Source organism: Leptopilina heterotoma, unplaced genomic scaffold, assembly GCF_015476425.1.
Source record: "Leptopilina heterotoma isolate Lh14 unplaced genomic scaffold, ASM1547642v1 Lhet_6, whole genome shotgun sequence".
NCBI lineage: Eukaryota > Metazoa > Arthropoda > Insecta > Hymenoptera > Figitidae > Leptopilina > Leptopilina heterotoma.
Genome location: NW_025111137.1, coordinates 5,234,361 through 5,522,718, shown reverse-complemented (window position 1 = coordinate 5,522,718; position 288,358 = coordinate 5,234,361). Strand labels below are relative to the sequence as shown.

The 288,358-nt window shown below is 29.5% G+C and overlaps 7 protein-coding genes and 1 long non-coding RNA gene across 18 annotated transcripts; 3 read left to right on the top strand and 5 right to left on the bottom strand.

The window, feature by feature from the left end:
- The first annotated feature begins 2,500 nt into the window (after positions 1 to 2,500).
- Positions 2,501 to 3,975, top strand: LOC122509160. Its single transcript, XM_043622983.1, has 2 exons — positions 2,501 to 2,569; positions 2,670 to 3,975. Exon 2 carries the CDS (start codon positions 2,708 to 2,710, stop codon positions 3,935 to 3,937), a length of 1,230 nt encoding a protein of 409 aa, XP_043478918.1. The 5' UTR covers positions 2,501 to 2,569; positions 2,670 to 2,707; the 3' UTR covers positions 3,938 to 3,975.
- Positions 3,976 to 11,087: 7,112 nt separating this feature from the next.
- On the bottom strand, positions 11,088 to 21,426 carry LOC122509172. 3 transcript variants are annotated; one of them, XR_006302319.1, is made up of 4 exons: positions 21,017 to 21,426; positions 14,682 to 19,821; positions 11,257 to 14,589; positions 11,088 to 11,186 (listed from the first exon to the last, which is right to left on the bottom strand). It is a non-coding gene; the product is annotated as an uncharacterized LOC122509172 (long non-coding RNA). The 3 variants fall into 3 exon arrangements; XR_006302318.1 differs by having other exon boundaries at positions 11,257 to 14,931; positions 19,609 to 19,821; positions 21,017 to 21,422; XR_006302317.1 differs by having other exon boundaries at positions 11,257 to 19,821.
- A 29,372-nt stretch (positions 21,427 to 50,798) lies between these two features.
- LOC122509231 lies at positions 50,799 to 68,207 on the top strand. The gene is made up of 14 exons (XM_043623104.1): positions 50,799 to 51,277; positions 58,527 to 58,675; positions 59,074 to 59,363; positions 59,462 to 59,572; positions 59,723 to 59,988; positions 60,084 to 60,367; positions 60,546 to 60,757; positions 60,859 to 61,012; positions 64,142 to 64,272; positions 64,377 to 64,487; positions 64,628 to 64,893; positions 64,989 to 65,272; positions 67,299 to 67,510; positions 67,621 to 68,207. The coding sequence occupies exons 3-14, from the start codon at positions 59,247 to 59,249 to the stop codon at positions 67,786 to 67,788; spliced, it is 2,316 nt and encodes a 771-aa protein (XP_043479039.1). The 5' UTR covers positions 50,799 to 51,277; positions 58,527 to 58,675; positions 59,074 to 59,246; the 3' UTR covers positions 67,789 to 68,207.
- A 435-nt stretch (positions 68,208 to 68,642) lies between these two features.
- Positions 68,643 to 72,751, top strand: LOC122509124 (venom acid phosphatase Acph-1-like). The gene is made up of 6 exons (XM_043622920.1): positions 68,643 to 69,017; positions 69,153 to 69,263; positions 71,563 to 71,810; positions 71,889 to 72,172; positions 72,275 to 72,486; positions 72,560 to 72,751. The coding sequence occupies exons 1-6, from the start codon at positions 68,892 to 68,894 to the stop codon at positions 72,737 to 72,739; spliced, it is 1,161 nt and encodes a 386-aa protein (XP_043478855.1). The 5' UTR covers positions 68,643 to 68,891; the 3' UTR covers positions 72,740 to 72,751.
- On the bottom strand, positions 72,750 to 75,277 carry LOC122509126. 3 transcript variants are annotated; one of them, XM_043622928.1, is made up of 11 exons: positions 74,999 to 75,274; positions 74,578 to 74,660; positions 74,308 to 74,349; positions 74,053 to 74,100; positions 73,885 to 73,929; positions 73,736 to 73,780; positions 73,594 to 73,638; positions 73,287 to 73,331; positions 73,135 to 73,179; positions 72,993 to 73,028; positions 72,750 to 72,919 (listed from the first exon to the last, which is right to left on the bottom strand). In XM_043622928.1, exons 2-11 carry the CDS (start codon positions 74,653 to 74,655, stop codon positions 72,881 to 72,883), a joined length of 468 nt encoding a protein of 155 aa, XP_043478863.1. In that variant the 5' UTR covers positions 74,656 to 74,660; positions 74,999 to 75,274; the 3' UTR covers positions 72,750 to 72,880. The 3 variants fall into 3 exon arrangements, with proteins under 3 accessions (XP_043478863.1, XP_043478862.1, XP_043478864.1); XM_043622927.1 differs by having other exon boundaries at positions 74,929 to 75,249; XM_043622929.1 differs by lacking the exon at positions 73,736 to 73,780 and having other exon boundaries at positions 74,929 to 75,277.
- Positions 75,278 to 75,450: 173 nt separating this feature from the next.
- LOC122509125 lies at positions 75,451 to 78,504 on the bottom strand. 5 transcript variants are annotated; one of them, XM_043622921.1, is made up of 13 exons: positions 78,360 to 78,504; positions 78,186 to 78,265; positions 77,987 to 78,031; positions 77,192 to 77,236; positions 77,062 to 77,112; positions 76,913 to 76,957; positions 76,603 to 76,653; positions 76,454 to 76,498; positions 76,225 to 76,278; positions 76,074 to 76,115; positions 75,828 to 75,881; positions 75,679 to 75,727; positions 75,451 to 75,563 (listed from the first exon to the last, which is right to left on the bottom strand). In XM_043622921.1, the coding sequence occupies exons 2-12, from the start codon at positions 78,258 to 78,260 to the stop codon at positions 75,698 to 75,700; spliced, it is 537 nt and encodes a 178-aa protein (XP_043478856.1). In that variant the 5' UTR covers positions 78,261 to 78,265; positions 78,360 to 78,504; the 3' UTR covers positions 75,451 to 75,563; positions 75,679 to 75,697. The 5 variants fall into 5 exon arrangements, with proteins under 5 accessions (XP_043478856.1, XP_043478858.1, XP_043478857.1 ...); XM_043622923.1 differs by lacking the exon at positions 77,987 to 78,031; XM_043622922.1 differs by lacking the exon at positions 78,360 to 78,504 and having other exon boundaries at positions 78,186 to 78,353.
- Positions 78,505 to 90,144: 11,640 nt separating this feature from the next.
- Positions 90,145 to 92,051, bottom strand: LOC122509133 (splicing factor U2af 38 kDa subunit-like). Of its 2 annotated transcripts, XM_043622939.1 has the most exons (6): positions 91,913 to 91,948; positions 91,750 to 91,837; positions 91,353 to 91,478; positions 91,106 to 91,172; positions 90,748 to 91,036; positions 90,145 to 90,668 (listed from the first exon to the last, which is right to left on the bottom strand). In XM_043622939.1, the coding sequence occupies exons 3-6, from the start codon at positions 91,359 to 91,361 to the stop codon at positions 90,416 to 90,418; spliced, it is 618 nt and encodes a 205-aa protein (XP_043478874.1). In that variant the 5' UTR covers positions 91,362 to 91,478; positions 91,750 to 91,837; positions 91,913 to 91,948; the 3' UTR covers positions 90,145 to 90,415. The 2 variants fall into 2 exon arrangements, with proteins under 2 accessions (XP_043478874.1, XP_043478873.1); XM_043622938.1 differs by lacking the exon at positions 91,353 to 91,478 and having other exon boundaries at positions 91,913 to 92,051.
- A 6,578-nt stretch (positions 92,052 to 98,629) lies between these two features.
- Positions 98,630 to 284,265, bottom strand: LOC122509119 (POU domain protein 2-like). 2 transcript variants are annotated; one of them, XM_043622914.1, is made up of 9 exons: positions 283,735 to 284,265; positions 238,426 to 238,458; positions 169,783 to 170,007; positions 137,086 to 137,142; positions 106,406 to 106,542; positions 104,329 to 104,661; positions 102,033 to 102,095; positions 101,213 to 101,829; positions 98,630 to 101,112 (listed from the first exon to the last, which is right to left on the bottom strand). In XM_043622914.1, exons 1-9 carry the CDS (start codon positions 284,249 to 284,251, stop codon positions 100,866 to 100,868), a joined length of 2,229 nt encoding a protein of 742 aa, XP_043478849.1. In that variant the 5' UTR covers positions 284,252 to 284,265; the 3' UTR covers positions 98,630 to 100,865. The 2 variants fall into 2 exon arrangements, with proteins under 2 accessions (XP_043478849.1, XP_043478850.1); XM_043622915.1 differs by lacking the exon at positions 102,033 to 102,095.
- Positions 284,266 to 288,358: the final 4,093 nt, after the last annotated feature.

Below are 288,358 nucleotides of genomic sequence, written 5' to 3'. Positions count from 1 at the left end.
TTACATTAAGGAAATCTAATAATCTCTTTTCATAAAAAAAATATGAAGTGGAGAAAATTACTAGCTAAAATTGCCTATTAGTATTGAATTTTTGCCTTGCGGATGTTGAAACTGACGTTAAATAACAAAGCCGACTTACGGAATAACCCCTCGAGGGTGAAAGGCTCATCGATCAAGGGGGATCAGGTTTCTCAGGGCAGTCCCAAATCGACGCCCCGGAAGCCACTCTCGTGAATCCGCTCCTGAAATGGCATAGTTATTTAATTGCACGAGGCTCCGAGTGGCCTCTAGTGCCTTATGCTAATGGTTTGGAATTTATGCTTCTGACATTAAAGAGCTGCTTTCATTTGCATCCAAAAAGACAGAAATACAATTTACAAACTTAAATTAACTGGAGGATATTAATCATATTTCTAATGCTCACACACGGTTATTTTGTCAGTTTTCTGTAAAAGTAATACCTACAAAAGTTGTCTCTTTTACCTTCAAGTCCTTTTTCTGAAACGTAATAATGAAAAGTTTTAATGAGTAATGTTTTTGCGAAAATTTGGTGACAAACATTTGTGTTGGACTTTCATTTTAATTTTGCTATAAAAGAAATAAAAATTGTCATACAGTCTGGAACAAAGAAATATGTTGAATGTGCAGTTTATAATTAGTATTATTATAAGCGTATATACTAAAATCGATATTCTGGCATATTCTCCTCACAAAGTTTATATTACAATGTGTGCTGGTTTTTTTAAAAAGAAATTTATGTCTTTCATCACTGCAATATTTCACGTAGCTAATGCAACTATATAAATACAATCACCTAGTTTTTCAATGGAACAAAGAATAAATTGAAAAAGAGTTTTGAAAAATTTTTGAAAAAGAAGATTTTAGAATAGGCAGGAACATGAAACGTGCCAAAACTTGAGAAATGGTGCGGTTTGAATTTCAAGATTGTTGTATACTTGAGGGAGCGTGAGGAAAACTTGAGGGCAATTTTGCGATTCGTGTCGCCACAGAATAATAATAGGTTGACGACGATAGTGCAACAACGGCGTGAGTTCATGTGCATAGAAAAAAAATATGCGCTAATTGACGTTGATTAATATCCAACGTCGTCGATCTTTTATTTAATTCACTTTACCTTAACTACGCCGGATACGGATTTTCGAGAATTAAATGCACGAAGAGAATTACGTTGGATATTTCGTTATCAACGCTTCGCAAAAAAGGGCGATTTTATCCATGATTTGAATATTATTCCCTCAACGATTTTTCACTTAATGCAAATTATTTTCTTTTTCCATTACTCTAGGATTATGAAACATTTTATCTCCGAGTTGGAAACTGCAAAAGTCATTTTTTATTGATAATGTTTATTCTAATGTGGTAGCTTTGTGGAAACAAAATTACAGAATTATAATATTCAAAATTAAAACATTTAACAATTTAAAGATTAAAATTATTGAAATACTAACTTGTAAGTTAGCAGAGAGAATTTGAATTTTATTTCATAAAATAATGCTAAAATAAATTGTCTGGCAACCTAATTTTTAGGAAAATAATTACCAGTTTAAATTTTAATTTGATAAATTTAAGCATGATTAATTGCTGCCTTCAAATCTCAATGAAGTATGTGGTACTAAAAGCTGAATGCTGTCCTATTCAAGAAAATCGAAATTGGGAATGTGGGTTTTTAAAGCTAGCGTTGAAATCTGAATCCCTGCTTATTAGCGAATAAGAGTAGAATGGGGTATTGAAAATACGGAATGCCGAGAAATTAAAGGTACGGTAATTTCAAACCGCTTTTTAGCTCATCGCAGATTGGCTCTTGCTACTAATAAAGTGGCTTAGAAAATGTTTTACATTATTACTACTTACAGAAGTAGTTTAATTTACATTTAATACTGTTTTTCCAATTCTAATTAAAGTTAATATTTCTTTATTGGCATTTAAACAATATTCATAATTATCAGCAAATTTAAAAAAACGTTACTTTAATCAAAATTCTCTGAAAAGAATTTTAAACATAAGATGCAAAGTCTTGAATCGTTTTATAAACTGAAAAAATTGTAGTTAGACATAAAAAAAGTCATCCTTAAGATGTCAGAAAATGAACATAAAAATGACAAACACATAAAATATGTCAATTTATTTATATGTAAAACTAAGTTTTCCATATTTATAATATTATGTATGAAAGCCCTAAAGAAAATTTCTTATTAGAATAAACAAAATTCTATTTAATGTGTAAATAACCATTTTTTGGCGTCTAATTTTTAGGTATAAATAAAATTGTCCCTTTTTAAAAAATATCAAAATTATATTATCTAAATACTTATTTATAAGATAACAATTTTCCAACTATTACCAAAAATTATGTTATATTAGAAAAATTAGACTTCACCTTTAAATAGTTGAAGGTTATCAAGTTATAAAAAACTCATTCTTAAAGAAATAAAATAACATGTTTGCAACTTTTATTATTATCTTTATTTCTAAGAAATGTAAAAAATTTATATTTAAATTAGAAGGCTGCACGGTTTACAAGTGTACAGAAATTTTACACTCAAGTTTGGTGAGAAAAAATTGTTATTTATTTATAATTAGGTTGCGCATGTGCTAAGTAATACTCCCCTCACAATAAATTATTTAAAAATCTTTTTTTTGTTTTTCAGAAGTAAAAAAAAGTATCAGAATCAGAATAGTTAATAATATGAGGCGAATAATATCAATATTAATTAATGTATTGTCAATGGTGAATAGTGAGAGTGCCACTGAAGGTGATATAAATCAATTACAATCAGCTCTTCAAGAATCTGCGAACTATATGTCAAAGTATGCAAAAAATGAAGATGTTACAATTTGTATTGGTGAACCACGAGCTGGAAAAAGTACATTAGTTAATTACTTAATTGGAACAAAATTAAAGGCTGTAAATTATAATAAATACGATCCAAATTTAATAGAAAAAGAAGACGAAAAATCTTTAGGTCCAAATATAGGTCATGGAACACTATCGACAACTACAATTCCTACAAGATGGGAATCAAAAGTTTATAAAGATTTAATTCTTTGGGATGTTGCTGGATTTGCTGACAATAGAGGACCAATTCAAGACATCACTAACGCCTTCTATATCTATCAATTAATAAGATTTGTTAAATCCGTAAAAATTATATTAGTTGTTGATGTTCTTGATATCCTTCAGGACAATCCTGTAAAGTTTACATCAGTATTACGAGCTTTAGAAAATTTATTTGGAATGGGATTGAGAAATTATTATTCAAGTATGGCAGTCATTTTTTCAAAAGGGGAAAAAACTGTTTTAAACTCAATACCATTGGACACGAAATTTATAACAGAAAAATTGAAATATCAGTATTTATCCGATAGTGGCTTGGCAATGTCTAAAATAACAAAAGGATTCATAGAATATTTAACAAAACATACTAATCAAATTGGCTTATTTATGAGAGCTGACGCTATAGGTGAAGTTACGTCTAATATCGACGTTAATATTTCTCAAGCTATCAGCAATTGTAAAAGTATTCAAAATAAAGAATTGCTAAATTTGCGTCCAAGTATTTCCGAAAATTCGAAGATTTATCTAAATGAATTTCGAGAAAAGTTGTCTTTAACAACGTCATTTGATAAATTACAAAAGGATATAAGGAATATACTTAAGAATATCGCTTCTGAAAAGAATTATTATTTTCGAAGACGTGAACTAAGAAGATTGCAAGCACAATTATCTATTTGGAAAGATAATGGTTTACTTAATGATTGCAATTTACAATTGATTATTATTCGAAACAGTTATGCCGAAATTAGGAGAATTATTGGCACGACTAATTTGTTGAATACAGAGAATCTAATCGAATTTCTTAATGAATTATTAGGTTATGGCACTAGTCTACATCTTTGCAATCACAATGAAAAATAATTTATAAGAAGCATATTTTTGAATAGAAATGTTAAATAAAATGTTATAAACTACAAATAGGTGTTTTCTTTTTTTCGGTAGTCTTATTCCTTACCTCTTTTTCCTACATTTGGATAAATATTTATAAGATAATTTTACATTTATAAATTTATAGATAAACATTGCACTGCATTGATCAATTTCAGCGGACTCTGGGACATGCGAAATTAGAAAACTAAAACGATTTTCTAAAATTTAAATTATTAAAGTAATTTAGTTATAGTAATAAATATCATTTAAATCTTCATTGTACTACAAGGATATTATGAATATTAGAGTGGTGAATATTTTATAGTGACATAATATGGTTTTATTTTGTTGTGTTTGGTAAAGTCTCACCATTTTCAGGTCGATAGTAAAGAATCTCATTTGGTCATTCAGGAGATAAAGCGTGATGAATACCCACATGGTAGTAAAAATTGCGGAAATTTAAATATTTATGTCGCAGTTGTTTATCTAACGGACGCATTTTACAGACGTTGTAGATACATAGAAGTGTAATATCTATAGTCGCGTATACCTGTATTTCGTGTAAATAATTCGTGCCAAAAGAAAGAAATTGAGGTAGGGGAACCTATCGCTGCTCGGGGTCGATGCCCATGGGTATTTGGACGATTTCCATAAAACTGCGCACCCTCTCATCGACATTCCACCTTCTTTATCAATTGACCCCGTTCGTCAAATGAGCATTGTATTCATTATTCATTTCTCAATTGACTCGATTCTAAATATAAATTTTTTCCATGTGATATGCACTTAAATTTGGTATTAAAAATTTAGCTATAACTGAAATTTTAATCTCCACCGGATAACAGTTTATGTAATTTAAATATTACCTTCGAATATTCATTAATAGAAAATTATTAAAAAGTTGTGATGTTTGGATTAAGTTTGAAAGGTTTTTGACCATAGTTCGACATACTTTGCCCATGGTTTGAAGTAATTAATAATTCCATATATATTCCAATAATTAATACTTCCATTTCCACGCGGGTATTTTTATCATTCGGTAAATCGATTTTATCTCGATTATTAAAAATTCGTGAAAATTATCACGTATGTAAAATAAAAAGTAAAGTATCTTACGACTGAGCAAATGAATAGAGCTTTTCAACATTTAAGTTGGCAATTCTCCATAAATTAGTGTAGAATTAATAATCGGAGAATTTTCAAGGTGCGGGTTGGTATTTTTGGTACTTGAAATTGCAAGCGCAAAGTCCAGTCAGGATTTACTTACTCAGTATCTATAGGTTTTATTCTTCCATATATCTTTCTATCTCGGAGGCATGGTTTGCAATAAAGTCGAGTCCACCTTAACATCCTCCGGACGACTTCCCACTCCGCTTGGCAAGCACGTCGGATTACAGGAGATTTGTGTATGTAAGGAGTGCGAATAAAGGAGAGAGGCATTTGAGGAAGATGGTCCAGAAAAAGTATCGCAGATTCAAACTTTATTTTCCAATAGTGTCAGACCACTGCCAATTTTAAATTGCAACACGAGAAGAATTTCTTTTGAAAGGAAGAGAATAGCTATTTGGCACATTGAAAATGTGGAAAAAGATTTCATTGGTTAATTGAGTGAAAATTTAACAGGAACTATAATCGTATTCCCAAACTTATAGGCGGAATCAAAGTATTGTAGTTTCTGTATATCTGACAAATTATTTTATACATTATAGCATTTTTTTCACCATATTTCTTTTGAATGGAAAGCTTCAAAGATAATCGATAAAATATGTAGATGATATACTATTCGAATGAGTCGACCCAGGTTGGTTTATTGATTCAAGATGCACAATGTTTGAAATTACTTCTAAACTGGTATGTGGATTTTTTTTAAACATCTTAATTTTAGTTTAACTATGATTTACTACATGATGTATTATATTTTTTGTAATTAATTGCTTATCAAGATATTTTCTCTATAGTCATAATTAACGGTAAAGTCTTTTTTACATAATCCAATTTATCCAGTGAGTAAAAATCCGAAATTAGAAAAGAGCAAATATTTGACCTGACAAAAGAGCCTGACACAATGGAGGAACGTTTGAATAAAAATAATTAAACTCGTAGGTATTCTGCACTAGCATAGTGGCATTTCCGGTAAGCGAGTGTCGGACTAATTCGAAACTACATATTTAATCCTGGACAAAGTCAGAGTTGCCCAGGCAACCGACAACACAAAGAACCCACTAGCCGCGAGGGACTTGAAACTCACATTGCACCGTGCTGAGGAATCACGAGTGCGCTGGGTGAAAGAGGATGTCTGGCCTCTACTGGAGGAACATACCTGGTTTCCAGTGGTAGTGAGTCGTGCGGATTCTAAGTGCACGCAAAGTGAAGAAGTAGAGCCGGGAGCTCTTCACCAGCTAACCTACAACCCTTCTCTTTTCATTCCTTCTTTCTTTTCTCCCGACGTTCTTCTCTCTCTCTCTCTCTCTATTGCTCGGTACCATTTTACAACGAGATGCACGACTCTGATGTCTGGCTGAGTTCGTTACATGAGTCGCACACTTATCCCAGCACAATTGTGTGCATTGATGCATATATAGTGAGAGCTTCATTCTAAAGCTGGTCCACCCGCATCTTCCATAGCTATGTATTTCTGAGAGAGAAGATACATGGGTTTAATCTTCACTCAAAGTAGCCCACAATCAACCAGACACAGCTATCTATGTCTGATGTTACAGAGATATGTTATAATATTCACTTCGCTTCTTCTCCTATACTCTTACAATTCACCAATCATTTGATTCAAAAGATTAATAATACCGTTCGGCGTAATTTTATTACTTGACATTTTTAGCCCGTATGACTTACTCAAATACCTTTAAATGTGACTTATTAAATTCCATAGTTCATAAAGAATGTGGATGAGATAATAAAAGTAAATTATGCTAACGATAAAATTAATTAATGAGATATTTTCCATGGGATAAAATTTACCAACCCTCAACTTTTCAACCAACTATGGAGAAGTTCATCGCGTCCACAGTATTAGTTTGCTAGCTCGGAAAATTTAAAGAAGTATTTTTAGAATGTAATGAAAATGAATAATCGATAAAGGAAACTAGATGAAACCATAGCAAAAAATATTGATTCTCAAAAATACGCATTTGTGACATAGTGTCAACTTAAATTAATAATGACCCTATTTTTGTATAATAAACCGAAATATTACTATATCTTCATTGTATTAATAATTGCAGGATTAATATTTGGACTAGAGAAGAGACTTATTAAATTTTTTCCTCATCTTAATAAAAATTAATAAAAATCTTTAACTTAATAAAAATCAGTAAAAATATGACATTTAATACAATTTTAAGGCAGTAGTCTCCTTTATAGGCTTAAAAAAATCAACTTTTTTTTTGTCTTAAATCTATTCCAAGACTATCGAAGAATACAGATTTTGTGACCAACCGTCGAGAAGGTGTGAATACTCGGGCAAACCCCAGTGCCCCGAAACCCAAAACACGTCAATTCCGGCTCTAAAATTGTCGAAATAGCGTCAATTTTGGCTGCAAGCATTTTTAACGAGGCATATGCATCTGTGCTTTCCACTATGCAACTCCTCGATATTGTCATCGGTCAGCAATGCAAGAATTTTGCAGACAACATCGATGCTGAGCGCATAACGCAGGAGAACCGGCTCGCATCATTTTCAAGGTTTTCGAGCAAGGAGGCTCGAGCAGCTTGACTATTAGAAAGCCTCCGCCAAAATGAGTTCTTCGAAGAAGAGAAATGATTGCTGTATGGTCCAGGAATAGCTGATTAACATTTAATTAGTGTAAGTATCCAAAAACTTATATTTTTTGGACCGAAAACTTTAAAGCGTGTTTTCTTGAATTTTCATTTTCACATGTCATAGAAAACGGTACCGGCGATAGCAAAAAGAACATTTATCCGATCGACAAAAATCAAAGTGATCTAGCTTCAGTATTAAATTATCTTCTATTTAAACTAAAATAGTTGGACAAAAGTATTATTTAAACTACTTCTTTTGCAACTTAAAATAAATTTTTTTTTTAAAAGTGAATTTTTGTTTCAAATTTTGAAAAAATTTGGAATTTTAGAACTTCTTCGGTATTTTTTTAGTTCAAATAGAAAAGAAACTTATAAAAATTAAAAAAAAATTTGGTTTGACTGTTTCAGATGCATCGCACGACCTCCATCACCGGCACCGATTTGTAAGTGCAGACTGCAGGCGCCCCAGAAAAATCGTTATAACTTAGAAGAATTTCAATATTTTTTAATAGTAAAAATTGTTTTTTTAAGCTAAAATATAGTATCACCTAAAAATTTCGTTTACCGCAATCATTTCCTTCCCTTTCAAAAAAATTGCTGAAAAAACGTTTTTTTCGGCTTCTAAAGGAGACTACTGCCATAAATACTTTTTTGGATCCAAATGAGCATTTTAGCCTACTTGAATACTGGTAGAATTAATTTGTATGGTAAGGGGCCCCATTCCGAATATATGATTTAAGTTTTTCAATAACTTCGGACAGTGTATTATAAATGTATTTTGCTAAAATTTGAGGCGGAGATGTTACATTATTTTGATGATTGTTCTAAAGGAAAAATAAGTCTTGTGTATGTTCGGTAAACCATAAAATTCAAGAAGCAAAGTGTCAGTTTGGATAAGTTTTCTGTCAATGTATGTACGGTCAAGGTAACTATTAATGTTCCATCTTTTACGAACGTAACAATTTTTTTCTGGAGATGATAAAGATTTATACGTGTGATCATTAAACGGGGGATTATGAGAAAAATGTAACGCCAAGATCACAAATTTAAATGTTAACAGATTACACTGTTACCTCAGATTTCACAATTTCTCATTTTGTAATGAAAAATAAAATTTGTTTTCATTTGACTCCCTTTAATATAAAGACGAAAGTGAATCTCTCTAATTCTCATTTTGGCATTCCAGTACTTTAATACAATCTAATTTTCCTCTCCCTTTAACGAAACGACCATAACCAGTCGTATTTTCATCTCTATACATCTTTTTAACCGCTGTATTAATATAACTCTCCACTTTTGCCTCGGGTTATATTTACAATTTGTAAAGTTTCCACGTTATATATGAGAGCATTTTATGAAATGAATAGATGATAAAGTATATTTTCTTAAGTTGCAAAAGAGGGATGGTGTACTAACTCCCCCTTGTTCGTACTCGATCAACGCAAATTGTAACTTTGCGAAGGGAGCAAAGTTGTTTAATTATTTTGTACCCCCCACGGTTCATTAACCGCGACCTTAACCACAGATGAGTTTATCAAGTTTCATTCTATAACCCCCGCGAAAAGAGGATAACAGTCTTACCTATGTTTCCACCAAAAGTTCACTTAATTAGTGTCCAATTTAATTAACCTTGGTAATTTAAAGCAAATTAATTTCATTATAAAAGTTCACTTTAAAATAAACTGTTGTTATTTTTTAAAAAATGTCGAATTTCATTTTTAAAAATTTTTTATTGCAAATTCTGTATTTTCTTTATTATAACATTTGTTTTTGTTACTTTAAATGCAACCAATAGTGCTTCATGTGTTCCATTATTTTATGAGGAAGTTTACACAACTGGTAAAGGCAATTGCATGTTCTGGTCTCTATCTCCATCAAGAGATCAGATTGTAGATAACGACAACACTTGAGGATCTGTAGTGCTGATTCAAACTGACACCGATAGGTGAATGGGCAAATGGTCGAATTTAGGGGTGAAATCCGGTGAGTAGGTAATAGCTATCGGTTCGAGTAGGCTAGTTGCAGTAGGTTAGGATCTTGTACCCGAGGCAAGAGATTACTGAGCATTAGAAATAGATGGTTGGGTCACGAGGATCCCTCCGGATATCCTTTGGATTAGAAAGGATTACGTGCCAGATTAGAAAGCGATTCGACGATTTGGAACGTCGATACATACACCATCTTGTACTCAAGACGCTTCCGTTTCATGCTCGTATTTCATTTATCATCCAATTCCAAACAAACTTGCATTACTTCTACACCATCTGATTAATTTTAATGTTCAATAAATTCTGGTTTAATGTGTGACGTATAAACAACAATATAAAAAACAAATTTTGAGACTTTCAAAAATTACGTCACAATTTATTACAAAAAAAACCTTCCAAACACGTTTAGGAGATGCGAAAGGTTTTCTTAAAAAATTACAAACGAAGTTTAACGAACTGATCATTTTTAACATGAAAGAAGTTAGCGCGCTTATATTCCCTTCGAAAGTTAATGCCAATAATCACTGAAAAGACGTTGTCGTTGCCAGGAGAGGACAAGATTGCCAAGGGCAGATGATGGTAATAGCGTCTTCAAACAAAACAGAAGGACCACCTAGGGTTTTGCTGAAAGACGCAAGTTGTATTTATTTCCTCGCTACCCCTTGGATAGGGGTAATCATTGGAAAAGACGAAGGGACTTTACCCTTGTGTTCATACTATTCGCTGCTAATCCGTATTCTATATAGACGACCATAGATAAAAACTCTAGGGTGAAATAGACCGTTCGAAAGAATAGAATCTTCCTCTCGCCTTTGATAAATTTTTTGCCTTATTTCTAGAGCACTGGCAGTTACTTTGATGACGGATATAAGCTCTTCATTAAATACGACCGACGCCTGGACGCCAAAAGTTTGCGGATCGAGAGTGAACCTAATGGTGCAAAACGAATGAGAATCATAAAGATAGATTCGACCGAGTTCAGCGAATTTTAATCTTTACCAAAAACAATGTTTTAATCTTGAAATTAAACAGATTTTGTGATCAAAATTTTAATTTAATTTTTACAATTTTAAATAAAGTTCTTTTGAGTTGAAATTGGAAGAATGTTAGTGAAAATTCATCAATTAAGGGAGTAATTGTTAAATTCGTTGCACACAAATATTGTTCAACCATGTGTTGGCAATTTTAAATGTAATTTAATTAAATATTCATGGTAAATTAAATTTAAATTACAATTTATTTTGAAGTTTTTCGTGCTTGTGTTATGTCCCAAAAGGAGACTAGTACTAGTTATTTTAATTAGTTGCCTGATTTATTTACGAAACCGACGGTTTTGAACTAAAGGAACAGGCTTCATAAAATAAAAGCTTAAAGACTGAATGCTGACACGTTTATTTTCTCAATTACAAAATGAACCTTGACAAGAATCTTTGGAATTGACAACTCGAACTTGGTCCGTCCTATTGATTTCCACACTGAAAAAAACCAATCAGTTAAAATAATAATAGGACCCAAATATAAGATTTTAGATAAAAACTATTTTACTTATAAGTGTATTCTTTGTGTAGACTTAAGTCAATTGGATGCAGGAAAACTATTGATTGGTGAGGGTGGCCCAATCCTGGTTGATCCTTGGCACGACCTGTTGATGGAAAGTTCCTTGAGCGTTGAGTAACGCTTCCCAAGCGTTAGTTGAACGTTGGATGAGGGTTGTCTGAGCGTTACCGAAACGTTGGATGTGTGTTGTCTGAGCGTTGGTTATTTTATAAACAGGGTAACGTAGAATTTAGAAAGGAGTGCCCAGGAGTCAAGAAATTGGATACGAGCAGAATTTATTCGCTCAACAGCACTGATATAATTTTTACAAAGACGATGAGTATAATTTCGGTGGCGGATCTTGACTGACAAAAAGGTTTTTGATAGACATATAAGTACACAATATTTTACATATAATTTTAAGAAAAGTCACGATGACGTGACACTTGCAAAATTAAAAAAAATAGAAAATTGTGTATCGAGTTTTTATAATTATTTTTAGAACATTGCAAAGTAATTTATAATACTATATTTATCTTGCAAAAAGTATCATCATATTTCAAAAAATTTCTTTCTTTCGTACATCTAATTTCTGTTCAATATTCATAAATTCCAATATGAATAATTTAGCAAGGAATGAATAAATAGCATTTAAAATTCAACGGTACGCGAATTTGTCGAAAAAAGTGAATAAATGGTTACTGGGAGATTTAAAATTTTTAATATTTTAAATCTGCAAAGATTTACGGATTAGCTTATCCTTTTTGTAACTAAGTTGACAAACAGTTTTAATAAGAAATTTTCCCCTTTTTAATTTTGTCTCTTTGACAAGCATAATCCTGGTATCAATATAATCGCAGTTTCAACACACTTGACTTGATATAGCAAAGGGGGGGATTGTGAATTTGATCGATGAGGTCCTTTCGACGCAAATGTATAAGCAAAAGACAATATTGACTTTCGTCGAGCCATTAAATATTTCGTCACCTTTGCAGTAACATCAATGTCCACCTAGAGAATATGCGGTGGAAGAATTCAAGGATACTTTTCTTCTATTTTTATCGGTCTCTCTGGAAGGAAGTCGAAGTTCACGAAACTGCAGTATTTCGGGTCATTGAACACCGATGTTAGACGGACATGAGAGAGACCCGACTTTTCTTCAGCCACATTTGCAACTTCTCAAGTAAATCAATTTTTCGCGTCCCACCAAATCGGATTCGTTTTGCCAGTTGAAGAAAAAAGTCGCGAAAAGAATGTCTGGAGATAAAGAATTGAAGAAAACGAGGTTAAAATATAAAAATGTACTACCGAATGTATCAAATATTAAACAGATACACTTTAAATATTTTTTGACAAATGCAAAAGTGAATCTTTTAATTGTTCAAGAATTATTATTTAAGTTTGATTTAATTTAAGACGTCCCAATTTTTATATTTTTATCTATAGTCTTCCATGCGATGACAGAACAGGACCAAAACAAAATAGTTTTCATCTTCTTGGCGCTCTTGAATATTCGAGATTCACATCCAAATATAATGCACCACGAATTATCAAAAAATCCATAATTTACGAAAGAAAATAACAAAAACTTTATTCTTTAATTCTTTTGAAATTAAAAATACAATATTCATATAGTTTACATTTCCACAAACACAAAGAGCCATTTTGGTTGCCAGTGACTGTTGGAGCGAAAAAAATTTTAAAAGAAGCACCAAAATACGCTAGGCAAAAATGTTCACCAGTTAACCTCGATCTTTTGCCCGCGTTAGTGTCGTCTCGAAAGTTTATCGTTGTTTTACGAGAAAACACATAACCACAATGCTTGCCCGGAAAAGCTGCGTACATATAGTGATACGCTTGTCTCTAAAGAAAGCTTCTCATCCTCTCGCGAACGATAATTTTCTCAAATGTGATTATAAAGCTCGCGACAAAGCCCTGCCCATTTCTACAACAATCCAGTTAGTCTGTTTTTGCTTTATCTCACGAAATGGGTCGAGAAAACTTTTGACGTTCTTTTTTTCATGTAAATCGTTTTAAACGCGTCTTTACAAGAACATCTTCTCCTACATTTAAATAATATATGCTTAAGATTAAGCTATGTTGTGAAAAAAATACCAAGATAACATTCATTACAAAGGGAAAAGAAAAATTGTGACTATACGACTGAGAAATAAAGTGTAAATTGAGTACGATTATAAAGAACTGGATGATTCATCCAAATGTCTGTTGCCTTACAAATTTAAATTTTTAGATAAATACCACGTTGATTTCAAGCCCATTTGTTTCGTGCTCTATAAATTTAGGAGGCTTATTGATCTCAACACAAATAATCTAGAGGAAGTCTGCCTAAACCAATTAGTCTGTTAACTTGATTGTAGTTTTCATATCACGTAATTGAATCTTCAAGAAAATATATGACTTTCTGTTACACAGATACAAATTAATTTGTGAAAAAGTCACTAAGAAGATCGCTCTTAAACGATGTCAAATTTATTAAAAGGTTGGTAATATAATCCTTATTATTGTGTTCAAGATATTTACTTGACTTTGTATTGTATAACGTCTATTAGATTTTTGTAAAATCTGATCATTCTCAAAAATGCAAATGAAAAATGAAAATGAACGATAAAATGCAGTTAAAAAACACTTTAAATTTTTTTTTATACACACTTTGTTTAATGGAGATAAAAGATCTCTAATAAGACATTTGTGATTTCTTCTACATTTCCTCGATTAATGAGCCTTTAACGTGACAGAAAGGGCATTCTCTATAAAAAAAAGCAGAACCACTAACCACAGTGGATTTTCGAGCAACATTTCGTTCCTCATTCAAGTTTCCCTTCGCATTTTCACCCTCGTTTTCGTACCCTCATCTCATCCACTAATACACAACCGTCTATACGACGTCCCCAAGACACCCTCTTATTTCCTCTTCAGTCGATCTCAAATGCCTCTATATTCTCCTCCTTTCTTTCTCTCTTTCATTGCAGTCATTGCAATCTTTTTCTCTCTCATAGAAAACATGATAGCGTCCGGGAATGTGGATTTTTATACTTCCGCTGACAGTATGCGGAATCCGCCTGTTTCTACAATCAATTTTCGTCCGGAAGCTCTTGCGCCTTTCACCGCACGGAGTAAAATTTATTATTAATAAATGCAGAGATATATCAACGCGTCTCATATATATATATGGAGGAAAAAATACGGGTTTTGATATTGCCCTCAGGACTTCGCATGTTTTACGTTAGCAATTCACACAGATTTTATGTAATGTAACAGTCCGAGATTTCCCTTTTTTTTATTAAAAGTGAATTACCACCAAAAAGCTGTATTTAAACAAAGCTTGAAAGTAAAAATTATATTATTCTATAAACTACAATTTTATAACACAGTGACTAGATAACAGAGACAACCTAAAATACTTGGAAATATACCTTTTCTCGAAAATAAAGAAAATTTCTACGAAGGAAGATCGTTTACGTCACCAAAATTAGCCCCTAGATTATTGTTCTGTAATCCACACATTGTCTAGTGCAAATAATCATTAACTTCCCACTTTCTTAACGAGATCACTTTCCCATGATAGCCCAGTCATCTTGAAAATTTTGTCTCCTAGTCCCTTCTAAGTTGTAGCATCGTTAAGGATCATTAAGCCATTCCTTCACGTTTCTGGAGAAAAGCTACCTTAAAATATTAAAGTTGCTAGTATCAACATAAAACAAAAGTAATATCCCACATTTGTAATTCATTGTAAGCTGTTTAATTAAAATTAAAATAAAATATTTTATTTTACATATTTAAAGATAATAAAAGTCTATTTATTTTTCTGCACTTATACAAACTTTAGTTTTTACTCAAATAATTTTGATGGAGGAAGGGGTACTTGAAAATAGACGATAATTATTAAGTGTCATTAATAGAAGATAAATACTAAATGGTCAATAAATATTTGATAAGTCTAGATAAAAAATTAATGGACATCTTAAAGGGGAAGGATCCATCGACTTTTCATCCCCTTTTTATTTTTTGCTGGAAAAATATTTATGACTATGTAGGCGGATATTTACTACACTCTGTTTAAGTGTTTCAATCTCCGAAACTACAGATAATAGAGATTAATCTTATTATAGAGTGTTGTAATCTTACTTATTTAACGAATTTGTAAAAACTTCTAGATTAATTTTTCCCTTTTATTAACTTTTAATATCATTTCAATCAGTTACATTGATTTTCTGAATATTGGTAACTCAGCCTAAACTTCCACAAATCTTGTCTCTATAAAACAAATCTATTTTTAATTTCAAGACTTCTGTATTATATTTGTCCAGTGTAATATTTTTTGGGAACTTATAATTATAAATTACATTCTTCAATCTTATAATTTTTAATTGATGATCCGTATTAGGGAACTTCAGCAGCTCTAAGTAGGTAAACTACCCTAATCTCAATGAGGAAACTAAAATTATAAGCAACCACAAGGTACACTTTATTTCACAGTGTGTCGTTTTCAAAAAAGGGATTGTAACCACTAGAATCTTATCTTTTCAGTATAATCCGATTCTTAAATCCTGAGCTTCTCTACTTAAAGAAGAGAATTAACTCTAAATGGAAAGTGAATTAAAAAATAAAACTATATTAGATAATATAAATAAAAATACAATAGAAAAAATTAGAAGAGAAATCGAAATTATTACATAAAGTGAAAAAATAATTAATGTAAGATCTTACAGATCTTATAGTCATAGAGCTAAGCCAATAGACACGTAGATCAACTATAATTATGTAATTGAACTATCTGACACTACTTAACGCTCCTATCTACAGTTCCATAAATTCTTCTTTTAGTCTTATATGTTCTTAGTTCTAGCGAATTCTTGGCCTCTTCGAGGGCCGACCTGAAGAAGCGGCATCCTTCACTGCCTGTGACGAGGCTTACGCTTTCTCCAAACTTTTCCTTACATTGAAAACAGCTTGGGCTCCTTTTACAGTTCGCAAACTTATGATCGACTAATCCACACTTGAAGTACAAATTCGATCTGTTAGCTGCCTTACAAACTAATCCTATCTGGTCATGTCCAGGACAACGAAGGTATCGTACCACCATACACATTCTCCTGACTGGGCAACTCATAAATCCAATCTGGATGTACCCCAATTTCACCAGATGATCCACTACATTCTGTTCGGTGATCACAACAGCGAGCTTCATCCCTCGCTTATTTGGTCCTAAGACAATCATCTTCCTACTTTTCTGCTTCTAGAGAACATCTTGCAGCCTCTGCTGCACATCAGCTTTCTGTGTAAGACAGTAAAGTAACTCTTCGGTCCACCGACGGTACTACTCTGATTTGTATAAAGAGGTCTCTCTTTCTTGTTGGCCTTGCCCCAAAATGCGCATGTGACTGACGTCTGGATTCACCTTCTTACGAAGTTTACCCACTACACTTCGTCCTCTAATTGAAGAAGCATAATAGCTTCTTCCCGCTTTTAATACTTCGCACTTCTCGCGATCCTCTATTATAACCTCCTCATCTTACTCTGAAGGCACCAGACTAATCGCACTTTTTGTGCTACTAACACTCAAGAGGCTAGATGAATTTGCTCTTCCACTTTCTCTCTCTCCTTATACGATTGTCTGTGGATCTAACGTTTCCACGAAAAGCTCCGCGACCACGACAAGGTCTACGAAACATATCCAAGATGACAGTAACGTTTGGCAGTGGACAAGCACTGCCCAAAATATCGATGACATCTATTATGTTTGTCAGTGGACAACCATCGATGGAGATTATCAATATAATAATATTTATAATCATTGGTGGTACCAAAAATTGTCTTGGAAAGAGTAGATAGACGAGGAAGTACGAGCAGCGTTACAAGTCAAGCCAGCTGCATTTCTGTCTTCAGTAATGCTTTGGCTAATGACATTGCTTGCTGTAATAAAGATCGAGAACAAGCTATAAGTCTTCTGGAGGAAGAAGCAGCTTGTATTCAAAGAATGGAGGACGAGGCCACTAAGATGCTGAAGTCCTGTGATGTCCAGAAAAACGTCAATATGACGATTAAAAACGGACTGAAAAGCATAACAACGCTCATACAGGAGATTAAGAAGAAGCACGCAGCTGCAAAAAAGAGTAGATAGAGGATTGTTGGTAGAGGTTCTACAAACAATTAGTGTGGTCAGAGGAATCAAGACAAGATCGAAGAGTGAGACGCGACCGCTTAAACGCTGTAGTGTTAATAAATGTCGTCCTGGTAGGTCAGAAGCGGAAGAGGAACAGTCCTGAGTTGAATAAAAAATCAAAGAAGAATGAAGGACTTCCAAAAAAGCCGAAGGACCAAACACAGATAGAAGGAAGGCCACAGAAAAGGTCATCAATGATTGTTAAGGTGGCTAAAGGGTTCGACGTTCGCAGCAGTTCTAGGAAAGATCCGTGAGGAGGTAAACACAGAAAAAAGCAATACAATCTGTGTGGAAGCTTTACCCACCAAAAAGTGGGACCTCTTTATCAAACTTAGAGGTTCTTCTGATAAGGAGAACTTCATCAACGAGGTGACTAGGATGATTGGTGACCTGGGTGAGGTACAGATTGTAGTCTCTGGATAGAGTTTCGGCAATGCCAGTAGGAAGAAGAAAGATAACTGACCTGGGACCTAACAAACGAGGTGTTAGGTGCTCGCTATTGTTAACCACACAGAAAGATGCAGAGAATCTGGAACGTCTCAGATACATAAGGGTTGGCTTTTTGTCTTGTCCAGTGAGGAAAAGAGTTATGGTCACAAGGTGTCATAGGAGCCTTGACTATGGTCATATAGGCAAAGATTGTAAATCGGTAGATAGGTCAGCTGCGTGCTTCAAGTGCGGAGAAGCCGACCACAAGATAGCAGACTTTAAAAAGAGCCTGTGTTGCTTCTTATGCGAAAAGAAGTTCGACGGGACGGGAAGGAGAAAACTAACCACGTCGTAGGATCAGGAAGCTACAAGGTTCAAAACCTGGACTCGCGGAGACATATTTAATCCTTCATTATTTAAATTAATGGGGAAAAGATATCAGAGACGAAATACGAGGTTGACCGGAAGAATCCAGTGCTCAGAAGTGTGTGAGCGTGGGGGAGGAAAACATTTAGCTTTTCCTTCCGTCCTTGCTTAGACATTGCATGAGAGGATAAATGGAAAATTAAAGAGCAGGACAAGTGGACCAACTCTTGCGAAGTTTAAGGCCTGACGGTAGTGCTGCAGGTGGATCAAAGTATCCCAAATCAAGACGGGAGTGGTTTTTAGTGGGTCGATCAGAACAAGAGCGGTCATCCCCACATAACCTGGATTTATCTAACCAGGTATCTAAATTTATAGATTTTCTACTTCCGACTACAAAAAAAATCAATATAATAATATTGATAAAATCAATATATAGTAATATTGATAATGAATATAATAATATTGATAATCAATATAATAATTAATTTGTGGACACAACGTAATGGACTATGAATATACAGATCTGTATATTAAATGACTTAACATCTGGATAAGTAATCTATTACTTATCCAGATGTTAAGTCATTTAAAATATTTCCTAAATAAATTGATAAATTTATTTCATTATTATAATAATTACATACTGTAATTAGTATATTTTATAAATTAATGTATTTAACTATCGTATCGATGCCTTTGGAAAAATAAAGAAAATTGTAAATATTAAATTCATGGAGCATAAATTCAATTAGCATTACGATTTTCTAACATGTATATAAGAAAATATTTAAAAAAAACAATTTTATCTATAAACATCCATTGCAATGTGGAATATTTTAATACTATTGAAACCCCTTGAAATGGTTTTTGAGTTGGATTGAAAGATTTTCTTAAAGAATACATGATTCCGAAGAGTGCACGTGTTTCATATTCTTGTAAGGAAAGTATATACACGAAAATACAATAAGTACTGGCTTTACTCGACGGATTCTGAGGACTTGAGCGGCATCATGCAAGTGCACCGAAGGCGGTTTTCCGCAGTTTCTATCTTTTTTTTATGAAGCTATCCTCTCGGTACACGCGAATGCATATATCCCTTGATATAATGGAGAACCTGAATGTACATTTAGGTATATCCAACATCGTCTAAGAGGTCGGCTTCGACCGCACTTTTTGACGGTAAAAATATTCTGTATAAATCTTCAAGCATCGTATTGTACACAGTAACGTTAGTGGAAAGAAACGTAGTTGTCGAAATATATACTATATGTACATGCTTTTACGTGTTTGCGTACAGTACTACTTCCCAAGAACCCTTATCTCTTTCCTCTAGCGTTGGGCCGACGTATCGACGATATTATTGATATTTTATTCGTATTTACCCCACATTCGCTGAGCGTCTCGTCTGAAACCCAGGTTACGCCTCATGAGCCTCTACTGTATAGCTACGGCAATATATAAAAAAAAGCTCAAACGCTTCCTGTCTTTGTGAGCTCGGTTTGATGTATGCTCTTCTTCTAGGCCTTACTTTTCTTCCCTTTTTTATTCCTCTCGGCCACTGACTTGATAGAATTTAAAAACGGCAGTGCAACCTCCTGAAAATATTGGAATTTTGCTTCTATGAATATTAAAGGGGATCTTACAATTTTCTACAAAGGTCGATCATATGAAACGCTGGAAAAATTGGAATTCTAATTACAAGCAGAAATTATTGGAGATAAAATTTATAAATTAAAATTAGAAATTGGTAAAAAGTTCTATTACTTTTTACATTAAATTTAAAAAAACAGATCTTTGAATTCACAACGCTTCAAATTCTGTGAAAAGATTTAGGGGATGTAGCATTTTTGGTGAGCAATTCTCTGAAGTGTAAACGCAAACTTGGCAAAGTTTCATTCGTACTGCATGAATGTAGCATTGGAGAGGGCTTTCGAAGTTCAAAGGTCGTGACAAATGACGTGGAGAGTAGTAAGAAAAAGCTCATGGTATACAAAATGTTCTCCAATGTTGTACATAAAAGTCGACGACTAAACTGTTTCTCAAGAACTCGGTAGGATTAATTACAAATACCAACATTTGTAAACAAAGAGAAACCATCTAAACTAATTAAAATATGATCATCAGGAATAGAAAAAAATTTAATTTTGTTTATAAAATCATAACTATTGCATATATATGATTTTGGTTTATTTATAGAATTATTAAGAAGTGTAAATAATTGTTTGGATAAAAAATGAGTTGGTGAGTTAATAGTAAAAACAACAAGTCTTACAGGATTGTTATTCTTATTTACCTTGGCTAAACCATAAATTTTTTAAGAGATTCGTATTAGTTTGCGTGAGTTCAATGTCACTTAATTTTCTATAAAGCAGATCATTATTATTTAGATATTTTAAAATTTTATAAGTTTAAGGTTTTAAATTTGGTAACGGATCTCTATTAATGACTTTGAAGGTCTTTTTTATCAGAAAGTAATAAATCATAAGTTTTTGTTTATGTATATTCGCGGTCTTATCCTAAGGGAATTTTTTTCTAGTAGGTCAATTAGAATAATTGCACCCAGTGCCTCACAATCTTAGAAACACTAATTCCAGGTATCCTGTTATGCAGATTTTCCACTTCTCACAAAAAAAAAATATTTTCATGAAAATTTTGTCGTAAAACTATTTTTCTCTATTATATTTCCATTATAAAGCACTGAATGCGTGCTCTAGATGCAATTTGATAAACGAGGCTCTGTTAAGAGACTGGAGAGGTTGAAAATTAATTCCAGAGTGCCAAAGTACTCACGAGGTGGTATACAAGGTTGTGCATGTGCAGCAGCATTCTGGATTTGCAAAGTGCGACAGAAACAAGGGCCCGTACTATAATAATGCGTGGCTCATTGCCCGAATGTTCGACGTGGCAGTGTTTCACGCTATCGTGTCACGAGTGCCAGATAAATACGGGGCCACGACTCGCTCTTTACTAGTGAATAAGTGCAGGTTGCTCATGTGGCGTGGGTACAAATTACACTAAAGTTTATGTATGTGTGTATTTACATCATGCATATATAAACCACATAGCTTTGCGTGTATATACAAATCCATTTTACTAGAACCTAAGAAATTCACTTTTTTTTATGTTTTAGTCACATTATATTTGATGATCATAGTTTAGGTAGAAAAATAAGGTAAAATAGTTCTCCTCCATAAGTTGTCACGATTTCGCTGAGGGAAATTTTCCACAACCACTTAGCATATATGCAAAAATTTAATTACAAAATTCTAAAACGACATGCTGCGTGTGTTTATGCAATAAATTTTGTGATTTTATTGAGAAAAAAGTGTTCTAACGATGACATAAAGTAAAAAAGAAAATGATAAAACTATGTCATTATTATCAAAACTCGAAATTTAACGAAATCTCCTAACAATTTTTTTTTTCTTCGCTTCTTTTTAGACTTGCATGGTAGTTTGCTCATAAGTCAACTTGAACTCATTAAAGAATCTCAGAAGTTTAAAAACAAATATTGTGAAAACGTCCAGACGGAAGGCTCGTTAGACCCCATCTACATTTAACTACTACTTTAAGCTCCCACCTCATTTGAACTTCAAGCTACTTAAAATTAATGATTGAGTACACTTCTATTTTTCCGGAAAAATTAACCTGAAATTCTATTGAAAGTGTTTCTAAGATATTAAAGTATTATTATTCTTTTTATCTTAAGGGCTTATTATACATTATTTTACTCTTTTTGCAATTTTCTTTCTGCATTCATAACTTCTAATTTCATTTAATCTACTTAACTGTAGTTTTTAAACTTTCTTTGTAAAATTATAAATACAAAACATTGTTTAGAACACATGGATATACAGTATTTATTGATTCGTGTAACCAAATTAGTATAAAATGTTTAACTATTTGTCATTAGCAAGTTTACTCAAATTCGGATTAAGTTTGCACATTTTTGTTTTTTCAAATTTTTTGTGCTTGCTTTTAGGAATTCAGTAAACTCCAAGTAATAATAAGTTTCAAATGAATATACGATGAATTTAAAAAAATCATTAGCCATATTGCACTGACCTTCTTAAATTTTGAAAAAAAAATTTTAATTAAAAATTTCATTATATAAAGTTTTGATATTAATTTTATTCAGTCCCGGGAGATTCTCGAGAATTGTGGGAAATATAAATAATGTTAAAATCCTAAATTACTCGATCTTAATTAAAATCAGTATTAAACAGAAAAATGAAAAATTACAATCGGAAAGACAGATTATTATTAAATTTTTACTTCCTTCTCTCGAACGATTTTTCTTGAAATTATTAAATCTTATTTTTATCATATAGTTTCATGACTCTTTCTTTTAATGTAATTTTCTTAAACTCATTTTCCTCTAATATTTCCGACTTTCATTATTTTACTTTAAAAACACAATTATTACTTTATTAGACTTTATTCCTTAAATCAGTTTAAAATTTTTAGTTTTTCTTCTATTTATAAATATATTATTTACATTTCCTTTGTCCTAAATGTAGTAACTCTCTAATTGTTATGAAATCTGAAACTTATGAATATATTTCAAAGCATATAGTTCATAAGGAAACAATTTTTAATTTTCTCAACTAAACTATTAATCTGAAATTTTTATCATAAACTCTGTTGATCCTTAGCAAGCTTACAGAGTTTAGTTTCATTTTCGACTTTAAGCAAATTAAATTCCGATTTGTTTTCTAATATACAAGTTCTATTTCATTGCCCACATAAGTTTCTATCGAATTTGTTTTGCGCATGAGTTTCCAATCTATGTACAGTCGGTATAGTAGTTATATAGATAACGTCATTGAAATTTTGTCCTTTAATTCAAAACTGTGCGCGAAATTCAAATTTATTTGTGAAAAGTTGACATTTTCGTCCTCTATATATCTATAGTGTATTTCAATTGGAAACTCACTAGGAAAATGAACTGGATAGAATGTTATTTCAAATGAAAGTTCTGTCAAATGGAAATTTAATCAAATGCAAACTTGATTTAATGTGTTTCAATTATAATTACTATATATCCAAAAGAGACATATTCTACTAATTGGAATTTCAGTTTTTTTTTATACTTACTGTTAATTGTTCCTTTACGCCTTTATTTTCTAATAGTATATAATTCAATTACTTATGGTAGTATTTAAGATTAAGGACTAAATCATAATTTGCTTTTCAGTTTATTCAAATTATTTTATTGTTTCATTTAATTTCTTCTGGGGTGTTAGGTCTCAATAAAGAGAGTAAACTAATAATTATATTTTATATAATGTTCGCATCAGTGGTATATCCTATTTTATTCACAGAGCTAAAATTAAATTTTAGGTCTTCCACAATCTCTCTTGACGATATATCGTTCTTTTTCTTAGCCAGTTTCACAATCATAGTGTCTCCTCTCGCAGTTGTCTTAGGTTTTCTCAATTGGATCCAAAAAGAATATGGTTAAAAGTTGGAAATTTCTCAAATCATGGAGTTAATTATTTTTGCACCTAGCGCAGTGAGGCAAATGTTTTCCAATTTACATTATACACAATACACAAAATGAGATAGTAATTTCTAATTTGTTTAACAATAATACAATGTTTACTAAAATCTGTTTCAAAAATTTCAAAAATTTTATTTGTAAATAAGGTTATAGGATTATTATGTATCATTTCAATGGGAGTATTCCAAGAAGCATGGACAATAATTCTTACTATTTTAGATTGGAATTGCTGAACAATTTCGTTGTTAGAATTACTGTCAGTTCACTGTGATGGAATTCGAGAGGTCCGACACCATTATAAATTTGTAGAATAATTGTTTAGTTTCAAGAGAGAGTTTAAATCTTGTTTCTGTTGTAATGCGATTATAGAAATAATTTGTTTTGAATCAATTTTTAATTTTTTTTTGTTGCTCATAATGTTCTTTTTGTAGAAATATGAATATTTGACTCCTTATAAAAACATACATTTGAAGAGGTTAAAAAGCAAACCTAGGAGAGAAGAGTCAGTCAGTTCAGTTAAGCAGTCTAAAGAGTAGTCTACCTAATTTTAAATATAAATTCTATTTTTGTTTATAACAATTGGAATGTTTGTTTATTTAATAAATTTGTGAATACTGTTTATTTATTATCTTCAAAGATCGTTATTTGTTGAGGGACATTAATCTTAATGTTTAAGAGATAAATTAAGTTTCAATCAATTCCGTCTGGGAATCGTAAATTTCAGTGGAGGGCGTTTAGTCCCTCGATACTGATTTTGGTATTCAAATACCGTTCGGGGTGGTTTCGCACATGATATAGATATTATAAGTTCATACGAACAGGAGTTTAGTTTGCTCGACCTTCATCGCCTTCTCGACAGTTACGACTTCCGGGTCGAGCCAAATTTAATGGGAGTCAAATGTCGTGATTTATCGCAGCAAGCCATTCAAGTGGCAACAGATGCTGAGAAAGGTCGATGACCATGATGCATTTCGTCTCGACCCTATCGATTGGCACTTGCACCTCTCGCGGTTTCTCACCCTTTTTACTGGATGAGGGAAAACCCCCTCCCCCCTTCTTGACACTGTCTTTTCTGGATGCCGTTAATGTCACTGGGGAAGGCGCACGACATCCGATAATGCCAAATTCAGAGTTTATCTTCTGTCTTCTACATTAAGCCTCATCCCTTTTTTCCTCTATCTTTCCTGTCAGGAACTTCTCAAAACTTTTCTCTACCACCCTTTTTGAGAACCGAGACAGATCAATCGGCTTTCTCGAAAAAAGATTTTGCTTTTCTTTTATTTGCTCCCTTCTTTATTGGAGAGATAATATTTTCCAAGCCGCACGTGTCCTTTGTGTAAAGATGTCGAAATTCCCGTATAAGCGAATAAGATAGAATCTCAGTTCCTCAGGGACTTATTTTCGATTTGGATGGTTTGGAATTATAGTTTGTCGTGGGGTTAATTAGTGGGAGTGAGTGACAGATCAAAAAAAGTGGTTTTTTAATTAAAATAGGGATCATTAAGAGTCAAATGCCAGGAATTGTGAAACGAGCATTGTCAAGTAATTTTCTTTCTTTTTTGGAAATGTGTTCCACTTTGGGAAAACTTACTTTTACTTTAGAAACCGCAAGATCCATCAATGCCATCTTTTTAAAAAAGTTTTAACGACCAAAGGACTTTGTGTTACAATGGGTACTTAAGTATTAAAGTACTTACTATACACATCAGATAACATCGATCATCTTCGTTTAGAAAGTGTAAAGTGTGAAATGGATTTAGATGTCTCTAGGGATGAGAATTTAATAGGGTATTACACCTGGATAACCCAGACTCCATGCAATGAATTTCATTTAATGTCTCGCCAAGCTACATACGTGAACTCGTAAAGCATACCTACATCCGAGAACAAGTTTCGCTATTTACTTTATCGATTTGGAACACCTCGTTGACTACAATACAAAGGGGAAAATGTTGCAGGAAACGTGATCTTTACATCAAAAGCAATTCATTTACAATTTATTTACAGTTTGTATATTTCCGATTTTAATACAAGAAAGAGTAATAATTTCCTAAAAATAGCATCTACTAATTTTGAGTTTTAATAGCAAATTTTAATTTAACTAATTTTGAATTATTTTTTATACCAACTCGTTATCTAAATTGTCTTTCAAATATTGTTTACCAAACCGCAGACTAAATCGTTTTTTTTGGGAATTAATATGTACGTCTGTTTTTAACGGAAGGAAATTAATACCACCTGTACAGTTCTACTATATTATGCTGTGTTCAATATTGTATATGGCTTTGACACAGACGAGATGAGCAACTTCAGTTTTGCTTTTTGCTTGTTTTTTTTATCATCCAAACAGCTCACGTTTCAGTGACCTCGAGTAGAGATTACGCGTTTTTCCCCACTCGAGAGTAGATTAATTAATTAAAGTGCCTACCAAGCACACTGCAGTGCAAATACCGACAGTGTCAGTATAGAAATACCGCGCACTGTCCCGTTGAGCATTGGGTCCACGGAATTGACAGTCTACTCTTTTTTTTTATCGTGTTTTTATTACCGAAACCAGAGTTCACTCTATTTTCTCGTCACGAAATTTCATTGCTTCAGTTCTTTTATGAGCTAAAGCATTTATCGTGTAACTTAATGGACGCACTGATTTTCTTATTCTTCTTTCTTCACTGTGTATGTTTCATTTGGAATTTTCAATTTTCTTGATGCGGATATTCCGCTTCGATTGAAAATTAATTGCAACAATTTTTATTATTTCAGTTAATGTAACTGAACGAAAACTATTTTTTTTTCTTGGTTTATCAAGGGGAGGGAAATTTTATAAATCATCGGAGGAAAAAAAAAACGAAATTAGATTTTTTTCCCTGGAGGTCAAAGAATATCAAACGTCAATTTGACAGAGAAGAAAAGGAAGTCCCGTCTCGTGACAAATGGGCCAAGAACGCGAGAATGGACATGTTTTTTTGTCGGTTATGAATGTGCTCGTTCCTCCGGCAAATTGCGCCCCTTGACCCGCGGGCCATTTGTTTCTCACGTAGTATACTTACGCACAGTTTATCAATCGTCAACGCGGAAGAAATCGCATTTCTGTCGATGCTATATATGTGTTGGGGGAGATGACAAAACGACAAGCGGGTAAATAACGAAATCGTCGGAGCGCGATTAACGCATCGTGTGGCACCCTCCGTTGGCACGCTATACGTCATACAACGAGAGATCGTTATTTACGCGGGTGAGAATATCCAGAAGCAAAAAAAAAACAAACAAACAAATAGCACTCGGCAAAGAGTATTCAAAAAAAAATATACACACGTATATAAATAAACTCATATGCATTCAACCATTTTGCAGGTAAATGCAATCCATCACAGGATTGATACCTACAGGTCAGGAAAGTTAGGGAAAAGTCAGGGAAAATAGCTTTTGATCCAAATAAAACCCAATCATCAAATCAAACCCATCATCAATATTTCAGGTTTCTCATTGAGAAAGGGTTAGATTTTGAAAATGGTACCATTAGAATGATTTTGTTGTCTAAATAAATCATCTGGTAAATGAAAGCTCAGGAATTGGAAATATTTGGGGAATATGAGACTAATTTGATGGAGTAATAAAGTTTCATGGGGTTTTATTTAGTTGGAAGGGAAGAGGCTTTTATGTGCTTCTTTAGGTTTGAAACCCTTAGAATCTACTGGAATACGTGACCTACGTGTATCATCATCCACTTTTACCTCTGCTTTCCTCAAACTATTCCCATTCGTCCTCCACCGTTAGTTCTTCTCTTTTGCTGCTTCCTTTTTTTCCTCAATTCCCCTACCACACTTTGTTCCCTTTCCCTCACGTCCTTTACCTTTCTCAAGCTCAACTCGAGACGTCTGGCACGGCGGTCTCTGATTAACCCAAAAGATCGACCACACCGCCGGAAAACTTCTCCTTTGCCATGGAGGCAAAGAATTTCAAAGCATAGACGCAAGGGAAGATAAGTCAGAGATCAGGCGCTACATTTAAAGGAAGAGATCAAGAATTTAAAAGAGAAAATAATAACTGAATATCACAATGAAAAAGAAATGCAATAATTCACTGCTAGCTCGACTGTCGCATAGTTCAAATTCAATTTATTTTATGTAAATTCAAAAAATATTACAGTTGAATATGGGGAAAAAATTTTTTTCACCAGATAATCAAATTTTTTATTTAATCTCATTTTCAGGAACGAATATTATTTCGACTCAGAATGTTGAGTTGTAATTCAATTTTATACCCTTCTCACAATGAGCAGCACACGACTCTCGAATATGTTAAATTTTAATCACTTTTACATCCCACTTTTTATCATTCTCTCTAAATCTGATCAGATTTTCAGCTTTTGGATTAATCATTCAACAGCATTCATTTAATATTCTCTAAGTGATGGTACTTTATTATTCGCTGTAAATTAACATCAGTTTTATTTCATTATTAAAAATCTTCTTGTGCTACAATTAATATCCTGTGATTGATCGAAAGTGAAAATTTTTTTAATAGTCACATTGAGAATTTTTGCGTGAAACTGAAAATTAAAATACTTTGAATGAAAGTAAAAGTGAGAAACTTAAAACGAAATTAAAAGTGACTAGAAGTAATTTTTCACTGTCACACAGAGTTATTGATAACAATTTGACCATTTTTGAGAAATAAAATATATATGCATTAGTGTAAATAAATTATAAGTATAATGAAGAGAAAAATTAGAGGAAGAAAAGACGACAATAAACTATATAATAAAATGATGGTGGACTAAGTGCTTCACGCGTTGAAGTGACAGGCAATAAATTCATTTACTCCTGGGGATGAATGCGGGCCACACGAGTATAGGACAACTTTCCCAGTTGGGTTGCGTGGGACCACAAGCGTATCTTGTTTGTGGAAGGCCATGGCAAACACTGTATATTCAATTCTCATGTGTATTATTTCTATTTTGAAGACTCGTGTGATTGCTGAATTCACAAGCAAATGGACCTATACTATATTTTATAGAAGGGTACCGATCAAAGAAGGGGTGAAATTTAATTCATTAACGTTGAAGGCACACGCGGACAAGCCAAACTATTATATTGGACTCGGGGCTTTTATCAAAACATCCACAAACTCATGGGTATTTTGCAGCATCCCTTGGGAAGAAGAAGAAGAAGCTTCTGATAAAATTTTTACCCTCTGGCGTTGCTTGCAAATCCACTTGGTTTTATAACGAATACTATGAACAGCAAACAAAGATTTTAAGTCTTTGCAGGTGGTGCTTTTCGTTTAGAAAAACTTTTCTAACAGTGGAAAGAGGCCAAACTTTTAAGATGCAAAACTTTCCCCAACACTTTCATTTAAGATTGTGCAACTGTTACTTTGTCGGAAGCCTCACGACACAAAAAAAAAAGAATAGAAATGAGGAAAAAGTTTCTTGCTCTTAAAAAAATACTTTCATTTCATTATCCAAAGAGATCTCCTTTTTCTTTTGTCCGGGATGCGTTTAGAAGAATTGCTCACGATATTAAATTGATTATAAGAATTTAACATCCTAATCTAATAGTGGAATTGGATGTAGTGTTTTTGACACATTGAGTACAGTACAAAATGTTTTTATTTTTTTGAAACGAAAAGAAGAGTGGATATGCAAAAGTCCGTATGTAAAAATGTCAGTTTTAGAGCAAACAAAATAATCGGAAGCTTATGGGAGCAACCGGTGGATTTTTCGCGACCACAATGGACATTTCACATGCTAACTCCGTATATCGTTTGTTAAGGCTAATATCCCAGTGGTGCATGCAGTTGTATTCGGAGTACAAGCAGCGTTAGTAAACTTGCATTATTTATGTTGACGACTGTGTTATATACATATGGCACATAGATAAATTTGTACTTGAGTCTATTATTACTCTCGGCCGCGGATTATTATGACAGCTTAACACTCACCCGTTAAGTAAATCCCACTCCATGAACATTCTCCGGAATGATGCACAAACTAGAAATTCAGAACAATGTTATAACATCTAGATATCAAGGCATGTCCTGCAAGTGCAATCCTCATGTCCAAAAGGCTCAAGCTTATTTTCCTCGCATTGCAATTGCTTCTATTGTTCCAGTCTTGTTTCACATAAGCTACTGCCAACGGTGGTATTACTTCCTATTGTAAGAGATAAACCGCCTTAAAAATTTCTCTAATTTTGTACTGAAGAGTATCTGCAAAATTTTACAAGTCATCATTATATTAAAATTTCCTTAATTTCAAACATTTCAATGAAAGAAAATTATTCGTCACGAGAACGTAACATTATCAACCAAAAGCGCGTAGGAATATTACAAAAAATACACACGATACCAAAAGAAAGAATTTCCTTCTATTTACACCGTTAGTGTGTGAATGAAGACTTTCCTAAAATTGTTAATCTAATGTATAAGTCGAAAGTCAGAAGTCGAATGAGAGTGGAATAGTGAAATCCTTTGTGAAAAAGATGACTCCAAGAGTGCTCGAGAGATTCCTTTAGAATTTTTTTGCGCCTTCCTATACATATATATATATGTGCACCCACACGCAGGAAAAGCAGGTGGCGCGCACACTGCTGCAAAAACGGTTCCGTGAATCTGAATAAACTTCAAAGACTCGCAACGTGCAAAATGAGAGGGTAGCAAAGCAAGATAATGAGAAAAACGAGTTGCACAGAAGTTTCGCGCCGAGAAAAAAGAAACTTAAAGAAGGACACGAAGAGAAAAAAACGAGGGAAAAGAAATGATGAGATATAGAAAAGAAAAGACGACATGTAGCAAACTTGGGAGTGTGAGAGGAAAAGGGAAAGTATTTGGAAGAGATGGAAAATTGAAAGAGTTGCAAATAGAGTCATATACACAGAAGATAAAGTGGAACTGAAAGAAGTGGAAATTTGCAAAAGAAAAAAAATATATAGAGAGAGAGAGGAAAGAAGAAAAAAATATAATCAAAATGCAAGAAAAAAGAAAGTGACATTAACAAATAAAGATGAGAAAAGGAATGACACACTAGTTGGCAAGTAGTAGTTGCATAAAGTAAAATCAGACTAATTACTCTCTACGCGTCTCGTGAAGCTGACAGGACCGGAAATTTGCTCCGATTATTTCCGCGAGTAATTCGCTTGCGTGCTTCACACCCTTGGGACACGCTTCCCGGGACGTGAAACGTTAGAATTTTGCATGCAGCTTCCTTTGTTAAAAGAATTCCCTTACCTGATGTTCCTCATTCTCCGGAAACATATATATATAGATATTCGACTAAATGAAATTATACATAAATGGGTATTTTTATAATGTTACTCATAATAATCCCTCTTAATAGCATCAACAAAAATGTCAATTTCAACCACTGAATAAAAACTTTTATTAAAAATTGCCGATTTATGTCTAATGCATCAGAATTAGTGAGGACAGTGGCGACAAATCCAATCTAAAAAATAGAGAAAATTTGTAGGTTAAAAGTGAAAAAGAAAAATGTTTAGCGTTGTTCAAAGTAAATCCGATAAATTTTTCATATTGTTATCAGCCATATTGGATCCGCCATTTTGAATTTTGAAAAACTGATGATGGATTCGTAATCAACGACTCCGAAAACCTCCGAGTAACAATTTTCAAAAGAATTCGATAAATTTTTAATATATCCGCCATATTGGATCCGCCATTTTGAATTTTGAAAAACCGATGCCGAATACGTAATCAAACGATCCCAAAAACCCCCGAGTAGCAATTTCCAAACGGATTACTTTACTTTTTGTTCTTTTCGATTTTGCTCCTCTGTGCATCAATCGATATCTTACCTTGTTTTTTTCTTTTCCAAAAAAAAAAATCATAAAGTTAAAAAATGAACAACGTTCTCTCTAAGGAAATAAAATCAAAAAATCACAATTTATTTAGAAAAAAGTAAGTGAAATAAAAAGTACAGTTATGGGATTAAAGCAAAAACTTGTTTTCATTTTTGAGTCGTAAATAGAGAAAGCAAAAAATACAATGCACATTTTATCACAAAAGTAACGAAGCACTGTAGTCAGAAGATGGTCAAAGAGTATTAATGGGAATTTATGGAAGCATACAAGAAATGTATTTGTTGCAGTACAGGTGCAAAAGAGGATAAAAAAAACCCTGAGTAAAACATCGATAAATGAGAAATCTCGTTTTATGAAAGAAATATTTTTAAGTAAACATTTCTTCAAAGGGAAATTCAAACTTATTTGTACATATTTATATCTCGGAACAGTTTTTTTAAAAAATATAATTGATTAAAAATTATTTTAAATTTTCAATTTAATGAATGCAAATAGTGTAACGTTAATCAGGGAATTAATTACAATATAACACAGTATTTAAAAATATTATTTTTATTTTCAAATAGATTTGCAAAACGTAAATTGAGTTATCGCGTGTAGAAAATTATTTCACACGAACGGAACATAAAGCATATTTTCAATTTTTCCAAACAAAAGAAATAAACCTTTAATTCTCCCCATGCACACACACACTCTTTCTCTCTATCCAAAATCGAGAATTAAATGTATTTCCTTCACGAGAGAGTGTTTTATGTTTTATTCGAATTGGAAGTGGTGAACTATGGCAAAACATTCCAGGTGTGTATATATTTTTTTTTAAATCGAATTGTTTTCGACTAAACTCTGCACCTGTTTCACCTCTTCTGGATGATGCTACTTTTGCAACGAATGTGAAACAAAAGAGGGTCAAATATGTTTTGAAAATGGTTTTCATTTGCTTTTGTGTCGACGAGAATATCCAGCCTCCGCTCATCGACAGCTTCAAGAACTCTATTGGAAATTGCCACGGAAGCTCTGGAGAATAAGAGGGAAAATTTCAGATAGTGTTCAATTGTTTCGACCCTGGAGTTAGTTTCGTGTTTTATACGAAAAGGAAAAAAGGTATACCACTTTTTTTTCCAAGAGAAGATATTTTTTATAACTGAATGAACTGTAAGTCTCAGATCTTTATATATCGGGAATTGTAAAATGGTCCAAAACCATTTTCTGCAGAACACAATGTTTGTAGATAAACTAAAATAAAAATATCTGAAAAAGATTTGCAACTCCTGTTTGCTTATCATATGAAATAAACATGATAATTTATTTCCCCAAAAATAAATTCCATTCTTAATGTATTGAAATAAAAAAATGTAACTAATTTATGTTGACCAACCGGACAATTTTGTCTTTCATTCATAAAAGTTAATCGACTTTTTGATGCTTTAACCATATCAGCAATATCTGTGAAACGAACGGTTTGATAGTTTGCAGTAAATTTGATGGCAAAATTAAATTCGGACGCAGCATTTAATGCGATTGTAGAATTTGATTTGCAACTATTGATTGACTTTATGTTTAGAAATTCAATTTACGAGATATTATTCCAGCAAATCCAGGTTTCAAGAGACATGAGAATTAACTAGTCATAAATTTATCAGGACATCTATGTTTGAAACACCTGCTATCGTTGATGTCTTTTTAGACATTAAAAGGACTTGCAGTATCTTTAATTACATGGGCATAATATTACAGAAATATTTATGGAACGGAAAGTCCAGACAAAGTTTTAGATTTACTGGTAAATTTTTGAGAAACGCTTTTAGTCATACATACCTTTGGGGAGACTTCTTCTTTCCACCTTTTTTTTCATGGCTCCATTGACTGTTGCTTTTAGCCTGATCCCATCTGATCATCTTACACCTGGGAATATGCAAAATATGAGTTTCACGACGAAAAGTCTTCTTGACAATGGAAACTAAATTTTTAAGATTTTGTTCGAAAAATCCATTAGATTATCTACCAGAGACGAAAAGGATCATCTCAATAAACTATAATTCTTTAAATGTTGAATTATATAAAGGAAAAATTGAAGCGTGGTGAAAGAGTAATAGCACCTAAAATTACCCTCATCCACCTGTCGATGGTGTCGCCACCTTTGCTCTTACAAATGGACTCCACTTATCCCATTTTCTTGAGTGCAGCACGATCAGAGGGGCATACAAACTTCGATCGATCCCCAGTGACTGCCCTTTCTCTTATACAAGCTCCACGACAATAAATACACCTTATCTCCAACATAAACGCATCTTCGTGCAATTTACGCAACATTCGATCCCCAATAAGATTGTTGCGAAGTTTTTCTCCAAAATTTACTACAATTTTAATCCCCTAGGGAAACTGAAAGCTAATCAATAAGATTACATTTTCTTCTATATGTTTACTTTTTCATGACACTCCACAAAACAAATTTTGAATCTAAAAGTATTTTCTTGTTTCATTTTTCAAACTTTGACCCCCTTGTCTGAAACTTGACATATGTCGAATAAAAAAAATTTTGTATGCTGATGGATTATTGATCTGAAAGTTTTTTTTTCGAGAAATATCAAAAAATATTTACTGGAAAAAATGTAATAATTCCTTTTCGGGATCTCTGTTTAAAATTTTTTTTTGTGTGATAAATTTTTTTTATGGTCTATTGCATTATTATTTTGGTGAAGTTAAAGCAACTCTGGCGAATATACAGTTTGTCTCTGTTTCACAGTCTCAAACCATGACAAATTCTGGCACTTCATCCACGATCTACTTCCACTACTACTCATTGAGTTCAACCCTCTTTCACTCACACAAAGTCACCACCGCAAGGATAATTTGCATTATTCTACCGTTCTCACCCTGTGAGGTTGTGCTCGCCAAGCTTCATTCTCTCACTTGCATCCGTCCTCATTCCCTGCCTGAGCACCCCTTCCGGACTCAGGAACACTTCACCCACTGTGCGTCATAATAATGACACTCTATATTGCCGAATACTAGCAACGTGACTCGCAATAATTTATGAAGGTGAATTTCATAATTCTCAGCTTCAACTTAGTCTTGGTCTTAAAAATAGATTGCACAAAAATCTTATTTACAGTGAACACCTCGTTCTGCGTTAATTACAATTTGGGAGAAATCTAAATATTGTATTGTTCATATATTTTGTATTTCTAAATAATTTTTGTAAAGAGAAAGAAGTGAATCCTTATTTTCTTGGAATCTAAACTATATTGATCCAAATCTTCACCTGGATAGCAGATACCAAATATGGTAATTTGTATTTTGTCACTCTTCTACTGGGTCCTCACCTGTCCGATACAGGAGTTAAAAATTAAATCAATAATAACTTCTTAACCACAAAAGTAATAAAACTGGGTGGTATGGCGCAGTATCCTTTTCCAAAAAGAACCTAAAAGGTGCCACCCTTGCCGAATTCGTCAGTCCAGATATCGTCACCAAATTAACTAGTTGTGTACTACATCCCAATGTCTTCTTCGACTCCAGTCCAGGAAACGCCTTCAAGTAAGTTAGTCCAGAAGTCACCACCGAATCAACTTCGCGTCTTCTTCGTGTCAGTCCAGCAACCGTGACCAAGTTAACTAGTTGTGTACTATCATCGAGTTTGTTCTTCGACTCCAGTTCAGAAAATCTCTTCAAGTACCAAGTGCATTCTTCAAGTCCCGTCTTCGTCAAGTTCATTCAAGAACATAATTTCTACTACGAAGCACATTTCTATTTTTCTAAGGACTGCATTACGTCGACATCAACGTCAAATCAATAATTTCGTCACTGCTAGGCTGAGGGATGTTTTATCTAATTTACATCGACACTTGGACTCCGGACCTTTCACTTTGGCTGGCCCGAACACAATTCGAGGGAAATCTACTGCATTCTGTTTCCGCTAGGTGGTATCGCTTGTTGGGTCTTCAACTCTAAGAATAATTTTTAAAAGTAAGTAACTAATATACTTTTAAATTTTGTCTTCATTTCAATTCTCGATTGATTCCACAAGTTCTAATTTTGTTTCAGTGTCCCTGAAGTGATCTGGATCTACTCTTCCTCTCTGATTCTAATTGTAAAGGATTCAAATAAAGACTATAATAATTTAATATTAATTTAACAGTTACTCTTTCTTAAAACCTGTCCCTTAATTTCAGAGCCTTCCGCTCTGTAAATAAATCCATTATGAATCGCTGATGGCGGACAGTTTAAAAATATATAATTTAGGATATGTTGGTTTCGTTCTGAGACATAACACAATCCCTCGAATTTCTGTAAATATCGTAACTATAAAAGTCACAGATTTATGAAGAGGTACCAGTCTTAAATTCGTTGTCCACCTGATTAGTCAAGTCTAAAATTCATCATGCACCCGTCAGTCTCTTATACAAGTATTCTACCCAACTGTATCTAACGCTAAATACAAACTGTCTATTCTTGAAGTTCTTCATCAGTGCAAAATCTGCAACAAAAGAAAACTGTATTATTAAAAATTGTTCTAGGAGTCATGCAAATCTTATAAAATAGAATTTTTATTAATAGATAATTTCTAAAAAAAATTTGTTTCAATCTTTTTGATAATGCTATAAACAATTTGATATTATTACAAAAAGAATATTCTGAATTTCTGCAATATTTCCTTGAGCGAGCATCTTTTATTTTACCCGTTATACTGATAAAAATAAAAAAAAAAATTCTTGAAGGAATTCGCAGGAACTACGAAAACCGTCAGCAATTCTCCAAGGACGATTGGAATTTTCGTCTTTGTTCTTTGGTCCATTACTGATTCTTCGTCTTGCCCGGGATATATCTTAGTTTATGTGCCGTGAGGGGTAATAGTCAAAACGTTGCTCTGTATCACTTCTCGAAAGCGGCGAATAGAGCTTCCGTTCATTCTTTTCTGCGAGAGAGAGAATTTCTCGGGGAATCATTCCTCTGGCTCTTCTTGCCGCACCAACAACTCCATTTCAACTCTCTTCTCAGCTTTTGCTTTTCTATTTTGCTTTTGTTTGAAACGACCCACTTTATCTGACGCGCTTCAAAACTGTAGATGAACAATCGAGCGTCGTGAAATTATTTTTATCACATTTCCCCAATTAACTTTTAATGCAATGATTCTTGAATTAGTAATAACAGAAGAACACAATTTGATTATCATAATTAAAGAATATTGAGATAGAATTTAAAAATATCGAGTAATTGAATTATTTTTTAATATTTTTGCAGCAGAGACGTTTGAAATGCGCAATAAAATATGTTAATTTTTAACATTAGCTGCGCTTTTATTTAAACTTAGAACGTTAAATCAATTTTAATATTTGAATGTATATTAATTAATTTGATTATTTTTTAAATTTACGGATTAGAATAAAGGAAGAATCTAACTTCTAATATGTCTTTAATATTTTCCATTCACGGAAAATGGAAGTTCCTTATACTACTTCCTGTAAATCAATTATATTATAAGTTTCGAATTCATAAAGTATTGCAATTATTTTGGAATTTCTATTAAAAATTCTCCGATTTCAACAGTATCTGAATACTGGAATAACACGAAATAGGACAAAATCGTAAACAGCAATAGACAATATGCAAATTTGCATCAACAGAACTAGAGAGATCATTATTGTAAGGATTAAGGTGTTAAATGAACGATCAACTCGAAATAGGTTGGCCTCATTACGTTGATATCTGTTTCAAGTATGATTGTTTAGAAATGGTTGAGGAGGGTTACATTTCAAGGGATAGACTAGAGTACTCATAAGGGGAAGTTAAAGGCGTTCTACCCTCGATGCAAACATTTACTGATGGTAGTCAAAGCCAGTGAGAATGGGGCGAGGAAAACAAACCGTGGAATTGCGTGTGTCTGTGTGTGGATTATGGAGAGAATATGCTCGATATAATGCTCACCGAATCGACAGACCGACAATATTTACAAAACTCGAATCAAAAGGTAGCCTCCTCTCTGATAGGATTCCAGTAAACAAACATCATGAAAATGAAGAAAAGGGTGAGAAGAGAGAGAGAGAGATATTTATTTGTCATAATAAGTCTATGGATTTGTTTATAATCCAATAGGCGGAATATGACGAATATTATTTTAGGTTTAAATTCTAAAACTCCTATTCAACAAAAAGTTTTTTTCACAAATAGAAATATGGAACATTTTCCACTGAAAATAAATTCCGTTTGTTAAAACTTTATTCAGATAAAGAAGAGTATAACTATTTACAAAGATCTAATATTATATCAGTTGATTAATTTGTTAGACTAATTTTATCTTTATAAAAATTTAAATCCAAGAGATTAAAAATACACAATTCAGAGCAATTTTCTCTTCAATACTTTTTTTGGAGCCTTTCATGGAGTCAGAAGCACGAATGATTCTCAATTTGCATACGTATAAAAAAAGGAATTCCAATTCACAAAGGCCATTTTTTAGGAAAACTTTTTTTTCCCCATCCGTGAATGATTTCCCTCTGAAGATGTGCGCGGAAGAAAGACTCCCGAATCGAGCGAAAGAAAAGTTATCGATGAGTCTTTTATATTGGCCCGATATCACTTCCCTCATTCTCATTTTTTTTACTGCTAAAGACGACCTCAAACCATGGTTCATCTAGTTTCGTAATATTAAATTTATCGTCTTTTGTTACTTGAATGAGCGTGTATATATATAGATTCGCTTCATATCATTTCTGAGTCACGACATTGAGAATTTTTGCGATCGTCTTATCGACTAAGACACCGCAGTGGACCAAAGGAATAGTTACATAATATATTGGAAACCCTCGTTCCTCAGGGCAAAGATAAATAAAACTTTGCTCGACTGAGTCGACGTCAATGCTTACCTAGTGAATAACGAAAAAGAAGAAGAAGGCTAATAGTGCATGTAAAGTTGGAGAATTCGTCAAACACGTTATATCCAAGAAATATTACCCTCTTTTATTGATCAATGGAAATAATATTCATAAAATTGCTTTTTAAAAAAAATTCTCTTATTTTCTAACGATGAGTTACAATCGAATGCTTTTCTTATTCATTTGAAAAACTTGAATAAATCCTTAACCATAAATATTGGAAATGGTTTGAAAAAAAAACAATATAGACGAAAAGACGATTGTATTTATTAATTTTCTTTTTTGAGAAATTGAATGGTAAATGTCGAAGAATAATGAAACACATTATTTTGGATTAAGATTGAGTGTTACTGAAATGAGAAGAGATCTATCATTTTTTGAATTACACGTCTGAAAAACATTTCAAAGCATCACACACCATAATTCGATTCAACGTTCACTTATTACTTTTAGTCTGTATAATCAAATGCAGTGCACGTATGAACATTTTGCACGCGGTATGCCCAGTATACGATTCCCATAGGTCATAAACCAATGCGAAATAATACACATGTGTATAGACACAGGCTATCCATTGTTAGAGGGTTTTGGAGCCGAAGGCGTTTATATCATCAAGCATTAGTAGGGATCTCCTCCCTAAGTTCCTAGATGTCCACTATGCTTCATATATTTCGCCCCAGCTCCGCAGTTGCCCAGAGCACTATATATTTATATATAGTATACATGTGTGTATAATCTCAGTGGCAAAACTCCTGCTGGAAATGCAATCGAAATTTTCATCTCGTCAATAATAATCCGTTGTTTGTTACTGGTGGCTTGTCATTTGACGCCATCTAGAATTACGACAGTTTTCGTAATCCAGTACCGCACATGTCTATTCTTATTGGGTTTACTTTGTGTATATTAAAACACACTATATATGTACATCTAAACGTCGTATTCATTTACCGATCAAACCATTCGTGTGCATAGCGCAAAAAGATAAACACAATTTTGGTTTTGTATTTCGATCTTTTTTTCACATGTAATAAATATTTTTCTTTACATAGTAATTATTGGTAGTGTAATTAAATGCTTCTATTAAAGTTGGGGCTACCATTGGAAAATTAATATTGTTTCATGATAACACATGTAATATTAGAATCTCTTGTATTGCGATACGCTCTTTGTTGAAATTTTTTGTAACCATTGAGTTTGAGAGTAGCTCGTTTTGCCTAATTATGTCCAACTTTACCCAATCAGCGTAAAAATTCAACTGCAATAATCTATAATCTAGAAAATAACAATTTTTAGTCAAAAGAGGAAAAGACCCTTTACCAGCACCCCTGTAAAGTTTTAGCGAAATCAAACCAAAATTATTTTGATTATTACTTGATTCGTATAAATAGCAGAAACTAAGATAATAAAACCCGATAAACTGAACACTTTTAAACTCTGGATAATCCTTTTTCTACTTAATATGGTCTGCAATAAAACTCGGTTACTAGATTTATGACACATATCATGGTACATTTAGAACCTCTAAAAATCTGGGTAAATAGACAATAATTCATTTGTGACGTAATTATATAGAAACTTTTACAGTAAACGGAAGAAAACAGCTGCTTTCGTTACTTGCCTCTTTAAAACTAAACAAATGGTTTTCGTGTCTTTAGTGCGTATTTTCACATTAAGTATGTCGTTTCTGTAGATGACATTCTACATGGGTGGATGAAATTCCTGTGGGGTCTAAATCTTCTAGCATCCCCCAAGCGCTCGCATAATTTTCTCGAGTTAGTTAATCTTCTATTAAAAGGCGGGAACTCGCGTTAATTGTATATTTTGGTCCACATTACATTGTGGAGAAAGCACAACAACGGCATCATTATGAAGAAGAATGTTGCACTGTTTCCCTTATTTGGAATATTACAGTACATAAGGATGTTTTACAGTATATAGAAGTAGAAATAATAGTTTTGATAATTAGGAAACATTTATTTGTAATAATGTCGCTTTTGATTTTATTTACATTTAGTGTAATTATTATTTAAATTTTTATAAAGAAAGAAAGATCATTTTTTTTCAGTCAAATAAAATAGAAGTCTCATTTATTTTTACGTTTCGACAACATTTATTGTCCTCTTCAGAAACTGTAAGTTATTAATTAATTAATTAATTAATCTAAATTTCTAGACACTAGTCTAGAAATTTAGATTGTTGGTTGTGAAGTCTTCAAAGATGCACCATGTCATCTTGGGCAAGACTATCGATGGTAATAGTCTTCAAAAATGTTAAAATCAGATTAATAATAATTGTTGCGAAATAGACAAAGAGGTACATTAACCCTCACTGTACGCTCGCTGACAATTGTGGATTAATGAACGAGGTATGAAATTCACATACTGATTAAAGGAGGTTAATTGACTAAGAGGAGTTGACTTACCTCTTCAAATATATCGAAAAAAATTTAGGAATCGAAAAATGCCACAACAGTACAATTACCATTGCTGACTCCTCAAAATATGATTCTATATAATCAATAGGAAGTGCCCACAATTCGCAGTCTTGGGTTAGCGGAAGGATTACCAGGATGCGTTCCCCTTGCGGAAACTTCCTGCTGTCTTGGAGAGATACATCGACCTCCACGTCCTAACTTACAATGTTGACGTGACCTTGGATATCATGGACGTCGCATCAATGCTTCGGCAATGCTATAACGTATATGTAACTATCGGGTTCAGGTTATGTAACTAACGCGGTTCAGGGCCCATCTTGGCCAGATGGAAATACCCTGTTAAGGCCCGATCGTCCCTCGATACGGAACAAACATCAAATATGAGCGATTGTAAAAACATAGAAGAGTACCTGCGAGGTAATACTTCGGTTAAATCCCTCACTGATCGTCAAGCTTCTGGCGTGAGGACGGTGTCCAGTGGCCCAAGGATGAAGGAGGGCAACAACGCTTTGGTGGTACCAAGGATTGTCTTGGACAGAGTAGATAGACAAGGAAGTACGAGCAGCGTTACAAGTCAAGCAAGCTGCATTTCTGTCTTCAGTAATGCTTTAGCTAATGACATTGCTTGCTGCAATAAAGATCGAGACCAAGCTATAAGGTTCGACTGAGAAGCATAACAACGCTCATACATCAAGGAGATCAAGAAAAAGCACGCAGCAGCAAAAAAAGTAGACGAGAGGTTCTACCAACAATTGGTGTGGTCAGAGGAATCAAGACAAGATCGAAGAGTGACGCGACCGCTTTAGCACTGTAGTGTTAAGAAATGTTGTCTTGGAAGGTCAGAAGCGGAAAAGGAGCAGTCCTGAGTTGACTAAAAATTCAAAGAAGAATAAGAATGAAGGACCTCCAAAAAAGGCGAAGGATCCAAGAAAAAAGGAAGGAAGGCCACAGAAGGGGTCATCAATGATCGTTAAGGTGGCTGAAGGTTCGACGTTCGCAGCAGTTCTGGAAAAGATCCGTGAGGAGGTAAACCCAGAAAAACCAATGAGGTAAATAGCGTGATCGGTAACCTGGATAAGGTGCAGATTGTGGACCGGCCAAATACTTTGGAGACCCGCGATCTAGATTGTCTTACAGAGCCAAGAGATGTCCAGGATGCCCTGGATAGAGTTTCGGCCATGCCAGTAGGAAGCAGAAAAGTAACGGTCCTAGGACCTAAGAAGCGGGGTGTTAAGATCGCTATTGTGGTAACCACATAGCAAGATGCAGAAAAGCTGGAACATCTCGGAAACATAAGGGTTGGCTTTTTGTCTTGTGCAGTGAGGAAAAAAATTATTGCCACAAGGTGTCATAGGTGCCTTGACTATGCCCATATTTTTCTAATTATGTTTGAGAATGGTAATATCAGTGGTTGTGCCACAAGAAATAACGTATTCGACAAATTTGACATTCTATTTTGTATTATAGTAAGCAAAAACTGACACTTTTTAGTTTCATTATAAACCAAAGAGCGACTCTCTAGAGGATGAATTAAAAAGGAGAAGAAGAAAATACCCAAAGCTGAATGAAGAAGTGGCAACTGTAAAAAAATTGATAAACAAATAACTGCGATAAATATAAATTTGTTGCATTACTATAGGTAGTAGCAGACAGTGAGATGCTTTGCTTTGTAGAGATTTTAAAGAACGTGATTCTAAAATTGACAGATGGTCTATTTTATTGGACTGTGATAATTAAAGTGAAATGTAAAAAATTTCACCCCAGATTACTTTATCGCATGTCACCGGACCATTACATCGTCCATCGACGATGGAAAAACTCAGTTCTATTCCTCTTGCAGTGTAAGCGAATCGTAACTTTCAAAGTCGTTCGGAAAAATCGGGCTCGAGGATATAAACGGTTATAAACCGTCCTAAGTCCCGAGTCAGGAATAACGTAGCGGTGCGCGTGCTGCATCACAGACTCGTTTTATCTTTCCACCACGTGGAAACTGAAAACGAGTTGTCGCATCTGCTGAACCACCATCTGCTAGGACGTTTGTTCAAAAAAGCTCGAGAAAAATATCGGACGAAAAATACCTCGCATTTCAACTGGTCCTCACCTTCAGTTTTAAACACGTCATGTGGAAACTTGTTCATATCCTACAAAAATTTTTATTTGTTTCAGTAAAAAAAATTAATGCTTCTTTTTTATTTCTCATCAAATGTTGAAGAAATTTAAAAATATTTATTAAAAGACTGAAGTACAATTTAACCTTAATCATTTGGTAAAATTTTTATGATTTTAATACTGTAGTAGGTTTATAGCTTCTTAGCAGGGATAACGAAGAATTTCTGAGGTGCTATTCTGTAATTTTAAATCACTTTCACTTCATTACAGTTGACCTTCACTTTACTCTACCTCTCTTTAATTTTACTTTACTAAAGTTAAAATTACGCTTCTCATTGTAAATGGAGTTGAGTTTTCTAGGATTGGGGTTTTCGCGTACTATACTCCGCGTCTCCCTTATGACTTGAGAAGACGTCAAGCATCGCGACGCCAAGTAGTCAAGGAGTTGAGTTGGCCCAGAAGAGACTTCCCATTTAAATTCACTGAGCGATGCTTGTTTGAAATCTAGCTAGGCACTTGAAAGTCTTTTTCTATGCAAACTGAATCTTTTAACAAAGCAGAATTTATCAAGTTTTAAATAAAATAGAAATTACGTTCAGAGGTATGCTAAAGAGAATCACAAATGTGGAAAATCGCTTTGTTGTTACTATTTTTTTTCTTTCACAGAAGAAGAAGACTCTTCCAATTACAGAGCAGAAATTTACTTTAATTTTTTTCTTTTTAACTTTATATTTTTGTCCAACAAATAGAATGCATTAAACAATAATTTTCTTATTTCTCAGAGTAACCAAAGTGCTATCAAATGAAAAATAGTAGGGAAATAATTGTCTTAACCCTATTTTAGAGTATTTTTCTCTCTTTAATTATTTATTTAACTATGATTATAACTATAATAACTATAACCATAAAATTAATAGTTGTATAATGACTAATGACATTAATTACATAGTTTAGAAACGGTACAATTTTGTTATTTACTATGAACTGGCCTTAATTCCTACCGCACTTACGGCAATAGTCTCCTTTAGCAGCCGAAAAAAGCGTTTTTTTCAGCAATTTTTTTGAAAGGGAAGGAAATGATTGCGGTAAACGAAATTTTTAGGTAATACTATATTTTAGCTTAAAAAAACAATTTTTACTATTAAAAAATATTGAAATTCTTCTAAGTTATAACGATTTTTCTGGAGCGCCTGCAGTCTGCACTTGCAAATCGGTGCCGGTGATGGAGGTCGTGCGATGCATCTAAAACAGTCAAACCAAATTTTTTTTAATGTTTATAAGTTTATTTTCTATTTGAACTAAGAAAATACCGAAGAAGTTATAAAATTCCAAACTTATTCAAAGTTTGAAAAAAAATTCACTTTTAAAAAAAAAATTCACTTTAAGTTGCAAAAGAAGTAGTGTAAATAATACTTTTGTCCAACTTTTTTGGTTCAAATAGAAGATAACTTAATACTGAAGCTAGATCACTTTGATTTTTGTCGATCGGACAAATATTCTTTTTGCTACCGCTGGCACCGTTTTCTATGACGTGTGAAAATGAAAACTCGAGAAAACGCGTTTTAAAGTTTTCAGTCCAAAAAAATATAAGTTTTTGTATACTTACAAAAAAGCACTACTACTTTACTTACACTAATTAAATGTTAATCAACTATTCCTGGGCCATACAGCAATCCTTCCTCTTCTTCGAAGAACGCATTTTGGTGGAGGCTTTCTGATAGTCGAGCTGCGCGAGCCTCCTTGCTCGAAAATGATGCGCGCCGGTTCTCCCGCGTTATGCGTTCAGCATCGATGTTGTCTGCAAAATTCTTGCATTGCTGCCCGATGACGATATCGAGGAAATAGTAGTAGTATGCATAGTGGAAAGCACAGATGCATAAGCCTCGTTAAAAATGCCTGCAGACAAATTTGCCGCTATTTTGACGATTTTAGAGCCGGAATTGACGTGTTTTTGGGTTTGCGCGCCACACAAGCGAATTGAACGCTTCATAAATACAACTTTAGCATCATTGATATTAATATAAATGTTGTAGTATACAAGACTTATATTATTTTCAGAAAAATATTGTTAACATTACTTTATTATATTTCCGCATATTCATATAACATTGCATCTCTTTTTTCTAGATGAGTTCAGTCTGCATGAAATTTCTTGTAGTGTTAAATAAGATTCTCGATCAGATAACAATGTATTACTATGCTTAGCGGTCTCTACTTTGCACTACATATGAATATAATGTATGCAAACTACCATTACCACGTTTTGTTTGTAATCAGCGAGATCATTCCAAGTTCACGACTCCGTGATTGTCAGAAATGTGTACGTGTCAACATGCAATTGTCGAGTTCTGACGTGACATTCTAGGAACGAAGTAAAGTGCACTACTTTGAATCTATCAACGCTCGTTGTACTAATGTCCTTCTCTAGAGTACTATTTTGCACACTTTTCAAATCTCCCCCAATTTTCGTAATCATATTCTAAAAATTTGCTTAAAAAATTAGAAATGTATATTATAATTTTCAAACTAAAAATGATTTTTTATATTATGTATATAGCCCGTAGTCTTTTGTGGTATTTTATTACCTTCGTGAAATTTAGTAAATTGGAACATAAAGGAAAATGAAATTGAATTGAAATAATGGAGTTAATTCTCTTATGCCACTGCACTTGCAACATGATGCTTATTATATTCTCTGTGAAAGTTGAAGGAGGAGAATATAACAAATGAACCAATATACAAAAGATGGGAACCTGTTTGATGAACCTGTGAGAGCAATAATAGTAAAAATAAACGGAGCACTTGGCGGTGAGAGTTAAAAAAAATATGTATAGTAGCCCCTCAAATGTTACAATGGATCTGCTATCATTTTTCATTTCTCTCGACGTGGCACACTCCGCGGTCGCATCTGGCAAATTCTACAGGGGGTCAATTGGAATTGTAACATCGAAGGGTTTACTCCCCGACACTTCAACCCCGAATACATAAGACTTTCACATGCTCATTTTTTTCTAATCTAAAAATAATAATAAAATACAAAATGAAATTAAAGCTGTACCTGTTACCAAAATAATTAAAGGCTTACCCTTTTAAAAAAAATTAATAACACCACAATCGACAAAAAATCTAAAGAGAACTTCATTCAGCTTTATTCAACAATAGTTTTATTTCAAATTAGAAAGAAAATTATTTTTTGATGATAATTTTCATTTAAAAAAAGTAGTAAAACCTAGACAAAGGTTCACCTAGGAAAGGTGAAAAGATTATTGAAAAAAACGAAACAATTGATATGTCCAATCAGTGTGAATTGGGTATTTTAAAATTGAGGGATCCGAGCATTGTAATCTGCAATATAAGCCCGAAAGAATTGAATCAGAACTACGTTCAATTGAGTTTCCAAATGTATCAAATTCTTCATTTATTCAATATTGGTTTTACATTTTCGATACATGGATATTAATAGTATGAATATTTATATCATACGATTTATAAGTTATAAGCTTTTTCAAGTTTACAAACAGTTTTTTTTTCAATTCTACCATTAAAAATAGAAGATTATAAAGATTGAATTTTTTTCATAATTTATTCACATAGTCTGAAGGTTATTTTTAATTAAAAGAATATACTTTTTCAGATTATAAAATTTGAGGGTATTTTTATTTAAATTATTAAATGATACATGTTAAGTGAGTTAAAAAATTTCAGATGTAAAGTCATGTACATACGTACCAGATTTAAAAAAAGAATCATATTTTATGTCTAAATGTGAAGACAGATGTCAATTACGAGAAGAATCATGCGATAAGTTTTATGAGGATATTTTTATGTTATAAAGCTTCTAAAGTGACGAACTAAAATTGCTTTTAATGAAAACTGATGTTTTTTTCTGGTAAATCAAAATTGACATTTTCGCATGTAAAATAGTGGATGAGATAGTTGGGGAGAATTACAATTTAGTACATATTACAAATCGAAAAAACGGTTATAGTTTATATGAGAATATAATTTTTATTCCACGCCAGGTTATTTTTGAATAAAATACTATGAAAAAGGAAGTTGAATTTTATAAAAAAAAAATATATTCTATCACTTAAAATAAAGCAAATCTTTATTTGTGAGATCAACAATTGTAATAAAACTTGAAACATATTCTGCCGTTCGTATTTTATTATTTTTCATATTCATCAAAAAATATTAAGTAGGAGTTCTGTAACTTTCGGTTGTCATACTTAACAAAGAACACAATTTTTGTTTTATAAGAGAAACGCTAGGTTATTTTTTAATAAAACACTATAATAAAAAAATTCAATTAATTATTTATTACACACTTTATATAGCACCCTTTGGGTAGCTTCTTAGTCGCATAAATTTCTTTATCTGCATCCGCAAAGTAAAAAAGTACACTTTCATTCAAAATGAATCCGGAATAAAATGCAGTCAAAGACAATTCGTCGACCAACAACAGGAAATGAAACCCCGTACCAGAAGTAAATTCAATTCCGACTATTCGCCTGTAGAATCGGGAACTCGGATTTGAAAAGCTTCAGTTCTACTAGAAACTCCAGGAGTGTTGGCCGTAGGGAGCACTGGGACCGGAAGTTTCACGAGACATTGCTATAGTGTTGATGTTGCACCACAGTGGCACTTGGAAGGTTAAATTACCAGACTTTTCTTTTCAGTTTTTACCTCTCAATTTTTTTAATATGTAATATGATGACGTGTTACGTTCTCTTTCTTGATGAACCATGTGTTTTAATTCTCATTTTTAAAGACTGAAGTTAATTTACGCTTTGTAGAATTGAGATGAAATACAATTAGAACCCTCTACTAAATATGTATAACGCAAAATGATATCGAACGAAGAGGAAAGAGTGTGATAAATTCTAATAATCTAAATGGAAAGAAACACTTCCACTCTAATGAAGAAGTGAAATGAAGGGGTGACGATGAACAATGCACAGGAAGGGAAGTAGTCACGTATGTCTCGATTTCAATTTTAATTCAGACTCCCTGCGGATGTAAAGTGTACCTTGAAACACAGTCATCCCTCGTGGACAATGAGCAACGCTTAGCGCCACTTGGCACTGGCTAAGCCGGTAAAGCATCAGCTGAAATGTCCTCCTACAACCAAGGAAAGCAAACTAAAACGCAAGAGCGCGTGCGCACATTTAATCTGCATACCGGCCGGATAGAAAGTAATTTCGTTTGGTCTCACGGTGAATTAATAACAAGTCATCCCCCAAGGACGTGAGTCACAGTCCATGAGCCATGATGGAAATGTAAAGTACCCCCGCCATTCGCCCTCTTTTTTCATTGATGCACCCTAAAACAGTCTATCCTTTTCTCACTTTAATTTTACATCTCGTCTAATACTCACATTTTTCTTCTTTCTCTCTTTCAAAGAAATCCACATTTCCTCTTCCATTTTTATCTATTGGGGGAATTCATCTTTCTCTTTCTCTCTTAGAAAACTCTCTGTCCCTTCTAGTTTTCACTTATAGTTATCAACTACTCTCTTGGATTCCTCTTTCAGTTTCGTTCTCTGTCACACTCTTTCCCCTTGGCGCATGAAGATGTGACTCTGAACGACTGGACAAACAGACTGCTTGGCCCTAAGGGAGCACACAGAGTTACCCTATTTGCATTCAATTTCATTGCAAGGGCCTCTCGAACGCGAAATAGAGTTTTCTCGAGAATGAAAATGAACATTAGTGCTTCCCACTTGAAATCCTTGTGCTTAAAGCGCTATGTACTTACTTTCGACAACCGGAAGTGGGGCAAGAATAAAATTGCAGGAATTCGTGTGAGATCAATATTTCGAATTTATCTAAAGATTTACGTTTACTATTCTAAAGTCTCCTTATTTTCTCAATATATTAAATTGAGACTGTGGTTGGAAACTATGGGTTTTGCGTTAATTCGTATATGAAAATCGCACTGGAATTTTTGACAAGTGACCTAATATTTATGCCATATATGGAAAGTGAAGATCGAATTACATACTGTTGTCTAGGAGTAACAGCTCGCGAGAACGATACTACAAGCTTGAGCTTGCGTCGTTTGTCCTTGGCATAGCGTATCGCTTTTCTCCTACTTTCATCTATAACATTCCTAGGTCGTTCACTTAGCACGCTTCTCAAAGCTTTCGAAATTCCATGTTTTATAACAACAACAAGAATTGTTCAGATTTCTCTAAAGTTACTGCTATTGTTGTTATTGCATCTGCAGATTAATTACATATTTAATCTTGGAATTTTGTTTTTTTACATCTTACTTAATTTTTGTTTAATTTAAAAAATTAAAAATTATGCTGCAATAAGGATGTTACTGGGACGTAACAATTACAAACCTGATGGAATATCGACTCTTGTTCAAATGTAGTCGTCGTTACAAGGAAAAACCCTCAAAAAACTGTCACGAACAAAGAATCATAAGCTTAAGTTTAACTTAATCATTGTATGAAAATAACAGATCAAACTTAAACCGATTTATTTAAACTGAGACACATGCGAACACCTGTTTAATAGCCGCTACTAGCAGCATATTAAGATTTAGCACAAATACAATATTGAAATAATTAGACTTTCGCTTCCTGTACTGTTTTTGCATTCACGAGTTTGTGATGTTTTAAAAGCTTTTAGAATAAATTTTAAGTATTAAAAGAAAGATGAATAGTGCAGTATATGGAGTGTGAAGAGAATATTTTTGTGGTGCAAATGAAAAGTATGCTTGTATAAAATAGTATAAAAGTGTGAGTGATAAAAAAGGTAAAAAAAGAGAAGTGAGAATTAGGTTGCGTAAAGTGAGAAAAAGATATCGACAAGTAGAGTGAATTAAATGTGGGAAAAATGCAGAAAAATTTTATATGGACATGTATAGGAGAGAATGTAATGAGGGAAATAGAGACATTGATAAAATGAAAGAAAGGTTGGAAAAGTGTGAAAAATTTGAAAAAAGTGGTGAATGAAAAGGAAAAGAATATGGAAGAGAATCGATGGTTTAGAAAAGTGTTAAAGGGGTTAACATCCACTTAGGATATATCAAAAGGGAATACAGAAAGTGTCACACAAATATTTATTAATTTCGAATGGGTCAAAACAATATTAGGGAAGATGCAACATTTGTTGCTATCTGGAAAAAATAGTGAACATAGTATCCAGATTTCGTTCGTTAATAACGTCCTAAATATATCCCATGTCCATTACCCACTGGGTACATATAATTTTAGAAATAAGGCAACACCTACATTTTAAAAATTATTAACAGAAAATAAAAAATAAGAAGTACAAAAAACTTTTTGTTACAAATAATGAGTCTTTATTTTAATTAGGAAGATGCAGATTTGCATGAGATTAGTTTGAAAAATATAGAGAAAATTGCTCTAGGCTTGTGTCTCTAGCAGGCTAATTGGAATCCAATCAACGCGATTAATCGCTTAACATGCAGAGTCCACATATTGGTGAAAGCTGCCGGCGGCTGACGCTATTTAGGTATTTAACTGCAACCACCATCGGCAGCCGAATGTGGGCGTGAACCGCAGGCTATATTTTATGTTTAGTTCAGTGAGATGCCCGTTGCAGACGATCAGACCTCGAGAGATCGTAGATTTCTCCGCACCCTTGAACCCTCCAGGGTACACACGGTTGCCATCTTTCCTCAACGAATGTCCAGAGTACAAAAAAAGTCCCCAAAGCTTGGAGAAGCTCCGGATGTGCTAGCAACCTGCAGACACAGCTGCTAGTACATTCGCTTCCGTTCTGGGATTTCCTGATTAATAGGCAGTCACCATTTTCTGCCCACTGACAATAAGAAAAAAATAAAGTCTGAAAATATTTCACGCATATCAACTGTTTTTTAAAATCATCATTTTACGAACGAGTAATGATTACGAACTCAAATAATGATTTCCCCACTCAATGATGATGAATTAACAAAAGTGATTGACATAGGAAAAGCTGGGCATTTGCTCGCTGGTCTTGACGTAGAGCAGTCTGGTCAGATTATCATTGAGATCAAGAATCTCTTTTTTAGTGTCAAAGGCCAGAGTTCTAATTGAAATAGACAGCAAGTGAGTCGCGTCATACAGTTTCTAGAAATTCAATTTAATAAAGATTAACAGAGATTGAAGAAAAGAACAATTATATTGTTTATTGTGAAATAAATAAAGTGCAATAATTGAGATTTGATTAAATATTAGAAAAATTAGAATAATAAATAACACAATGTATAGTCTTGTTAGCAAAATACAAAACAGTGAATTCTGAAAACTAAACTTACTAAAGGCTGGATTAAGTAGAGGATCACAAATAGCAAAAGGTGAGCTGAGTTAATTAATAAACAATACATCATAAATCACACATACACATTAGTATATTTGAAGAATAAATATTCCTACCTAGCAGGCCATTTTGCAGTTAGACCATCATCACTATCATCTTCAATGCAAGATTGATGAAAACTTTCCAAATGTATAAAAATGTTGACAACAACCTTGACGATTAGTCAATCTCATATTGCGACAAACTTTCTTGGCAAACTTTCTATATAAACTTGTCGAAAGCTTTTTTATCAAACTTGCAGAAAATCTAAAACTTGTTAGGACATGGAAATTATATATTGATTATAGTAATAGATCTAAATTTTAATTATTGAATATTTACAAGTAAAACACTTTTTACAAAGAAAGGAGTAATAGATGTCACTAATTGCCAATAAAGTTGAATTCTTAATTCGTATTGGCGTCGCGTGTGTGCCTCAAAACATGAATGTGATTTCCTACAAGACTGTAAAAGGATTTATAATATTAAAACATAATAAACTTTTTTACTAAGATTAAGGAACACTTATATGATAAAAATAAATAATTTTTTCAAACACGGAGAGAAATTTATGCTAGTGGGTAAAATAAGGATGGTTAGGATTTCGTGTCTATTGTACCCATTAAAAAATACGTAGATTACAATATAATACGACATTGGATTTTAAATATTTAAACATTTGGAAACAAATATATTAACATGTTCATCTATTACTATAATCAACATACATTTCTATTTAACACATTTAGAGTTTTAGTCAGATTGCTAAAATAAGTTTGCGTTGTATGTTTTCATCAAGTTTGCAATGTGAGTTCGCTGCAAAATATCGTGCTATGTAGATGGTATTTAATTCACATACTTAATTATGAAAAATAACACTGTTACTTAACTGAAAAATAAGAGATTTTTAGAGGAAATTTATGTTACTTCTTTTATGGTTCTTTAAAATATACAATATAATTCTTTATACATCTGTAAACTATTTTAATTTCATTTTGCTCCTCAAACTATTTCCAAATATTACAAGATTCACTATTTACCAATGGTAGATTTGCTCACCTGTTTTGCTTGAATAGTAAGTCAGTTGGAGCCTAATTAAAAAGGTCTACACAGTGTCTGCAAACTTTTGTCGGACCTTTAGCGGACTCCTTTCTCGTCAGAAAGTACGCAGAAGGTCCATGGAAAGTTTGCAGATATTCAGTGGTCTTATTTATTTGGGAAGGGAATGCACTAAATGTACAATATTTCGTTTATTATAAATGTCAAATATTAATATTTTTTAATATTAGTTATCTTGAAACTTGAATTTACTTCCAAATAAATTCTTTTACAAAATAACTGAGTTGTATTTTTTATTGGTGTACTTTACTGATGTTGGCTTTAGAAATAGTGCTTGACGATCTGTATAGGTTTCGCTTTCAAAATAATACTCTCTTTCCGAAGGATGTTATGAGGTTGATTTTCAAACTAATACTCTCTTTCTGAATGTTTTGATGAGTTCGATTTTCAAACTATAATACTCTCTGGTTAAATGAAACTCCTTGCCCTTTTCATACAAAACGCTGCTCGACAAGTGGATGAAAACCCATGTATTTTTTGAAAACCATTGTTGTCCGAACAATTGTTTGACGCATCCCTCTGAATTTATTAGCTATGGATCCTATTCTACTTTATAATACACATGTTGATTTTTATAATTCAGTAACTATTTATTATTACAATTTGTTAAAAATGGTGATTATTGTTTGTTATTACAATTTGTTGTTAATTGTCAATTACAAATCATTGCTATTAAAAGTTGTTATTATTTATTGTTAAAATTCTTTTTTCTATTTTTTAATTATAATTTGCCCTAGAATATTTTAGAAAAGACGTTAAGAATTGTAATAGGACGATAGTTTTTAAAACGATTTTTATTACCATCTTTGTAAATTGGAGAAACTTCCTTTTTCCATAAAGTAGGAAATTGATATTGCGACATTGATAAATTAAATAAAATGTATAATGGTTCAATGAGTATGAGTACTAACTGTACGAAAGAGTTAGTCCCGTTAACTTATGTAAATAAACAAGATAAAACAAAATCACCCGTAAGATTAGTGGCATTTCGATGAGTTTCCAGCTTTAAATAATGAATTTAGTCTCAATACCCCTAATTTAATTGAGTTAACCCCGTTTTCCTATCCGATGATCGTTTCGGCTCTCTTCACCTCTTCCATGACGTGCTTCGCCTTTATCGGGTCACGTGGCACCGGTTTATCCGTTAACTGGCTTATCTCGTTAGAGAGACAACGCGACAAATTGTAAGCTCACATCCGTACGAGTTTTCTAGCTGACAAGACTGTTTTCATTATCTTCGCTCAGGTTTTGCACCACACAGCATGCAGAAACAAAGTATCTCTTCCTCATATTATTCTCGCTCATACTAATGAGACAGCAATCCCATTGAGTTTCTCATTTGTCACCAAATTCCGCTCGTTCATACAACAATCATAATTTAAATTTAATTTAAATTGCGGAAGAATTTCTTTCGTATTAAATTAAAAGACCTCTAGATAATCCTAAGCGAAGAATAGTCCACAAAGTACAGTCTAATAGAGTTAATTAAAATTTCTTAATAATATATTATTTGTTTAGTTTATTAAAGAGTTTTCTTAATATTTAAATTGAAAACGAAGAGTTTTACTTAGAATTTAATCTTAAAAAGAATATTTTAAATACTCCAGTAATCTCAGTTAATCAGTAGCGTCTATGGAATGATTGTGATTATATAATTTAAATTAAATTCCCTGTCTTTTGCAAATGCGATTTCTGATTTGGAGAAAATTCATCTTCCCTCCAGGATAAGGATGAGGTTTTTAGATTTGTGGAGAAATCGAGTCGAGCAACTTTTCCACGTGGCAGAATCGTGCATAATCCGCGCCAACGAAAAGAGCATCCGACCGATCTCATTGCAGAGGTTTGCAACAATTCAATTAAGAATCTCATGCTTCCTAGATAAATTCATCCTTTGCACTTTGAAATATAAAGAAAAAAAAAAGAAGAATAAATCATTTCGTTAGAAAGATTTGCAGAAAATCAGCCAAGTGAAATTTACAAATCTTTCGAGGAGAAAGATTTTCACTTTTCATTCAATGGAATAATATAAAGTTTTTAATACCTTCTGATGGAAATCTAAAGATTTAATTTCTTAAACGTAATCTAGGATTATATTTTATATCTTTTGAATTTGCACATCTTTAATAATGTTACTTTTGCCAACTGCGATGGATTTAGTTAAAAACAGAAAAAATGAATTACACTAATCAGTAGTTAGAATAATTAAAACTTTAGGATACCATATTTAAATGATGTATATTTTACAAATTAATATGACGGCTTTGATATCTGAAGTATTTGCAGTTTTAGTGAAATAGGACCATTTAAATAATTTCCCCACTGGATGATTCCACAGAAAAATATCAATATTTCTATTAACCCTCGTTTTTGGTTCGCCATTGATTGAAGCCGATGCGTTGTGAAATGGACATTATCACTAGATACGGAGTGGTGTTGTTAGTATCAACGGCATAAAATTTCAGGAAGGGTTACGAACCTCCATTTAACTCAGTTTCTCACTCTCACGATTCGATATCTCTCCCCGTTCAAAAAGTTCCACTTGTGTTCACCAAAGTTATCCCAGAGGAGCTGAAGCAGTCCTAAGGGACTTCAGTAGTGCTTCTCAAATAGAGAACTCTATATCCTTCATTACCTTGGTTTATTCGGGATCTACTTGAAAGGCCACGTGCCGAAAACCTTAATACCAGATCTTCAATGGCCCTACTGCAGCACTAAGATAACGCAGACCAATGGATTTTTAATATTCATCAAAGCCACTAGAAAATTCAACGAAGATCAAAAACGTTTTTTTACAATTGTTTTTAAAAATTCTCAATTTTTACACTTTTAGATATTCTCTTTACATTTATGACATATGTCAAAAAACGAAAAATAATAGGTGGTATTGAAAAGGAAAAATGATTCTTCCTGCGAAAAAGTCTGTCACATACATTGTCTTGTGAATGGAAAAACTAAATAGATACGACATAAGCAAAAAGAAAGTGACAACGACGAGGATGAGCGAGACAAACGCATTCCCAGGCGATTGAACGATTGAAAAATTCTGATCGCTGTTGGCATCGATTCCCTGTAAAATTTCCAAGTCTCAAGTGTTTATGGCATAAAACTCCACTTTTGCTGGATATTTAGTATCGTATTATTCAAGAACTATATATTTTTCATCAAAATACTAAATCGTTGATATACTTAAATATATGTAACATAATTTTTGTAATAATAATTAATTTTGTAATATTAGACTATAAACTAAGAGACTAAGAGAGTAAAGCATGTTTAATCTACAATTCTTAGGAAATGTAACATAACGATGGATTAATAAAAAAAAAAAATTCCCCCTAATATTAATACTAAATGTCATATCATATCGAAAGGAGGATATTATTACAAATTCCTTTCTGCAAACGAATAAGCAAAGTACTCAAAACTTTTTTCCCTCGTCAGATTCTTCTAACATAAAAAAGCAATTGAGAAAAATACCAAGGGGTAAAGCCGTTAAAGAACTCGAGACTCGATTTTCACAATATCACGTTGAAACAGTAAGCTAGGTTTCAAATGTTCGAGTACCTCGTAAAATATAGGCATAGATCGGAAAAGTTTATTGAAAGAGACTTATCGATATGCACGGGATGTGCGCTTTCAGTTTGTGTATGTATCCCATATATACTGTACGCACCGTAGCACAGTAAGGGCCAGGCAATATTGGGATGAGTTATTGTTCGACGAGCACAATGCACTCAAATATGGAATGAACCTGGGAAATTGATACAAAAAAATCGCTACCAGTTTTTCCAAGGTTCTATCAATTTTTTTTATCTTATCCAAATCAAAGCCACAATACTATATCGGTACGTTGCTCCAAAAAAAGCGTATTTGGTTTGAAAAAGCATCCTATGTCCAGTACACTTTTTATCCTTTTAGATGAGCACTTTAAATATAAATAGAGATGTAAATTGTGGAATTCTATGTTTAATTAATTGGAGTAATCAGTAATATAATCTGTTCTTGATTGAGAAGGACATTTTTTATGTTATGTGGCATTTTATTTTTTGTGTTACATCTCAATTATTAAAAATGTGTGCAATGTATGGCATGGAAAATACTTTTTTACAGTCAAGGCTGCCGTTTTTCTTTTTGATCTCCACATATTTTGATGTTTCGACTAGTTTTCAGTGTTTCGAAATTGCGCTATATGAATTTTGTTGTAGTAGTGCACGTGTTTTAAACGGTGTTGTGACTTTTTTTCTTTAATTTCCACCGTTGTTCTAATTATTATCAATTTTGAGTTTTTATTTTTTGCAATCACATTAATTTTGATTGAGTGTCGTTGTTGACGTCTTTTGTTTTTGGGTTAAACTATTTTTTCCAAATACAATTGCGAAAAATTGTGCTAAACGATTACGGGCATAAAAATACAATCGTATTTCAAAAATGGTTAGGACCTAGAGTTTTGACTGCGATTACAATGTCTATTAGATCCTAATTTAACTCATTGTCAATGGTTTGTAATTCTGTCATGTGTTAAATATATTTATGAATTTAGTCTTCAGGTTGAATTGGTAAATCTACAATTCCTTACGTTAGCAAATGAACAATTCTATTACCATAAAAGAGTTTATAGACGAGTGGACAGAAGTTAGCTTTCACGATAAATTCAAAGATACTTTCGGTGTTATTTTAAAATACATCGTCAAATACGTTCTTTGAAGAAAATTGACTTTAAAATTAAAATTTAAAATGAAAATTCCATTCACTCTTCTTAGGACATCCAGTCTCCATCTAATATCTATTTTTCGCTATCTCTTGCAAACCATGCAAATCACCTTTTAGGCTAATGCCTCGCCTGCATAAAATCACAATTAAAATCACAAGGACATTCGGTTTCGTGATTCGTTGCTTCTGTAGATACGATTTGCTCGTTCATCTCTTTCGTCCCTCGATGCCATTTAAAATCCACATCCTCGTAACTCTTTAGCTACGGGACCTTTTGGTTCAGGGGCTTTATTGGCGCAAAAGATTTATAAGCATCGCGTAAATGTGCCGTTATAGTTTCTCTCTGATGGAAAAATGTGTAATTGTAAATTATCATACATTTGCTTTGTAGTAATTAGATAAATGGAAACTCTATCTGCTTACTTTAGATAAATAATTGTAATTAACGTGAAACTTAATTGATGTTATAATAGTGTATCAATGCAATAAAATATAATGTAATTAACCTACATTTATCACAGTATTAAGTAATTTGCTTTTATTCTTTTTAAATTAGTTTATTTAAGTATTGTGATATTTTTTTATCCTATATACAGACATATGTCTTTTTATATTAATCTAGGCACACGTTTAAATAACATACCACTTATTTAAATAGTTAATTAATTTTTTAATTTAATTAAATTTTTCTTCTCAACTGAATCAGTGAAATTTGACTGAAAATCAATGAAATATAACTGATTCGACTTTAGAACGTGTAACGTAAATATTATCCACATGCTTAAATAAATTAATATTTCTATGTATAACAGTGTTCACTAAGCTACAAACAAAATTTTCTACGAGTCTCTGATCTTCATTCCTTTAGGCTCTTTTTACTTTTTGATGTTAAAAGAGTCAGGCGTCGTTTCAGAGCACATTGAAACGTACACAAACGCTTTCATAGCTACGCAAATGCGAGCAATAAAATGGAAAATAGCATGTGTTCTGTTTTAGCATTTTATTTCATTTTAACTGAAAATTCACTCATATGCAGTCACTTTTGAGTTTGACTTTCTGTTATTTGTTCCTTAGTCCCCTAAGGGAGAGAAAAAAGTAATAATTTGTCGTTGCACAAATTATAGTGAAAATCAATATTTTACCTTAGATTTTCTCATGAAATACTTAAATCTACAATTGAAACATTGGAATTTGTAAATACCTCGAAAACCTTCAAGTTAAGATTTAAAATTATTTTATGCTACAAGTTTTGAAATATGTTTAAGATTAGCTGCTTTTGTTTAAGCACTAAACTTAGATTTAACATACAGTTTTTTAACAGTGTTTTTCACTTTTTTATTTTATCAAATTTTGTTGTATTTTATTTTTTTGTTTAATCAAAAAACTAAAATTTTGAGGTTCAAACACAATTTTTACAGGCTACGTTTCAGGAAATAAAATTTGAAGGTCTGTTGACTTTGTGACAAAGAGAAGAAACTGAAAAAAAATACAATGCAAATATCTGAAAAGGCATGAATGCGCATGCTAGATCTCAGGAATCTTCACCAACAAAGTTTAAAGTCTGACGGTAATTCCGTAAGATGAAGAATGTTTTAAACTAAAGAATGGTTTTTAGTGGATCATATCCTCAAAATAACCAAGAAATACTGACTTAAGAATATAAAACATGATAAAAAACTATTTTCGATTTATGGAAGATAATAAAATATTTTTTTAAGATTATAGATTATCAATGTAATTATGGAGTAGTGACGAACCAAGCATTATCTTCAAAAAATTAAAAGTAGTTCTTTATAATTATTGAAACAAAAGAAAAAATTATTCCAATTAGTAAAAAAAATTTGTTTCTCTTTAAAAATTCAATTACTTTTCCAAGTGCACATAAAATAAAAAAATTATGACGTTTAAAAAATAAAACAAATGTTATCTAAGACTGACACGTAACATTTTTTCTTTGTCATCTAGGTATTGTGTTAACAATTATCAGAAAATTAAATCATAATTCATATTCTTCTCTTAAACTTGTTTTTACGTATATTTCATTGTGCAATACTTTGAAAACGTCCGTAACATAGAGTCTACAATAAATGAAGAAAAAATTTCATCATTCTCCAGTATTTTAATTTAAAAAAAGTAAAATGAAATTATATTTACATCTGTGCGGATTATTATTGACTACAGTGTGCATTTCAAGTAAAGAATTAAAAGATAAATATGCTCTTCCAAATAATTTAAAACTGCAAATGGTGAACGCCGTAAGTTACACTCTATAAATTCTAATTTCCTGTATAAATAAAATTTAAAAATTTTCAATTATCTTCTGTGAACAAAAATTATTCTAAACATCCCTTAGATATTTAGACATGGAGATCGAACACCACAGACAATTTACGGCGAGTCGTATCCGAATGATCCATTTATAAATGAGACATATTTTCCTATGGGATATGGAGGTATGACAAATGTAAGTTATATGCATTTCATATTTATTTTAATTCGAAAATTATCACAATTTTTTAATTATTTTTTATACTTTTTTTATTATTGTTAATTTTTTAAATAATTCAGTATTGCCCTTAGTTAATAATAATTTAATAAATAAATAATTTAATAGATGGGAAAATTGAGAAGTTTTGAATTAGGCACATTTTTGAGGAAAAGATATAATAAATTTTTGGGAAACACTTATATTCCTGAAGACATTACTGCCAGAAGTACTTACATGGACAGGGCACAAATGACCCTACTTCTTGTTCTAGCTGCTCTTTACCCTCCAGATGCACTTCAAAAATGGCATTCCACTCTTAATTGGCAGCCAATACCAATAGATTTTAAAAATCTTGACGACGATGTTTTACTATTTCCTACAAGATGCCCTAAGTACATGCACATACATTAAAATAACATTCAAAAATCAAAATTCACTTTTTAATAGTCAACATATATAATTTTTGAATATTATTTTTACTTTTTAGATACAAGAAAATGTTCAACGAAATACTACAACTAGCGGAAGTAAAACAAATTTTTGAAAAATATAAACCACTTTTAAAAAATCTCACAGAATTAACGGGAAAAAATTTCCCGTCTCCCATTTATTCATTTTCCTTTTCTAATGTACTGATTTCACAAAAATCAATGAATTTTTCAATTCCAAAATGGGCTGATGAAATTATGTCTAATAAGGATTTTCAAGAGGCTGTTGAATTATTTGAAAAATTAAGAAACTACAATGATACAATGAAAAAAATGAATGGAGGTACATTATATTTCAATATTCTGTATTTTTAATATTCAAAAGCTTTGGATTTTTTTGCTACTCCATATTCTGGAAATAAAACTTAATAATTGTAAAGAATCTCCATTTTTAACCTGAACAAAAATTGAATCTTACTGATCTTCATCCTTCTCAATTGGACATATATTTACTTCTTCAGGTCGACTTTTAAAGCAAATGACAAATGATATGATTGACAAAAGGACCGGAAAATTAAAACAAGGAAAAAAAATTAAACTTTACAGTACTCATGATCTCAATGTGTCGGGACATCTTTATGCTCTTGGAATATCGAAATTTGATCGTCCCTTCTTTTGCAATACAGTTATTTTAGAATTGTATAGTGATGCCAATGATAATTATTACGTACAGGTACGATAAAGTATATAAATTACAATTAATTTGGAATTTGTTACACTACGTGTTACATAAACGTTAAAGACGATTTTAAAAAAAGAGTTTTCCTTTTTCAGATTATATATTATCTGGGAGACTCAAATAAGGTAAAAATTCTAGAAATACCAAACTGCTCTTCACCGTGTGAATTTAGTAGATATCAGGAATTAATAAAAAATGTTATACCCAACGAGGATGAATTGGAATGTTGTGATAATGGTTTAGAACATTGTTCTTTAGCTTTTTAATAGGAGCAAAACTTTATGTTTCTGAATAATATTCACTGACAAAAAAATGAACAAAAAATAAACGAACAAATAGAAAGCAACAATTAAAAATGACATGAATACATTTTTATTATTTCCTTTTTTATAACTTCTCTCTTATAGTGATGCATTCGATCGATACGATAATAATTAATGTCTACTTAATTTAATAAAATTAAAACTCACATTTAGATAACCTCCCTACGGTTTAACCCCAGTATACTCGGGAAGCATATTTCATTTATTTATTTAAAAAAATTTAAATCGAGAGTCATATAAATAAAAGACCAAGTGTAACTTAAAGATAAAGAGTTGTATTTAATATTACAGTAAAAATGAAATAGTCAAAATTAATTTTAACAAAATTATAAATTTATTTTTTGCAAAATTTAAAAATGATAAAATCATAGGAGAGTTAATTGTATTTTAGATTATATAGAATAAGAGATTCATTAAAAGGTAATTAAATTTTTCTACAGTATAAGATGATTATCAATTTATCAGTAAAATTATAGATTTTTTAAAATAATCAATTAATTAAAATTATAACAAACAATATAGTTCGCACAAAAAAAATTGTTTATCTTCTGCTGATTATCGGCTGTGGTTAATTTTTATAAATTGTGAATTAAATTAATTTTGATGACCCAGATATTAATTGAATTTGCTCTAGCAATAGTTTGGGACCAGTAAACAATTTTGGTACTAACAACTTTTAATAAACAGAAGATACAGTCGGCTCAAAACAAATTTTTCCATTTTCTGCAGATTATCGGTTATGGTTACTTTTTATGAATTGTGAATTAAATTAATTTTGATGACGCAGATAATAATTGGCATTGTTCTATCAATAGTTTAAGACCTGTTAAAAATTTTATGACTATCAATTGTTAGTAAACAGAAGATAAAGTTCGTTAAAAAAATAATTTTTCATCTTCTGCTGATTATCGGCTGTGGTTACTTTCTATGAATTTTGAATTAAATTAATTTTGATGACCCAGATGTTAATTTAGAATTGTTCTAGCATTAGTTTGGGATCAGTAAAAAATTTTATGACTAAAAATTGTAAGTAAACAGAAGATAAAGTTTGCTCAAAAAATAATTTTTCTTCTTCTGCTGATTATCGGCTGTGGTAACTTTTTATGAATCGTGAATTAAATTAATTTTGACGACCCAGATATTAATTGGAATTGATCTAGCAATAGTATGGGACCAGTAAAAAATTTTATGTCAAAAATTGTTAGTAAACAGAAGATAAAGTTTGCTCAAAAAATAATTTTTCTTCTTCTGCTGATTATCTGCTGTTGTTACTTTTCATGAATTGTGATTTAAATTAATTTTGATGGCCCAGATATTAATTGGAATTGTTCTAGCAATAGTTTGGGACCAGTAAAAAATTTTATGACAAAAATTGTTAGTAAACACTAAACAGAATATAAAGTTTGCTCAACAATTAATTTTTCATCTTCTGCTGATTATCAGTTATGGTTACTTTTTATGAATTGGGAATTAAATTAATTTTAATGGCGCAGATAATAATTGGAATTGTTCTAGCAATAGTTTGGGACCAGTTAAAAATTTTATGATTATCAATTGTTAGTAAACAGAAGATAAAGTTCGTTAAAAAAATAATTTTTCATCTTCTGCTGATTATTGGCTGTTGTTACTTTCTATGAATTGTGAATTAAATTAATTTTGATGACCCAGATGTTAATTAGAATTGTTCTAGCATTAGTTTGGGATCAGTAAAAAATTTTATGACTAAAAATTGTTAGTAAACAGAAGATATAGTTTGCTCAAAAAATAATTTTTCATCTTCTGCTGATTGTCGGCTGTGGTTACTTTTCATGAATTGTGATTTAAATTAATTTTGATGGCCCAGATATTAATTGGAATTGTTCTAGCAATAGTTTGCGACCAGTAAAAAATTTTATGACAAAAATTGTTAGTAAACACTAAACAGAAGATAAAGTTTGCTCAACAATTAATTTTTCATCTTCTGCTGATTATCAGTTATGGTTACTTTTTATGAATTGGGAATTAAATTAATTTTAATGACGCAGATAATAATTGGAATTGTTCTAGCAATAGTTTGGGACCAGTTAAAAATTTTATGACTATCAATTGTTAGTAAACAGAAGATAAAGTTCGTTAAAAAAAATAATTTTTCATCTTCTGCTGATTATCGGCTGTGGTTACTTTCTATGAATTGTGAATTAAATTAATTTTGATGACTAAGATGTTAATTAGAATTGTTCTAGCATTAGTTTGGGATCAGTAAAAAATTTGATGACTAAAAATTGTTAGTAAACAGAAGATAAAGTTTGCTCAAAAAATAATTTTACATCTTCTGCTGATTATCGGCTGTAGTTACTTTTTATGAATTGTGAATTAAATTAATTTTGATGACTCAGATATCAATTGGAATTGTTCTAGCAATAGTTTGGGACCAGTAAAAGTTTGGATCTAACAACTTTTAGTAAACAGAAGATAAAGATGGCTAAAAAAAAATTTTTCCATCCTCTGCTTATTCTTGAGAAATTACAATATCAGTTAAATTGATTAACCAATTTTGTAATTGCATTTTAGAAAAAGAATCGATATTTTGTAAATAATAAAATAAATAATCACAAATATAAATTAACTGTTGTAAAAATACTATTTAAATTCTTAGATAGAAAATTACGGTTTTTTTAATAATAAAAACAAAATAACTACAAAAAGTTTTAGCAATTCAGTCTGATATGAAAGTGAGTCTTTGTAATAAATTAGATCGTAACAGGTATAAAAATTTTAATATTTACTTGAACTTCAATGTTAAGAAACACTTTTTGTTCGGAAAATTAATTGCGCTTGCGTCTGCTAGGGACTGAAGTGGGGACTTACGAAAAGGAAGGACCGGGCAGGTTTTTCGTTGCCGATAAGAAACAGAATGTTGTAACGAGTCATGAAAATCGGTCAGCTTCTGTAATGCGTGCGGCTAGTTATTTTAATAAATCAGTGATATTTCTGTTCGACAATATATTGCTTGTCCGATTTGTCTCACCCGCCCCCTCACAACATTCACAATCTATTCATTCTCCAGTACTTTAATTTGAAATAATTAAAATGAAATTATATTTACATCTGTGCGGATTATTATTGACTACAGTGTGCATTTCAAGTAAGGAATTAGAAGACAAATATGCTCTTCCAAATAATTTAAACCTGCAAATGGTGAATGTCGTAAGTTACTCACTCTTTCAATTTTAATTTTCTGTATCTAAATAAAATTTTTAAGTTTTCAATTATCCTATGTGAAAAAAAATATTCGAAACTTCTTACTTTAGGTATTTAGACATGGAGATCGAACACCATTAACACTTAATGGCGAGACGTATCCAAAAGATCCATTTATAAATGAGACATATTTTCCCACGGGACATGGAGCTTTGACAAATGTAAATTATATTCATTTCAGCTTTATTTCAAATGAAACACTTTCACAGATATTTTTTTATTTTTAATAGTACTTTACTTGTCGAATTAAATCGGTATTATCTATATAAGTTAATAATAATGGTCATTAAGTATTATATAGGTGGGAAAATTGAGAGCATTTGAATTAGGCAAATTTTTGCGAGGAAGATATAATGAATTTTTGGGAAACACTTATATTGCTGAAGACATTACTGCCAGAAGTACATACATGAAGAGGGCACAAATGACCCTACTTCTTGTTCTAGCTGCTCTTTACCCTCCAGATGCACTTCAAAAATGGCATTCCACTCTTAATTGGCAGCCTATACCAATAGATTTTAAAAATCTTGACGACGATGTTTTACTATTTCCTACAAGATGCCCTAAGTACATGCACATACATTAAAATAACATTCAAAAATCAAAATTCACTTTTTAATAGTCAACATATATAATTTTTGAATATTATTTTTACTTTTCAGATACAAGAAAATGTTCAACGAAATACTACAACTAGCGGAAGTGAAACGAAGTTTTGAAAAGTATAAACCACTTATAAACAATCTAACAGAATTAACGGGAATAACTTTTCGCACTCCCCTTTATTCATTTCCTTTTTATAATCTACTGGTTTCACAAAAATCAATGAATCTTTCGATTCCAAAATGGGCTGAGGAAATTATGTCTAATAAGGATTTTCAAGAGGCTGTTGATTTATTTGAAAAATTTAGGAACTACAATGACACATTGAAAAAAATGAATGGAGGTATGTTTGATTTCTTATATATTAGGTTGTAATATATTTCCTTATCTATTATAGTAATTAATTATTAATTAACTATAATCATCGTCTTAATTTTTCTTTCATTTTGTCCATACACCTGAAATTAGTCATGATTATTCTTTTGTTTTTGTATATACGTTTTGATAGAAAATAGAAATAAAAATAAAATATATAAAATCATCACGATTTTTTAACAAAATTCATCCTTTTGTTTTTTTATATGTTTTGATAGATAATATTACATTACTTTATTTTTTTATTATATCATTATTTTAATGATATTTTTTTTATTTTTTAAACAATTCAAAAAAAATCTTTTATTAATCTAAAAAAATTATTAATTTCCTTATTCATTATTTTATTTTTCATTGAAATTACAAATCATAAACACTCATAAAGCAAAATCGAAATTCAGAAAATTATTATTAACTATAATAATCGTCTTATTCTTCCTTTCATTCTGTTCACACCTGAAATTAATGTTGTGATTATTCTTTTGTTTTTTATACGTTTTGATAGAAAATAGAAATAAAATATAAAATCATCACGATTTTTTAACAAAATTCATCCTTTGGTTTTTTATATGTTTTGATAGATAATATTATATTTCTTTATTTTTTTATTATATCATTAATTTAATAATATTTTTTTTTTATTTTTCAAACAATTCAAAAAAATCTTTATTATTCTAAAAAAAAATATTAATGTAATTATGCATTATTTTATTTTATTTTTCATTGAAATTACAAATTATTATAAACACTCATGATTCATGAAGAAAATTATTTCATAAATTATAAGAATATTGTTACTGTAACTTCTTAAAAATTATTTTTATATTCTATTTTTATCTAAAATTTAAACTAAAATTTATTTTCAAATCAATTTTTATTAGAAAATTCTACGAGTATTCAATTATTTAAATACAAAAGTAAATTATTTATTGAACAATTCAATGTTTTTTTAATATTTAATTCTTATAAAGAATTTTATTAATTTTGTAAATAATTGAATTCCATGGACGAATTTTAAGAAAATTTTTTAGAATAGTTACATTTTTTAAGGAATTTGATTAAAGTTGTATTAAAAATAATTGAAATTCTGCGATGAGTTTAATTATTTCTGAAAATAATTATTGAATTTCCGCAATCATTTGTAACTTCTTCAAAATTCAATTTTTTTAGTCTTTTTAACTAAAATTCTTCTATATATCCATTATTTTTAATAATTAATTAAATATTGACAAATTTAACTAATTTTAGAAGATTTTGTATTGTTAATATTTTTCAAAAATCTAAGTACATTAAAATTACTAATTAAATTTATTTATTTACTTAGTATATAAACGGGACATGCCTTTTTGAAATATATTCAAGTAAAATTATTCATTAAATAATTTACTTATTTTATGATAGTTCTTCGAGGTTTAAGTTATTTACTTTTGATTAAAATTCCTGACTATTCCCTGAATTCCCTATGTCAGAATATATTATTATTATTATTATTATTATTATAATTACAATAGTATTAAAACTATAAATATTCCAACTATATATTTAATTTGAATTCATAATTTTTACGTTCTATTTTTTTAAATTGATAAAATTTTATTTTAAAAAGTGAGTGAGAAGTCAGACGCGCGCGAATTGTCGCTAGTAATTTTATTATTTATTTTTTTTTAACTTTTTTGTCTACGATGATTTATTTATTTATTATTATTATTATTAATTTATTACTTGTCTACTATTTATTTGTTCAAATTTTTATATTCAATTCATTTATTTTATTTTTACGATTATAACCATAATAAATTATTAATAATTGACCTTACTCTTTTATCACAATTATCTGTTTTTAAAAATTTTAAAGCTTTGGATTTTTTTGCTACTCCATATTCTTCTGGAAATAAAACTTAATAATTGTAAAGAATCTCCATTTTTAACTTAAACAAAAATTGAATCTTACTGATCTTTACCCTTCTCAATTGGACATATATTTACTTCTTTAGGTCGACTTTTGAAGCAAATGACAAATGATATGATTGACAAAAAGACCGGAAAATTAAAACAAGGAAAAAAAATTAAACTTTACAGTACTCATGATTATAATATGTCGGGACATCTTTATGCTCTTGGAATATCAAAATTTGATCGTCCTTTCTTTTGCAGTGCAATTATTTTAGAATTGTATAGTGATGCCAATGATAATTATTACGTACAGGTACGATAAAGTATATAAATTACAATTAATTTGGAATTTGTTACAAATGCCAATACTCGTTATCTAAAATTGTTGATATGCTTTTTAAGAAAAATGTTTTCTTTTTTCAGATTGTATATTATCAGGGGGACTCAAATAAGTTAAAAATTCTAGAAATACCAAACTGCTCTTCATTGTGTGAATTTAGTAGATATCTGGAATTAATAAAAAATGTTATACCCAATGAGGATGAATTGGAATGTTGTGATAATGGTTTAGAACATTGTTCTTTAGCTTGAATGAAGGATTTGAAAAATATTAATATTGTATTGTAATCAAATTGTAGACGGAGAAAATTTATTCTTGTTATATTTTACTTAATGTTTCTATAAAGTTTATATTATTTTAATTCAGTGATTAAGGGATAAAATGTAATCTGATATTTTAATTTCTTATAAGTTAGTACTGTAAAAGATTTAGAAAAAAGTTTAAAAGATTTAGATATTAAGTTATAAATTTTAGGAAATGTTTCTTATTGTCCAGATCTTTTTATTAGATCTTTAACGAACTAACTGCTTTCTGCGAAAGTCTCCTAAGTCTGTTTTCTAACTTATCGGTTTTTTGTGACAAAATCTTAAGGGAAAAATTTTATGAAAACAAAGAAGACTTTCTGAAGCATTAAAAATTTGAAACGCAATAAAAATTAACCTTCTAATGACACCATGTTTTATTAACATAAGCTCATTTTGAGCTTCAACAGAAATGAACCCAGGTTTTTTTTTTTTTTTTTGGTTAGGACAAGAAAATAGTAGACCAAAATGGATTAACAAACATATGATCGTGCAGAAGATTAAAGCCTTACTGTACTTTTATAGGATTAAAGTGAAAGATTAATTTAGAAAAAGAGTGTGGTTTTTGTGATCCTAGTCGATCAGGATAAAAGCGTTCACCTTTATTTAACCTTCGAACACGTGTGCTGTCCATTATCAAACAAATGAATTTTCAATTTTCTCTTAAAAATAAACACAAAATACAGAAACAAACGAATAATAGACAAAAGTTTTATTGCGAAGATAATGAATAACCATATCACAGCAGAAACTTGAAATAAAAGTCATGTCTTTAAAACTACCTTCTCATGTGATGAGAATGTAAAAATATTTGAAAGTTATCAAGAAAAATAAGTTCGTATTATTATTATGTATAAAACTAAAGTAAAAAGAAATAATTTATTTATCAATTTGATTATATTATACACGTGGCATTACAGTTGTGTTATAAAATAAACAAATAAAATTATTGACGTATAACAATTTCTTTATACCCATCTATAAGTCATTTGCATCAAATATTTAAAAGTTTAAATAAAAATTTCAAAATTTGCTCTTATATAGTATTCAAAATGAAAACTATTATTTTTCATCATGGATTATTATTGTTATTATCAATGGTTGTATGTACTTTAAGTTCAAGAGTGGATAACAAATATGATCTCCCTTCGGATTTGGAATTGCGAATGGTCAACATTGTAAGAACAATATATTTTCTATTAATTCATATGCATTTTATTTTATTATTTCTTTTATTCAAATTTCAAAAGTTGGTCAGTTACAAATAAATTACAGTATATTTTCATAAAGTTTATACAAATTTTTTATATCAGGTTTTTAGACATGGTGATCGAACACCTGAAAAATTTTACGGTGAGACGTATCCGAATGATCCGTACATAAACGAGACTTATTACCCAATTGGATATGGTGCTTTAACAGAAGTAATCTATATTTTTTTATATTAACCTTAACAACAATTATTGTAATTAAAGAATTAGGAGTTGCGTTTACAATTTCCATAAATAAATTAACTTCAAACGGTTTCAATTTTAAATTTTACAAAATGTCAATGTTTTGAAGAATTTAATTAGAAATTTTAATGAACTTAGATTTTTGAAAAATTTTTATAATTCAAAATCTTTCAAAATTAGTTGAATTTTGTCAATAAATACCTATATATTTAATTAATTATTAAAAATAATGGATTTATAGAAGAATTTTAGTTAAAAACACCAAAAAAAAATTGAATTTTGAAGAAGTTACAAATGATTGCAGATATTCAATTATTATCAAAAGTATAATAAAATTCTTATTACAAAATTCAATTATGTTCAAAAATAACAAAAAATCTCGACAAAATCCCAATTATTATCTTTATAAATAAAAAAATTCTTCTTCAAAATTTAATTATTTTCAAAAATTTTAATAAAATTCTTGTCAAAATTTCAATTATTTTCACAAAATTTCCTCATTTCAATGATTTTCAATATCTACTATTTTAATAAAATTACCCAAAAAAATTTAATTATTTAAAAACTATTTTAATAAAATTGTACGCAAATATTTAATTATTTTCATAAATAATAAAAATTCCACGGGAATTCAAATATTTACAAGTTTTTTATAAGTTTCTTCTCAATTATTCAACTATTTTCAGAAATAATAAAACTCATTAAATATTTTAAGATTAATTTAATTTTAATAGAGTTGCGTTTACAATTTCCAGAAATAAATTAACTTCAATCGATTTCAATTTAAAATTTTTTAAAAATCCAATGTTGAATGAATATGTACGAAAGGGCATGTCCCGTTTATATACTAAATAAATAAATTTAATTAGAAATTTTAATGAACTTACATTTTTGAAAAATATTAATAATACAAAATCTTCTAAAATTAGTTAAATTTGTCAATATTAAATTAATTATTAAAAATAATGGATTTATAGAAGAATTTTAGTTAAAAAGACTAAAAAAATTGAATTTTGAAGAAGTTACAAATGATTGCAGAAATTCAATAATTATTTTCAGAAATAATTAAACTCATCGCAGAATTTCAATTATTTTTAATACAACTTTAATCAAATTCCTTAAAAAATGTAACTATTCTAAAAAATTTTCTTAAAATTCGTCCATAGAATTCAATTATTTACAAAATTAATAAAATTCTTTATAAGAATTAAATATTAAAAAAACATATAATTATTCAATAAATAATTTACTTTTGTATTTACATAATTGAATTCTCATAGAATTTTTTAAATAAAAATTGATTTGAAAATGAATTTCAGTTAAAATTTTAGATAATAATAGAATATGAAAATAATTTTTAAGAAGTTACAGTAACAATATTCTTATAATATAAAATAATTTTCTTTATGAGTGTTTATAATTTGTAATTTCAATGAAAAATAAAATAAAATAATGAATAACGACATTAATAATTTTTTTAGATTAATAAAGATTTTTTGTTTGAATTGTTTGAAAATTAAAAACAATATTATTAAATTAATGATATAATAAAAAAATAAATAAATATAATTTCTTCGACTTGGAGTAATCGTTATCTGTATGTTTTATAAAAATATTTTTAAAGTTGATTAATTTCAAAAAGGTTTGAATTTGAAATTTTTGAAAATCTTAATTCCTATGGATAAATAATAATAACTAAATAATTAAATTTTAAAAAATTATTGTTTTCGAAAGTAAAAAAATTTAACAGAACATTTTTTCCAATAAAATTTTTTCCTTTATTTTCTAAAAATTGAAAAATTTTCAGTTTCATTTTCAATTTTCTAATTGTCAAAGATAATTTATAAACATTTTTTTTTCCTTTATTTTGAAAAAAACTTTGAATCTTATGAAAACAATTGTAATTAAGAAATAGAATTGATACAAATTATTTCCTTATGAAAATTGAGAATTTTCTAGAAAAATATTAAGAAACGGGAATATCTAATGTTTTTCTACCCAAAAGAAAAAAATGAATTTGTAAACAATATTGTTATTGAGAAATAAAAATTATGCATAAAATGGGTATATTTCCTACTTTTTAATAAAAATTTGATAACAATTAACAATTTTCTAGTATTTTCTATAAATAAAAAGGAGAATAATTTGCATAATAATTATTTAGATCAGTCAAACGAAATTTGTTATAGAAAAAAGCATATAACAAACCAAATGGGTACATTTTTTATTTGTTATATCAAAAAAGAATAAAAAATTTATTATTTTACAGAAGGGTAAAAAAAGAGCTTATTTGTTAGGAAAATTCCTATGCAAAAGATATAAAACTTTTCTTGGTAGAAAGTATTATCCTCATGATGTTATTGCCAGAAGTACAGACGTCAATAGAACCAAAATGACACTACAATTCGTTCTTAATGGATTATTTCCTGAACATTCAATTCAACAGAAGTGGAAACCCATACCAATAATATATGATGAAAAGAAAAATTTTCTTCAAATGTCAACAAGTTGTTCTAAGTACGTAACCTAATGTCAAATTTCAATAAGTAGAAAATAAATTCTTTTAGCTATTATTACTTATCTTAATGTCTCTAGAGTACAAAAAATGGTATCAGAAATACGAAAATTGCCAGAAGTAAAAGAATTAACAAATGAATTTAAACCACTATGGAAAAATTTGTCGAAATTCACAGGAGAGAATATAACACGATCTAGTGAAGCTCATATTCTTTACAATACTCTAATTTCACATCAGTCAATGTCTCTTCCGCTTCCGCAATGGGCTAACGAAACTTTGTTCAGTAAAAAATTTATAAAATCTGTCTCATTTAGTGTTCTCTTGAGAAATTATAATGAAACACTGAAAAAAATGAATGGTGGTAAATAAAATTATATTTCCCATTGTTTGAAAATTAACGGAAAGAAAATAATTTCTAATTTCCTAAAACTATATATAAATAAATTAACTTATTTCATTTTAGGACGTCTTTTAAGGAAAATGACAGAAGATATGATTGCAAGAAAAAAGGGACTATTAAAAAGGGGGAAAAGAATTAATCTTTATAGTGCTCATGATACAAATGTTGCTGCACATCTTCTTGCTCTTGGAGTGACAAAACCACATCAGCCTTATTATACCAGTACTGTCATTTTAGAATTGTATCGTGATAAAGAAGACAATTATTATGTACAGGTACGAGTTAATGAAAATTTGAAAAATAAAAAATTCGATTTTTTATGTTACTCTATAAAAATAATTCTTACAGGTTGTACATTACAAGGGTTATTCAAATAATGTAAAAATTCTAAAAATACCAAACTGCTCATCTAATATTTATGGAATGTGTAAGTTTACCAAATTTTTGAAATTAATGAAACATGTAATACCAACGGATAATGAATTGAAATGTTGTGATTATGACTTAGAAAATTGTTCAATAATTTAGTACTGAAATGTATATTGTCACTTTTTATTTTTTATAATCTTTTTAATTTCATTAACATTATCAAACTTATTATACAATTTAATATACGTATAAAAATAAAAGTTTTACATTGAATTCTATTTTAATAATTGCAATTGTAAATCATTGTAGAGTTTTAGGAGTTCCTTTTATAAATTTATCCTGAAATTTAGAAAAATTAAATTAGATAGGTACTATGTAATAATAAATTATTTTAAATATTTCTTAATTTTACCTGTTTTACTTCGACTTCAGGCAACGTAAGATTCTCCTGAAAAAAAAATTTTTATTTCTTATTATTGAAAACCACATTTGTGACTATAATTAAGATATGTCGTACGAATGTTAATTTGGTATATAAAATTATTTTTTCATACCTTCTCATTAACTGTACCATCAGGCAGTATTTCTATATGTTTTGTCTGAAAAGAAGCGAAAATAAAATAAATTTTATCATTTTTTACATTTATACTGTTATAAATTATAATAAGTTACTTTTTTATAAAATTGTGAAGAAAAAAAACTTTACCTGATGTGATTTGGTTTCATCACTATACTCGTTTGATTTTGTAATCTAAATAGAGGAAAAAAATTAATTAATTACATTAATTTGCAATTTTTTTTAATTGCACAAATGAAAAAAGTTGTTTAGAATCTTACTATAATGTATTATAGAAATATATGAATTTTCATAATCCGTTATTTTACATTTTTAAAAAGTATAACATCATAGATTAGTGAGTGACCCTAAAAATCCCGAATATCACATCTCAAGCTAATTCAATCGGGTGAAAAAACTAACCATTTATAGTGAATTAAAAAATTGTATTTTTTACCTCTGTAATTGTTTTACCATCGCTGTCCTTGTATGTGTCATTGATCTAGAAAAAAATAACACTAAATTTTCCATTCTATTTTTTCAATTCGGAATATATTTGTTTTTAAAAAAATTAAATAATAAAAGTCGACTATATTTACCTGATTTGATTTAGTTTTGTTATTCCAAACAATGTTTTTTATTATCTAAATACAATTAAATAAATAAATTATTACTAACTGAACTTAAAAATTGAAAATGAAAATAATATAAAAAGTAATTATTTTTAATAAAAAATTAAAAATCTTACCCTATAAGCGTCTTCATGACCAGGATGACGATAAGTTATATTTTTCTAAAAACAGCAAACAACAAAAAAATATATTTTTTTTCAAATGACAAGAAATGTTTTAGAATATCTTAAAATTTAATAAGTTTCATTGAATAAAATTTTGAAGTAAACAATTATTAATTTTACCTCGTGCATTTTAACGGTTCCATCTGTCCATGTATAATTTGCCTCTGTCTAAAAAATTATAAAAAATATGAAGAAATTATTTTGTGTATGAATAGTAATGATTGAATTATACAAAAATTTAAAAAAAATTCTACCAAAAATTGAATGTCACGAAAAATATATTTTTGCCAATAATATTAGAATTTATTTTTAATAAAAGTTTATTATTTTACATTATTTAATTTAGATATTTATTTGTTATTTAGTAATCATTACCTTAGATATTATTTTATCATCCGCGAATATGTTTTCTTCATTCTAATGGAAAAGAGAAAATATTTTTAATATCATGTAAAGTTAGGTCACATGATTGCCTTAAGAGGAAGGACCGGTGAAATTTTAACAAACTGAATTATAATAAGAATTTAAATTGACAAGCTTATGCAACATAATTTTTAATAGATGGAAATTTTATCGGTTCCTTCCCTCAATATAAAAAAATATATATATAATTGAATATTACAAGAATAATTGATTGAAACTTACTGCTAATGAAAATATGGAATTTTCCATTAATAATGGCACAAAAACAGCTAGAAGAATGGTAGCAAGACATCGACCCATTTTTTCTAAGAAAAATTAAATAATTTTTTAACAAAATTATCGTAAATTATTTTTAATTGAAGACAACAATAAATTCTTTTATTAAAATAACTGACTTAAAATTATCAAAAATTATATTACAGAAAAATCCAAAAAATATAAAATAAATTTAAAATAAATTAATAATAATAATTGGTTGAGAAAATGACATTAATGATGTATTAGAATTGAGAGCTTTCAATATACATATATATATATATATATATATATAAAGTATTCAATATTGAATTTTACCTGTCGATTTCTCCAATATTTCGGTTCAGTATAAAAATAAGTTTTGACATTCGTCTAAAATTGCTCTCACCTTTTTATTCACTGCCAATCATTGTGGAATGAAAGTTAAATCTCATTTTACATTAATGAAAAAATAATTTTTATTGTTTTAAAATATTTTATGCGATAAAGCACATAATTATAACATTTACAAAGGCCTTTGATATCATTTACGGAATGTTGAAATTAGCACGTTTTTATATAACAAATATTTTTTTCTAAAACTTTTATCAACTTTTATCAAAATTCACTAAATATTTAAATTTCTTTTAAAAGAAATTTTGCATACTTTTTTTTATACATCTATTTTTAATTTTTCAAATATACTTTCTCTAATAAATTTCGCACACGTGTTTCTATATGTGATTACATTGACAGAATATCAGAAAATAAAATATAATGTAATATGAGATTTTATTTTGCTTTTACATTCTTTTTGATTAAATTTTTTTTAGTTACTTATTTTAATAAAAACACACGATATGATTTTTGAAAAATAATTATTTATTAGTACAACAAAAATATGAACATATTTTGAAGATTTAAATGAGGTTTTAAAATATTAAACATTTTTTTTTTTCATCAAACTTCTTGTTCTGAAATAAACAAACAAAGGTACCATAAAGTCATTTAATATTATTCTATCTCTCTTTTTGTTAATATAATTTTTTTAAAATAAAACTAATGAACGTAAAAAATTATCACTTTTACCCAATTTAATGTAGAATTATTATTGTGGTTCTGGAATTTTTTTGACCAACTGAAAACGAAAAATATATATTTTTTAAAAATTTTCTTTCTTTTGGGTGTAAATATTTATAAAGAAATGTAATTAATAAAATAAAAATAATATTTCTTACGTTTAACATTTGTGAACCGAGAGCAATAATATTTTTTATTCCGTTTGTTTCTGTCTGAAAGCAAAAAATTATGTTTTATATAAATATGTAAATCTCATTGGTTTTCTGAAAATAAAGTAAAAGTTTTGCTTTACTTGACATGAGAAAACTATTAACAAGTTCTTTATTAATCAAAATTCAGATTTAACAGAAAGTGTATATAAAATGACAGTTTAGAAAATTAATAAAGTAAATTTATTTTACTACCTGATTTTGAGTGGAATCAGACACTAATAATTTTGTGCCTAACTAAAAACAAAGTAAGCAAAGAATTTTTTTTTAATAAGCTGTCTTTTGAAGATAATATATACTTGTTACTATTTCAAAAATGACTTATAACATAAAAAATAATTCTTACTTTCAGCAATAGTTTAACAACATTACTACCACCCTCCTTGTTATTTGTTTCCGTCTAAAAAGAAATTTTTATTTTTGAAAAAAATTCAAAAATAAAAAAATAAAATAAAAAAAAATGATAAATAATTCTATAAGGGTTGATTACTTAAGAAATGACGAATTTATAAGAAGATCTTTTTATCATATTTCTGATGTAACATAAAGCATGTGCAATGACATTATTTTTCTACCTGATTTTGTGTGGAATCATTCGGCACTAATAATTGTTTGCCTAACTAAAAATAAAGTAAGCAAAGACATTTTTTTTAATGTGCTATCTTGAAGATAATATATTTTTTACTATTTTAAAAATGACGTATATCATAAAAATAATTCTTACGTTCAGCAATTGTATAACAACATTACTATCCTTGGTGTGATTTCTTTCCGTCTAAAAACAGTCAAACCATGCGATGAAAAACTCTAAATTTGAATTAGTAAAAATGTTCACTAATTTGAATTAGTCAATGACTTTTTGCTTTTGAAATAGTAAATTTGACTAATAAATTAGTAGAAATTACTATTTATTAGTAAAATTTACTAATTCAGTAATTCAAAAGCAAAAATTCAGCCACTAATTCAAATTAGTAAGTATTTTTACTAATTTGAGAAGAACAATTTTATTTAAATCATGCGGGCAAAGTACTTACCTGATTTTGTGTGGAATCATCAGGCACTAATAATTTTATGCCTAACTAAAAATAAAGTAAACAAAGAAATTTTTTTAATATTCTGTTTTGAAGATAATATATTTGCTACTATTTTAAAAATGATTTATAACATAAAAAATAATTCTTACTTTTAACAATAGTGTGAGAACATTACTATCCTTGGTGTGATTGCTTTCCGTCTAAAAGCAATAGTCCAAATATCTTTTTATCCTTTTTTAATACAATACCAAAAGTACGCATGATTTTAATTATTTTTACCTGATTTAGTATGTGATTATTCGGCTTTAGAATATTAATAGCTATCTAAAAACGAAGAAAGTAATTTAAGTAATTTTTAAAGAAATACTTATTATGACACATAACTGAGAAACTAATTAGAATTAAATTTTCAAATTATATTATATTTCTAAACTTTAAAGTATATAAAAAAAACTTTAACAAATTTTGATACTAATGTCAAATTTGACATCAAATTTTCAAAATTGAAAATAATTAAACTTTCTTGTACGAGGAAAATTGAATTTTCCAAAAATTGTTATTTGATACCTAAATTAAAAATAATCTTCATTACGGAAATTTTTATTATTCTGCAGAAGAATAGAAGAGAAGGCAAAAAAATTATTATATATATTCAACTTTCTGAACAAAGAATATTTAAATAATATTTTTTTTTAGAGAATTTCCACTATTTTTAATTCGCTAATTTTCAAAAAAAATTTCGAAAAAATAAATTATTTAACAAAATTTTATGCTATTTATTTTTCACAATAATTTAATTACTTTCACTAATAATACAATTTTTCATGAAAATTCAATAATTTAAAAAAATTTTTGACATGAATTTAATTATTTTTGTCAATTTTGTGAAGTGAATAAAATGAGTTTTTTTGACATTAAAAAAAAATGACAATAACCCACAAAAATTAATTTTCAAAACAAACAAATGAATGCAGAGAATTTACTAACGAAAAGGAAACTTACGATTATTATTTATAAATATATTAGGAAGAAGGCAAATTGTGTAGTTGTAAAAATAAAAATTATTCTTCTTACCTTCATCAATTGAGTACCAATATTAACAGAACTCAACTGATCTGACTAAAAGCAAGGAAACAATGTGATTTCAAAATTTATGGAAGGTTTAATATTTAATTTAAGGAAATTCATTCTTTATTATTATAAAAGTATTAATGGGAAAAATGTAACTAAAGGTGAAACATATGAAAATTGTAAAACTGTAAATAGAACTTACATCATCGGGTGTAGAAATGGAATTTCCTATTAAAAAGGAAATGCAAACAGCTAGTATTGGAAAATAGCCAGTCATTTTATCTAAAACAGAATACGAAAAGAACCCACACAGGGTTAGTGAGAGAAAAAATTTGAAATCAATTTATTAATTCGATGTTCAACTAAATAAACAAACTTTTAATTTGCTTCAGCTATTTTTTGCCTTACTGCTTCAAAAATATTGCCACAATAGCTATTTAGTGATGTATAATATAAATGTTTACTCCAATAGAATCACTTTAAAAACTAATAGAAAAAATTTAACCAACCAACATTCGCCAACGTTGTCTATTATATTGCAAAAAAAATGTTTACTACCAAATATTTATCAGCTCAAGGTTGTAAAGCACTTATTTTTTTATAGTACATGACGTTTTTTGATTTGTTTTTATTTAAAACTGAAATCAACATGCTTCTATTGTTAAACTTTTTTTTTCTAATTCAATTATAAAAATAACCCGTGTAGAAAAATTTCGTGGCGCTAGCTAGCAGCACGTAAATTTACCATGTATCTAGCACTGCTAGCTAGCGCCAAGAAATTTTTCTACACGGGAGTGAAATTGTAAAAAAAATTGATGTTTAATAATTTTCAGAAACGTCAGAATTTTATAGAAAATATTGTTAATTTTGCAGTAGCGAGTATTTAATGAAAAAAAAAATAGAAAATGCTTGACATGTAATTGAAAACCTACATGCTTCATATATACCGCAGAATATTTTACATATATCCATTAATCGAAAACTCATCAAAAGGGCGCGAATTGGAAAATGAAACGAAAAAAAACGAGAGCTAGACGTAAACTAACAAATCACTCGTGGGATAGTACTTTCAGATTCAGCGATTATTCATCACAAGTCCCTTTATTACTTTTGCTCCCTTATATATAAAATCTTTTTTTTTTCTTTCTTTCTCAGCATCCACTTCATGATGGCTTTGGATTCCCATCACAATTCTTCTCAACTGCATTACTGTCTCTCTACCCTAAATTATTAACTCATAAAAGAAGCATTACAATCCAACCAAAAAAAATGACAAAGAGTTATAAAAAAAGAATTTATCAAAAATTTAATCTGTAAATCTCTTATTCGCAAATAACAATTTTGTCGTAATTTTAACTTACTTTATGTCTTTTTTCGAAAATGAATAAAAACAACTATAGATAGAAATTAATTAATTAATTATTATTATTAACTATATAATCGTCATAATTATTATTCTTTCCAGTCTGTCCACATTTGAAGTTAGACTTTTGTGCATGCTTTTGTTTTTTTTTATGTTTTGATAGATAATATTATACCTACTTTTTACTATTTTTTAATTTAATAATATTATCTTTATTTTTCAAATAATTCAAAAATAATTTTATTAATCTAATAAAATTATTAATGTTATTATTCATTATTTCTTTGTTTCTAAAAAAATTAGCATTTTGTAACAAACGTTTTAGGTAATTAACAAAAATGTAAATCTTGCAAAATATTATCCTTTTTTTTAATATGAAAAACTTAATTGTTTGACAAATCAAAATTATGCAGCTATTTTTTCCTTTTTTCTATAAAAAAAAAATTTTTAAATTGTTGGAAAATTAAAATTAGAAAGTAGAAAATATTTCCATCATTTTAATTCAATTATTATTTTCTAGAATTTTTAAATAAAATTCTTCTTTAAATCAATTATCTTTAATAATTTTTGAAAAAGTTCTTTGAGAATTTTAAAATCCATTTGTACAATTCAATTTTATGAAATTTCAATTTTTCATAAATTTTTCAATTGAATAAGTATTAAAAAATAAAATCTAAAAAAATAAAAAATTAAATATAATTATAATAAATTGTTATAATAAATTGTTATTATTATAACAATAAAAAATAAAAAATAAAAAATAAAAAAAATAAATAATAAATAATTTCAAAAAAAAATTCCATTAAACTTTTTCAAAATAATTAATTCTACACAATTGTTGGTTATAAGTATGAAAAATTAAGATTTTCAAAGAATTTAATTTGAAACCTTTTCAAAATTCAATTATTTCTTAAAATTCATACTATAATGATTTTAATATTCAAATATTATTTGATTATTTGAATAATTTGAATACAATAAATATTCAAATCTAAAATTTCAACTGTAATTCATTTCTAAATAAATTTTTATTAGAAAATTCTAGGAGAATTCAATTAATTTAATGCAAAAATAAATAATTTATTGAATTATTAAATATTTCTTAAAATTGAATTCTTATGAAAAATTTTATTAAAATTTTTAAAAATAATTGAATTTTGGAAAAGAATTTGAATAATTTTGAAAATAATTGAATTTATGTAATCACTTATAATTTTTCCAAAATTCAATTTTTTTTAGTGTTTTTGAGTAAAATTTGACTATAAATCCACCATTTTTAATAATTAATTAAATATATATTACAAAATTAAACAAATTTCAGAAGAAATGCATTTAAACTTTTTTTGCTTACAATAATTTTTACTTTTATTTTCAAAATATAATTTAATATAAAAAAAGAAAAATGTTTTTAAGTATGTTTATGTACCGTACAAAAAGAAACCACACGCACGTTATTTTAGCTAGTTAACTATATTAATCTCCGTATTCTTTCATTCATTCTGTCCGCAGTTTGAAGTTAGTTTCTGTGTATGCTATTGCTTTTTTGTCTTTAAAAAATATTGTTAGACAAAAAGAAAATATACAGGTATTTTTTCATGATTTTTATAATAATAAAATAATATTACAAATTAGAAATTTTTTAAAAAATTATGATTAACAAATAAAAAATATATATATCCATTTTGTTTGTCATATGCTTTTTCTTATAACAAATCTCATTTGACTGATCTAAATCATTATTCAAATCATTCTCCTTTTTAATTATAAAAAAATACTAGAAAATATTTAATTGTAAAATTGTTCGAAAACAATAATTTCTTTTTTAAATATTTTAAATATTCAATTATTATTATTTTTCCATAGGAAATAAGATTTTCAAAAATTTCAATTCAAATATTTTTGAAGAATTTTCTTTTTCCAAAACAAAATACTAATTTTGTGAAGAAATTTGTGATTCATAAATAAAAATAATGCAAAATAAGTAAATTTTCCAATGTAAAGAAAAAAATTTTGCATTACTTCGATTTGATAAAACACATAATATTTAACAGAATTTTAGTCTTTTAATGAAAAAAAATGAAAAAAATTCTAATAATTCTAGATTCTAAATTCTAATGATTCTCATTCAAATTTTTAATTAATTATAAGATAAAATAATCAAATATTTTACGTTTGAAAAGTTTAATAGTAAGGTAAATAGAATGAAGACATTCAGACGAATATTATTCTAGAATAATAATAATTTAATAATAAAATTCAAAGTCTAATTTAATTCATCGACTCTAATACTTTAGCATTATTTTAATATCGAGAAATCGTATTTTATAAAAAACGAAATCGAGAACAAATAAAAGTGAGGAATAAAATAATGATAATGAGAGAGAAATAAACCTCAATTCAACAAAATGTCGATAATAAAATTAATAATATTAAATTTATTAGCAATTTCTGGAGAGTCTCAATTTATGTGACAATAAAATAAAAAAAAGACAATTATTATTTCAACTAGGTATTAATAATTCAACACAAAGATTTTTGTCACTAAATTGTGAAATTTTTCCCAATCAACAAAATCACATATATATCTGTTCTCTGAATGATGACTAAATCCCGAATGGGGATAAAAATTATCGCATCCATGTAAACTGGAAATATACTCCAGAGAGAATCCCCTCGAGTCAGACTCGAAGAACGATCGTAGTGGGAGGAAAACGAGCGTACCTTTGCGCTATTCGAAGTTTACTCGTTCGAGTTATGAGTCTGCTAAAATGATCGTAAATCAGAATTTTATTTTAAATTACAACTGACTCGAAAAAGTAAATGCATAAACTCCTGTATACAAAACTAAAATTTTCACCTAAACTTTTACACGCAGTAATCTTACTCCCCTGATAGAATATGAAAATAAATAGCATTTAATTTTCACTTTATCGTTTTTTAAAAGGAAACAATCATGTTGTAATTAAATGTTTTAATTTTAACGTCCAATTGTTATCATTTAAAGTTTTAATGGTAAAAACTAAAGTATATTAAAATTTCTAATCGTAATTAATATTCACTGAAGCAATCAAATAACTTTTGTTCATTAACTATTTTATGAAGACAAAAAATAATTTCAATTAGGACAATGAATTTTATTGATTTTATTGAATAATGAAATTATTTTAAATTCTATTCAAAAACAAATTAAAAATTTTAATATCTGTTATATTTTAAATAACCGACTCAAATTCTATAGAAACGGATATTTTTAATAAACTAGTTTCAATTATTGAATTCGTAAAATTATGTATTCCTCGCTACGTATTTTATAAATTTTATTTCATTTTAAAATTTCCAATGAAAATTTCTTAAAATATAATAAAAACGATGAAATAGTCGATCACTGCGAGTCAGGATTCTTAAAATTTTATATTCTTAAAATATAGTTCACTTTTAAGATAATTGAATGTCCTTTCAATAGTTTTGTCAAAGTGAAACGAGTGTCAGAACAAGAAAAGTAAATTAGAAAGAGGATTAAAAATTGAGAAGTTAGTATAAAGTGGAGCGACTCGATTAAGCGATCAAATCAACCCCTTGACGTTCGCTCTTACCGCTATTTACTCTTAAGTCTCAAAAAGGCCTTTTTCTTGTTTTCTTCTTTTATTTTGATTTCATTTCCAGTGTCTACACTTAATAAATCGAATCGAAAGGAAAGGAACTTAAACTTCTCGATAATTGATACTTTCATGGAGAAATAGGAAACTTGTCAAAAACAGAAACATTTAATTTATTGGATTAATACTCAATTAAAAATATAGTTGTACCAAATTTTTAAAAATTTCCATTTTTGAGGCTAATAGAGCTGCCAAAAGTCAAAAATTTCAAAATTCTTTTATAAATTAAAAGCTAAAAACGAGGTAAATTATTCTTTAACTCATTCTTTAACAGTTTTTACGGTCGGTGGTTACGAATCTGAAATCATTTGTAAAAAATTCAAAATGGCGGATCCAATATGGCGGACAAAATTCAAATTTGATTCGAATCCCTTAAAAAACGTGTTACTCGGGGGCTTTTGAGGTTGCAGATTACGAATATGAAGTCCGCTTTTAGAAATTAAAAATGGCAAATCCAATATGGCGGACAAATTTTCAAATTTGATCAGATTCGCTTAAAACTTGTTACTTAGGGGTTTTTAGGGAAACTGATTACGAATCTGAAATTACTTTTCCGCCATATTGGATCGGGACGCATGATTATTTCCCAAATGTCATTTTTCCGAAATGTCATTTTACCGAACTGCACTTTTGCGAAGTCATTTTTTCGAAAAGCCAATTTTGCGAAATGTCACTTTTGCGAATTGTCATTTTTGCAAAAAGCTATTTTTGCAAATTGTCATTTTTGCGAATCGACAGTTTTACGAATTGTCAATTTTCGAAAAAGTCATTTTTGCGAATCGCCATTTTTACGAATTGTCAATTTTCCGAAAAGTCATTTTTGCGAATTGTCATTTTTACAAAAAGACATTTTTGTGAAATGTCATTTTTGCGAAAAAGCCATTTTTGTGAAATGTCATTTTTACGATTAGTCATTTTTGCGAATTGTCATTTTTGAGAAATGTCATTTTTGCGAATAGTCATTTTTGCAAAAAGTTATTTTTACAAATTGTCATTTTTGCAAATTGTCATTTTTGCGAATCGCCATTTTTACGAATTGTCAATTTTCCGAAATGTCATTTTTGTGAATTGTCATTTTTACAAAAAGACATTTTTGTGAAATGTCATTTTTGCGAAAAAGCCATTTTTGTGAAATGTCATTTTTACGATTAGTCATTTTTGCGAATTGTCATTTTTGAGAAATGTCATTTTTGCGAATAGTCATTTTTGCAAAAAGTCATTTTTACGAATTGTCATTTTTGCAAATTGTCATTTTTGCGAAAAACTATTTTTGCGAATTGTAATTTTTGCGAATCGCCATTTTTACGAATTGTCAATTTTCCGAAAAGTCATTTTTGCGAATTGTCATTTTTACAAAAAGACATTTTTGTGAAATGTCATTTTTGCGAAAAAGCCATTTTTGTGAAATGTCATTTTTACGATTAGTCATTTTTGCGAATTGTCATTTTTGCAAATTGTCATTTTTGCGAATCGACATTTTTACGAATTGTCAATTTTCCGAAAAGTCATTTTTGCGAATCGCTATTTTTACGAATTGTCAATTTTCCGAAAAGTTAATTTTGCGAATTGTCATTTTTGCGAAAATTCCTATAGTGAATCTATATATGCATACAAGTTTATTATAGGAATTTTCGCAAAAATAACAATTCGCAAAAATGACTTTTCGGAAAATGACAATTCGTAAAAATGTCGATTCGCAAAAATGACTTTTCGGAAAATTGACAATTCGTAAAAATGACAATTCGCAAAAATGACAATTCGTAAAAATGACTTTTCGTAAAAATGACGATTCGCAAAAATGACAATTCGCAAAAGTGACAATTCGCAAAAATGACATTTTTCAACAATGACAATTCGCAAAAATGGCAATTCGTAAAAATGACTTAGCAACCGTACATATTTTTTCTACTGATCATAAAATTAATTTTACCTGATTTCTTCTACTATAATCATAAAAGTACATTTATATTCTTAGTGATTTTTTTTCATATAAAAATAATTTTTCCTTTTTCAACAATAATGTACCTGCCAGACTTTAAATTATATAAAAATTTTTCTATTGTAAAATAGAAAATTCTTTGTTAATAAAATAATTTTTATATTTTTTACAAAATTTATTATTAATCGTTCATCTCTGAATTTACGATGTACGATTGTTTAAAAGAAATTGCGAAAAATTATTTGAAAGCACGTGTGAGAAGGAGTGATTTAACGAGCAGCTACTTATTAGAAGAAATAATTGATAATTCTAGTATCGTTTCATAGAATTTTCTATAGGGTGTTAAGTCAAAACGATGAAAAGCATTTGAGAGCCAGGTGGCCTCTTTTTCTTTTCCAATCGAATAAATCATTCCAGAGGTAAAGAGCAAGCGTGCACAATCGGTTCCAATAGTTCAAGCTTCTACGATACTATAATCCTATCAAATTTCGATTCCCGTTATAATCGCTTCGACGGAAGAAATTGAAATTCAATAACATTGCTCCGGATGCACAAGTAAAAAAAAGTGTCCTGTAATTTCATTCAAGCGACATACTTCAGACGTATGAATAGACATCTTTTTATTCACTCATGCAATTCAATATATATCTCATATAGAGAGTGTCTATTGAAATATTTCAATTATTAATCATAAGACGTGAACTACTATTCGAAACTATTTTCAAAAATCAAATTAGAAGAATGTATTCAATTAATTATAGTGACGAAAAAATTACTCATCAAATCAAAATTTCATGGAATTAATCACTGAGACTGCTAAATGCTTAAGGGTCAAATTTTCTCAACAAAATCAAAGTTGGTCATAGGTATTTCAATTTTTGTGAAATTTAGTATAAATGTAGTGTTTTATGGCAAGATTTTAAAAAAATTTTCAAAATTATCAATTTTACCGAGCATCAATCATAAAAGAAAAATTTTTTTTTGAAAAACAAATAGCTTTTATCCATTTTGTTACATTTTGTTTATATTTTGCGTAATAATAATTCATTTTCTAACAATTTAAAGTGCAATATTAAAAAAATATATAAAATTTACCTGGAAAAAAAATTTAAAAAAAGTTCATGTATTGCACGATCTTATTTTACTTCTGTTTAGTTAATTCTTCCTATTATTTTGATTATTATTAACCCTTTAACGCCCAAATGTACAAAATTTTGGCATGAAGTTTGAGGACTTATTTCGGTACTTATAAAAATCCATAGAAAAATTCATCAATCATCATTTCTTATGTTTTCATATGCGCTCTATCGAATGGCGTTATAAAAAAATCAAAAATTTATAATTAAAAAAGTTATTAATGTTTTTTATAAAAAAAAGTCCGATTTTTTTTCAATTTTTGTTTAATTTTCAATTTTTTCTACTACGAAACAGCAGAGAAAAATAATTTTAAATGTTACAAATAACGTGACATAAATATATATGCTACAAGATAGGACTATAGAAAAAATTAAAAATTAAAATGGCGGCTCAAAAATGGAGTCTGAAGTTCAAATTTTTTTTTGCAAAATTTACACGAATGAACGAAATTGTTAAAAGTGTTTAGATTAGCTTGAAACTTGTTACTCGGGGGTATTAAGGGGCGCTGATCACGAATCTGATGTCACTTTTTAAAAATTCAAAATGGCGGATCCAATATGGCGGACAATTTTTTTAAAAACTCATTAGATTCGCTTGAAACTTGTTACTCAGGGGTTTTTGGGGTCGCTAATTATAAATCTAAAATTCAATTTTCAAATTTCAAAATGGCGGATCCAATATGGCGGACAAATTTTCAAAAACATATTAGATTCTTCTTCTTCTTGTTCTTTGAATGGCCTCTTGCGTATAACACAGATAGCCAGTACTAGTAAACATATTAGATTCGTTTGAAACTTGTTACTCGGGGGGTTTTTAGATTAGGGTCGCTGATCACGAATCTGAAGTCCAATTTTCAAAATTTATAATGACGGATCCAATATGGCATATAATTTTTCTAAAACATTTTATTTTTTTTTGTATTTTTGTATTTTTTTCATTTATATTTAAATTTAAAGCTCGAAAATCTAAATTTAAATGCTTTGTTTTAATCATTTGTTATTTTTGTTAATAAAACTCTGTTTGCAGAAAAAGGAGTTGCATATTTTACAAAATAAATGTGTTCTGGATTCATAAATTTCTGAAGAGCAATATTTTCTGTTGTTAAATTCGAACACATTTATTTTGTAAAATGTGCAATGTCTATTTTTGCAAAGAGCGTTTTGCAGACATTTATACCAAGTTTCACAAAAATTGTAAGACCCATGACTAACTTTGATTGTTTTGAGAAAATTTGACCCTTGACCCGCAGAGTTCAACATCCATTTAACTATTAAATTTAAAGCAGTCAGTCAAAACTAACAACAAAATTTAAATTACAAAGAAGTTTTATAAATGAGAAATTCATGAGATTGAATCGTGAATCAAAAATGAAACATATGGTAAATATTATCGGATTCGATAACTTGTTGGGATTAAATGCAAATGTACAATTGGAGAAATATAGATATATATATAGTTGAAATTATTGGTCTCGTTGATTCGCGAGACATTTGACAGGTTGTTAGTTCCTCTCTAAATCAATGCATGGTGACCATCGGAATGGACCGTCAGGTGTCAGAGTGAACAATGTGTGGCATTCGTTTCACACGCCTCTTGCCAATCATGGATTTCGTGAACTCGATTCTAGAAACTAAATTTGGCAGTGTGCCGGCATTAATTATAACACGTTTGCTAACCAAACCACATATACATATAGCTTCTCTTTGACATTTTGAGCTCGTTTTTATCAGACGAGTCGTTTCTGTTCACTTTAATCCAAAAGATCTTTCAGCTGCTGTCAGAAAGAGTCAATAAACGTTCCACGAACTTACAGATATGCACTGACGAACTATGAATATCGGAAAAGAACTTAAGAATCTACTTCGGTATACCATGCATCCAATTTCGTTTCAACTTTTTCATTTTTCTATAGAAATAAATTTTTTGGTTGCACTTTTTTTTATAGTTTGAAAATTTCTAGATATTGGGCTTGCAAATTTCTATTTATGTATAAGTTTTGTTCATTTTCTTCGATAAGGTTTTCAATTTGAGGATATTGAAGTTTCAATGTTTTTACTTCTATACATTTAAGTTGAGACTGGAAAATGAAAGCTCAAATATGAACATTGTAGTTGAAAGGAATAAATTTATTTTCGTGCACTTCTTCTTTTATTTCTAGCTGATAAGAAACAAATTTTCTAATGGGTCAAACCATTTTATTTCGCCTAATGTATTTTTGACCTTTTTAAGGGTTTTTTTTTATTTTGTCTGTTACCTTTTTTCATGTACTCTCAATTTAAAACATCTTTTTTTTATACAAAATGTATTTTTTTACAAATCATCATGCATTTCATCATCTCAAAACAGAAAAGAATATTTTCCAAAAGTATTGAAATGTTTCAAAAAGGTCAAAAATACATTAGGCAAAATAAAATGGTTTGACCATATATAATACGTGATCGATTATATTATAAATACCTTGGCTTTTATTTTCGCCTATTCGAAATGTAACAATTATGTTACAAAATGTTTTTTATTCATCATGTAGTATGAAAAAAGTTTATTCCGTTCTCTGAAGGGGTAAAATAAATAAAAACTTTACAATTTTCAATATTGTATTTAAAAAAAAGACATAACTGAAAAGACTGGAATTCATTGTTCCACAATACGTGGTCGATTAATATTGTAAATTCCTTGGCTTTTATTTCCACCAATTCGAAATGCAACAATTATGAATTACAAACTGGTCTTTTATTCATCATGTAGTATGAAAAGAGCTTATTCCGTCCTATAAAGGGAGAAATAAATTCAAAATTTTAATATTGCTTCTAAAAGAAGAGTCTAAAAAGACTGAAATTGGTTGTTACAAAATAAATACTCACTGGAGCCAGGTGTTTCATCCATCAGCCTTGAGACATTTATTGACGAAAAGTCTTTCAGGTGTCGTTTATTCGTGTTAATATTTGAAATGGCGTGATATGAGTCACTTTGTAAATGGGACTTGAGGAGAATGAGATAAGTCCGCAGTTGCAGTGATTCTTATATTAAACCTCAATAGTAGTCTAAAGAAACAGCAGGTGTTTCTCAAGCAGCTGTAATCACGACAACCATCTGCCGTGGTAATACAGGCCCGCTGGTATCCTCTGAAACCTTGCCAATTAGATACTACCGAATGAAACACGTGCCCTTCTCTTCGGATGCTCTGATCACTGATCTCTGCTAATATTTTTTTTTTTTATTCTACTCTTCCCTTAAACCTTCTTTCCGCGACAGTTGGCCGGCACGAGACCAACTAAGTCTTCAAGACAGCAGCTATTTATTTCGCTTTTAATAAGGGAGGCAAATGTATTCGCAGGGTTTCTTTTAATAGCTCGCCACTCTCTTCAATGTCACTGATGCAGAAACTTGGGGTCTTCTTGCCAAAGAAATAATCCACAATGTGTAAGAAAACCTCTTTATAAATCACCTGTGTTGACTAAAGACAAAAATAAACATCTGTTTGTTTTTTAAAAATACTTACACTAAAAAAAATATTTTTCTTATCCATAAGTGATGTGATCAAAGAGATGTAATTAAAATTTAACGAGCAAATGAATATTATACTAACATCTATGTATGTAAAATAAACCAAAGTTTCACCTCATTCAGCAACTTTTTAGATTACCCGACAAGGTGAGTCTAACTGACTGTTGGTACTATAGAACCTTTTTACTCTCAAACGGTAAGTTCTTCCAGCTGATAGTATTACAGAATTCTACACATTATATTACCTACAGTTGAATAAATTATCATTTGTTCAACTGTAGGTAACAGGAAACGAACACTATTTGCTGATATAGTCGAAATCTTCTTTAGAATCCTTACCTCACACCCGGATTTAAAATTATTATTGACCAAATAGTAATTATTTATTAAAAAAAATTGTTAGGATAGGAAATTATTCAGAGTGAAAGCAAATCAATAATTACCATCGAATAATTTATTTTCATAAATAATTTGTAGGTAAAATCGTCGATTCGATTCAATAAATAAAATTAAATATTACTATTAAATTAATCACGAGATTGTAAATTACTGTAGTTTTGTATTCTTTTTAATAACGTATAGCAGTCATCACATTAAGATATTTGAGTTTCCAAGTGAAACAAGTATATGCTTATAAAGAACAAACTTGTTCTTTTGAAGGCAGACTTAATTAATTGGCAAAATTGAACTTATATATAATGTAGATATACATGATATACAAAATATATACAAAAATGACCTTTTATCATTTATATGCAAAAGTGCATATGCAAATGTCACCTTTTTCTCTTTATTTTTTCTTTCGGAAGTTAGAAATTTTTGCGGATATAATTTTAATATCTTCCCGAGCGATTATCGCGTCCTTTATCTTCTCTGCTTGCACCTCTTTTGCGTCGCTCCTTGGATCTTGATCTTCTTTCTCGTGAACGTGATTTTTTCTTCCTATCACTCCGACCTCGTGATCTTGAACGTGATCGTGATCGAGTACTCTTTCCTCCCTTCTTTCGACTATAGAGATATCGTCTCAATTCTCTTGATATTGGTTTCAAATGCATAAAATTACAAAATCCTGATCTTGTGCATTCGCTGAAAATTAAAAAAAAAGGTTTTGTTTCCATTAACCGGTGAATTAGATGAGATAAGTAATGATCTTGTGATTACTTACCCCATTTCATATTGACGACAGCAAGCTTCCCTAAAATCTGTTACTGGCGATAATTCAGCGTAAACTGGTCTTCCACCGAACCAACGATTATTTAAATCATTAACCGCTTTCTCAGCATCCTCTTCTTTTCGGAATTTAATGTAAACATTACCTACAAGATGATCACCTAAATTATCGCACACATTCATTTCTTCAATTTCTCCATATTTATCTTCACATTCAACGAAAACGTCTTCGAAAAAATTGTCATAATGCTCCTGCATTTCCTCGTCAGATACATTAGCCACCACTGCAAGAAAGAGAAATTAAATTCACATTTCATTTATATTCCACAATTCATAATAATTTTTATAATTACAATGTGAGCCATCTGCACTTTTCGCTGAATTTTGAGGATTTACGTAAAGATTTTGAAGGAGACATGTCTGAAACAAAAATAATGGTTCTTGATACATTCCATCATTTTGTTATAAATTATTTCTTAAGGCTAAACAAAGACGATCAGAATCTTATAAAACTGCTGACTTTAACCCTCTATTTCTTCATATTTCCTTCGAGAAAAATGAAAAGATCAAAAAGTTTCAAATCTATTCAAGTTTTCTTACCAGGTGCATCCATCATCCATTCAATTTAAATCTCCTCATTAATAACTTTCTTAAAGTTGGATTTTGACCGCAAACTATTTAATTAGATGACATAATTGTTTTTACGTTACATGACGAAAAGAATTTCTAAAAATATAAAATAAAACCGAAATTATCTTTCAGATCGAAATGAATTAATAAAGCAAGATTCCAATGATATGAATGTGTTAAATGATTTTAAATTAAAAGAAGGCTTAATCGTAAATAATGCTTCATAGGTTATGTCATTTCTAGAATCACATCGAATCCCGCCATTTATTGATTTACAATTGAATCCATCAGTCTTTTGTTATTCTCCAAATAGATGAATGAAATTTAATTATGCAATTATAGAAACCTTATAAAATGCGGTACTTACTTGGCTGAATGTCGGTTTATTATGTATACGGGAACATCGATCACCGTGACGACAAGCTCCAATTTTAAAGTAAAATGAACAATTAACTCTGTTGAAAAAAAGGTTATTATTTATATGATGTTTTTTTGAATAGAAATTTATTTTGTGTAAAAGAAATACGTACTTATCTTTTTCTGTACCAAAAATTGATGCTAAATACTCGGCCATTGTGAGGAACGTTGAATGTTGCTGCACGTCAATCACACAACAATAGCAAATACACAGCAAAACTAAGGTGAAGTTATCTTCGTGGCACTATTTTTATTATGCAAGTTGACAACTTGGGAAAATTGTTACTAACTTCACTAGTGAACTTCAATAGGAAAGGTAGATTTTTAAATTTTGAAAGAGTATCGTATTTTGGTAAGTTACCATCGAGTGGTAAGTAAACTGAAGCTAAGTTACCATCTAGTGGTAAGTAAACTGAAGTTTACCATCGAATGGTAACTTATGTAGCTTCAGTTCATGACAAGAAGATTGTATATAATTTTTATTTGGGTTTCCCTAGTGGCAAAATTTTATATCTAACGGTAAATATTTAAAGTTCCCCTACCAGCATACGTATATTTAGCATATCCAATGCATTTCCTAAAGAGTAATGATGATAAACCCCATCATAATGATGGGGATGAATTTTCATCTTTGTATAAAATCCTCAAATATAATATTTTTGAATCTCAAATTAATCCTACACAAAGTTCTAATCACACGTAGAGCCTTTAGGCTTTTTGGCAAGACAAAAGTTGAGACCAAAAGGATTTGTCTTAAATTAATTATGAATAATCTTGTAATTTTTATAAGGACCTGGGGTGCTATTCTGTAACTTCACTTCACATTCACTTCACATTCACTTCACATTCACTTCACTTTCACTTCACATTCACTTCACATTCACTTCACATTCACTTCACATTCACTTCACTTTCACTTCACTTTCACTTCACTTTCACTTCACTTTCACTTCACATTCACTTCACTTTCACTTCACATTCACTTCACATTAACTTCACTTTTCACTTTCAATGTGAAGTGAAAGTGAAGTGAATGTGAAGTGAAAGTGAAGTGAAAGTGAAGTGAAAGTGAAGTGAAAGTGAAGTGAAAGTGAAGTGAATGTGAAGTGAATGTGAAGTGAATGTGAAGTGAATGTGAAGTGAATGTGAAGTGAATGTGAAGTGAATGTGAAGTGAAAGTGAAGTGAAAGTGAAGTGAAGTTACAGAATAGCACCCCTGTATGATACCCTCACAGCATCCGAATATTTAGAATATTTTATGCACCTCCTATGTGGAAGATTATAGACTCAAAATTGACTAAAATTAAAATTGCCTGAGTATCATTACAGTACAACTTTTTTATGTGCTTATAGGCAGACTGATTTCAAAAAATAAAAACCCTTAACAATAAAAGAAAATGTAATGTAACCATTTGCAAAAAATATTTGAATTAGGTAACCAAATTATTGCTAAATGAAATCCCCGTCAGATTTATAATTTTTATTGCATCTCTTCTTTAACAATAGATCCAAAGTTTCACTTTATTTTTAAATTAATGTGCTCGATCTGCTGCAAATATGTCTAAAGTTTCATTGTTTTATATTCATTGTTGTAAAAAATATTATAAACTAAATTTGACGCTTTAAAGTAAATTTTTTTTAAGTTTTTGTTCTTACTTCTTGAAAAACAATTGCAAAAAATATAGTCATTATATCAGGTGCTGAAGGTTGTATATTTTTGACTATCGATTACTGAAAAATCAATTAATATTGATTTCAAAATTACTTCAAACCTATTCCTTTATGAATAGAAAAACTAAAGAATTTTTTTTTAAGAATTTGTGTTTTTAAATTTATTATGATTCTCCAAAAAAATAAAATTCAATTAAAACGAACCTCTAATACTTGATTTCTTTTTCGTTACTTCCAATTTCTTTAGTAGTAAGAATAAATATTTATCAGACGTTTTCCTGTATTACTTTTTTGTTCTTTTTTGTAAAAAAACATTTTTAGTCAGGCAGAGCTAAGGTAAAGGGTCCTATCGTAAAACACTGTCCCAATTAATGACACACTATAATTTCTTGATTATCAAATGAATAGATAAAAATCCCATAAAAAGTAATCATAGAAATAAGTAATAAAAAGAATTTTAAAATATGGGAAATTAAAAAAACAATTTTGCTAGATAATTGAATGTAGAATAGGATTTTGTTTTAATTAAATTTTATAGACTTTATTTGACAATCGATTATTACAGACATATATTCATGTAATAAAATTCAATCCTAAAAAAAGTGTAACAGTGAAGAATAATATAATTTGTAATAATTTCTGTTATCTTTATAAAATAATATGGAAAATTTATATTAATTAACACATTTATTTATTTAATTATTTTACGTACATTCAATGTTCTTGATGAAATAAGAATGTCAAAAATAATTTACTTTATTATTAATTACCAAAGAATTAAAATACTATACATTGTAGTAGAGTTCATTCTTTTAACTTTTAATCGATAATCAAATGTTTCGTTTGCAAGAGGAATCGATATTCTTTTACTACTTTTAGATCAATATTTAACTTTGTTGAAGGTTATACGTGTAGTAATTATTGACAACCTTCATGCGCAAAACAAGATTTTTTTGACATTTACTTTAAGGAAGATTAATTTCGCAAAATAATATTAACGTTTTCAATTGACGAATAATACAGAAAAGATTTTCTACTGTTTGAAAAAGTTTAAACAATTTATCGTCTTATATTGTTGCGGTGCAACTTTTTTGAAAGTTTCAGATCTCAATTTGTGAATATAAAGAAAGACTGTACTTTTCTGCTAATGAAATCGATTAGAATTTCTGCTAAAAGAAGGATTATGGCCAAAGAGTATCCAATTGTTAGCACGTAGAAGACAATCAATAGCAATTTTTCTTTTTCAATGATATCTAGAGTTGTTAGAACTTCCTTTTTTCAAGCTTGTAGTCAGAGAAAAGTAGTTTTTGCAATAAACCGTGATCAAAGGCTTTCAAAATTATTTCGTTAAAACGATCTTTAAAGGGTGAACAAGTCCTTGTAATCCAAGTTTGTGGGAAATACGCGATGAGCTCCTGTGTTATTTTGAATCTCAATTTTTGACTTTTACTATTAATTTCTTTTTCAGCAGTTTCAGCGTCAATCAATATACAAGTAACGTTTCCGTTCTTGAGCAAGTATTGTAAACAATCGTATTGCAATCCATTACCAGGTATGCTAACCGATTTGAATGCTAGTTTACGAACATGAACGAGAGGACTGTTTAACATTGTCTCATTTATGAAGAGGTCAATCATTGGCGTCAATGACGAGTTTACCAGTTCTTCGAGAGTTGAAATTTGAGGTGCTTCTCGGAAATTCATGTCCAAAATCACTGAGAACACGTAACCAGAATAAACCATGCAGCTCAACATGAAGGCACCAAAAACTATTCTCTCTGCTAATTTTCTTGGTTCGTTGACTACAGACATTCCCATTATGATTTGACTAATGCTGAACGTGTTCCAGGTGCTTTTTTCGAATCGCAGCAACAAAGCCGTAATTCCAATGACAGCAATAGCTACAGTTGTAGCAACTATCATGTAAATCAATTCATCAGAGACTTCAACATCTCGAGTTTTACTTCTTACATTTGGAATTATTGACTTTGCTGTACTATACTTCAAGATACGCATTGGTATACTATTCATAACAATAGTCAAACCTCTTAATGACAGACTATCTAACGTTATTTCTGCTTTTACTTTATCTAGATAATGTGAATCCAATTTTCTACTGGTGGCTTGAATTATAATTCTACAACGAATTGATTGCATGATATAAATACTGAATTTTTGGCTTTCAATTAATGTTTTTTCGGTAACTTTACCATTGTTGGTAGGTAACAATAATTTTATACGTTGTCCGTGGAGGTTTAATAGTTTGTTTGGAAACCATTTTGTTCGTGGCTTAACTTTCTGTTTTGTATATTTCTTTGCAAAAAGATTGATTCTATGAATAGTGGTCACATCTGCTGTTTGCCATGTTTGATTTTGAACAAAATTTTCCAGTACCGAAATGTCTAGCATATCAGTGTTCCACAATGATTTTAGCATGCTCTCGTAAGAATAAGACTTTCTTTGATTACTGAAGTATAGATTAAGCACTTGGGGAATGAATGTTCATGAGAGAGAATCCATAGTTTGTCAAACACAACTTTTAAATGAAGATTAGTATCCTTTCCATATGCATTGAAAATGAAAATAAACAGTGTTGTTCTCCTGGGAATTTGTAGATGTAATGAAAAGTATTTTGTCAAATCAATTTGTGCATCATGTAAATTTATGCTCAATGATGGAAAGTGGTTAGAAACATCACGAATAAGTTGTGCGTTGGCATCGGATTCTGCATTTGCAAGAAATTGATCATCAATTATAAACAGGACCTGGTGGAGTTTTGATTTTTCTTTAAGGTATCTTATTAATCCAAAAGTGTAATGGCTCCTTTCTGCTTCACCCAGAAAAATTACACTAAAAAGTACAAGACCAAATGTATTTCCCAAGAACTTCATCATTTTTTTAACCTTTAACGAAAAATTCACTGTTCCGTTTGTGGGAGAAATCAACACTGTTGTATAGTCTAACAAAAGATGTTGTAGATTTGATATTTTCTTGTCGTTTGACATTGTTGAAGAGCAAACTTATCTATTTAAGTTTGAACATAACTTTTAGAGAACCTACAATGCCTACAATTATCAGTCGTTTATGCTAAAAGATAATAAAAAATTGTTGTTTTAAAACTTTATGTTTCCGATTATTTTCCATAATGTTTGCAAATTCATGGTTGTTTAACTTTTACAATGTTATTTTTCAACATACTCGATTTTTACGATCGTTTATTATTATTTTTGAAAAATTGACAACCATCTTATCTTTTACCTTGTCCATAGAAATCTGCATTTTTTATAATTATCCGTTTTAAAAATGGCCTTATCTTTGCCCTGCTATGTATATGATTCAATCTTCAGAACTTTTAATATTCTTGTCCCTGATATTTTTTATTTTAAGAAATGCTTAAAGTAACGATTAGTGGTTATTAAATATTTTTATATTGTTAAATAAGAAGAAGTTCTGGCCAAAAAAAAACCGAAACAAATAAAAACAATATTTTTTTAAAAAATTTAAAAAATTTTTTTAAAAAATCGTGATGATAGTTTATATTTTTATAAAAGTAAACTTTAATGATTTTATTGTTGATATTATTCACGATACTGTTTATTGCCTATTGCTTTCAAAATTTTGAATTAACAGTATTACGGCGGCCATATTTGTTTCGGAACAGCAGCGCCACTTTGTCCGCGATGATATTTTTTCCCCAATAGCAAACAAATATCTCTTGTAGTTCCCTCAATTGAAAACTTTTATTGTAAAAAAGGTCTTAAAACGTCAAGTAATATACGTTCCGTACCCTGCTTGGTTGTTGTCAGCTGTAATAGTTTTTTGTACTTTCCCCACTATAGAGAAATCCACTCCAAGAAATGAAAAGAAACTCTTCCACAAGGTGAATGTAAAATCTTTTTGTAATTCAAATAAATAATATTTAATATAATATTTCAAATAACAAAAAATGAAATTAATGGATAATTGTAAAATCTTTCTGTAATTTAAATAAATAATATTTCATAACCAAAAATTTGAAATTTATGGGTAAAGGTTATATTGTAAACAAATTAATAATTTTATCTATGACGCAGTTTATTATACAAGTACGATATAATACTAATTATATAATGTTAAATAATATTGGTGTACCTATGCGTAACATTAATTTTTTTCTTGCGATTGATATGGTTTTGTTTATACATTTCAATTTCCTTATGTCTTACATCTCAACCACTTAATTCTGTGAAATTTTTTTGTTTGTTTGTTTGAAAAATGTTCAAAACTCTTTTTTTTTATTTAAAATTCTCCGCAAAAAGCGTGAAAAAACCATTTTCAAAGCTTTATTCCCTAAAAATCGCTAGTCCGCAATTACCATTTTTTTTCTCCCATTTCCCTTCTCTAATTCGATAACATTGTTATTCTTAGTAGAAAATATTTAATTATAATTCTATGTAGGAAGTTTTGCATCTTTTTCTTCGTTTAAAGACTGTAAGAACTATCATACCGTGCTCAATTTTATTTCCATTTTTTTTTTGGAAAGTTTTTCCGAAATGTCTCCCCTTCTATAGTCTAAAAGATTTCAAATATGAAATCCATTTTACAAATTTTTACTCGTCACTTTTTGTCTCCCTAAATAATATATATATATATACGAATTATACATTCATTTTTATAATGTCGACTAATTCTAAAATCACCTCAAGACAGATTTTTTTTTATTATTCGTTTACTCTCAACTTTTAAGTTCTTTTTTCTTAACCCCACATTTTTTTTCGTATAACGAAACTTGTTTTACAATAACTCGTACACCTGATTACATTTGTCAAAAAAGTTTAACGTCACTACTCGATTATTTAATTTTTTATTTACAATTTTCGGGAACGGCAGGACGGTGACAATATTTATATATAATATATCCAAAAGAAAACAAATTCACGAAAACAATAACCAAGTGAATGTAATTAATTTACACAACACAATTGCAATTTACTAATTTAACGAAATTCCTAGTGACGAATCAACCAATTATCAAAACTTCACTACTATTCAACAAAAGAAAGAATTATTTTTAATATCAACAACAACAAAAAATAACAACAGAATTAGAAGAGAAAAAATAATGAAAAGGACAAGGGAAAAGGGATGAAAAAATAAGACTAAAAAAATTAATGAACCAACTGAAATCTCCGTATTTTATTTTTCAAATAATAAAAATTAAAATATAGTGAAATAATATTATTAATAATATAATAATTGCTATAATAATGTGTCTAATGAACGCCGCGTGTTTTATTTTAATAAAAGAGAGGGACGTGACTCTCGGATTTTATTTATTTATATCTATACAGATCACGATATTATCAACAAAGCGTAATAGCGAAAAATTAATGTCAATTTTGTTTCTTAATTTTTCTTTTCTATTTGTACATGAATTTCGAATATAAAATTGACAATTTTTTTTCTTAGCAAAAAATTAAATAAAATTATTAGTTAACGCCGCGTTAATAATTATAATTCGTCCCTCTCTCTTTTTTTTAAATATACACATTTTGAATTCTTTTTTTTTTCAAAATGAGTACAATTTGCACCCAAAGTGCACCTTCTTTTTAGGAACATTTTTCATTTCATTAAATATGCGTTTTACTAATAATTTGGTCCACGTCTATTATATATGGAATTCGTTGCTGAAATTATCGTCCCAATGCAACAATAGACCGACATTAAAATTGTACACGCGTCATATATTTATATATTTATATATAATTTATATATGTTAGAAAATTTTCACAAAAAATTTACAATTCTTTATCGTGACAATGATAATCATCATCATTTGATAAAAAAAAACATCGTTATCCAACAATGTTGAGTCAGTCGACGAACAAGTCGATTCACTATCTTTTTTTTCTAATATTTACATTTTCCTCACTTCTGTGTATTTATATATAATATATATATGCATTTTTTTTATTTATACGTACAGACGATTCGCGTACTTATCACACTATATGATATATTTCGCTATGTATAGATATTTATAAATACATTTATATCCGCTAAATGTACTCCGCATGATCATAGCCTTCTTTTTTTTGAACTAGATGCTTTAATATTTCTTGGAAATTATTCACATCCAGGAATGATTTTCATTCAGGGAGAATTTAAAAAATGTTTTGTTAAAAAATTTTTCTAAATCGATTTAAAGAAAAATAGAGTTTTAAAATGTTGTTCCAAATCATCAAGTATGATTTAAATTTTTATTTTATTGATTTTATTAATTTTATTGATGAGGTAGAAAATTAGGAATGTTATCGAATGAAAAGCATTAAAATTGTGACATGCTTCGTACGTAGTGATCACATTTTAATTTTTTTTGGAAACACTTTTCCGTTGTAGCGGAGGAAATATTTACAAACTTATGACACAGAGATATGTAAGGTTTTTTTTTTGTAAGGGATGTACTAAATTTATTTACACAGTCGTGTCGAAAAAGGTTTCGTTGCTAGCCTCTCTTAAAATACACAACCCAGTCCAACATTCTGGTCTAAAAATCCAGAAGATGAAACAAATTGTGAGTTAAAATGAATTTTTCGATTGTGTGCTTGCAAAAGTTCTTTCTGATTGCATTAACATTTTTTTTTAGAAAAGAAAAATTTATCAATATCTAAAATTGGAATTTTAGAGTTAATGCGTTCGGGAAAGAATTTTGCAATCTTCGGTTTAGTGTATACAATCTTAATAATAATAATTAAATTTTGCTAGAATTGTGGGAATAGTGGGTAATACTGATATAGGTAATTTTGATTGTAATACCTTAAGATGAAAAAAAGGAATCACTCCTGTATTAGCATTTTTCATTTTGTCTCGGCAGTTTTAATATAGTCTTTATAAACGATTCTATAAAAACTGGTCATTTGACAAACCAGGGAACGAGGATTAAGAAGCGTAACGTCGTTGCCGAGGTTTGTCTTTTATTCCTTGTAAAACACTTCATCTTATGGGATTTGGTTTTTCTCCCATCGACAGACGTGGCATTTTACAAAACCAAGAAACTTAAATATTTACATTGTCACATCTTGCTGAGATCTGATAAAAACACAACACATTTCGAAAATTCAAAAATTCTCACAACTAAGTTCCACAATTTGATGACCAGTCAATTTGACGATGTTTTTTTTTTGGTACTTACTTCATTTCTCACTCTCGATTCGTATACCTATTTTTTTCTATCAGTGACAAGAATAAAGATTCACTTTGTATCCACTTTTTCAGTATTGTTTTTGGAATATAATGACGATTAGTGGTAAAACTCTGGGAGATTGCACAATCGTCGTTGAGGATTCTGAAGTTGAGGATGATGTTGATGGTGGTGGTGATGAAAAAGTGCGTCCCCTTGTTGGGTCGCAGACTTGTGTCACTCGTGAGATTTTCCGGTTAGGGGATGATAGCCTCCACCTGAAGAAGCCACTAAAGCTAAGGGAAGAGGCGAACCAAGGGGTGTTTGATGGGGATGTGATACTATTCCCGCAGAATGTGTCGTCAAAGCTAAGGGACTTCCTGATATGCTACCTGCTAGTGAGGCAAAAACCGAGGGCGATGGTGATGTCATCGTTGGACTTCCCATCGTCGATGGTGGATTGATTCTCTTCTCCTTCTGTCGCCTGAAAAACGGAAATAGTTAACATCTCATAGTACTAATCCAAATGAGTTTACTTTTTCTAAATATTGACACTAGAACAGTAGGTTTTAAATTCGACTAACCTGTTGCAGAACCAGACCCGAACAACCTCCTTCTCCATTGCTAGACTATCAGCCAAAAGGGTGATTTCCTCCGAAGTTGGTTTTGGATTCTGACAAAAGGCCTTCTCCAAAGCTAGCCGAACACTAGTCTCTATGGAAGTCCTCTTTTTCCGCCGTCTTCCAATAGCCTCCGGAGTCGTCATTGGATTCGTTAACGAATTTGGATTATTCAGTGAATTGTCCGCGTCCTCTAACCACTTTTGAAGAAGAGGTTTCAGTTTGCACATATTTTTAAACGAAAGATTTAAGGCCTCGAACCTCGAGATTGTCGTTTGGGAGAAGTCGTTGCCGTAAAGTTTACCCATTGCAAGGCCCACATCACCTTGAGTGAATCCCAACTTAATTCGCCGTTGCTTGAATGTTTTTGCAAATTGTTCGAGTTCCTCTAGATCGGTCGTTTCTTCAGGCGAAGGTTCCAATCTTGCTGGTGGTTGTTTGACGGCTGGTGGTGTTCCAGGAGGTGGTGGCGAACGTTGTTGAGCTAAACTCCTACCGACCAGCGCACCACCACCCTGAAGAGCCTGTTGCTTTTGCAGTGCCTGCAGCTGTTGCGTCGCTTGTGCAACCGCCTGTTGTACCTGCAAAGAAATTGATCATTATAATCATCAATTTTTTTTTGAAAGTCACTCTAAAGCTAAAAGCATATGCAGGAAATAGAATTTTTAACTCCGAGAACTATGAACTATATTCTATAAAAGAAATTTCTTTCTTTTCATGCTGTTTTTTTTCTACACCATGAAAAATTAAAAAGCAATTTACAACCCTGTGGGAAGTTTTGTACCTGCATGGACTGTGAGCGCGGATGACTTGGTCTCGGGGGGTAGCCACCGCTCTGCAACAGCCCCTGCAAGATGCCAACTTTTAATAAACAATTTTAATTCCAATGGACATAGTTTTTTATCCTATGAAAATGTATCGGAAAAGTGAAAGGATTTTTTTTTTTGAGAGGAGATTAGGTATAGGCAAGAATACTAAATCGATTGTGAACCCCTTTCTTCAATTCGAAAATTGAGATAGGGTAGTGATTCCTGTAGGCGCCCTTTTTTTTCGTAGAAGGGTTTTTGGATCTTGGTCAGGTCGCGTGTCGCCATACCAACAGACTTTATATGCTTATTTATGTAGACGCCCCATTCAAGTGCTTTACATTTGGCCACGTGCGGGTTCTGTGACAGGTTATTGCGTGAATACCAAGAACCCTTGCATATATACCTTCGATGGGAAAGGGTTGCTTTCTTCAAATGGTCGCGTGTTTGCTAATAACAAGGACCTTTATTGTGTCGACACGCTTTCACAGGTAAATCAAGTGCGGATTCGGTTAACATATTTGCCTGCTAATCGAATTATTATAGGGGGACCCATGGGACTTGTCTCCTTTTCCAAATGTTCCAAATGCTCGTTTGGAAAGTAGACAATGAAGATTGAAATTCTTTTGCAAATTCCCAGTGGACTAGGGAATATCTTTAGTATATCCATTCCGGTTCAAAAGAGGTTCTAAAGATAATATATATCTTTCGTTCTAAGTTTGTCTATTAGGTGTCTTTGAACTATGGACATTCTAAGGATGTTCTGAAGTACCAAAGAAAATTCATGTCCCAGTATTCATCAGGTTTACTACGACTGTTGAATTACATTGAACATCTTGACAGCAATCGATATTTCAGGATATCCTATGGACTTTGTAGGAGTATCCGTATATAAATTACGATTAAACTAAGATTTTCAAATGCTGCATTGACAATGAAATTAATTTCGATTTTAGAGAATGGAACCTATAATTAATATGTTATAGGATCAAAATTAGGGTTAATCTGAGAGCAGCTGCCTTAATATTCAAGTATTACACTATTACCAAACTAGTGACACAACGTGTCAATAAAGAATAGCCTATTATGAAAAAGGGACCTTAAACCGGAAGGGTCTGATCGAAAGGAATATTATCGAATTTTTTGATCCATTGGAACAGGTTGAGCGCGTGTTGGATGAAAAGGGTTGAGTCTTGAGAAGGTCGTGTGTCTCTCTTGGAAAATTTGACACAAGCGGCACAAGGCGCAGGATTCTTAAATATATATGAGGAGGGAAGAAAGAAATATGAAAAAAGAACCTCTTCACCCTAGCCACGTGTTAGGTAACAAAGGGAGCCCGCGGCAAGGTGCCATAGGTTTCCCTTAACGAATCGCGTCGGAATACCTTTTGAAAAGATGCGCGCAGAACTCCAGGTCGAAGGAGGGCCCCCATTAAATCTGCTGCTAGACTTAAAGTCGTTTTGTTACATCTTCCCCTATTGCATCGCCTCGGTTTCTGTTCATACATGCACACACCATTCAAACATTTTGGTAAAATGTAACCTAACCTATTCACTGTATTATGCTATATGTGTGCCTGTCGATACGATATGTATCGAGTTTACACAATCGGGCATTTATTTTTTATTCTAATATAGAAGCATACAATTTTCTTCTTCAAGAAGATCGTCTCTCAATGAATCATTCCAAGAAGAAAAAGAGAGAGAGAATGAGTGATAATAAATTTCTCCTCCAATGGATGCACAAATTAAACATTTTTTTATAAATAAAGATCTCTTTGAAATCCATCCAAAGAATGAAGTTGAATCACTTTGGAGTTGTGTGAATATATAAAGAAAAGATTGATTCTAGAAGAATTTACCTAAAAAATTCTCACCTTTATCGTAGACAAAATGAACTGAAACTATTCTCACATACCCCGCGGACGTAAGGATATCTAAAATCTTTTACTATTAAGCTAATTATGACCACCACTTTTAGAAGTAGCTAATTGATACTAGAATCAAATTGATGCCAAAAATTAGGATCAATTTTAGATTTGATCATTTTTGGTAAAATAGTAAAGGGAATTCCCCAAAAAGGACTCGATGTCAGGTATACAATTTTCCTTGTATAGTCCGAAGAACACTTTTGAGGGACTTTTCGAAAATCTAATTTCTTAAAGTAGCTGGAGAGAGGAGAATGGATCGCTTGTATGTGAGCACTTGAGAGCTTCCGCCTGGGAGATTTCTCCTTATGTTGGATGGAAAAATGAAGAAGGATTCCATTACAAACCTGATTTTGAAGGAAGAATTGAGCCTGTGCGGGTAGTTGTCCCGCCGCTGCCGCCGGATTCGCTTGCTGGAACATGGCGAATTGCTGAAGTTGCTGCTGAAGTGATTGCTGCTGAAGGGTTGAAGCTAAAGCTTGTATTTCCTGTGGACTCAATGCACCAAGTGAACCATGCATAAGAAGCTGTTGGCCCACAAGTTGAGCCGCTAACGCTGCCTGTGAACCAACAGTATTTCCCGCATGACTTCCGGTCAGCTGACTACTAACTCCCGAACTTGGCGATGATGCACTACCACTGGTACCACTGCTGCTATTTCTGTGCGACACATCCGTGACCTTTAAACAAAATTTAATTTCGTTAAATATATAGTAATCAGAATCAAAAAGTTCTAAAATCGAAATCTTAAGTTTTAATAGAAAAATTTGATTCAAACATTATGTTTAATTTTCAAATGTTATTCAGAAAGTTTCTGAATAACATTTAAAAATTAAACATGTTTGAATTGTCAAAATGTCCTCTGACAATCAGAGGAGGCTTTTTAATATTTTAGTCGATGAGAATTCAGAAATCGGAAGAAACCACCCTCCCTAATATCGTAAAGTAAACGCTGTCGAACAAAGCAGTGTTTACACTCGGCCAGGTCAGGATATTGGTCACTCCGGGTCCATCCTATAAGCTTTTGTGTTTTATAAAACCTTCCTCTCTAAAGCCACCCCCTCTCTATTAGAAATGTCCGCTTTTATTTATTTCTCAAATATTGAACTCGTGCACTTTTTATGCCAGTCGAGGGTGAACGCGACCAGTCAATATGTATGGGACGTATGTATCATTCGACTTTTTGATTTTTGAACAGATGTTTCTCTCCAGAAAACAAATCAAGATCAAAATCCCATGAGAATTTGTATAAAATTTCAAGAAATGAATTTTTTTTTTCATAAAATTGAAACATTTAATTTAAGTAAAAAGAAGAATTGTTTAATAAAAAATTCTTTAAAATTTAAACTTCTTGGGGTTACTTATTGGGGTCTATTTAAGAAGAGATAAATTATGATTGTATGATAGTAATAATTGGACGGGTCTAATGAATGCTAACGATGAAAATTTCAATTTGAAACGAGTTGCAAACAATTTTCTGTAATTCAAAAGTCTCAAGTTCTTGTGAGTAGTTCTTGAAGAAGGGCCTTCATCACCTGTTGGACACTAATTAGTTACCTAGGGAGCTCATAATCGAGAAACACCTGTGGCGGAAATCTTCAAACAAAAGGCATATACTCCAAAAGATAAAAGTCTATTTCTATAAAGAATACCGCATCAACAAATCAATATAAATGATTAATTTTCCCCTCTGATTTTTTTTAATATTAATATAATTTTGGTTTAATTTTTAATTCGAAAGTATTTTTTTTTAAATGAATTTAATAATTTCCGGTCATTTTTGATAAAATTTTAAGGTGTCAACTGAATTGCGTCAATTAACTATATACAAACTAAAGAAACTTGTAATTTATGAACACGAAGCAACTGCAAATTTGCTGTATTGCATGACATGTTTAGGATTAACCCTGAAGAGTCTCGCATGAGTGTTTCTCCTAGGGAGAATCAATTATCTCCGAGGTTAATAATTTCGCAGTATTTTTATTTTTGCACACAGGCCGAGCTCCAGCGAGCGAATAAATTGGAATTCTAAGGAAAAATCGTGCTTTATTTATCGAAAGTAATTAATCTTTTTCTTTGAAATTAAATACGTTTATTAGTTTTAGGTTTCGTTCTGAGAATATTACCACATACAGTGTATTTCATAAACATTTGAAATTTTATCAATTTTTCAAAATTTATTAATATTCCATTTTGCATGGAATCATATATTAAATTAGTAATTTATTAGAATTCGATTTTTATCTGTATATTACTCTGGCATATACTATCCTTATATTTCGTTTTTAAAAAATCTTCTAATGCGAATCGAACTAAAAACTTGTTCACAACATTCTGGACGTTAATCCCCGCGGCTATTTTGACTTTAGAATTTGGCACAAATTTTTTAATAGTGAAATTGAATGTAATGAGTTGCGAACTTACCAAATTAAGGGCCTCCCTGTCGGAGTCAATGGAATCGTGGTCCAAATGTGGTTCATTTGCGTCCTGAACGTCACTGGCGATACTTCGGTCATCGCCACTAAGTTCAGGACCTTCGACTTCTCCGTGCAAATCAGCATCTGCAAGAACACATTTAATTCATTTTTTACAATTTTTAAAAATCGCAATACTTTCTAATTTTAAAAATTATAAGATGAGTAGCAATTTAGAACCAATATTAGGTATACTAAATCGTCTTTTGGTTCGATTTTGATACCTGGTATCAGCTCTATAATTTGCCTCTTTCTTTTTACAATGTTCTGCGCAAGCTAAAAGAAGGAACTAAAATTTCCGAATTGAAATTAAATTTTTGTTAAAAATGTTTCACAAAATCAAAAATTCGTACAATCGTTATTATTCTGCGCCCTGTATTTTCGATGATTATGATGGAATCTCGTGGGAGTGGAGGTTGGAGTGCTGGTAGCATGAAGTCGCATGTCCGTAAAAATCATTTTCGGGTCTTCAAGAAAGACCATTTTTAATTCACAACACCCTTCACTCTTCACTCTCACATTTCCCCCTAAATCCAGTACGTTAATTAAAAATTCATAGAAAAACACCAACACTCACTTTTTAAAACACTTTTTTTAACACAAAGTCAAAAAAATAATCTCAATTAATTTAATCTTAATTCTGTATTTTCAATTATTTAGAATTGTTATTGAATGGTAATTAAAAGGTGGAGTAAATTAAGGAACTTATTTAAATTTTATAACGATCACCGGGGCGAATGGGAAAACAAAAAGAAAAAAATTATGAAAATTTTTGGAGCACTTGACACACGCTCGATTGCTGACGGTGAGACCGACACGGAGTGAATGTCAGAGTGACGCAACGCTACTGCGGCCCTAAGGGCAAACTACCCCCACCAACTTTAGAAAGATGAAGCCGGCCTATTGGTCGTCCTTCGCTGTTTCGTTACCACGATTGGTTGTAAGGGAAAAAACCCTTTGCCCATCGGCACGGCCTCCTTAACTTGCAAAACAACCCTTCGAGCATCCATCATCGTATCTTATGACGCCCTCCCTCGCCACCCCTTTTTTTCATTCTAAAGAGACCCCAATTCTCTTTTGTCCTCTCTCTCTCTCTCTCTCTCTTGCTTTCACTCATACCTCTCATTTTCCTCCCAAAAAAAAAAATTTTCTACGACCTTCGTTTCTCTTAACAATATAATAGTCCGATTATGTTTGGAACCGATTTATCGATCGAGAAAACGAGCTTATGGTTTACGGATCATTTTGTTCTCCTTGCGCGCACGTGTGTATTGCAGTCGCTCATAACGGTTTTTAATTCTAATTATTTTGATACACCGAGACCAAAAACGAACCCCTTTTTTTTTGTTAGAACTGAATTTATGACCGTTTTTAAGAAAAAAAGGGGTACCGACATTTTGATTTTTCTCAATATAGGCGGAGCTAAAATTTTCCATTCTAAAATAAATGCAGATACCCGTAATTTTATGCTATTTGCATTAAATACTTGAGAGAAAAAAAAGTATTTAGAAAAAAAAACCCCCCTCATGGGAAACTGAATCCAGAAAAAAAAGTCGTTTACCATTTTCGCATGACCATCATTTGAAATAAAATTTCTCAAAACCAGGGGATTCGGTAAAAAAAATTATGTATACATAGGCAGGTAGTAGAGAAATTGTAAAAAAAAAAATTGAAAATCCGTCAGATCTCACAGAATTGCAAGGCCATACTCCCCAAAACAGATTCTCCATGATCTCCCTAAATCTCGCTTTTTTTTTTTACCTGACACGCAGATTCCCCTAAAAATGATGAAAAAAAAAAATTACAGCATCAGGTAGTGAAGGTCTTTACATTTTTAGAGAAAAGAATTGAGAGGCCATATTTGACGGATATATACGATAAAATTTCAGTTGCTCTCCCCACTCCCCTTATCTATCAAGAGATCCTTTCTCCATTCTTAAGAATTCACTATACACAGGTACGAAATACAAAAAATCCCCTTTTTGATGAATTTGCATCTAAATTATCCTGTTCCCCTTATTTAATTCACCTCTCTCCCGAGATGTGCGTATTCTATTTTTTCCACTAAAATTAGGTTTCCGTGAGAAGTCATTTCGGTTTTACGAGAGGGGTGCAATATTTTTTGGGGTGATTTCTCTTTTTTTCGGGGAATTCTCCATTTTTCAGGAGTTCACCCTTTTTGGTGATGAACTCTCTCAGAGAGCAGGTCCTGACATTTCCCAGGAGCACCCTTTTCGGGTGTGTGTAGATAAGGTGCAAGAACCGTTGGAAATTTTTCTACATATCAAAGAAAGTTTTTTTTGGTTCTTATAAGAAGTGTGTGTACGAAAGGTGTAAAAGATGGATATATTTTTTTTTGGGAAGGGAGAAATTGGCGCTATTTTCGAATCGACTTTAACGGATTTTGCAGAGAGAGAGAAAAAGAAGAGAGAGAAAGAGAGAGGATAGTAGTAACGGTCTTGTAACGTTTCTTTCGATTTTTTCCCTTTGATTTCTTCTAAATTCCCTTGAGACAGAAAGTTAATTTTTATAAATTTTCAATTTGGAAATATCTTTATTCGAATAACTGTTAATATTGTTGTTAGAATATCGCCAAAGTTGATCTGCTTCTTTTTGGTGAACATTAGAAAATTTTTTTAAGGAATCAGTATAGGCTTATAAAAGGAGCATCATATCTCCGATTTTGAAATAAATTTTTATATCAAAAATCTATAGTGAAAAGGGATGGGATTTTAAATTTGAATGGAGATGAAATTTCCCAGGCTTCCGATATCGGTCGATCTGAATTGAGATTTAGATTCTAAAGATCTGGAGCATAAGCGTGGTAAATCATCGAGCCTATCTTAGGCTCTTTTTTTGGTTATAGCAACGATGCAATAGGGAATGCACCCACGCTTATGCAAGACCTGGAAAAAATAGGAATCGTACCTATATGTGAACATAATAGGGGTCCATCATTTGATGCTATATATATATATATATGTATATACAAGGACCCGTTTAACGTTTGCACGAGTGACACAGTAAGCGTCTATCCATCACCCACGCATTCAAATACAAATCGTTGCATTCCCCATTATTCCAGGGGATGATGCAGCTGGCATTCAGTCTGGACTTTGCACGACATTGCTTTTGCCTTTTCGACCCCTTACCTGCGACCTTCTGTCCGAATTTCACATACGAGGGACATCAGAAGAAGAGGGTCATGACCCAGGATGATCGTCAGGTGATAAAATGATACAATACCACCTGAGGACATCTAAACCTGCCTCAATTATTAATTTAATAATTAATTAAAATGTATTATTCAAATTACAAAAATAATACATAAAAATATTCTGTAACTATAACATAACAATTCACGCGCTAACGCGGGCTGCTAACTATTTACTAGATTTTTTAAATAATAAAACAGGGTGACTATTGGTCCTTGAAGTCCTGGAATTCCTGGAAATGTTCTGGAATTTGAAAAAAAATGTCCTGGATTTTGAACTTTTGTCCTTGAATTTTCCATATTTTGCTTTTCAATAAATCAATATTCAATAATTTAAAAAATACCTACTCAAATTTAAAAAAATAATTTTTTGATCCATTAAAAAATAATTTTAATTTGTCATTTAATTAAAGAAACTGGTATCTAAAATAATGATTTTTAACTCTTTCGATAATAAAATAAATACTTTTGTTCAAGTAGGTTAATTTAAATTATGTTAATCGTAATATGAAATAATATTATACAGGGTTGCCATAAAATTTTATTTTTGTTTTTCCCTACTGACTTTTCCCTGATTTCCAGACAAAATTTTCACTTTTTCCCTGACCTTGAAGAACATTAATAACTTCTTTTTTAAATAAATATTTAATCATTATTATTTTTCTATAGGAATTAAGATTATCAAATTCAATTATTACTTATGAGAATATATTATAATAAAACATGAAGAAATCGATCACTCCGAGTCTTTTATTTTCTCATGTTTTATAATAAATTTAACATGACAAAGAAGAATAAGAATAATTATAAGAATATTGTAACTAAAAATTCAAATTTTCAAAGATTTTAATTTTAACCCTTTTCAAAATTCAATTATTTTTAAAAATTCACGCTATATTATGTTTTTGATATTAAATTATAATTTAAAATTTTAAGTGAAATTCATTTTTGAATCAATTTTTATTAGAAAATTTCCCGAGAATTCAATTATTTAAATACAAAAATAAATACGTAATTTATTCAGTAATTGCATGTTTTTTAAAATTGAATTTTTATGAAGAATTTTATCAAAATTTTTAATAACAATTGAATTCTTTCGACGAATTTAAAAAAAAAATTGTAAGAATAAATGCAATTTTCTATCATTTTATTTAAAATTTTATAAAAATAATTGAAATTCTGCGATAAGTTTTATTATTTATATGACGGGTTCCACGTTAAGTGACCCAGGTCAAAATTTTAAATGTTTGGGATCGGGTTAAAATTTTGCAGAAACAGTAGTCCTATTAGATACAATTAAAAATACCAAATATTATTAATTTATTTAAACAAATATTAAAACTGGAGGGGGTCAAATTTTAAATTTTTGGTCTAACATGGAATATTTGAAAAATTTGTAGTTTCTTTAAAACAAAACGAAAATACGTTTTCTATTTTGGGTTTTTCTGCTGTTTTTCAACACTCTCTAATGGTGTAAACAAATGTAGAGAAAAAAAATGTTTGACCTTGAAAAATTAAATTAAAAAATAAAATTTCATTTTTTCATCAAATGGACAGTTTTTATTTTTTAAAAAAAATTTTTATCATAAAGGTGAGGTTTTTTCCTAAAAAAATGTATAGGTCAAAACGTGGGACAAGAACTTTTAACTGGTCAAAATAAACATTTACTTCTGCAATCCACCGCCCCTGCTCGTTGTTGGGCTATATATATTGTTTATAACAATTGAAATAAATTATTTTATGCTTTATTAATTATCTGGTGGTCATATTGGATGAATTTAAATTGATTTAGATCATGTGCATCAACGAAATAAGAAAATAAACCTCCTTTTTTTAAAAAAGTGTATTAATTTGTTAACTTTGATTTAAAAAAAATTATAAATAATTAAAATCTCCAAAATCTGCCTCGAAGGATGTCTTAAGAATTTATTCCCCTTTAACTTAAGACAAAGAACACTCAAATCGGTTAAAAATTGTAAGCTATAGACATTTTTTAATAGTAAATTGTAAAAAAAATTCCACTGTGGGACGGTGCACGGCAGAAGTAAATGCTTAATTTGACTAGTTAAAAGTTCTTGTCCCACGTTTTGACCTATACATTTTTTTTAGGAAAAAACCTCACCTTTATGATAAAATTTTTTTTAAAAAAATACAAACTGCCCATTTGATAAAAAAATGAAATTTTATTTTTTAATTTAATTTTTCAAGGTCAAACAATTTTTTTTCTCTACATTTGTTCACACTATTAGAAAGTGTTGAAAAACAGCAGCAAAACCCAAAATAGAAAACGTATTTTCGTTTTGTTTTAAAGAAACTACAAATTTTTCAAATATTCCATGTAAATTTTTGACCTGGGTCACTTGACGTGGAACCCGTCATATATGAAAATAATTGAATTCTTGCTACGAATTTTATTTAAAAATTTTTTAAAGAATTGAATTCCTGTGAATAATTTTATTTACGTAAAAGTAATTATTGAATTCCAGAGAAAAATATTATTATTTTTATGAAAATAATTAATTTATTGTGAAGAATTTTATTCAAATTTTTTTAAATAATTGAATTTTTCAGAATTTTTAAAAACATTTTAAAAATAATTAAATTCCATCTAGAAATTTCAATAAAAAAAATTGAAAATAATTGAAATCTGACAAAGAATTAAAAAAAATTTTTTTTTAATAATTGAATTCCTGTGAAAACGTTTATTCTTAAAAAAATTGAATTCTTGGAAAGAATTTTATTAAAATTTCTTGAATAATTGAATTGCTTAGAAGAATTTTATTTTTTACGAAAATAATTGAATTTGTTTCGAAGTGTTTTACAAACATTTTTGACAATAATTGTATTTTTAGAAAAAATGTTGTATTTTACGAAAGTAATTGTATTCTATGACCGATTTTATTATAATTTTTAAAATTTATAAAACATTTCATCAAAATTTTAAAAATAATTGTATTTTCAAGAAAGAAAGTATATATAATTGATTTCCAGCGAAGAATTTTATTCAAATTCCTTTGAATTTCCATAAAAAATGTATTATTTGTGAAAATAATTGAATTCTTAAGAAGAAATGTTTTGAAAACAATTGAATTGTATAGGAAAATTTTCAACATTTTTTTAAATAATAGAATTTCTCAGACTATTTTTTTCAATTTTCTTTATATACACTGTTAGAAATATGTATATGAATTTTCAATAACATGTAAGTGAAGTCCATATCAATACGGGTGATTGAATTTTCAATAACATTAAGTTGAATATTCAACAGCAACTGTGATTGAAAATTCAATAACATGTAACTGAAAATTCAATAACATGGAATTGAAAATTCAATAACATGGAACTGAAAGTTGAATAACATGGAATTGAAAGTTCAATAATATATAATTGGAAATTCAATAACATAAAATTGAAAATTCAATAACATTATTATGAAAATTCAATAACATTAATATGAGAATTAAGTAAGTTTGACCAGCATTGTGTATAGGTACATACACTGTAAAAATTTTTTTGGGAAAAATTCATAAAAATTTCTTCTTTTCTGTGAATTTTACAATTAATGATGAATATTTACAAAGATTGAAGAAAATAATTGTAGTTTATAGAGATTCGTTTTATTTCACAAAATATGTTTGATTACAAAACTATTTTACAAAATATTTTTCACAAACCATAATAAACAATTATGAAGAACAGTCATAAAATAGTATCAATATTATATTAATCATAACCCACACTAACAATAAAATTACTTATCCCTAGAAATTGAAATTCGTCGAAATTAACTGATAATACACACAAGTAGATTAAAAATTCACTATTGCTGTTCACTATTGTTCAATAAATAATTATAAAATATAATATTATAATATATTTATTTTGAAATAAATTTTAAACACTCATTTTTTATTTAAAACACTGTAAAAACAAGAAGAGTTTCACGCGCGGATGTAGTTCATATGGCAAATGCTGTAAAGCAACTGACGCTAAAACGACCTTTTGTCAAAAACTTCTAACAATAAGAAATTGTGGAAATTTTCCACACCAGATGTGACAAATGTATTGAATTTTCAATAACAGTAATGAATTTTCAATAACAGTATCAAATTTTCAATAACAGTAATGAATTTTCAATAACTGCGTCTGTATTTTTCAATTACAAAACAATGGATTTTCATGTTTTCAATAACAGTAATGAATTTTCAATAACTGCGTTTGTATTTTCAATTACAAACCAATGAATATTCACTTCAAGTTGTTTAATTTTCAATTCAAGCTGAATTGAATTCAAATTCAATAACTTATGTAATTGAAAAGTTGTTGAATTTTCAATTCTTTTCTAACAGTGTATATTTGAATTCTTTCAAGAAACTTCATTTAAAAATTTAAAGTAATTGAATTGATGTGAAGAAATTTATAAAAGTAATTGGTAAGTAATTGAATTCCTGTTAAATTTTTATTAAAATTTTGTTTAAATAATAGAATTCTTTTGGAAAATTTTATTAAAATAGTAGATTTCAAAAATAATTAAAATGAGGAAAATTTTTTAAAATAATTGACATTTTGCCAAGAATTTTATTAAATTTTTTGAAAATAATTCAATTTTGGAGAAGAATTATTTATAATGATAGGTAATTGAAAAGACGAGAATTTAAAAAATTTTTTGAACAGAATTGAATTTATGCGAAGTTATTTAAAAAGAAATTATTGTCAAAAATAGAAAAAATTGAAGGGTTTGTATTAGAATTCTTCGCATAGTTTATAAGGCAAACAAAAAAGACACCAAAATTCAAAATTTTTCTCTAAATTATAAAAATTTAATTTTTTCCAGAACTTTTAGTAAAAATCCCTGACTTTGGGTAAAATTCTAAGTGGGAATTCTTTTATAGAAAGTGAAAGTATTTTGGGTGAAATTGAAAATTTTTTAATTTAAAGTAAAAGTGAAAATTTTTTTTGGTGAAAGTGAAAATATTTTATTGGGTGAAATTGAAAATGTTTTAATTGTAAGTGAGAATTTTTTGAGATGTAAATGAAAATTTATTTTGTGTGAAATTGAAAATTTTTTGAGTGAAAGTGCGAAAGTTACGTGAACGCACCCTACTGCGGATTCATTATTGAAATAAGGATAGAAATGGATCAGAGAGTGAGGAGGTTTATGATACAATTAAATTTTTTTCTCCCAACTCCAACGCTCTTTAGGATGTTGTAAACTCACTTCTCTCTTCTTGTCATTATCTCGTCGATTAATACGCAGTTCCGCGAATGAGAATTCTATAATTCGTCTTCGCAAATTTTCTTAATTGATTCCCGGGAAGAAGACGGCATAAAGGGTGGTCTTCACGAAACTAAAAAAGTGCCGGTTTTACTATATATATATATATATAAGATACCTCGAGAAACGAAGCGGAAGGACCGGAAGGTAAAACGTAAAAGCGAACCCAGGGATAACGAGAGAAAGAACTATATAATCTTATAAATGCGCGCTAACGTGCGTAATACTCAGAAACAGTTCGAAAATTCATCTTTTCTATATACATAATAGCAATATCATCATAAAAATTAATTTCATCATTAAAATATATACTTGAAATCATTCTATAAATATATTTTTAAAAATTTTGAATACTTTTATTATTTTTCGAATAATAGAAATATATATATAGAATACTGGAAATTAAAATAGTAAAATTTAAAATAGTAGAATAGTAGAATTAGTAGAATTAGTATTTATATGGAAAATGAGAAATAATACAAAAGGTGTGGGGGGAAAAATTGATGAATTATGGAAAAAGGGAAATTGAGGGCGGAGGATATAATGAAGGGATAGGAGCCGCGAAATCAAAGAAAAGCGTGAAAATAACCATTTCTCTTTTTGTGGTCGGGTTTTTGTTACTGTTGGCGGTCGCTTTTTGGCAATGACTCGTTGATTTTTCCTCTGGTTCATTCTGGGGCAAATCGATATTTTATGTAGATCATGCAAAAGAAAAACACGCCCTCATTGTCGGCATCGCACCTCAGTAATAGAAAAAAACTTCCCGCAATGAAGGCGCTGCGCTACCGCGCTTCCTGGAGGTTTTGTATTTATCGGAAGATCCAAATTTATTCACCGTAACGAAGATGGAAAATTAAACTATTCTCCAAATCATCGGAATCATTAATCACCAATATTCATAAATAGTTTTATTATACTTTGACAAATTTTCGGTACTCTCATTGATATGATTTTAAAATATAGATCTGCGTTTACTATACAAAAAAGAGTTTATATTTTTAATTAACTAATAACTATAATAAATCTGATAATTCTGTCTTTCATTGATTCATTCATTTTGTTCGCAGTTTCTTTGAATTCTTGGGTCAAAATTCAGCCTTTTTTTAAATGTAAGTGAAAGTGAGAAATTGAAACTTTTGAAGGCAGTGAAAGTGATAATTTTTTGAGTGAAAGTGAAAATTGCATGAGTGAAAGTTACGTGAACGCACCCCTTAAAAAATTTCAGTATTAAAATAAAAATTTTGAATATAAAATATTGATTTCTTGAATATGTTTTATTTTCCGATGAAAAAAGTATCTGATGCAAAAGTGATGGAAGTAAAAGAATAATGTTAGCTTTTTAAAAATGATTCTCTTTTTTTATGATTCATGATTTTTTTTTTGGGATGCGCCCTAAGATCGTATTAAAAGCGTGGAGGGGTTTTTTCTTCTTCTTGGTTGTGTATCAACGCGGTAGTCTAAGCAACATCTGCTTCTTGGTCGCCATTCTTGTTCCTGGTTCCTTGCGCAACATATAACAAAGCGAAGGTTTACGGGGGAGGTATCCCGGGGTTTTCTCGTGCATTCGCCGCCTGTCAACCGACTTACGATTTTATTAGGGCCTTACGTCATTCGATTATGTTTCTGGCTCCAATTCCAAGGAAATCCGGTGACATTATATATACATATACGTATATATATATTCCATTGAACTCATCCATCGAAATTTATGCTCGCACGCGTTAAAACCATTCCTCATCGAAAAATTTTTCCTCAAATTGATTCGTTACGGTATTAGTGTATAAGTAACGTTGGGCGCGATTTCTTCAATTTTATTAACGAAAACATTTCAAAGTATTTTCCTTACTTTAACGGTTTGAGACAAATTTTATCCGATTTAAACGAGTTTCAAAAATAGTATGAAAATTATTGAAATATATATGGTAACATTTTAGTGAAGATAGCAGTTATTAACCCCTTGACTGTCAACGAGATTTTCACTGTTTGGGCCAAAAGTGTGTTGAAAATTTTTTTAATGGATTTTTATGAAATTTGGTACCCTAAGGTTTCTGGGGTCGCTGATTACGAATCTGACATCAGTTTTTCGAAATTCAAAATGGCGGATCCAAGATGGCGGAATTTTTTCAAAATTCGTCGAATTTGCTTGAAACTTGTTACTCGGGGGTTTTAAGGGTCGCTGATTACGAATCTAACATTAGTTTTCCAAAATTCAAAATGGCGAATCCGATATGGCGGACAACGAAATAAAAAATTGATTAGATTGGCTTGAAACTGAATACTTGGGGATTTTCAGGGTCGCTGATTACGAATCTGAAATCAGTTTTTCAAAATTTAAAATATCTGGTTCAATATGGCGGAAATTTTTTTTTAATTTAACTACAATTTACATTTAATCTAATTTCTATTTTTTCAAATCAGGAGTATTATTATATTATTTTAATTTTTGACTTTTTGAAAAATTCTTGCTCTACATATCGCAAAATAAAAATAAGATTAAATGTAAATAGTTACAATATGTTTTCATAAAAAGAAGTAATAGAAAAATGATGATTTTTAGTTAAAAGTAGATTTCAGACTATTTTTATTATAAATAACTGCTATCTTCCCTTAAAATGTTAAAAATGGTTCGTAAAGTCCGTAATTTCATTGAGAAAAGACGAAAAGTTCGTAAATTGTATACGATATAATTTGGAGAGTTTTAGAGAAATTAGAAATGGTTGCAGAAATTTAATTATTTTCAAAAGTAATAAAATTTTTCGCAGAAATTCAATTATGTTTAAAAATTTTTTTTCAATTATTTTCAAAATTTCAATTGTTTTTAGAAATAATTAAATTTTTCTCCGAAATTCAATTATTTTCAAAAATTTTAATAAAATTCTTGTCAAAATTTCAATTATTTTCAAAAATTTTCCTCAATAAATGATGTTTAAAATTTTCTAATTTAATAAAATTGTCCAAAAGAATTTAATTAAAAACAATTTTCTTAAATTGTCCAAAAGAATTCCAACAATTTTTTTTTAAATTCTGCGCAAACTTTTAATTATTTTCATAAAATAATAAAAATTTCACAGGAATTCAATTATTTTCAAATTTTTTTTTAATTTCTCCGCAATCATTCAATTATTTTAATAAATAATAAAAATTTTACACGGATTTAGTTATTTTCGTAAATTCTTTTTTCTTTTTTCAATTATTTTTAATACAATGTAAATGTAATTATTCTTAGAAATTTTTTTAAAATTCGTCAAAAGAATTCAGTTATTTAAAAATTTGTTTGTAAAATTCTTTATGAGAATTCAATTTTAAGAAATATTCAATTATTTAATAAATAATTTACTTTTGTATTTAAATAATTAAATTCTAATTGAATTTTCTAATAAAAATTAATTTAAAAATGGATTTCAGTTAAAATTTTATATTATAATTGAATATTAAAAATTTTAAATCATTAAAGCTTGAATTTTTAAAAATAATTGAATTTTGAAGAGGTTTCAAATTAAAATCTTTGAAAATCTGAATTTTTCATACTTTTAACTAACAATTCTGTGGAATTAATATTTTTGAGAAAGTTTAATTGCTGGTTTTTGTTTTTAAATTATTTAAAGTTTTTATTTTATAATGTATATTTATTTAATATTAAAGAATTTACGAATAATTAAAATTTTGTAAAATTGAATTGTAAACAAATGAATTTGAAAACTCTCAAAGAACTTTTTCAAAAGTTATTAAAAATATAATGTATTTTATAGAATAATTTTAGTTAAAAAAACCCAAAAAAAATTTAATTTCAGAAAAGTTACAAATTATTGTAGAAATTCAATTATTTTCAAGAGTAATAATATTCTTCGCTAAAATTAAATATTGTTCAAAAATAATAAAACTTATCGTTGAATTTCAATTATTTTTAATCAAATTTTAATCAAATTTCTCGAAAAATGTAATTATTCTTAAAAATTTTATTAAAATTCGTAGAAAGAATTCAATTATTTATTATATAAAAATTTGTTGATAGAATTCCTTATGAAAAATGAATTTCAATTTAAATTGTTCAATAAATAATTTATTTTTGTATTTAAATAATTGAATTCTAGTAGAATTTTCTAATAAAAATTAATTTAAAAATGAATTTCATTTCAAATTCTAGATAATAATTATGAATATTAAAAGCAATATGGCGCGTGAAATTAATTTTTTTGAAACAGTTTAATTGAATTTTCTTTATATTATTTTTAGTTTCCATGTTCCAATAAATATGTATTTAATTGAAGAATTGACGCGAATAAATTGGAATTTCGTAAAATTGAATATTGTATAAACAAATGGGTTTGAAAATAACCCATTTTTTAAATAAACTTTTTCGAAAACTATTAAAAATAATCGATTTAAACAAGAATTTTAGTCAAAAATTCTTGAAAATAATAAATGAATTGATAATGGTTTCATAACTCGGTCATCTTTAATTATTAAAAAACATATGAAGAGGTTGATTACTCCGAGTCGAAGACAGGGAGTTATCGATATCTTCATGTTTTATATATAGTTATGAAAAATTTAATTTATAGTTTTATGTAAAATGTTATTTTATTTGACTCTGACTTTTGTCAGTAATTTGTCCGTAAATGGTCCGTAATTTTTCATTTTTGGTCCGTAAGACCGTAACTTTTCATATTTGGTCCGCAAGTGGTCCATAATTTTTCATGTTTAGTCCGCAAATGGTCCGTAATTTTTCATATTTGGTCCGCAAATGGTCCTTAATTTTTTATTTTTGGTCCGTAAATGGACCGTAATTTTTCATTTTTTGGTCCGTAAAGTCGGTATTTTTAAATACTTTCACTGGTTCGAGACCTGGACGAGGAAAATTGACCCACCCTAAATTTATTTATTTAGAATCATAATTCTAACGGGACACATGCCTTTTCGAACAATATTGTGTACTCCTACAATCTGTAACTCTTAAAAAGATGTAAAACATAAAATGGTATCAAAACTAAAAAAATGACTGTTTAATAAAGTGAAAATTTGTTTGTTGCAAATATAGGAATCGAGTGAAAGACTAGGAAAAAGGTATTTATAATATAATCGATCACGTATTTACGATTATTTTAGAAGAGTTCGTTTTTGTTAGGATGGCTAGTAAACTATTGTAGAGATAGACGGATAGAATGTATCAGGAGAGGATACTACGGTATGAAGCATAGGAGGATGTATCGAAGGGTTGGGAGAGAGAGAGAGAGAGAGAGAGAGAGAGAGAGAGAGAGAGAGAGCAAGGGGATCAGAGCCAATAGAATAACAGTGTCTCCACGTATGTTTTGAGCCGTAGGCAAGGGTGAGAAGGGGTGGACTGGTTTTAAAACGGTGTGGGGTGAGCATAAAACCGTTAGGTTGGTCGCGTGCCGCCAGAGGCACGTGGCCACTCTTCTTCTAACCAGCACATATATACACTCATACCTGATGCATACCTCTTCATCCTATGTACTCTCTTCCCTCTCCCAAATTTTCTACCTTGTCCTCAAGTTTAACTACAAAACCCCATACCACCAAATTTCCATCCACTGTGTCAACTTTTCCTAAATTACAATTCAAACTTTATTTCTAAACACATCCCCTAGTTTCTCATTCAAATGAAACCACGACACAAAATGGCGTCTCTCATAAAAACTTTTAAAAACTAGACTTAAAACAGCAAGTAAAAATAGCTTCGAAAATAAAATCAAAATTCAATAGGTTAAGTTATTATTTACTACCGGATTATAAATCCAAAATAATAAAAGTAAAAAGAAAATAGTAAAATCCTTAAGAAAAGCGCAGCTGCTAGGAATTATTCTAATGAATGAAAAATATTTTACGAAGATGATGTAATATATTATTTGAATATGTTCATTGAAGTAATATGAACAAAGACATGTAGTTTGACTTAAAATAGGTAAAAATAAACCAGATGCAACTTGACAGTTGATATGGAAAACTGTTTTTGAGCAGATGGGTATACATCTTTTTTTCTAAACTTGATTTTTGGGAAGAAACAGTTAGAGCACTTAATCGATTCTATTTTTCATGAAACTTACACCGAGTGCCGCGCGTGCCAACAAAATATGTTGGCCTAACGGGCACGAGATGAGACCAGATGTGTCTGATTCGAAGGTGCCACTTTATTTAAGAAAAGGTGTAGTTGTAATTTTCAAAATATATCGAATTCAATAGGGGAAAATCCCACCCGCTGATTTACGATGTTCATCAGCTGGTTTATGGAGTCTCTAATCAGAACAATAAAGAAATTAATATACGATTTTTTGTTTCGGAAATAAATTCAATATTTCCAATTTTATAGCAACAAAATTTGACTTTTATGGTAATGGTCTTTTCCACTAATGATTGATTTTTGTTTCAGGATCATCGAGTGGAAGTGAGAAGAAAAATTTATGGTATAATCGATACTCTTTTCCTCATTTCAAAATCCCTGACTTTTCCATGTTTTCCAGAGGTTAAAAAACGTAATATTTATTTACAAATATTGTATAAAATTATTCGAAAACATCAATAACTTTATTTTTAAATAAATATTTAAAAATTATTATTTTTTCGTAGAAATTAAGATTTTCAAAAATTTCAAATTCAAAACTTTTGAAATTCAACAAATTAGAAGAATATTATAAAACATGAATAAATGGATTACTCCGAGTCTGCGACTCGAAGTGATCCATTTCTTTATGTTTTATAAACAATTAAAGCTGATCGAGTAATAAAATCATTATTTTATAATTGCAAGAATAACTTCTTCAAATTTATTTCCATCGTTCAATTAAAAAAAATTAGAAACTTTTTGAAAAACATTAATTCTACAGAATTGTTATAGTAAAAAGTTTAAAATATTCAAATTTTCAAAGATTTTCATTTGAAACCTCTTCAAAATTCAATTATTTCTTAAAATTCGTGCCATAATTCTTCTAATATTCAATTACTATCTGAAATTTTTACTGAAATTAATTTTTAAATTAATTTTTCTTAGAAAATTCTTCGAGAATTCAATTATTTAAATAGATATACAAAAGAAATAATTATTAAATAATTGAATATTTCTTAAAATTTAAAATATAATTAAATTCTTTCGACGAATTTTAATAAAATGTTTAAAAATAATTAAATTTTTTGTTGAATTCGATTGAAATTGTATTAAAAATAATTTAAATTCTACAATGGGGTTTATTATTTATGAAAATAATTAAATAATTGCGAAGAAATTTATAAAAAATTTGTAAATAATTGAACTTTTGCAAAATTTTTATTATTTGTTAAATTAATTAAATGTTTGTGTAGAAGAATTATATCCAACATTTTTTAAAATAATTGAATTCTTTTGGAATATTCTTGTCAAAATAATTGAAATTTTGTCAAGAATTTTATTTGAAGTTTTGAAAATAATTGAATTTCGAAGAAGAGTTATATTATTTCTGAAGATAATTGAAATTTTGAAGAGAATTTTTTTTTAATCTTGAACATTATCTAAAATTTTAATTGGAATTAATTTTCAAATCAATTTTTATTAGAAAATTCTACGAGAATTCAATTATTTTAATAGATATACAAAAATAAATCATTATTTGAATAATTAAATATTTCTTAAAATTGAATTCTCATAAAGAATTTTATCAACAAATTTTTAAATAATGAAATTCTTTCGACGAATTTTAAGCAAATTTTTAAGAATAATTACATTTCTCGAGAAATTTGATTAAAATGTATTAAAAATAATTGAAATTCTACGATGCAAGTTTTATTATTTATGAAAATAAGTAAATTTCTAAAAAAAATTTTTCTATTTATAAAAATAATTGAATTCCATGTAAAAAATTTTTATTATTTATAAAAATAATTGAATTATTACGAATAAATTTATAAAAAATTGGAAAATAATTGAATTCTTGTCGAAATAATTGAAATTTTGTGAAGAATTTTATTAGAAGTTTTGGAAATAATTGAATTTCGAAGAAGAGTTTAATAAAATAAAGATAATTAAAATTTTGAAGAGAATTTTTCTCAATTTTGAACTTATAATGTAAAATTTTAACTAGAATTAATTTTTAAATCAATTTTTTATTTTTATTAGAAAATTCTACATTATTTAAATAGATGTACAAAAATAAATCATTATTGAATAATTTAATATTTCTTAAAATTAAATTCTCAAAAAGAATTTTATCCACAAATTTTTAAATAATTGAATTTTTTTCGACGAATTTTAATAAAATTTTTGAGAATAATCACATTTTTCGTGAAATTCGATTGAAATTGTATTAAAAATAATTAAAATTTTACTATGAGTATTATAATTTATGAAAATAATTTAATTCCTAAAAAGAATTTTATTATTTATGAAAATAATTAAATCTATGTAAAAAAAAGTTTATTATTTATGGAAATAATTGAATCATTGCGAATAAATTTATAAAAAATTTGAAAATAATTGAATTCATGTGAAATTTTTATTATTTATGGAAATAATTAAATGTTTCAGCAAAATTTTATTAAAATTTTTGACAATAATTGAATTTCGAAGAAGAATTTTATTAACTTTTGAAAATTATCGAATTTCTGTAATTAATTTACATCTTCTCCAAAATTCAACCTTTTTTTTAGTTATTTAAAAAGAAATTATTGCCAGAAATAAAAAAATTTGAAGGTTTTGTATTAGTATAGATTTAAGGAATAAACTTCAGAAAACAACAATTTTTCAGGAATCCAATCAAAATTTCCTGATTTTTTCGCAAGGTTTATAAAATTCCCTGACATTTCCATAGGTTTTTTCAGAGGTTGCGTGGCAACTCTGAAAAAGGCATTTCGGCAAATTTCCGATAAGGAAATGAAGCTATGCATATAAAAAAGGGCGTTACCGCGAGGGAGTTCCATACTGGCACTCAGGGTCCATTTGGCAGTAGCACCCTCGTTTATTTGGCATTGATGTATGACGTTGTGGTCCAGCCGCGTTGACCATGAGTCGAATGCTAAAATTCTCCTTTTCAACACATATTACTACATTAATTTTACATAAATCCGATAACGCTTTACGCGAATAAAAATATACTTAAACTTTCGTTATCTTCTTCTTTTGACTGTCAAGAGAAAATCTATTTTCAAAAGTTCTCCAAAAAAAATTATTTTTTTTTTAGGGAAATTTTGAAAATAGATTTCCTCTTGAAAGTCGATTCTGATTCGATATTCTGACATCGACTGTGATTCGATAATGGAAAAGTGGTGATAAAATTTTTGACCATTGGTGAATATGTTTATGGAAGAGATTTTTCTCCCTGTTTGGAGGGGGCAGTTAAAAGCTGTGCGAACGTTTGGGGAGATTATTTGAATATCCCATATTTAAGATTCGTCCGGCGTACAACGGGGCAGTGATTGTTAGCTTGATATTCCGGTCACGTGGCCGGCACGTCATACACGTCAAACCACCCCCGTTAGAATGTCGGGCCTTTAAAACCTCCAAGGCCCGAGGGCTCTCTGCGAACGCTTTACATTCTATTTTCACGCTATACTGACCTCGATTTATGCGACTTTCTTAACATATCACCAGATATTGCTAAGCTGCACGTGTGATCCCTGACAATTTTCTTTCTTTCATCAATAAAGAAATTAAAAACAAAAAAAAGTCTTTTTTAATACATTTTTTTTCTACTTTCACGGAAGAACGAACACCCCTCTTCTCCTCTTTTCTCTTTTCGCGATCAAGAAACCAAAAAAAAAAGAGGGGGTGCTGGTAACCGAGTTAAATAACGCTACATTACCACCCTCTATACGATACAAGGGTTGTCCGAGTGTGAAATACCCTCCAGCTTATCAAGCTCCCGCAGAGCTTTTTTTATTACACTCCCATCAAACCCCCATGGCTGCCGATGAACAAAATCGCGATATAAACCACCATTGTGGTCAATATAAGTGCGTTTTTCACTCTCCTCTCTTAAATTTCATTAAGATCCAAAACTTTCAATTTAAAATTGTATACCCTGTCAGAGTAGATAAATAAATATCATTTTAATTATAGGATAATGTTAGTTGTTTGCGAGTCGACATATCTTCATTAAAATGAGTTCATGTCCCTCATCGTATAATGATAATTATAAATGACTTTTTATATCATCCTGTTGTTAATTCAAGGCCATTAATTTTCTATATATATTTAAAGGATTTTTTTTCTCCCTCTCTTGCACACAGTGACCGGTTCTTCGAGTTCATTATGAAAAATTATTGCGTTCACTATACTGATGATAATTAAGCCATCGACGCCCATCAAGTTTGCAAACGCGGTTAATGAATTTAATTATTCTTCTTGTTGTATATATGTTTTTTGAGAATGCTTCCTTTTCTTTTTGAATTTTGCAAAGCAACCAAGTCCTTTTCAGAGACGATTATCACCGTCTAGACGAACAACTTCTTGCGAAATGTCAATTATATGCCAGTCACCAGAAACTATATATATACTATATCTCATCCCCTTATTTCAGTGTCTTTCATTCTTTTCGACTTTCGTCCCTCTAATAAACTGTCTTTCAAGCGAATTTTTCAGTCCCCTTCCCCTAGGGGCAAAATACTCTCTTTTCACCATGTTGTCTATTTCGCTATTTCTTTAAAAGGGTCCATTTTTTAAAAATTACATACCAAAATTAGTAATTATAAAAAATTGGATTGGGCTCAGTAGACAATTTTTTTTTGTCAATTTTTTACCTCCCCACATCCCCCATCGTGAACTTTTGACAACCCCCCCCCTTCCTATAACTTTCCACGTGGACATTTTTTGATGAGAAATTAATATTTTTGGTAGAATATAAAAATTTATAACTATAAAGAAGATTTTTTATTTTATGATGGTAAATAAATTGATATTTAATAAAAAAAAGATGTTTATGATATTTTAAAATATCTTAGTTTTATACTGCAGGCCTCGAATTGACGTTAAGGCGCAAAAAAGTATCTTTATAGTCGAATAAAAATAGAGTCGAAAATTTTGTTTATTTAATTCAGTGTAGTTACACAAATTTTATTTTGTATTTTCCTGATCTTTCAATGATTTCTTAATTCAATAATTTAGTTAAATAAGTTAAATTATTCTTATTTGTTTTTCCATTAAAAGAATTTCAATTTAAAACCTTCTAAAAAATTTAATAATTTATGAAAATTACAACATAACCCTTTCAAAATTAAATTATTTTCAACAATTTTTAATTAAACTTCATTTCTATAAATCTGTTTTTTTAAAAATAATTTTCCGAAAGTTCTTCGAGAATTTAAATTATTCAAATGGAAAAATTCAATTTTTTATAATAATTGCGAAGCTGTAACTGTCCTTTTTTATTTAAAGTTATTAAGGTATAATATTTTCAAAAAATTATAATAAAGAAATTTTTAAAATTAATTTTCTTTAAATATTTTAAAATAATTTTTGAAAGATAATAATTTTTTATTTATATTACAAATAAAAAATTGCCAAACAATTAAAATTTTGTAAAATCATTTTACAAATGATTGAATTTTTGAAAAATTTAAAAATATAGAAGAATATAATAAATTTTTTTTGCAAAATTTTAATTATAAATTTTAAACATGATTGTTTTCTCCAAAACGTTAATAATGCTTTTCAAAAATTTTAATTTTATTATTCATTGTATGTATGTATTTGAATTTTCAGAAATATACGTAATTGTAAATATTGAAAATAATTGAATTTTAAAAAATTAAAATGAATTCAATAATTTTCAAAATTCCCAATTTTAATTGTTCAATAGTTGATTTTTAAAAATAGTAATAGAATTTAAAAAAAAATAATTTTCAATTATATTTTACAAAATTTTAATTATTCTGCAATTTAATGTATATTTTTAAAATTTAATTATCATAAAAAATTATTTAAATATTTGTTGCAATATTAAAAAAAAAAGTCGAAAGAGTCGCAATTTTTAAAAATGAGACGAAAAAATGTGGATTTTTGGAAAATAGTCCAATAAGTCATATTATAGTATCCAAGGCCTAGTACTATATTAAAAATAATTATTTTGATAAAAAAGAAAAAACCTTTTTAAAATTAAATAAAACATTGGTGCAAAATTTAAAAGTAGGATAAACAAAATCTACGTGGTATATGGACGACCCCATATGAATCTGGCATCAGATTTTTCAAATTCAAAATGGCGGATCCAATATGACGGAGAAAAATGAAAAATGTTTGGATTTGCCTGAAATTTATTATTCGGGGGTTTTTGAGGTCGCTGATTACGAATCTGGAATCAGATTCTAAAAATTCAAAATGTCCGATCCTCTATAGTGGAAAAAATTCAAAATTGTTCGGATTTGTCTGAAAATTCATTACTCGGGGATTTTTGGGGTTGCTAAATACAAATCTGACATCAGATTTTTAAAATTAAAAATGACGGACAAAATTGAAAATTTTGTCTGATTACGAATCTGGCATCAGATTGTCAAAATTCAAAATCTGATGTAAGATTTGTAATCGCAGCTATACCCCGAAAACCTTCATGTACTAAGTTTCTTAAAAAATCATCAACTTTTTAGTTTTAGTCCGCCATATTGGATCCGCCATTTTGAATTTTGAAAATCTGATATCAAATTCGTAATAAGAGACCCCCGAAAAGAGCAAATCTTTTTCTATAAAAATCACCGAAAAAGTGAAAAATGATTTTTTTGACCTAATGTCAAACACATGTTTAAAAAATTGAAAACTGGAAGAAACATGATCCATATTTTTAAACTATAATCGCACCGATGTGAATAACGGCTTAATTTTCCAACTCTGAAGTTTTAGTGTTTCTCTTGCCTGCTAAAGGAAATAAGTAACTTCAATTGCGAGAGAGAGACTCTCGCGAAGAAAAAAAAATATCGAACACTGCTACCCATCTTTTCTTTTCTCCAACGCTTTCTTCTTTCCCACCGTATTTATTCTCACACATACATCTCGGACTCTTTTTGACGCACAACGTTGGCTTAATGGCTGACGAGGGTATCGGATTTCTGCAGAAGCGTAAATCGTAAAAGATCTTCAGGGAAAGGAAAAAAAACCCACCCTCTCTCTCTTTCTCTCTCTCTACCTCTTTCTCTATATTCCCCTTTACCCCCATCAATGCTACTTCTAACGCCTTAAAACCCCTTCTTTTTACGTCTCAAAGAAAAAAACTCCTTGCACCACACTTATATAATTCCTTATTGCCACGTTTTGGTTACATGCCCCCCTTATTCTTTTGTAATGAGTTCAAAAAAACACACAGCAAAGAAAGAACTTATACATTTTTACGAGAACGTAAAATTTTCTTTCTCAAATTTAAACCAAAATAATTGTTCGAAATCTACAAAATCATTTTTGCCGGCTCTTGAAAATATGCCAAATAAAACGAATTTTTTTATTTTTCGATTTGAAGAGAAAAATGAAAATGACTATAAAATAGAAAATCACTGTCCCCCTCTCATATATACATGGGGAGAGACGAATAGAGGGAAAAAAAAATATGGAAAATCTTGCCACTCATCAGCCTGTTGCAAGTATCCCGGTGCTCTTGTACACCCGTTTCGAAGTAAAATATAAAAAAAAAAGAACGCGTTGGAGGGTTTCACCCCTCGACTTTTATACACCCTCATGAAGTCGCGTGCTGGTAGATAACGGGGTGCTAATTGATTATAATAAACAGGAAGGAAGTAGTTGGGGGTAAGTGGTCGATTCTTATTCGGGAGGGTTAGAAAAATAATTCGCTCGTCAAGACTCTAAACCGTTATTTCCGGTTTTTATGATTTATATTTCTATGTATATATGCTAAATTACCATTTTTCCGCTTCATCCGTTCGTATATTAACTTTCTCCATCAGGCAATTTTTTATTCAAAAAATAAAAATTTTTCGAAGCATTTTCTATATTCTCATATGAGAATACACACACTTTAGAAAGTTTGGAGATTTTTCCCCTGTCATTTTTGCGAATCATCATTTTTACGAATTGTCACTTTTGCGAAAAGTCATTTTTTCGAATTGTCATTTATGCGAACTGACATTTTTTCGAATTATCATTTTTACGAAACGTGATTGTTACGAATTGTCATTTTTACGAAACGTCATTTGTTACGAATTGTCATTTTTCCAAAAATTACTATAGTAAATCTATATATGCATACGCAAGTTTACTATAGCAATTTTCGCAAAAATGACAATTTGCAATAGTGACATTTCGTAAAAATGACAATTCGAAAAAATGTCTTTTCGCAAAAATGACAATTCGGAACAATATAACTATTCGTAAAAATGACAATTCGTAAAAATGATATTTTGCAAACATCACTATTCGCAAAAGTGACAATTCGTAAAAATGGTGATTCGCAAAAGTGACATTTCGTAAAAATGACAATTAGAAAAAATGACATTTCGGATAACAAGAACGATTCGTAAAAATGACAATTCGTAAAAATGATATTTCGCAAAAATGACTTTTCGCAAAAGTGGCAATTCGTAAAAATGTCGATTCGCAAAAGTGACATTTTGTTAAAATAACAGTTCGGATAAATGCAATTCGGAAAAGTGACAGTTCGGTCAAATGACATTTGGGGAATAATCATGCGTCTCTTCCAATACATTAAATTAAATATATATAGATATTTCGAAAATCGACCGCCATTTTTGATTTGCCATTTTTAATTTCAAGAATCAGATTTCGAATTCAGAATTCACGACAGCAAAAAATGCCAAGTACGAAATTTCCAACAAATCTGATTATTCTTGAAAATTTTATACTTTAGGGTGAAATTTCGCAAAAGACTTTCGAACTTCAGTCGCCATTTTGAAATTTAATCTTCTCCATAGTTCTATCATGTATCCTATATAGATATTTTTGTCACGAAATTTGAAGCATATGGAAATATTATTTGCCATTTGATACTATAACTATACTGTAAACTTATAAACAAAAAAATTTGGGTGTTCAAAAGGGAATTCCCCTCAAGATTTTAAGGAAAAATTTATCAAGATTTTAAAAGATAGATTTCCTAAAATTCTAATTGAAAAAATTAACGAAGATCCAAAGATTTCTTAACTCTTTTATAGTTAAAATTGCCAAGATTTAAGGGAATTTCCCTCAAAAATTTAATTTAATTTTTTTTTTGGATTTAAAAAAGAAAAAAATGACTTTGGTATAGAAAAAATTATTTCCTTTTTGTTAATTTTCAAAGTGAAATATATATTAGATAAAAAAGCATGTGAATTAAGAGAAATAGTATGGGGATGAATGGTTGAGTTTCACATGTCGCCGACAGCGGAGGTATTCGACAATTTATCGTTTTCATTTGCTCGCGTCCATATTTATTGCGTCGTTACGAACAATATGGCGCCTATTAAACGATATACGAGCGCCCTGCCATCCAACAATCAAATTAATCTCGCGCACGCGCTACAATAAGCTTTAATACATATTGATTATTTAATTATTATATATAGAAAAAAAGTTGCGTGGGAGTGTATATTAACTCCATTGGTAGTCAATTGGCTCGCCCACTATATAATCATCATCATATCTTCTACATCGTTCCTTAATTAATGAATGTCACCATATGATATAGAAAATTAGTCCTACAGAGCCTATATGTAAGATTAGAAACGTTCCTATCGACAATTTTTGATTATTCCTTATTTATTCCATTATCTTTTTTCTGAATTTACAAACTATAATACTGATTTATCGCTTTTATGTTTAATTAATACCCCTCACATCTGCTTAATCAAAAAAAATAAGGCTATCGAATATTTTCAATTAACTTTTTCCTTTTTCAAATCGATAAGAGGGTGGGAATTGTTAATTAATAGCGTGTGGGGGTGTTGAGGGAATAAAAATGGAAATAGTTTCGTGAGAACAGTCACATTAATGGAATCACCAATTGCAGTGTTATTGGTTTAATTGCTAATTGCTAGTCTTGGCGCCGAGTGAGTGAAAAGGCAATGCCGACAATAATCAACTGATCGCATCAAAAAAGAAAGTTTTTTTCTGCATCCTCTTAAGCTCGCTCTTTAAGTCAAGGAATAATTCTCACGACAGATTTTAATTATCTTGATGATAATCATTGTTCATGATGATTATATGATGACAAATGTGTTGTGTACTTCTATTCGTTTTTGTGGAACTGTCAGTAGCGCCACCTGTCGATGGGACTAAATTCAATAGCGAGTTACCCATCTATACATTCATTTTTCTTCGGAAAAAAATTTGAGTTGGAAAGTTTAAAAAATCAATTTGTTTGGTTTTCGAGAAATTTTCTAGGGGACATGCAAAAGGAATGTTGGTTTATAATGACAATGTCAGTATTCTATCTCATAAAAGTGACATTAAAAGTTTCTTTGTTGTTTTTACGAGCATATATATATTTCTTCTGATTCTGTAAATACGTTCTCGCTAATGATAAGAAATGTCTTTATCTTTTTATCTTGGAGAATTTTTTTTCTTTTGCTATATATATGTAATAAACGAAGGTCGGAAGTCGAGGATGCGCGGACAGTTTCTCTGATGCCTCTGAATCGTGAGAACAATGTGTCAGGAAGGAAAACATCTTGGAACTGTGAGCGATTTCTCGTGTATATACGGATCAGTGGTCCGTTGCCATTCCCTTCAGTCAATCCTCATGTCCGACGGTTCCTTTATTCCAGGAAAAGATCTACTTGTTTTCATTTCCACTTACGCGATTAGGGGCCTCCCCTAATTTTTTATATTTGACACACTTCCAACTTGTATATTCAAATAAAATTCATATTTTAAAAGAAACTAAAATTCACAATTATTAGGAGATGAATATTTTATTCTTCAAGGAAGAAGTATAAATGTATTCGAGAAAAAAATCGTTATTCAAAACATCTTTTTATTTCCTCTCCTCTCTGTTTATATTGCCGATAAAAATCTGATCACGAGGAAAAAGATTTGAATTTCCCTCTCTGGACACACATCGGGGAAAAAAGTGATACGCGCGACCGCTTTCTCACCCTTTTTCCCCGCAGATTGAAAAATGAAAGAAAAATTTGAATAACAAAGTTATGAGAATCAATTCAAACGCGGAGCGGCGGTATCTCGTCCTTTGCATTCCAAAGTGATATTTCCATCGTTCTAGAACAATAATTTCGTCCTGGATCTGCAACATTTATAGTGATAGACTTCCAAGAAAACCACGACAAATATTATACCTCTTTTCTTTATGAAGCAGCGAATTGCAAATTGCTGACCACATTTTTACGATTCCTTTGTCCTCTAAACAAAAAAAAAAAAGTGGACTTAAATTTATCCAAATTAAATTTCTTCTCTTTAAACAGATTCTTTTGTATTATCTTCTTTTTTCCAATTTGTTATAGAAAAAAAGAGAGGCAAAAAAATAATTTTCTCCATTGAAAATCCAATGGGGTGAAACGTCACTTAAGGAAGTGAAAAGTTAACGGATTGCGTCGAGCTATATAGGAAATTAAGTCTCGATTCTTGTTTCCGTTCGAGAAATCTTCGCAGGACGAAGGAATCCCAAGTCGAGCCTTATTGGTTGAACAGGTGTGCTGTACGTAAGTGGCATAAATAAACAAGCGATTATCGCGGTATACAAGTTTGAACTCTCTCGCACAACATTAAATTTTGCGCTGTGCACTTTTATCCCGAACCGACATGCCTTCCAGGAAGCGAATTAATGAATGATCGTGAATAATAAAATCACAATCGTAAATCATTGTCATTAAGAAGCAGCGGTTTAAAAATTGAAGATATTAAACAAAAATTGATTCCAGCCTTTGCTCGCATACTTTGCCATAGATCTTCCCCTAGTCCCTACTTCGGAAAATTTATAAATTTTGATAGAAAAGTAAAACATTTCTCAAAAATAATTGATTGACTTTGACAGATTTTTCATTTTTTTATATAGAGGTGTTAAAATAAATTCGTGATGTGCGGTGTGCGGCAAAAGAAATATTGTAAAATGACAAGAAATATTAGTGCAGAATTGTGGCGGCAAAAGTTTTTACTAGCAATATTATATTTGTGGAAGAAAAATGGAGCGGGTGGCGAGTGGTGGCGCTAGGCGATCGGAAGTGTGTCAAATTACAGAGGTCCGCGATATTAATGACTCCTAATGATATGCCCCCTTCACTTGGGCCCAACTCCACACAGTTGATCCCCACTCCATCAACTTACTACTGGTAACCGTCAGCATGAATTGAGGCCCTCTTTTAATCCCCACTCCTCTTCCATTGCCGTTAGCAGCTCCACAGTCGGTAGTTCTCGCTCTTCGATTCAGGGAATCCACATTAAAATAAAATTACTAATTGACTCGCAGTCTAATAGCAATAAGACAAACAACGGACTAAATGCTATAAAATAAAACACAGGTTGGCAATGACCACTTTCTGTCTCTCCTTTATTATTTCCTTCCTTCTCCATTCTCTTTTGACGATTCGGTCATCATTGTCCTCCCCCCCCCCCTTTCTTTCTTTCTTTCTTTCTTTCTTTCTATATATATATTCCTTAAGGTTGGTAGGCAGATAAACCGAGAGAACTCATTGGCAAAATGCCTTAAGTCCTTTGGTTACGACCGGTTCGTGATTTCCAAGAGACCAGTCATGGCAAAATTTTTTTGCCGCCAAGATCATTCTTTCCTCTCTTGAAGTCCTCTCATCCCGACTGCGAAAAGGACTCGCGGAATTTCAAATGGGTCCTCGAAACTCGGAAAGGGTGCACTGGATTTTTTTCAATAAAGAGGATGAAACCGATGCGCATTCCTGCAAAATAAAATGATGCCTTTCTTTTGTCGTCGAAAACTGATTCGTGATTCGCTGTAAAATTGGCTTCTCGTTTCTTTTGGTATTGCGAACTGTCAATTAATTCTTTTTTTTTTTAAGTAAAATATGATTTCTTGATACAAATGTTGACGTTTGGTGATGGCGAAAAAAAGAAAGAATTCAAAATGTGATGGAAAGATATTAAAGCGTCAAGTTTACAGGAAATAGAGAAGAAAGTTGTATCATAAAGGTTTGGAAGAGACCCTTTTTCCTTCGAGAGGACATGTATACTACCCTCGTAAACTAGAATATTGGATGGGACACACCACAATGTACGTGTGTCAACCGTCATTTCAGAAAGAAAACCATTTTTTTTTAATCCCAATACAGATGAGAAATTCGTATTTACTTTTAAATATTTTTGGAAACAAAACAAATTTTGCTAATTTCGGAATTGCTACGCCACCTGAAAATCTGGAAATGTCATAGGGAATTTTATAAACCTTGAAAAAACCTGAAAAAGTCAGGGAATATTGATCGAAATTCTGAAAAATTGTTGTGTTTATTCTTGAAATCTAATTTTACTTCAATATTTCAAAATTAATTCAATTTTAAAAAATTTGCGTTTGCAATTTTCATAAATAGATGAACTTTGAAAGATTTTAATTTCAAATTTGGTAAAATTTCAATTTTTTATTTATATGTGTTTAATTGGAAGTTTTACAAAACCTAGATTTAAAAAAAAATGTTAATAACTAAAATTCTTCTGAAATTAATTTAATTTTTTAATATATATTTAGTTGATTATTAAAAATAATGAATTTATAAAAGAATTTTAGTTAAAAACACAAAAAAAAATTGAATTTTGAAGCAATTACAAATGATATCAGATATTCAATTATTTTTAAAGGTATTAGTAAAATTCTTCTCAAAAATTCAATTATTTTCTAAAATTTTAATAAAATTCTTGGCAAAATTTTAATTATTTTCAAAAATTATTCCCAATTCAATTATTTTTAATATCTACCTACTACTTTAAAAAAAAACCACAAAAGAATTCAATTTGTTAAAAAATATTTAATAAAATTCTACGCAAAGATTTCATTTTTTTCATAAATAATAAAACTCATCGTAGACTTTCAATTTTTTTTAATACAATTTTAATGGAATTCCTCGAAAAATTTAATTATTCTTAAAAATTATATTAAAATTTATCAAATAAATGCAATTATTTTAAAAAGCCTTCCTATAATTTATTTATTAGAATTTAAGTATATTTTTTTCAATACAGTTTCAATTAAATTGATAGAAAAAATTTAATTGTTTTCAAAAATGTTAATGAAATTGTTTGTAAGAATTCAATTTTTTCAGAATAATTTTAAAAAAATTCTTCATAGAAATTTAATTAATTTTAAAAATTTGTCAAAATTCAATTATTTTCAATGCCTATTATTTCAATAAAATTACACAAAATAATTCAATTACTTAAATAGAAATTTCAATAAAATTCGTCTCAAAAATTCAATTATTTTCAAAAATAATAATATAATTCTTGGAAGAAATTCAATTATGTTCAAAAATTTACAAAAATCTTGTGAAAATTTCAATTACGAAATTACGAAATTTTTACGAAATTCAATTATTTTGAAAAATTTTAATAAAATTCTTGGCTGAATTTAAATTATTTTTGATACAATTTTCATCAAATTTCTCGAAAAATGAAAATATATTCTTAAAAATTTTATTAAAATTTGTCAAGAGAATTCAATTATTTATGTTGATAAAATTCTTTATGAAAATTCAATTTTAAGAAACATTCAATATAATAAAATATTTATTTTTGTATTTAAATAATTGAATTCTCGTAGAATTTTCTAATAAATATTGATTTAAAAATGAGAATTTCAGTTAAAATTTCAGATTATTTGAATATTGAAAGCGTGGATTTTTTTTTAGAAATAATTGAATTTTCAAAAAGTTTCGCATTAAAATCTTTGAAAATTTGAACATTTCATAGTTTTAATTAAAAATTCTGTAAAATTAATTTTTTTCAATAAGTTTTATAGTAAAATTTTTTTTAATTATTTTAAGTTTGAAAATTCTTAAAAAACTTTTTCAAAAGTTATTGAAAAAAAAATTGATTTAAGGAAGAATTTGAGTTGAAAATTCAAGTAATGAATAATCGAGATGATGAAAATAATTTTTGAAGAATAAGTTACAGTAACAATGGCTTATTGGTCGTGTTTTTTTAAAAAAAGTAAAAATTAACTTTTTTTAAAAAATTGTATTTTTATATAAATATTTACAATATAAATAAATATTTATTTTGTTTATACATAAATTATTAATCTTCTTAACTTTGATTTTATTAATTTTATAAAAGAAATTTTCTAAGAAATTCTTTTCTGTTTTCAGTCCTGAAGATGGGTCATCGGTACAGACTCATCGAAACGTCGCGACACTAAAAAAAGGGAAACGAATTTTGGAAATTTATTTCCACTATCTTCATACTAGATGATGAATAAATAAATTTTTAAGTAGAAAAAAACTGCACTAACTTTGCAAAAATAAGGTTAATTATGCCTTTCAACTGTTAGGCTACAAATGACTTTTGTAATTTCACGTCTTTTCGGAAATAATGTATATATAGAAAGCAGGTGGAAGTTTCTCACGCGTCTTCCTGGGGTGTTTGAAATGGAGAAGATCTTGTTCGTTTTTTTTTTTTTTTTTTTGCCCATGTCACGGAGAGGCAAACCCCCATATAGCAATTCTTAAAAGGCTGCAATTGCAACTTTTGTAGCTGGCGCCGAATTTCTAGTTCCTAAAAATAAAAACTATAAACTCAGAGGCAAAATTGTGGCGCGCAGAAAAAGAATCGAATGGGGTTGATGTTTGGGAGAAAAACCCAGCCGCTTTTTGGTATAGCAAAACCTCCTTGAGGGGCTTTTGCAAATTGTTCCTCGATTATTATATTGGGCCGCTTTCGTCGTCCGGTTGACTTTCAAACGAAAACGTTTTTTACGATCCATTGAAGGTTTCCAAACGGGCGCAGACCCAACTGGAGATACATATAATGTGCATCATCGCCTTTCGCCCCGCGTACAATTTTTAAGTTAAAATAGAACGAACCATAGGGGTTCTTAAAAACAAATGACAAACCACCGCAGGAGTTTCTATCTCTCTCGCACAATACCATATCTATATAATTGCCTTTATGACATACTTTACTTGGAAAAAAATTATCCCCAAATAGCCTTGCCAATTTTTCAACATATTATTTTCCAAAAATAGAATTTTGTGTTTTTGGAACTTCTTCAGATGAGAAAATAATAACTTGGTTACTTGGACATAAACTTTCATTTACCTTGTATTGATTCTGGAGATGCTGGTTCCTTATCGATTCGACCAAGCGCATCGCTCGCTGAAACAAACAAAAAAATTTAATTAATTTCATGAAAATGACAATTAAAAAAAAAACTAATCAGAAAGAATTGTGTGTGAAATTTAATCCCCCCTTTTATTCAAGGACCAAATCAATCAAGAGTGAGTGGAATTATGTTAAAACAGGACCAATCAGTGTGACACATGGTACTCGATTGTCTATGAATGGAAAAAAAAGTTTCCCTCGAATAAAAAGGGTCTGTCTGTGGAAAAATAGGGCACTCGATATTCAAATAATCTATTTGGGGTAAAGGTCCTTGGTACCAAAGTGGAAAGGAGATGGTGGTAATTCAGGGAAAAGATGACCACCATACGTCATGAAAGAGCGACGCTAGGGGAGACCAGCTACTACCCCCTGGGGGGTCGCAACTCACTATGAAACGACTGTATTCAGATAATCTCCATCTCCTTCACCACCTTCAAAAAAAAAAAAAAAAAAAAAAAATACATTTCAATATCTTTTTCTACTGGACCTACCAGTATGTTTTGATAGCTCACAAAATAGCATTTCATAAACTTCCACCATTGTTCTCGACATGACTTTTTGATGAAAAAAGACCCATCTTTCTTCATCAATTTATGATAAAAGAAATTTATTTATCCCCCGGTTAATTTAAAACACATTTTTGATCAATTTTACTAAACATAATTTTTAATTCAATCGACCCGTAGATATTGGAAACGTTATTAAAAGTCAGAAAAATATAACGGTAGGTGATCAATATTCGTCAAGGTCTGTGAAATGATATTTATTGTGGTAGACCATTATTGTAGGTACAAGTCAATATTCCATTGCGGTTGAATTGTGGGTGCACCAATTTTCTAATTTCACATAAATACGGGTCTTCGATATTATTTAAAAAGAGAATGCGGGACGTATCCATTAGCAAGAGGAGAGAAATTTTACAATATATTAGATTAGGGTTGTTACAGGTCAGGGCAGTCAGGGATTTTTATTAAAAGTACTGGAAAATATTAAATTTTTTGAATTCATAAGAAAATACAGATTTTCATTGTCTCTTTTGTTTCCTAAAAAACCTATGAAATTACCATCACAAATTCTAATACAAAAAAAAACTATATATGAAATTACCATCACGAATTCTAATACAAAACCTTCCATTTCTTCTATTTCTGATAATAATTTCTTTTTAAAAAACTTAATTCTGGAAGAACTATATATCATAAAATTATATTATTTATAAATTATTTAATGAATAATTTTACTTAAACATTTTAAATATAATTGAATTTTAAAAGAGTTGCGTTTACAATTTTCATAAAATATAACCTTCCAAATGTTTCCATTTGCAATTACCTATATAGAAAATTGTAATTTGAATGAATTTAATTATAAATTTTAAAGAGCTTAAATTTTTGAAAAATTCAAATTCTTCTGCAGTTAGTTAAATTTTTTAATACATATTTATTTAATTATTAAAAATAAAGGATTTATAGAAAAATTTTAATTAAAAACATTGAAAAAAAATGGAATTTTGGAAAAGTTACAAATATGATTGGAGAAATTCAATTATTCTCAAAATAGTATTTGAAATTAAATACTTTTGAATTGAATACTTTTAAAAATATTTAAAATTAAAATTCTTCGTAGAAATTCAATTATGTTCAAAAATTAAAAAAAATTCTGTAGTCAAAATTCCAATTGTTTCTATAAATATTAAAATTTTTCTCCGAAATTCAATTATTTTCAAGCTTTTTCTTCAATTTAATGATTTTCAATACCTACTGTGTATTTTAATAAAATTTCCCAAAAGAATTCAATTATTTGAAAATAATTTTAATAAAATTCAACGCAAACATTTAACTATTTTTGTAAAAAATAAAAATTTCAAAAGATTTGAAAAATTTTTTAAAAATTCTTCGTAGAAATTCAATTATATGTTCAAAAGTTTAAAAAAATTCTTGTCAAAATTTCAATTATTTTTGTAAATAATAACATTCTTTTCCGAAAATTCAATTATTTAAAAAATTTTTTAATAAAATTCTACACAAACATTGAATTATTTTTGTAAATAATAAAAATTTCAAAGGACTTCAATTATTTACAAATTTCTTATAAATTTCTTCGCAGTTATTCAATTATTTCCAGAAATACTAAAATTTTCTACAGCGATTCAATTATTTTCATATAAATAATAAAATTCTTTTTAGGAATTCAATTATTAACATAAATAATAAAACTCATCGCAAAATTTCAATTATTCTTAATTTTAATCAAATTTCTCGAAAAATGTAATTATTCTTAAAAATTTTATTGACATTCGTCAAAGGAATTCAATTATTTAAAACTTTGTTGATAAAATTCTTTATGAGAATTAAATTTTAAAAAACATTCAATTATTCCATAAATTATTTATTTTTGTATTTCAACAATTAAATTCTCGTAGAATTTTCTAATAAAAATTTATTTAAAAATGAATTTCAATTAAAATTTTAGATTATAATTTAAATATTAAAAAAGCTTTATAGCTTGAGTTTTTAGAAATAATTGAATTTTCAATTGGTTTCAAATTAAAATCTTTGAAAATTTGATTTTGTCATAATTTTAACTAACAATTCTTCAGATTTATTTGTTTTGAAAAAGTTTAATTGAATTCCTTTTGAAATTATTAGAAATTTTTATTTTCTAACATATATTTAATTGGAGAATTTTTGACTAATCGACATTTCACATATGTAATAGAACATTTTTTTTGAGAATCTAATTATTTTTAGAGTAAATCAGAATATTTTTTAGGATCAAGGGAAAAGTGGAAATTTTGGTCTGGAAATCAGGGAAAAAGAAAATTATATTTTTATGGCAACCCTGTAAAGAAGATACGAAACAAAAATAAAAAATCATTTTTAGTGCGAGGGATGGTATTCAAAACCATATTACAGTGAATGTTTTATTTTTTTTTCTTTCTTTTTTTGAGGCAATAATGTTGTATCTGCACGCCTCGTGCGTCGAAAATGCGGCATTGGTCATGGTGCGTCGAACCGCGAACAGTACATTAGGGCGCGTTCGCATGTACATCTGCTATTAGGTACAAAAAACGATGAGGAATCGCGGAAATGGGCCAGTGCCCAGAGGTATAAAGCTCGTGACACGCTGATATTGTGTTGATATACGTTTGGAACGTGTAGGTAAAGACGGAACCCTCCCACATCCGGTCCAGCATGTTAATTCCGGATGGACTCAGTGAACTTGATTACTTAAAATTATGCATACACGCAAATTTTCTGAAACTTACTTGCCAGTTATATGATAAGTAATTCAAATTATGATGCTTATAAAGAAGCCTTAGATTAAAATCTCATTAAAACCTGTTTGCCTTTTCATTCTTTACTCGCACTCCTGTTTTTTTTTCTTCTCTCCCTCCCGCCAGAATGAAATATTGTTTCCACTTAGGAAATTAATATCCCACGTGTAGTATAACTGTCTAAATTGATTAACTTTTAATTGGTGCAGAATTATTTGCGTTTTGTTAATATAGAAATTTTCTCAAGGTTTTCGATTAAAACTTATTAAATTATTAATATACTTTGCTCCGCCATGTTGAATTTTTGAAAGCATCAATATGATGGATATTTCTCCGGAAATTGAGGAACCGCCAAAGTTGTGAATTAATTATTGACACGCTCCGATTTTCCGACAACCGCGAATCGCGTGCTTTCATACCCGCAAACCTTCTTAGTATTCATAAAGGTCAGTTCTCGTTGAGTGGTAAACCACAGCACGTTTTCGAAAAAAAAACTTTTATATATTGAACCAGCAAACTTATGGCTGGTCCACACGAATAGTCTACACTTAAAAGGTAATCAGAATAATAAAGAACATCAATTTTCAGAAAATAATTCTTAATAAAAAAATTTAATTTACCATTTATATTTTTCTGTATAATGATTTTATAATGAAACAAATCGAGAATAAATCTTTTAATATACTTAAATTATAAGCAAAAGAAATCACGTTAAAAATTAGCATTTTATTGATCAAATATTGTGATGAAGATGGAATCTTTCTTTTTTGAATTAGAGAAACAAGCGGTAAAATTTTCCGGGACATTAAAGGCAAATAGAGTGGAGTACCTAATTGGAAACGTTGTTTCCATTAAGACGAGTTAAAAAGCATGACGTAAAACTGTACCCGGGAATGTGGGGAACGTTCACAGGTGCACTTGAACATACAGGTAAAATAAACGATGAACGTTGCTGGTTCATCATTATTTCATGATTACGATCTCATTTTGCCGCGGCGAATTACTCGCTGCTTATTCTTTTTCAAAAAGAATGTAAATAAATTGAACGAGGCAAATGAAGGGGTTTTCAGGCGTACTATTCTTATTCATTCTGTTAATATATTTCTCAATGAACAAAAAAAAGTGCCTACCATTAAATTATTTGTATTATTTTATTTCAAATTGTCGGTCTTTAATAATTATGTGCTTTTTTGTTTCAGTTCACAGGATCGTATACTAGAGGGCAGTGTCATCATTACTAGTGACAACATTCAGTGCAGTCTCGTCGGGAGTCGTAAGCAGAGTTTCGAAGAGGACAAAGAAAAAAAATTAATTTTGGAAGTTTTAGTAAACTTTCATTGTATTTAATGATGAATAATTTTATACTTTCGACTGGGGTGATATTCACCCCTTTGCGAATAGTTGTTCGCAAAACTTTTAGTTTAACGAAAAATTTTTTTCGGTTATAAAGTATTTTTAGGTTAGATTCGATTTCTACATTTTTTTCAAGGTTTTTTTTTTTCTTCGAATTTAAATCCGAGAATTATAAAAAGTAAGATAACAAATACATTTTTTTGGTTATAATCGATCTCTAAATATTTTGTTTGTTTCTATTTTTAATCCGGAAATTAAAAAAGATTTGTTTATAAGAAGAGTATTTTTAGGTTAGAATCAATTTATAAATTTCTTATTAATAATTTTGTTTTTTTTAATTTAAATCCGGGAAAAAATTCGGTTAACGATATACATTATTGTTGGCTATGAATTATGTATTTTTGGGTTAGAATCGATTTCTAAATTTTTTTATGTTTCTAATTTAAATCCGAGTATTAAAGAAAATTAGGTTAGCAAATACTTTTTTTAGTTCTAAATAAAATATTTTTGAGTTAGAAACAATTTACAAATTTCTTTAAAGACGCTATTTTTGTTTCTAATATAATATATAAATTCGGGAATTAAAAAGATAAGGTTAACAAAAACATTTTTGTAGTTATAAATAAAGTTCCAAAAAGCGAAAAAATAATTCTTGAAGAATTGAAAAATATATGCATATATAAATAAAGTATTTTTAGGTTAGAATCGATTTTTATTTCTTTTTAAAGATTTTTTTTTAATGCTTTTAATTTAAATCCGGGAATTAAAGAAAATTAGGTTAAGAGAAACATTTTTCGCTTATAAATAAGATATTTTTAGGTTAAAATCGATTTCGAAATGTTAAAAAAAATGTTTTTCTCGGTTTAATTCGTTAAGTAAAGAAAATTAATTGGGTAAAAAATATGAAAGCTTAGGTAGTATTTTAGTATTATTGGATGAGTTATAGGGAAAAAAGTACAGGCACCATTTATTATTACAGGAAAAGAATAAAGTTGCGTATGCATGTACCACTGATCGATGCAAGAATAAAGGCAATCCTGTCGATCGTGTAATATATTGTAATCATACTAGTGGATATACCGTATGTACCGATTCTCTCTTTCTCTCTCTCTCTCTCCTTTTTTCTGGTTCCTTCTTCGGCTCACCATGAATACCAGATGAGCCTTTGAATCTAGTTTGCGTGGCTGTGAGCCGCCCTCGCATCAATTTTTAAAAACCCACCCCATATGCAACCGAATCGCCGATATGGAAACCACGTTTCTTCTACGAGGCGGGTTATACTGTTGAATGTCTACGACTGTATGAATAATAATAAATAGCGTTCTGCAATTTAGATTTTCTCATGACCATCGACGCGAATCTACCGTTTCATATATTATATATCTTGTTAACAAAACTTCCTCTCTGGTCCATCGCAAACATTATACTATTTTTCCCAAAAATTTATTGTTCTCCAATGTAATATGAAACTTTTTTCTTTTTATAACTTTTAGTTTCAATTATCAAAGTAAAATGTCTATAAATAAAATTTAAATACAAATTGCAGTTTGGTTCAGGTGTCTACGTTGCGGATTTGTAAATGTGAAGTTTGGGTTCGATCCCCCTTGGGAATTTTTTAAAAATTTGTTTTATTTTTTGTTAGTTTATATTAGAATTAGTTTAGAAATTTAGAATAAGTTTACATTAGAATAGAAAAGAAGTAGAAAAATTAAAATGAATCGATTTTGATAAAAATGGCATAAAATTGATTGATATTGTATGACGTAGGAACAAAGGAAGAATATATAAAAGAGATGGGGGGGGAGGTGTTGTTGTATGGAGAAAGAAGTGGAAAACAGTTCCAATACGTGCTTGAGACTTTTTCCAATTACAAATGGCGCCATTAAGGAAGAGCGAGAGAGTATTTTTAAAACAAGAATATTCTCTTCGACTGGCGGACATAATGAGGAGAGCACGGTTGGGGGTGCGATAATGGCGGCCGTTATGAAGAAATCAACCCCCCGCTTTTACTTCCCAACCCCCACTTGATCTTCTCGTTACCATGGCGACCGACTTGTCCAACGAACCCCTACCGCGGGGGGGTGGTGAATCTCCTCTCTTATTATGAAGCCTCCCCCCATCTCTAGAAGGGTTGCTTCTAGCAACTTCCGTTCTATATTCACCATCCTCCAATTAAAACCCATCAAGAATATATTCCATTCTCCCTTATTATTTCTATTCTCTTTCACCTCAAATTCTATATTTTCTCCAGAGAAAAAATTAATATAATTAATAATTAATATAATATTTAATATATTATTAACTAATATAATTTTTAAAAAAATTAAACATTCATTAAATTAATTAAAAAAATTAAAAAAACAGTTAAGAACATTAGACAGAAGAACATTAAACAGTTTAGAAAAAAGAATTTTGAGTGATAATATATAAAAATGTTTGCAATTAGTCAACAATAAGTGTGCACAAAAGGCGCTATCTAGAGAAAAAAAAATGATTGATCATGATCATTATCGACTTTACTAATCGTTCGCAAACTGCCCCTCTAATACGCGAGAAAAACTGATCGATTCAAAAATAATTGTTGTCCATAGGGGGCGTCGTCCATCCTCTACAGATGGTGAAATCTTTACGAATTTGTGATGGGGATAAAATGAGTATAAGAGTTACACAACATCGTCAATCCTTGAATAAAAAAAATAGCAAAGGGCAAAATTACTAGGAGAAAAAAATGAGAGAGAATTGTTTGAGAATAAGCGAAAAATCATTGGAAATTGATGAGTTGAATTGGAAAGGGGCATTTACACGAAAAACGTGTTCGTATCACGAAGGGATCAACCCCTTTATTATAACTGTGCGCTCTAACTCTCTTTCTATAATATACAAAAAAATATACAAAAAAAACCCTCTGGACAAATCTTTAATTGTCTCTTATTTCACGCAAAATAAAAATTTACAAAAAAGGGTTGAAAATATGAGGAAAAAAAATCTCTTCTATTAAAGTTTATATGACAGGTCGAGTATATAAAAATTGCTGCACGCTTCATGAAATAAGTTTCGATTTTCCATTTTTCCTAGTTGTTAAATTGTTCGAGAAAATTTTTAATTGCTTCGGGTAATTATCGAATTGAATTTTTCGTATTTCTGAGTTGTTTTCAACGATTTTATCAAAGTAGGTTAACGGTTTTTTTTATTTATTAATATGAAATGAAAAAAAAATTGTGTACAACGGTAATCGAGCGCTAGACATTTTGTCAGAAATCGAGTGCGGTGTAACGCAATGACCCAAAGAAGAAGTCGTTAAAAACTTTTGAAGAATATAGAGATATAAAAATATTACTTAAAACAAACAGTAAGAAAATTTAGAAAATTAAAAGTTATTTTAAATTGTTGAGAATTAGAGAGATGAAAAGAATTCGAAATAAATAGAAAGACAATCTAGAATAAAAATTAGGAACAACGGGAATCGAACCAGTTTCATTTTGTCACAAATCTAACACTATAACCACTGACCCAAACAAAAAGGTGATAGCATCTTTAGTTTTGCGCTTGTAAAATATCCCGAAGAGTTAATTAAAAAACTTACTATGTTAAAATTCAAATTTAATGAAGAAGTGTAAATTGGCAAGTGTGTAATTTTCCTCAAGTTGCGAAGCGCGCACATGATAAATGAAATATTCATTGGATGCAAATTTTTTTCGGGGGCGTGTGCTTAAAAAGATCATCGAGGAGAAAAGAAGGGAGCAGAGTAATAACTGATATTCACTTTAATTGGCACAATAGTTGCGATATGTACATATAAACCGTGTGGCCTCTGTTATACACAAAAGCATGCGCGCGCAATAACCCCCGAACGTCCTGAGACAATTAAACTTGATATGCGAGAGATCCTGTCAGCCCGCGTTGTATACCACAACCGCTGTTCATAATTACGCCTGTAATTAAAGAAGTTTGTCGGCAATTAACTTGGTGAATATCATCGTGTGTCGTGTCGTACAGCCATTCCACTTTGATCCCGTTGCCCGATTCGGATTACATAGGCGCGCACGAATTTCCCTTTATACACTCTCAAAGTTATTTTGATTCTTAATACATATCGCACAGCATCATTTACATAACGCTCTCACGCCATTTAGTTACTACAAACGCACAGCTAATTCGATAGAAATTATTAATTAATAATTTCATCATCAAAGTCGTATAATTGAATTAATTAAAGCGATGAGTTAGGGAAAAAAATCGATTTTTACCTTGTTCGCTATAATTGAACTATATCGGTAAACCAACTTCCATCATCTTATCCCCTCTTTGTTTTCTTGAAATCGACAAAAAAAAGATGGAATATCGTTGGCATCTTTGTCTGCCTTTTTTTCTCTGATAATTTCCGCCAAGTAGAAGAAGAAGAAGAAGAAGAAGTTTCTAATGACGGGAAATCTAATATATATCGTCCGCGCTTTCCTTGTTCTCTAGCTGCCGTCTGGGCAGCTTTTCTTGTAATTAAGTTATAACTAAGGGTGGTCGAGGATAGTGGAGTGGGAGGCAAAAAAGAACAATTCAAGGTGGCGTTGCTTCTTATAAAGAAGGGGGTGAGTGGGATGGCAGAAAGTGGAGAGGGAAGTGGAGATTCGTAAGAGTGGAAAACAATAAGGGGCTCCGCTAATCTCGACAATATATTATGTCCAATGAGAGTGGTCTTGGCATCTATAGAGCTCAATTGTCGCGCAAAAGTGAAGGAAGGGGGTCGCGAAACAATTCCACATTTGTATATATGTAGTAACTTGTTTGTTTTTCTAAATAAAAGACAATTAACCGTACAATTATTTTTTCAACACAATTTTCCAATAAGTATAGTCTGGAATTTGATTTCTTTAAGCCTCTAATTCATCCTAAATCGAAATTTATACTTGTTTTTTACTTGAACGCCAGAATTGTTTTCATCATCAGCAATAAAAATTGGAACCAAAGGGAGAAATAAATCGGTCGCGAAGAATCGAATTAGAAACGAATGGAAGCGAAAATGTAATTAATTAATTCGAACGCCATATTGCTTGTGACAGGGGGTCGATAAGAAATATTGTTCGCTGGTTAGTTTTCATCTTAAAAAATTAAGACAAAGAGAAAAGTATAATTACTTCTCTTAAAAATTAACTTTGGGTTAATTTTTAAGTGAAAATCAATATAAAGTTTGGAAATTAATATCAAATTTATTATTAAAATGGAAAAAACACAGAGGTCAAAGGAGAGAATTCACTATAAATAAGTAGGAAGAACATTTTCAGGAAGGTGAAAAAGAAAATACGGAGAGTATATATACGTGAATGTAATACAAAGATGAATACCTGTTTACGTTATAATCGAACGAGGTCCTTTGGTTAACGAGGGCCGTGGAGTCCAACTCATAACGTTTAATTAAGGCGCGGTTTAGTGGAGGGCGCGCAGGAGCGAATAAAGATAAAGAGAAAGAGAGAGGAAAAAGGGGATTCGAGATCGTGACCGACCGAGAGACAGGATCGCTGCCAGATCGTATGATAAGGATCTGATAAGGCCGCCCTCCCAAGATTGCGACGAGCCTTGTCGGATCCTCAGGAAGAAAGAAACTGCGCTCATATGTGCCCTTAATGAAGACCCGGATAACGAAGAGTTCACTATCATTTCTCACATTTTTTTTCAAGAAACGAAAACAATTTTTATTTATACTCTCCTATCCTATTATTTAAAGTAAGTATACTAATCTGTACATTTTTCTTTTAGTTTCAGTTAAGAAAGTCGCTTGGAGTGTGGAAAAAAAGGAATCGTGTCACGTGACCTAGAGGAAAAAATATCGTCTGCTACTGGATGCGGCTTAAGTCCTAAGAACAATAGATTTGCGAACTCCGTTCGAATTGTCCATGAAGATTCCTTTAATGCGCTCATCTTCGCTTCATTTTACCTACTAGGTGAGTTGCAAGAAAATAACATTTTTTTTCTCAGTAAATTAAAGAAAATTTGGTAAATAAAATACACTAGGCAAAAATAATAGCTACGAACACGGAAAGCGTCACTAGCGCCATCACTCAAAGAAGTTGGAAACTAAACGCTCAATTTTTACGAATATCGTTTTTCTCTATAGCACTTGAATACTTCATGGGCGTCAGACTTTCTGCGGCTAAAGTAAAACAAAAAAATATTTTTATTATTAATTAATCAGTACTAACAATTTTTATTTTTCAATTCACAACTTAGAAAAGCAGAGGGTATTTAACAAAAGTTTTTTTTAAATCTATAATTAATTTATTGTAATTAACAATACTTTTATTTCAGCTCACAAATTAACCTAAAGAGACGGGGAAGAGTAAGTTTCAGTTCACAAAGACAAGCGAACCTAATAGAAGAACTGAGGAAACATTTATGTAAAATGTATTTTAAATATGTAATTAATTAAAAGTAACAATTTTTATGTTTTAGTTCACAATAACCATAGATGACCCGAAGAAGCCGAGGAAGAGAATCAAGTATAAAATTTTTTCAAAAAAGTCTTTTTGTTTATACATATAATTAAAACTGACTAACAATTTTATATTTCAGTTCACAATGGCAAGATGATCAAGAGGAGCGTAAGAAGAAATTTAATTTTGGAAATTTTAGTAAATTTCCTTATATTTGATGATGAATAAAAAAAAATCTGTTCGCAGTAGTTTCCAATTCTGCGAATAAAAAACATGGTAAATTTTGGAAATTTTAGTAAATTTCCTTATATTTGATGATGAATGAAAAAATCTGTTCGCAGTAGTTTCCAATTCTGCGAATAAAAAAAAATGGTAAATTTTGGAAATTTTAGTAAATTTCCTTATATTTGATGATGAATAAAAAAAAATCTGTTCGCAGTAGTTTCCAATTCTGCGAATAAAAAAAATGGTAAATTTTGGAAATTTTAGTAAATTTCCTTATATTTGATGATGAATAAAAAAATCTGTTCGCAGTAGTTTTCAATTCTGCGAATAAAAAAAATTGTAAATTTTGGAAATTTTAGTAAATTTCCTTATGTTTGATGATGAATAAAAAAAATCTTTTCGCAGTAGTTTCCAATTCTGTGAATAAAAAAAATTGTAAATTTTCTCATTATAAATAATGAATAAAAAAATGCATTTGCTGTAAAGTTTTGAACTCTGCAAATATAAAAAATAAGAAATTTTAGTAAATTTCTTTATACTAGATGATGAATAAATGGAATACATTCTTTGAAGTGTGTAACTATCCGCGAATCTAAGAAAGTGGTAAATTTCCTCATACTTTATATGCTTTAATTAATCCCATTCCCCGAAGTATTTATTTCTCTACGTATAGGCAAAAAATATTTCCTATTTCGGTTTCTTTTTCTAAGAATTTTAAGAAATTATGAATAAATTAAATAAGAAGAAAATTAGAAATAAAATTACCATTTACTTTGGCTCTTATTTTAATTTAAAATTCGAAACTATATACTTTTAGATCTCAATCATATAATGTAAGTTTGAAATTGAAATTTCTAATTCTTAAAATTCATAATTCAAGAATAATTAGTATCGTTTCTTTTACGATTATTAGTATAGTGTATCGTCACGAGGCATTATATCTCCAGTAAGATTGGAGAATATGCGAGAAATACGCGCCAATAATGTAAAGCATAACTGACACTTGACCTATCGGAATAATCCTCTTAAACTATCATTTTAATAAGCTAAGGAAACACTTCAAGTGCAGCCAATATTTCATAAAAATGTATATTTAAATTTAATATTCAATTTTTTATTATTGATTTCCAAATTTGTAACTGTTACTATATTTAATATTTTCAAGTAATTAATACTTTTATACATATTTTATTGTGCATTGGAAAAAGAAGCTTTTCAGCTTAGAATAAAATGATTTAAAAATTATTTCGAACAATAAAGTTATAATATTGTTATACCGCATGTATATAATCGTATAGTCGAAATTAATAACTAGAGAGTTAGATAGTGTATCGCGAGAGATGAAGATTAAATAGATATTCAATTGAGTTGAGTTTGGATCATGTGAATGAAAGTTGAAATGTTGAGATGCGAAAATCGCATGATCTAATCGAAGATAAGAGGATGAGCTTCGAAACGGGACGAGAAAGAGAAGAATTGAACGCGTCTACAGATTATCTCGAGTGATGGGGTGTCCACAGTCCCATAGCATCCAAATGGAGAGGAATGGGTTTTAAAATGGCGTGTTCCCCTCAGAAACAACCCCCAATCTCTACAAGCTGCTCTAATCAGAGAAAGGGGGTTGGTTTTGCATTTTAAATTCCCGCAGGAAAAATGTTGTCCCCAAGTAAAAAAAAATTCCTCTATAGAAAACAAATTTTGTAGTCTAATATTCGGATTTTTAACTTTTATTTTCTTTACCAAAGTTTCACTTTAATCAGAATCGGATTTTAAATTTTCATTAAATGTTTGGAGTATTTAAAAATTTTTTCTTTTCGTTTGATGAAAGGGATGATGACAATTAATTTTCAGCGAGCCAATAAGCGTGCGAGGGATGATGTGCAGTGAAAGGGGTGGCCTGGGGTAGTTAGTAAATCTCCATGTGCAAAAAAGGAGGAGAGGCAATCGAAAATTTACCGTGACATCCTCCATTATAGGGGCGCGTGCGGTTTTAAATTATAAATTGACAAACGGTTTGAAAGTTAAACGTTTCCTTGAAATGAAATTTTAGACGATATGCGGGATATATTTTCGAATTTAAAACCCCCCGTTAGTACAAATATATTATGCTGGTAGTGGGAATATTTTAATTATATCTGTAATTTTTTTTCTTTTAGAAAATTTTCTCATTTAAAATTTTTTTTTTATTTCTTGAATTAAATTAAAACTTGGAAGAATAAAAAAACAACTTACGTATTCGTAAGATAGGTTTCATGTCTGCGTGCATTCTCCTCTTTTCGTGAAAATTCAAAATTCCCACCACCATTGGAATTTCGATTATTGTCAAAAAAAAATAAGTAAAATTCTCCCTTCAGTTGTTTTGGAAAAAAAAGTTCACTTTTTTTTCGTTGTTCACTAAAAATATCCCAATCAAGTTTGCATTTTTAGTGAATAAGAAGGGGTTTGTATAAAAATAATTTTTTTCACATACACTGTCACCACGATGAACTGATATTTTCCAAATTGCACATTTGAACTAAATTAAAAAACGTGTTTTTGTTTTTCATGGGGTCCTTAAGTTGGCCTGTCGGGGGCAACTTATCTACTGGTGAGCCAAGAGTCTGTCCGATCGCGTTGGTCAGCTTTTGCCCCTCTTCTCAACTGGTCTCCCTACAACCCCCCCTTTAACCTCCCTACACCCCCTAGTTCGTGCAAAGGGTACATACATTATCCACCCCTGATCCTCACCCTCTTTCACATGTTTCGTTATATAGCTCTACTTCTGAATTATAGAAACGCTTCTCTCCTCGATATGGTCCAGCAAAAGTGGGCTTTTAATTTCGTCTCGACTGTAAAACCACCCCCGACCCCCACTAACCCTCCATCTGTTTGACATTTCCAGACTTTGAAAACAGAAAATTTAAAAAAAAAAAAAAGAAAAAATTCGTTTGCTTTAAATTACTTAAATTAATGTAAACAAATTTCTCTTTTACTATTAAGGTGGGAATAATTTTTTTTCAAATCTTTATTGCTTTCCTAAACGAAAATATTTTAATGTTATATTTAGTTCCGCAAAAAAAAACTCGCCCACCATAAATTTCATATTCAACATTTTCTTTTAAAAGCCATACCCTTTTTTAATGTTTTCAAGATAAAACTCACTTCGGAAGGGATTATACTTTACGAAGGTCCTCATACATAAAGATAATGTTTTCGATTTCGATTTTAAAGTAAACAGTAGTAAAATTTAGAGGGGAAAAAAAATTTCTTCTCCTTTCTAAAATCAACAACAGGATTTTACTAATGGTCGATTTCTAATTTCAAATGAAATTTCAGGGACTCTAGAAGGTAGTAAAATCATTATAAAACTTAGTACCTCTTGAGGATCCCTTAGGTTTACATTTTCCAAACAAAATCGAGCAGGTAAAGTATTAGACTTTGCTGACTCTGAAATGTATCCCAAATAACTATTTTCTTTTCTAGACACAAAATTACCTGCTTGCAACTTGTGAACTTAATTTCCATTATCAAATTAATTATTTATAAAGTAATTAATTATAAACCCTATTGTGTGTATTTAATTAAGTGTAATACGGTGTTTAATTCAACAATAGAATTTCATTACGATAATGAACTGGTAGTTTTAAATTTTATGAACATATTAAATGAGTTAAAGAAGTTGATTGGCCAATTGAGATGAGAAATTGACAAGTATCTTCTATAAAACGTTCACGAGGACATTTACTCAACTATGGAAGGCAACAGTGCTTAATTTATATATACTTTTACAGTATGAGATCGAACCACAGATTATCTAATTCAGTTAATTAATCAATTGCCGTAATTGTTGCAACCCGCACTCTGTCTGATGTCGTTACAACAGTGTTCTTTATATGCGAAAAATATCCTTGACTATGAAAGGAGGAGAAAAAAAATTACACCAACTTTTTGCTTTATCATTTCGATTCATTAAATCGTGTATACTTTTTTTCAAACTTGAAAAAAGTCAGAACTGTTTATGACGCACTTTTAAGAATGGTACATCTGAGTCAGTAAAAAGTCAAAGAAAGTAGAATCTGTCAGGAAAATCAGAGAAAAGTCAAGAATTTTTATTAAAAGTACTGGAAAAAATTAAATGTTTATAATTCATAAGAAAATTCTTAATTTTTGTGACTTTTTAAGTTTGCCTCATATATATGAAATTACCACGAATTCTAAAAAACCTTCATTTTTTCTAATTCTGACAATAATTTATTTTAAATAACTTAATTCTATTGAAGAACTGCCATAAAGTTATTACTTATAAATTGTTTAATGAAGTATTTTTTTGAAAAATTTTAATTTCAATTCTGTTGAAATTAGTTTCAATTTAAAAGATTTTAACGCAATCCTTGAAGAGAATTCAATTATCTTAATAAATATCAAAATTCTTTACAGAAATTCTATTATTTTTAAAAATTTAAACAAAAATTATCGTTAACGTCAATATTTCAATTAACTTTATAAATAGCAAAATACTTCTTCGAAATTCAATTATTTTCAGGAATTTTAATAAAATTCATTGCGAAATTTCAATTATTTTCATAAATATCAATGTTTATTATAAGAATTCAATTATTCTCAAAATTAATAAAATTCTTTGCAGAAATTCAATTATTTTAAAAGAATCTAAAAAAAAACTATCGTCAATTTTTCAATTATCTTTATAAATAGCCAAATTCTTCTCCAAAATTCAATTATTTTCAGGAATTTTAATAAAATTCATTGCAAAATTCAATTATTTTCATAAATAATCGTATTAGTTTGAAAATAATTGAATTCTTGTGATAAATACTATTATTTATGAAAATAATTGAATTTTGCAATGAATTTTATTACACTGAAAAAAATTCGGTCGAAATCTTTAACTACTATTACCTAGTTGAGTTGAAAGTTGTCAAATTAATTACTTTTTTAGTTTTACTAACAATTTTTGTGTAGTTGATTTTACTACTTTGAATATAGTTGAAGAATAATAGTTTATATAACTAAAAAAAGTAGTTAAATTGCAAAAACAACTACAAAATCTAATTACATCAACTAAATTCTTAGTTCTTTTTACTACTTTCGGTAGTAAATATAAATTTTTAAATTCAGTTGAGGACCTATTGAATCACTCAGGGTAGTTAAAAAGTAGTCAAATCTACTAGTTTTTTTTTTGAGTGTAAAATTCCTGAAAATAATTGAATTTCGGAGAAGAATTTTGCTATTTATAAAGATAATTAAAATGTTGACGATAATTTTTTTTAGATTTTTTGAAAATAATTGAATTTCTGCAAGGAATTTGATTAATTTTGAGAATAATTGAATTCTTATCATAAATATTAGTTATTTATGAAAATAATTGAATTTTGCACTGGGTTTTTTTTTTAAATTCCTGAAAATATTTGAATTCCGTAGAAGAATTTTACTATTTATATAAAAATAATTGATATTTTGACTATTATTTTTTTAAACTTTTGACCATAATATTGAATTCTTGAGACGAATTTTTTAATAATATTTCTTTTTAAATAATTGAATTCAATTGTGAAATTTTATTGAAATAGTAGATATTGAAAATAATTGAATTTTGACAAATTATTGAAATTAATTAATTTTCTACGAATAATTTTATTAAAATTATTTTGAAAAAAAATTGAATTGTTCAAAAGAATTTCATTAAAATTTTTGAAAATAATTTAATTCTTTCAACAAATTTTATTAAAAATGTATTGACATTAATACTTACATTCTAGTAAATAAATTATAGGAACGCTTTTTTTAAAATAATTTAATTTCTTTGATGAATTTTAATAAAACTTTAAATTACATTTTAATAATTACATTTTTCGAGAAATTCCATTAAAATTAATATTAAAAATAGATGAAATTCTATTTTGCGAGTTTTATTATTTTCGAAAATAATTGAATCCTTGTAAAAAAATTTTATTTATGAACAAATTAAATCTCTGTAAAAATTTTTGATTATTTTTGAAAATAGTTGAATTATTGCGAAGAAATTTATGAAGAATTTGTAAATTTGGGATGAAAATATGCACGAATGGAATTAACTCTAATTAAAGCATTTATTTAAAGTCTTTTTTTAAATAATTCTTTAATAAATTGTTAATGAACTGTTATAAATTTGTTAAAAAAGTTTAAAACTAATACTACCCCCATATCACTAATGCTATACTTCCATCGCACTATACCACCACTATTAAATTTTAACTTCCTAGGAACTGTTACAATTGTAATAGCCACACGACTGGCACACGCGCTTATTCGTATAACCAATGTCCAGCGCACCTTTCAACATTTTTCTTTTCTTTGATTCTTGGTTTCTATTTCGACACTTGAAAGTGAATTATTGTTCTAATTGTTGGTCATGGTATTGGACGAAGGGACAAATTTTTCCTACAATTTTTCAGTCCATTTGAAAACTGACGCACGTGACCAGCACACGACACACGCATTTACAATGAGCATAACAATCCTGCGAACTAGGGATTTTAAATCCCTAAAGAAATACTATATTCTGATTGTGATTAAATTTATACAATAAAATGTCAAATTATACCGCAAATATATATTAAAGTAATTTTTCTTATTTTTTCATTTCCTATAAATTTTTCGGGATTTTATCTTATTAAATAATAACATCCTTTTTTCATTATACCGCACATGAGAGAATATAAATTGTGTCGCATTATTGACGCTCGCCAACGTTGGCGCTGGAATCGAAAAAGATAATTAGGGACGCTATTAATCAATAACAATTATTTTATTTAATAATAATAGAATTAATAAAAATTAATAATAATAAAAATTTAAATATAAATTTCTTTTAAAGAATGTATAAAAATAAAGATAATAAAATTCAAAAATAAAATAAAGCCAGATTGGAGAATATTGTCGACATTATGTGTTATATACGAATGTCGTGTTAGAGCGTAATATTTGGAATTAAATTACAACAATATGTGTATGGGGTGTTTGGGGTAATAATTTCGAAAAATTTTTATTTAGTGAAAGGTGAAAAGAAGTGTGGATTATGGAAAATCGAAATTCACGTATTCAAAATCGTGACTAATGCTCTTGGTGTCAGGATATATTCAAACAGGACCAGAACAGACTGTAGCGAAATGAAGCGAGGCCGGCTGTTTCTGTTTCCCTGTTTGAACAATCTACTCTCTCTCCCTGGGTTTTTCTATTGCACCCTTCGCAGCATCCCTCTCTCCTTTCATCTCTCACTTTCCTCTACACTCACATATATGTATATGTATATATGTATATAATTCTGCAATGTAACTGCTTCCAACATCAGATTCCCCATCATCAAAAACTTACTCTTTGTCTTTCCTCATCGATGGAAACGCTCTCTTACAAATTGATTGATGTCTCCTTCTCTTTTTTCTCTCTATTCAAAAAAATATTTCCATCCAACATTCTCGATTTACTTTAGATTTTATATACAAAAATTTAACAGTCAACATTGATTTTTATAATCGTTTTCTTTTCTTTAAGATTTTCTTTCTTGAAACCGTTTTTGAAAATGTGACGCACTTCCAGGGTTAACACAAAAATACCTAATTTTTTTTTCTAAATTTGTAAACATTTATTGGAATTATTTAATTTTGTAAAATATAAGTGTAATTTTAAAAACATGAAAAATTTCGTTTTATAACCTGAAAAACCTGGAAATGTCAGGGAATTTGAAATGAGCAAAAGTGTGGCAACCCTGTAATAATAAATTATTAATTAGTAATGCTACTAAAACACGAGAATTAGTTTTGGTGGTAGTATTAGAAACACTCTGCATATATACAAATCTCGAAAGAAAGTCACATTTAGAAGCAGAAATGTATGTATAATATATACGAACAGTATGTGTATAAGAATAATGGCCACTGACCATTGGCCATTCTTGAATATTCCATCCTGTCAATGACTGAAAATCGACAATGGTCCATTCGAGCGGACAATGAGTTCTATATGGTGAAAATCAAGGGGGAGCGGGAAATACAAAATAAGGGTGCCATACTGACCCCTAACCCCCAAAGCGTGGGTGTTTGGGGTCAAATCTCCCATTCTTTCTCTCGTTTTCAAACTACATTCGAGGATTCAAAGTTTCCGGGCCAGTGACCCTCAATAATGCTTAATCTAATTTCACAAAAAGACATTCCATAATTTGCGAGGAATCCACGTTTCTATTATCGCATTTGTCCAAAAAAGCTTTTTCACGAGAAAAACAAAAATAATATAAAGGCAAAATTCATTTCTAGGTCGCTTAGGAACAAAACCCTTAATTGCATATTTACGGAACTAATTTAAAACTGTTGTCAGTTCCGAACAGTTGGATACCATTCAAATGCTGATGACAGAATTATTCTCCTCTAATACATTTTATTTCCACCACACCCATTTTTGAAAAAGTTTAGTTTTTGTCTGTGATGTTAAATTATGTGAGATAGGTTTGGATAAGTTGGTCGAATTTCTCAGTTATCAGTTTTAGCAAGTTTTATATTGTTAAGCTGTATAATTAAAAAACTCAAATTCGACTTCAATGAACAGGAAATGAATATTAATATCTGGTGTGAAATCGAAACGGTATCGAAGTGTATCTTTGAAGAAAAATTGAAAGTGTTTCTCCAATACATCCCAGGTAGAAATATTTTTCCACTGAATGGATGGCATTGTCCAGGACAAAAGTGGGCAACCCAGGGGTCAACTGTTATTCAACTAGGGGTGCATCGGACTGCGACATTGTTCATTGAATAATAACGTTGATCCAGTGTCGTGTGCCAATGACTTTTGAGGTCATTAGGTTCAAAGGTCGCGTTTTCGTTTGCCAGTTTATACGCTTCATCATGATATATTTAAGAGACCTCTCTTTGCTTACAACACAAAGGTCACAACCTATGATTTTGAGTTCACACTCATAACGACAAATCACATTGATACCTTCCTTTATATTAACTGTATCGTATTTCCTCCTGCTGTAAATTACTACTATTTCTTCAATTCAGTCATATTAAATTTTAAATAAAGGAAACAATTTAATTGAACTAAAAAGTTGAAAATTATATATAGTAGATCAAGAATACTTGATATACTAAAAAATTTTCAACTTTTTTTACTACAAGATTCGGAAATAATACATTTTCTTGTTTTCATTGTTCTGAAAAGAAACCTAATGAGTTCGGATTTGTATTGCAACTACCTGCAAGGGTGGTCGAAAATTTTCTTTGAATGGATGAATGTTTTGCCACGAGTCAAATGAGGACGAATGACATGCTAATGTAGGGTCTGCGGAACCATCTCAAAGGCATCACTTTTAAGAAGCTCATTACTGTCGATCCCACGTTTACATTACGTGCCATAATACTTTTCACCATATTGTGTAAAAAGAACAGAAAAAAAAGAACTTCATCCGTACTATTGAAAAGCGCCAGTAAAATTAACATACTTCTACCTGCGTATGCAAAAAAAATTATTTCATATTTATCTTTACCGTCATATATACCTAAATATACAAAAATTTACATGATAAATCTCTTTTAGAAATAAAATTTCCTTAGTATTTTTCATTTCAAAATTCGATTCTTATATTTGTAATCCGAAAAATTGCGAAGAAAAAAAATTATAAAATGTAAAATAAAGTAATTGTAATGTAAATAGTACTGAATATTAAAAATTATTTTTACAAATTTTAATGAATTTTTCACTCATGTAAAAATTTACATGAAAATTTGAATGAAAATCGAAGTGTAAAAGATTGTTGGCACAGGTGAGGGGCAAAGGTCCGCATTCCAGATGCCTGACCAAAAAGGGCCGAAACCCCCCCCCCCCCACCCCACTCTGTATCCTTGATATTCGGAACCCAGGAAATAGGTAATAATTTCGAAGCTGAGTCCCAAAATTAGCTGGCAAAAAGCTGGGAGATGATTTTCCAAAATAACACGGCCCCGTCAACAATGGAGGCCAATTTCCCGAGACCCAGCTGCTGCCACCTATCCGATTTATCATCTTGCCTATCCTCCTTTTCTCTTTTACTACAATTTTGCTCTCTTTCTAATTTTCAACAATGCCCCTCCTCGAATCGATAATAGACTATTCTTTATAATTACTACTTTTCAGATTCACTATTTATTCTAAATAATAATAGACTCTGAAAATTCGGAATTGTTTTAATAAGAGAGAAAATATAAGCTTACATGTGTATGTGTTTTGTGTACATGTGTAAGATTATTTGTTTATGTGATTTTGAGTATTTGTGATAGTGTACATATTTACGTTTGATTAAAATATATTTAACAGTGATTGGACAATGAACAAAAATGCAACTTAATATAATTTAAGTTAAGCAGAAATTTATTTTACACATGTTAAAGTATATTTTAATTGGAAATAATTGTATTTGCGGAAGAAATTGATTGAAAAAACAAAAGTGCAAAAGAATAATCTACACGATGATGATTGAATTATAAAGTTTGAATGAGTGGTAATTTGATAAGTAAAAAGTTGGAAAAAATTGGAACATCTGGGACGTGGAATTGTTTGGCTGTTAAGTTATAGAGGAATGCGTCCAGAGAGCAGATGGGGGTGGCAGGGGTTTCTTCAATCGGTTATTGATTGTAAATGTAAGCTTTGGAGGGTTGTAGGCAGAAAACGGAACAAGTCAGTGCCAAAACGATCCGGCAGATGGCCACTGGTCAATTGAGCCAAAAGAAAATATGACAATTTGTGGAAAATTTCATTTCAACTTGTATACAAAAAGTTTTATTCTTCCGACAATATTGGCTATTATTCAAAAAAACAAGCAAACCTCTCTTGTATATAAATTAAACCTGGACATAATTCAATTATATTCTGAAATTTCTTTATTAGGTTCCAATTTGTCTAAAATTTAACCGATTTTTTAATTTGCAAAAAAAGAAATGTAAGGAATAATTTTTTACCACTGTCTTGATCTTTTGAAGAAGTTGCACCTTGGACAGTATTTGAATGGAGAAAATTGATCACACGGGCAAGTTGTAAGTTCGAAGAGGAAGACGGAGGAGGAGGTAACACACCCTCACTCTGAAGTGCTCCCTTACATCCCCCGGGCAATCTTTTCAATTTAAAGTCAAGTATTATGGCTTAAATTGCATTATGGTTTCCTTCCCTGGCGAAGGAAGGTATAGGGTCGAGGAGCAGTAAAGGGCGGCTCCTTGTAAGCAAGACTCAATCACGCCGCTTAACCTCTGACCCCAAAAACCACATACACTGATGTGAGACATCGCAAGCCTCATACGAGAACTGATACAAGCTTTTTTTTTTGGTGTTGTTTGTGTGAGGAGTGTGTGGTGGTGTTGTTGTTGATATGTGAGGAAAGACGGTGGGAGGAGGATCGTGACCCACGAAATTACCTACGAAAACCTGTCCAACCACTTTGGGACGTGCCGACACTCGTCAGTACTTCCCTTTCACGGCAATGACTTCCGTCACCGGAATCCGGTTGTGCTTCTGTAGTAACAACATCATTTCAATTCAGAAAACAACTTTAAATAGTCGAATGCAATATTTTATTCAATTGTAATCAAAGTTGAATAAGCACTAAGACTATGTACATGTGGGAAACGTGTTTTTTCTTATATCCACTAGTTATAAGAAATTTAGAGCTAATTTGGGTAAAGCTTTTTCATAAATTTCATTTGTTTCAGTCATTCAGAAATCATATCTAAATATGCGACTACTCTATAAAGGTAATTCGTCAGTGGCGCCATCAGTGACAGAAGCTGCCAACAAAACATTCAATTGTAACTATCAACATGATTATCTAGAATTGTTTCCGTAGTTTATGGATTAGAATCAGTTGGTGCAGCCAAAAGTCATTTAACAAGAAGGAAATTAATCAGTTCATAATTTTTCGTTTGTTTCAGATTGCAGAGTCCTGTCGAGTAAAAAGGCAGAAGAAAAAACTTATCACTTCGTAAGTACTTCCAAATGGAGTTTCAAAAGGACAGAAATATATTTTTGGAAATTTTAGTAAATTTCCTTATATTTGATGATGAATAAAAAATCCATTCGCAGTAGTTTCCATTTCTGCGAATATAAAATAATAAGAAATTTTGAAATTTTAGTAAATTTCCTTATATTTGATGATGAGTAAAAAATCCATTCGCAGTAGTTTCCAACTTTGTGAATATAAAAAAATGGTAAATTTTGGAAATTTTAGTAAATTTCCTCATACTAGATGATGAATAAATTCGAACATTTTGCTAAAGATTGTAACTCTTTGTGAAACAAAGAAGAAAGCCATCACATTTATATAGGTTATCTTAAGTTTTCATTGCAAAATTAGAATAACTATTATAATGTAATTAAAACTATACTCCAAGTGGGAAAAAAATTTAAATTTTTGCATATTTGCTATGAATAATTCTATCTTGTGGAATTTTTTTGTTCATTTTAATCAAATTTTCAAAGATGCTTTATGTCAGATTTAATTAAACATCAGAGGAAAAAGTGGAATAATTAAAAATTAAAATCGTAGGAGTTAGGAGATCAACTATGAAGGAGTTTACACCGTAAGCCTTAAATATAAGCCTCCGCGAGCATAAACGGATATGCCTCCATGAGGATATACTTGCGTCTGCGCAAAGTGTTTGCCTGCAGCTGTGTTGTGAAAGAGTTTGCCTTGACCACGTGTTCGCGCAGGCGCAAATATATGCTCCTGGAGGTATATCCGTTTATGCGCGCGGAGGCTTATATTTAAGGCTTACGGTGTAAACTCCTTCTATCAAAGAGGCATAGTGCAAGGTAGTCGCGCAGTTTAATTAGTGGATTATGTTAAGCGATATGTGTGCATGAACATGGAAGGGTGCGAGAGAAAGAGTGCAGAATTTTTGAGATCATAATTTTAGATAGGCCGATATTCAGCTCTCGCAAATGGCGGCATGTAGGCAAATTGAGGTGAGATTGGAGGTCAGGATTCTGCCAACCGTTACCACATCATGTGCTCGCGATATACATACTCGGTGGTTCTGAAGTATTCAAAACCTGATAACTAATTCTAAAAAATATTTAATTACAATTGGAATAAAATTTGTCTTCGAACTTTAGTTTCTGTTTTCTATTCACTTTTTAATTTATCCTAAATATTTAAGAATTACCGAAATAAATTATAAAATAATTTCTTCTTCCCCTTTGTTTACAAAGAATAAAAATGCATAATAAAAGATCAATTAAAATTTCTCCGATGGTAATAATACAAGTCTCTTGACCATTTTCCTTTTTTTATTTAACGAATCACGGAGTATATGAAACCTCATGATTGGACGCTTAGTAACGGGCATCGATTTACCTTGATCGTTATAAAACATCATTATGAAGCGATTATAGTGCCGTCAATGAGCTATACTCACTATATAGGCGCACAATGGTCCATGCCATAATTAGAATCCATCAATTACTAGACTTCTTCAGGTCTGGAACGTTGAAAGTAGTTCGGTCAACGTTTATTTTAATATCGAGAGTGATGCCCCTCGAAGAAGAAGAGGAAAAAAAATAATAATACCTAAATGTAAGCAAATTTCAGGTCATTACATTCAAAAAATTAACTCGCAATTTTTTTATTAAACCCATAATATACTATGTAAAGTCAAAAAAAAATTTAAATCAACATTTTTTTTTTGGTAATTTTTTTCCTCTTTATAATTTTTTCATCCAATTTATTTTTTATCATTAATTAGCTAAAAAGCGATTACTAGGCATTTTGTTTGTGCCTGATAATATAAAACAACGTTGTAATTAAATTAAACATCATATATTGCATTTTATAATTTCAAAGTGAGAGAGAAAGAAAAAGGTAATTACTATGAGCGTGCAAACTCATCTATACAGCGAAAGCGCGCATATTGGTGAAAAATTGTACCACCCTCTCGAAAACTCGTTAAGAGAGTGCAGTTTCCGCGATTAAGTCATAATCTCGTATTAATCTAAGCATTTATATATCCCTTATTCGAAGACGATATATACCGATGGGCAGTTGGCAAGCTGTATATATCATATATATACTGTGTGCGGTATGCGCATTTCTTAGCAATGAAGCAAAATTGTTCATCCATAACGAGCCAACCTCCATGGTGCCTAGTTCATATCACATGCAACATAGTAATATACACCATTGACTTTTTTAATTCAACTGAATGAAACGACCCTGCCCAACCCTGACCTCGACCTTCATCAAAAAGGAGGAGGGAATGTAAATAACAAAAAGTTTTTTGAAAAAAAGAAATGGCCAAGTAGATTCCGTGACTTTAATAAACGCGTTTTATATCGTAAACCTTCTTGTTTGTCCTTTTCTCCATATATCCATTACATTGTTCAATCATACTTATCATAAAAAGAAAATTTCTTTTTTAGTAAATTTCTTTTTTAAACGTATGTGTGAAAATTGAGTGGAAGGTGTAATGCACGTAGGTTATGTTATTATATTGGCTTCTATGTATATGGACGCGACTAGTTTATAATATAATGTGCGCAAGAAACTGAGAACATGGACAAGGAAGTAAGAGAGAGAAGAGAGTTACTGACTGACTTCTTGGCCGGTGCATATTACCGGCCTGTTAGAGGGCGGAGTTGTCTGATGAGTTAGCAACGTATTGACTTAATAATAATCATGTTAAGCTGGTCCATGAAGATCCCTCGATGTTACGCGTCTCTTCGCGCGATTTTACCTACCGGGTGAGTTCTGTTGCAATGAAATATTTGTTTTTTACTTATAGTAAATCAAAATTAAGTACTAGGCAAGAAGATAAAAAATTACGCTCACGAATGAGGAAGACGTCACTGGCGCCATCACTTGGAGAAGTTGGAAACTAAGATATCAATTTTTATTACTGATGTGCTTCTCTTGTGTTTGCATAAAGTTCATGCTGTGAAACTTTCAGCGACAAAAGTCGAACCAAAAAGTTTATACATTAATAATTTATTAGAAATCATTTTTTTGTTTCAGTTCAAAACAAGCAGACCTATAGACAAGCAGAGAAAATTTAACAAAAATTTGCTTTTGATCTGCAATTAATAAAAGCAATTAACAATTTATTTTGTTTCAGTTCACAAGATAACTTAAAGAGATAAGGAAGAGTAAGTATATGAAAATTTTTACTATAATTAACTAAAACTAACTAAGAATTTTTTCTGTTTCAGTTCACATGTTAACTTAAAGAGACGAACAAGAGTAAGTATATATAGAAAATTTATACCAAAAACTGTATTAATTGAGGCCTTGGATCCAATAACTCGCCCGACGCTCTGAGGAACGCGCGACTGCCAGTCAGTGAATAGTGAGCGCCTCTGGGCCACTCACTGCTACCCGACTGGTATTAGCGCGTGCCTTCGAGCGTCGGGCGAGTTATTGGATCCAAGGCCTCAATTGTTCTATAATTAATTAAAACTAACATTTTTTTTGTTTCAGTTCACAACAACAAGATGACCCGTAAAAAATCTGAGGAGGAAAAATATGTATATACGCGAACATTTTTCTAAAAGATTTTTTAATTGTTATAAATAATTAAAACTAACTAAAAATTTTTACGTTTCAGTTCACAATTACAAGAAGATCTAGAGGAGCGGAAGAAGAAATATATTTTTGGAAATTTTAGTAAATTTCCTTATGTTTGATGATGAATAAAAAATCCATTCGCAGTATATAGTTTCCAACTCTGTGAATATAAAAAAATGGTAAATTTTGGAAATTTTAGTAAATTTCCTTATATTTGATGATGAATAAAAAATCCATTCGCAGTAGTTTCTAACTCTGTGAATATAAAAAAAATGGTAAATTTTGGAAATTTTAGTAAATTTTCTTATATTTGATGATGAATAAAAAATCCATTCGCAGTAGTTTCCAACTCTGTGAATATGAAAAATTGGTAAATTTTGGAAATTTTAGTAAATTTCCTCATGCTAGATGATGAATAAAATAAATCCTTTCGCTGGAGTTTACTGAAGTATAGTAAATAATTAGAATATCTATAAACGTTAAATTCTAAGAATGGAATATTTCTAGAACAGTTACAGGTATTCTAATTTTTTTGCTGTATTTTCCTTTTTCCTGTATAGAGGATATTGCTAAGGAGGAAAACGATAATAGGAAAACTTATATCTATTTATCGTTATATCGTTGAAAAAGAACAAAGAAGATTGAATTTAAAAGAAAATCTCCTTGGTGTATTTCTTTCATGAGAAAAGAAATGTTGGACATTTAAGTGAATATTGAGTCGACAGTTTGGTGAATGAATCGGACAATAAATAATAAGGGATGAAGATATGCTCCCCACATTTACTTGGCAGGAATACAACTCGCGATAGAGTAAATCAGAATTCAATTTGTGCCACAAGATTCACGTTACTGATACCAAGATACGGTATATATATGATATTCTATATCTAAATTGCAATATTTTCTCAATTCTGGTATAAGTAAATTTCTCCAAAGAAATTATTACATTTTCCTTGTTATAGAAAACAAAAAATATACTTTTTAAATTAATAGAAAAATATGAAAAATGATTTTCTATTTTCTATTTTGAAAGATGAAAATAAGAGCCGTGTCTGTTGGCAGTCATCTTGACCAGTTATTCATCTTGTAATATACGTATATTTATATTGTCGTGAGCAGGCGGCCACCCGGTACGCAACACCCCTTGATCGTTTTAGTGCCAAATGCCGCCATGTTTTACACTTGGCAATAATAGTTGAAATCTATGTAGCCAATATTTTATGTCACCCCTTCTTGAAAAACAACCCCTCCTACATATGCGGACTATCCACAGTGTATCGACAAAGTTAAAGCGCCAGTTATTGGTTAATACCTCCTAAGGGCTTTCATATCATACATCAATAGCTAATGAAATAAAAATAGGTCCACCGCGTATTTTTTTCAATACACTGACAATATCATCAATTCAACAAACATTTTTCAATCAAAACTTTTAAAGAACTTTTCCATTTCTATATATATATATATATATCAATTCTCAAAATCCCAGATGGTACACAATATGGCCGAGATCCAATTTTATTCATCCTCCAATAATTGTCCAAACAACGATTTTTGATATTTTTACTATCAGAAAGTGAAAAAGTGCTAAACACTTGTTTGTATATAATTAAAGCGAAAATCGATAACTTGACTGATGTTGCGGAAATTACTTGAGGAAATAAGCGGAATTTAAATACCTTGGGGTAGAAAAAGAATGTCCTTTCGAAGGTGAAGGATCGTCCCGAGGGACAGATACATCGAGAGAAAGAAAAAGGATCGTAATTTACACGAGTCTATTATGTTACACAGTTCAACAACTTCAAAGATTACTTTTTAAACAGAGTCCGAAGAAAGGGCAACATGAAAAAAAATTGATATGATTTAAAATTCAATCTGTTTTTCTTATTCATTTCAATTCTGCGTTTGGGAAAATATTTCAGTTAATTACTGAAAAACAAACTTAAACATCAAAGTAGTCGTATTTTGTGATAATTTCTTTTAGTGACCGATATCTGAAAAATAAATTCAGAAATGAAGACAAAAAAATAAACCACTATATAGTAAAATAGAAAAACGAAATTCAGTGTGAATCCAATTGGAAAAGGGATGTAAGAAAAAAAAACGTGGTGTTATCCAACGGTAGGCTTTACTTTGATCATGTCCTCTGGGAACCTTGACCATTCTCCGTCATCCTCTCATTTCAATCTTATTGATATACCGAATAAACACTCGTAACATTCGGCTTTGCGAGGTAAATTTCTCGCCCCGGCAACCAAATAGTAAATTTGCAAAAAAATATCTAAAAAATATTTTTGAAAAACTAGTTTTTTTTGTCACTTTTTTGCAACAAACGGTCAGTTTGATAAATAAAAAATGTCTTTTTTTGTGGTTCAAATGTGTGTGTGTATGTAAAAGGCTGATAGAATGTAACGCGCGTATGGAGTAGCGGTTTTAAATTCCGCGAGTCAAAGCGATGTTTGACATGGAAATCTTGAACGATGCATTAAACATGTTGCAGAGTGCTTTCTCTTTTTCTCCTTCTTTTTTTCCACCCTCTCCGCATTCTCCTCTTGCTTTCAGCAAAAGAGACGTTCGTCTCGAATCGTATATATATAGTCCTCCTGTAACCCAAACTTGATAGGTCCCTTATAAACTCGCCATTATCCAAGCAATGTTTACTTAACCAAACGAAGGCGGAGGGTTCAACTTCCGTTCTTTTAAAAGATTGCGAAAGACCAACTTCCGTTTCGAATCGATATTAATTTTTTTTTCTTAAATTCAAAAAAAACATTCGTCTATCATGAATTTAAAATTTAAGAATTCAAAATTCCCTCTAATTAAAAATATGAGCTTCGTTTTGATAGATTTTTATTTGCATCATCAATGTTAGTTTGTTATTCACTTTGATAGATTTTTATTTTCACTTTCACTTTGATGAAGAGTTAAAATGAAATTTTATTTGCATCATTTATGTTAGTTTGTTATTCACTTTGATAAATTTTTATTGTCACTTTCACTTTGATGAAGAGTTAAAATTAAAATCTGTCAAAGTGAAAATGAAAGTGAAATAGAAAATTTAACAAAGTGAAAATGAAAGCAAAAATAAAAGTTTGTCAAAGTGAAATAAAAAATAATAGTTAAAGTAAAACAGAGAGTTTAACAAAAAATTAATGTAAAAATGAAATTAAAATAAAAATCTAACAAGGTAACTTTGATAATTTTTTTCACTTTCACTTTTATGAAGAGTTAGAATAAAAATCAGTCAAAGTGGAAATGAAAGTGAAAAAAAAATCTAAGAAATCGAAGATGAAAGAAAAAATAAGTCAAAGCGAAAATAATAGTGAAAATAAAAATAATACTGAAAGTAAAACTCTAAATTTAAAAAGAAATGAACATCAAAATGAAAGTAAATTTAAAAATCTTTACAATGTGAAAGTAAAAAATGAAAGTCAAAGTGTAAATGAAATTACATAATCTACCCCCAGATCACCTAATTCTTTCTTAGAACGCAAAATTTATTAAATTGAATATGTTTATTTATATCAAATTAATATTTATTTAGGTTAAACAAACTTTATTTAGATAAAATACCTATAAGAATAAAGTTTATTACGGAGAAAAATATATAAAGTAACTTTTACTATTTTTATAGTAAAACATTTTCTGCAAGCATTTTTGGTAACTTTTTCTACTTTCGGAGTAAATTTTGCTATGTTCGGACTTCGGAGTAAACTTTACTACATTCAGAGAATATATTTTTTTTAAAAAATTAGTCAAATTTACTTCGAATCGAATAACGTAGCAAAATTTACTCCGAAAATAGTAAAAGTTACCAGAAATGCTTAACCAGAAATATTTTACTATAAAACTAGTAAAAGTTACTTTTTTTTCTCCGTGTACAACAAAATAGAATATTTAATTAAAACATAATTTTTTCCTGAGTGTAAAAATTGCGAACGCAACTCTTCCAAAATTTAATTATTTTAAAAATTTTTTAATAAAATTATTCTCTAAATAATTTATAAATAATGATTTTATTACAATTTTTTCAAGAATTAAGTTATTTAAAATAAATTTAATTTTTTTATTCTATAAAATAAAATTATTAAAAAAAATCGAAAGAATTTGCGATTTTCTATTAAAATTCGTCATAATTTTAAAATTTGTAAGGCGAACAAAAAAATTCAAAGAAAATTAACTCTTTTTGAATTTTTTTCATTAAAAAAAACAAAGTTTGAAACCGTTTAGGGGTCGTCCATATACCACGTGGACACTTTTGGGGGGAGGGGGGGGTTGAAAAAAGTTTGAAAATGTCCACGATCCCATGTATTTTTGTGTCCACAAGGGGGGGGGGGGGGGGTCAAAAATCTTTGAAAAACTGTCCACGTGGTTTATGGACGACCCCTTATATACTTAGAACGAAAATCATTTAAAAGTATATCTCATTTTTTAAGCTTAAACTAAATTAAGTTAATTTTAGTTCTTAAAAAAATACTCTTAGTCAAAAATACTTCTAATGCAAACGATTTTAGTAAAAAGTGGACTAAAAATCATATTTACTTTGTAAAAAGAAAAAATTAAAAATTATGTTAAAAAAATTAATTTCTGGACACTGGAATCTTGAACTTACTGAGTTCTCTGATTTTCCTGACCTGTGACAACCCTAACGATGGGAAAATAAATAAAAAAATTGTCAAAACCTGTAAAGCAATCTTCCAAATTTTTACACATTCAAAATAGTGTATAAGTTATACCTTAAGCACTATTTTGAATGTGTGAAAATTTGCAAAAAAAATGAACTTAAAAATAAAGGAATTATAACATTTTTGAAAGAATGGAGAATAATGAAAGGGGTGATTCAAGTGGTTGAGGAAATCTACAGAAAGGGAATTTTACGGAACCATTTTCGTAAAAGGTGTCCCATTGTCCGGCAAATGACATCAGGCTTATTGTATTATTTAAAGAGCCCAGCTTTAAAGGTCTTTTTAGCCATACACTCTCATCCCTCCCCTTTCCCCTTCTGAATGAAATTCACCACTCGGACCTTTGAGTTTCTTTTTTTTTTGCCTCTAAAAATCTGGTCAAACGTTGTTGTCCTCTTCGTGCTTCGCTCGTGTCAGTTTGGGTTGATTTTATAAGGGGGAGAGAACACATACTTTTAAAAGGAATTCAGCACAATTACGAACTGGAAATATTCACTAATGTATTTTAAATATTTTTTTTAGATATACCCTTTCAAATTTTTTCTTGAATTATTTTTTTTTTTATTTTTCCCTTATATTTTTTTGCAAAAAAGTAAATTAAAAAAAAGATTTACTTTTTAACTGCTTTGCAATTTGGTCAAAAAATAGTTTTTAGGTCAAAAAACGATAAATAAAAAATTGTACCTATATAATCAAATTTTATTTAGTCGTACTTGGGGTTTTTGTAACCCACATTTGGTCGCCATATTGAATCCGCCATTTTGAATTTTTAAATTGGCATCCCTAACTAGCGAAAGTTTCAAACAAATTTGCTTAAATTAAAAATTTTTACTCGCCATATTGGATCCACTTTTTTGAATTTTTAAATTCATGTCAAATTTCAATTTAGCGACTATAATTACTAATTTATTTAGTTTCTAATTTATTTAATTATTAATTAATTAATTGATGATCATTTATTATTTTATGTTTATTCACCCCTAAAATGCGAAATCCTACTTTCAGATTTGCAGTAAAAATTTGAAAAAACTTGTTTTAAAAAAAAACAATCGTATAAAAAAATACATCGAGTTGACATTTTTTTTTGTCTAATTGCAATAAATAGAGAATTTTTTTGCTCACCAGGTGAAATGCCGTGTTTTGCTTGAAGGGTTGAAGGACTTCTGAGATCAGGGGTTGATACAGGGGCAACAGTGGGAGGTGACAGGTGGGGGTGCGTCTGAGCTCCGCCACCTGTCGTCGTTGCTGTCGTTATTGTTGTTGTGGCACAGGGATTCAAGGGCGATGTTCTTTTTAGTGATTGTTCGGTCCGCCACGCGACCTCATTATCACCTATCCACACTTTACCTGCAAAATCAGAAAGAAATCAAATTAGAAAAATGTTTTTTAATTGATTTTTCAAATTAAATTTTTTTTATTCTCAGTAATAAAAGATGAAAACGGTCGTTTTTGTCAAATCATTGTAGAATCGGCCTGAAAGTTTTGCGCGCGCAGTAAACATAAACTATGTAAATAAACTAATTCTTTAATATTCTGTTGTGAAAACATCACTAAAAATTAATAAAAATTATTTGTTAACGCAGTTATTTGAAAAATAAAAAAAAATTTCCGAAAAATAGAAATAATTATACTTTGTATAATTTATTAACACTGTATAACATAAGTTTTTTTTTTCATTGACAGCAGTAATTTTTAATATAGAAAACGCAATACTAACATATTAGTATTTTCGTGTGAGGAGAAAATGCAAGATTTAGATCAATTAATGATATAACGAGAATTAATGGTGTGGGAGGCTTTCTAATGAAACTCATATTCATCAAAATGGATAATAGTGTTTAGGATGCAGAAAAGAAAATTTGGAAATGAGAAGCATGTTTCCTGCGGTTTAGTTTCATTTTTATTTTCTAGGGTGAAATTGTATTAATAGTGCATATCCCGAAAATATATGCTTCATTCTCTATACACCAAAACTATATATATACTGAAACTCCCCTTTTTTCCCCCTTGATTCTGTGCGCGTAATTAGCAACTGACCCCGCGCTCACTTCTCCTCCCTTCCCGTTTCTATTTCGTCATTTTCTGAATCCTTGGACCCTTCTCTGCTTTTATGCATTTTCTCCAGTTTTTCCCTCGTTTCCCTTAATTTCTGGGAACAATGCCTTCTGCTTGATGTTGTCCTAAGCTATACAGTGTCTAATTACGAGGGTGAATTCGTATAAATGGGGTTCGCGACCCATACTCACACAAAATTATACTTGGATAAATTTTCATCTCATTTATTTTTAGAAAAAATGACAAAATTTATATAAGGAAAATAATAAAAATGACCAAAAATATTATTTGAGAAAATATTTTCAATGATTTCTTGATTTTTGTTCTTTTTTGAATTTGGAATATAATTTGTATTGTTATATTTATTTTTTTAAATAAATATTTAATTATTATTTTTCCGTACGAATTAAAATTCATCAAAACATTCAAATTCAAACCTTTTTGAAATTAAACGACTTATAAAAAAATTGTTATAAAACATGAAGAAAGCGATCACTCCGAGTCTTCGACTCGGAGCAATCGATGTCTTCATGTTTTATAAATAATTAAAAATGACCGACTGATAAAATCATTATTTTATATTATAAGAATATTGTTACTGTAACTTATTCAAAATTGCTTTCATCACTTCAATGCAATTAATGTTTACCAGAATTTTTAACTAAAATTCTTCTTTAACTTAATAATTTTTAATCATTTTTGAAAAATTTCTTTGAAAACTTTCAAATCCTTTTGTTTACAATTCAATTTTATGAAATTCCATCGATTATTATTCGAGGAAATTCTCCAATCAAATTATTAGAAAATAAAATCTACAAATAACTTTAAAAAATTTCAATTTAAAGTTTAAAAAAAAATTAAATCTAACACACAATTTTCAGTTAAATGTATGAAAAATTCAAACATTCAAAGACTATATAATTTGAAACCTTTTCAAAATTCAATTATTTCTAAAAATTCACGCTTTAATACTTTCTCTCTAAATTTGAATTAGTAAAAATGTTCATTAATTGGAATTAGTGACTGACTTTTTGCTTTTGAATTAGTAAATTTTACTATTAAATTAGTAGAAATGACTATTTATTAGTAACATCTGCTAATTCAAAAGCAAAAAGTCAGTCACTAATTCAAATTAGAAAACATTTTTATTAATTCAAATTTAGAGTTTAATATTCAATTATTATCTAAAATTTTAACTGAAATTCATATTTGAATCAATTATTATTAGAAAATTCTACGAGAATTCAATTATTTAAATACAAAAGAAATAATTTATTGAAGAATTGAATGTTTTTTAAAATTTAACTCTCATAAAGAATTTTATCAACAAATTTTTTAATAGACCTTTTAAAAAATTTGTGGATAAAATTTGACGACTTTTAATAAAATTTTTAACAATAATTTCATTTTTTGAGAAATTAGATTAATTAGATTAGATTAATTGTTCTAAAAAATAATTGAATCTCTGTAAAAAATTTGATTGAATTAAGAAATGTTTTTGAAAATAATTGAAATTTTGCCAAGACTTTTATTAAAATTTTTCAAAATAATTGAATTTTGGAGAAAAATGTTATTATTTATAAAGATAATTGAAATTTTAAAGGGGATTTTTTTTCAATTTTTTAACATAATTGAACTTTTGTGAAGAATTTTATTACTTTTGAAAGTAATATTGAATTCTTGAGACGAATTTTAATAATATTTCTGTTTAAATAATTGAATTGTTTTGTGAAACTTTATTGAAATACTTAATACTTTATTGAAAATCGAATTGTTAAAAAGAATTTCATTAAAATTTTTGAAAATAATTGAATTCTTTCAAGAAATTTAATTAAAAATGTATTGACAATAATACTTAAATTCTAATAAATAAATTATATTAATGCTTTTTAAAATAATTGAATTTCTTTGATGAATTTTAATAAAATTTTTAAGAATAATTACATTTTTCGAGAAATTCCATGAAAATTTGTATTAAAAATAATTGAAATGCTGCGATGAGTTTTATTATTTATGAAAATAATTGAATCTCTGTTAAAAATTCAATTATTTATGAAAATAATTGAATCTCTATAGAAAATTTAATTATTTATGAAAATATTTGAATCTCTGTAAAAAATTTAATTATTTATGAAAATATTTGAATCTCTGTTAAAAATTTAATTATTTATGAAAATATAATTTAATTATTGCGTAGATATTTATAAAGAATTCGTAAATAATAGAATTCCTGTAAAATTTTTATAATTTAATTAATTCATTAAAAATTGAAATTTTTAAAACTTTCAAATTATACATTAAAGTTTATCTATTTATGAAAATTGTAAGCGCAACTCTTTTAAAATTGAATTAATTTTGAAATATTTGAGAAAAACTAGATTTCAACTGTATAAGCCCAATAGCTTTAGAAAACAATAATTTTCCAGGATTCCGATCAAAATTCCCTGACTTTTCCATGTTTTTTCTATAGGTTTATAAAATTTCCTGAAATTTCCAGGTTTTCCATATAGGTTTCCTGTAATGTTGTGAAAAATTTGCTCTCTTATGAATAAGAGAGATAATAAAGGAAATAATAAAAGTAGATTTCCTAATGGAAGAAATGGTAATTAATAATAAATATGCAACTTAACTAGACTTGGTAAATTGCTTTCCATAATACACGTGAGATTTGCGAACGAATCACGATAAATCAGCGCAAAACAATAATGAGATATTACCATTTGAAAAAAATGTAAATGATGATTTATGCAAAGGAAATTCGAGGAAAGGCGAATAAGTACGAAGATATTACGTTTCTGGAGCGTGGCAGAGTTGAGTATTTGCAAAGCACGCAAATACAAGCCGCCTCCGCACGCGCGCTCATGTGTGAGTCACACAGTCGGTATTATTTGCTTGATGAATGATTTAGCTTTTGCATCTTTCCTTTTTGCTCTCGTTTGCGGGGGTCATCTTCATTTTATTTTCTTTTCTTTTTTTTTTTGCTTTTTACATATATTTAAAGAGAAGCCGCCGTTGCACCAGAAAACTTTGGAAGATGAAATAAACAGAGAAAGTACCCGCTCATTGTTTGAAAATATGAAAAAAATTTTTTCTTCTACCCATGTTTTGCCTGTGTTTTAAAAATGGAAAAAACTGAAATGTTTCGTGTTTATATGTCAATTGATTTAATGAAAAATTAATTTGCCATTTTTTATCCATATTTTCATATACAGGCAAAAATGTATATTAGAAATTACAGAGTGCGAGAGAGAGAGAAAAACGTTGAGATTCGATATAAAAACAGAAGAGCGAGAACGATCAGTTAAAGTGAAATAGAAGGAGAAAATGGTTTTGGAGGGGTGGCAAAGTAAAAACGTCTCTATGGAAGTTTGAGTGAGACACAAGAGCCAACTTATATAGAAAGAAGGAGGAAAACGACCGAGGAAAATGTGGCTGGCGCTAACTAAGGGCGTCGGCTAATCAATATCATCAGAGAATGGCCGCTTTGCCTCTTTCAACCCCTCACTAAGAAATTTTCTTTCCATCGTATTTTCAGCTCGTATTTTCCTTGGCGAAATAAAATATTTCCTTCTAGTGTAACAATAGAAAATTATTCACTGATATATACTCCACTGAATAAATCAATCAGATCACATTAAATTAATCGTTTTCTTCAATTTTTACTAATTTGACTCTCTTTTTACAACAAGTGTGCCTTTTTGCACGACTGCTCAATAAGAAATTCCACTTAACGCTACTGCGCAGGCAAAACTGCGCAATATTGTAGAACGACCTTAAACACAAATGCGCGAAAAGTCTGCGCAGCAACTCCCAGAGCGCTTGCGCAATAACGGTCGTTCTGCAATACAACTCATTAAACATTTGCTATCCAAACATATTAAAAAGTAAAAGAAAAGGTAAAAAAGGTAAATGTCAAAAACCACAATATGTTATCAAGGTGATATAATTTGAACCGGTAAAGAAAAACCGCGCAGGCATCAGTTGTTTCATTTCGATTTAGATAAAAAATTCCAAAAGCTAATTGAAAATATTATAAAACATTTCGCATGTGGACAATACTGCCCCCTAAGTGAAACCCGAGGCTAAATTGAGAATAGTCCCTTAACTGGAGGCAGCAGTTTCTTTAATCTTGAAATGTTTGCATGGTCCAGCCTGAATGTCCACCCCTATGGTACGAGACAAACGGAACAACCCTCATAGGTAGAACGACAAGTTCTTGGAAAATTAAATTATCTCACTTTCTCACAACATTTTTTTCGAGATTGAAATGGTCTTTTAGATCTTATTTGTTGGTATAGATATATTTATAAGGTGTGATAAAAATTAACCAATTATTTATTAATTATTATAATTTTATAATTATTATTGCTATTATCAATATTTATTTTATGTTTATTATTTATTACACATTACATTTCAATATGAATAATAATTTTTTTAAATTTATGTACAACCTCGGAATTAACGAATTCGATGTCCGATTTTCAAAATTCAAAATGGCGGATCCAAGATGGCGGCAGAATTTATAAAAGTCCAACATATTCGCTTGAAAGTTGTTCCTTGGGGGTTTTTGGAGTCGCTGATTACGAATTTGCTATTGGATTTTCAAAATTCAAAGTACCTGATCAAATTTGTAAATCTGGATAATAATAATTATTGTAGTTATTATTAATTATAATAAACCTTCAATAGTAATTATTACTGTTATTTTAATGACTAAAAAAAATTATCAACACTTTCAGTCGTAATATTATTTTCATCCACGATAATCATCATCGAAAGAAGATAATTCTTCGGAATCGAAAATTTTCTCCCATTCACATTGGCTAGTCGGTATTTCGACATTGAGAAAAGCAGTTCGCATAAACAGAGCCATTCATTTCGAGACCCCTTGATGCCTTTCTATTGCCCAATGGGCTTCCTTCCCTTTTTGCATTCCCTCCGTTCATTCGTCCAGTGGCGCGAACTCCATTCACGGGTTTATCACTGTCCAGATAACAACGATTTACCTACACGCGAAAGCTTAGGGTTGGGTTTTTGGTCGAGAAAGACGCAAAAGAGTTCCTATAGTGTAATGGAGAGAAAGTGAGAGAAATAAAAAGTAGAGAGAGAAAGAGTGAGAGAGAGAGAGGGAGGGAGATCCGGCCAGCCACCTTGCATTCGGGAGTATTTCACTTTAACGGCCCTCAAGGGAATTGGCTGACCCTGCTCGACCCTTCAGCGTTTCAGCATAATGGACCTCTACATTACTTATTCGTCCTGGCCAATGTCCTGCGTCCAAGAAAACCGCGGAAACTCGTTTCCACGTTCTAAGATCGACTTTAATCTCCCCTTTTGATTAAAATAGAACACGAGACTTATTTCGCATTCAACTTTTTCATTTTTTATTTCACAAAATTTTTACAAAAATCAAATTGAATTTCTACTATAATTTTCTAATAATTATCCGCACCAGAAAAATTGTCTTTTTATTAAATCCCACCGCTGTCTCCTAATGAAAAATTCACTAAACTAAAATAATTAATAAAAATAATTTGCCGAAAAAGATTTTATAATATTCAATAAAAAAAAATCTTATCCTGATTTACAAACCAAGAGAAATAGAAGAATTAATAAATATTAATAAATAAAGAAAATAAAATATTTCAATAACGAAAAGTAAATTTATTGTGGGAAAGGAATAAACAAGTGTTTATTATAAGTAATGCAAAACTGTCGTGTGGTGAATGAAGAAATTTTATTGAAAAATAATAATGTTGTTGTAATACCCGCAGAGTCGTTCCAAATGAATGATGATGGATTCTCCGATTAGTTCGTTTTCCAACAAGAATGTTGTATTTTTGCAAAAAAAAAGAAGAAGAAAAAAAATTAATGCGGCGTTAACGGCGTTGTTCCTGCATAACAACGCGGCCTTTCTCGTGACCGAGGGCAATTTCTTTAGAGGGTAACAGTCTGTTTCCCATGGCAAAGATAAACATTGAAGTATCAACCGATTATCTCTCTCTCTCTCTCTCTCTGCGCCTTTAAAGAGAAACTTTGTACTTCAGGGAATTGAAATACCCCGCAGGGCCCGTGAGATTTGCGTGCCCAACGGATCCTTTTTCAACCATATTTATATACATACTCGAGAATTATCATTTTCTTTAATTGAAATTTTTCAACATTATACATTTACATCATTTGCAATTTCTACAAGTCGTTAATAATGTAAAAAATTGTTTTACGATTTTAAAATTTCTACTTCTCCTTTTCACTCTCACTTCCACTTTCTATTCTCACTTCCTTTTTACACTCTTACTTTCCACTTTCCATTCTCACTTTCACTTTCCACTCACTTCCACTTTCCATTCTCACTTCCCACTTTCTCTTTCCACTCTCACTTTCTACTTCCACTTTCGATTCTCACTTCTACTTTCCACTGTCACTTCCCACTTCCTCTTTCCACTTTTACTTTCTACTTTCCACTCACTTCCACTTTCCATTCTCACTTCCCACTTTCTGTTTCCACTCTCACTTTCTACTTCCTCTTTCCACTTTTACTTCCCACTTCCACTTTCCATTATCACTTCTACTTTCGACTGTCACTTCTTACTTCCTCTTTCCACTCTTACGTCCCACTTCCTCATTCTACTCTCACTTCCACTATCGACTCTCACTTCTCACTCTAACTTCCATTTTCCACTCTCACTTCAACTTTACATTCTAACTTTACATTCTCACTTACACTTCCACTTTCCTGTCTCACACTCCACAAAGTGGGATGAGAAAAATTATTGTAGGAAGTAGAGAGTGAGAGTGGGCAGAGGAAGTGGGAAGTAAAAGTGTAAAGAGGAAATAGGAAGTGAGAATCGAAAGTGGAATTGGGAATGGAGAGTCGAAAGAGGAAGTGAGAGTGAAAAGTTGAATTGAGAATGGAAAGAGGAAGTAAGAGTGGAAAGTGGAAGTGAGAGTGAAAAGTTGAATTGAGAGTGGAAAGAGGAAGTAAAAATGGAAAGTTGAAGTAACAGTGGAAAGAGGGAAGTGAGAGCGAAAAGTTGAATTGAGAGTGGAAAGAGGAAGTGAGAGTGAAAAGTTTAATTGAAAATGGAAAGAGGAAGTGAGAGTGGAAAGTGGAAGTGAGTCAGTGAAAAGTTGAATTGAGAGTGGAAAGAGGAAGTAAAAATGGAAAGTGAAAGTAACAGTGGAAAGAGGGAAGTGAGAGCGAAAAGTTGAATTGAGAGTGGAAAGAGGAAGTGAGAGTGAAAAGTTGAATTGAGAATGGAAAGTGGAAGTAGGAATGAAGAATGGAAAGAGGAAGTGAGAGTGGAAAGTGGAAGTGAGAGTGAAAAGTTGAATTGAGAGTGGAAAGAGGAAGTAAAAATGGAAAGTGGAAGTAACAGTGGAAAGAGGGAAGTGAGAGCGAAAAGTTGAATTGAAAATGGAAAGAGGAAGTGAGAGTGGAAAGTGGAAGTGAGTCAGTGAAAAGTTGAATTGAGAGTGGAAAGAGGAAGTAAAAATGGAAAGTGAAAGTAACAGTGGAAAGAGGGAAGTGAGAGCGAAAAGTTGAATTGAGAGTGGAAAGAGGAAGTGAGAGTGAAAAGTTGAATTGAGAATGGAAAGTGGAAGTGGGAATGGAGAATGGAAAGAGGAAGTGAGAGTGGAAAGTGTAAGTGAGAGTGAAAAGTTGAATTGAGAGTGGAAAGTGGAAGTGATAGTGAAAAGTTGCATTGAGGAAGTAAAAATGGAAAGTGGAAGTAACAGTGGAAAGAGGGAAGTAAGAGTGAAAAGTTGAATTGAGAATGGAAAGTGGAAGTGGGAATGGAGAATGGAAAGAGGAAGTGAGAGTGGAAAGTGTAAGTGAGAGTGAAAAGTTGAATTGAGAGTGGAAAGAGGAAGTGAGAGTGAAAAGTTGAATTGAGAATGGAAAGAGGAAGTGAGAGTGGAAAGTGGAAGTGAGAGTGAAAAGTTGAATTGAGAGTGGAAAGAGGAAGTAAAAATGGAAAGTGGAAGTGGGAAGTGACAGTGGAAAGAGGGAAGTGAGAGCGAAAAGTTGAATTGAGAGTGGAAAGAGGAAGTGAGAGTGAAAAGTTGAATTGAGAATGGAAAGAGGAAGTGAGAGTGGAAAGTGGAAGTGAGAGTGAAAAGTTGAATTGAGAGTGGAAAGAGGAAGTAAAAATGGAAAGTGGAAGTAACAGTGGAAAGAGGGAAGTGAGAGTGAAAAGTGGGATGTGAGAGTGAAAAATTGAATTGAGAGTGGAAAGAGGAAGTGAGAGTGAAAAGTGGGATGTGAGAGTGAAAAATTGAATTGAGAGTGGAAAGAGGAAGTGAGAGTGGAAGTAGGAATGGAAAGTAAGAGTGGGGAGTGGAAAGTGAAAGTAGGAAGTGAAAAGTGAGAGTGGAAGGATGAATTGAGAGTGGAAAGAGGAAGTGAGAAGTGAGGGTAGGTTGTGGGAAGTGAGAGTGGAAAGTAAAGGTAGGAAGTGGGAAGTAAAAATTGAAAGTGGAAAGTGAGAGTGAAAATTGGGAAAATCTAGAAAAATTTTTTTTTTAAATTTGAAATCACGCGCTCCTCAGGGGGAGTCACTTTCGCTAATATAATTTCTGAAAAGTGAAATTGAAAAAATTTATTTAACAATTTTTAATATCCTCTACAGGGGGAGTTATTTTAACAAATAAAAACTATTTTTCTTCCAATAAAAAGAATTTTGGAGAAAATAAAAATAATAGGAAAATTACTTTAGGAAAATTACTTATAACTGAAAGGTATTAAAGGAATGCATTAAGTTCCAAGCAGAGTATGAGGTTTCCTTTTGCCCTGGTGCTCGAAAGAATTGAAAATTCCTGCTCGGTCAAGGGTTGAGGGACTTTGAGATAAAATGTTCTTGGGACGAACGAAAAGAGTGTGAGGGAGGGAGAGAGAGAGAGGCAGAAGCCGACATTGAGCGCGGATAAAGCGTCCGATATAAGATTAATAGTGGAGGCCGACCATCGACGAGGGTGGTTGTCGATGGTGATTCCTCTTTGAAGGTGGACCCAAGGGTAGTGGCCAAATTGAATCCTGTTTAGAACACGAGAGACGCACCAGAAGCAACGCGTCCAAAGCCTTTAGGCTATCTTTCAATAAGGTAAATTGCTGCCACCTACCATTCTTTTATCTTTCGTGCATATCTTTCATCTTCCATTCAATTTTATACCCATTTATACCCTTTATTTACAAAAAGCATTATATTCGCTTTTTGTGAATATTTATAAACAAAAATAAATACAAAAGTTAGGAAAACATTTTCTATTTCTTATTTAGTGACTAAATTAATAGTTACAGTTTTTCTAAGGATATCAAATTAAGACAAAAAACGTTCGTTTTTTGTCTCAATTTGATATCCTTAGAAAAACTCTGAAGGAGAAAAATTCAGCGCCAACGGGAATCGAACCTCACTCCCTCTGTCCTTCCACTGCGCCTTAACACCCACAGCTAACTCACTTAATTTTTTTCACTCCATTTTTCGAATTCTCACGTTTTTCCTTTTTTATTTCGTTTATTTAATTTATTTAATTTATTTAATATTTTCAAATATAGTTATTTTAATTTAAAATCAATAATTCGATATAAAGATAAATTAAGTTTTTGTAGAAGAGAAAAGAAAATAGAATAAATATCGTAAATGGTGTGGCGTGTGCGATTGAACGGAGATTAATTATCACCGCGTCTTTATTACGTTTCCTTAAAGAACCCGGTCCTTTTGAGCCAACGATCGGCTTAATGTCGCTTTTAATTTATGAAGGTTTCTATAAGTACCTCAATTTATAATATATGATTGATGGCTTTTTTATTCTAGATCCAAATATATAAAAAGAGGCGGAAGTGGGGGCCAATATCTTTATTATATTCGCGTGCTTCGATATCAAAAGATTGTCTCAATGGATCCATTTGCTTATCGAAGCCATTTATATAAATAATAATCATCATCATCACCTGGACGAAGTTCAGAATCGAGATACAATATTTAAAAAAAAAAATATTAATATTAATAATTATTCTAACCATTATTCTATTTGAACTATTAACTAAATCTAACTATTATTTTAACTATAATTTTTGTCTCAGCGATAATATATTTTTGAAATTAGGGGTGAAATTTTGATTGAGAGATGAAAATGCTGTGTTCATTGAACAGGTTTTTTCCAATTCCTCATTCTGCCCTCGTTATAGTCGACGAGGCGATCGATAAATCCCCCACTTTAGTTCTGTTACTTTTGGACGGGAAAATCCTTTTACTTATTTCAGTCAGTGCGTGGGTATTTCTCATTGTCCGCTGCACTCGCGTCTAATATATGTGACCTGCTATCCTAATCCTGAAATGTATTATTAGGAATAAAAATCCTAGGGTTTTTTTTTTATAAATTTTTCAATGGAAGAATTTCGGTTAAAAAAATAGCAAACAAGGAAATAAAATTGTCAACTAGTTAACATGGTCCAACCTTGACTACAAGGACCAACCTTAATTTTTTTAAATGCTTGTAACTTTTTTAATTTTAGACTAAATGTACAAGCAATTAATTTTTTTTTTAAGTTATAAAATTCAAAGGATGGTCCAACCTTGACTATATGTTCCTCATGAAAAATTTTTTTGTAAATTATTTTCAAGAAGAAATTTTTAAATTTCCAGAAATCTATAATATTTGAAGAGAAATGAAAGACTGCGGTTTTTCGAGGAGATAAAAATTGAAAACGACGTAAAAGAAAGGGAATAGAAGGGAAGTGGACGAGAGGAGCAGCGTCGCGCTCGCGTCGACTCGGTGAAAGAGAGATGACGGAGGTTGCGCCATTCTGGCGAACGTGAATAATAAAAAAGTTTTTTTTTCCATCCTAGAGGGTTGAAGATACGAGGAATGAAAGGGTTGGTGCGCACGCGCGAACCGCCCTTCTTTAGACCGGGGGCTACCAGCCACCCCTGCGAAGCATAACTCTACTCCACCGACACCTACAGCCAATCTGCATGCGATTCGTGGAAAGTTCCGCCATTTTGAAAAGCAGTTTTAAAACGGGAGTGGAACTATGTATTGAATTTCGATATATACGTTCTCAACAACCATTTTTCAAGGAACAACAACATTTTTCTATATTAAAAATAAAAATCCTACCAATCGCATATATTTATGTATACCGTTACGAAAAAAATTCTTTAAAAAAAATTTAGCGGAATTTTTTTTTAAAAGTTAGGACAGAGCCGAACAACAGAAATTTTTCCACTAATTTAAAAGGAATTATTTCCTAAATTTGTTTGGAATTTTTTCTTTTTTAGGAAATATTTGCAATCACAATCGAAAATTTTTCTATCTATAGTTGAAAAAATATTTGAAACTATTAGAATAAAATTATATAAACAAATTAATTCAGTGGATTTAATTTTTTAACCCCTTCATACTTCCGGGAAATCCGGCGGTTATAGATTTTGTTGAAAATTTGTACTCGGGAATTTTTGGGGTCGCTTATTATGAATCAGATGTCAGATTTAAAAAATTTTTTAAATTCAAAATGTCGAATCCAATATGGCGGACAAGATTTTCAAAAATTGCTTCGATTATTTGCTTCAAAATTGGTACTTGGGATTTTTGGGATAGCTGATTACGAATTTGGTGTTAGAATTTTGAAATTTATAAAATTCAAAATGGCGAATCCAATATGGCGGTCGTTTTTTTTAATTGCGCAATATTTAATTCGCCATTTGAAATGAACTCGAACAATTTAAAAAATAATAAAAAATAATTTTTCAAAATTTCTAGAAATATTTCTGCCTGCATTTCGATTTCCCAACTTTAAGACGAAAATCCATTTTTTTAGGAAATTGTTTCAATTTTATTTCGAATTAAAGATTTTTGCGAAAATTTCGAAAATAATTCTAACATCATAAGGAAAACTTATTTTGGAAGTTTTTTTTTTTATTTCAAAAAGAAAATTATTCTAAATTTTTTAAATCAATAATTTCAATAATCTTCTTTTCTTAACAATCATTATGCAAAGTTATCAATTCAAATTATGTGATATACGCTTATAAAATTGTACAGTGTTAATAAACGATTATTATTGCGATACAATCATTGGAATAAATTTTTTCTTCGCTATCTGATAAGATGTTAAATATGATATATGAAGAATCGTATATATATATATATATATATATAATTTTTAGAAAATTATATCAATACTGTCGAAAGTGGGTTATCGGAGTGATATTTTAATGATTTAACACATCGCTATCGGTATAATGATGACGTATCGTGCGTCGACAACTCAATGAATTTTCGATCGAATTCACTTGATAATAATACAAAGTAACTTCAGGTAAATATAATTAACTGATTCATCGTCTGGAGTCATTTCTATATACATTTTTTCAGGATCTATAAAAGAGATGAATATTTGAAATAACATCTCATTGAAATTTGTTTCAAAGTCCGTGAGACGGGAATTTGATTACGTAGATAAGAAAATTGGTGATTGCATATCTATGTGCGTGAAAATTGTTCCAGTGACTATATGTAGAAACAAAAAGATCAACAACAGAAGCCTACATCTTTGGGTTTCTTGATCTAAAAGGGAAAAAATAAATTATAAAACGAATCTTAAATGGTTGCTATGGAAATCAACATTGCGTGATCTAACGGCCCCTATGGGGACCAGGGGGGCCGTTAGAAACTACGGGCGGACACTATAGTCTCGCTATAAGGGTTTTAGGGTTTATAAAACCTAAAAAATAGGTTTTTTAGGTTTTTTAGGTTTATAGAACCTAAAAAAACGTAAAAATTGATTTTTAATATAGAAAGACAATTTTTTTAGAAGATAGTATCAAAATTGTAGTGTTGGAGTTTTGATTTGTGGAGGACTGAAGGGAATATGGCGCAATAAATAAGAAACTTCCATTGCTTGTTAAAAATTGACGCCATATTGCCGGTTATGGAATGGAAATGATGATGACTGTCGCGGTCAAAGAAGGGGTTGTTAGTAAAAAGAAAGGAGTATAACAGGGGGATTGGCTTCTCATTTTAAAGTCACAATGCGCCTGGCACACGTTCGGAATCTATCGGTCCATTTTTGTGACTAGAAAATCTGGCATCTGCGTCCGTTTTTTGGCTTCTACCTGAACGAGTGTGTGCATCTGTATATATAACATTATAGATGGAGAAAAATACAAATACACACAAATGAGAGAATGAGTAAAAGTGAGGGAGAGAGAGAGACTCGTTAAGAGTACGTGCGAGGCACGCGTGTGTCAGGGCCACGAGGGAGAAATTCAAGGCGAGCGGACCAACCCCTGATGCTTATAACGTGTGGCACCTTTCAGCCCCTTTTTTTCGAGGACCACCACTACCCTTCCTTAAACATTTTAAACTTTGTCCCCACATTTATGTATGTATACTTGATGCCGCATATATATAGAGTTTGAGCGCATTTATACATTATATTTACCGTTACGCAATTCATTTTCATTTCCGTAACAAATAAGCGATTCTCCGCTCACCCTTTGTTGGCTCAGGATTTTTTTTTTTAAGTTGAACCGCAAATTCTGATAGTTTTTGTAAAATTTTGTCGAAAAAGAAAATGGTGTCCTGAAAATTTTATCTATAGTAACACTTTTCCAATCACTTTTGTTTCCACTTTTCCAAATCAGAATAACAAAAGTGTTAGAGCTAAAAAATCTTCGTTTTTTTGTCTGATTTTGTAGAGATAGACCTATTGCTGTAGTTTAATGACACAAAAAGCTTAACCTAAAGTTGCGAATTAAATAATCAGAAAGTTTTAGATGAAATAATTTGAAATTTGTGGAAAAAAGGAAACAGAATCCTAAAGGTGGCAGTGTTGAATATGCAAACCAACTGTACGCAAAAATTCCAAAGGTAGCAGCGCTGGGAATTCAAATTAAACAATTCGAACTTTGGTAAATTTAAAATTATATGTAAAATTGATTAATAGAAAAAAGGAAACAGACTCTTGAATTCCATTCAGGAAATTTTCGCCGTGAAATCTTGAGGAACATTCCCTTTAAAATCTTGAGGAATTTTCCTCTTCAAGGAGAATTTTCAAGTCTTAGAGCTTTTCCCTTGAAACTATGTTTATTTTTCCTTTGAAAGATTAGTGATTTTTTTTAAATTTATAAATTTTCTATGTAAGGTATTTTCTGTATAAAAAAATTTAAACAAATTTGGATAATAATTTGTTTTAATTCAATTTTAAAAGAGTTGCGTTTACAATTTTCCTTCGTAATAATTCAATTTTTTCATAAATAAATAAAAAACTGTATAGGTTTACAATTATTTTCATAAATAATAAAACTCATCGCAGAATTTCAATGATTTCTAATACAATTTTAATGGAATTTCTCAAAAAATGTAATTATTCTTAAAAATTTCATTAAAATTCATCAAAGACATTCAATTATTTTAAAAATAAAGATTTTTTTTATTTTTAAATTATTTTTAAATTTTTATAAATTTATAATTTATTTATTAGAATTTAAGTATTATTTTCAATACATTTTTAATTAAATTTCTTGAAAGAATTAAATTATTTTCAAAAATTTTAACGAAATTCTTTTTAACAATTCAATTTTTTTTCAAAATTATTTTAATAAAATTCTTTGGTCAAATTAAATCAATTTCAATACTTTATTAAAATTCAATTATTTTCAATATCTACTATTTCAATAAAATATTTCACAAAAGAATTCATCCATTTAAAAAGAAATATTATTCAAATTCGTCTCAACAATTCAATTATTTTCAAAAGTATTAAAATTCTTCACCAAAGTTCAATTATGGTCAAAAGTTTTAAAAAACTCTTTAAAAAATTTCAATTATCTCTATAAATATAATAAAATTTTTCTCCAAAATCCAATTATTTTCAAAAATTTTGAATAAAATTCTTGGCAAAATTTCAATTTTTTTAAAACTTTTCTCAATTAAATCAAATTTTTTACAGAGATTCAATTATTTTTAATAGAATTTTAATCTAATTTCTCGAAAAGTGAAATTATTCTTAAAAATTTTATTAAAAGTCGTCAAAAGAATTTTAATTATCTATTAAAAAATTTGTTGATAAAATTCTTTAGGAGAGTTAAATTATAAAAAACATTCAATTCTTCAATAAATTATTTATTTTGAATTTAAATAATTGAATTCTCGTAGAATTTTCTAATAAAAATTGATTCAAATATGAATTTCAGTTAAAATTTTAGATATTAATTGAATATTAAACTCTAAATTTGAATTAATAAAAATGTTTTCTACTTTTAATTAGTGACTGACTTTTTGCTTTTGAATTAGCAGATGTTACTAATAAATAGTCATTTCTACTAATTTAATAGTAAAATTTACTAATTCAAAAGCAAAAAGTCAGTCACTAATTCCAATTAATAAACATTTTTACTAATTCAAATTTAGAAAGAAAGTATTATAGCGTGAATTTTTAGAAATAATTGAATTTTGAAAAGGTTTCAAATTATAGTCTTTGAATGTTTGAATTTTTCATACATTTAACTGAAAATTGTGTAGATTTAATTTTTTTTTTAAATTTAGTTGATTTTTTTTTGTTATTAGAAATTTTTATTTTCTCATGTATATTTGATTGAAGAATTTCCAAATAATCGATGAAATTTCGTAAAATTAAATTATAAACAAAATGAATTTTAAATTTTTAAAGAAATTTTTCAAAACTTATTAAAAATAATTAATTTAAAGAAGAACTTTAGTTAAATATTCTTATAATATAAAATAATGATTTTATCTGTCGGTCATTTTTAATTATTATAAAACAGGATGATATCGATTGCTCCGAGTCGAAGACTCGGAGTGATTGATTTCTTCATGTTTTATAACAATTTTTTATAAGTTCTTTAATTTAAAAAAGGTTTGAATTTAAAATTTTTGAAAATCTTAATTTTTATGGAAAAATTATAATGACTAAAAAATAAATATAAGATAAATATAACAATCAGTGTACCAGAATTGATCTTGAGGTGGCAGCTGAGGGAACATAAATTAAATATTCAGAATGTTTTAGAGAAAAATAAAAATAATTTCAAATTTTGTGGAAAAAAGGAAGCAGAATCCTCAAGGTGTCAGTGAGCAATAATTCTTTGTTCGTTAATCATCAATCTCCACATAAAAAGAATCTAATGAGAAACAATTTAACGAAACGAAATTAGGATACAAAATCATCTCGTATGTATACGCAAATGTTGAATTTATAAATTGCAAATATACAACTAATGCATTTTAAATTAACAGCCGTATGTAATGAGAGATTATTTATTTTCCTTATAATTGGAAAGCAGACATCATCAAAAAGGAAGAATAAAAAATAGTGAGGCAAAAAAAAAACTAGCAAGATTATCGGAAACTGGAAACCATTTCAATGCAATTTTAAATCTATTAAGGCCGTGCTCCAATTCAGACAAATAATGAACTTCCAGTCGGAATTGAAACCTGATATTGTTCACATTGTAAATCTTCTTTCTTCAGCTTTCACGTATTCATTCAACTCTATCTTGTTTCTTCAGTGAATTTAAAAAAATTTTTTCCCTTTTTCCTCATCACAAAATAATGATGTCCCTTAAGGTAAAAATTATTTCCTTACCCTTTTTTTTGGAAATAAATTCGTAATTTTTATGGAAGAAAAAGAAGAAAAAGAAGAAGAAGAAGAAGAAAGGAAAGAAGGAGAGGAAGAAGAAGAAAGAGAAGAAGAAAGAGAAGAAGAAGAAAAGAAGTAGAAGAAAAGAAGAAAAGAAGGAGAAGAAGAAGAAGTACAGAAGGAAATAGAAAATCAGAAAAATTGATAATAAATGAAAAATAAAGTTCGTTTTTGTCATTATTGAAAACGTAGAAGCTAACGAGTGCAGAATAGCGTATAAAAACGATATGGATCGATTATTTATAACCCTTTTTTACCTTAGGCATATATGTGTAAGGTAAAAAAGTCATAAATACGACGTCCTTAAAAACAAGGACACTGGTCCTTAATCGGCATCGTTTAAAAAAGAAAACAAAAAGCAAAAAAAAAAAAAAAGACTACACTTGTGTCTGCAAAAGTTAGCAATGATTTGCTCCCGTGGATGAATAATGTATTGGAATAAAATTGAATAATCGGTTGGTATAAAAGAAACGACACCTTTCCGCCTACTTCCCGTTACCACACGCAATAATATTGAAATATTCCTGTTTATAGTCTTGGGATTTACCCATCCAATTAAGAAAAAAAATTAAAAAAAAGAAGAAGAAAAAAAAATTCATCACAAGGGAGAAGAAAATATACAAAACTTTGGTTGCGCATTTAACGACTAACAAGTCACTGTACTAATGACTGATTGCGTTACGGTGATTTCAGATGAGTTGAATCAAGTGTGTACTACTGACGCTATAGAGAGGACGACGCTTGCACAAAAGTGCTCACCGCGAAAAGGCCGATCGCATCTTTAGATAAGTCAAGTAGGCATCGTCATACATTTATGCATATGTATTCGCTTAACTTGTTAAGCATGCGGATCTAAGCGAATGGTGCACCACAAGTACATATGGATTCATGTAACCAAAATGGCTGACTCTTCGCGTCCAATATGTGGGAAATGTGGCAATGAGATGAATTAAATTCCTCTCACTCGAATCATTCGTAATCTACTAATTAATTGCCAAGACGTGCACTTTTCACTTTCTATTATATACTTTGTTTCCCATGTGTGCATCAGGGTTTTGCCACAAAAATTTAATTTTGTTTTTTCCTTACTTTACCCTAATTTCCAGAAAAAATTGGAATTTTTTCCACTGAGCATAAAAAATATTCTGATTCACTCTAAAAATAATTAAATACTCCAAAAATAATTAGATACTTCAGAAATAATTAGATACTCTAAAAATAATTAGATACTCTAAAAATAGTTCTATTATATTTATTTAAGAATTTCTTTAATTGTAAAATTATTCGAAAACATGAATAATTTCTTTTTTCAATAAATATTTAATTATTATTATTTTTCAGTACGAATTAAAATTCTTCGAAACATTCAAATTCAAACCTTTTTGAAATTCAACAACTTAGAAGAATATTATTGTGAAAAAAGATGATATCAATTACTCCGATTCTTCGACTCGGAGTGATCGATTTCTACATGTTTTATAATAATTAAAGACGATCGAGTTATAAAATCATTATTTTGTATTATTAGAATTCATATTTTCGAAGATTTTAATTTGAAATCTGTAAAAAATTCAATTATTTCTAAAAATTGCAATTATTTGCAACTTCTTCAATATTAAATTATTCATAGAATTATGTATAAAAATTTAAATTTAAGAAACTTTTAATAATGAATGAACTATCTACGTTATAGATAATTTATCTTTAACTTAATTAAATCATTAAATGTTTCTTAAAGTTGGACTTTTATTTTATAAATTATCTATGTTATAGATAATTTATTAAATCATTAAATGTTTCTTAAAATTGAATTTTCTTACATAATTTTATCAACAAATTTTTAAATAATTGAATTCTTTTGGAGAATTTTAATAAAATCTTTAAGAGTAATTATATTTTTCGAGGAATTTGATTAAAATCGTATTAAAAATAATTCAAATTCTGAATTTTTGTGATGAAAATTATCATTTTTAAAATTAATTTAATTTCTGCTAAGAATTTTATTAATTTTAAAAATAAATGAATTCTTGTGATGAATACTATTATTTATGAAAATAATTGAATTTTCCAATGAATTTTATTAAAATTTCTGAATATAATTGAATTTCAGAGAAGAATTTTGCTATTTATATGAAGATAATTGAAATATTGACAATTTTTTTTAAATTTTTTGAAAATAATTGAATTTCTGCGAAGAATTTTATTAATTTTGAAAATAATTGAATTTTATTACTTTTGAAAATAATTGAATTCTTATGATGAATATTGTTACTTATGAAAATAATTGAATTGCTCCAAATAATTTTATTATTTATGAAAATAATTAAATCCCTGAAAGGAATTTTAAAATTTATGAAAATAATTGAATTACACTGCGAATTAAATAATGACAAATATTTTATAACATTTGATTTTTTTCGATAAAATTAATACATATTCTGTTTTAAATAATTGACTTACTTTGGAATTTTTATTTTTTTTTAAATAATTAAATGTTTGTGTAGAATTTTATTAAAATTTGGGTTAAATAATTGAATTCTTTTTAGAAATTCTATTAAACTATAGTAGAATATTGAAAATCAATGAATTAAGAAAAGTTTTTGTAAATAATTGAAATTTTTTAATGAATTTTATTAAAATTTCTGTGAATAATTGAAATTTGTTGAAGAATTTTGCAATAATTGAAATGTTATGATAATTATTAATATGTTATGATAATTGAAATGTTGATGACAATTTGTTTTTAAATGTTTTGAAATTAATTAAATTTCTGCGGAGAATTTTATTAATTTTGAATATAAATGAATTTCGTAGAAGAATTTTGCTATTTATAAAGATAATTGAATTGTTGATGACTGTTTTTTTAAAAATTTGTTTAAATTAATTTGAATTTCTGCGAAGAATTTTATTAACTTTGAGAATAATTGAATTCTTGTGATGAATATTGTTGTTTATGAAAATAATTAAATTTTGCAATCAATTTTATTAACATTTCTGAAAATAATTGAATTTCAGAGAAGAATTTTGTTATATTTATAAAGATAATTGAAATGTTGATGACAATTTTTTTTTATTTTTTGAAATTAATTAAATTTCTGCGAAGAATTTTATTGATTTTGAAAATAATTGAATTTCGGAGTAAAATTTTGCTATTTACAAAAATAATTGAAATTTTGACAACTTTTTTTTAGATTTTTTGAAATTAATTGAATGTTTGCGAAGAATTTTATTAATTTTGAAAATAATTGAATTTTTATGATGAATATTGTTAAAATTCCTGTAAATAATTGAATTTTGTTGAAGAATTTTGCTATTTATAAAGATATTTGAAATGTTGATGACAATTTTTTTTATATAGGTATTTTTTGAAATTAATTAAATTTCTGCGAAGAATTTTGTTGATTTTGAAAATAATTGTAATTTTAATAAAAATTCCTGAATTTTTCCTGATTTCTCTGACCAATTCTACTTTCCCTGTCTTTTCCCTGAATTTCCTGATTTCCATTACCTTTGGAATCCCTGCAAATGCAATTAGAATAATTAAATTAAAAAATTATGAAACACTTCAGTGTAATAGTGAAATATGACCAAATTGTCAACTGTTAACCAAGTGTTTCGATAAGTCAACTTTCGATACTATCGATTCCAATTCTAATTCCATACACTAAAAATGTTAAGTAAAATTTTTTTTAACTCCAGAAATGTCGCTCTATACGGAATCCTTTGATTTCTGTCATGTGTACCGCGAGTAGAATTGAAAGAAATAAAAACGACACTGGGAGCGAAGGGATCGGGAGAAGAAAGACAAAATAGTCGAAAGAAGAGGCAAAAAAAAACAGGTAAAGAAAGAGAAAAAAAGGGAAAAAAATCTTTAAAACAAACTGCAACTCGTTTTATATACCGAAGGTTTGATGTGTGTGCTGGTAGGGATGAATTCATCTGAGGATAATCCGATTGGTTGGTAGACCGCCAATACAATTGCGGGTTCTATACGCAATGAGTGCGTTAATGTTGCAGACACACATAATGTGAATGTGAGCGTCGTATATGAAGCTTTAGAGTTGCGATCGTCAACAACAAGTAAAGACGCAAACTATAAAAGCCACTTGAAGGACTTTGAAAAGACACACACTCGCGGCGGCACAAACATCCAAGTCTTCATGCAATGCATCTCTCACTATGCATGCGTAATGCATTATATATCGAAGTTTACGGATGCAGTTGGTCCCGAGATCGACTCCGCAAGAAAAACTGGTAGCCGCAACCACAACCCGGTCCATTGCCATTACGGGATCGCACGAGACTCGCTTTTGTCCTCCTATATATATATATATACAACTGAGGCTATTCAAAGGAAACAGAAAAAAAATAGTTCCAACTCCGAATTTCCAATCTAAACGGATCAATATTTTTTCAATTAATTTATCAACAATTTTTTACGATTGAATTTACTTATAAAAATGATATTATTGTTCAGGATCTTTGAGATTATTTAAATTACTTCTCAAGTGCTTTGTGATACGAAATAAAAATGGCAAGGCCTAAGGATTTGGAAAAGGAAGTAGAATTCTAAAGGTGTCAGAATGTTGAAGATGACAGTCAAGGGAATATAAATTAATAATTCTAAGAAGTTTAGCAAAAATGATTTGAAAAGGACTAGAACTAGAAAAAAAATTCCAAAGGTGACAGTAACTATAATATAAAATAAAAATTCCAAGCACTTTTGACAAAATGATTGATACAAAGGATTTGAAAGATAGAAACAGGATTCTAAAGGTGACAGTGGATTTGGTTTTTTTTTGTCATCTAATTGAATCTCAACAAAATTCAATTATTTTCAAAATTAATAAAATTCTTCGCAGAAATTCAACTAATTTCAAATAATCTGAAAAAAATTGTCGTCAACATTTCAATTATCTTTATAAATAGCAAAATTCTTCTCTAAAATCCAATTATTTTCAGAAATTTTAATAAAATTTATTGCAAAATTCAATTATTTTCATAAACAACAATATTTCAATAATTATTTATTTATTTATACATTCGTTTTTTTTGCCTTGATACTAGCGTTTACAAGTGTCCCCATAAATTATAAAATTACCACGAATTCTAATTCAAAACCTTCAATTTTTTCTATTTCTGAAAAAAATGTATTTTTAATAACTTAATTCTATTCAAGAACTGACATAAAGTAATTATACTTATAAATCATATAAAGAAGAACTTTTTTGAAAATTTTTAATTTCAATTCTGTTGAAATTAGTAAAATATTTTGAAGATTTTACAGCAATTATTTAAAAAAATTGCGTTCAAATATTCAAAATTGATTCTTTTAAGAAATTCAATTATTTTTAAAGATTTGAAAAAAAATTCTCGTCAACATTTTAATTATCTTTATAAATAGCAAAAGTTCCCTCCGAAATTCATTTATTTTCAAAATTAATAAAATTCTTCTCAGAAATTCAATTATTTTCATAAATAACAATATTTATCAGAAAAATTCAATTTATTTTCAAAATTGATAAAATTCTTCGCAGAAATTTAATTAATTTCAAAGAATATAAAAAAAATTGTGATCAACATTTCAATTATATTTATAAATAGCAAAATTCTTCTCTAAAATTCAATTACTTTCAGGAATTTTAATCAAATTTATTGCAAAATTTAAACATTTTCATAAACAACAATATTCATCACAAGAATTCAGTTATTTTCAAAATTAATAAAATTCTTCTCAGAAATTCAATTATTTTCATAAATAACAATATTTATTAGAAAAATTCAATTATTTCCAAATTGATAAAATTCTTCGCAGAAATTTAATTAATTTCAAAGAATATAAAAAAAATTGTCATCAACATTTCAATTATATTTATAAATAGCAAAATTCTTCTCTAAAATTCAATTACTTTCAGGAATTTTAATAAAATTTATTGCAAAATTTAATTATTTTCATAAACAACAATATTCATCACAAGAATTCAATTATTTTCAAAATTAATAAAAATTCTTCGCAGAAATTCAATTAATTTCAAAAAATCTAAAAAAAATTGTCCTCAACATTTCAATTATCTTTATAAATAGCAAAATTTTCTTCCTAAATTAATTTATTTTCAAAATTAATAATATTCATCGCAGAAATTCAATTTTTTTCATAAATAACAATATTCATAACAAGAATTCAATTATTTGCAAAATCAATAAAATTCTTCCTATAAATTTAATGAATTTCAAAAAATCTAAAAAGCAATTGTCATAAACAATTCAATTATCATAACATATCAACAATTATCATAACATTTCAATTATTGCAAAATTCTTCAAAAAAATTCAATTATTTTCAGAAACTTTTTTTAATTCAATGATTTTCAATATTCTATTAGTTTAATAGAATTTCTGAAAAGAATTTAATTATTTAACAAACTTTTTAATAAATTTCTACACAAACATTCAATTATTTTCCAAAAAAAAAAAATAGAAATTGCAAAGTAATTCAATTATTTAAAATAGAATATGCATAAATTTTTTCGAAAAAAATAAAATATTACAAAATTTGGCATTAAATTCTTCGCAGTATAATTTAATTATTTTCATAAATTTTAAAATTCCTTTCAGGGATTTAATTATTTTCATAAATAATAAAATTATTTGGAGCAATTCAATTATTTTCATAAGTAACAATATTCATCATAAGAATTCAATTATTTTCAAAAGTAATAAAATTCAGAATCCTAAAGAAATTATAATCAGGAACATTTTAAAATTTATATTATAATCGGGTACATGTTTTAATAAAAGGAAGTAAAAAAAATCCCCGCAAAGTAGCAAACCATCAACGAATAAAATTCATGGCGCTGCAGTCGACGGGCGCGATTTTTCAAAATTACAAATTTCGCCAAATAAATCGAAATACAAACACTTACGTACTCCGCACGAAAATTGAACAATTCTACTCACCTGTAACAGAAAAAGAGAATTCATTTGTTATTTTTAAATATAACGATTCATAATATTTTTTGAAATAAAGAAAAAGAATAAATTATTTTTAACATTAATTTTACTTCGACTGTCAATTATTGTATTTCTTTTTTCACTAATTTCTCAAAAAGTCACATCGCGCGAGTAATTAGCGTGACGTCGCGTGTGAAACAAAAGAGCAACAATAGAAATTATCATGATAAGCTCCTGCAAGTGGAATTTTTCCTCGCACGCGACAATTCCTCATTTGCTTAGGTAATTAATACGGTTCTTGCGATTAAAACAATTGTCATAATTACATAACTAAAGAACACAAAATTTGGTTACATACTATAATGGGGCTTTCTTCATTAAATCCTTTTAAATTTAAAATTTCATAATTATTAGCCTAGTTTGTAATTAAAGTTAAATTTAAATTTAATAATTTCTGGTAAATTCAAATTTGATAATAAATTCAAATTTGGTAAATTCAAATTTGATAATAAATTCAAATTTGCTAAATTCAAATTTGAGAAATTTAAATTTTATTTAAAAAAAATTATTTCTGTAATAATAGAGAATTGTCTCAATAAGAATTAATTGTCAGAAAAAAGTCATTCAATTAAATTGTGTTCTCGAAAAGTTTCGCACGAGTGTATATACACTGGAGTCGATAAATATTGCGCGATTGGAACCGTGAGTTTGGCGCGATAAGAAGGGCGCACCTCGAGTTTACATGAATCAGTCAATACTATTATCTCTGACTAATATCGAATAAATCATACTTCACATACAATATATATGGGCAAGCCCATCTTGTACCGTTGATATAAATTCAACTAACGTGTTCGAAAAAAAAAAATAACGAAACTAATTTAATTTCAGAGAAGGATGAAAATTTTCCATTCGCAATTATTCCATTCACTGTAGCATCGAAATTCCATTCGATTTCCGATACAAATTTTAATTGAATTTTCGATTTCGTTACATGGACTAATACTAGAATTTCCAATTCTATAAAAGTAACTCGAGTCCCTTGATGGGAATTAAAAATCCGCATCTGTAAAAACGAATTTGGAAATTCGTTAAAATACTAGAATTAATTTCTGAATTTCAGAGAGTTTAGAAAAATCCTTCATTCAAAATGAAGATACAAAATTGAATTAGGAAATTTTTTGAGTATATTTATAAGGTATATATAACAGCAATGGGGAAAAAAGTTTCGTCGCAGTAAATATATATTAAAGGACCGAATATTCTTGATAGTTGATACTGAATCAACACATTGCTCTATCTATTTACCCAACTAATTGAAATTTCATTTTCTATTAGTTTTCTTATCTAAGTGACACGCCGATATATTAATGAACAAACGTTCATGCGGCGCACATTTGTCTCCATTTCCCTAATAAGTTTTTATCGTTCCGGCAATGATCTTGATAAATGAAAAACGATACAAAAGTTTCCTGTTATTATAATTAAGAGAATAAAACACAAATTGAATATTATCGTCGACTTTGTCATTTTTGTATCTAAATGCGGTCTCACCGCAAAATAAGATCTTGAGTTTCGAATTTCAATCGAATTTCTGATTTTTGTATTTATAAAAATGTACTATATAGTTGCGTGCTATCGCGGTATCAATCAAAACCCCCTTAAAAAAAAGTATGGATATACCCTCTAAAGCCCGGCCTTCGATACTTTGTTCCTTTGTCGTCATTTTCTGATGAATATCGTCCTATTTTCAATTTCCATTATACAAGACAGAATGTCGATCAATCGACATATAGGCATTTCTTTTTGGTTTGTCATTGACCCCTTTTTGGATTTTATTTTTAATTTAGAAATTATTTAATGATTATTTCTTTTAATGATAAAAAATTACAAAATAATTAAACATTGTTTAAACAATTAATTATTGGAATTTTTTTTTACTGCTGAGGGCTAGAAATTTTTATTTTTTTTTCAATTGTACAATTTTTTAAGAGAAAAACATCTGATGATAAAACAACTAATGATAAAAAATAAAACATTATTTATTTATTAAATTGATGAAACAATTATTTTTTTTATAAATTATACTAAAGGTTAGGAATTTTTAGTTTTTTTCTCAATTGTGCACTTATGGCTAGATATTTCTAGTTTTTTGTAAATATAATCAATTGAAGAATTAAAAACTATAAATTGTTTAAACAATTGTTAATCAATAAATATTTAGTTTTTCTATTATGCTTAAGTGCTTAAGTTATAAAAAATTGCACAATTGCGAAAAAACTAGAAATTCATAGTTTTAGGTACAGTAAATTGAATAATTAACAAAATAAATTGTTTTCACAAATTCTAAATAAATAATTTTTTATTTTTTATCATTAGTAAATATTTTACTCATGAAAAATTACACAATTGAGAAAAAACTAGTAATTTCTATAGCTCAAGTACAGTTTATAAAAAATAACAACAATTAATTGTTTAAACAATGTTTAATTTATTTATTTTTTATCATTAGTAGATGTTCTACTCATGACAAATTGCACAATTGGGAAAAAACAAGAAATTTTTATCACGTAGTACAGTTTATGAAAACAACATTTAATTGTTTAAACAATGTTTAATTAATTAATTTTTTTTTTATCATTAGTAGATGTCTTACTCATGACAATTTGCACAGTTGAAAAAAACTCGAAATTTCTACTAACTACAGACTTTATAAAAAAATAACAACAATTTGATTGTTTAAACAATTTAATAAATTATTATACTTTTTTCATAAATCCAACATTATTCAAACATTATTTTAATAGATTTTTTGATTAATTTTCTTCATCAATGAAGCTAATAAAAATATTTTTTTTACGATTTTGTGATTTTTTTAAATATTTATTGTTATTAAAAAAAATGTTTAAAAACAAAAATTCAAAAATCCGGCTCGAGAGATCGATAGAGAATTTAATTACGAAGTTTTAGAAAAAAAAACAAAAATGTTTCTAAAAGAATTAGTCGAGAAATGAAAACCGACTTCTGAAGGTGGCAGCGGTGGGAATGTAATCTATATAAAATTATAAACATATTCGAAGCTTTGGTCAAAATTATCGAAAAAGGATTTGAAGAAAAATGGAAATAGAATCTTGGAAAATACCATCAGTTGGGAATCCAAATTAAATATTCCGAAACTTCGAAATAATTTAGGAAAAATCAGACAAAAAACCGATTTTTGAAGGTGGCAGCGGTGGGAATGGGAACTAAATATTCCGACTATCAATTGTAAAAAAAAAATCCATGACACTTTTTAATCGAACAAGATTTATCATGCAAACTTTCTCATTATTTGTATCTTTCAAACCAGGAGAATGCATCATCATCATCACTTTTTTTCCCCAAAAGGAGAAAAAAAAATATATATATACAAAATTCCCGCGAGAAAACTAAAAAAAATTCTCTTTTGTCATCAGTATCTCTCTTTCTCTGGGTGCGCTACTACATATATAATGATCAAACCACCATATATTTATACATATACACTATGAGAATTTTCGTTAAATTAAACTAGGCGACTGTGTTTTTTTTCTATCAACTTATCCCCGATATACATCCCCTTTCACTTCTTGGCTGCGTAAAAACTGTGTGAAAAAGCGTTATTTTTTGGGGTGAAATTCGATTCCAGTATAGACTTTTTTTTTAATATTAGTGCATTTTAATCCCCTAAGAAGCGAAAAAGAGAGAAAGAAACAGAGAGAGAGAGAGAGAGAGAGAGAGAGAGAGAGAGAGAGAGAGAGAAAATTATACATAGAGAAAGAAGGTGTTTTATAAAAAAAAAGGAAAAAAAATGACGGGGTGCAGGTAAATTTCATGATTCTGGAAGATCACCCCCCGGAGATGAATTTAAAAAGGGGGGAATCGCGCATCCTGCATATTCACTGGATTTTGTAAATCGGAGGGTTACGAGTAAAAAAAAAGCGAATAGAATAAAGAAATAAGGTCCATTCAACAAAAAAAAAAAAAGAGAGAAATAAAAAAAAACCCAAGGGTCGCGCAACGGGTAAAATTTCTGATGTTTTTTAAGCGCGAATCGTCCGTTTCTTTAGAATTTTTCAATTTCTAGGTCATGGGAAGGCTATAAAACGCGGTTTACCCTGATCTTGGAAACTGATTTTTATCCCCCCCCCCTCCCCCAACTCCCCTTTACCTAACTCAGTTTCTTTATTTTCTCTCTTCACATGCTCGCTGGATCGATTAATACCCCCTGAAGTTACCCAAAAAGGGTTTCCCATTCAATGAAAAATTGTGATGAGGACGTGGAAAAAGGAGAAAGTGCGCTGCACAATGACAACATATATATATATACTCCTGGACCCAGTAGTTGATTCCTTCGTATTTCTTCGTTCACCTGTAAAATCGATTTTCAAATAGGCACTAGCACCATCTCTCTTGAGATGTCATTTCAAAGGCAATAAAGATTTTATGAGAAAAAAATGAGAAAATTGCAAAAACTTAACTGTATAATAATTGTTAATATCAATTTTTGGAAGATAGACGTGAAACATAACATAATGTCTGAATTAACCAAATATTTGGCAAAATTAACTAATAATTTGGTTACTTCAGTCAACATGTTTGGATAATTCAAATATATTGTCCAATTTAGCCAAATATTTGGTTAATTCAGACATTATGTTTGGCTAATTCAAATATTCGTGGAATGTAATAAAAAATGTTTGGCTAATTTAATCAAATATTTGGTTAATTCCATTAAATACTTAGCTAATTTAACTAAATATTTGGTTAATTCAGTAAAAATATTTGGCTAATTCAATCAAATATTTGGTTAATTCCATCCAATATTTGGCTAATTTAACAAAATATATTTAGTTAATTCAATATAAATGTTTGGCTGATTTAACCAAATGTTTGGCTAGTTCAGTCAAATATTTTTTTTTAATTTTGTCAAATATTTGGCTAATTCAGTCAAATATTTGGCTAATTCAGTAAAAATATTTTTAAAATTTTGTCAATTATTTATCCATTTTGTCAAATATTTGGATAATTTAACTAAATATTTGGCAAAATTAACTAATAATTTTGTTAATAATTTTGTTAATAATTTGGTTACTTCAGTCAACATGTTTGGATAATTTAAATATTTTGTCCAATTTAGCCAAATATTTGTTTAATTATTCAGACATCATATTTGACTAATACAAATATTAGTTGAATTTGATTAGTTTTTTAATCAAATGTTTGGCTAATTCCATCAAATACTTGGGTAATTTAACTAAATATTTGTCTAGTTCAATCAAATATTTTGTTAATTCCATCAAATATTTGGCTAATTTAACAAAATATTTAATTAATTCAGTAAAAATGTTTGGCTAATTCAGTCAAATATTTGTTTAATTTGATCAAATATTTGTCTAATTTTGTCAAATATTTAGTATCTAAATATTTCGTTAATTTAGTCATCATCATCATGTTTGGCTAATTCAAATATATATGTTAAATGTAAGCAAAAATTCACTCCTTCATTACACAAAAATAATTTTAAACAATTGAATTCACTATACAACAAACCAAAGTTGGTGGTAAGTAAAAATCAAATTATTAGGTTGTTTACTATTAACTTTTTTTATTTATTTCATGAGAACGAGCTTTTCACGTTTTGTAAAATAAATTCCAATGGATAGACAATTTATGATAATCATTAATTAATTAACATTATTCAGTAAAATTTTTTTAACATTTTTGATATTTTCTTTATGAAAAGGAATCATGTGATAATAAAATAGTTGAAAAATAATTTATTAGTCTATTTGAAGAAATAGTTTTTTGAAACCATAATAATGATCATGAGGTTATTATTATTCTTTATATAATTGTCATATAAAAATTTATTTGGTTTTCAAATTCTAATTAATTAATGAATTTTGAATTGATATTGAAATGAATTAAAAGTGTTTATAAAAAGGTCAATATGGTGTCGTCTGTCGTCAAAATATCCAAAATAGAAAATATTTGCACAGTCGAAATTCTCTTTGAGTAATCAGTCTTCAAATTTAATAAAAAATTTAACAGATTTTTTGTTAATCCTTGGGGGAAAAAATAAAGTAGGAAAAAATTGAGCAGTTATTATATAATGCGCGGAAAAGTATTTAAATAAATAGGATTCTTTCATTGACAATGAAAGGATTCCCTTTTTTTTTTGAAAAATAATCACTGATGGTATAAAATACAAATAAATTTTTTTCTCTTACCATCACACGATTCTTTGAATAGAGGTAAAGGAAAACATTTTTTTTTACTCTCATTCTTCGTATAACGAAAATGTACATCTTTATTTTCAAGATTGGTAATCCGGTTTTCGAGACGCAACAGTCTCGTTCGTGTAAAAATATCGGCATTCTTTAAATCCATGGTAGGCTTTGGTGAGAGTTCCTTCGGGGTCGTGGACCGAAGGACGTAGAGTAGAATTAGGGGTGGTTTATTTTTTTTTTGTAAGGTGAAGCAAGAACGTCTTGATCCACATATGGTTTTTATAGGTACACACTAACACACACAAACACACACATATAGACAAGTGTGTATGAACATATATACACTTTGGAAAGTTCATAGGCAAAAAGGCGGGGGATGATGAGTGAATGACAGGACAATGAGCCTAGTCTGATGCACGCGAATGCTTTATGACGATTCAATATGTTAGAACCGCTCTGTTGCATTCTCAATGCATCATATTATAGATATACTATATATAGGATGGGTTCAAATTTCTCGGGAAATCACCACATTTATAATGGAGTAAGACAGAGAGAATTCGGGAAAGAAAATCATTTGAGAGAGATGGAATCATGTTTGATTATAGTTATGGGGTCTGGAAATTTGATACTTTTGCTAAGAAAATATTTTTTTTTAAATTAAAATTATTATCTTCCAGGTTCGGCTTGATCGAAATGAGAATTTTAACTTAGGAAAAATTATTTTGCGAACTAAATCAGGATTGCTAGAAAAATTTAACTTTGTTTTCCCCTATGACTTTTCCCTGATTTCCAAACAGAATTTTGACCTTTTCCCTGACACTAAAGAACATTCTGATTCACTCTAAAAATTATTAAAAAATCAAAAAATATGTTCGAATAATTGCGAATTTCTTTAATTATTGTAAAATTATTCGAAAACAATTGTTTTATTTATCATAATTATTTAATAATTATTATTTTTCCATTGAAATTAAGATTTTCAAAAATTTCAAATTCAAATTTAATAACTTACAAGAATATTATTATAAACAATATAAACATGAAGTGAATTAAAAACCCAATTATAACCCAGGGATAAAATTATTATTTTATATAAGAATATTGTACTTCTTCGAAATTATTTTCATCATTTAAATTCAATTATTATTTTCTATAGAATTTTTAACTAAAATTCTTCTCTACATCAATTATTTATTTAAAAGAACGTAAAATTTAAATTTCCAAAGATTTGAATTTGAAACCTTTTCAAAATTCAATTATTTCTAAAAATCCTTGCTAGAATGATTTTAATATTCAATTACTATCTAAATTTTTAGCTAAAGTCCATTTTTAAATCAATTTTTATTAGAAAATTCTACGAGAATTCAATTATTTAAATACAAAAATAAATAATTTATTCAATAATTGAATTTTATAACAATTTTTGAAAATAATTTAAAAGTTTTTGAAAAATTTTATTAAAATTTTTTAAAATAATTGAATTTCTGAGAGGAATTGAAATAATAATTTATAAAAATAATTGAATTCATGAGATGAATTTTATTAAATTTTTTTTAAATAATTTAAATTTTGACAAGAAGTTTATTAAAGTTTTTGACAATAATTTAATTCTTGACAAGAATTTCGTTACCTATTTATAAAGATAATTTAATTCTTTTCATCATTTAAATTTAATTATTTAAAAAAAAAAATAATTTAAAAAAAATAATAATTGAAGCTATCACTCGGCAAATTTATAATAATATAAAGTTGAAATTATCGATCACTCCGAGTCAGGTTGAAAAAATTTGTTATATTTTTTTCAACCTGACTCGGAGTGATCGATAATTTCAACTTTATTTATTTTAAAAAAATTTTGAAAATAATTTAATTTCTGCAAAGTATTTTATTACTTTTCAAAAAAATTGAGTTCTTGTAATAAATTTTGATATTTATGAAAATAATTGAATTTTGCAATAAATTTTATTAAAATTCCTGAAAATAATTGAATTTCAGAGAAGAATTTTGCTATAATTATAAAGAAAATTCAATTATTTTGCAGAATTACTTAAAAAAATTTTGTAAATAATTGATTTTCTGAGACGAATTAAAAATTATTTATGAAAATAATTGAATCATTGCAACGAATTTTATTATTTTATTGAATAATTGAATGTTTCTTAAATTTGAATTCTTTCGTCAAGTTTTAATAATATTTTTAAGAATAACTGCGCATTTTTCGAGGAATTTATTTAAAATTGTATATTAAAAATATTTAAAATTTTGTCCTGAAAATAATTGAATTCCTATAAATGAAATTTTATTATTTTATGAAAATAATTGAATTTTTTCGTAGAATTTTATCAAAAAATTTTTTCAATAATTAAATTTTTTGATAAATCTTATGAAAATAGTGAATATAGATAATTATTGAAATGCGAAAAACTTTGAAAAATAATTGAAAAATTTTTGCAAAGAATTTTATTTAAATTTTTTGAAAATAATTGAATTTTTGACGAAAAATTTTGCTATTTATAAAGTTAATTGAATTCTTGACGAAATATTCGTTAAAATTTTTTTAAAATAATTGAAGTTTATCGAAGAATTTTATTTCTTTTGAAAATAATTGAATTCTTGTGATAAATGTTGTTATTTATAAAAATAATTGAATTTTGCAAAGAATTTTTTTTTAAATATTCTTAAAAATAATTGAATCTTTGTGAAGAATCTTGTTATTTATCAATATAATTGCATTAAAACTTTTAAAATAATTTAATAATATTAAAAAATTAATTCTGGTCAGAAATAGTACAAAATTGTATTAGAATTCGTGGTAGTTTGATAATTTTAGGAGGCAAACAAAAAAGACACTAAAAATTCAGAAGTTTCTTATGAATTTCAAATATTTAATTTTTGTCAGTACTTTTAATAAAAACCCCTGACTTTTTCCTGACCAATTTTATTTTTCCTGACTTTTTCCTGACTTTTCCCTGATCTCCCTGATCAAAACCAAAACCAAAAAATAAAAACAAAATTCCAAAGATGACAGTGGTCGAAAAACGCTAGAAGAGAAAAATGCCATGTCATCACATGGCAGAAAAAAAGAAAAGATTAAAAGGAAGAGGAAAACAATCCTATAAGTGACAGCGATGAGAGTAAAAACTGCTAATTCACCACTTTAGCCATGATCATCAAACGATTCTTGAATGGACCAGCACCAGAATAATTATTTCCCCGCACAATTATCTAAGGAGTGTTAAAATAATGCCCAACCTGATTATTTACAAATAAATATATCTACACAACTTTTCGAAGAATCTCAATACGAGTGAAATGCTTTTTTTTAATAATAATAAAAAAAAATCGCGATATAATTTACAGAAGTAGGAAGTACTTGGAAAATGTGCTTGGCACAAATTAATATTTAACGTCGAACATAACTGTCAGATCTGTCGATGCGTCAATCAAAGAATAGATTGAACTCGCTTCCGCGTACTTGCATGTCTCGATCAATGCCGAATACTCATTTTATACCTTTGTTATTCCCATCAATTTCTATACAGTTTTTCAAGGAAATAGTTCGCCTCTGAATCAATTAGATCCGCAATCTCAATTTTTTTTTTTTATTATTTCACATTCATCGCGCTCCAAATTCCATATAGTTATGAGAATATTCCCATATTTGGATATAACATATTCATCGTCATTTTTTGATTTCAATAAATTTTCATATTGTACTAATAATTCACATACTTTTGATTTTGTTACTCATTTTTAGTAATTTTGATTTTTGTAATAATTTCTATTCATTGTATTGTGTATAAATATTTTCGGTTTCTTTTCTTTTTTTGAAGATTTGTATCCTTTTTTTTATTTCCTGGAGTAACAATGGAGCAACATACATGTATGTATATAACCGAGTGTGACTCTTTGAAATCTTTTTTTGGGGTGAATTCTCAATGAAGACGACCCCGATGCAGCTGTCCCGCGTCATTACCAAACCTCATCGCTAACTCTTATGACAGATCAACACAAAAAGAATAAAAAATAAACCGTAACATCAATTTGAAAATTCATATATATATATATATGACAAGAGGCAGTCTGAATTTGTCGATATATCATTCAAATTTCAATTGGAGGAAAATTGCGATTATAATTTATGTAAACTTGAAAAATTGTTGTGATAACATTTTCTAAAAATAAATTTTTTAAAATAAACAGAAAAACTTTTAATTTTTTTATTTTTGAACCTTGCACAAAGTATGACAAAGCGTGGGGAGAACAGGGTTCGGATTGTGCGATTTTTTCGGCTATTTTCGACTTTTTTTTAAGAAAATGCGACTTTTTTCGACTTTTTTGTGAAAAAATGCGACTAATCGACTTTTTTCACATTTTTCAATTACTTTTGACTTCAAGTTTAAATAGCAAAAAAATTATTTTTTTAATTTTTGTCATTCTTTTCTTTTGGTAAAGAAACATTACATATTCCCGTTTCTTAATATTTTTGTAAAAAATTCTCAATTTTCATAAGGAAATAATTTGTATCGTTTCTATGTTTCTTAATTACAATTGCTTTAATAAAATTCAAAGTTTTTTCAAAATAAAGAAAAAAAATTTTTATAAATTTTATTTGTCAATTACAAATTTTAATTGAAAATAAAATTGAAACTTTTTAAATATATAAAAAATAAGGGAGAAAATTTTATTTAAAAAAGTATTCTGTTACGTTTATTTACCAATTTCTTTTAAATTATTCGAAAACAACAATAACTTCTTTTTTAAATAAATATTTAATTATTATTTTTTTTCCATAGGAATTAAGATTTTCAAAAATTTCAAATTCAAATCTTTATGAAATTCAACAACTTATAAGAATATTTTTATAAAACATGAAGAAAATCGATCACTCTGAGTCTTCGACTCGGAGCAATAAGCAAAGTTACTGTAACTTCTTTAAAATTATTTTCATCATTTCAATTCGATTATTCTTTTCTACAATTTGTAATTATTTTTTATGAAAATAATTGAAATCCTTAAAAAAAATTTATTATTTATGAAAATAATTGAAATGCTTAAAAAAAAATTATTATTTATGAAAATAATAGAATTATTGCGAAGAAATTTATAAAAAATTTGTAAATAATTGAAATCCTGTGAATTTTATGAAAATTTTTTTAAATAATAAAAATACCTAATAAAAAAAAATTTTTTAATAAATAATAATCAAACTGATTAAGTCTATTCATGAAAGTATTTTGTTGTGATAAAGAATAATTATTACGATCATAAATTATTTTTCTGTCTCATTGCAAATAAAGAAACTGTGTTAGAATTCGTGAAATTTTCACGAAAAATAAAATGTTTTTGTTTGAAATCGAAATTTAAAAAAAAACATTTCTATTCGGCCGTAGGAATGTGTCTACCAAAGAAGAGAAAAAATTTTTTTTTTTATAAAAGTTATTGCAAAATGAATTTTTTTGTAACTTTTTAAACAAAATTTTATTTCTCCTAAATGAATGAACCGATTTAAATGAACCAAGCGGGAATATAAAGGGGATAACATGCACTTTTGTTTAGAATTAGAAATTTTTTAAAAAGTTTATTTTTTTACAATTATTTAATAAATTGTTTATATAATTATATAATTCTGACCCAACTACAAATAAAATAATTTTTATAAAAATATTTTGTTACATTCTACACTCAATTCTAATAATACCCCAATTTAATATTTTGCCATTTTTTTACAATTTTTGCAATTTAATGCCTGTTTTTGTCGTTTTTTCTAAAATTTCAAGCGACTAAAGCGACTTTTTTTTAGTCTTAAAGTCGATCCGAGTCGTGGGAGAAGAAAAAAGATTTTTTTAAATATTTTAAAAGATTATTGTTAAAATTTTGAAATATGGACGAAGTATATGACAAACCATGGAAAGAAGCAGAACTATGTATTTTATATTTTCAAACTATAAACAAAGTATGGCGAAGAAAAAAAAATTTTTTTCTTCTTCCCTTTATTCGACATACTTTGCCCATAGTTTGCCATCTTTTATCCATATTTCCATTTCCACACGGTATCCAAATCCAACTGATGATAATTTCCCCAAAGAATAAATTTTGTCCACTATTTTCAAAATCGAGAGAATCTATAACGAATTGTGTAAAAATTCGAGAACTAGAGATGGCAGCACCTCGTGAAGCAGTAGAATCGATCAAAAACCTTTTTCAAGATGATTGTACCTTGAATTCTTTTGAGGAGAAAAAGAGAACAGGGAAATCGTTTAGGGGAAAGTAGCTAGTGATGTAAGAATAGTGAGGGACGTAGGGGAGGAAAGAGGGAAGGAACTAAAGTTGCGATGCGGTGGAGGATCGGCGAAATCAATTTCCAACCAATTTAGAAAGTCTTTGAGATGGACGAACTAGCCGTCGCCTTTTAAAAGTGCGTAAATAAATAGATTCGAACGATTCGTAAATGTTGGATATTTTAAGGAGGCGAATATATAGAGGACGTGCGGGGAGGGAAAGTTGAGGGTGGAGAGTAAAGAAAAAAGGTTGACTGCAGACTGGGAAAGGAGACACAATAAGCTTCAGAGGGTTTTTCAGTGAGGCACTCTTTGAGTTGCTGGTTCGATAATCTAATAAAGGGGTTGTGTCTCTCTGCCTTGTGTCTCTCCAACTTCTTTTCTTCTCCAAGCCCTCATCTTCTTCTCTCTCCATCTTTTCTTTTCTCATCCCTCTTATCGTGAATGATTCGAAGGTAAATATTACCTCAAAAGATTTCGTGGATGGCGGCAAATGGCCAATTTTTCTCAACGAGTTATACTTGGGCAATTCATCTACTTTTGCTCTTTTTGTTTTCCTTTTCATCCATATTTTTTTTAGTTGCATGAGAATAGAATTGAAAATGAGGAAAATGTTGAATATTTGTTAATGGATTCTGATCGCGGGAGGAAAGTCGAAGGCTCTTTGAAGAGTGCTATTTGCGAAACTGAATGGAAGAGGGTTCTCCTCGCGAATACAGAATATGGAGGGACTTCTTTTTTTCCATTTGTGACCGGCGCTATATTGACCGTTGCACTGGCGCTCGTCCATTCCGCATTTTAAAGGAAAATTTCCGTTTATTTCGGTCTGACTTTTACTCTCCCATTCCTTTTTCTTTTCTCCATCCTCTTTCCTCGGATTATTCGAGGATTGCGCGCGTGGTTATACCAGTTCAGACGGAAAATAGCAGGACCTTTTGCTCGTGGCAGGTCCCTCTAACTCGAATGCACACACACAGGAATCCTTCAGGAAAAATCGTCTCCCCCTATTTACGAATCAGTCCAAAGTAGATGTCTTTAAATTATTATCTTGTTCAAATAATTTTTATTTTCCAAATTGCTCGAATCTATTTTTTAAAAAAAGAATTTTTGTTGTAAATGTATTTATGGAGTAATTTTTCGTTTTGTAGTAAACTATTAGGAATGTAACTGAAAATGTAATATTGTATATTCTGTGTTTAAAGTCTGATGTAGGAATTGGAGGACAGGAAGGGGGAAACTAAACAAACGAGAGCCCTCTTCATCAGACAGTGAATTCCGAAGTTGTTTGCTCCTCTTGAAGCGAGTCCGCGAACGAAAGAGGGGCAGAGCAGGCGACTTTCGAACGTGACGTTCTTTTCGTTTTTATTTTTCCACCTCACTTTTTCTGTCTCGCCTCTGTTGTTTATTCTAGTTATTTTATCACCCAGCCAAAGGCTTTGCAGCTTTTCGTCGCTAGTTTCATAATTTTCATTCCCACCGCTGTCACCTTTAATCAAACTTTTGCTCTTAAAAATCCAAATTCCAAAAATTGCACTTTTATTCCCACCTGTCATCTATCCACAACCAAATCGAACTTTGCTAAAAATTATACTTCCGATTTGAATTACAACAACCTTTTCACAACCTAATCGAAATTTAGGTGTTAAAATTATTCCATCTCATCTGAATCGATAATTCAATTGCAAAGCAATTTTACTATTTTCCATTCCACAACCTCTGTCAAATATTCACAAATTAATCAAACATTTTGGTGTGAAAAATTCTAATTCCTGGTATTTTGAATTCGCTCGATAATTGAGTTGCATAAAGGTCTGGCGCACGCTCGATTCTGCCGAGAGCGGGGCGTTCGCCATGCGCAACCGCTGCTGGCAGGCAGGGTCGGTCAAGAAGGCGGAGGTGTTAATTATCCACCAGTGCCGGTTAATTGTTATTTCTCCTCAGTTCGTCCTCGAAAATTTTACTTATTCAGGAAATTGGGAATTATGCTCACGAAACGAAATACTGCTCTGTTCAAGTATGCCGTCATTATAATTCCTCTTATTAGCCTAATATATTATCTCTTAAAGATCATCAAAAAACAATATACAATTATTATGCCTCGATTACCATAGAGTAAAAGAAACTGTATGTATTTATGTCCATATTCACGCGTTCAATTCAAAAAAACCCCGATCAAGATAGACATTTTATTATGAGCAAAACTCGATCATCAAGATTTAAATCCAGCATGCATAATTTCATTAGCATTATATTTCTATCTCTCTCTTTTGCATTAAGATCAAAGATTCCCTCGGCCAGTGAAAATTGCAAAGGGGTTTTGAAACCGCACGCCGCAGTCACTTATGAATGAATCTTTTTCATCACTTCACACGAATCTACTTCCCTGGATTGCAATCGTTTGTAATTAACAATATAAGAAATTCATTTTTTTTTTGAAGAATTAATTACCTGGGGTATAATTAATATAATATGGTTATAATGGGATGTAAATTAATTTAGTTATGCAATGAATTAGAAAATCATTTTTCATGCGGGAAGTATTGCGTGCTTTTCTTAAAAAGCTTTCTTTCTACGATCGTAACTCTTTGGTTAGGTATCGGTTATGGGAGGGTGGTACATTTTCTTCCTCCTAGGTTTAGATACAAGGGATGGTAAATTAAACCCTAAATTTACGATCTCTACTTCGACATATAGCTTGGATCAATCTGCTTTTAAGAAAGAGAGTTAAAACTTGGCAAAGGAGTAAAAAAGGAAGGCAACTTGTTTTATTTTTGATTTTATGCAAAGGAATATAATTATATTACTGAGTTGAAATTATCGTGGTGTATCCGTGAACTGACAACTTGCATTCGAACGTTTGGTCCTCTCACGCAAGTGGAGTAATTATTATATTCTGAAACAGATGCAACAAGAGCCACACCTTTTTCTTTCGTCGATGAGTTCGACGACTTCTGAAGAGGAGATGAAATCGTATCTTATTCATTGTTTTTTAAACTTATATAGAGGGATCTGTATTGGATTTTCAGGGATCATGACACCAGGAACAGGAGTCTGGTCAATGGTCACGAGAATAATATTTCAAGCAGTAGTTTGCGCACGAAGAGTTTATATAGTGCTTTTCTCTCTCTCTCTCTCTCTTTCTTCATCCCGGACGTCTCAATAATACAGGTTCCGATCCGCGCGAGTAGTACACCAAGTGATGTCAAGGGCATGTAATATATGGCCCTTAAATCATCAGGAAGAAGTAGATGGTGGCTTTACCTAACCACTGCCAGTAACCGCCCCGCAAACATATCAATCAGTGCAGTATCCGTGCGCGCACTTAAAGATCCACCTATTCGAACACTCGTTAATCAAGCACGCTCGAAAGCAGGGTCTTGCATCCGAATGAACGCTCCCGAAGTGTGTGCCACAAGGCCCCTTAAGATACCTCTTCTAAACCAAACGATTAAACTCTGAACATTGCCCATTATATCAATCCAATGAATCACCCATTCGCACAACTATTATCAACTTGAACCATTATCATCTTGAAAAAAGAAATTCATCCAAATAATGATTTTCCAAATCCAAATGAACAGAAATTTTGCGCAGCAGCTTACAGCAGCTTATAGCATCTTGCAGTATCTTCCAGTATCTTCCAGAAGCGATAAATTATTACGCTCAGCGTAAAAGTCATCGAGCTATTGTAAAAACTAGTTCTTATCTTCTGTAAGTAAACTAGAATCTCCATAATAACTATGTCCATTAGCATACGACAGGTCGTCCCAAGACTTTATGGTTAACAATCCTTTTTTGTTGCTGAATTCTCAACATCCTGACGCGGATAAAGAAACGTTGCGCGCACTCTCTCATATATATGCGTTGACATTTTTCAAAATCAATTTCTGTGCATAAGCATTCATCAATCTCACGATCGAAACTAGTTTTTCACCCCATCAACTATCAATCACAGTATATCTCTTTTTCCACCTCACAAAAACCAATAATTTGATAAAGTATTCTAATTATTATTCCTGTTCGCTACAGGTCGTTTTATTATATCAATAATAACGGTAATTTCTGATCGTTTCCTTTAACGAAAGAAATTTGACCTCAAAAAATAAAGAATAAGAAATAATCTCGCGCATAGAAAATAAATACGCGAGATTATTTTTATAAATTGGCAAAAACCTGTTGGAAATAAATGAAAACTGACACGAATGTATATATATATACCTAGTTTGAGAGTAAAAGATACTATCAAGTTGGTTGTTCTTCAGAGATAGAGAGAGAGAGAGAGGGGTTTTTTTTCTCCATTCTCAAAATGGCAGGTAAATATATAAAGTCGAAGTAAAAGAAGGGAAAAAGAGCAAGTGCAAAACCATGGCATGTAAAACGATGACGAGCGAACCGAAACGCACGCAATAGCCGGTGGTGGCCTCGGTGATTTACGTTGATGGCATTGCTCTCTTTATCCAAAGACGAATCTCAAGAGAACCTTGAGAAATTTGTTGTTTCATATTGCAAAAGAAAATCTCTATTCAAAAACTGATCAATATTCGAACATTTTTATAACTGATATCAGAGACTTAAATTTTTCTATTAAATTGGATTTAAATTCCCATACAGTGTATACAGAGAAAGAAAGAAAAAGAGAGATAGTAGTTGTCGATCCAGGAATTGCGGTAATTACCACGCTTTCTATAATAATTACGTAAGAAGAACAAAAATTGCGGTAATTACCATGCGTAATAACCAGATTTACATCTCTAGTAATGTTCGTGTTCTATTTTCATATATAATCATGATGGAATCAATGCACCATTTATTCTCTAATGATTATTAGAAAAAAAGCTCTTGCTGGGTGAGAATGATTTTTGAATTTATTGAAATGAAAGGAATATTGAAAATTTTTGGAAGTTATTCACTTTTGAATGGGGTTTATTGTGATAATTTCGTTGTGTGCGGGGAATGAGCGAGAGAGAGAGAGAGAAGAGGGAGATAATCAGTAGAGAGTTGAATAGGTAGCATTGTGACGAAGCTGGTCCAATGAAGTTGTAACAATGAGTGCAATGATAATGCTCCCTGCGTGGTGAATGAAGAGAAAGAGGATGCGAGGATGTGAGGGAAATGGGAGGGAGAAAAGGAAGATAGATGTTGGGAGATGTGAGTAAGGCAAAGTTAGCCCCAGGAGATCATTAGCTCACCTGGCCTTGGCTCCAGGCGAAGAGTTAAGTGCTCGATGAGCGTTACCACCCCTTTTATTGGTCCGCCCCTAATTATGCACATGTCACGACCTATTTTGTCACGGTTTTGCATCGTCTTTGACTTCTTGTTGACGGAAAATGCAACACAATGTCTCACAATGATGCATCGAATATAGAAAACATGAAAATAAAAAACATACCTAGAAAATATGCGTGGTTTCTGAAGAAGAGGAACAGATTTTTTGATTTCTTATGAAGTGACTTAAGTTATTCAATGATAATCCGCCTAGCAAGTAGCAAAAGATGACCAATACTAGTGGTTTTGGTAGTAGCTTTTGGACCATCAGTTGTGTACAAATAGTTGCAGAGTTGATGAACTAATTTAGTGATTTAGAAATGTGTAATCTACAACAAGAAATACTGAACTAATTTTTGTTGATGAATTTAAATTGCTAGAAAAACACTATCAGTAAAACGGTATATTTATCAACACGTCTGCTGATGCTAATAGACGAACATAGAGATGATATATAGTTATGAATCTTTCGAACCTAATTAATGTAACCATACCCCAACCAAGAACATAGATAATGTTATCAAACATAATCAACAAAATTTGATGCAATTTGCATCATGTAAGCACATTAATTAATTAATGTTTGCTCGTAATTTTAAATTAGTATCGAATCAGCAAAAATAGTAGGTATGGTACACGTTCAAATACTACTAATTAATCTAAACTATGTATCAAAATTAGCAAAATGTTTAAGAGTAATCCAAGAACAGATGAAATCTGCAATATGAACAATGGTTGCTGATAATTTTAAATCGGTACTTTTAAATTCTTCTGCTGATGCTAAGAGAAAAATACTATCAGATATTAGATTTTGGAACCAAAATAATCCACGTAAGGTTGTAAAGCTAAACTATAATACCAAACGATGAAATCGACAACAACGACATCTTTGAACTAATGATTAATGGTGAGTTTAAAACTTTATAGGATAAGCAATTTGTTTAATTGCAATTGTAATTTCTAGTACTGATGCTAATAGATAATTATTTAAATGATAAAGTCTTGAACCATTTGAAACTAATTAATTTATTCCAAAACTAAAACACTAAAAGACAACGAACAATCATTAAAAACAGATGCAATCCACAAAAAAATAATTTAACTTTGCTGGTAATTTCAAAATGGTATACATGATCAACAGAGAAAGTAGTTTTTCTAATTTCGTAATTACTGGTACTGATGTCAAAATGTAAATACTCAGATGATGAAGTTTTAGAATTCAATTCATCTAACCATATTCCGATTAAGGTATAGCAAATCTAATTAGCAAATTGGATGGAATCCACAATTAAGACATCATCCCAAATAGCATCTTGAGGACATCCTATAATTTCCGGAATGACTTTAATGTCCGTAAGATTTCCTGGAATATCCTTTATATGTTTTAGGAATAGAACTAATATGCATTTAAAATTACCAACAAATAGATTTGTTGCTAAAATTACCTACAAATATATTTGTTGGTAATTTTAAATATATATTAGTTCTATAATGGTATAATGGTCATTTTAAATCGGTACAGTATTATCAGTAACAGTATAGTAATTCTTTATACTATAGTATATAATACAGATACAGATGTTAAAAGACGAACAATGATGATAAAATCTTAAATCTTCAGAACCTATAATAGTATAATCTAATGGTATTCTAAATAACGCGGAAGCAAACATAGATAACTAAACTAACTCTCAATTGTTTAGAAGCACTTTTAAGTAATACTACTTCTGATATGCTTATTACTGACTACTACTGAAAATTACTGATGCTATAGCTGATAAATACCAACAAGATGATAAAATTCCTATTTTGTGTTTAATGCACCCGCAAACATCATTGAGCATCATAGATCACCATGAATGACATCATTACGCTAATCGCAATCTTTAATCAGTACAGAATCAGTAACAACAGTAGCACTTCTAAACAAAGCCACTACTGATCATCATGACAAACACTGCAATAATTCATTTATTGAAAAGAAAGTCATTATTTTCCAATTGTAAAATAGTTACTTCAAGTTTTGACAGGTGGTTTATTTAGCGCCATATGGCCAGAAAATAATGGAAATTGTCGCGAAGAGTGCTGGAGGAGAGATTTTTTGATTTATACCGAAAGAGCAGGGGAATTATTAAAGGAGGTTGGTGAATCCAGTGGTTATATAGATGGGAGCGAGCTGCGAATGGAGAACGATTGGCTTGTTTTAAGGGCGTGGGCGACTTTATAAAAGAGAAAGAGAGAATATATACTTTCATAAGGATCTGCAAGCGCGCAAGAATGTATATATATACAAGACGCATATAGTCGTAGACACCAGGGCGCCTTGGAATCTACTTAATCGTGATTAATATCACAGGTTCATGCCGCTTGTCGGTAATTATCTACACGTGTTTTACCGACTTGTTGTATCACATCCTACGGAACCCATATAGGTTCGCGATGTTCAAAACATCGCGTATGGGAAACACGATCCTCTCTCTCTCTCCTTCTCCCTTCCTCGTTCATCCAATTTTTCTCATCCTCTGGCACTCAATTAATGATTTCGTATATTCCTTTTCCTTTACTCCTTCTTTCTATTTCGATATTCTGTAATAAATCCTGATTGGTTTTTCTTGTCCCTCCTTTGCAATTTTTCTATATATTTAGACGAACTTCGGAATTCAATCTCTAATCCTTTTTTCTTCTACTGCTTGGTTAAAAATTTGGATAGATTTGCTACATGAATTCTAGGACAACATGTTGCTGCAAGGGATCATAAGTTATATGTCCGCAATTGTTGTTCTGTCAAACATCATCATCCGTCTGGAGACTAATATTAATATCGAGGAATATATCATGTCAGACGTTTAATAGAGCTTTGTCGCGTTCCTTCAACTCATCCAAATTTCGATCATTTTTCTCTTGACGAGCTATTTAATGGGAAGTAATTGCTCGCTCAGTTATTGCGCGCGAGAAAACTGCTTCCTTTCACTAGAAGCGACGCCTGCGGACATTTTATGTGGAATATGATTTTTCTTCCATCCAACAACGCGAATGCAAAAGGATTTCGAAGACACTCCGCGAAACTTGTATTCATGAAGAAATCGCCACGATTACGAAGAGACTATAAACGTGACTGTTTGTTATATAGTCTCCCGCATTTATTATACCAAAGAGTCTTTAATATAAATATCGAATTGGAATTGCAAAAGCGGTACGGATATTGCGTTTCGCAATAAGAATATAAGGAAGATTGTTTGGTATGCAAACGATCGTGTACTTTTTTGTGTGTAAAAAATGTTTGATACAATTGGTTTTATTGATAAGCTTTCTCGTTCTTGCAGACATTGTATTACAAAAGCTAAAAGTTGCGCGAGATAAGGGGAGAGATTTAAACACCTTTAGCTAAACAATTTTCGTTTTGTGAACCGGTTTTGAAAACTGAGAATATCGTATCAATTTTTTTTTTGTTATTTTGTTTATGAATGTCACCTCGTGGGTAGTCGACTTGAAACGGGGATTTTATTAGATTGCTATTCAAATAGAAGTGTGGACTATTTTTCTGGTTTTGATAAAAGAATTTTTTGAGTATATAGAAAAAGGAAAAAGATGAAGATGGAGGAAGAGGAAAAACATTATCATATAGCAGCGTGACTCCCAAGTCCGCACGCCTCATCTGAATAAATATCGTATTATAATTAAAGGAATCGTTCAACTCATAAATCAATGAGGTTCGGTTTATATATCAGACCTCTCTATAATGTGTACCGAGCAATGGGCTGTCGGGGCCCGTGAGCGCCGTGGGGGGTCCGTACTATGCTAATGGCTCCCTCTCACGAAGAGCAGAGGAACCAACATATTCGTGCGGCCCTGACCTGCCGCTAGGGAATCGTATCTCCGTCCCCTTCCTTCTTTTCACCTTCTGATCTCTGCCGACTGCTGGCGCTTATCAATTTGTTACGAATACTGTTTGTTAAATCAAATCTAAAGAAGCTTGAGGCCGCGAAGGTTGGATTTTGTTTTTTTTTTCTTCAAGAGGAAGAGTTGGGGGATAAATAACACTGCTTAATATGTGCGCAAAGCCCCCCAACCGTTGCCGCCCGCAATTCGTTCCTTTAGCGAGAGTACATGCGTTTCTTTACCATGTGGTTATGCTTCATTGAACCATCGATCAGCACGGGTGGTAGTCTCGCGTGGCCCTCCTCTGTCCGCGCTTGTAACCGCAATGAATCCAAGAAAGTCCGATCAAATTTATACGACTGTCTTACATAAATTAATGCTCTTAATCGTTTAATTTTGATACTTGAGTAATTACTCTCCCAATTCAATTTATATTTCATTCATCAAAAACTCTTTTGCAGAAACTCTTTAACAAATCGGAGAAAAATTTCTTATGGGCATTGGGCAACGGCTAGAATTAATTTTTGAAAAACTATAAAAACTGAAATGTTTGATAAAAATGAATTCTAGTTTCTACTCGTTGCCCATACTCTGCTAACATTTAAATTATTATACAGTTTAGTGGTTAATGAATGACATATATTTGTGCTTGGAGGTTTGTAATGACTTTTTCATCATCAAAACTTTTTCTGTCTGCATTCATTGACAAACGGCAGTTTATTTTGTCGATGAAGGATTCTCTCGACCAGTTTGCGGCGAGGACAAATTAACATGGGGGCCGCGTTGCGATTAACAAAGGGCGATACAAATTAGATTAAATCGCCCGAGGGGGCGGCTTCGCGACTAAGAAAAGGCAAATGATGATTCAACTTGATAAATAGACGAACGTCATGCAATGCTTAAACGGAGTCTGTCCATCGAATGGGATTTTGAACCACTTTCCCCATACCCCATTATCCTCCACAAAAAAAAATCCCACAATTCCCTCTGTATATGTACGAATGTTCAAATCTCTAATCACGAATTTTGATTTCTTAACTCTATACTTGAATTTTTCGAGGGACAAATCAGTAAATTAAAAATGCTCGTGGCCCGTTTGGGAACAGCGCGGCAAGAGAGCGTTTCCCTGAGAGAGCGTGGCAAGTAATTATGTATGTATACCTGCGGGTATATATAGCCACCCACCTGAAGCCCTTGGCCACATAAATCTGAGCGGCACGCTATTCAACGCTATCATTACATCCTCGCGCTGACGAGGAGCGACGCCGATATTTTAATGAATTCCTGGAAGACAGTATCGGTCTGAAACAAGCGTAAAAATAAAAAAGAACCGATCCGTTTCCTGTTCCATCATCTTAAGGATATTATAAAAGATTTTAATAATTCTCCGCAGTTTTCTATATATATATACTGCTCTCGCATCTATAAAGGAAAAAAAAATTGCGCTAATGCTTATTTCGCGGAATATTTTCCCTATAACAATAAATCTTTCGCTATTCTTAATTAATAGTTTATTTTGGAATTTGGAAAAAAGTCTAATTAAAACCTCTGCAGTTTCTAACTTATTTCCTATAAATTTTCTCACTGTAATCCATACCATTTCTTTTTGCCGCATAGAATCGTCCGATCTGACAATGATTTCTGACAATAATGATCCTTTAGCAACAGCAGAGATTTAAGAAGGAAAAACTTCCAAAATTTTTGGAAAAATAAGTTTTCCTTTGCAAATTGTTAGAATGATTTCGGAAATTTTAGAAAATATCCTCATTTCCATAAAAAATTGGAACAATTTCCTATAAAAAAGGAAATTTTTATCGCATAATGTTTATGCGGCTAGATTTAGGACAAATTTACAAAATCGAAAATTAAATAAAGCCAAGCTAATGAAAATGATTACTTGGGGAGTTTCGAGTTCGCTGATTACGAATTCGATGTCAGTTTTTCAAAATTCAAAATGGCGAATCCAAAATGGCGGAAAAATCGAATTTGCTTAAAACTTATTTATCGGATGTTTTAAGGGTCACTGATTACGAATATGAAATTAGTTTTTTTAAATGCAAAATGGCGGATCCAATATGGCTAATTCGTCCGCCATACTAGATCCCCCATTTTGAATTTTGAAAAACTGATTTCATATTCGTAATCAGCGACCCCAAAAACCTACGAATAATAAGTTTCTAAAGAATCCAGTCGATTTTAAAAAATTCATCCGCCATATTGGATCCGCCATTTTGAATTTTGAAAAACTGATTTCACATTCGAAATCAGCAATCCCAAAAACACCTAAATAAGAAAAGATGACGAAAATTACACTTTTCTAAAAGAAGTCGAACATTAAAGGGTTGAAATTGGGAAATAAATCCAAATGTAGGTGGAAATATTTCCAAAATTTTCGAATACACCATTATTGACAAAGGAAATTGGAATTTGTTCCATACAATTGGAAAAATTACCTAATATTATTGGATTTTAAAAAAAAATTACGAAATAAATCCCAAATTCTTGGAAATAACTCATAAATGTTTTGAAAAAATTATTACATATTTGAAAAAATTTGAATTTATTTCGTAAACTTGGCCACATACAATGATTTTTTTTATCAAAAAGGTAGAAAATAAATCTTGGTGACGCAATTTTAACCAAAAAAAAGTAAATTTCCACTGCGAAAACTTGGAGAATTTTTCCCAAAAAGACTCGAGGAAATTTCCCTTTAAAATCTTGTGTAATTTTCCCTTTAAAACTTTGTGGAATATTCCCTTAGTAATCTTGGGGAATTTTCCCCAAAAACTCGAGAAAATTTCCCTTTCAAATCCTTTGGAATTTTACCCAAAAAAAACTCGAGGAAATTTCCCTTTAAAATCCTTTGGAATTTTACCCAAAAAACTCGAGGAAATTTCCCCTTAAAATATTGTGAAAATTTCCCTTTACAACCTTGTGGAATTTTCCCTAAAAACTCGAGAAAATTTCCCTTTAAAATCTTTTGTAATTTTCCCCAAAAAACTCCAGGAAATTTCCCCTTAAAATTTTGTGGAAATTTTCCTTTACAACTTTGGTGAATTTTCCTTTTGAAATCTTGATGAATTTTCCCTAATATCTCAAGGAAAGTTCTCTTTAAAATCTTATGGAATTTTCCCTTCGTAACCTTGGAGAATTTCTCCTTAAAAATATTAAGGAATTTTCCCCTTAAAACCTTGAGATATTTTGAGTAAAGAATTTTTTTCCAGATATTTTTACTGTCAAATCTTAGAATTTTCCCTGCAATATCTTTGGGAGTTTTTTATTTGAAACCTATATTAATTTTCTTTTTAAAAGCTTGATGAATTTTCGGTGAGGAGGATTGATTTTAGTATCGATTTTGGAATAATTCCATAAATTCTTAGTGAAATTTATTTTGCTTTTTATTTTGTGTAAAATTTTATAAAATTTAAAAAAGTTTCTTCAACTTTGTGGAAATTTTCATTAATTTTGGGAAAATTACACAAAGCTTTCATAGAAATTATATTTCCTTACTATATTATGTGGAAAATTTCCTAAAATTTTATTCAAATTTCCCTATTAGTTTGCTGAAATTTTCACTATTTTGTGGAAAATTGCACAAAATTGTAGTGAAAAAATTTTTTCCCTCCATTTTGTGGAAAATTTCCTAATATTTTATCACTTTTCCCGAAGTTTGTAGAAAATTTCACTAATTTGTGGAAAATTCCACAAAACCGTATAGTAAAAATACTTTTCCTCATAAATTTGTGGAATATTCCACAAGAAACATCAGGAAAAATTCACCAAATTTTGTACATTGTAAGTGGAAAAATTTCCGATTAAAATGGAAAATATTTACAATAAAATTGAAAAAAAATCCCCACTACGCAATTATAGGAGATATTTCCTTCAAGTTTCAAATATTTTTCCAAACTAGATAGAAAAATTTCAGATCATAATTGAAAATATTTCCTAAAAAAGACAATGGAAAAAATTCCAAACATATGTGTTTGTTCTGACTGCAGTCAGGAAGTGTCAGGATGTGATCCTTCACATTTAGTGGAAAAATTTTCAAGTCGTTGTATTTCGGCGCTATTCTAACTTTTTTGGGGAAAAAATTTCGAAAAATTTTTCACAATCTCGGATAAAATGAAAAAAGGGCTAAAATGGAAAAATACGGAAAGATATTATACATAAATTATAAAGAAAATTAGAATATACAGAAAAAGAGAAGAAATGAAGAAAACGTATGCGCGAGGGAGAAAGGGAAGCTGAAAACGATGAGAAACACCCCCTTTTAAATCCGAGACGGCAATTTTTAATTACACATAATTACGGGTTATAATGCACGCGGTATATCGGCGGCCTGCTGTTTAATTGATCGGCTTAAGAACCTGATTTGTGTGCATCTTTCACTATACTGCAATAACGTAGTCAAGGTTCTTGCTTTTCGCATATCCTCCCTCGCAGAACGATGAACTTAATTCTTAATTTAAATTTTTTTTTTATATTAATCCACCCACATGTCCTTGCATTACTTCCTATCGGAATGATCGCTAAAGAATTTCTTTTTTAATTACATCTTTTTCTTCTCTAACGAACATTGACGTTGTTAAAAAGTAACAAGTATTGTTAACCAACAATGAAATGTTAAATACGTAATGAATGAAATGTTAAACAATGTAAGTAAATAATTGTCTACAATTCCAAAGAGATTATACGGCATTATACAAACAGAATTATTTAATTTACAGATTATAAACAACGAAGTATAACATTAGTTGCTGGTGCGATTTATGGATTGAGAGTTTACATTAAGGAAATGGGAACTCTGCGGAAAATCAGGAGTTGTACATTTTAAGTATACTATTTGTGTGGAGGTACATGATTTTTGAAAAGGTGTGGTAAAAGATATCAAGAGGATGGTACCGTCATGCTTAGAAAGACGTGTGTCTTTAATTGCAAAAAAATTTTTTCGAGTTAACGATCTTTTGTTTATTCTGCACTCTTTTAATTATCTTCCACGCGGGATTTTTACGCGCGTTCGTCACCTCCCTTCTTCGGCACGCATTTGCAATAAAACTTACGAGAATTTTGTTTTGACTTCTTAATTTCAATTCCAACATCCTGGAAATGCTTCTTTAAAAGTAAACGTCTCAATGACCATATCTGCCTCCGCATGACGGAACATGTTCTCTTCAGGAACCTCATCATCAAAATTAATGGAATTCACTAAATTTTCAATTCCATTATCTACATCCTTAAAACGCAGTTTGATGACCGTATCGTAAATGATGATAATTTATATACGGAAAGGAACAAACTAAAACTGATTATTAGCTGCTTTATTTATACATTTTGCTATATCCATAGAGAAAAGTAGGTGGAACTAAAGTTTCAGTCGCTGGGCAAGAAGTTCGCTACTTTTAGGCGTAATTATTTGTAAAGCTATAGAGTTGGTCGATTTTCACTAAAAAATTTTTAAACTCTAAGGTTATTTTTCATTTACGGTACAATTTTCTTCGAAATTTATTTATAAACAATTATTTTCTTAAGTGACGCAATTTATTTTAATGCATAGAAAAAAAATGAAGTCAAAGTGAGTCATGGAAGTGACTCCTTTTGAGCTGCAAGAAAAATGAATCAGCGCCATAGTCCTTACAAACAGTCTTCTAACATTGGTTCATTTTTAGCTGCAACGAAAATTAACCGGGATTTTTTTTTGTATGTGTTCCGTTCAGATTTGAAAATCAAAAATTAAAATATAATTGAAAAACAATTTCACTTTAGGATTTATTTATTATTTCTGCAAGTTAAATTATTTTAACTGATAAAATGACATACATATACTGATTTTAACGTGCAAGTTTAGAAAAAAAGAAATAATGAAAAGTCCACGTTGTCTTATACACATATTCTTAATAAACTAATTAAAATTAAAATGAAAACATTTCTGTATCTTTTAAATAAATTTAAAATAAAAAAATTTCTGTATCTTTTAATTAAATGTGCTTCTTAAGAAAAGCTATTTATATTATTAGATTATATTAAGATTAGTTTAGAGTTAATTGAAATGTAATTTTTGTCAAAAAATAAAAAATTATCAAAAAGTGTTCACCGCAGATTCCAATTTTACCATTTTTTTCTACTTATATATAGAAATAAGTATTCTAATTCATATTTTTATGAATAAATTTTAATAAAAATACTATCTGGAAAAAAAAATTATTCAATTTAAATAACCGATTAATTGGCTATTATCAATTAAATATTTACTTGAATCAAATAATTATTTTATTGGAGTCAATTAAATGGTATTTGCTTCAAATACTGAAATTATTGGCTCAAATATACCATTTAATTGACTAAATATTATTTGATTCAAGTAAATATTTAATTGATAATAGTCAATTAATCGGTTATTTAAATTAAATAAATTTTTTTCTCAGTGTATAAGCTGCAATGATTTTAATAATGTAATTTTCTCAAAAAATGAAAAATTTCAATGGAAAGGGGTATCAGCTTCAAATTTTACAATTCTTGACTTTGACCATTAAAATTAAGTATTCTGGAGTGTCGATTATGTAATAAAATTTTGAATTTAATTTTTACTTTTACTTCCGCTTTCACTTTAATAGATTTTTATTTTTGCTTTGATTTTCACTTTAATAAGTTGATATTTTCTCTTTTATTTTCATTTTGAATATAAAAATAAAAGTGAAAATAAAATTGCTTCAAAGTTAAAGAAAAAATTTATAAAAGGGAAAATGAAAATGTAAATAAAAATCTGTCAAAGTGAAAATAATAGTGAAAATGAAAGCGTTAACAAAATTCTATCAAAGAGAAAATAAAATTCTGCTAAAGCGGAAGTAAAAATAAAAATGTATCAAAGTTAAAGTGAAAGCGATAAACTAATAGTGAAAATAAAAGTCTGCAACAGTGAAAATGAAAGCGAAAATTAAATTTAAAGTCAAAATAATATTACATAGTCGATGACCTTTTTTATTTTTAATAGTAAATTTTAATAAAAGTACAAAAAGCCCAAATAATTTTATTCATAATTAATTTTTTTCGAAAAACGAAAAATTTCGAAAATGAGTATCTCCAAACCTTGTCACTTAAAAATATAAATTCTGGTGTATTGTTAATTCTTTACCATCAAATTTTAATGAAAATACAATGACTTGAAATAAATTTAATTTTTTTAAAAAAATGGAAAATTTCGAAAAAAGTTTCCACGTTTTAAATTTTATTTTTGTATTCAAAAATTTTTAACATTGAAAGATTTTATGTATAGGTATCAGTTGGTTTAATGAAAAATTAATTTTTCCCGTATAGCCATTCTTTAACCATGCAGGATTCGCTCATGAACATACTTTGCCTTTTGCCAAACATTGTTGAGCTTGGTGCCATATTTTGCCATTCTTTACCCATAGTTTGCCATTTTTTACTCATACTTTTATTTCCACGCTTATTAACTCTATTTTATTGTTTATAATAAGGCAAGTACGCTACAATTTATTTAATTTTCTTAGTTCAATTGGTTCTTTTAGAGTATTTCTAAACTAGTAAAAATATGAAAATAAAGTAGAATTGCTGTTAAATGGTAATTATTTAATTTTATCTAATTCCAATTTTTTTGTTTTGAAGGGTGGTAATTTTAAAGTGATGATAAAAAAAAGCAAGGGGAAGAATGACTCGATGGTGCGTGGGATTGACTTGAATTGCTCTTCGGGACCAGGTGTGCGAGGGAAAGTGAGGTTAGGGGCTCTTGAGTATATATACGCGAAGGTCGTTACCAGTTCTCCAATGCACACATCGGGAACCATACTTCTCGCACACTGAACGCGTGTTTTGCGCGGTTATTGCGCGTTTATTACAGCAGAGATGACCACTATTTACGACTTGCTGGAAGCGCCATCAAAAATCCCGGCCGTGCGGTGGCAGCACTGACTCTTACGTGTGGGAACCAAGGGGCCACCTTAACCTTCCTTCTTCTCTCTTTATTCTCCCCACTCTTCTTCTCTTTCTTTCTCTATCTTCCCTCCCTTCTTCTTTTTCTCTCTCTGTCTCCCCTCTCTTTTTCTCTTTCTCTCTCTATCTTTCCTCTCTTCTTCTCTTTCTCTCTCTCTTCTTCTCTTCTCTCCTTACCTTCATCATTCTCAATCTCTCTCAGCTTCCAGTTCGCTTTACCACTTTTTGCCCAACCGTCACACCCGATGCTTATTAAATCCCAAGTAAAAAGTACAAGAGAGCGTAGCTGCGAATTGACCTTAACTGATTCCTCCTCACCCACTCTTCTTTTTTTGCTTTTTCTTGTAACTCTTCTACATGACCTCCAAAAAATTATCCCATTCTTTTAAATTTTTTAGCTCTAATTTCCAAGCGAGAGAGAGAAAGAGAGAGAATTTTTTTTTCCCTGACTGCTTTTCTATCTCTTTTCACGGAAGAAAGAGAGAAGGGTCTATAAACATAAATTACGCGCGCTCGAGCTCTTGTGGTTTCGGACGATCTTCTCTCAAGCTGCTTGGGATTGAACCACAAGGTACTATTACCGAGCTCGGTCATCCGGCAAACGACTATTAATGATATTTCGTGTTGGATCTGCATGTTTCGTATAGCCTCTACATCTTCTTGAAACCCCCGCTCCTCTTTCTTCACCCCTGTGTCTCGTAAAAGAAGCCGCTGGACCTCGGGAACAATCGATAGGAATCTCTCTTTGCCTTGAATTTTAATACGTACGAGAGCTTCTACATCTTAATCCGCATACACACAACATGCAATATCAAAACTTCATGTTCTGGGATCTGTATTGTATTGCAATTGCCTAAAAATTGTTTCTTCCGTGAGATCACCTCTTTCTTCACCTTTATCATAGAGGGATAGATGTTTATTCTCTTTCTTTTTTTTTATTTTTCACTTTCTTTATCCTTTACTCTTTCTTTTCCTCCTTTTTTCACCTTATCGTAGAGCTCTCTCTTTTTCCTTCTTTCTTCACCTTAAAGCTATATATAAAGGTGAAGAAAGAAGGAAAAAGAAAAATTTTCCTTCTTTCTTCACCTTAAAGCTATATAAAAGTGAAGAAAGAAGGAAAAAGAAAAATTTCCTTCTTTCTTCAACTTAAAGCTCTATGAAAAAAGGAGGAAAATTTTTCCTGAAGAAAGGAGGAAAAAGAAAAATTTCCCTTCTTTCTTCGCCTTAAAGCGATATATATAAAGGTGAAGAAAGGAGGAAAAAGAAAAATTTTCATTCTTTCTTCACCTTAAAGCTCTATAATAAAGGCGAAGAAAGGAGGAAAAAGAAAAATTGTCCTTCTTTCTTCGCCTTAAAGCTATTTAAAGGTGAAGAAAGGAGGAAAAAGAAAAATTTTCCTTCTTTCTTCACCTTAAAGCTCTATAATAAAGGTGAAGAAAGGAGGAAAAAGAAAAATTGTCCTTCTTTCTTCGCCTTAAAGCTATTTAAAGGTGAAGAAAGGAGGAAAAAGAAAAATTTTCCTTCTTTCTTCACCTTAAAGCTCTATAATAAAGGTGAAGAAAGGAAGAAAATTTTTCCTGAAGAAAGGAGAAAAAAGAAAAATTTTCCTTCTTTCTTCGCCTTAAAGCTATATATATAAAGGTGAAGTAAGGAGGAAAAAGAAAAATTTTCCTTCTTTCTTCACCTTAAAGCTCTATAATAAAGGCGAAGAAAGGAGGAAAAAGAAAAATTGGCCTTCTTTCTTCGCCTTAAAGCTATATGAAGGTGAAGAAAGGAGGAAAAAGAAAAATTTTCCTTCTTTCTTCACCTTAAAGATCTATAATAAAGGTGAAGAAAGGAGAAAAAAGAAAAATTTTTCTTCTTTCTTCACCTTAAAGCTCTATAATAAAGATGAAGAAAGGAGGAAAAAGAAAAATTTTTCTTCTTTCTTCACCTTAAAGTTCTATGATAAAGGTGAAGAAAGGTCGGAAAAGAGAGAGAGCTCTATGGTAAAGGTGAAGAAATAAGGAAAACGAGAGAATGAAAGAAATACTAAATGAAAAAGGAGAAAAAATAAAAAAGAGAGATAAATACAAAGATAGGAAAACACAACAATAGGATTATTTAGAGAATCAATTTTTAGAATGACGTTGAATAAAATCCAATAATTAGATGATTTTTCCTCTTAGGAGGTTCCAGAGCGTTCCGGATATAAGAAACTAATTTATTCAACGAAAGGTTAAAAAAAAGAGTAAAAAGACACGGCTGTGGGAAAGTGGTTTCGTATATTTAAGAGCGGATATTGAGAGCCAGTGGATCAGGAAGGAGTGACTTGAAGTCACACATGATTATGAAGCATGATGATCCACTTGGAGCACTTCGAGATCGAGGTCCGACTAATAGAAGTCAAATTACAATAATGAAGCGTCCGATTGGGCCGAAGTGGCATCCATTAGTAGCGGCGACTCGATGAAACAAGGTCTGTCTCAGATACGCAGACTCAGAGGTTGCATCGTCATCATCCTTTAAGACACAAAGACGAACCGCCCGACTCGTTATACAAAAAAAGCGCCTATGCAAAATAATAGGTCTCGCGGATAGTTTCATTCATAAATTCCAATTCCCCTCTATATACGTGCTTCTGATTTTCATCATAATCATTACCATGATTTGTAAATTAAAACCGATTCCAATTTATTGAATGAAGATTTTCAAAAATTTTTTTTTGTTAAATAAATATTTAGAAAATTTATTTATTTTTTAACACAAATTAAAATATTTTCAATAATTTCAAATTATTCATTAAATAACATATGAGTAATAGTTTTATAAGTTCTTCAAGATAGAAGTTATTTAAAAAGAAATCGAGCTCTGAAATGAGATAAAAAAATAATGAGGGAAATTAAATATTGATCCGAATTTTGCTATAACTTAACTGAATTTTCATGAAGAGGATAGTAATTACGAAGATTCACGTCAAACAAGTAGCTGAAATTACGTCAATAAAATCTCACAACGGCAGTTAATGTGAATTGTTTTCATTGTTACTTCGAGGGTCGTTAAGTACATGCACGGTCCAGCGAGCGAACAACTTCAACACTATAAAATTCGCTCTATTAAAACACCTCAGTGAATTATTAACAATGATAAAACACAAAAACCCCCGAGGTATGATTATAGTAAGAGAACCTTAAATCGAGGAGATAGCTCCCGGATGTGTATACCTGTCTTTTTTCTCCAGGTGAGGATAGAAAAATTCAAAGAAATCGCCACAAATTTGCCTATACCCTAAAATTAGCACGAACTCGTGAAATTGAACTGACTGTACAAAAAAGTTGATTTTTCGTCACTAGATATTGGTTTTTGCGCTCATCCGAAAAGGAACTTTTGAGCAAAAAACAAGTAATCGGGATGAGAGAGCTACGTTCTCAGGTAGCAAGATCTTGAACAGAAGGTAAAATTTTAAGTAACTTTCGTTCTTTTTTTTTTTTTTGCAGATAATGAAAAAAAAAATAATTCCGTTTTGAAAATTGGATATTTCAACTCGGAGGAGAATTCTTTTATGGAAGAACAGTAGGAGAGCACCTGTCCAGATGACAACTGGCGTTAACGTTTTTCATCCTCCACGCACGTATCAAGTGCGTCGCTTATGCTCGCGAGTTCTCAGTAAACGAAAGAAGTTCGTAACGGGTTAGAAACGTCCGCGTAGCGGTTAATCCCTTCAGATCAAGCATGAAGAAAAGAATTTATGGTTGATTCTAGGAAACGCTTGTCGCGGATGGAAAATCCTTGCAAATCTTCCATATAATTAAATTTTTTGCCTCACGATTAAAAAGAAACGCATGTACATCAATTTGATTTCAGTAGTTCATAAATTTTGCCAAAGGAAGCGAAACATTAAATAAAAATTTCTTTCCTCTCTCTCTCTCTCTCTCTCTCTCTCTCTCTCGATGGAGAGATATATACTTTGTCTATATGTTTACCGAGATCGATTATATAGCACTATTTCCGTATACTGCGATTTTCAGAAATAATGTTTGAGAACCTCTTCTCGCTCTTCGTTTGCCAGTGCTCGCCCTCTCGACAGATACCAATTATTCAGCGGCTCGTCCCTAAACTCCAAGATCCTCGCGAATTTCTGACACTAAAAAAAACCCTCTCCATTCTCTCGAGACTCGCGCCTGCATAGATAATGAGTTAAGTAAAAAGAAGAAAAGAAATGTGTATCTCCCATTGGTAACGGTCTACCACTGGACGAAACTTTTTTTTATTTTCTTCTTCCTTTCGAGTATCATCTTTGCCACCTGCTAAAGTCATTTCCTGCACGGAAATATTCTTAACCATCATTATATACATATATATGCTCTGCCAAATATTTGCAGATTTTGTCTTTTTTCAATTATTTAAATCTGCTCCTTGAATTTTTTTGGTGGAATTGGGAATTATTCGGTGCACACGCGTATTTTTCTCTTCATCCTATCGTCATTGTAATTGCTGTCCTCGTCATGGTCGTCTTTTTCTTCTTTTTCTTACGTTTCGTCTTTGTTTTCTTTCAAAAATATCACGAGATTCATTAGAGACGTTGCCTCAATTCAACGGTTGTTCTATGATAAAGGTGAAGAAAGGAGAAAAAAAAGGAGAGCACTAGGATAAAGGTGAAGAAAGGAGGAAAAAGAAAAATTTTTCTTCTTTCTTCACCTGAAAGTTCTATGATAAGAAAAGAGAGAGCTGTATGATAAGGGTGAAGAAAGAAGAAGAAGAAGAAAGAGCTCTATGATAAAAGTGAAGAAAGGAGGAATATGGTAGAGCTATATATAATATAGGTGAAGAAAGGAGGAAAAAGAGAGCACTATGATGAAAGTGAAGAAAAGAGGAAAAAGGGAGAGCTGTATAATAAAGGTGAAGAAAGGAGGAAAAAGAAAAATTTTTCTTCTTTCTTCACCTGAAAGTTCTATGATAAGAGTGAAGAAAGGAAGGGAAAAAGAGAGCTCTGTTATAAAGGTGAAAAAAGGAGAAAAAAGAGAGAGCACTATGATAAAGGTGAAGAAAGGAGGATAAGAAAGCTCTATAATAGAGGTGAAGAAAGGAGGAAAAGAAATTTTTATTTTTTCTTTACCTAAAAGCTAAAAGGTGAAGAAAGGAAGAAAAAAAATTTTCCTTCTTTCTTCACCTGAAAGTTCTATGATAAGGGTGAAGAAAGGAAGAAAAAGATAGAGCTCTGTTATAAAGATGAAGAAAGAAGAAAAAAAATTTTTTATTCTTTCTTTACCTAAAAGCTAAAAGGTGAAGAAAGGATGAAAAGAATTTTTCTTTTTTCTTCACCTGAAAGTTTTATGATAAGGGTGAAGAAAAGAGCTCTGTTATAAAGGTGAAGAAAGGAGAAAAAAGAGAGAGAGCACTATGATAAAGGTGAAGAAAGGAGGATAAGAGAGAACTCTATGATAGAGGTGAAGAAAGGAGGAAAAAAATTTTTTATTCTTTCTTTACCTAAAAGCTCTATGATAAAGGTGAAGAAAGAAGGAAAAAGAGAAATAAAATTGAAGAGAGGAGAAAAAGGAGAGAGCACTATGATAATGGTAAAAAATGAAAGAAAAAGAGAGAGCTGTATGATGAATGTGAAGAATAGAGGAAAACGATTGAGCTGTTTGATAATGGTGAAGAAAGGTGAAAAAAGAGAGAGCACTAAGATAAAGGTGAAGAAAGAAGGAAAAAGAGTGAGATGTAAGATAATTCAAAAATATCACGAGAAAAGAAAGAGCTGTATGATAAAGGTGAAGAAAGGAGAAAAAAGAGAGAGCACTATTATGTCACTATTCTATTCCCTTTGTACTGTTGAATTGTGTCCTTCGTACACAAGCATAGTTTATACTAGCCCCGCCCATTTTGGTCAACTTTACAATATCACCGCCTTTTCTGGTCAAACTTTTCCAGACTCCGCCCTCTTTTTAATCAAAATCGCAGTATCACTAATTTCTTTTACCACCGCCCCTTTAGGTCAAAATTCTCCTTTGCTTCTCCCTCTTTGCCCATTTCGCACAATTTCTCATATCAAAGAAAACAAATAATCTTCTAAAATTTAAAAATGAACTACTCTCAAAGTTCTTTTGAAGAAAATTGAAGAGAAACGACTGAGAATGAGAGTATGGGGGAAAAAAATATGATTGTTCCCTGTTGTGAGTTGAAATAAGTGAGACCAACCACGTTGAAGGAATGCTCGATTAGGTAATCGATTAGTCACCCTGAAAATTCGACTTCCTTTAATCTAATGCGAGGCCGCATCCTGAAAATGCAAAGCTCGCAAGATAGTTGTGTGTGCGGCTGGCAGAGAGCGAGTGAGCGAGCGCGTGGAGCACACGAAGGAGAACAGGCGAAGCGAAGAGTTCAAAAGAAAGAAGGACGACGACGATGACTATACGACGAGGATAGAGAAAGAAGGATCAAGAAAGGAAGGGTAAAGGCCCCGGGCGAGGTCACCCACCGCCCCCGCCCCCTTCACTCCTTGTCCCATCGCCCTACCCCATCCCTGATTACCCACCGCCGTGGGGCGGGATACCTTGTAATGAGCATCGAAGGGGTGCTCAACTTTGACGCGCCAAATTTACAACTTATCGAGCGCCATGCTATAAATTTCAACTGCACGGAATGGAAATTCTCGCTTCATCACAATTAAAAGACGACGCAAATTTTTACCCATATGTAAAAAAAGTTATCGTTTTCTTTTAATTTATTGTTATTTTAATTCGATTTTTCAATTTGATTATAATTTTTTCCAACACGTAATATTGTGTATAGAAATATATTTAATTTAAAAAAGTGCCCATTAGTGCCCTAGGGCAATAATGGGCACTTTATTGACCGCTCGCAGGTCAATAAAGTAACTATTATTTCCCTAGGGTAATTAATATGTATTTGTGTATATATGAATGAGTATTTAAAATATGTGCAGTTAGGGAGCGTTCACAAATGATGTCACGCAATATTTTGAGATTTTCACCCTCCCCCCCTTCCCCCTGTCACAAAATTTCATGCAATTTCACATGTGAAAAATACATTGTGTCACGTTTAGTAGAGACCCTTTCCTGCCCCAAAAACTTGACATCATTTGTGAATGCTCTCTTATTATATGAGTTTTGAAAATTCGTCATCGAATTCGTCATCAGGGACACAAAATTATCCGATATGATTTTTTCTCCGAACTTTTTACCCAAAAATAAAACTGGAAACATTGTTTTTAATTATTTAATTATCTACAATACGTTTGAAAATTGTAAGCTATATATAATGTTCCACAAAAGTCGCAACAAAATTAATAATGACTTAAAATTTTTATCTTTAAGTTGAGCTTTTTAGGTTTACTGTTTACCGAAAAGATTTTATTTTGTTTTTCCCTGATTTTTAGACAGATTTTTTACCTTTTCCTTAATCCTTATAAAAAAAAGATAAATTCAAGGAGACTTCAATTAAAACAGAAACAAATTTTTCGAAGCAAAAATCTGACTTATAACTTTAGGTTGTTTACCTATATATATTAAAAATAAAATTAATTTCTGTAGTTAACGTCTCTCGATTCTTATAAAAAATTTCAATAAACTTTTTAAATTATTCAATTATTTTAAATAGAATTTTTAAAAATTCTTAAATTATTCAATTGTTTTAAATAGAATTTTTGAAAATTTCAATTATTTCAAAAATTTCAAATTAATTCTTTAGAAATATTCAATTATCTTTAAAAAAAATTAAATTGAATTATTATAAAAACCTAATTTTCCAGAAATTCAAATAAAATTTCTCAATTTAAATATTTTAAAAATTAATAAATTAATACAAATTTTAATTGTAAATCTTTAGAAATTTAATTTCTTTACAGCAATTGAATTTTTTATAATTTAATTTTTCATAATTTTCATAATTTTAAAACCTTTTAAAATTCAATTATTGTTTAAATATTGCAACTTTTTTAAACTAAAATCTTTTCTAAGTTAATTTTACTTAATTAACTATCAACAAATTTTAAATATTTTTAAAGTGAAAAAAATGCAAAGGAAATTCAAGATATTTAAGTTTTTTTAAAAATAGAATAGGCGTTGTCAGAAAGCATTGATTTTGATTTTCTCTGATTTTCAGAAAAAATTTTGACTTTTTCCATAATATATATAAGAAATATAAGATTTTCAAAAATTTTAAATTTCAACGCTTTTTAAATTCTATAATTTATCAAAATTGATGCAAAATTATTATTATGATTTGAATTCATTTATTCATTTATTCATTCAAAATGATTTGAATTCATTTATTTTCTAAAATATTTAACTAAAAATTCTATTCTAAATCAATTATGTTTAGGATAATTTTTAAGAAAGTTTTTGGAGCATTTACTAATCAAAGGAAAAAATAAAGTTCACTTAAAATAATTCTCAAATTCACATATCTTTAAAATTCAATTTTACGAAATTTCGATTATTTGAAAATTTTTCAATTAAATACAATATATTCCTAAATTTAACTAATTAAAAAAAAAATTAAATTAAATTTCTTCAAAAACTGATTTTTTGAGATAAAATTTGTCAAATGCAATTCTGAATTTTCAATTGTTTAAAATTTAAATTTTTCAAAAATTTCAATTTAAAACTATTTAAAATACAATACAGAAACGCAACTCACCTAAAATTTAATCAATTTTTTAGTTTTTAGGTAAAACTATTCGTTAAATAATTTATAAGTAATAATTTTATGGTAGTTCTATTAAATTATTTTAGGTAAATGAATTCAATTTCATGATCTGAAAACTTTCATTTTTGTTAGAAATAAAAAAATATGGTTTTTTATCTTAATTCGTTGTGATTTAAAAATTTGTAAATCAAGAAATCCTGAATTTTCATATGGATTCTAAAAATTAATTTTTCTCCAGTACTTTTGATATAATTTCCTGACTTTTCTCTGAATTCCCTGATTTTTCTGACTTGTGGCAATACCTTCAAGTACTTCTGTACTTTTTATGAAATTTTCAGACAATTTGCTGATCAATTATATTTTTCCTGAGTTTACACTGATTTCAGTGATTTCCCTGATCTAGGTCAACTCAATACTATTATAAAAATATATTTGGATCAAATTTAAAATGAAGAGAAGAGGTAATAAGCCCACTTGAGAAAGAATGCCTCTTGAGAGAACAAGAATAATAGGAATTTTGATTGAAAAACAAAAATGATGATGAAGAGGAGGAGGAGGAGGAATTTAAAAAGTGCGATGAATTCAAATGGAATCAACAGGTTCTGTTTATGAGAGTGTAAAACGTTTTGAATCCACCCTCTCTTGAAGGGTATGAATCCTTGGCGCGAATCTTGTTGTAAGGGGTGACCTAACTGCGGGGGGTCGGTCGGTTAAGGCGCCTGTACATCAAAATGGTATGGTGTATCAGGGTTGATTCGACCCCTGCCCCATCGTCTGTTGAACAGACGATTAAGGCGCAAGAGATGAAACTCCAGCCCCCAACGGAAAACTTAAAATAACACTGCTCGATCATCGGGACGTCTTCGCCGACAGGCAACCAGCCTACTTTCGTATTCCCTCTGTTGTCTCCAACAGGAACAAGATCCCTCCCTGTCGACACGCTCGCTCTTCTCTCCATATAACCTGGCTCAAGCGATGCGATTAAATCGGACCCCATCCCCCAGAAAACAAAAATAAAAACCAAAACGTCCCGCAAACATGAAATTGAAAATTCCATCGCAACTCATCTGAATTTTTTCAAAAATAACACATTTTCTTTAATTATATCAGATTAATTATTATGAAATGTTTACCTTATAATTCCCTCAGATATAATTAATTACTGTAATTAATTATATTATATTTTATCATTGGCGCGAATATCGGTTCAATTTACTTTCCAGTCGTATTAAATTAATCACCTCATCCCGACCATGCGATGTGAGGAGATACGTTTTACATGAAACAAGCATGTTGGTTATTTGTCAATTTTCAAAACCCCCCTATCTTCGCCTTTATTTCTTAAATCTCTTAATTATAAATTCACCTTTTGGCTCGCGAATTATTTTCCAAAAAATTATTCTTTATGGTTTATTACGAGATGAACTTTGCGCTTTATGCGCCGGTATACAGTGTAAGGAAGTAGGCGTGTTTGCAATCTCACTAAGGAATGCAAAATTTATACCTATTGCCGTTATCGATAATACGTCCTGAAAATAGTCTTCAAAAAATGAAAAACTGATTTATAATTTAGATATACTATATCCAATCTTCGATCTCAACTGATACTCAAAATAAGTGGAGAATATTATTCACGGAAGGTTTTCATCTTTTTTTGATGAATTTCTCTTTTTTTGTATATAAAGTTGCTTTCTTCGTATCTTTCGTTGTTCGTCGTTCGATCATTGTCACGCATATATTATATATAAAAAACATTCATAGAAGATCTGACATCAAATTTATAGAACCCTTTATGAGTTTGAAAATTATTATATAAACTTTTAAATTCTGTCCGACATATTGGATCTGCCATTTTTAATTTTGTAAAATAAGGTAAAATTTCGTAGTCTTCATCTAATTTAACATTAGAGATCTCGTTTATTAAAAAAATCAATTTTTTATTATTAAATTTAAAAAAAATAAGAAACTGGAAGATATTTGCAGAAATATATATATAACTGTGGTCAGCGGCTCATCTTTTGATGTCTTCACACACTCGAGAGAGTGTTTACTGCTGATGATCGTTTGCGCCATCGTGTTTTGGTGGCACACATTATGTGCGCCTTGAAAGCTGGGGAGGAAGCAGAGAAGAATCTCAAGAAGAGTCCCATGGACCTTCCTTATTGCGTGATATTAGCCACGGCTGCTGCACTGTCTGCCACCGTTGCGCTTGGATGGGGTAATCATAATCTCGAGAAGGGCAAAACATAGTTCCCCAAAAAGACTGAATTTTACGACACCAACAGTTGGTGCATTCTGTCCATGAAAATATACATATATATATATAAAGATACAACCGGATGTAAGACAACTTTTTTTGTTTCACTTTCATGTGTTCCTGTCCTCTCTTCCATATAAGACTTTGCGGACTCCAGGATTCACTATATCACATTGTATTCTTAAAAAAATTCTTTTTCTCCTATTTTCTGATAATCTTCTTCAAATATTTGTAGTTTTTCCTTTGTCATCGATATAAATTTTTATCATTTTTAAATAAATATTTTATAATTATTCTGCCACAGGAATTAAGCTATTTTCAAAAATTTCGAATTCAATAACATAAGAATATTATTATAAAACATGAAGATATTGATCACTCCGAGTCTTCAACCCGGAATCTTTCTTCATGTTTCATATAATAATTAAAAATTTCTAATTTGTTACTGTAACTTCTTCAAAAATTATTTTCATCATTTCGATTATTAATTACTAGAATTTTCAACTTAAATTCTTTTTTAACCTCACTACGGTCAACCCCGAGTATACTCGGGGTGTATCTTTCTTTTATTTATTTGAAAAAATTTAATTCGAGAGTTATATAAATAAAACTCTTAGTGTAACTTGAAGCTTTTTTTCGGACATTCTTCAATTAAATATATTGGAAATTAAAAACTTTATAAAATTAAGAAAAAATTCGACTTAACTTTTTGAAGCAAATTAATTCTACAGAATTCTTAAGTAAAAGTATGAAAAGATCAAATTTTCAAACATTTTAATTTGAAACTTTTTGGAAATTCAATTATTTCTAAAAATCCACGATTTGAATATTCAATTATAATCTAAAATTTTAACTGAAATACATTTTTAAATCAATATTTTTTTTAAAAATTCTATGAGAATTCAATTAGTTAAATACAAAAATAAATATTTTATTACATTGAATGTTTCTTAAAATTGAATTTTCATGAAGAATTTTATCAAAAAAATTTTAAATAATTGAATTCTCTTGACAAATTTTAATAAAATTTTTAGTAATAATTTCATTTTTCGAGAAATTTGATGAAAAATTGTATTAAACATAAATGAAATTCTGCCAAGAATTTTATTTAAAATTTTTGAAAATAATTTAATTTCGTAAAAAAAATTTATTATTTATAAAGATAATTGAAATTTTTACTCGATTTTTTGTAAATTTTTAAACATAATTGAATTTCTGCGAAAAATTATATTATTTTTGAAAATAATTGAATTCTTGAGACGAATTTGAATAAAATTTCTTTTTAAATAATTGAATTCTTTTGTGAAATTTTATGGAAATAGTTGACATTGAAAATAATTGAATTTTGAAAAAAAATTTTATTATTTATAAAGATAATTGTAATTTTGACGAGATTTTTGTAAATTTTTGAACATAATTGAATTTATGCAAAGAATTATATTATTTTTGAAAATAATTGAATTCCTGAGACGAATTTTTTTTTTTAAATTTTATTAAATAATTGAATTCTTTTGTGTAATTTTATTGAAATAATAGACATTGAAATAATTGAATTTTGATAAATTTTTAAAATTAATTAAATTTCTATAAAGAATTTTATGAAAATTATTTTGAAAAAAAATGAATTCTTAGAAAGAATTTCATGAAAATTTTTGAAAATAATTTAATTTTTTGAAGAAATTTAATTAAAACTGTATATTGAAAATAATATTTGAATTTAAATAAATAAATTGTAGGAATGGTTTTTAAAAAAATTAAATTTCTTTGATGAATTTTAATAAAATTTTTAAAAATAATTATGAATATAATGAAATGTTTGCGTAGAATTTTATTAAAAATTTTTTTAACTAATTGAATTCTTTTGGGGTTTTTTTATTAAAGTATTAGATATTAAAAATCATTGAATTGGGGAAAATTTTGACAAGAATAAAGAAAGAAATAGGACAAAATAAAGAAATTCTAATTCCAATTCTAAAGTTTTAGAAAATAATTGAATTTTTGAGAAGAATTTTACTACTTTTGAAAATAATTGAATTTCTGCAATTATTTGTAATTGCTTCAAAATTCAATTTGTTTAAAATTAACTAATTTCAGAAGAATTGTAGTTACTAAATTTTTTTAAAAATCTAGGTTTTATAATATTGCTAATTTTAAAATATTAGATTTTAAAAATAAACACAATAACTTTAGACAACAATTTTCCAGGATTTTGATCAAAATTATCTGACGTTTCCAGGTTTTTTTAAGGTTTATAAAATTCCCAATCAGAGAGGACATTCAGTGAAAGAAATTAGAAGAAGAGAAAACGTTCAACTTACTTATAACCCATAAATTATTTTTGGCCCTTTTTTCTAGAAAATCTTATTTGCATAAATAGAATAGAAAAAAAATAAAAGTAATAATAACCCATTGAGAATATTCTATACTTAAAGTTAATTACCAGGCAAAAGGTATTTAATAATAAATAACTAAATTTCTTTCCCTTTTTCTAAGGCAGAGACTGCCCCGCAACTTTGTTATGGCTGTAAATAAACTTGTCAGTTTTAAGACGTTCTTGTAAAAAACCAGCATAAGAAGATCTCAAGTGCTTCCAACATTATTTTCTATTGGACGGTTGGTAACACTGTAAACGCGCCGGGAAAGAACCCATTTCAGTGAATTAACTCCTTGTCGATGTTTTTCTTTTTTCGTCACAGCAATTTCTGCCGGAAGTGTAAACAACCGCAATTTTCACCATTATGACAATTTTTAATTTTAATAAACAGAAACCTATTCATTTTTTCCGGAAAATTTATCCTCCAAAAATTAACACAAAAATTTAATATTTATACAATTTGCACACACACACACACTTTTTTTAAGATTGAAGAAAAATTACAAAATTCTCGAAAGACGTATAAAAGACATATAAATTGAAAAAAAATGACTTCATTACATTATTTACAGAGTCGTAAAAACTCTTAGAGTTCCCGGAAGGCAAATTGATTCGAAGGTTGAATCTAAATGTAAACAGAAGTTCAGAATGTCAGAAAATTTTCTACTTCTTTGAAGTTGTAAAATTAAATTCACTTTGAATATCCAATTAAATGGGAAATTTATAAAACTACTGAAAAAAATTAAATATATACCTATATGTGTATAAAATTGAAATGTGACATTCGGAAAATGTGAATCGGTGCGTCTTGGTGCTTCCTGACTTTTTTTTTAAATAAAAGGAAATCAACGGTTTTTCAAGTTATTGAACAAATTATGTTATATTCCAATGTAGAAGCAAATTCTAAGAAACTAAGATCGAGAAACTATGCATAAACCTTTGAACGAGATATTCAAGTTGCGCATTTTATTGCAAAATCGTAAAAGGAAAAGAGAAACTGAGAGAACAAAAGAGTTTTATAGATTTCATATTCGTTTTCGATTCGTGGAATATCAGAGAGAAAAAAATATATAATCAATTTTGTTGATAATTTCCACAACTGTATATATAAGTAAGTCAAATATATTATTGACAAATATTGTAAAAATATTGAAGATGAAAGAAGAAAAAAGTTATCAACTCACCGTAAGGTCGTTCCACTATCTGATCACATGTATCTGTAACAGAAAATTTTCATTTGATTAGAATAATTAAATCATTTTCTTCCTGGTTTTGAAATTATATAAATGTCTTATAAATAGTGCCGAGAGAACTCTCGTTTTGTGTTTATGGCTATTAATTCTTCTTAATGATACATGCAAGAAGTGATTAAGCGGTTATGACACGTGCTATAAATTACGATTATGAGTCACTACCCACAGATATAGTAAGATATTAAAGACTTATTTAAATCAAGTAAATTTTATTTCTCATGTCATTACAAATTCAGGGCATATCATTTTCCATTGAGAATTAATGAGAAATTTCTCCTACAACTCATATGAGAGATATACATATATTAAGTGAATTTATAATTACTAAATTACTTAGTATTGGAAAGTCATTCGTTTTACTTGTAGGTTAAGAACGCACGCGAGGAGTGGGGAGTGCAGAAAGTTGATTGGTTAGTTCACTGGAGGGGGTAATCCCCCCACTTCTTGATCTCAGAGTTCCCATTCAGTCAAAACAATTTTTTATCTTCATTTTAATTTACCTTCTTTCAGGTCAATAAATAAATCAAAGAATCTGCATTTTTTTCTTAATTCTTTAGTCTTGCTTTCTTTCTTATTTTCCAAATTTAAAAAATTCTTCAATCTTTATTTATTGATTGATTAAATTTTTACTTTTCGATTAATTTTTCATTCCTTGTTTCATTTTTCAATCTTTTGTTAATTCTCCACCCTTTGCTCTTCACCCTTTAATTACTTATTTTTTTATTTCGAACCTACATTGTTCGATTTTTTATTCATTTTTTTTCATTCTTTAAATGATTTTTTTTATTTTTACTCATTTTATTAAATTCATCAATTTTTAATTCATTGTTTGTTTTGACTTGCTACAAAAATTTTATTTTATTTTCCTGATTTCCAATCGGAATTTTTACCTATACTATTTCTAAAGAAATTAACAAGAAAAATTTGCAAATTTTCATAGCTTTTGAAAATTAATATTTTATATTTTTTGAAATTTTAAGTAAAATTATTCATTAAATAACTTTTAAGTGATAATTTTCAAGAATCAAATTATTTAAAAAAATCAATTTCATATTCTGCAAAGTTTAATTGATTATTATTATTATTAATAAAAAATTTGTTCGTGCAAAATCGTCATTTTTTATTGATTTTTTAATCTTTTTTAATTTTTCAAGCTTTTTCTAGCATAGAATTTTTATTCTTCGATTGATTTTTCATTCTTTAAATGATTGTATTATTTTTTATTCATTTCTTCTAAATATGTTTTGTTCTTAATTTTTTTATCAATTCTTCCTTCAGGGTTGTCACAAAACTTTTATTTTCTTTTTCCCTAACTTAAAAATAGAATTTTCACTTTTTTCTATAAAAATTAAGATTTTTAAAAATTTTAAATTTCAAACCTTTTTAAATTAAATAATTTTTAATAAGAATTACTTCTGTAACTTCATCAAAATTATGTACACTATTCCAATTCAATTATTTTTTAGAATTTTTAAACAAAATTTGTTGCAGAAAATATTTTTAAAGATTTTTCAAAAACTAACTTTTTCAGAATTTTTAATTAAAATTTTTATTTATAAAACCTTTTGAAATTCAATTATTTATAAATTTTATATGCAATTCATATAAAATTTAATTAGTTTTTGAATTTATTTTTAAAATTCAATGTAAAATTATTTCATTGAATAATTTATCAGAAATAATTATATGATTGTTCTTTAGGAATTAAATTATTTTTAAGGAATTTAATTTTATATTTTGTAAAGATCAACTATTGTCAGAAATAAATAAAATTTAGAGACTTGTATGAAAATTTCGGGTCAATTTTTTGACCGATTCTTCATTATTGTTACCATTCATCCATCATTTTTTCTGTAATTTTTCATTCTTTTTTTAATCTTTTTATTTTATTAGATTTTTTTTTTATTTGTTTAATTTTTGTTCGGTGCGCGATTAATTCTTCTTTCATTGATTGATTATTTATTTTTTCAATTATTCTTAATTATTTATTGTTCAATTCTTCTACTTTTTAATTTTTTTATTCTTTATTTTTCTTTGGTTTTTATTTTTCTTTCTTTAAATGATTCTTTATTTCACATGAACGTTTGATTCTTCTTTGATTCTTGGATTAATTTTTTGTTTTATAATTTTCATTTTTTTAATCGAATCTTTATCCTTTTATCAAAAGGGTTTCTTCTTTGTTTTTCATTATTTAATCGCGACTCCTTATTACTAGCTTGTAATTTTTTTATACTTTTTTTTGATTTTTCATTATTTTTGTAATCTTTATTTTTTGTTTTATTTTTCATTCTTTATTCTTTATTTACTTCTTTATTCATTATTTGATTTTTCATTCGTTGAATAGTGTTTACTTTTTTAATTTTCATTTTGATGAATTATTTTTCTTTTCTCATTCTTTGTTTAGATCTTCATTTATTCTTGTTTAACTCTTCATTATTTATTTAATTCTTGTTCTTTAATTTTACTTTGTTCTACACTATGTTTGATTCTTCATTCTCTTTTTGATTCTTCATTTTTTTATTCTTTCTTTATTCATTATTCTTTCTTCATTCTTTTATTATTTCTTGATTCTTTGTTCTTTCTTCATTCTTTTATTTTTTCTTCATTTTTTTGTTCTTTCTTCATTGTTTTATTCTTTCTTCATTCTTTTATTTTTTCTTCATTCTTTTGTTCTTTCTTCATTTTTTTGTTCTTTCTTCAATGTTGTATACTTTCTTCATTCTTTGATTGAAGAATATTTTTACCTATTAGGAAAATAATTTGAGCCGTGATGAAAATTTTTTACCATGTTATATGTAAATTGATACTGTGGGAAAATTGTTGGGTTTATTTACGCTTGACCATAAGAGGAGATTTCTTTTTTTTTTGTAAATGAACTCAACGCACTGATCGAATGAAAGTTAAAGAAAAATAAAAGTTTTTTAAATGTACTCTGAAACTTAATGGTATATGGCAACTTATCCGAAACCTGCTTGTAACGAGATCGACTCACACCTAGTAATGTCTTACTTAAAAGGATCACGCGACTCTAATAGAAGCGCACAGGGAGGTCATCTAGTGTCATAAACGCTTTGGTCGAGCCTTCTGCAGCGGTTGCGGCGTGCTAATAGCCTCATTAGATATTAATGTTCAGGAGCGTATTCATGATTAAACTTGGCGCGCTTATTCACCATGGCAAAAGAAATATCATTACCCACCAACTGATAAAAAACATTTCCAAAGCGAGCATTCCTGCAAACTTTCTTTATTTGTCTTATTTCTCTATTCATTCTCTTTACTCGCGACGTCAAAATAGTCATTTAACGCTTTTCACCTTGCAGTCTTTTCTTCACCTTCCCCTTATTATCAAAATTCCCTTATATTTCTGAAAAGTACTCAAAAAAATATTAAAAATACTAAAAAGTTTTCGAAAAAAAATCATAAACACAAATTTTCATCACAATAGGCTTCATTTGAAAATTTAGAATTTATCCAAAAATGCATTTTTGAGATCAAATAAAAAAGATTAGTTTGCGTATGCAAAATACAGATTGAATAGGACATTGTATGAAAAAATGCATCAAACGAAGAAGGGGATTTTTTTATCTCTCATCGTCAATCGCAATCAATCAATCAATCTTGAGGTGCCGTATTTTAATATTTTCCATGAATTGACAGTAGGCTTTACGAATCTTAATAGGCCAAACGAGGGTCCAACTCGATTCAACGATAGAGGATAAATATTAAACAACTTTCTTTACACCTATACGCGCAGTTTTAATGCAGAACAGAGAACGTGGCACCGGGCCTCACGGGAGGAAGATGACTGAATCTTAATTAGCGAGGCGTGACAAGTATTCAACAATTCATTCATCTACACGTTGATGAATGAGATAGAATGACTTTATCTTTATTGAATAAAAAAAAAAATTCTAAACCTTATTGAATTTAATTATATACATCATTTTTCTAATTAGATAATTCGTTTCCTTCTATTTTATTCCATTCTACTTCTATATATAGTAAAAACTGGAATTAAACTTTTAACTTGAGTGAATGGTTTTGTTTAAGTTAATATCTTCCAACTAATAATTTCATGTGTAACATTTCCTATTTAGAAAAATTCAAATTTTCCCACTAGTAATTAGAATAATAAACCGTTGCTCCATTTACAACGTTTCTTATTGGCTTGTTCAAATTAAATTCAAATTTTCCCGCCAGTAATTAGAATTATAAACCGTTGCTCCATCTACAACGTTTCTTATTGGCTTGTTCAAATTAAATTCATATTTTCCCGCCAGTAATTAAAATAAGGAACTGCTCACGTCGAAAAATTCCAGGGAAGTACCCCCTGGGATTTCCATGGAACTTCTGCATGGAATTTTCATAAATCCCATAAAAGAAAGGAAAAAATGTTGAATTTTTAGAAATTCGATTTTTCGGATTTTTGATAATTTTTAATAATTTTTGATTTTTTACCAAAGAGTTGAGGCAATTTAATAAGTAAAGTATTTTCCAAAAGCACAAAAATAATGAAGCTAAATCCCATAAAAGAGAAAAAAAAATGTTGAATTTTAAGAAAATCGGATTTTTGAATTTTTTCGAATTTTTGATAATTTTAGATTTTTTACCAAAGAGTCGAGACAATTTAATAAGTAAAGTATTTTCCAAAAGCACAAAAATAATGAAGCTAAATCCCATAAAAGAGAGGAAAAAATGTTGAATTTTAAGAAATACGGATTTTTGAAATTTTTCGAATTTTTGATAATTTTAGATTTTTTACCAAAGAGTCGAGACAATTTAATAAGTAAAGTATTTTCCAAGAGCACAAAAATAATGAAGCTAAATCCCATAAAAGAGAGGAAAAAATGTTGAATTTTAAGAAAAACGGATTTTTGAAATTTTTCGAAATTTTGATAATTTTAGATTTTTTACCAAAGAGTTGAGACAATTTAATAAGTAAAGTATTTTCCAAAAGCACAAAAATAATGAAGCTAAATCCCATAAAAGAGAAGAAAAAATGTTGAATTTTAAGAAATTCGGATTTTTGACTTTTACTTAATAATTGAATATTAAAAGCATTATAGCATAAATTTTCAAAAATAATTGAATTTTGAATATTTTTAATAATAATTTTAATTTTCGAAGAATTTACTTAAAATTGTATTAAAAATAATTGAAATCGTGTGAAGGATACATTTTATTATTAAGGAGAATTTATTGAATTCTTGTAAAGAATTTTTATTACATTTTTTTAAATAATTAAAGTCCTGTGACAAATTTTATTATTTATAAAAATAGTTGAATTCTTGTAACGAATTTTTAGTACATTTTTTTTAATAATTGAAATCCTGTAAAGTATTGTATTGTTTATGAAAATAATTGAATTCTTGCAACGCATTTTATTACATTTTTTTGTAAATAATTGAATTCATTTAAGAAATTTTATTAAAATTGTACTTAGATTTTGAAAATATTTGAATTTTAGTGAAAAATTTCATTATTTGTGAAATGTACATGAATTCTTGCAAACAAATTTTTGAAAATAATTAGTTTTCGAGGAATTTATTTAAGTATTAAAAATTGTATAAAAAATATTTGAAATAATTTTTTTAAATAATTTAATTCTTGGGAAGGATTTTATTAAAATTTTTGTGAATAATTAATTTTTTTTTTGGAAATTTAAATTATTATAAAAAATGAAGAAGGCGATCATTCCGAGTCGAATTCCTATGGAATAATAATAATAATTAAATATTTATTAAAAAAAAATTTATTGGTATTTTGGAATAATTTAACAATTAAAAAAATTCGTAATTAAATATAATAGAACAGTTTTTTGAGTATATAATCATTTTTAGAGTGAATCAGAATATTCTTTAGGGTTTAAGGAAAAATTCAAAATTTTGTCTGTAAATCAACAATGTAATCGTTAAAATCTATCAATTTTCTATTGAAAAACAAAGAATAATGTTAAGGAAATAATGTATAAAAACAAATATAATTAAATATAATGTTAAAACAAATAATGAAATCATCGGATTGGGTGAAAAATAAAGAATAAACAGTGGGAAAAACATTCGATAACGATGGCTAGTTAGGGTGTACAGTGGAGTATTTACGAAGACACTGATATTTACGAAGGTAGTTAGAACAACGCTGAAAATCCTTAAGGCGGTTCCATTGGCAGCTCATCGCCATTGAGATGAAGTCCCTCTCCCCCTACTGCATCATCATTTCAAGAGAGAATAAATAATATATATATATACGTAAGACGCGTCGATGATTAACAACCAGTCGACGTTTTCTACGAGGCCGCGAGTGTAATCGATTAATTTACGATATCGTACGTGTCTTTACGTTGGACAGCCATTGTTTGTTGTTAATTACATTCGCTCGATCGTTACATCTGATCGGACGTAAGCCAAAAATCAACGACTCTTTGGTTTTGATTCGGTGATTTTGCACGACCGCCCGCGGACAGTGGGTTTCTTATTAAAAAAAATAATTTTTTAACTTCATGAATCGATGATCTGTCAAAAATAAGAGCAAGATACAGTGTTGTATCTGTAATAAAGTTACGATATTTAAAACTGTTTGTTAGAATACGAAAAACAATCTGGTAAAAATCCCAATTATCTTTATAAATAACAAAATTCTTCTCCACGACAGATTGTGAGCATAGGTAAAATAAATTTTTAGGTTTCTAAATATTTTTGTGATGAGATATGGTTCGTTGGTTTCTTACTATGTATATATAATATATAAATTTTCAGTTTTTAAATATTTTTGTCGTTCGCATGGCTTCTTAAATTATTACCATAGTGAAAATATAGAAATTTTCCGATTTAAAGCAGTTTTTAGGTTGGATAAAGTCTTTGGCCATAGTTAGCCAGAATTTGCGTTTCTGATTGGACGGTAATATTTACCATCCAATCAGGAAGGCTCAAAACCTGAATCTCCAAACTTTGGTCGACTAAAGTATATCCTTATTTTTAAAACAATAATCTCAGTATTGAAGCAATTTTTTTAATCCCCTCAAACAGGCATAAAACAATAATAATAATAATTCAGTATAAAAAATAAACAACTCCCTACAATGTCCATAGTCATAAAATAGAATCACAATGTTCTAGAAAGTAGAATAAATACGTGGTGTTCTTTTTTTGTGACATGATTTTCTCTGCATTGTGAAAAAAAAGTATTCCATGACATTTATTGGCTTTCCTGGAAATGAAAACAAGAATCAGGTCCGTTTTCTGTTGATTTTTCAATGATAGTAAGTTATAATGCATTGCAATGGGTGAGACAACGCAATAATTCTTTGGTCACTCTATGGTCTAGTGATTCTAGAGTAGGAGTCTTGGGACTTGAGCGCGCGCAATGTCAGCTTATAGGATACAACATAAAGGAAGACAATATAAGCAGCAATATAAATGCAGGAGGCTTGGGTGCTATATATGAAAGACAGGCCAGAGATCTTGGCTTTTACGATTCATTAATCCTGTCGCGAGTGACTTTCGCTTAATAAGTCGGTCGGACAATCTCTGTTCCTCTCTTTTAGGTTTCCCTCGCGAGCATCTATAGTCTGATTCTATCTCAATTCATGCAGGGCGAGTAGGTTAAAAATTCTAAATCAAGTTAAAGGTAATTTTTCTTGTTCTTTAGGACAAATGAAGAGAAACGTATTTTTTTATTAAGCGAAGAAAAATTTTTTAGCTGAGTTATGAGTGTTTGAAAATTTTAGGACATATCGTGATTTTAGAGCTAAACAGCTGACAAATTATTTTCAAATCTTTCTAGTTTTTGCAAAAATAAATATTTTTTAATTTTTTTTCTTTATTTTAGTAGTGTTTTTGATACTTTTTCTTTGCAAACTTGAAAATTTGAAAAACTTTGAAAATTAACAAAATGGCGGCCATTTTTCGATAAATCAAAAAAGTCAATTTTCTCAAAAACATCATTTTTTATTTTTCTTAAAATTTTTGTGTGATTACTAGATGAAAAAAGAAACTTTTCCCAAAAGGTTTCAAGTCCGCTAAAACTATTTGGAAGTCGCTATAATTTTTTTCAGAAAATAACAAATCTCATTATTTTCTCTCTAAATCTGAATCAGTGAAATTCCACTGAAAATCAGTGAAATTTGACTGAGAATCAGTGACTCTATTCTCGCGATTTGAATCAGTGGAATTTTACTGAATGTCAGTTAATTTTGGTACTTTTTATTTGCAAACTTGAAAATTTTGAAAATTAACAAAATGTCGACCGTTAAATTTTTTTGAACGATGTTTTTGAGAAAATTAACTTCTTTGATTTTTCGGAAAATGGCCGCCATTTTGTTAATTTTCAAAAATTTTCAACTTTTCAAGTTTGCAAAGAAAAAGTATCAAAAACACTACTAAAATCAAGAAAAAAAATTGAAAAATATTTATTTTTGCAAAAGTTAGAAAGATTTGAAAATAATTTGTTAGCTGTTTAGCTATAAATTCACGATATGTCCTAAAACTTTAAAACACTCATAACTCAGCTAAAAATTTTTTTTTCGCTAAATTAAAAAATACGTGTCTCTTCATTTGTCCTAAAGAACAAGAAAAATTACTTTTAACTTGATTTAGAATTTTTAACCTATTCGCCCTGCATGAATTGAGATAGAATCAGCCTATAATGAGCACTTTTGACAAATTTTTGTAATTTAAAAAAAAAATTTCTTTTTCAATACGAATAGTACATCCGGAAAAACTGATTTAAACCAAATAAATATATTTAAACCCAAATATATATATTTTTTTTTAAAAATTGTATTCGATACAAATCAAACTTTTATTTGAACCAAATACCAAAGTTTATTTGCATAAAATTTATTTGAAATAAAATAATAAATAAAAAGAATCTGAGTCAACTTTATCTTTTTCCTGGGTGTTCCATTCAAAAATGGTAAAATTTGTCTTTACCTCAGTTTTTACAAAATATATTTCACTTTTTAGTCTTAGTTTTTAACATCAGGAGTTTTCCATATCCATAAAATCGAAAGAAGAAATCACTGGTAAACTATTGAAGGTGTAATTCTAATCAATCTGGTGAAAATGAAAAATTGTCATAATTTTCTATGGAATATAAATTTCTTCTATGGAAATGGGAAAAGATAAATTCAGAGAGCTGATGATTTGTCATTTCTATACGGAAGCTGTAAAGTTGAGTCATTTTGTGATATGATAATATGCTGCGGAAGATGAGATTTAATATATGCGTTTTAGTGAGAGGAGAAATGAGACAAAAAACAAACGAAGCAAAAGGAAAGGAGAATTACTCGAGAAGATGACTTATGGAGGAAGGAGAAGAAGAGGCATAAAGATCAAGACATAGTAATTGAAGAATGAATATCGCTGTAGTGGAAAATGAAGATTTTTCAAACTCACATTTTTATAATTTTTCTTTTTAACAGGTTAGATTTTTAACTCATATGCTATAGGTCTCTTTTTGACTCAAAAAGACGCAAGCTAATTAAAAATATATATAAAAATATAGTTCTTGACTTCAGTGTTTCTCAACCAGAATTTTTCAATATTCTTCGATTTTTTAATTGATTCTTCATTTTTTTCCTCAGATTCGATTTTAATTAGGAACTAAAAATTATTTTTCATATTTTTATTTTCAACACGAAGGGAAATGACTTGATTATGAAATTACTATGGAAGAAAAGTTTGATGTGATTACGAGCAGTTGTATAAGAGTAAGAGGAGAAAAATATTTGCAACTTTAAAATATATCTTAATTTGCATGTTTGCTTTAAGAAACACAGTATACGAGTCACGATCCCAGTAGAATGCTAATCTAAAGATGCAATGGTGCCTATTAAGCGAAATTCTTCTGTTTTGAACTAAGTATACTCTGCAATGGTGCACATTTCCATCTCAGATTCCAAAGGCCTGGAAATTAAAATAGCCAGCGGATGCAAATTGCGCTTGACTACTATAATGCCTCATATTCTCAGAGTTAGAGAAGCCAAAACGATATATTGAAATTAATTATCTAGGGAAAAAAAATAAATTTCTAATTTTTACATTTTTGCGTGGATATTTTTCAAATGTTTAAATTTAAATATTATTAATTATATTAATCTCCGTATTTATTCAATCTGTCCGCAGTTTGAAAATAGTTTCTGTGTGTACTTTTGTTTTTTTTTCTTTAAAAAATATTGTTTGACAAATCGAAAATATTTAAGTATTTTTTCATGATTTATAATAAAATAATATTACAAATTAGAGAATTTTAAAAAAAATTATGATTAACAAATAAAAAATATACCCATTTTGTTTGTTATATGCTTTTTTCTATAACAAATTTCGTTTTACTGATCTAAAATATAATGTAAATTATTCTCCTTTTTATTGATAAAAAATACTTGAAAATTGTTAATTGTTAAAAAATTTTTATTACGAAGTAGAAAATATTCCCATTTTAAGCATAATTTTTATTTCTTAATAAATATTTTAAATATTTAATTATTTATATTTTTCCATAGGAATTAAGATTTTCAAAAATTTCAAATTCAAACCTTTTTGAAATTAATCAACTTCAAAAATATTGTTATAAAAAAAGAAGAAATCGATTGCTCCGAGTCGACGACTCGGAGTGATCGATTTCTTCTTTTTTTATAATATAATTAAAGTTAATCAACTCTTTTAAAATTGAATTAATTTTGAAATATTTAAGTAAAATTATTAAGTAAATAACTTATTTATTTTATGATAGTTGTTCAAGATTTAAGTTTATATTTAAAAATAAATTTTTGTAAGAAATTGATAAATTGAAGGTTTTGTATTAGAATTCGTGGTAATTTTATAGTTTATGAGTCAAACAAAAAAAGACACAAGAATTCAGAATTTTCTTATGAATTCTAAAAATTAAATTTTTTTCATTACTTTTAATAAAAATTTCGGACTTTTCTTGAATTCTCTATGTAAAAATATATGATTATTATTTTATTTTTATAAAAAAAATTTGAATTGAAAATTTTTACGTTCTATTATATTTTTAAAATTGCTAATTTTATTTAAAAAAGAGAGTGAGAAGTCAGCCGCTCGCGAATTCTTGCTAGTTTATAAAAAAAATTCAGATTTAAATTCCTTATTTTTTAAATCATTTTCTTTTTTTTCTATGCAAGAGACGATCAATTGTTTCCTTAATAAATATTCAATTCAGATTTATTTTCTCACTCTGTTTTTCCTTTTTTCACATATATATACATATATACATGACAAATCATTTTTTTGCCCAGACAAATTTCCTCTCGTGATAAACAACTCATACATTAGAATTGGAACTATATAGAAATAGAAAGGGAGTGTATATATGCATTGTTAATAAAATGCCCTGGGAGAATTTTCCAACCCCTATTTTCTTGATATTTTTCTCTCTCCGCATATATTGAACCCCTCATTCTGTTCTGCATAAACATCTCAATCTACATTATACACCATATCCAATCCAATGAAAAATATTCATTTTTCATTGTAGACAAACATTTTTCGGAAAAAGGGTAAATTTATTTTTCCCTGTATTTTTTTTCTTTTTTTAAGGAAAAAAAATTACAAAATTTTTGTATACAACACTATACTGAAAAAAATACAGAAATAATATTTGCATATTTAAAAGTACTACTTGTGTACTTAAACTCGTAAATCAATGTTGCATGAAAAAAATATATAAATAGTTGATTAACATTTTATAATTAAAGTATACTCTAAATACTAATGTACTTTTATATTATCTTTCGCGTAGATTCCTCTCTTTTAATTAGAATAAATATATAACTTTTATTCCAATGAGAATTAATCGTTCATCTACTTGTACGTGTAATAAAAAAAACACAGGTTACTACTTAATTACTGTAGTAAAAAAAAGGAGAAGAAAATAATTACTTCACAAATCATTTCAGGTATCTTAAGCAAACACAAAAGCTTTTGTTAATTTTTACAATTGTATAGATACAAGTGAGTTGAAAATTAATTTGTATATATTTGTATAAAACTATTCTTTATTCTAAGTCTCTAATATGGTAAATTTTTCACTTAAGAAGAATTGTAATTACTAAAATACTTCTTCTTAAAAAATAGATAATCGTATATGTATAAAATAATTAAAACAATAGTTAAAATATAGTTAAATATAGTTAAATATAGTTCAAAGAAATAGTAGAAGAAATATCGTAAGTAAACAATTTACTTATTTAACAATTACCAAAATAATTGACAAAATAATTATCAAAACAATTATGATATGTTGTGTTTAATTTATGACCTTCTTTCACGGCGCTTTAAATAAAAAATGTATTTTTTCCATATTTTTAGTTTTTAAAGAGAAATATTTTACAACAATCGATCGTGCGGTTATCTATACAAATATTAGAAAGAGTTTTATCTTATCATTTTAATGAGTTATGCTTCGATTTGTGACACTTGAAATTAATTTAGAAATCGAAAATCACTTTTTTTTAATACTTAATTGTAAACTTTGATTAAAATATTTCGTCTCGATTTATTGTAATATATTTTAGTTATCCATAAAGATAACAGTAAAATTTATCATATTCTATAATAAATTTTTTTTCAAATTTTTTTTTATTAAAATAATATTAATTATAATTTACTTAATCCTATATATGAATGAAATATTAAATTTATTAATCATAGTAATCATCAATGTTTTATAAAAAAAATGCTAATATTCCATTTTCGAAAAATTTGAATATTCGCAATGCAAACAAAAATCTTTTTTTTTCAATCAGACTGAACAAATTTTCCATTACATCTAAAAAAACTATTTAGTGGAGAAATTTAATTTGAAATGAAATAAATTGTGTAATTGTTTCATGTTCACAGTGTAATATCCATAAAATTGATAAAGATAAAAGTTTATATTGAAATTTAGTTGAATTCTTTCATCAGATTTTTAAACCAATAATCCTTTTTCTTTCAGTTATATTATTGATTTAGAAACAAAAACTAATTAATCATCAGTTTTTAAATAAATACCTTAAAATTTCATATATTAAAACATTGTATATGCGCAGGTATAATAAAAATGCAAGTATACTTACAATTAAAAGAATGCAAAAATACGTAATTCGTTTAATAATTATTTTATGTTTGAAAATTGTAATTCACTATTACGAAATAAGAAACAATTACAAATAAATAAAATTTTAAATAATATAAAAAAAGAATTGGATACAATTAATTAAATAAAATTAAATGCAATTAACTGCTAATTTTTAAGATAACATATTTATTTTTGCATTTTGCTTGCAAATTATATGAAATTTTTTCTAGGAAACAAAATTAAAATTGATGGTAATTTCAAATATTAAAGTTGGTAAAATTTTGACAATAAAATAAATTTCTACTTAAAAGCGCATAATAAAATTTACGATGCAGTTTGGTAAATTTTACTTTCTTGTTTTAAATGTCACTATACTGTTAAGTAATGTTTTTTAAATACCTACTAGAATTTCTTATAAGCGTTGGTAAATTTCACTGTACTATAAATTAATTTTGTGACTAATAAATTTTATTAGTTTATTAAATTTTACGTCATACGTGCCGATTTAATTAATTCGATAAGTAAATTTTTCAATGCAATGATTAACTAAACTTTACTATTGACGAACTAGACTTTACAATTGGTAAGTAAACTTTACTATACATGAGTTAAATTTATTGGTTTTACTTATAAATTTTACTATTAGTAGGTAAACTGTATGAAGGAAATTCTACTACCAGGAAAGTAATCTTTACTACTGATGAATCAGACTTTACTATTCCTAAGTAAAATTTACTATTTTAGGTAAACTTAACTACTTATAAAGGTAATTTTTACGATTAGTAGGTAAACTCTACTAGTATTTTTTACTATTGACAAATAAACTTTACTATTAGTAGGTAAACATTACTATTAGTATGTAAATTTTACTACTATTTTTACTATTGATAAATAAACTTTACTATTAGTAGGTAAACATTACTATTAGTATGTAAACTTTACTACTATTTTTACCATTGATAAATAAACTTTACTATTAGTAGGTAAACATTACTATTAGTGAAGTAAACTTAACTATTGATGAAGGTAATTTTACTATCAGTAGGTAAACTTTATGAAGGAAATTCTACTATTAGGAAAGTAATCTTTACTATTGATGCATCATATTTTACTGTTGGTAAGTAAACTTTACTATTCGTGAAGAAAATTTTACTATCAATGAACTAAATTTTGCTATAAATAGGTAAAGTTTACTATTGGTGCGGTGTAAACTTTTCTTATATGAAAAAGTAAACGTTACTATGAGCAAAAGTAAATTTTGTCATATTTATTACATAAACATTATGTTTTTTTAGTTATAGCTCTAGAAAGTAATTATTTTCCTCTACTTAATAATTTTTTATTTTTAAAATAAATATTTAGCAATAATAAATAGTTTTAATTTTTTTTTTTTTTTTGGTGGGAAGAGTGGACTTTTTTTTGAAGAATAGTCATTCACAATGAGCTTTTTACGGAGGAATGCATAAAAAGCAATGAAGCAGAAGTCATTGGCATAAAGTGTAGAGAAATGCAAGAATAAGCTCAACGAGGCGAAGCGCGCGCTTCGGGGAAATGCGTGACATCGTTTTGACCAAGCCTATTTGTTTAACCCGGAACTCGAGTCCCCATTGTACGAAATTATTTCACGTGTACACACGTCGCCGGATCAACGTGCTCAGACAACTCGTCGCGATATCGACCTCAACTTTAAACAGATAAGCAACAAAAAAAAATCCTCCGAAAGTGTGAGAATTGCTACAGTTTATACAGACTTGATTTTTTTTCAAAGAAACCACTTTTTGTATAGCTTTTCTTTCCTATTTAAAAAATTTTGTACTTTCAATCTCGATGTATCATTATGTAACTATTTTTTCGTTTTAATGTAATATTAGAAAAAAAATCAAAGGGATAAAAAATAGTATTTTTAGTCGGTAGTGTCAACTTGATAGAATATTAATTAAAACTAAATTTAATTTAATTAAATTTAGAAAAGAAAATTTTAATTAATTATTAATAATTGTGTACCTATATAATAATTAATTAAATATCTGCGAATATTTATAGATTGACGCAAACGATATCATTAGCATTCCATTAATTAAATAACTTAATAAAACGCAAACATAAAAATAAGTACATTTCCGCTACGAAAGTACAAATTATGCTCGACTTGTGTTATAATGGACATAATCGAGAGCGATGAGAAAAGTACACATTGAGTCTACTGAAGAAGTGTACCGAAATAATTATCCAGATTCCTATCGTTCGCATTGTGTCACTGTATAAATTCCTTATTCTCATATATTCACGTTTTTTTTGGTCGCTTAAAAAAATTAACAATTATTTTTAAGGAGGGAAGAAAAATAATTTTTTTTTCAATTTGCTGATAGGGGAAAAAAACCAAAAGTCGAAGTGAAGAAAAAAAGATTAATATATGAACGAAAGCAAAAGTGAAACTAACCAAAAAAAAAAAAAAAGAATAGCAAAAACAAACAGTATTAAATTAGCACATGCAGTATAATTCTAATTAACAAATTAACAAAATTAACAAAAAAAAGAAAAAGAATAGCAAAAACAAACAGTATTAAATTAGCACATGCAGTATAATTCTAATTAACAAATAACAATCAAGTAACTTTTACTTGTAATGATAGAACGGTGGCTCAACTCACCTGACAGAGGCGCTGGATGAACAAGCGAATTGTAAAGATTACACGATAAACGATTCATTACAAGGAAATGGTAAAAAGGTCGTAATTTACAGTTTTCCTTTTCTTCATTGTATTCAATACACGAAAAATGAATTTTTGTAGCAAAAAAATGAAATTTAAGTACAATTAATTCCAATGGATTATAAAATCCAGGAAATGTTATTAATAAACAATTCTTATTATTAACATATTAATTATTTTTAACTCTTCGAAATGGAATTCTTTAATTTAGTTGTCAGGCAAAAACGCAATTTCAGTATTTGTGGGAAAGGTTAATATTAAAATCAACACAGAGGACGATGAATATATAAAATATAATAAATGACAGAGCAATTTGGTCACACTACTGTGCATATAATACCGCCAACTTTGCATATACTGCAAATATAATAATAACAATAATAATAAAAATAACGTCGGCCTCTCACGCATACGCACGCACAAAAGAAAAGAAAGAAAGACAGACGGCTGGATGGAAATAAAAGTGAGACAGAGGGAATTCCATACGAGGCAGTGCGCTATATGCGCCTTTATCAAAACCGCTCATCGTGGCACATCCGGATTCAAATTACGCTTCGTGCTTACGCTTATGTTTATTTATCCAGTTATTAAAATTACATTAAGCCAAGTCACTCCCCTAATTATGCCGGAAGGTCCGCAAAACACGCATATCTGCCCCAATGAGAAAGAGATGAAGTTTTGCCAAAGTTTGCGCTTTAAATGCGCCAGTTTTCAGGAGCGAGACAATTTATCATGATTTAGGCACAATTTTTATGCGATGAAACTCCTGATAATTGGAATTATAACCAAAAATTGTAATTTCAGCATTAATCAATCTTCCAGTGGCGCCATCAGTGACAGTTTGATATAAACATTCGATAGTTACCGTAGTGAACGTCTATATTTACTTAGTTCATGGTTTTAGGTCCAACTGAGTACTAGACCAAGTAAATCAGAAATTTTTAATTGAAAAGCACGTCGAATAGTTAACCGAAAAAAACTTGAATTTAAATAATATATATCGTACAGTTTACTTATAGGTTTGTTTCACCCTTGTGGAGTCATGAAACAAAAGGAATCTTCTCACGTGAGTATATTAATTTGCCATAACAAGTGATGTGAATTCCAATTTCACCAAAAAGACAAGAAAATTTTTTTTGGAAATTTTGGCAAATTTCCTCATACTAGATGTTAGATGTTCTCCCCTTGCGAAAAATGAAATTATTTTCATTTCCGCAGGTTATGTTATCAGGGAGATTTAATTACAAGGTTAATTTCGAAAAGAGCGGAATGAACAACGGTAAACGGACAATTCCAGACGACTTGAACTTGAATACACAACAAACGCTAATCGTCAACTGTACGTGAATACAATTAAATTACAATTGACCCACAATTACTTGACTAATTGTCCCTAATTGTCGTCATTAATTATTAAAATTGTCTTATTTAATATAATTTCCCAAAAAAAATTTTGTCAACATAAAAGAAAAACAAATTAATTTCACAACAGATTGAAAATCATAATATTTTTAATAATTAAAATGTACTTTTAATAATGAAAGTAAATCTATTGTTTAAATAACAAGAAATATAATTAATGAAAGAATAATTATAAAAGAATTCCTTAGGGAAAAGAAATGCAACAATATTGTAAAGTGAATAAATAACGATTGAATATAAATAAATTAAGTAAGTAAACTAATTAAAATAATACACCGTAATGTTCGTTTGTCTCATGTAAATATAAGAACTTCTTACATAAAAGGTATAGAAATGAATTTATTATAAAAATTCGTTGCAAAACGAAAATGCAACAATTAATATAGTTTGGAATATTTATTAGGAGAAACGTATATAGTTTATATACATGTGTATACGCGGAGATCATAAATGAGGTTTTGTGAAACTTGCATAATATAAGTTATTATTAACAAAAAAAAAATACAGTACGGGAAAGAAGCATTGTAATGGTATTACAAGAAAACATTAAATTGTATTAATTATAAATCGAAAGCAAATTAACGAACCATGACAAGATGCTTTTTACTGATAAGCTAATGCATTAAGTAAGTGTAGATAATGAGGGAGGCATTTTTCCACATTTTGACAAGTGTCGGTAAACACTTTGTGATGAACTACGCTCAATTTACGTTCTGAAATTTAAAAAAAAGTTCCCTTGGAGATTATATTTTTATTTCTAAATAAATTTTTGATATTAATACATTTTTTCCATTTTTTTGAAAATTTATTTTAAGAAACTTTTCTTTTCAATTGTGTGCTACAAAGTGACATGAATATTAAAGTGGAGAAGTAATAAATGATAAGTGAAATCGCAAGACAATTTGATTTGGTTACTTTGTGTCATCAGTTTGACTTTCTTTTCATGAAAGTGAAAGTATTTTTACGTCGAATGATCTATATTTCAAATTGTAGTTCAAAAAAAAAAGTTATAAAAGTAGATTCATCAAAACGGAAATATATATTTTATTACGAATAAGTAATAGCTTGTTTAAAACTATTTTTGATGAGAATTGTCAGTACGTAAAAACAAGATTTTATAAAATAAAAAAAATCTCCAAATATAGACAATTTATTAGTGGCGCCATCAGTGGTAGTCTCTGCGAAACAACTAATAGTATAACTACCCTTATGATCATCTATATTGTTTATATAGTTCGTGGTTTGTAATCGTGGTAATTGACAGGACCAGAAATGTTTACTTCTTGAATATCAGATTAATATTATAAATAAAATTTAGTTTCAAGTTAGTAATAGTTAATTATTAATAATAATATTAGTATTGTTATAAATAATAATAAATTTTTCTTTTTTTTCCGTACAGCGTTTGGAGCAAAACTACAAAAGAAATCTACTCACGTGAATGTTATTGATTTACCCCAAGGATGGATAATTCAACTTTCATCGAGAAAAGAACGGGAGAAAGAGGAAAAAATTTTTGGAAATTTTAGTAAATTTCCTTATATTTGATGATGAATAAATTTATACAATTAGCTGAGTCTATTAATCTTGCGAAAAATAGAATCACTTCCAGGTTATGTTATCACCCCCACAGCACTGAAAATTTATTAAATATTTACTTGCAATGTTTTTGGAATATTTAAATGCAAAGTTTAGAGAAAACTGTAAAGATTTAAAGATCCCGATTAATTAAATGTTATTAACTTCAAATTTTCTTAAAAATTTAGCTTGAAAATTTCTGAAATAGATTTAAATTACATTTTCACCTAAATCGATAAGAAAATTTAGGGTGAAACTTTTATTTAATCGGGACGTTTAAATCTTTACACAATTTTCACTAAGTTTTGCATTTAGATGTTCCAAACATTAGAAAGTAAATATTTAATAAAATTTTCGGATAATTTCTAAAAAATAGTATACATTTCAATTACTAAGAAAAGAACTGTTTGGAAGTTTGAATTAATAATAGTTTAGAATAATTATATATTCTTAAAGAGGTCCAAACTAAAGTATCCTGATTTACGTAACGAGTGTGATGACGACACTTAACGACTCGCGAGGTCGTTCCAAATTTTGCGGTTATGAATCAGCCGGCGATTTCGACTCGGGGCAGTTTTATGTATATATACATATGATTTCGTATGTATATAGAATTTTCCGCGAACGTATGCAACGTTGGCTTCTATCTTAAGTATAAAGATAACGTGCGTATAGGAGACGTACACAGAAATAGGCGTCACTAATGCACATCGCGCTCTCAGTCGACTTCCTGCCTCATGTATTCAAATTAAAGCAAATATAACACCACACGATGATGGTAAATGGTAATGATAATGGTAAATGAGAGCGTGTATTTGTGTGTATATAGAATGTATTATAACGTGATCTCATGGAGTGGAGAATGACTGGGCACTTTGTCAGCGGCATCCAACAGTTAAGAGACGCCAAATTGGCGTATGGTTAGTTGCCCGTCGAATGCAAGGAGAGAATGCCTGGGAAACGGAACAGGTCGTTGAATTCTACAAAAGACTTCTGTCTCGCCTTGTTACCTCATATCGGTCAGCATCTCCTTTTATTTAACTCCATAAACGCGTCTCTCACTTTGATATTTCATTCAAATTAAAATTTTTTTTTCACCACTTGTAATTATCCAATTTTTTAAAACTATTTTCTACCCCCTCTGCCTTGCCATATATTTTTTCTTTGTCATTGTAAAAAAATTTTTTCTGAATTTTTTACCAAAAGAAATAAAAAAAATTTTCTCGACATAGAAATTAAATAATTTTACTAATTTGATCATATTTTCTAAAAAGAGGGAAAATATTTATTTGAAAACTATATTCTTAATTGCGTGATATTTAAAAACCTCTAATTACAGTCATTTAAAGGAGAAATGAAGAGAAAAAACACATTGTGAATAAGCTGGTAAAAATCCGATATAATTGGAATTTAGTTCCATTTATTCTGTATAAAGTATAATTATTAAAAATCCAAAAATGATAATTTCATCATTACGTAAAATATCTCATATCTTAAACCTTAAACATTAAAAATCAATAAAAAGAATAAATTGCGTATTAGATTTTCGATTGTTATTTAATGTATTTAATATAGAGCTAGGAAATCAGCAGTTTTTATATTAATTAAAAAATTTTTAATACCTAGAATACATTAGTAAAACTATTTCAATAGATATTATTTTTTCAAAAAGAAAATTCCTCTCCGATAATCTTTGATCCAAATGTTTTCTTGATAAATCTACAATATGGTGGAAGTAATATTTATAAGAATTCAAGTAATAGAAAAAAAATCATTTCGTCCATTGCGTTTATTGTGACAGGAATTCACACATTTTTAAATTCACTTTCATGCGAGCTTCCAGGAATAATTCCGGAAAAAAGATAACAGTGAATAAAATAAACGACGGGATATTTGAACGTTTCAGGTGAATGAATCAGTCAATCAGTGTACGCAGAAATCTCTATTATTTTTTCATAGAATATTGAAAAAGTGTAATTACAAAGTTGTTTTAATTTCATTGTGTAAAAAAAAACCCGCCCTGATTTCCGTTTTTATTTGTTCTACTGGAATTTTTGTTTCCTCAACATTATAAAAAAGACGAATTTTAATTGAATTTATGTTTAGAAATTTTTTTAATTTTAATTTAATATAATTATTACCATGTAATTTATTTTAATTTACTTTAGTAAATTGTATTCGAGGATTTTATATCGAATGGTGTATTATTAGGTAAAACGGTTCGAACACATTGCGGACAATGTGATTGCTTAAAGTCGTGCGAGATGACAAAAATGTGTATACAAAGAATAAGTATTATAATAATATCTTTTGTGGTTTTCGGTATATTATAATGGCGGTGGGGAAAATTTTAAAAGTTTGATATCCAGGTGAAATTTGCATGCACGAGCATATGGTATGCGGCCTTGTTTGCATGACGTGCAAAATGCAATTTCGATTTGCAACACAGAGGGAAGCTAGCACAGGATGCGGCGCAGGAACCGCAATGACTGTCAAAAAATGAAAACCCAAGAGCCAACTTTATACCATTTAACATCATCGCATATATGTACACATTCACATCGCGGTAGATTCTAAATTATATGACCCTTATATTCTAAATTACATCTGCGGGTGTATTTACATGATTGATGCTAAATTACCAGCTGTTTGCATGTCTCCACATTTCTAATGCCATTGCGAGTCAATTTATTATCAACATTTACGAAAATCAAATAACCGCAAATAAATCATAGAGTACATATTTTGCTTTTGATTTTTTCTATTTACTCTAACTCGATAAAGGTCAAAGAATAATAGTATTGAATGTTACTCAAATTATTCTGTGGCGCCATCAGTATATAACCGATACTGACAACCGTTGTGATCATCTGTATGCACACAGTTCATGGTTCACGTTTAGCTGGTGTGTCATGATTACAAAGTAAGACAAAAATATTAAAATCTTTTTAAAATAATTCATTTCTAATTTAGATTTCTTGTTTCTTATGTTTCAGAGACTTGAGGATAAATAATTCATTTCTAATTTAGATTTTTTGTTTCTTATGTTTCAGAGTCTTGAGGAGCCAAACGGGGAAAATGTCACGCGAATGCTGCTGATTTGCCAGAATCAGCAAAATGACCAGAAGAACGAAGAAAAGAATTTTGGAAATTTTAGTAAATTTCCTTATATTTAATGATGAATAAATTTATATACAATTCGCTGAGGTTATTAACTCTGCGAAAAATTGAATCACTTCTAGGTTATAACATTAACCATTTTAAAGCCCCCACAGTACCGAAAATTTATTAAATATTTACTTGCAATGTTTGGAATATTTATGCAAATTTTAGTGAAAATTGTATAAGGATTTAAATGTCCTGATTAAATGAATGTTCAGGAAAGTTTTAGGCTAAATTTTCTTATAGACTTGGGCGAAAATGTAATTTAAATGTTCAGGGAAAGTTTCACCGAAATATTTAATAAATTTTCGGTGTTGTAGGGGAGGTTATGGAACATTAGGAGAAACCTAATTATTTGAAAATAAATTTAAAAAAAAATAAAAGACTGATTTGTATTTGAATTGTAAAGTCAATGACATTATGGGTTTGATGCTATATAATGTGTATATATATATATATATATATATATATATATATATATGTTCTGGGTGTTCAGCGAAAGAGGAAATATGTGACGCATGTTGCGCATTTTATATTTTATATTGTGAACACGAAAGCGTAATTAGAGAAACAAAAGGTGAAAATTATTGCTTGTGCGGCTGGAAAATGAACTCATTAACGTTGAATGGGAATCATCTGTAAGGAAGTAAAAACGCCAAGCAATAGAAGGAAACTGGAAAATCGTCACTTTTATCAAGGATATAACTCTTTTTAAATCTCTCACGATCAACTCTCGTTTATACGCGATATTTCACAATATAAACGTCTTTGGAATTCGAGGACTGATGTTTCCACTGAATGTCCTTTACATTCTTAATCAATGATCCAGGATCATTTTTGCTTCCTGATTCACCTTGTACCAATTATATGCAAATGAAAATTTATTTCCACTGCACAGAAATAACAAAAAAAAAAATATAGAATAGAAACAATGCAAATAATTTACAAAACAAAAGGAAAATTACTAAAAGAGAAAAATAACTATAGAAGAATTGAAAAATTAATTAAAACTAGAAAAAAATTAAGAGCTGTACAACTGGAAAAAAAACTCTACAACATTGTTTTAATATTAATTATATAAACAATTCATTGCCATTGATTAGAATCGGAATTATATATAGAAAAAAAACTCGAAAAATTGAATAAAATGCAGATGATATGGAAACAGTAGTTTTAATCAAGTCAAGGAAGTGATTATCGAACAATACCAAGTTTTTTTTTCTAAAAATCTAAGATAAGATTGCACTTGAAAATTTTCCTGTCAATAGTTGCGATGAAAAAGAAGGCGACTTTGAGTCAATCAACAATTACAATTTTCTCAACAAATAACATTTTTTTCTCACAAGGTTGCCTCGATTTGATAAACACTCTTGATATCTTAGTTTAGTTATATATTCTAATCTATCGGATCAAATTTTTGTTTTAATGAAACTTCTTTATGAAATAACTGTAAATACACCAAAAATAAAATATTCGAGTTTTATAAATAATTTCTATATTCAATTTCAAGTAAACTGATCTGAATGAAAAATTATAATTTAAAGAATGTTCTCCGGCTGCTACTCCTAGCAACATTATTCCAATTACTATCAAGTGAATAAATAATGAAAAAAAAATTTCGAAATTTATTCTAAATTGAAATATGGAAAAACTGTTTTTCAGTTGATGATAAAATCAACACGAATGTTAAAAAGAACATTATGAAATTTTTCTCTAAAAGCGGATAAATTTAAAATGATTGTAATGCTCGTTATATTCTATATCTGGATGAAAAATAGAAATAAGAATTATACACATAGAAATAAGCCATATATATATGTATATACAATTTATACATATATATATATATATAGAATCTCATTGCGATGAATCTCAATTCAAGGACCTCCCAATGAACATGATATATACATGTATATATATCATATGGATGAACGTTCGCGTGAGCTCGTGTGCTGTTCTCGAGCTTGCGAACCGGATAAATGATGGAAATTACCATATTCATTGCATTGTTGGCTCTCTTGTGCACAGGTGAGCCGACAACCGTATTTGGAAAACGCATGCTAATCTCTTGAGATAGATTGCCGTCTCCTCGGCTAGACCTCGTGCGAGTCACAATAATACCCAGAATAAACCCCTCGACGGATTATATTATTACACATTTTCTCATAGACTTCTGTATACTGTATAATACACAGACATATTGCCTTCTTTGAAAACCTTCCGGAAAAAAGCTTCATAAATAGATAATAATGTATACAAGATGCGAGGTGGATTTTTAATATGTGAAACAAATCTAGTAATAATGAATATTCTTTTAGTGCAGAATCTAATTAGTATAAAAATTTCAATTCACAGTGGAAATGGAATTTAAAACGAGTTTATACTAAATTATGGAAAAGTATTTCATTTATTAATAAGTAATTGCTTATTCTTTATGGGGAAAGTATTTTTGAATGTATCCGTGCTATAGTTATATGGCTGAGTTCTTTTTAAACTGTTCAGGCCTCGAATCTAGTTTAAGTATTTATTTATATTTCTACGGGGAATAAATGATTTTGGCTTAATTTTAATTATTATTTCTTATTTAATTTTAATTTGATTTCGATATTTTAATTTGAAACCTTTTGAAATTGCCAGAGAAAATATCACGCAAATGCTGCTGATTTGCCAAAATCAGCAAAATGACCAGAAGAACAAAGAAAATTTTTTTGGAAATTTTAGTAAATTTCCTTATATTTAATGATGAATAAATTTATTCACAATTCGCTGAGGTTATTAGTATTAATATTATTTGATTTTCCTTACCTTGATTCTCAGTAGGTACCTTAAAAAATGATTTAAAAACTAATTTTAGAAAGATTTGATTACTATATTTTCACACTATTGAAATCGAAATAGGATGTATTTTTAAAACCAAAAAAAGGGTTATTTTACTGCAGTATTTGGAAAAAAATCGAAAAAATCTCATTATTTTTTTAAAAATCGAAAAAACGTCAAAAAATATAACTATCCGAGGCCTGACTATTTCATTTATTTCGTATATTAAGATGTAAAATTGTGACTTCGTATGAAGACGATTATGTTTGATAGCATCTCCACGAAACGACCTTCTTAGCATTATATTAGGAGAAGAATTCCATTTTGCATCTGAATAACCACAAGATTGTACTTTCCATATTAAACTTGAAGTTGATTTACGACAGTATTATAAGTCTATAAATTGACAATCAGGTGTTTCATTAAAAAATATTTGCAAAAAGTTTAATACTCTCTTTTCCTTTTTGCATTTTAGAATATTTCTTCAAAACTTTTTTTCTTCTCCAACTTTGGCTCCGCAATTACAATTAGGATATTTTCCGTTTGTAGATTCTATGAAACGGTAAAAATTTTCTATCGTTGCGCTCGCAGTGAGCACTTTTGGAAACAGTATGGTTTACTTGCACAGAAAAAAGAATAGCACAAGAGATGTGCCAAACAGTAGGACAAGTCGTGTGCGTTAATTCAGCGCGTCTGGTATGCCTTGTTGGAACAGCAGACATACTTAGTTTGGCGCAGGCGCTGTGCTTTACAGCTTGTACATTTTATAAGCACAGCGTCTGCACCGACAAAGTATGTCTGCTGTTCCAACAAGGCACAGACGCGCCAAATTAACGAACACGACTTGTCCTACTGTTTAGCGCATCTCTTGTGCTATTATGTTTTCCGTGTGGTAATGTAACCTCCTACCACTTGATATGATTCGCCATAAAGTTCGCCGTAAAGTATATAAAATTACAAGAAGCCAGTAATTTAAAACTAGTAGATAAGGATTAATTTTTGTTTTTTAATATTTAATATTTTATTTACCACTTTTGACAATCGTAACGTCACCTGGATATAACCTATAACTAAAGTCTAATAATCTCTGGTTTCAACAAAGCTGTCCATGAAATATAAGGTAAGGTCATTTTGGAAATGTTTTTCTTATGGTATGTTTCATATGTGTACCATCTGCATTAATAGGATCGTGTGCGTATCGGTATAAACACGAGATCGAGAGAGGTGACGGGGACAACATGCGACAATGAAAAATAGCGTAAAGGCACGCGTCGCAGACTACAAGGCGAATGGAATATTAACCCTCGTGCGTTACTAAGCGCGAGCATCGTTGCATGAATGGAACATATTTCCACAATCAACGAACTGCATTATGTTTACTTTATTGATGTTTGCATTTTCAACTGTAGGAGATATATTGACAAAATCACAGTTTAGGAAACTCCCACATACAAAATAAATTGAATTTTTTTCTCTTTAGCTTTATTTTGTTCATTATTTTATTTTATATTAAATTTTATTATTAAGTTATTTCTTACGATTTATTTATTAATATTCTGAACTAATTAGCAGTTCGAAAAAAATTCGGATATACAGTTTTTTATTGCTAAACTCTAAAGTTTTTATCGTTTTCAGTGCAGTTGCAACTCTTATACTACTTCATAGACAAGATTAACTCCTGATGTACCAGAGGATAATTCCAGGACTAGTTATTAAAAAAATGTTTGGCATTTCATACTTGTTTTTTGAAAAAATGTTTGGCAGTTCATACTTGTTATTTACGAAAATGTTTGGCAGTTTATACTTGTTATTTAAAAAGGTTTGGCAGTTCATACTTGTTATTAAAAAAAATGTTTGGCAGTTCATACTTGTTATTTACAAAAATGTTTGGCAGTTCATATTTCTTATTTAAAAATGTTTGGCAGGTAATACTTGTTATTTAAAAAATGTTTGGCAGTTCATACTTGTTATTTAAAAAATGTTTGGCAGTTCACACTTGTTATTTAAAAAATGTTTAGCATTTCATACTTGTTATTTACGAAAATGTTTGTCAGTTCATACTTGTTATTTACGAAAATGTTTGGCAGTTCATACTTGTTATTTAAAAAATGTTTGGCAGTTCATACTTGTTATTTAAAAATGTTTAGCAGTTCACACTTGTTATTTAAAAAATGTTTAGCATTTCATACTTGTTATTTACGAAAATGTTTGGCAGTTTATATTTGTTATTTACGAAAATGTTTGGCAGTTCATACTTGTTATTAAAGAAAATGTTTGGCAGTTCATACTTGTTATTTAAAATATGTTTGGCAGTTCACACTTGTTATTTAAAAAATTTTTGTCATTTCATACTTGTTATTTACGAAAATGTTTGGAAGATCATACTTGTTATTTAAAAAGGTTTGGCAGTTCATACTTGTTATTAAAAAAAATGTTTGGCAGTTCATACTTGTTATTTACAAAAATGTTTGGCAGTTCATATTTCTTATTTAAAAATGTTTGGCAGGTAATACTTGTTATTTAAAAAATGTTTGGCAGTTCATACTTGTTATTTAAAAAATTTTTGGCAGTTCACACTTGTTATTTAAAAAATGTTTAGCATTTCATACTTGTTATTTACGAAAATGTTTGTCAGTTCATACTTGTTATTTACGAAAATGTTTGGCAGTTCATACTTGTTATTTAAAAAATGTTTGGCAGTTCATACTTGTTATTTAAAAATGTTTAGCAGTTCACACTTGTTATTTAAAAAATGTTTAGCATTTCATACTTGTTATTTACGAAAATGTTTGGCAGTTTATATTTGTTATTTACGAAAATGTTTGGCAGTTCATACTTGTTATTAAAGAAAATGTTTGGCAGTTCATACTTGTTATTTAAAATATGTTTGGCAGTTCACACTTGTTATTTAAAAAATTTTTGTCATTTCATACTTGTTATTTACGAAAATGTTTGGAAGATCATACTTGTTATTTAAAAATGTTTGGCAGGTCATACTTGTTATTTAAAAAATGTTTGGCAGTTCATACTTGTTATTTAAAAAATGTTTGGCAGTTCATACTAGAGATGCATTCAAGCGATACAATACGATAAAATAAGAATTATCTCATTTGTTCTTGTTTTGACCACCGAGAAGTTTTCTTTTTTTATAATGTGTGAACTATCTTCTCGTCATACGAGAAAACCTGTTAAACAAAGTCGAGATTCTTGGTTTTGACAAAAGAAGTAATTCAAAAACAAACATACTACAATTAGTGCAACTTTTAATGAAAAGATTCATAATTAAATAAAATAATTTGACTTATTCTTTGAATTACATTATCTTTGAGTTGTGAAACTATTTTACGAAATTATTTTTTTACAGATTCAAACAAGGTTATATTTTTTCAGAGGTATTCTTTATTAACATTTTTTTCTCAATTATGAACATTTGCATGGGCACGAAAAATGTAAAGAAATTTTTCTTTAACTTAAAAAATTAAACTATTTTTTTATTATATAAAGTAATTTATTTCATGCATTTAATAAATCTTTTTAATTTTACTTTAACTATATAATAAAGACTTAAATAAAATAAAGCGAAAACACAGCGAAACCAAACTTTTAGTTTATGCGAAATTTGGTCTAATTACAAAATATCTACTCAATTTAATCCTTTAAATTTCATTTAGAGAGTAATACATTATTATAAATATTGTTTAAAATACAAAATGAGTCTAACAAGATATACGATGAAAACTGACGAAATATAAATTAAAGACGACTAAACTTTTTTATTGTTTAATTAAATTCTATAAATAGAATAATTATCGATTTGAAAACGCTCAAACTTTTTTTATGAACATTGAAATGTTGAAAATTTCTTATTTCCAGTCCAATTATTTATACACATTAATTCCCTAATACATTCATCTCCAAGTCTACTTCTATGTTTTCTCACGGTTAAAGAAGATCGGGAAAAGAGTCGTTCTGCCGAAACAGAAGTTGCTTGGATTGAAAGGAAATCCCTGGCCATTTTTGATAGATTTGGAAACCGAGATGCGTTTTGCTTCCACCACATAATTATGTCTACATTGCCATCAACTGTCTCTTCACGACAATAGTCGTCTATTTCTTGTCTCCAGTCTTCTTTTTGTTTTTTTCTTGACGCCTGTTGTTTTCTTGAACGTTTGGTTTTCTCAAAAAATGAATATATATTTAGTGTTTCGTCGTCGCTGGATTCCGATTCTTCTGTCAAATATTGATCTTTATCGATTTTCTGGTCTTTTTCATCAGCATTTTTCAAAACTGGAGTGTAATACTCTTGTTTGTAAATTCTTTCAAATTGTGAAAGTGATGTTTTTACCATTTCCTTACCCCATTCTGTTCTGTAAAAACTTTCAATTTTAAATCGAGGATCCAATATAAGTGCTGTACAATAGTTCCAATTGCACTTTTTATAATGCTTCATCAATTTTTCAAGAGCATAAAAAAGTGCATTGCGTACTTTTTCATCAAAATAATTTTTCTCAGCTTTTTCGTCAATTTTTCGAATCCCCTTCTCTATTTCATCGCACAATAAATTAAAGCCAACGACTACTAAAGGCAATGTTGCATACTTTTCCCCGCAAAATAGATCAGACAAAGCTTTAAAATGTTTGAGGTATTTTTGAGCATATTCGAGAAGTTTCCAATCTGACTCCGTTATTAAAAGTCCTTCCATTTCTTTATTAGTGGAACATAATAACTTCAACGGTTCTTTCAATTTTATTCCCTTACCAATCATCATTTCGGTTGAGTTCCACCTTGTCTTTACATCTATAGTTGGTGCCATCTTCTTCACGTTTAAAGAAACGCAGAAACAATCTAATTTGTTTCTTAGCTGCTCACTATATTTTATTTTCAAAAATAAAGTTTTCAGTTTTCGAACTGGAGATTCATTACTCATTTTCTGTACATCAATTTCTATTTCTTGCCTTTCCTCTCCGTCTTCCTCATCTTCGATAATTTCGCTTTCATTGATATTTTCCATTACATCTTTATCGGATATTAAATTTAATTTTTTTAAGAAATCTTGCACAGCCAAATTTAGTACATGCGCCAGACAACGGAAATGTTGATTTTCTTTGTCAAACTCGATATCGTCTTCATCCATTAATACAGCAAGTTCTGCGATAAAAGTCGTATTGTTGGAAGCATTGTCTAGCGTTATCCCTTGAACTTTTCGCTTAAGATTGTATTCGATAAGGAAATCATTAAACAATTTTGCAATACATTTTCCGGTGTGACATCCTTTAGATGGAATAAAATCCAATGTAATGGAATGCAGAATCCAATCATCGTCAATGTAATGCCCTAAATTATAAAAAATACAATTGTATACAATTGTCACAGGTCAAGGAAATCAGGGAAAATTCAGGGAAAGAAGAATTGGTCAGGGAAATGAGGAAAAAGGTCAGAGATTTTTATTAAAAGTACTGGAAAAATTAAATTTTCATTAATTCATAAAATTCTTTGCAAAATTTTAATTGTTTTCAAAAGTTTATCGCAATTTAACAATTTTCAATATTTACTATTTTCATAAAATTTATCAAATAATGTAATTAGAAGAAAATTTTTTTTTATAAAATTCTACGAAAACATTCAATTATTTTCGTAAATAAAAATAATAAAATTCGTTCTAATAATTAAATTCTATTTTCATAATTGCCTTTTAATTTGCTGCAGAAAATCAATTATTTTCAAAAATTTTAAGTAACTCTGCAAAAGAATTCAATTATCTTGATAAGCAACAAAATTATTCTCAAGAATTAAATTATTATAAACAATCTTAATAAAATTTTTGACAATATTTCAGTTATTTAAACAAAATTTAATAAAATTCTTCATCAAAATTAAATTTTAAAAACATGCAATTATTGAATAAATTATTTATTTTTGTATTTAAATAAATGAATTCTTATAGAATTTTTTTATAAAAATTGATTTATAAATGAATTTCGGTTCAAATTTGAGATAATAATAATTTAATATTGAAACAATTATTGCGTGAATTTTTAAAAATAATCGAATTTTTATGATGAAAATAATTTCGAGAAACTTCAAATAAATCCTAATTTCTATAGAAAAATAATAATGATTAAATATGTATTTAAAAAAGAAGTTATTGTTCTTTTAGAATAATTTTACAATTAAAAAAAATTGTAAATAAATTTATTAGAATATTTTTCTCAGTATCTAATAATTTTTAGAGTGAATCAAATTATTTTTTAGGGTTAGGGAAAAAGTAAAAATTCTGTCTGGAAATGAAGGAAAAATCAGGGAAAATCAAAATTAAATTTTTGTGGCAAACTTGAATTCATAATTCGATATATTATGAACATACATTAAAGCTGTCTTTTATTTTACAAATAGTTTTAAAAATTTCGCGGTTCCTTTATGTAAAATATGAATTGCCATAGATTTTAAAAAATTAAATGTTACGTTTAGCTACATACAAAAACAAGTGTTAATAATATTTTTGTTGTTTTAAATTTGGCATACTTATTTTTGATATTTTAAATATTTTTTTATACAATATATATATAATTCAAAAAATTAAAAAATTCCCACGCAGAATGATAAATATTGTTACCGTTAATTCCATAATATGATTTTCCGGCAATCGACGACCAACCATCTAAATCATACGAAACTTTCGATGAATTGTTTTGCATTTCCAGCATAACTAATTTTTTCATCTCGATAAAAGTTTTAGACAACATTGATCTTAAAGCGTTTCTTTGTGGTAATTTTGCATCTTTGTTTAAATATCCAAAGAACTCTTGAGTAAATTTGTCATCGAAAAAGTTTAGTGGTAAGTATTTTTTCGCCACCCATTCCACTGTCAAATTATTCAATTTATTTTGGTCGAATTTCTGAAGTAAAAAATGTGACAATTATTTATCATATTATTTTATTTTAATAAAACAAAAATTATAATTTAAAGCAATCTTCAACCCTTCAAGGTCACACTGGGTGGTAGCCACCCAGGAAATATTTTCATTTTTCTTGAAAGATTCATTGAATTTTATCAATACCATATATTTTTAATTTTTAATCAAAACTCCTTGAAAAATATTCTAAAACATTAAATTTTAACCAAAAATCCCCTGTTTCTGTAAACTTAATCGTTTCGAAAATACAAATACTTAAAAATTACCATTGATGGTAACTATCCAGTGTGATCTACACGTTTGAAAAAAGTATGAAATCGAAAGGTTAAAGAAAAATATTTGCAATTAAATACGAAATATTATTGTTTATAACTTAAAAATAAATTAAGAATAAGTTTTCTTTTATAAAGTACTTCAATTTTAGATGCTTCATATCCAAATGCCAAAGCGAATTCTTCGGGATGATAGTTTTGAACATGACGTTTTGTACCACTTGTATTTCCATTTTTCATTTTTATAATTTTTTCTACACTTTTTTCTTCGACACATTTTTTGCATTTAGCAAATTTTTCTCCGTTTTCTGTATGAGCATATTCGAAAATTGTATCCAAAATTTCTGTTTTTTTCCTTTTTTTAACTGTTTGACAGGATTCTGGGCCTTCCATTCTTTATTTTAAATATATACGAACTTTATAGTCGAAATCACAAAAACATAATTTTAACCTTACTTTGACAGCTTTGTTATACAAGAATATAGCTCGATATCGCTTGAAAAACAATACAAGATTGAAACTATATAAAACAAAAGAATGATTAATAAAATTATGTTTTAAAAAATATTGGTTTCAAGCGATATCAATCAAGACAATTGAAATTCTTGTCTTGGCATGCATCTCTAGTTCATACTTGTTATTCAAAAATGTTTAGCAGTTCACACTTGTTATTTAAAAAATGTTTAGCATTTCATACTTGTTATTTACGAAAATGTTTAGCTGTTCATATTTGTTATTTAAGAAAATGTTTGGCATTTCATACTTGTTATTTACGAAAATGTTTGGCAGTTCATACTTGTTATTTAAAAAATGTTTGGCAGTTCATACTTGTTATTTAAAAATGTTTAGCAGTTCACACTTGTTATTTAAAAAATGTTTAGCATTTCATACTTGTTATTTACGAAAATGTTTGGCAGTTCATACTTGTTATTTAAAAAATGTTTGGCAGTTCATACTTGTTATTTAAAAATGTTTAGCAGTTCACACTTGTTATTTAAAAAATGTTTAGCATTTCATACTTGTTATTAAAAAAAATGTTTGGCAGTTCATACTTGTTATTTAAAAAATGTTTGGCATTTCATACTTGCTATTTGAAAAAATGTTTGGCAGTTCATACTTGTTATTTAAAAAATGTTTGGCAGTTTATACTTGTTATTTAAAAAATGTTTGGCAGTTCATACTTGTTATTTAAAAATGTTTAGCAGTTCACACTTGTTATTTAAAAAATGTTTAGCATTTCATACTTGTTATTTACGAAAATGTTTGGCAGTTTATATTTGTTATTTACGAAAATGTTTGGCAGTTCATACTTGTTATTAAAGAAAATGTTTGGCAGTTCATACTTGTTATTTAAAATATGTTTGGCAGTTCACACTTGTTATTTAAAAAATTTTTGTCATTTCATACTTGTTATTTACGAAAATGTTTGGAAGATCATACTTGTTATTTAAAAAGGTTTGGCAGTTCATACTTGTTATTAAAAAAAATGTTTGGCAGTTCATACTTGTTATTTACAAAAATGTTTGGCAGTTCATATTTCTTATTTAAAAATGTTTGCCAGGTAATACTTGTTATTTAAAAAATGTTTGGCAGTTCATACTTGTTATTTAAAAAATGTTTGGCAGTTCACACTTGTTATTTAAAAAATGTTTAGCATTTCATACTTGTTATTTACGAAAATGTTTGTCAGTTCATACTTGTTATTTACGAAAATGTTTGGCAGTTCATACTTGTTATTTAAAAAATGTTTGGCAGTTCATACTTGTTATTTAAAAATGTTTAGCAGTTCACACTTGTTATTTAAAAAATGTTTAGCATTTCATACTTGTTATTTACGAAAATGTTTGGCAGTTTATATTTGTTATTTACGAAAATGTTTAGCTGTTCATATTTGTTATTTAAGAAAATGTTTGGCATTTCATACTTGTTATTTACGAAAATGTTTGGCAGTTCATACTTGTTATTTAAAAAATGTTTGGCAGTTCATACTTGTTATTTAAAAATGTTTAGCAGTTCACACTTGTTATTTAAAAAATGTTTAGCATTTCATACTTGTTATTTACGAAAATGTTTGGCAGTTCATACTTGTTATTAAAGAAAATGTTTGGCAGTTCATACTTGTTATTTAAAAAATGTTTGGCATTTCATACTTGCTATTTGAAAAAATGTTTGGCAGTTCATACTTGTTATTTAAAAAATGTTTGGCAGTTCATACTTGTTATTTAAAAATGTTTAGCAGTTCACACTTGTTATTTAAAAAATGTTTAGCATTTCATACTTGTTATTTAAAATATGTTTGGCAGTTCACACTTGTTATTTAAAAAATTTTTGTCATTTCATACTTGTTATTTACGAAAATGTTTGGCAGTTTATATTTGTTATTTACGAAAATGTTTGGCAGTTCATACTTGTTATTAAAGAAAATGTTTGGCAGTTCATACTTGTTATTTAAAAAATGTTTGGCATTTCATACTTGCTATTTGAAAAAATGTTTGGCAGTTCATACTTGTTATTTAAAAAATGTTTGGCAGTTTATACTTGTTATTTAAAAAATGTTTGGCAGTTCATACTTGTTATTTAAAAAAATGTTTGGCAGTTCATACTTGTTATTTAAATAATTGTTTTTTCCCAAAACAAAAAAAAATTTTTTTTGTTTAGAAATTGAAAATTATTTTTTGTACAGCACTATTTGAGATTTTTTGATATTTAAAAAATGTTTGTCAGTTCATACTTGTTATTTAAAAAATGTTTGGCAGTTCATACTTCTTATTTAAAAAATGTTTTGCTGCTCATACTTGTTATTTAAAAAAATGATTGGCAGTTCATACTTGCTATTTAAAAAATGTTTGGCAGTTCATACTTGTTATTAAAAAAATGTTTGGCAGTTCACACTTGTTATTTAAAAAAATTTTTGGCATTTCATACTTGTTATTTACGAAAATGTTTGGCAGTTCATACTTGTTATTTGAAAAAATGTTTGGCAGTTCATTCTTGTTATTTAAGAATTTTTGGCAGTTCATACTTGTTATTTAAAAAAATGTTCGGCATTTCATACTTGTTATTTATTTTTCGATTCGATTATTTGCAGTATCATTACTATTCTTATAACTGAAAATGAATGTTTAAAATTTTCAACTTTCAAACACACTCACTTTTTATCTTCCATCGAAAATGATTTTCCTTAGAATGTAAATTTTAGAGAACTGCTGTGAAAATACTCGATTTCATAAATACTTGCTCTTCTTAAATATTCATCATTGCAAATTTTCTTACCTTGGAACATATATACAAGCATCGAAACAAAAGTGAACGGATTCGCACAATTTGCATAATTCCAACTTTTCCAAACAATATAGACGTAAACTTTCATCACTCTTTACACATTTGGATATTTACAACTTGATTCACAAAACTTTTTTCGCAATTTTTCTCTACAAGTCCTTGTGACATGATTAATAAAGAAAAAAAGAGAATTCTTTAATAAAAGGAATTTTTTGACTGATATGTAAAATTTCGAATGGAAAAAAAAGAAGGAGAGAAAGAAAGAATGCGAACTGATAAGAATCTTCGAACACTGGCAAAAGAATGGTGAAGAGGACACGTGGCCCCAGCTCATTGTTGACTGCTTTACTAAAGAAAGGAAGAAGAAATGAAAGAAAAAAAAGAGAGAGAAAAGTTGGTCGCGTGTCGCAAAACGATAGTGATTTGTCGACCATGTGTTCTTTACCCACCGCATGAAGAAAGGATTAGTCTTTAGCGAAGGTGCCTACCTGATCGATTTCAGTATCTCTTTTCCACTAATGAAAGGATACTGTGTGTGCATGTATATGTGTGTGTTTGCGAGGGGACGGAAAAAAGGGGGATCGCCAATGCCACATGACCCCTAGCTAAACCAATCCTTATTGGAATCCTCTTGGTCGTGTCCTAACCTGACCTAGCCAAGGTGAGATTTATCCCGGCGGCTCTACCTGCTACGTAGATAGCGACCTCTAAGGATCCCCATACTCTGTTTTTCCCATCCCTTCTATATATCCTACTCGTCCACCCACTTGGAAAGAGCACTAGATCCATACTCGTTGTTTTTTTCTCTCTCTCACTCTCTTTTTTTTGTTTCTGCGCACGTGTAACAGGTGAGATTTCGTAATTTACCCTCCAGGCTTCTTTTGGTTTGACTTTATATGAAAGGGACCCTTCTTTAAAAAAAAATCCTCCAAGCTTTGCATAATTATACACCATTATTTTTGGATATTAATTGACGTACAATTAGAGGGTTAAACATGCTTGAAAATTTTATTGCCTTGATTTAATGAAAAAGGGGATTTATTTCTTTTTTTCATTTCTCGCTATAATATTATAATATGTTCTTTTTGAAATAATCGAAAATTGGCAATAAATCATTCGATACTTTATCGGTATTGTGGTAAGAGTTTGGTATCAGTAAGAGGGTATATTACCTTTTACTGATCCTACTTTCAAAGTAAGTGTTTTACAAAATGTTCAATTTTTTTAACGTTCACCAATTTTTACACAGTTTTTAATTCAACCTCGAATTTAACTGTAAGCTTGCAACAAACTTGTATTATCAGCTTTCTGCAAGTCTTTCTTCAATCATGAATCATTATACTTACCTTTTGCTGATTTCTTGTTATTTTTTGTTAATTTTTTATGTTTATTATTCGCAAAACTTTTTTCGATCCTGCGAAATATTAAATAAATATTTACTTGAGTCAAATAATTTTTATTCAAATCAAATAAATTATATTTGAATCAATAATTTCTGAATTTGAAGCAAATATTATTTAAATGATTTCAATAAAAGTTATTTGATTCAAGTAAATATTTATTTAATTAATAGACAAGTAATTGGTTATTTGAACCAAATAAATTTTTTTTTCAGTGTATATTGCTAAAACCAAGGTGAAAACTTAATTCAAAGAATGATTAATTTTCTATTCTGTGATAATAATCTAATTCTATTTTTACAAATAGTGTGTTTTAAGGAGAAGAACACAAGACAAACTTTTTTTTTCTTTATTATCTATGTAGAAATATTTTTCTTTGTCTATTAATTGTGATATTTATACCTTGCTTATATTAAAAAAATTTCTTAGAACTATACGCATTATACGGGAATTGTTTACTCCAACAACGATTGTTTGTCTTTATAATTGTTTTTTTCCTGAATGACACTTTAATGGTTTGTTAATATCATCATTTGTTATTCAAATAATTGTCTTTTATTACGTACAATTATTTGTTAATGTTATTTCACTTTACTCTCGTTTACACTGCAAAAGTTTTACAATTATTTGTTAATGTTATTTCACTTTACTCTCGTTTACACTGCAAAAGTTTTTTATTTTCCTTGTTACTAATACTACGCACCTGTACTAAACATCAAAATATGTCAATTATTATTAATCTTATCATTTTTATTGTTATTATTTTTTCTATTGTATTTCTACATTTATTTATAATTCTACATCCCCTGTGGTTTTTCAACTATTCTTATTTTTCTTCTACTTCTTCTTCTTATTGTTATTATTATTATTTATCTCACTACTATTGTTATTTTTACCATTTTTCTTATTATTAATAGTATTATTGTTGTTTTTGTTAAAATTATTACAATTATTGTTATATCATTATTTATTAATAATTACTGTTATTATTACTGTTATTATTGTTATTATTGTTATTGTAAATTTAACCGTAAATTTGAGGAACCTCTGAAATAATAACGTGTGAAGATAATTGTGCAAAAATTAATTATGCATAAAAAATACATATATATAGGTATATACTCTAATCTGTGAAATTCAGAAAGCCCCCAAAGCGGTTTGAACAGGTTATTCCAGACCTTAATTCGAAAGTCGAAACTATAATCGGGAACGTCGACGGGTAAATAAGGAGGCGGTCGACCCATCATGACGTAAGACTGTAACAGGTTGCACTTCCGCTTTTGACGAATCTTCAAAGTTACACCTTCTTCATTATTATCATTACTATTTTTATTATTTACTATTATTATTACTATTTTTATTATTTACTATTATTATTATTACTATTTTTACAATTTGCTATTATTATTATTTTTATTATTTCACGTAGAGATATTTTTAAATAATTGTTTTTTCTTAAAACAAAAAGAAATTTTTTTTGCTTAAAAATTAAAAATTATTTTTTGTCCAGCCACTATTTGAGATTTTTTGTTATTTAAAAAATGTTTGGCATTTCATACTTGTTATTTACGAAAATGTTTGGCAGTTCATATTTGTTATTTACGAAAATGTTTTGCTGCTCATACTTGTTATTTAAAAAATGTTTGGCAGTTCAAACTTGTTATTTAAAAATGTTTGGCAGTTCATACTTGTTATTTAAAAAATGTTTGTCAGTTAACACTTGTTATTTAAAAAAATGTTTGGCATATCATACTTGTTATTTAAAAAATGTTTGGCAGTTCAAACTTGTTATTTAAAAATGTTTGGCAGTTCATACTTGTTATTTAAAAAATGTTTGTCAGTTAACACTTGTTATTTAAAAAAATGTTTGGCATATCATACTTGTTATTTAAAAAAAAGTTTTTTTTGTGCTATACCTATTTATTGAATATGAAAAATAGTAAAAATTGCGTTTCTTAAAAAAAGAATAAATTTGTTTTTGATTTGCCGAAAAAAAGGAAAAATGCATTAATTTTTTCAGTATTACTTATTAGTTTTAATTTTAATTTACTTAAATTCTAGAATATGTAAACTGAACCCCTATTGAAAAGCAATTACTTGAAAACTGCATGTCAAAGTAGCCTTTTGTCCACTAATGATCAAATGATTACAAGCCAACAGTGAATCCACATTCTTCTATATATATTTCTATATGCTTAATTCTCTAACATTTATTTATACCGTTATACAAGAAAACCGTCAAGCGAATTAATAGTAAGTTGCGTCTTTTCATGCAATTGTGAATTTTTCCATATAGTATAATATATAATATATGTGGATATATATATATAAATACATGTATAAAATTCCAGATGAATAATTCCAGTCCATTAACTGTATTGTATATATAGCAAATAGTTGAATGCGGTAGAATCTGCATCTTGCCAATTACTCCCGAGCAAAATATTTATTTCCTTGTTTTACCTTCGGGAATGATACATTATTGACTTACAAATCGCAAGTCAACAACTATTTTCATCAAACTCGCTGATATTTTTCTCTCCCATTTATATATAGGTATCGATATCATATTATATCAAAAAAATTAAGAAAAAAAATTTTATTGTATTTTTTATATAGATTTTTTTTTTTGAAGAAAAAAATGAGGTTATATGGATTATTTATTCATGCTTTTCGTCATATATTTATATATTCTTTCGGGAATCCAAATCTCGAGGCTAATATTTGTATCGTTTCCGGTCGCGTCTTTATAAATCCGGCCTTTATCTTTAGTCAAGCGAACCAAGCCTTGGTTTTCCCAATGACGTATATATAATATTTATATTGTGTATATACCTGTATTATATGCGTTGTCGATTATATTAATCACCCAAAACTGTAAATCGATAATTAACAGGGATTGTTATCATTTAAATGTTGATAAATTTTTTGGAGGGTTAATTTTATAATTTATATCACAAAAGTAATTGTTTCCTTTTTTTAAATTAAAAATCAGGTTCAAAATGAATTGATGCATGACGGTTTCAAAATGATAGATATTTTAAAGTGTCCTCTTGCGATTGCTTTGATTTTGAAAATTGAATATGGCGGATCCAATATGGTGGCTTTTTTACAAGCTTTATTCAATGAGGGAAAAATTACCACCATATAACAAAAATTATATAATTAAACATTATATTTCTCGCATTATTGTATAAAACTAAAATCAGTTTTTAATAATTTTCTTCTTCGTATACCTTTACTTCAGAGTTCGTCACATATTTATTATTTATTACTATAACATTATTTAAGGATTAATTTTTTGGAATTTGACGAAAATATCGACTTTAGGGAAAATGTTTTAGTTTCGAGCTCAATGATGAAAAATTCAAAATAGAGTGGATCCATAAATGGCGGAATATAAGACTCTATATTTGTGGAGCGGGATCATCGTTGTTTTACGAAATAAAATTTAGAAACGAATAGATCATAAAAACTCAAGTATATAGGAAATCAAGAAACACCGTTTTGTTGCGGTTTTTTGTTAAAGAAATAAAATCGCTTTTTTTTAAATTCAAAGATCAATGATCACGAACGGGAACCAAGTGGTAAAATCGTCATTAGTTTACTTTCACGAATTGAAACGCTATCTAATTTTCCGCACGCGAGTCGTCCGACGGCTCTCCTCGAGAATCGCGCTATACCGTCTATCAGCCCTCTCTATCGCGTTTTCTTGTCAAGGCATTTAACGATTGATTTATTATTTAATCTCTCATTGCATTTTTTCTTCATTGAGACACAGAAAAAGATTCAAATCATACTGTTACGCTGACAATGAATAAAAAATTCCTATCTTATAATCTTTTCCTATATAGAAATATATTTAAATCCTGATCCGAAAGGGGAAAACAAATTTTCTAATTTTCTTTATACGCAAAATTTTGTATATATTTAAGATTAATATCAAAATATATTCAAAATAGATGAATGACGTAAAATTTTCATTTCTCGAAGAGTTTTTGAAAATTTTTTTTTTCAAAAACTGTGAGTAATTGACAAGTTTCATGTATATAAATAAAGATAACGATCGTGAGAATAATTATTATATTTTATGCGAATTGGAAAATTCGTGAGAATTTCAGTATGACGCTATTATATGCGAATAACGAATGTATATACCTTTAGTGGCTTAGTAAAATGAAAAAAAAGAACGAATTCAAGGATATTGTGACTAATTCGAAATCACCATAGATAGAGAAATGTACTTGTAAATATATAAAATATAGATAGGTGTAATACGCATTTTAAATCTTTTATCGTGCGTCAGATTACTTATCAGTGAGATAAATTAAAAATTGACGCCATCTGCCTCACCTAGTTAGCATGTTAAGTTCTTATCGGATATTTATAAACAATTTATCTTCTATTATATCGCGGGCAATAATTGAAATACAGAAATTATATTAATTGAGTAAGAATTAAATTTTAGTTTTTGATCTTCCTGTTAAGTTTATCCTCCTTTTTTCCTTTCTTAACATATACAGGTTATCCTCCTTGTAACTGTATACAAATAAATTCTCCTTATACAAATTGATGCTCATTTTACCCCTAGATGTCCATTTTAACCCCTCCTATGCGGGGTATTTTGGTATTCTAGCCAAAATTCAATTTATATTATTCTTTTGTGAAATTTAAGGTATTTGTTTTCGAATTTTCAATTTTTTAAACCAAATTTTAGAAGATAGGAAGAATTGAAAAAATATGCATTATTTTAAACTTATTTTTGAATAAATACGAACACTTCAGGAACAATACAAGTTTTGGGGTAATTTAGTACTCCAACGTTAAATTATGAACCAGATGTTGGAGAGTCTGTAGACTTATCTTCTTTCATCCTCTTTTAACAACAGATTAATCCTCTTTTTTAACTATAAAAAAGTTGTGTAATTTTTTTCATTCATAGATTTGTCTTTTTTTTGTTATCACGTGCCTCTCAAGCACAGTTGCACACGTGTTGCGAATCATCACGCAACGCATAAAATGATGGATAAATCGCTCCTCTCAAACATTTAAGTGCTAATCTTGTCATAACTGGATTAATTTGTACAAATTGTCCACACATTTTTTTTATGGAGTTTCAACTATTCTGATGATGATTATAGTAGTAAAAAAGGTTCATGTAACATTTTTCTTAAAAAGAAATTATCTCACCTGCACTTTGACTTATTTATAATAATGATTCTTCATATCAATTTTTACATTCTCATTTTTAGTAAATTTTTATCAATTTTCATCAATAAGTATATTTAACTTATCATTTGAAATATACTTCTATTCTTTCAAAAACAATCTATTCATCTGAAATTTATTATATTGTCATATTCTAAATGTCCATTTAGAACATTGTTGAAAAACGTGATTCTTTTTATTTATACGCGATCTAATTAGATTTGACTGATAAGCATTAAATTCCGTTTCGAGTATATATAGATATTAAAGCTAGAATTTTATGTATGTTTTGTGTGAATTGGATTAATTTTGTCAATATTTGCGACAAAATAATAATTAATATTTCTCCAAAAGGATGTTGCGTCTAATATAGCTGATGGTAATTTTTCGTATACATATATATAAGTTGTTTGCATTCCTGGAAATGCGGGCTATTCAAATTAATTTAATGAAGTGAGAAGTGGGAGAGATGATGACTAATTATAGAGAATTGAGCTCTTTAAATATAATTTATGCGCGTCGGCAAAGATCAAAAACTGTGAAACGTTATAAAAGATCAGACAATTCCTCGTAATTGACTAACAATGAATGACGAATTGTACATTAGTTTATCGTAAATTATTATCAGTTGTACACGTTTGCATGAGACACTCATTTATTTTTATGATAAAAAATCTATACTGCACTCAAATAATTTTGTTCAAAAACATTTTTTCTCGTTTTTAAACCTTAAAAGAAGTTAACAAGATGATCTGAATAAATTTTAAATACTACTTTTATGATTAAAAATTAATATATTATACTAATTAATCATTTCCTAAAATTAAAGGATATCCTGAATATTCGGATGCTGTTAGGTATAACAAGATTCAACAATTAGTTGAAACAGATGAATTTTGACATTGGATTATTTCAAATATGTTAATTTCACAGCTTAATGTGACACTATCTCAAAATCCGATCAACGATTTCTTTAAAATTCATAGACTGTCCACACGTCTGAGAGAGATGCTTATCAGGAAGCCGGAATCAAAAGTCGAACAACACCTCCAGGTGGTAATGTGATTAATAAGAACATTGAAAGAAATCTTAACTGATTAATAACCTGCTAGTTTCACAGTTCATTTAACATGAATTAGAAATGGATAATATATGTTTATGAAAATAACCAAGACACACACGAGGTATTGAGTGTGGAACACCATCATCTAAAGGTACACATATATATAGAAACATAATTATTTGTACATACATATGGTTACACATCATTTAGACATACATATCATTTAGATACACACAATCATTTAAGTCATAGTAGACACATAATCATTTAAGTCGTAGGTTTACACACTGACAACAATCCCGTATAAACAAACATGTTAATTTTCACACATTAACATCAATAAATGAATATTAAGACATACGGTTATTAAAATAGATAATTGAAACGTTTCAATTAGAGATCCTTATCATCTAATGATATAACAACCCAAATTGATGCTTTATAGAAATTATAGTATTCAAACAAGTAATTAATTTTATATAGACTATAGAAGAGACTATACTATACAGTTTTCTTGATAGTATATTAAAATTACAACTCCTACTAAAGTGAATCAAATTGATTGCCCAAAAATTTAGATCAATTTTTTATTTGATTCAGACTTTTGGGTATCAATTGTTGCAATTTGATTAAAGTTAACAATGAAACTAGTAACTCTTTTTTTTTGTAAATGCAAAGTAGAATATAAGAAAGGGGTCCGGTGCTCCAAATGCAGAAGTGCATTTGAAGAGTGCTGCACGCGAGAATATTTTGGGACAGGTGAGTTTTTAATGGGAGGGTGATGAATCTTGCACAATGTAGCATCGCACGCACAATATAACAATGAGTCGGAGTACAATATGAGTTTAGAAAGGACGCGTGGGTGTTTAACGCCTGGGGATGATGCTGGATGAACAGCTGACATACCCCATATCCTATTCCAACATTTGTTGTTGTATTCTCCCTCTTGTAATATTCAAAAATGTATTTTTGAAAAATGATCCTTTTTAGTTAAACACACTTTGTTCCTTATCATTCCCAATAATTATTTGTCTCCATTCCACTTTGATGACAATTTGAGTAATTATAAATATTCGATCACTATTTTTTAATAATTAAGTTTTCTATATCGTTATACAATCTGAGTAATTCAATTTACGGTTACAATCTGAATACTATAGTTAACTTTTCAATTCGGTTGCAATTTGAATAATTAATTTTTCAATTTGGTTATTTTGGAATAATTAAACTTCCATTACAATTGAATAGTGAATTTGAGGAAAAGAATTTGAATTAAATTTTAATATTTGTTTAAAATTTGAATGATTGTAATTCGATTACAAATGAATGGTGAATTCAGAAAAGGGTTTCAACTAAAACCGTAAAAGTAATTTTTACAGAACAAATTGATGGCGAAAATGACATACGGTTTTTAGACTTTAACGCTTTTACGATTGAACTGCAATTTTAGTAATTACATTAAATTGTTTAATTTGAATAATTAAATTTTCATTTTTGATTACAATTTGAATGATTGAAATTTGATTACAATTAAAACGTGAATTTGTAAAAAGGCTCAACTCTAAAAACCCCCAAAGTAATTTTTACAAAACGGTTTTAAGAGTTTAACCCTTTTCGAAATTCACAATTAAATTACAATTTCGATAATTAAATTCAATATTTAATTACAAATTCAATGATTTCTTTCTTTCTTCTGGTTAAATGGCCTCTAGTCCCAGATATGGAACAACTATAGCCAATACAAAGAAATTCAATGATTAAATTTTCATTTTCATTATAATTTGAATGATTGCAATTCGATTACAATTGAAACGTGAATTTGGAAAAAGGCTAAACTCTAAAAACCGTCAAAGCAATTTTTACAGAACAAATTGATAGCGAAAATAACATACGGTTTTTAGTGTTTAACCCTATTCGAAATTCAAGATTCAATTGCAATTTTAGTAATTCAATTCTTAGTTACAATTTGAATAATTAAATTTTCATTTTTGAATACAATTTGAATGGTTGCAATTCCATTATAATTGAATCGTGAATTTGGAAGAAGGCTCAACTCTAAAAACCGTAAGAGTCAATTTCACATGAGAAAAGATAGCGAAATTGACTCTTATGATTTTTAGGGTTGAATCCATTTCTAATACGATGTAATTTGATTTGGATGTTATTGGGAAACTAAAAAGAAAGAAAACTATCAGGTTTAGATGAAAAGTGATGTGGAATTTATTAGGAATGATAAAGAAAGAGCCGCTGGTTGTGAATGTGGTACAAAGAGTGTAATAACAAATTGCTCATCATCGAAGTCACGGTTTTTGATAATCATTGTTCACTCACCATTTTCGACGCCCCGTAGTGGACCCGCGGGACTTCCTCCAGTGGAAACCCCTTCGTCCTCGCTTCCACTTGAGCTAGCATCGCTAGGACTAAAACTCCTTCTGCTGCTACCCTTTGCGATTTTTGGTCCGCTTCCGGTTCCATTGTTATTGTCCTGCATTCTTCCTTGCAGTCTCTCATGAACCGTTCGATTTCTCGACTGCAGTCTTTGTTGTTGCAATGATCCAACGGAAAAGTCCAAGGGCTGATCAATTTCCGAGGTCTGTTGCCTACTTTGACTCAAGGAACCAGGTAGACTTTGCGGTTGTACCACTTGCTCCTGATGGACACTGTTTGGGGGACTCCACCACTGAACTGATCTCCAGGCTTCAATTGTGTTATTATTTGTTGGACTATTTTGTTTCTGCTTTTGGGATTGCTGATGATGCTGCTGCTGCTGGGGGGATTGTTGCTGTTGAGCCATAGCCTCTATTAGGTTATTGTTCTCCAGGAGATGCATACTGGGTGTTTGGGTCATTGATGATGGAAGAGCGAAGGGGGAGGTGCCGACCGACGGCGGGCTGGACTCCTGGTGCTGTCGATGGGCGGAATGATGATGATGATGCTGTTGATGCTGCTGCTGCTGTTGCGGGAGGTGTTGTTGCGAACTCGATGGCACAATCACCGGAGGCGGAATTTGCCGGACGGTACGCGCGGCTTCCGCGACCCACCGGCGTACCGCCTCACTATCGAGACCCGCCAGGCCTGCGGACTTTGTTTTCGCCTGCACGCCTTGGATACCTGATAACCCTTTCTCGGGTATCAAGCCGGGCAGCGCGAGGACCCCGGTGCCCGCCACCGCGACCCTGGGTCCTGAAACGCCCCCGAAACTTGTCAACGCCGCGAGATCCAACGTGCTCGCTATCTCGTCTACAACTCCTCTCGAGGAATCCTCAAGGTTCCCTATTATCGTCCTTTAAATTACGATCTTCGTTGATAACTCTCGATCGTTAGTTTGCTGATCCTCATGGAGATTCGTGAATTGCGCCAAGTCATCCAGATGATTGCTGATGGTCTTTCTTTTGAGTCACTCAAAAACACAATGTCACCCACCTCACGTTTATTTACACCGGTCCTCAAGCACTGTCATCCACTAAAAGTCATCCGTTATCACCAGACACCTTATTCGCCAATCAGTACGCTACTTATGAACTGTAAAACTGCTAAAAAGTGAATACCAGAAAAGTGTCAATCCTGACAGGTGGATAAATCGTTATCAAATTAATCACCACTGTCAGGTGGGGGACAGGTCACACTTGACAGTCTAGAACTTAATTAATCCAGGACCACTTAATTATGACCACGACCACTTAATCCATTGCATGGAGAGAATGGTCCAGAATGTCGAAGGTATTATCAGTCACTGACGCCTCGCATAGGAAGTTATTATCGCAATCGGAAGAATGAATTCGAGCGCGAACGCGAAAGAGCGGTTAGATGCTGTCGCGTGCATGTGTGCAGCTACACTAGGGTCTAAGCCGGCGGCGGCACACGGACGCCTCCGTCCGACCGTCCGGCGGCAGTACAAGGTGGGGGAGTCGTTAGGCCGTAGCGGCGGAGGGAAGCGAAAAAAAAAGAAAACAAGAATTGAGAGTAGGTAGTCGGCGACCGCCTGGACTGCTGAATGCTTCTGGTGGGGGATTTAGTTTTGCGTCGGTGGGGAGGAACAGGACCAATCCCTGCCGCCCGCGACATTGCTGGTCACGCCTTCAGCGACTAGTTCCTATCGCGAATCACGCGCGCGCCTTTTTCCTCGTGGACCAGCGAGAGCAAGCCAGAGCTAGCAATTTGCATATCACCCGATAGCACTGACTACCGGCCAATCACCAGCCATACTCCTTCGTAATTTCTCCGCCCCACAACAAACCTTCACGACCTACCAGAGTAATTAGTCCTCAGGTATTGACTTCATTTACTAAATTTCATTTCAGCTTCACTTGTTCAATAAATCCTTTGGGGAGCAATTGTTTATCTTCAAGGGGAAAAAATTTTTTTTACCCCGAGAACAAAGTTTAATCGATTGATAGTTTAAACCATTCCCTTTGATAAAATCTGATAGAGAAATTAAGAGACTGAAACCGAACCTAACTGCCCTGGGTTCATAAAAACCCCTGGCTATATATATAAGATTGGGGAAGATCCTAAAATCATTACCAACCCAAGGGGGTTGGTAATAATTTTGGGATATTTCCTAAAGGGTTGTTATGAACATGTCAACTATGCAAAACGTTAAATCGAAAACATCGGAAGAGGATGATTTTGAAAAATTTCAAAAAGTTGAGGATGCCACGTGGCGGATACAATGTTTGGCCACAAATACCCTGCAGATTGTGAGAGATAGCTTGTGTGTGGTTAGTGGCGAGGGGTTGAAGGAGGAATTAGTTAGGAAGGAGTCCGCAGGAGGCCTCTCGCATCGTACCCCACACGTGTGAACTTATGCCACTTTAACCCCAACCAACAGGAGAAGTGGTCATCCATGGTGAATCCATCCGTCGGTTGATGTTTACCCATTTTCGCAAAAATTTAAAAAACTCTTTCTTCTTCTCTTTTTCCGAAAAGGAAAATTGGCGAATTCGCTAATTTTTCGAGAAAAGAAAGATGACGAGAAGATGAAAAAAGAGGAGAGGATATTAAAAATTTTTTCGAATGGACAAAAGAACGAGACTTCAAGAACACAAGGAAGACTTCAAGACAGGTGTGGATGATTTTTTCATATAAAGTGTAGAGTGAGGCGATATATAAACATGGAGAGGATTTAAATTCGACATGCGCAGGACCCTTTATATAAAAAAAGATTTAAAACGTCTCTTATTGGTTGAAAGGGAGGCGCCATAAGTTTGGTATCGCGAATAACCTAACCCATCTCCTCTATACACCTCTTATCGCGCTATCATATTTCCATATAGCGAACACACACAGCTTCCCCGAGAATTGAAGATTTGAATCCGACATGCGCAGTGATAAGGGGGGTAAAAAAGGTGTTTTAAAGTGGCTCTTATTGGTCATAGTGAGACGCGCAATTCCCCTCTCATCTCACTGCGTGCCTAAACTCGCGGTCATATACCCTTCCCTTATCGCAGGGTTGTAAGTATACCCCTCTCTCTTCAACCCTCTTTCTTTCTTGTTGCTTTTCGATCTGCGACTCTTTGCCCTCCTCCTCCCTCCCCCCACCAAGAAATCTCTCTCTCGAGAAGTGGTGGGGGAATTAGCCCCTCTTTTGCCCTTTTACCTCCCCTTGAATAGAGAACAGGAGTGGAATATAGAGAGAGAGTAGAAGAGGGGATGTGACTCTGAAGCTCGCTATGAAGCTTGCTCTGAAGCAGTGAGAGAGGTAGAAAAACGAGCCGCGTATTGATTTTAATGACGCCCCCACCTTCAATTTTCTCCATAGCGCGAATTCAAGAAAAGAGGCGCGAACAATATTCTACGCGCTCTGATTCTTGGGATGAGAGAAAGAAAGAGAGAGGGTGGGAGCAAATTCTATATATATTCTTGGTGCAGTTTTGGCGGGGAAACGTTTAGGGGAATTGAAATTTTCAATGGAGATGACGATTGAAGTGGTTTATTGTTGAGAATATTGAGTATACAGGATATATATTATAATAGAGAACTATGAAGTTAATAGAAAGAAATAATTGAAACCAAGGTATAGAAATTTACAACAAATGGATGTTTTATTACTGCTAAACTTGATATTACATTTTGATACTATTAACTTATGATGTATATAATTATTATCATTTTAAAAATATATGTTTAGAACTGCTATAGATATAGAATTAATTTTTTTGATTCATTTCGCAGTTAATACTATAAATTCTAATGATTAGTTTCTTGATAAGAAACAATTTTAAGATCGTAATAAACTTTAACATTGATAATAATTAAGTTGATCTTTACAATTTTATGGATTTAGAAATCTAAAACACACCAGAAAGGAAGTAACTAAAAAAGTTTTGGATTTACTTATTCTTAATTTTTTAAATCTGACTTTAGTTTCGTAATCAGCGACCCCGAAAACCCCCGACTAACAAGCTTTATGCAAATTTGAGGAATTTTTAAAAAAATGTCCGCCATATTGGATCCGCCATTTTGAATTTTCAAAATTTTAAAAATCTTGCTTCAAATTCGTAATCAGCGACCGTAAAAATCTCTGAATAATATAAATTTAAACAAAATCCAATCCAATAACAACTAGAATTATTATAACAATAGTTTCAAAATAAAATTTAAGAATAAATAATAGATCCATGAATTCAAGCCAAAACCATATTTTTGAATTTTAAAAAACTTCAATTTTCTATTTTGATATATATACATATATCAAAATATATACATATTTTCTATATTTTTTCTATTTTTTTCTATTTTTTTTTTTTATTTTTCTGATATCATTTATTAATAATTCCTTACTGAGGTTTGTAACGAAATTTTTTGATATCCTTAATTTTAAAATGACATATAATCATTAAATCTATATTCTCTGTTGTCAATTAAGTAAATAATAAATAAATAAATGAAACTTTAATAATAAATGTAATTTTTCACTGAATTGCTTAATAAAAATAAGTGAACTTTGTCTCAA

Coding starts and splice junctions, on each gene's coding strand:
- LOC122509160 (XM_043622983.1), top strand. CDS start 2,708: ATGAGGCGAATAATATCAATATTAATTAATGTATTGTCAATGGTGAAT.
- LOC122509231 (XM_043623104.1), top strand. CDS start 59,247: ATGAAATTATATTTACATCTGTGCGGATTATTATTGACTACAGTGTGC. Junction 64,273..64,376: donor ACCTGCAAATGGTGAATGTC/GTAAGTTACTCA, acceptor TTCTTACTTTAG/GTATTTAGACATGGAGATCG. Junction 65,273..67,298: donor ATTGAAAAAAATGAATGGAG/GTATGTTTGATT, acceptor TTACTTCTTTAG/GTCGACTTTTGAAGCAAATG.
- LOC122509124 (XM_043622920.1), top strand. CDS start 68,892: ATGAAAACTATTATTTTTCATCATGGATTATTATTGTTATTATCAATG. Junction 71,811..71,888: donor ATGTCAACAAGTTGTTCTAA/GTACGTAACCTA, acceptor TAATGTCTCTAG/AGTACAAAAAATGGTATCAG. Junction 72,173..72,274: donor ACTGAAAAAAATGAATGGTG/GTAAATAAAATT, acceptor ATTTCATTTTAG/GACGTCTTTTAAGGAAAATG.
- LOC122509126 (XM_043622928.1), bottom strand. CDS start 74,655: ATGGGTCGATGTCTTGCTACCATTCTTCTAGCTGTTTTTGTGCCATTA. Junction 73,781..73,884: donor GTCATGAAGACGCTTATAGG/GTAAGATTTTTA, acceptor AATTGTATTTAG/ATAATAAAAAACATTGTTTG. Junction 73,180..73,286: donor ATGAAACCAAATCACATCAG/GTAAAGTTTTTT, acceptor GCTTCTTTTCAG/ACAAAACATATAGAAATACT.
- LOC122509125 (XM_043622921.1), bottom strand. CDS start 78,260: ATGACTGGCTATTTTCCAATACTAGCTGTTTGCATTTCCTTTTTAATA. Junction 78,032..78,185: donor CCATTTCTACACCCGATGAT/GTAAGTTCTATT, acceptor CCTTGCTTTTAG/TCAGATCAGTTGAGTTCTGT. Junction 76,654..76,912: donor ATGATTCCACACAAAATCAG/GTAAGTACTTTG, acceptor GACTGTTTTTAG/ACGGAAAGAAATCACACCAA.
- LOC122509133 (XM_043622938.1), bottom strand. CDS start 91,956: ATGGCCGAGTATTTAGCATCAATTTTTGGTACAGAAAAAGATAA. Junction 91,037..91,105: donor AAGTGCAGATGGCTCACATT/GTAATTATAAAA, acceptor TCTTTCTTGCAG/TGGTGGCTAATGTATCTGAC. Junction 90,669..90,747: donor TGTCGTCAATATGAAATGGG/GTAAGTAATCAC, acceptor TTTAATTTTCAG/CGAATGCACAAGATCAGGAT.
- LOC122509119 (XM_043622914.1), bottom strand. CDS start 284,251: ATGACCCAAACACCCAGTATGCATCTCCTGGAGAACAATAACCTAATA. Junction 170,008..238,425: donor GATAGTGGAACGACCTTACG/GTGAGTTGATAA, acceptor CTGATTTTGCAG/GTAAAGTGTGGATAGGTGAT. Junction 101,830..102,032: donor CGCGCTCACAGTCCATGCAG/GTACAAAACTTC, acceptor ATTTCTTTGCAG/GTACAACAGGCGGTTGCACA.